This window comes from Glandiceps talaboti, chromosome 16 (genome assembly GCF_964340395.1).
Source record: "Glandiceps talaboti chromosome 16, keGlaTala1.1, whole genome shotgun sequence".
Taxonomy (NCBI): Eukaryota; Metazoa; Hemichordata; class Enteropneusta; family Spengelidae; genus Glandiceps; species Glandiceps talaboti.
Window position 1 is genome coordinate 737501 of NC_135564.1, and position 230000 is coordinate 967500.

The window sequence follows — 230000 nt, forward strand, 5'->3', positions numbered from 1 at the left end:
CAGTAAAATAATTAGTGGCTAAAATGGCTTCTTGTATATTAATACAGTGTACCAGGCTCAGAATTTGTAAACTTTAGTCTTTGGAAAGTTGTTGAAGACTATAAAATTGCAAGATTTTCTTGTGGTGAAAATATTTTAATAAAGTTTACAGTACATTTTTAACATTTTGTGGCTTTCATCTTTTGACTCTTAGCACATTTAAAGTTCGACTTAGTTTGACTTGGAACAAAGATAACACATTTAATGCCATCTTTGCATAACTTAGTACAGTTGGAACTAGTAAAATGATGATGTTTTTAGTCATCAAGTTCCCATTGTGCTGATGTGGGTTATATATAACAACACAGATGGCTCTGAATATCTATAAAAATCTTTACAAATGTTGTCTTAGCGGGAACTCATACTGTACAACTGTGTTTGTCTGCTTTTTTGTAGTATACCTGGTATTTTGTCATTTGGTTTGCATAACCTTGTTCTTAATTCTCTATGAATACCGAGTTGTGTCTTTAGTTTCATTTTGTATGTGTGATGTTGTATCAAATGTCTTGGTTCATAAAATATGCTGATTTCTAGATTGTATTTCCTGTATATGTACAAGTGCTATTTTTTTTCAGTTGAAGATAATGATATTCCTCTGCTTCTCTGTATCTTTTCTCCTTCAGATGATGGTAGGGACACATACACTGTGGTACTGAAATAGACATGAAGAGAACTAGTGATATCATGAAATCAATAGTCATAGTGTAGTACACCTGTTCAGAGAATTGCTTGACCAATCCAAAACTGGATGAACCATGATTTGCATATATTGGCATTGTAGTTTTTAAAAGCACTATTATGATTGGTTGAAGAATACATGTATGTTGTGTATTTGTTTTGAGAAAGTCTAGGATATGGTAGTGTGAGTTTGCTAACTGTGTTTGTAAGTATCTTTATCACCATAGCTGAATGGTTGTGCCTTATGATGTCAATATTAGGATTTATAATGTATTTCACCTGACCTGTAGAAGTTCAGTGGACCTTTCTTACCAATAGTGACCACTAGTAACGACATACATTGATGTGTATGGGTGTATATGAATTTACATTTCTAGAAGAAAAAAAAACGTATCATTTCTACAGCTCCAAAAATATGGAATTTACAGTTTGGCATTTTGTGTTTCTAGCAGTGTACAAAATCTTTCATTTTGTATAAAGAGGATAGATGTATTATATTGAGAAAAAGGAGAGAAAATTTGTTGGGACATAGAAGCTATTTGACATATAGGGCACTATTACTAGGAGATGTGCTATTATATGATTTGCTGTGTACAAGACTGTTTGACAATATTAAACCCTGTTTCAAATGATTTAACTGACTTATTCAGTTTCAAATCAGTTCTAAATTCATGTCTGGACGAGGCTATTGTAAAGACTAATTCAGTTATGATGTAGAAGGCAGTCTTAATTAGAGATAATTTCCATTCATTTTAGAGGATGGTTTTTATCAGGATTACTAGTTTGACTGTGTTGATGGTGCTGCCTATCATAGAGAAGACATATGGCATTGTTGAAGGGGATTTTTATGTGAGTGCTCATAAATGTTGCAGAGGATGTTGTTTATCCAACAATTTGATGTTATTGTTGCTGTTTTTTTTTATGTATGTGGGTTTTGACACTGTCACAGTCACTGTTTATTCAAGTGCTCTTTTACAAGGTGTAGGATGCTATTTATTTGAGAACAATTTTATTTAGGGTACTGTTTACCTGAGTGTGCTTTCACATTGTTGAGGTTGCTGTTTGCCTGAATGCACCTTGACATTGTTGGGCACTATTTCCCTGAGTGCACTTTGACATTGCTGAGGGCACTCTTTACCTCAGTGTGGTTTGACATTGTTTAGGACACTCTTTACCTCAGTGTGCATGTATGTAAGAAATTGGACCGACCCCACTTCCGGTCCTACTTTGCCTGTTTGGCACAAAGTTGGAGTCCCACTTTACGGTCCCATTTTGCCACTTTAGGTACCCTTACATACCTCCAGTGTGCTTTGACAATGCTGAGGACAATGTTTACCTGAGTGCACTTTGACATTGCTGAGGACAATGTTTACCTGAATGCACTTTGACATTGATTATGTTGTTGTTTATGCAAGTTTTCTTTGATATTGTTTTGGGTACTGTTTATCTGAGAGCATTTTGGACATTGTAGTGGGTGCCATTTGTCACAGAGCTGTTTTGGTATTTTTGAGGGCATTGTATATACACGAGAGAGCAATTTTGACATTGTAAGAGTAATTTTTACGTGAGAGCTATTTGGTATTCTAGAAGAGCTGGTGATTTGAAAGAGCTATTTAGACATTGTATTATTTGAGAGAGCTATTTAGACATTGTATTATTTGAAAGCTTTTTTTGACATCGAACAGAGAGCTGTTGTGGGTGAGTTATTTTATATTGCATAGGTTGATATGTACTAGAGAGATGTATGACAATGAACTGCTTTTCATTGGAGGAAGTGCGTAGTAAGAGTTTGGGCTGTTTGCTTATCAGAGTGTTATTTTATATTAATCAATGAAATACAAATCCAATTCAACAGAAATATGTATTAATTGATTAACACTTGATTGGCACTTGATAATGTTTCATTTTAAAGAAACTAGTAATTCAGCTGTGGTGATGAAAGATTAATCCTGTTTTGTCCAACTAGTATTTACTTGTGTACCAACAAATACCCCTTAGGAGAAAGAGAATACAGTATGGTGAGTGACTGTCTTTCAGTAGTTCATGGATGCGTTATTAAATTCATCTTATAATGAACAGTTTTATCAGAACATAGACAAACAAAATATCAAATCAAGAGAACAAGTGAATGAGACAAGCAGATGAAAATGTTTGCGAATTAAGTCATTAGACATCTTCTCCTGCCCGCTTAATATACTATTTGTATTGTGAAATGCTGCCATTTTTAAAACCTTGCATCTGTTGTTAAATTATTAAAAATTGTCTTCAGGAACCAGTTACAAACCTAGTTTTCTAGTAGTGAAAATATCAGAGTTTACAATATTCAAGATCTGTATTGATCTTATATTTGCAAAAATAAATTGATTTGATACCCAACTAATAATTAATGTGTTTTCTAAAAGTTCTTCTTTATGTAGTACTTCAGATTGTCAATAATATGTGTCCCCCCAAAATAATCATACTAAGTTGTTTTGGTCATGTTTGAGTTTTGTTGTAAAGTACTAGATACCCCTTTTTGACTGTTTAAGTAATCAATATATGTATACCATGGATTTTAGAATATAGATTGTACATCTTATTTTTAGCAAGAAATAGGTTAAAGATACCATCAAGGGAATATCATATACAGGGTTCTTTGTCAAGGGTTTCAAGCCTTCATACTCTTAAAGCAAAGAAATGATTCCCTTAGGGAATCTGAAGAAATGCCTAGTTTCTCACTTATATTAATTGATGTCTTTTCCCCCAATAACTGATACATATATATTACTTTCTTTAAAAGTTCACCAAAAATGTTATAAAGGCCCAGTTCAGATTAGGATTAACCAATATTTGAGTGAGAAACATAGTTGTCTGAGAGATATATAGAAAAAAATTAGTCCTAAATAAATGGATTATCCAACTAATTTTTTTGACTACAATGATAAGAAAGCTACTCCAAGTTTAACTATGGAAATCAGACATTGGGCTGTAAGGACATCTAAATATATACTGTGCACTATAAGACATTGGGCTGTAAGGACATCTAGATATATACTGTGCACTATAAGCCATTTTTTATGACTAATGTACAGCTCAGGAGTTACAAGAAACATGTGCATTAGTTTTCTAGGTAGGATTGAAAATACAACCTCAGTACACCTCTGGTTGCAATTGTGCATTAGTTTTGCCAACATTTGTCAACAAATAAATAAACGCAGAGATTTTATCTCCACTCACATGATGACTCATCCTTTTAGTTGTAGTTGTCATATAGCTGTTTTAACACAACTGTATGTGTATAGCCATAGTAGTTTTGTATGATTTATTCATAAGACAACCTTTATTTTAGCCGTTGTCTTCTGTCTTAAGAATTGCAGAAATTTTTTTAAATGTTTTATTTTAAATTGTGACAATTTTCACAGTTTGTGACACTACAACTTTGTTGTGATATTACTTTTACTATGTAAATTGGATAAATATAAACCTACAATGTATGTACTGGTCAACAATTGATTATCGACTTGTTATGTGGTGTTGCAGCTACCATGAAAATAAAACGTAACATACATCATGTTATTCAGTCCTTAGCAATTGTCTGAGAACAGAAGGCTGATGCATTAGGCTGTCCCGATATCATATCTTACAGACTACCATAGAAACAGCAATCCAGTGAAATCATAATTTAGATGAAGAGCTTTTTGTGTCTTATGTTACGTCTTCCACCAAACATATAACTTCACTTGTAAATCAAGGTTTCAAGGCTGCCTTACAAAACATGGAGAAATCAATGGCACCTGGAGATCAATCCCTATAAATTCACTAAAAATTGATTTGGAATATTGATTTCTTTGTTTGTTTCAGTCTAGTTGCTTCCCTTTTAGTTTATTTTAGTACAACTGACCTTTGAAAGCTACATTGCAGTGCAATGCAAACCAAAAACATGTCAATTCTGTACATTAATGGCACTGTCAGACAATAATGTCTGTACAGTTGTGTTGTAGTTATGAAACAAGTTATTAACAAGCAATAAACCAGTATTTTTATCCGATCTGATAAAGAATAATGAAACTGTGGATGTTATTTTACTAAAACATGAAGATAAGGACTTTGAAAAATAACATTTTAGCAGAAACTTTACAACCCATTCTGATTATTAGAACAGTGTCTCTCATCTCAAAATATGTAAATACGTGTGTACATAATTGTATAATCAAAGGCTTTAATACCAGCACAGAATTTATTTAAAGTTTGTTGTGTGCTGAACAACAGTTCCAAAACATAGCTGTAGTGATAACTCTTCCAAAGTGTCATGTGATATTGTCTAGATATTACAGTGCCAAATGATAATGTCCAGATACTACACTGTCATATCACACTGTCCAGATACTGTACTGTCCTGTGACACTGTCCAGATACTACTGTGCCATGTGACACAACAGTACCATGTGACACTGTCAGGATACTACAGTGCCATGTGATACTGTCCATATACTACAGTGCCATGTGATACTGTCCATATACTACAGTGCCATGTGATACTGTCCATATACTACAGTGCCATGTGATACTGTCCAGACACTACAGTGCCATGTGATACTGTCCATATACTAAAGTGGCATGTGACACTACAGTACCATGTGACACTGTCCAGATACTACAGTTCGGTGTGGCACTACAGTGTCACATGGCACTGTAGTATCTGTCCAGATAATACAATGTCATGTGATACTGCCAAGATGCAATGTAACACCTTCAAATCAAGTGTGAAATCCTATCACATATTGAGTATTCACCAATACACAACAAGCTGTATATAAGTTCTACAATGTAGTGTAGTGTACAAGACATAACTCATGATTCCTGTATCATTCCTCTAATCCCTGCTATGTAAAAGTGTTAAATTGTGTTCAGTTTGGAAAGTTACTGAGAAGGTATATATAGTCTAACTAATAATGTGATTGTCATTTTAGAAATTTAGAGCGGAGTACACTTCAGAGCACTTTCAGAAACTGATGAAGTTTTGACACTAATTTTGATAAATCATTAATAACCTTATGTATAATTGTCTTTCAACTGGAAATACCACACTGTAACAGTTCATATCCCTGCCCCATCCACTACAATCTAGCTTACAATGTTATAAGTGTTATAAGACATAGCATAAAGTTATAAAGTCACTGTGTAAGACTGATTTCTACAAAAAGGTCTTTGATTTTTACAGTGGAGTTCTATATAGTCTATAGTGTAAGCTAAGGACTTCCGTATGATACTGCATGCAATGATTGAGATACATACTGAATAAAAACAATGATAAGGGGTACTACATGTCAGTCAGAATAGGAATGGTAGTGTAGCAAGTCAGAGAAGACACTATTTTATAAGGAAGCAGATGGCCCTGTGTGTGTGTGTGTGTGTGTGTGTGTGTGTGTGTACATAAAATCTTACCTTGTTACATCAGCTGTCTCTATAGTGTGATAAACACATGACTAGAATTGTACATGAAGTATGCAGGTTTAAAAATATTGCTGTTCGACTTTAAAATAAACAAGACATGATTGGTTATCAGTGCCATAATTTATTCAACAACAAGTGTGGTATTATTGACCATATATGGTCCGCAATGCCTTATTTGGTCAATGGTATCATATTTAATGTATGAGACCATATTTGGTATATGATGCCATATTTAGTGAAATGTACCATATTGGTACATATGAAATACCCTATAAGATAAATAACACCATATGCATCAATTGCTGTGATATGAAATAACAATTTGCTTTTGAAGTTTCACTTTGTTATATTTATAACTTGTATTCTTATAAGTGTCTTCACGTTTGATGACATTTTTTATTGTGAACTACATTGAATAACTTTGAAAATAACAAAGCTGTAAGAGTCGTTGTGTGTGATGATAAAACAATACCTGTCCCATAGCTTGATCTGTTCTGTATGCAGAAACATAACTGACTTGTTACACAATACCCCCACTGCCATTAAACAGCCTTTACTGCTGTATAATAGTAACTAGAATATGCATCTACCCCTAGATCATCTTAGCCATAATATCTTTGTGCTTGCTTTGAGACTACAGTAGTGTAAGTTTTTCTACACTTGTGAACATGTTGGAGATTAAGTATTGAAAGCTGCATGCCACTGTATATTGTTGATAGTGTGTAGTGGTGTGTGAGTACTGTCAATTCACCATGGCTTGATATCTGATTTGATTCTCTTATGTAAATGACATGCATGGCAAACAAATGTGGTTGATGTAAATGCAACTGAGCATTTCCAAATATGGTTGGTGATATGTAAATTTACATGCAAATGAGTACAAGTGCAGTATATTATATGTAAATATACATATATGCAAATGAGTCAGTCAAAACAAGTTTGATTGTCAAGTCGGGTTAATTTTTTATGTGAGAAAATAAATGTTTGGAGTAGACAGATCAGCATGGAAGAATTGTAATCAGTTGGTTAGGATAAATATTCATTGGTTTCTGAACACTGGAAATCATGGATGAAGCAGAACAAGATTTTACAAACATAAAAAAATTGAAAGTTCATTTGTCACTTAATCATAATCATCATAGTATTTTAGTGTAGTACTAGTGTCAGTACTTTCTGTGTGTATTGCTTTCATATGGTCTACCTTTTAAGTATTCCTATTTCAGTGGATGAGATATACTGAGCTGTATATTTCCTGTAATAAAATGAATTATTTTATGAAAATTTCAGATGAATGATATTTTATTAGCACAACTGAATTGAGATGTAATAGCAGGTGTGTGTGTGTGTGTGTGTGTGTGTGTGTGTGTGTGTGTGTGTGTGTCTGTATTTGCAGGCGTGTGTTTTTGTGTATGTATGTGGCTCTCTATTTGCAGGTGTGCGTGTGTGTGTGTGTGTAAATGAAAGTACAACAAACATGTTGACTGCCCTATTATTTGTTGGGGAGTCTCCTTATAGGATGTCTAGTTGGGAAATTCTTCAAGAAAAGATGATCGCACATTGTGTGTGTGTGTGTGTGTGTGTGTGTGTGTGTGTGTTGGGTAAAATATGTTTAACTAAAAAGAAATCAATCTCAAGAGTGAAAGGGCAGAATTGTTTTATATATGTCAGAGAAGTTCCTGGGGATTTCTAAATGAAAAGGTTGATGAAAACAATAGAAAAACAAAAATATCTCATGAAAGGGTTAAATAGATCAGTGAAAAGTGTTATCTGAGCTGGTGCAAGTTGTGGGTCACAATGAAATCCACAAACTATTACTTTAAGGAATGTGTAATGTATGAATATGACTGAGGAGTAGCTTTGTGTAAGTCCTCCTGGCAACGAGCTCAACAAACCAAAATGACAAATGCTAGTATACTATTTTGATTTTATTTTAGGTGATGAGTAACCTCCTATCCATATAAAAACTCTGAAAAAAAGACCCATCCTCCCCGCCATGCGTGTGACCAACTTCTTACCTCTGCAGTGATAATACGTCAAATTGACATGTTGAGGGCGCTGTTGATCTCGTAATATATATCGACTACAAAAATGACGATGTGGCAATGGATAAGAAATTGTATAAACTTTACATGTTTATACAGAAATGTATGCAAATTTACAGCAGTTCACAATTTTTTTTCAGCGAAAAACATTGAAGGGTTACACAGTTCTTTTACCATAGGAAAATGTTAATCCTTTTTCCCCTAAAATATTTTCCTGTTCAACAAATAATATCTTGCAATGACAGTTATCTAAAATCAAAGTTGTTTAATTAATATTAACCAATTGTGTAGTTTATGCTAATAATGTTTATTGTTAAAAAACAAACAAACAAATGATGGTATTGTATATTGGTGAAAATGATATGTAGTTTATTTGTTGTATTTCATTTATTAGATGGGTACAATACACACAGTAAAAATATGCGCAAAGCTATATTTTAGTTTTTTAAGCCAATACATTTTTAATTTTGGTCCTTTCATATTGTACACGTAAGCTTGTTATTCGGTATCAGCCCGGGGTATTAGTTGCAACATGGCACAACGAAAGGCAGGATCGACAACTAGTGCATACCGCCCTCAATCAAAACTCTCGCAAAATACAGTGGGTGCGAGGATTACGAAACGAGATTAACCCCATACGTGACGTCAAATTTCAAACTTGGTCAACATGGCGGCTACACTGAGAGTGATTTGCCCGTACAATAACAGTTGAAATTTAGCATCGAATTTTGCACGATCGCCGAGTTTGATTGTCGAGGAGAACTTGTGAACACTACATACTGCTGCCGATGTGTTGCATAATGGTACGGATGACTAGTTCTCTCTAGCCGTGTGTAATTGATAAACCATGTGAGCGTAAGTTGTTGAACTTGACACTCGTAATAGTACAACACAGCTGATCGAGCGCGTCAATAATAATAACCACATCTGTACTTTGGTTATTGCTTGAAGGATATATCTAAATATCACGGTAGCGGACCACGTTCTGGAAAAGGTTAACATCTCACAGGCGGAAGAGTGATTTTTTGTCATCATCAACCCGGGAACGGATTTTTTAGTTGTGATTTCCGGCAATCATTCTCATCGAAGCCCGTGTGTACATGCGTGTGTAACCACAAAGAAAATTGTGCTATTTCATGTACCCTCAGAAATCTAACAGTGGTTTTGAATACCTGAGAAATAATTTTGCATTTTACATTAAGTTAGTTTAACTATCTAAATAGCATAATGTCTACTTTTCTGGATGATATCTGTCCTATGGTGCTGCAACAGGACATACACAAGCGACAAGCAGCAGGACAATCTATTTTGGAATACCTACAAAACCCCAAAAATCCACTCGAATGCGAAACGTGGGATAGATTTATTGATGGACTTGGACATTGGGTTAACAGCAGTAATTATAAGGTGAGTTTGGTGGTAAGATTTTGAGATTTCAGTCGGAGAGAGTGCACGGCCATGCATGTTTTGTCATGACCGAGTTGTTAATTAGAATAAGAATACCCTTGTGATCGTTACACATGTGGGAGAAGTCCTGTCCGTGTAATTGTGATTAGCGATTTAAGGACAAATGCCGCCAGCATGATGCATTGTCTTGTGTTGATGACTGAGATCACCAGACATACATCTGAATGCAGTGTTTTGTACAAGTATCAAACTTGGGGTCTGTCAGCCATGTCATCTTATTTTGACATGTCACAATGTGACCTACTAATCTCGGAATAGAAAGAACAATTTGAAAAAAAAGCAAGAAGAAAAACAAACAATGTCTTCTCTTCTGAGAGTACACTCATTAATTTGGCAAGTTTTAGAGCTATGTATAGCTAGAGAATGAAGTAGAGCATTTTATTGGCCACTCAAAAAAAAAGTAATCTATACATCTGCAAAAATAATTATGGTAGGATGAGTTGCATACTTTGTATGTTTACTGTTGAAGACTGGTATGTGATTCATACCACAGCGGTCATCATGTCTCCTTTGTTGCTGGGTCAGAATACAGCCAGGCTGACAAACACCCAATAACTCAGATTACATTGTTGCTTTGTTATCAGGTTGTAATCAACTTGATGGATAACTATTGAAGTTTATTTTGATTTGTCACAGAATATTGTCTTCCCTTTAGTAAATACTGTAGAACTAATTTGAAATTTCAAATTCTGAAATTTTAAATACAATTTTTTCCATAATGAAAGTATTCCCAAAGTGAATAGGTCAAATCAGTGTGTTGATAATATTATGATGTACTAGTATCTTGCAGTTTTTGTGATGGTAGCATAAATAATCACAAACTAACTAGTCCAACCATGGACTGACTATTGCAAACAAGAAATATGTCTGTTATCAAATCTAGAACCTTGAAAGTTGAAGGAGCGTTACATGTAGTTATGTTTATGTAGCAGTCTATAAATTAGAAACCTTTGGTGAAAAGCTGGATGTGTTTGCATACAACAATCCACCTGATCAAAATAACAAAAATCTAGACAAAAAATATGTAAGAACAGGTACTAATAGTAATATGAAATTATCACCAACAATGCAACAACACAAAATGAATTCATTGAGAGATTTAATATATATCTATTTTTAGAAGAAGTTGTTTCACTGAAATGGTATTTCTCATATCATTGGCAAAGTATGTCTTTTGGAAAGAATTTTAATGGACGACTTATCCAGTGTAAGCTTTGAGGGAGAGTAGAGCTGAACATTTGCCAACTACAGTGCAGTATTACTATTACTAACACTGTAACAGTTACTCCACTATCATGTATGTACATGTCTATGGTCTAGTGTACAGGTTTAATGTCTTCATTACACTCCGTTGGTTATGGCTTTAACCTTGGTTTGATGTCCATTCAAATTGTCAAGTAGCAACTTGGAAGTATGTACATAATGTCAATTTATACATGATCTAAAACACTACCACTCCAAATCCAATGTATATGTGACCAGATTTGTAGAAGGTTTGGTCAATATATTATGTAACAATTACAAAATAAAATAAAGTTCATATACACCTCTAGTAGAAAGAAAGAAAAAAGAAAGAAAACATATATACATGTATGCATTAAAAAATATATGCATTTATGATATTTAATTATATTTGCAGTCTATATAACCTGGAATCCATATGAATGTGGTTTTGAATTCATTATTCCCCAAAATTCAAAATTCCCATTCACCTGGCTACAGGCCATAGAAATCTGGGCACTGCATATTCTGTACTGTATGCAAAAGATTTCCTAACCCCCCACCCCCACCCCTTCCTATTTAACTTTTTATGGAATCTATGTATATGAAAAGTCATACATATGATGTATAGGTGTATAGTGATTTGTAATGTAGGAAGGAGTAGTGAATCTCATCCCATTGTCAAATGGCTTGTATTCTGGAAATTGTTGGTTGCCTCTTATTGTGTGTTTTAACAAAGATGTGACTTGTATATGTCAGTCCATTTCAAGTATGATAATACAAGTATTTGATATAACTAGATGATTAATTAGAAATATTATACAGTATTGGTTTTCATATCCATTTCCTCTCAAAATTACAAAGGGAACTAAATTCAGTTTGAGACTAGAAAGGGGAATTCATATTAATCTGTCTTTGTGTTTGTAAGTGGTAAGAGACAGGTGTCTGTGACATGCATAGTTAAATAGTATTCAGACGGAAACAGTTCACTTTCCTCTAGTCTCTTTGTTAGCTGCTGTCATATTTTCAGTTTGCAAGGCACGTTCGCCTTCTGGTTATTGTGATAAGTGATTACAGCGGCGTGGGTTCAGTCCCAGACAGAATTGTATGTGACAACAATTTGACATGACAATCTGTAAACAAAACTACTGTTCTTTCTTTTGATAAATATTCAGAGTTGAGTGAATAAGAGAAGAAAAGAAATCATTTCAGATCTAATTTTTGTTATTTCCAACAGTTGTAATGTAATATTTAGATTATGACATCACTCTCACAAAGTGAAACTAGTTCATCATTTGGTGATCTAGAAAGTTCAATGACCAACAAAATGTTTGAATAATACAACAGGGACAAATTGTTATGCAGTGTTATACCAACAATTGGCACTATAAAAGTTCTAATGGCTTTTCAATTCACAAGGTCTTGAATGTCATTGTTAGATATATACCCCATTGTTATGAGACCTATATTGTTCATCTTCTGTAGAACTTTTCGAAAATCATTGCACACATACAAATGAATAAATTCAACTTTGTACAGTTTTCACATACACTAGAAAAAAGTTCAGGTACACATGTACTTGTCTCTGCCATTATTGGGACTATATTGGGAAAATATACGAAAAATTATAAATTTCAAGTTTATTTTGTTTGTAATGGCATGTTTGTTTCTGTGTTCTGTAACATTGATAAATTCTGTATGCGAATTGAAAGAGAGTGCAAAAGTTTAACTATTCTATGGTCTAGAATGACGTAGAATTTAGAAATGAAAGTTTGACATGAAGCAGAACGAAACTGTACAATTACGTCATCTCACTTCCTGAATTCTAACATCAGCCATTATGAACTCTTTCTCTGTACATGACATTATATATTATAAGAATTGTCCTGGGGTAAGATTACAGTGTATGGAATCAATGATAATAATTTGTCCTCTCTAAATTACATACTATACAGACCATCTTGAGGCTTAGACGTACTAAAGTACATTGTGAAGACCTTCATGGCTACTGTACATACAAATCACAATGCATGTGATATTACAATAGTGCTGCCCATTCACCAAGAGAGGACAACATTTGTGCATGAGTGCATATCACTTTACTTACTAATAGTTGAATAGCTTGGTTTGGAAAATTGAAATAACTCTTGTGTAAATTGTCATTTTGTAGTTGTTTCATGGACTCACACGGTAAATACTAGTTACACGTGTGGTGAAAATAACTAAATATGGTTTGCAAGTGTTATACCCTTATGTATTCTTATTCCCCTGGTTATCATTATTTTTCAACAACTCTGAAGCATATTATACTATGGTGAAAGAATAACAATTTCAATTACTAATGTACACATGTACAAAACTGGCCAGGATGTACATATAATTTCTAAAAATATATTTTGGTCTTGACCATACAAATTGGGGTTAATTAGTGTACAGTGAGTAGATCAGAGACTTGGCTAACTGGATTAACAATGCTGTTTGGCCTAGAGTACTTAGCCTAGTATTTCACAAAACAGCATTGTAAAGCTTAGTCCATAGACCCACCCTCCACCACTTGGTGGAGGGTCTATGCTTAGTCAGATAGACAAAGTCTGGGCTATGTAGTGTGTAGAATTCAAGTCTGTGGGCTGTGTAGTGTGTAGAATTCAAGTGTGTGGCTGTGTAGTGTGTAGAATTCAAGTCTGGGCTGTGTAGAATTCAAGTCTGGGCTATGTACATGTAGTGTGTAGAATTCAAGTCTGTGGGCTGTGTACTGTGTAGAATTCAAGTCCGTGGTCTATGTGGTGTGTAGAATTCAAGTCTGGGCTGTGTAGTGTGTAAAGTCTGGGCTATGTAGTGTGTAGAATTCAAGTCTGTAGGCTGTGTAGTGTGTAGAATTCAAGTCTGTAGGCTGTGTAGTGTGTAGAATTCAAGTCTGTAGGCTTTGTAGTTTGTAGAATTCAAGTCTGTGCTGTGTAGAATTCAAGTCTGGGCTATGCAGTGTGTAGAATTCAAGTCTGGGCTATGCAGTGTGTAGAATTCAAGTCTGGGCTATGTAGTGTGTAGAATTCAAGTCTGTAGGCTGTGTAGTGTGTAGAATTCAAGTCTGTAGGCTGTGCAGTGTGTAGAATTAAAGTCTGTAGGCTGTGTAGTTTGTAGAATTCAAGTCTGTAGGCTGTGCAGTGTGTAGAATTCAAGTCTGTAGGCTGTGTAGTTTGTAGAATTCAAGTCTGGGCTACATGTATGTAGTATGTAAAGTCTGGGCTATGCAGTGTGTAAAGTCTGGGCTATGTAGTGTGCAGAATTCAAGTCTGTGAGTTGATGTAATAAAGTGTACATATAATTCATTTATTAGCACAGTTTATAGTATTTCATTGAAATGCTTGACTATGAATTTAGACATTTTGATTAATTACATTTTATTTTTGTTCAACATCTGGCTGGCTGTCTGTGATGCTAAAAATAGTTCACAGTAGGAACATTTCACAGTCATGGTTTGCAGTATTTCCTCCCCAAATAATGAACATTTATTTGTGATATTTCAGTGAACAATATAAAATGATTTAAACTGAAGGCTGAATTCACACTTTTTATGCCGTAGCATAGATTTTTTTCCTAATTTTGAGGGTAGGTGTCAATACAAGCTGAACTAGTAAAGGAAAGAATGGACTCTGTGACTGCATGCAGTTTCTAATAGATAGTATATATGTGAACAAAGGCAAGCAATTAGCATTTGTCATTGAGAATAGCACAGTGCCTGAAAGTGAGACAAGAAAATGACCCCCATATGTCTACAAAATACTATACTTTTCTGTCTGTTCATGAAATAGATTCATAGCGTTTGCTGATATGGAGACACAGGTTTCAAACAAAATCAAGAATTTGTTTTATTTTTGACACTAATTGCCATGTTCCCCAACACAAAACGGGAACTGGACTGTATCAATAAAACTGAACTCATACAGCACTCACTAGGCAATGGCCCTTTCACAGATCAGCAACTGTATACAGAGCTATCAATTTACAGACATCACAAATCTATGAATACATATTTTAGAAATATAAACATATGTTTCATGTAATTTGAATAAGTTATAGTCATAATGTGTCCTTTGAACTCGGTGTGACCTTTGAATATATTCAGTCTATCTCTACACAGCCTGTAAAAGTAATGGTGTGAAAGTGGTACCTTATCCACTGCTCAATCAATAATTTAGTACCATTGATTGCCCTCTCTCTGAAAAGTGAATGGCTCATTGTAAACAAAGCTTTGTACTAGGCCCTTTAAATTGTCAAACCCCAAGTGTACAGAGTTAAGAAAAGAATGGGTGAATATTTGATTGTTTGAGGTACATTATATTGGTTAGTTTTTTAAGTATCTTACTGGGTTTATTGTGATGGCCATATTTTTGCAGTCATCAAGCCCATAAATAGGTTGTCTAAAGTTCGTATTTTATAGTACACACACTCTCTAGTTCATGAGTTTCAATCAGTATTTTTGCAAAGGTTTCTAAACCCTGGCAACACAGAGTGGAAATCTGGTTAAATTTTTATAAAATGTACATTCCATACCTTCTACAGTAATTTTATTTGTGACATTGAATTGAGTGAAGTCATTTACTGTAACATCTAATGTGTATAATGTTATATAGATATGCAATATATATATATAAATGTCGCCAGATGATAGTCCTGGCCAGACAATACTGATTTCTACCAACACCATATATGGATAAATGTTATCTTAATAGACTGCAGTCTGTTGGGTTTTATACTCCTCGTGTCTGGCATTATACTGTTTCATCTTGATATGTTCTTGTCTGTCGTGTCATTTCAATCAACTAATGTCCATACATGATACGATTTACTCCTTGCAACTTTACAGGAAAGATATAGAATGGTATTTATATAGTAGTCTGTGATAGAGATATAGTGTTTTTGATCAGCTGACAGTTGCACACACACACACACACACACACACACACACACACACACACACACACACACACACACACACACACACACACACTCATGCACACACATACACACACATACATATATAACAAGTTGGGTAAGGTACAGTACTGATGTCTACTTCAGTCTCAGAGATCAGACGTATTAGTGTTGGTCATGAGGGTCTATTTCTTGATGTAGATCTAGTACAATAGCATTTGAAGTCTGTTAACTGTTTCCAAACCCTTAAACATAAATGAAGTTGTTTGAAGTGTACATGTAGTTTCATTTCATCAGGAATGTTTTCAGAAGTATAAGAGTGTTCTCATGGCCTCTTTTACCTTGCTCAGGGAGTTCATAGAAAAAACAAGAAGGCTTAGTATTGTAGTTACCATTCAATGATTTGTCAAGAACAACTTTGAAATAACAAGGCCTAGTAGTACCTCTCATACGTTGATCACAGAAATTACAAGAAAATGTTCATGCTATCTTTGTTAAAGAAAACACAGAAATTACAGGACATGGTGTTCTGTAACCTTATTATTCAGGGAGAACACAGAAATACAAGAGTTCCGTACCCCCATTATGTGTATGTGTCAATTGTTCAGATAAAACATTATGATAATGTATGAAAAGAAGTGTTGTCAGTATCCGATATTTTTACATTTGACAAGACAAGACAAGACAACATATAAATTGGATGGTGTTCTCAATCAGCTATAACTTATGGAAGAATAGTGTATTCTGTACATAACAACTTAAGAGATTGGAGTGTCTCACAGGAGAAGACTGATCAATGCAATATAAAGGAAAGCATTACATATAGTGAGAGCGAGGGGTTAAGGTGTCAATAGTTGATTGAGTTGATTTAAGACAAACTAAAAAAATTATGAAAACTACCAAATTCATTTAGTGTGATAATATGGGCCAATAATACAAGAAGACATAAAATAATGCAATACTACCATGTACATACATTGACTTATTTTGTCATGATAGATACTAACAAAGTAGTCAATAATCTTTCATTTCTAACTTTCACCATGCATCTGATCCTTACGTATATACATGTACTGACTAGAGTCAAATCAATCTAACTGGAAACTGGTAGATTTCTGAATAGTTAGTGATAAGTGAATGTGCAACAGAATTGCACATCATGATCATATAATTTTATGTAAAAAAAGAGACGGTTAAATAAATAATGTAATTCTAAATATGAAAAGTTGTCCAGGGACCAGACCTTTATAAACTAGTGGATTCCACTTCATGATTTTTGAAAACAATTATTATTAATCACCATAACAATGTGTATTGTTGTTATGCAAATGTCTTCCAGCTGTGTCATTTTTGTTTGGGGAGAATGCTGAATATATTGACTGCAGAAATATGAGACACTTTTGTTGTGGTCTGGTCCTAGAGTACAATTGTGCATCAAATTATATACATGTATATGGTAACAGTACACAGGAAATGGGTTCAATCTTGTCTGTTGTAATTATTATAAAAAAAACAATTGCTCCGTTTTCATTTCTTTTGTTTTTTCCAGTCCTTATTTTCTTTTAGAATATCAAATTTCTTCTAACCAAGGTATATAAAACCATAAATTGGTCTTTTTTGAAAATTAATATGACATAACAACTCGCAAAATGGTATGACCTCAAAAATACATTTTCCCTTACAGAAACTCACTCTATATGTGCACCTCTGGCTCAGTGACCCCATGATCTCATCATTGGTAGGATCAATGTAAAAATATTGGCACAATATCAAAAAATAGTTATTTAATTAATTTATCAATAACATTAACTATTGCCATAATTCTATGGTTTTGGGTAAATGAAAAGATGTGATAGTGATGAACTTCTGTCTTTACAAAATGTATGTTACCCCATAATTAAAATTCAACTGGCTGTAATAAAAGATTTGCTTGCAAGTGAACAAAACAATATTTGACACCTGGTATGTATAACAATCCAGGGAAAGCATAATACGTGTGTGTGATATTAAGTTCAACTGGAAATAATGACTCAACTAAACTGCCATATCACATATTGTCTTGTTGTTATCATACATAGTGTCTAGAAGTAATAGGCCAGTATGAAATATGTAGGGTTCTTAATCTAGAATGTGCTGTAGAAATAAACTCTGTAAATTTTTGCTATGACTTTGTTCAATAAAACTCTTACCTGTTCTTAATTAAAATAAATAAAAAAATCGGGGGTCACCATACTTATTTTTGAAATAGATGTCACAAAGATATCAAAATTAGTTATTTTAGAATCCAATATGGCCACCATCCAATATGGCTGTAGAATCCAATATGGCCGTTGAACACTGGTTATGTTTTGTGTGCAAATTGAATGCATGCTGGTCAATGCAGGCACTGATTTTAGGGTGTATACCATAACATACAAATTCCATATTATGCATACAGCTACATACATCAGTTTACCAATAGATGATTCATTGCAGCTCATACAACTGTATCAAATCTAACAAAAAGTTTTTAAAAAATGTGTCCAGTTATAGCTAGTGCAGCTTCAAAGACCAGAATACAATTTCATTTTGACAATAGTATTATTGATAGCTTTGTATGTGTGTTGCTCATAGCAAGGTGTGTTGGGATTCTATTGTTGTAAAATTGCAAAGTTTAACATCCATCAATAATTCTTAAAGTTCCATACGACACAGGTTACTAAGATATGCTGTGTGTTTGTGTATCTAGTCTACAAGCAATATACCATAGTGTATGCTGTGTGCTTTATTAGGGTTATAGTTTACAGATTTGGTATGTCTTAACATGCCAGATATACATGGTATTGCCAAGATTTACTGTTGAACTACACTTTGGATATCCTCAAAATTGAAATGAGTAAGTTTCAGATTGTGTGAATTTGGTTGGTGAGATACAGAAGTCGGAATTATAAACCTAACCATTGGCAACACATATCATTTGTTTGTGAACTTTATCAAATTGTCAAAGTGTACTCAAAACACCTACTCGTGCACAGAATTTTCTACAATATCATTTTGAGTGTTATTCGATGGTACCTTTATTTTATCATTCAAATATACCAAATATGTCAGCCGATATATGTCAAGTTAAATTGACCTTTATGGGTGTATTATGCTATGATTTATATATTGGAATACGCATACAAAGGTTATACCATCAAATATACACCAAAATTATGGTGCACATCCTTCAAGTTCCAAGGCAGATGTTTGTTTTTTTTTGTTTTTTTTTGTCTTTTTTTGGGTGAGGGGTGCGGGGGGAGGTACATGTAATCTAGTGCTATCCCATCTCTCTTTGCAGACTGTGGGGGAGGAGGGCATTTACAGACTTTCTTGACATCATCATTGATGTCCAATTTTTATTGTCTGATGGAAACTATTAAATACTACAACACAACACTACAATCACGCCAGTCTGATTAATTTCTTTATCAGCATCTAGGTCAGAGGTCAAGATGGGGTAGCTCTTTGTGTCAGGTCAAATACCTTACCTGTATGCTAACATGTATGGGTGTGCCTACAAGAGCTGTATAAATCTCAAATACCTGTCAAATTCAACAATGTGTACAAAAACAAATATAACACATACAGCAAATGGTGTCATTATAGAGTTAATAGGTGGAGATAGTAAATTTTTATCATAATACAACTTTTCTGATAATTGAGTCTATGTCTGTTGACAAAGGTATGGCTTAGTTCGTGTTGAGCATAACGATTATCCAGTCAGCGCAAAACATTCATTTTAATACAGTGATCATTGACGTCATGGAAGACATTCTAAAGAATCATTTATTATCAAATTTCTGACGGATGGTATTCTGAAATTCCAGTGTTGCTTTGGTTGGGCAACATTTCAAATAATTGACATATTGTGTGGATGGACTCAAGAAGTCAAAGTTCAAAGGTCAATGTCAATATTAAAGTGTCCCTATGACCTAGAGCTACTTAGAGAAATATTTCTTACTCTCAATAGGGTAATGATGTGAGTGTGATAGTTTCTGTGTTTGTAAAGAGATAGGCAATCGTTGGAATCACAGTCAAACAAAGATTGGTATGTTTACATCCAGTGATGGAAGATGACCTAGTGTTTTGAATTTGATATAGTTTAGAAAATTGAAGGGAGAATTTCAGATAACAGAGAAATTGTTGCATGATATTTAATAATATCTATGATGTATGAATGGAGTCATTCTCTACTTCAGCGAAAATTATGAAACAATGTGAAAAGTTGAAACCATGTCACACTCGTATCTATTTTCTATTTCAGGTGATGTTTCAGCAATAACATCAAACTAAACACAGATCATGTAGATCAAATGGAAATACGTCATCATATCTTAGTTTCATATTTCTAGTTTCCTTTTCTAAAGTGACCCCAAGGAGTATGTAAGCAACTTAACTAAATCCCTGTTTTTCAGCCTGATTTCCTGACTATTTTACTGTATTGTACAGTTATGAAATGACAGGTCCTACATCAAGTGTATTTGCAAGCAATATAGTAGTTTATAGCCTACAACTATATTTATTTGGAATTTCCCAGCACATTACATGTAGTTGTTTCACAGTAGATTGTAGTGGTTGACCACCAAGCTACATGTACATGATACATGTAGTACATAGTTGTAGACTTAAAGGATAACTGATACTACTACTATTAAGTGATCCTCAGTGCCATTTTGATTTTTCGGAAATTTGCTGTCCTTTCACTCAGTGAGGACAACTGAAATTCTAAAAATCAAAATGACATGCTGTTAGGATAGCTGAAATAGTAGCACAGCTGTCCATGAAGACTATAGGTGGGCTTATGTAGTATGTGTTAATCACAGAACTTATTGTAATCATACTGTGTATTTGTTCTGTATATCTCAAGTTGTTGTATGTTACCAAAGGTAAGTTTTAGGTGTTATAAACTAGACACACTGTACAATGTACATGCAGTAAAATGACTCCTCTCAAAACTATTTATGTCAAGTCCCATTTACAAACGTATATCTGCCTGGTGAACTAATTTTGCCAACTGGATAGTTTGATGATAGCAATAGCTCTGATGTTCAGCTCTAAATGTCATTCTCTGTGTGTTTATTTTATGATGTAATATTGTATATTAAAATCATTTTGAATAGCTACAGTGTGTTTTTGTTCAGGGAAGCAAGTGTAGTCGGTAAAATCTACCTGAGTTCCCAAGCATATTACACCATAGTTGGAAAGGTATGCAACATTTTACCGCCCCAATCCCCCATGCAGGTTTTACCACAACCGCCCACCCTCCCCCTCCACCCCTCATAATCAGGGCTCTCATACTTTGCAAAGCACTGAAGCTAGCAATGAATTGTCTTCATGTTACATGGCTAAGTATTAGTATTACCCAAACATCTAACTTGCAATAAGTAGTTTTGAAGTTATGACTTTCATGAATATATTATATAATAATATATCTAAATATGGTGATATGGTGATCTTTAGTGAACTGCAGACTTGTATACCGCTGTCAGTCTTTGTAGTCTGGCCTTTCACTAATGGTAAGGTCATTGACTCATAGTAATGGTATGCCAATTCTCTTTCTGCATAAAAATAACTGATTGTAAACCATGTCTGTTGAGTTACAAGTCATACAGAACCCCAGAGACATACACTCATGTAATAAAATCCAAAGTTCTTTGCTTTTACACACTTTATAGGTAAATAAAGGTCAACAAATCAAGTAAAGTTATGTGGTTCTCCATCTTGTCATCTTATCTATTCAGTATTGCCATAGGCATCCAAATGTAATAATCATATTAAATTTAAAAAAATTATCCTAAAATGTGAATAATTACAGAATACTTTCATGCGTTCATTTTTATAAGGACTCTAATTAATTTCTGTAGTTATAATGTCAAGAATATATAGTTCATGGTTCCAAGAATCACTAGGACAGAACAATATATACATGTAGTTCATGGTTCCAAGAATCACTAGGACAGTACAATATATACATGTAGTTCATGATTCCAAGAATCACTAGGACAGTACAATATATACATGTAGTTCATGGTTCCAAGAATCACTAGGACAATACAATATATACATGTAGTTCATGGTTCCAAGAATCACTAGGACAGTACAGTATATACATGTAGTTCATGGTTCCAAGAATCACTAGGACAATACAATATATACATGTAGTTCATGGTTCCAAGAATCACTAGGACAGTACAGTATATACATGTAGTTCATGGTTCCAAGAATCACTAGGACAATACAATACAGTACAATACAGCTCTATATTATTGTACTGTCCCAAGATAAGTATCAATAAAAGTGACTCTCTGAGGGACAGTCTTTTTTTAGTGAAATGCAATGTATCCTTGATTATACATAGTTGGGACATACAATGTAGAGAGGTACAGATATGTAAATAGATTAGCTTGGGACATAGAGAGGTACAGATATGTAAATAGATTGGCTTGGAACATAGAGAGGTATAGATATATAAATAGATTGGCTTGATTTTAATGTTCATAACAGTATTGCACTGTATTCTATATTTTGACAAATAATTGATCTTTAGAGTAGTTTAAACACAGCCCTGGTAATTAGTGTAAGTCTTAATTTACATAATAATTGGTATATTGATTAGGAAGGGTTCATTAATTATGCAGGGTGAAACAACATGAATGAACCTTTAATTGTCATTGGTTCCATAGTTTGTGAAAGTGACAACAGAAATCACTTGACTGCACTAAAACAACAGGTTTAAGGTCTTTGTTGTGTTTGTTTACAGTTTAGATAGACATAAATAAAAACACAACTCCTAGTTGAAAGCAGTATTGTGTATGGGTTTATAAGATATTTATTTACTGGCAGTTACTGTATCTACAATATTGATGAGTTTGTTGACCACATGAAGTGTGATCCTTACTAATTCCATATGATAATACATCAGTATGCTTTCTATTGTAATTTTTTTTTTGTTTTGGTAAAAATCCTAAAAAATTGGTTTTCTTTGTGAGTCACCATATACCCATAGTAGAGATAGTGCTAAGAGACACCAAATGTTGATGCGTCACAAGAAATTGCTGTGCATCAGTGGTGTGTGTCAAATTGGCGTAGAGGACACGCAGGTCACCACATACATGTAGACTCATAGTGTAAGGGGTAGACACCAAAGTTTGGCACTTCAGGTGATAATGCTGTACATCAGTAATATATCAAATTGGCTTAGAGGACATGCAGGTCACCACATACATGTAGACTCATAGTGTAAGGGGTAGACACCAAAGTATGGCACTTCAGGTGATAATGCTGTACATCAGTAATACATCAAATTGGCTTAGAGGACACGCAGATCACCACATAGACTCATAGTGTAAGGGGTAGACACCAAAGTTTGGCACTTCAGGTGATAATGCTGTACATCAGTAATACATCAAATTGGCCTAGAGGACACGCAGGTCAACACATAGTGTAACTGTAAGAGATAGGACCCTTAGGGGAACATCAAAGTTTGGCACTTCAGAAGATAATGCTGTAGACCAGTAGTATATCAGAATGCTTTAGAGCGCATACTGAATTGTAGGACACCTACATAGACCAATTACCAAAGTGGAAAATTTATACCTGCAGATGAGCAGAAAGTTCTAATTTGTAGCATGCAAAGTTAGGTTCTTTGACTAATACTACATTTCTGGTAAGAATGCCTTGACTGTTGAGTCAGGAAACTGATACACCTATAGTTACCAAATAGTGTAAATGATATAATTAGATAAGTATATGTGCCATCAAAGATCATGGCAGTATCGATACCTGTGAGATAAGTTGACAATATAACAGAATTATAACATCAAAGTTGCTGGTACTTCATGTTTCTGCATGCAAATCATCACCCTGCAGCAGTAGTGTTAGGTGCAAATCACTATGAATATGCAAATATATATGCAAATGATGAGTAGAATGTGTTTCATATGCAAATAACTATGAATATAGAAGATATATATGCAAATATTGATATTCATATGCAAATAGTCTGAGTGGAACCTTGTGTCAAATGCAAATAATTTCATGACTATAGAAATAGACATAGTGGTGATATTTTTCATATTTATGGAAATGTTTGAAATGGTGAAATGTGTATATCTGTCTGATGATATTCACATGAATACATGTAATTAATTTTATCTGTTTTCTTATCATGATTTAGTGAATGATTATGAAAGACAAGATTGATACAAAGCTATTAAAGATATGAATGAAGTGAATGAATGAATTTATGTGTCACAGGGAATGAGATTATCTTTATTAGTCACCTAAATTAACCTTCACGAAGTCACTTTGATGTATGACATTGCTAAGTTTGGCATCAAAAGTAGTCAGTGAATCATCCACTACACATGGTATATGTCATAATTAGAACTAGTCTAACCTTGTTTGTTATACACCATATGTGTTGTATAGCCTTGAATGTCATGTCCTACAGACCATAGCATTTCCTAAACACAGATGCAAAGGAGTGATAGTGTCCCAATTTAGGTAAAGTCTGTTAACTCAAAGTCAACATTGCACTTTCACTTTCTCTGTCATTACACTTACAGCTACAAAGTATAGAGTCACATATATACAAACTAAATACATTAAATTGCCTTTTTCACCAACCAAAAGAAAAATGTTTTGATATTTGCAGTCAGAACAATATGTAGATAATGCTAACAGCTCTACTCCACATTTTGAATGATCTAACATGGTAATTATTATATTCACCCCCCCCCCCCTGAATTAAACTGCTTTTCTTGTCCATCCCTATCTGACATGCCTTCAGAAAGAGAAGGACTTTACCATTGAGCTACAGCAGTGCAAAAGATGTGTCATTTATTGTAACTTAGGTAAACTATAGACCTTTTCTGTGTTTCTGAAAGCATAGACTGAGACTGTCTGTTTACACCATACAAGTTAGTTCTTGTACTTCACCAACCCCAGTAAACAAGATGTAATTATGTTATGTTTGGAAATAAGCTGTGTCAATTTGCTAGTAGAATTGGCGAAATGTGTACAACACAGTACAGCAGGTTGAGGTACATGCAGTATTATATTTGTGGATGTTGATTAGTATGTACAAGTTAACAAACTCTGACCATCTTGTATAAATACTGTCCTTTTGTACATGTATTTCCTAACGAGACTTTACATTGTACTAGTATTCTTCACTTTCTCAAATGATTGTAAACAAAATTCTTTACTTAATGATTGGTTCCTCTACAACAAATCAAGAAGTGATTTCAGTTTCGGTTATACAAGAGTCATTTGATACCTGCCAGACATGCACTATTCTAATGTGTACAGCGAGGCCATGGGAAAGTCTGTGGGTGAGTTGTACATGTCATGACAAAGTCTGACATCAAGTTATGACAGTCACAATGTCATAACTTGAAAGTAGAAATAATAAATATTTAAACATTTTTTATAATACACGTCTTTGATTACAACTGATCACATATCAAAACATTAGCATTTGATTGGATTACAACTGGTCCATGTCAAAACATTGCCATTTGATTGGATTACATCTGATCACGTCAAACAATGGCATTTGATTGGATTACAACTGGTCTCATGTCAAAACATTGGCATTTGATTGGATTACATCTGATCACATGTCAAACATTGGCAGCTGATTGGATTACATCTGATCACATGTCAAAACATTGGCTGGTGATTGGATTACATCTGATCACATGTCAAACATTGCCATTTAATTGGATTACAACTGATCACATGTCAAAACATTGGCTGGTGATTGGTGTTATGATATTACTTTAATTCATACTTCACATGCAGTGATATGTAAATGTTATATTATTGTAACTTGAAAATTTCCTAGAGCTGTCCTTACTAAGGAAATGTAGAGGAAATCTGCTAAGGTGATCTTAGTTTTGTCACATGTATTATCCGGTTGAAACTGAAAGTAGAATAATAATATTTGGGTACAATAAATCATATCACAAGCTTAGTTTATGAAATATTGAGCAAAAGAGAGGTGATATTGAACATTTGAAAACCATTGATATAAATTTTTTGTGCTTTTTGTGAGGTAGAATGTCCAGAAAGTAATCCCGTATTTCCTGTTTGAATGTGTACACCTTAGCTTGTGTGGTATATATGTAGTTAATACTTTGTATAAAAGTAGCACATGGTAGATACATATAGTTATTATAACAACTACTACTGTGCTAGTACCATAGTCCAAGCCTGGATCCAAGCTGTCAGCTGGAATGAAAACACTGCAGTCCAACCATGTGACTACTATGTATTAGTCCAGCCATGTGACTACTACCATATTAGGAACTTTAACCATATATGGTATAGTGTATAAATAAGAACAAAAAATTCAGTGTGTACATAAAAGATATCATTTTCATGCCACATAAAGCCATAGATGTAGAGTCATTACTCTGGCATATATACATATACAGACGTCATTGTATGATTGTAGCTTGAAGTAAAAATAGATAGTTGTATGAATTGTAATAACAGACTATTGTCGCTGGTAGGATTATGACTGTTATTATGTATTGAACTCCGATAGATATAATACAAAGGATACCGGAAACACATTGAAATTATATTATTCTGATTCCTTTATGCTGATTTTAATCAAATGTACATATAAATGTATGTTAGATGTATTCAGTATTTGATTTATGGCTGTCAGTGTTTTGTTGAAGGTGGGAACTTGGTTAAGTCTCTCCCCAGCAAGTTGAGGAATTTAAGGGCATTGTGTCGCAATAGATCCGTACCGAGGGTAATAATTGTAGAGCGCTTTGAGCACAGCGTGGGAAAACGTTATATAAGAACTAACACTATTACATTATCATTTATAAGTTGCCCAGGTGTTTTACAAGGAAGGGTGACCAGTCCCTCGTCAAAATTATAGGACAGAGTATTTTATCGTTAGTAAAAAGAATCTTAAAACCATTCTATGAATTAAAGGAGCATAATTTTAGACAAAATTTTGACTTTTCTGTGATGATTCTTCCCATTTACTAAAATCATTGAGTCAGCGCTGACCCATTTACTAAAATCACTAAGTCAGTGCTGTCCTATATTCATATTTAATCTTGAAAATAGCTTAGACCTTGTCATTACATAATTTACAATCCCAGTTGTATGATATGTCAACCATCATCATTTGATAAATCACCACATATTTCAGTTTGGAAACCACTGTAACAGAAAGAGGAAAAATACAGTAAAACTGACATAGTTACAATACATCGTATCATAATTGTAATGGAGGGAATTCTGGTAAAATGACTTGGGAATTCTGGTAGATTTTACCTGCTTACCATCCAGTGTGTGTACATGCGATGAACCCCCTCCTCCCCCTCCCAGAGATATTGTAATAGTACAAAATAATGCTATTCTTATGCATATTTTTATTTGAAATCAGTACATTTTCCCAACAATCCTAGCATTGACCTCTCCTGATGTAAATTCTTTACTGTTGTTGTCAGATAACAACTGTTATGAAAATCGTGAGGAGAGCCAAACATGAGATATCCATTGTACAAAACAACTCAATTAGCCATAACAAACACTCAAAGTGTATATGTATCCCAGTATAATAACCTGGAGAGACATTTGTACTTTTATTTATGCAGAGATATACTTTAACTAATGTCAAATATTCATTGGCAAGACTGTGCTTGTATACATGCAGGCATGTTTACCACAAGTCAAATAACACATTCATTGTATCTTTCAAAGCGTAACTAAACAGATGTCAAATTTAGTCAGTGCATCAGTGGACAAAACAATTTCAAACTATTTATGTGGATGTATCATTGTTTGTGCTGTAATGTGAGCAGTGTATCAAAGATCTAAGTATCTTGAGTAATGGGGTGTTGTTCTACATTTTTTTGTGTACAGCAAAATTTGGAACACAAACAATTCACCCATAGACAAAAGTACAACTGAGGTGATCTTGCCATGACATTTGACATTACAGCCAGTGCTGTATTTGTGTCTGGTATTTAAATCGTCACTGTGTTATGAAAACAATAGAAGAAATATAGATATGAAGATTTGACATTGAGGTTTTTTTTATTCGCAAAGTAGTATTGTTTCTTGGTAATCAACTTTGATGGCCTTAGAAAAAGTTTGACAAAAGGTTCTTGGCAGGAACTGCTACTTTAGGTCACGAGCCGCAAGCATTGCATTGAAAGTATTTAACCTGTCTACATAAATTGAACTGTAGTGATATTTCTTCTTTTCTCATTCGGATGTAAACCAGTCTCAACCCTGGACCAGGAGCAAAACAAGCTGCAGTTTAAATATCACTAACAATTATAATGTCATTTTGTATTAGCATAATAATGAAACTGTAAGTGCAGTACAGTAGGTCTGTGCTTGTAACCGTCAATGGAAGAAAAGGCTTGTCCTTTGTTAGTTCCTTTTCACTATTAGACCCTGGTAATAGGTTTCTGTCACCCTGTCACCCCAGACTACAGTTTCTCTCAATGCATCCTTTTAAAGTCACAACACCACTGAGCGGAACACCTTTTTTTCTCATGACCCCTCAGTGACTCCATATGACCCTTGACCTCTGGAGCACAAGTGTAGAATAATTTCTATTAATATTTTGATGTAGAGTTGTCCTTTCAATTTAATCCACACACTGTACTGGTTAACATTTCACAGAGAATTTATTTAGGTACATATACTAAAAGATACGCACATATACTCAAACAAGCGACATTTGTATTTTTTCTGACAAGGTTCACATCCTTTAATATTCTGTCAAGCTTTGTATACAAAAATAAAATTACAATGTATCACATTTTGATGTGTTAGGTCTTAGAATAGCAGTGTAGTTTTTTGGTACTTTGCATGACTCATTGCTAACACAACATGTTACAACCATAAACATTGTGATCCCATTCCTCATTGTTTTGTCAAAGTTAGATATTAAATATTACAAAGTAAACACTGGATGTAAAATATCCTATTTCCAGTCTAAGTCTAAATGGGAAATGATGAAACCTGATGGATCATATTACAGTACACTACATAGCACTCTAAGGTTTAAAGTACATCGTACACTGATAATTTTTCAATGAAATGAACCACAACATAATAAATCATGATGTTTACACCTCTAGCTATAGATTTACATACACATGCAGTAGTGTTAATAGTGTGCATATACATTGTACATACTACTACATATATAGACATGTATATACAGCTGTTAACAGTGAAGGTACCAGTTGCGAGATATCTCTAGTATCAGGCATTCATACAAATACACACATATACATGTAGGTTAGCAGACATGTAAAATGCATACCACTCACCATAGACAGTCTATGCACTCACTAACACCTCAATAAGAATTAAGAAACCAGCAACCCAGCAGTAACCCATTTTGCAATGGAGGGTGCAATGATACATCATGCAATGTAATGTGTGATATCCAACTGATATAATGTATGCAGTAAATCACTGAACAGTGCAAGATGCAATAACCAATGTTAGAATGGGATACTGTAGTAAGTAACGCTCTTTGCAATGGGGATATACATGTGTAGTAATTGATTTTGCAATTGGGATTCAGTAACTCACTATACATGTACTATGGGATGTAGTAATCCATAACTCACTACAATGGGGATGCAATAACGTACTTAGTAGTATGCACTACCGGTAACCCACTTTGCAATGCAGGATGCAGTAACCCACTTTGCAATGCAGGATGCAGTAACCCACTTGCAATGGAGGGTGCAGTAACCCACTTTGCAATGGAGGATGTAATAACCCCCATGTGCAATGCAGGATGCATATTGCAGTAACTCACTTTACAATGGATGATGCTGTATCCCAGTTTTCAAAGGGTGGTGTAGTACCCCATAACCAACTCTGCAATGGTAACGTAGTAACCAACCAACCATGCAATGGGCATGTAGTAACTGTAACTCTCTGTACACTAGGTATGCAGTATCCTAACTCACCATGTCGGATTCAGTAGCCTGCATGTACACATACTGTGCAATGGGGAGATGCAGTAGCCTGCAAGTACCGGTACACATACTGTGCAATGGGGAGATGCAGTAGCATGCACATACACATACTGTGCAATGGGGAGATGCAGTAGCCTGCATGTACCAGTACACATACTGTGCAATGGGGAGATGCAGTAGCCTGCATGTACCGGTACACATACTGTGCAATTGGGAGATACAGTAGCCTGCATGTACACACACTGCAATGGGGGTGGGGGTGCAGTAGCCTCCATGTACACATACTGTGCAATGGGGGTGGGGTGCAGTAGCCTCCATGTACACATACTGTGCAAAGGGAGGATGCAGGAACCCACATGTGCACACACTGTGCAATGGGGAATGCAGTTGCCTGCATGTACACAAACTGTGCAATGCATGGGGGATGCAGTAATCCACATATACACATGCATACTGTGCAATGGAGGGATGCAGTAACCCACATGCACGCATACTGTGCAATGGGATGATGCAGTAACCCACATGCACGCATACTGTGCAAAGGGGAGATGCAGTTATCCACATGTACACACACTGTCCAATATGGAATGCAGTAGCCTGCATGTACACATACTATGCAAAGGGGTATGCAGTATGGGGTCAGTGAATATAATAAGTTAACCACAACAAACCTGTCATTAAATCTGAAAACCAGGATGAATTGACTAATGGACTATAAATGAATATTCATCGCCTTACATTGAAACTTCATGAAATACCATCCCATGTATTAATAATTTTATTTGTCAGAGTAAACACCGCTGTGTTCAAATTTTGTGGTAGATTATCTATACTGAATACTACAATGTACAATGTATAGATGTGTGGAAGGAGAATTGAATTAGTTATGACCAATGTACTTGAGTTTTGTACTGCTTTAATTAACCATACATACATATACATACATACTGTAGACAGGTAAACTAGCCAAACAATGGCATGCATGAATTTAACTTATGCAACAGCATGTTCACTGCCAAGAAATTAGTAGGTATTGAGGTGATTACAGGGATGTTGTTGCTGTCAACACACTCTGATAAAATGGCATAAACTTGAGTACGTTTATCCTTGTTGAAAAGTTGATCAGAAGATTTTCCTCTCCGTGGTACACCTTTGCATGTTGTAAGGTATGGTTGTATTGGTAACATCTAGATTTTGTCATGTAGGTGGTATTTTTATACCAGAATTGAAGAATTTAAGCCAGTGTTTGGGGAGATTTCAGTACAAAACATTTTCTAATGTATCACTAATTTGCAAAGATGTGTAACCAGGTATTCATTGTGTAGTTGTTGTAACTGCTGCTTAAGTATTTGTGTGTGTACCACTACAATATGCGTATGTCCTTTAGTAGTGTTCTAGACTTGAAGTCAACACTTAGGGATCACCCCTTAAAGAGTCATAGGACTTTACATGTATGTGTACATGGTTATTCCTATGCCTACAATATGTCTATTCTTTTCCCTTGTAACCAAAACAAGTCTGTAGAAAAATATCGACAAGAAATTTTCCTTTATATATCATTTGTGTTTATTTTGTCAGTACTGTTGCTGTGCAGTGGTATAGCTATGGTGGTGTATACAGTACATTTCCCCCCAAAAAAGCCATGTAGAACCAGACCCTCCACCCACCCACTGGGTGGAGGGTCTATGGTAGAACTAAGAAAGTAAAAACAGTGCAGGTCATTGGAGATAAACTTACTCATTCACCATTATGAGTTTGAAATAGTAAGAAAGCAGATGTGTTTTGGACTGCAGACATGTGTCACCCTTGTTGTAGTAAACTCAAGGAATGATTTAGACTTCAAGTATTATTGTAACATCAATTCAAAGATCTGCTGTATGCATGGATAGTCCAGGCTACAAATTTTTTACCAAATGTCAAAAGGTCTCTGTGTTCATTTAATGTGAAGATGAAAAATGGAAAAATTGTAATTTGTGTATTATTTTTGATGATTTATTGAGATTTTCATTTCACGTATCTATTTTCTTGTTTTCAGGTTTCTCTACTAGGACTTGAAATTCTTGGTGCTTTGGCAGATCGTATGAAAGAAGGCTTCAAAATACATATCTCAACAGGTAAGAATTTGAACTTCTGATATTTAGTCTCGTTTATTCGCTCGATCTGTGACTGCTATACTAGTTGACTATCACCAGATATTGAATGAGTGTAGTAGTCACAAATACAGTAAGTAGACAGGCTGGTGATAATTTATGTAGGAAACTTGTAATCCAGAGTGATTTTGCTCAGACACAAAGGACTATGGGATTATCTGCAGTTAATACCTAAACTGGAGGTATCCATAAAATATACCTCCTACAATGGTCAGAATAACTGAACACAATTGTTTACATTATGATTGATTCATATTTATCATCACATTTCCCATGGTGCAACATTCAGGATATTCTACGTCTGAGAATATCTAGTTTTTGAAGCAACTATGTGTATGTAGCTTTCAAATGAGATGTCATAATTGTTCCAAAGTTGTTTTCTGAAGTGACTATCTACACCTCTTCTGTATGAAATACGAGTATATAGCTTACGATTTAGTATGTTACAGATATAAGACAGATTCTGTAAAAGCGGAAAGCAAATCCTTCAAAACAAACGTACTGAGGTGATCAATGAAGTGATGGAAAGGGGAGAAAGTTTGTGATTTATTTAGTGCCTCTGTCCTGATCTTCTTCTTCTAGTATAAGGATCAACTTAATAAATGAAGGCTCAGACCCTGGAAATGTGACGTATGCCTGGCGTGTGCAATTAAATAAACAAATAAATACAAATACATAAACACAGCTAAACTTTATTGGCACTGGTGGAATTTTTAAATGCATCAGGAGTTGTTTTGTGTACATAATCTTCAGGGAGCTGATTTCAGACTCTGCACGTGTGTGGATAGAAAGAATACAAGTGATATAATCGTATTTCGAAGCTGATATGTGATAGGCCAGTGTGTTCTCAGAACGTGAGGGATGTACACGTTGTTTTCATTGAAATGGTACATGTATATCAATGTCGACAAGGTGATTATTAATCTTATGGAACATCATAAGACTGGTGATACGATGTCTTTCATCTAGCGTTTTCCACTCTATACCTATGTTGATTACATTGTAGCAGTCAGTATTTCGTAGATCACCTCCATTATGTTGATTACATTGTAGCAGTTAGTATTTCGTAGATCACCTCCATTATGTTATAAACATGTCTTCATTCTTCAATTTATCGATTTGTTTACTTATTTCCTGTAAAAAGAAATAAAAACCTTTCTGTGTAGGACAGTGAAGAACTATGTTCTTTCCTTTGTTCAGAAATTTCACCGCAGGATGTACGACTTCACTTTTGTTCTGTTGGCATTGTCGCAGAGAAAATCCGTAAATTATGTTTGAATGAACCATACAAGAAAATACCTTTCCAAAACACAGGGTGACAGTTACTTGTAAATTGGTCTATTGTTATCATTTAGAGAAAGAGAATGGAGATTGGAACAATTGATTTGTATGTCATTGATGGTCAGACTGCATGGTATACTTGTACTTATAAAAAGACAGTGTGTTTTGTACACGTATTGTTCTCTCTTTTGTTTTTATCCACCTTTTAAACATTACATGTCAGTAGTAGAACAGTACCCTCAGTCCCTGGTAATCAGCTGAGTGTGTGTTGGACAAGAATATACATCACATTCGAGTTGCAAATTAAAAGTCTGTGTTCCTGTACATTTGTCCAAACTTCTGTATACATATTTTTGGTTTCTGTATATTTCACAATGATTTTTAGGGTATTAAGGTGAAATAAGGGAAATAAGAACTAGGGTAGATTTTATGGATATCTCTTTCAATAAGACTGTAGATTTGACCTTTGATCTGGCTGATCTTACTGCCATGATAGTGTTCTCACCATGCATGCATGGTGTGAGAACCCTTGCAGTTTCTACTGTGTAATGCATATGTTATTGCAGTGATTCTAGGAGAACTTCAATAAAACAGTTACACCTTAGGAAGATAGACTTTACGGTTTACCTATTTACCACCCAAAACCAATAATCTGATATACCAAAAACAGGTGACAAATGCAATTTATGTAGAGACACTGTGAGATATAGTTGATGGCAATCTATTGATTAATTGTACTCCTTTATTATCCATACATAAAGTTATGACATTTACTGCAGTTGAATCCTTGTAGGCTGAATACAGTTTATTGATCTGGGAGTGTACACACACTGTCTATGCTTTGTTCCCACTAATGCACTTGGACTTCACCTAAAGTGCCCTGTAGAGGGAGCTGTTTATAGATGACCAAAGTGATGTTGTTGACCAGTACAATGTTATATGTTGTATACATGTACATATGGAAGTGTTCTTCCTAAACAAAGTTACAAGTGTTCTGAGCTCAAACTGCTCTAAATAATCAAATAATGAATATTGAATACCATAACTCATGAAGCATCCAAGCTGGCTACTCAGACTCTAACCATTCAACCATCATAACTCTACAACCAGCACTACAAACGAACTACTGTAACCAATCAACCACCATGACTCTACAACCAGCACTGTACAGATAACAAACGAACTACTCTCACCAATCAACCATCATGACTCCCAACATACAACTGATATATTAATTATTTGTTTGTTATTATCTTTCTTCATAGTACTATCAGCAGTAATTGACAGACTAGGTGATGGTAAAGATCAAGTCAGAGATCAGGCACAAGCTTTCCTACAAAAATTGATGATTGCTGCAGCATCACCACAGGTGAGATGTTTCAGTTTTTTCAAGGTTTTACAGAATTCTATTAGACATGCAACTTTCCCACAAATGTAACTATACATGTACTATGGTGTAACTTTGCTGGTACTCTAATTGGTGCTATGTCTGTATACCTAGTTGTTTTTAGAGTTACCATCTGCAGAGTTGCTCACTGTACTACATATGATGTACCAGCTGTGAAGTTATGCAGTGGTACGTCAACGGTGAAGTACACTATTGTACCACAACTGGTGGGCTACCAGTACCACTGAAAGTACACTATACCACTGACAGTAGACTGAAGTGTGTACAATAAAGTAACACTGAAAGTTGACACTATGTACCAGTGGCAAGTCATACAGTGGGACATTAGTGATGCCCTACACGAGTGTACCTTTAGTGGAGAAGGCAATGTACTACTAATGTACCTGTAACACTGTTACATCATGGTGGGAATGTGTGTGTATAGGACAAGATATAAGCCATGTTCTCACTAGTGCAACGAGGTTGTCGAAATGCAACGTTGTTTGATCGGTAAACACCGACGGATTAACTCTTAATCCGTACTGGCGTCCACACGCAGTCATTTAGGTCGTTGTTTTGGGAGAATCGGCGGCGTAACGCAGCCTCTACGGATCAATATATGTATATGTTACAACTCATGGTAAACAAGAATGGCGGATGTGCAGCATGTTGCTTCACCTTCATATGCGATCAAGAGGTGTCCAACGCTTTAGTCGTCAACTTCTGGATCATGTTCATGAACAAGAGTTGCTTCCTTTGGTCACTAATGGGTATACAAGGAATTTTGAACGATACCGTAGGTGATCGACCATGCGTTTCATGGTCATGCTGTTTGGCTTTCTGAACAATGCTTTAACGCCAGTGAATAGAGCGTATATGATAATGATAGGAGTCGCACGTTGTTCTGCCATCCCATCTGTATCAGTCGTTGGCCTTGTGAACACTGATCAGAAGTAAAGGTCAGAGGTGGTTATATAGACGAATGTCGTCGCGAGAGGGCGTTTACGCCGTCGTGAAAGCGTTTGGAGGAATTTGCGTCGGCGCACCATTGCAGGTCCAGCTGTTTACGCCGGCGTTAATCTCCGCCGTTGTAGCAACGTTGTCAACTGTTCTGACACGTTTTTTCCGACGGTGTTGACATAAATTGATATAAACAACGTTGTCGACACCATCGAAAAGGCTCTAGTGAGAACGACCCTATAGTTTGGTTCTTAGTCATAGGAAATCTGCTGCTCGCCTTCCAATTTTAGTAATGACTTAATTCTTTTTACCCTTTCGACAAAAGTTGATGATGGCTGCATCAACGCCACAGGTAAGCTGATTAAAATGTTTGCACAATTGTGTGTGGCATCACATGGATTTCATGCCTTGTCACAGGAAATCTAGCGTTTCTACTTCACAGACATAGTATATAACTTGGCAAAGACAAACACTTTAAAACTGTGGTCATTCACTGGAAGTGGTTCCTACATCTCCAAAACAACTCCTGGAAGTAGAGAAGCTGTTAGTATGGAACACAGTTACATGTATTATCAAGTTTTCTCTGATTGATTAATTTTGATTGTCTTATTCATTTTCAGGCATTATTTGAACGTTTGATGCGAGCATTTTCTCATAAGAACTTCAGAGTTCGTGAAGAAGTACTTTTATGTCTCATGCAAACAATTAACACGTAAGTATTTCCATTATTATTAAGTCCGTCAGAAAAAAATAACTCTTTTGACGCAAGAATAGACGCAAAAGTATGATGATGTAAAAAGACAATAGAAGACAGCCAACACTGATGGTACCATGGATCATGGCTTCCCAGGGGACAAACATATTTGCATATAAATCAAGCTCTGAAAGTATATAGTACATTGTAATCATAGCCAGGGGTAATCTGCAAATGTTTCGTACCTGAATATGCACTATGACTATGTTTTGATTTATACTGTACAGTGCACCCAACTTTATTGTCCAAATAAGCTAATGCTTTGCTTGCTCGGTGGGAATGCTAGGCTAGCCCTGTACTTCACCAGTGCCATCAGCATGTGTTAGCAACTTGAAGGGCTTATGCCTACACTAGCCCATATTAACAGGCGACATCATTGCCAACACCAGGCTGGTACTAACATCTTACCAGTGTCATCAGCATGTGTTAGCAACTTGAAGGGCTTATGCCTACACTAGCCCATAGTAACAGGCGACCTCATTGCCAACACCAGGCTGGTACTAACATCTTACTAGTGTCATCAGTATGTGATAACTTGAAGGGGTAATTCCTGCACCAGCCCTACATGTATGTTAACATCTGGCTAGCTCAGTGGTAAATCAAGACTGGCACTAACACTTCACCAGCGTGTGTTAGCAACTGGAAGGGCCAACACCTGCACCAGTTCTCTGTTAACACCAGACAAACTCAGTGGTAACACCAAGCTGATACTAATACTCCCCCAGCATGTGTTAGCAACTGGAAGGGCCAACGCCTGCACCAGTTCTATGCAAACACCAGACAAACTCAGTGCTAACACCAAGCTGATACTAATACCCCACCAGCATGTGTTAGTAACTGAAAGGGCCACGCCTGCACCAGTTCTCTGTTAACACCAGACAAACTCAGTGGTAACACCAAGCTGATACTAATACCCCACCAGCATGTGTTAGTAACTGAAAGGGTTGCCAGTAATGCCTGCACCAGCCCTGTGTTAACATTATTATTAAATGTCAAAATACATAATTGAATAGAATATTACAGCCAGTTTTGTGTGGGTTACTGTTTGTGTACATGCATATATGTATTAGAGTCTGCGTGGTTGGATTAGTGCTGGCAAGTCTTTTTGTTTTCAACATTTGACATTTTCTAAGCCATATTTTTCATACGTGTTTTATAAATAACTTATAAATATCCCGTCTAACATTACATTTTATTCATCACTGTCTATATTGAATTTCATATTACAAATGATTACATTAAACATTAATTGTTATATCATGTGATCCAACATCTCAGATTTCAGCATTATAAAAACGGAGTCAAATTGACTTGATTTTTTTCCAGGTATGGTGCCTCTTCGTTGTCATTAGCTAAAGTTGTACCATCCATATGCAAATTATTAGGAGACCCCAATAGCCAGGTAAGTCAACTTCAAGATCAGTTTTTTTTTGTAAATCATCAAAATTTAATGTTAGGATATATGTTGATGTTTTATTGTACAGCACCTTTGATAAGCTTACAAACCCAAGTAACAGAGAGAAGACATCTGGTGAAATTTGTATGGATTTGAATTTCCATGCCTTGTAAAGAAATTCTGGTATGGAGTTATAGTGTCAAAGGGGAATATGGTAAAAATAAGGTACATTTTTAAATCATTTAGCATAATTACGGTGCAAAACCCTGGCAACAGAAGGGAAATTTTGGTATGAACTTGCATAATTTTGGTGTGGAATACTCACACTTCACAGTTGAATGCATAGGGAACTTGGGTAGATTTTTTGAACTTAATGCCCTTATCAAAAGCACTGATTTAGCTTACCCTGAAGACATTCCAAAAATCCAGTGTCAGTATAATGTTATTATAACCGAGAATTAATGTTAACTTTTAGTGCAGCCTTGCCACTGGCACTTGTTTCTAAACAAGAGTTGACAATTTAGACTAAAAGATTATTCATTTTGTATATTTGTATCGTATGTTTCTTTCAAAGTGTAGCTTATTTTTGTTATCTGGTGAAATAAATTTCTTTCATTCATTCATTCACTGTGTGTACTGTCTACACTGTGTTGTAGGTGAATAAAGTATCACCCACAATAACTAATCTTATGGTCTATGGACAACTTTGATATTAAAACTGAAATGTTGCGAACAACATTGAAGACTTTGCTATAATTCAACAGTTTGACAATTAAACAATGCAACATCAAATTATTAAGTTGTGCCAGACCACTTCAAAAATGCCCTTCAAAACTGACTGAACTTTCCTGCAATCTGCCTGTGTTGAATTTACTCTGTACAAACATTTTGTACACCCACATCATTTCAAATACTGTCATGAACAGTGTTACAGCTAGCAAGATTTTTGTTCTACAATTTCCTCAAAATTGTGTGGAAAAACAATTGTATATTATATAATGAATCTCAAATAAAGCTGCTATCCAAATTTATTTTGAAAATTAATCGAGCAAAATATGCAAGTCGATGCAAATTTTACCAAATCTTTTTTGTGTGGCGATGTGGCTACCAGGGTCATAAAAAGTTAGCAAAAACAGAATAGATTGAACTCTATACACAAATAAAACAGACGAGAAGTAGTTATATTTTGCATTATATTTAAATACTCAGTAATTTATGAGTTCAGACAAAGTGATATTGGCTATTCAAATTTTGAATCAACCATACCTTCAGGGTGAAATACTACACAAAGTTTTTATGTGACTGACTGATTATAAGGTAGCTTCTGTTTATAGCCTTCAAGTAATTTTATAATTTGTAACATCATAGGTTGATTGGTGTGACTCATACTATTACTTTTATAGTGTCAATTTATGTATATCCTTAGTTTTATTATTCACATTAGGTACAGAGTCCATTTTATAAGTGTTCTTTATTTTTATATTGTAAGCATACACTGTATTATTTGTACCAAAATACATCTACTTTATCAAAGGTCAAAAAATTATTTGTTTCTCTTGTCAACTAAAGTCAGTGAATGAATGAATACATACATACATGTATATACATTCATAAATAACTACATGTACGTACATACATACATACATACATACATACATACATACATACATACATACATACGCACGCACGCACACACGCACACACACACACACACACATACATACATACATACATACATACATGCATGCATGTACGCGCACACACACTCATACATACATACATGCATGCATGCATGCATTCATGCATGCAGACAGACAGACAGACAGACAGACAGACAGACAGACAGACTGACACATACTCATACATGCAGATATATTATTACACCATAATATACTACAACTTTACAGATTTGAATCATCCCCATGACAACGAACCATTTCTTATTTGTATTCCCAGTATCTTCAATACTTGTATTATGTCTATTGTATTCAGCCATAGTATTTCTTCCCATTATAAGTTTTTCGCCTTTTGAAAATGTTTTTATTCTGCAAGACATCTAATTTGCCATATATGAATTGTTTGTAGGTTCGAGACACAGCTATTAACACTTTGGTTGAGATTTATCGACATGTTGGAGAGAAAGTAAGAATTGATTTGGGAAAGAAAGGGATTCCATCATCAAGGTAAGTTAGATGAAATTGTGTACAGTGTGTGTAGAGTGGAACATATTCCATCATTATGTACAGTGTGTGTGGAGGGGAATATATACTAGCATTTGAACAGTGTGTGTAGAGTGGAACATACGCCTGCATTATGTATAGTGTGTGTGGAGGGGAATATATACCAGCATTTAATATGTACAGTGTATGTGTGGAATGGTATATACACCAGCATTATGTGGAGTTCAATGTGTTGAAACAGCATGGAGTAGGATCTATTTGGGTGTCTGTGTCTGTGTCTGTGTCTGTGTCTGTGTCTGTGTCTGTGTCTGTGTCTGTGTCTGTCTGTGTCTGTCTGTGTCTATATGTGTGTCTGTGTCAGTCTGTGTGTCTTTGTCTAGTTCTGTGTCTATGTCTGTTTGAATGTGTATGTTATATTTGACTTCAGAGAAGTGCATGTAGATCACATATACAGCATTGAAAACGAACAGGAAGTTTAGTTATATTTGTTGGAAGTAAAATGTTTTACAAATCTAAGATAAACCTATTGTTTGATTATTACTTGGTCTCTGTATAAAGTTATGTACATGTAGCATGCATGGGTTTTCCCAGATGTTGTATACTTAACATGTAAACCAAATAACAGAGATGTTTGTAATTGTACAAAGTGCTATTAAAATGATCAGGACATGAATTTATCCAGCCATGTGACAGTTACTGTAAACATGAAAATTTTGCTTTCGACTTATTTTTCTTTATTTCACTGGAAAACAAAAGTGCAAAAAATAAATAGTGACTAAAATGCCTTCTCATACATGAAAACAGTGTACCAGTTTGGTAATTAGTGAAAAATTAGTCTTTGAGAACTAGCTGAAAACTGTAAAATTGACAAATTTACCAGTAGTGAAAATATCTAGGTTCATAGTATATTTCCAGTTTCAGTCAATAGGGTACTGGAAACTGTCATATTTGCCATTTAACAATGAGAAATCAGGAAAGGTACATTTGCTGTGAATAAGCAGTATATATGTAAATTTGATCATCATGTACTGTCCTTGAAAAAACAGACTATATCATATGTACATGTAGAAGTTATGTAAATAGATATTATGTTTACAAAATGCATCTCATAACAGAATTTGATGAGTTTTGTCACAGATCTTTATTTTACAGCAGAGGATATTACATGTATTGAATGATGTGGTGATAACTTATTACTACCAGCATAACCCTCTGTTGTCACCAGAAATAATGTAACTTACAATATAATTGTTAATTAGTCTGTTTAATGTTGAAAATGGCGTCACTAAATCCATGTACATGTATACATGTTGTTCTAGCTTTCTTAAATAACTTATGATGATCAAGTAAGCTTCATCAAATAGAAGAATATGGAAGCTTTCATATAGTATGAACTTATGCACACACACACACACACACACATTCACACACACACACACACACACACACACACACACACATACACATCTACATGTAACATGTAAAGCACTAGTAAACTACTTGCAAGTACAAATACCTCAGACTGAATACTGAGATGTCTTGAAGAGCGCCCTCACTCGACCACAACAGTTCACACTTTAGTATTGTTGATAATACATTGAGATCAGGGCTTTGTTGTGACACAGTACTTGTTTATTACTCTGTCCATCACAGATTGTCTGTCATCTATAACAAGTTTGATGAAGTCAAGAAGTCTGGCAGAATGATAGCCCAAGACACAGGTAAGACATATAAAACTTTCTACTTTACTAGAAATGTTATCAATCGTGCAATGACTGTGGAATAACCTGGTACTGAATTCTGTCAGTATTTCATTGTACCGGTATTATTGATAAGAAGACACCAATTGTTAAAACCGGGTCTGACTTTTCTATTATTGTTGCTTCTGTGATTCCTTTTTGAAAAGCCTCAAAGACTTCATGTCAAGATGACCAACATAAGGAGACAGCCACTCCTAATGTATCTGAATACATGTAAAGCTTGTCCAGACAACCACAATATAAACAAATACATGTCAGTGAAATGGACATTATAACATTAAGAAATTGTCCAAAGTGAAATTTGACATCACTAGCATATACCAGGTAGCTTGTCAGTAAATAACATCAGGACAGTGGATTCTTTAGGCACTGTTAGTAGAGAACCCTGGTGAGAGGAGGGAAGGAGTTTATTTGATGGAATGGACAGCTGTTCTATAGATTTAATGATAATATTTAAGGAGGTCCCTGGTAAAAAGATAAAAAGTATGAGCGTTCTCATAGATTTCACCCTTTTAAATTGTTTTCAACAAAAATTCTGTGTGATATTAGTTGAAATAGTTTAATAATGGAGGTATGTGAATTTATGTAAGACTAAGTGTGGTATTAAGAGATTTGTTTGTTTTGTTAGTCTTCTAAGTAAAGAAATGAGCAACAGAATGAGTACTCTTAGATAAGTCGGTCTTCTAGCTCTGTTTACAAATTGTCTAAGTGTCCAGGTCTAAATTTAACACTTTTTGATGTTAAGTGTTCTTGGATGTTAAATGATAGAGAGACACAACCAAGTACTAGCCTGTCAGGCGTAATGTCAGAATCAACGGGCGTAATGTCAGAATCAATGTCTCTAATACCTGGACTCAAGGCCACCAAGTGTTTCAGGTAAACAATAAAATTGTTATACATAGGTGGTTTCGTGTTGCTGTTGTTTGTCCCAGGGACTACTCTAATGGAGTGTATTGTTTGTAGCCAATAACAATTGATGAGTATAGTATTTTATATCAGTGGGCAGCTATTGTCATTTTAATTAGCTGTGAAATCAGATCCAACAGACTGCAACCACTCAGGAAAACTTTGATACTGTCAAAATGGCTGTAACACACCTGTCAAAATAAATACAATGTTACAAATCTGTTTCATTTTTTAAAAATGAGAGACTCCCATATATGTTTATACAAATATATTAAGTTATTTCTTATCAAGTATTTGCCAAAAGTTTTGTCTGGAAACAGAGAGATAGATGTGTACTCACATTTAACATCTTTCTGTATGTCTACATGTATAAATAAGGTCTGGGGACCCTGGTAACAGAGTAGGCAAATCTGGTTAGATTGCAAAGCTTTCCATATCGTATACAATAATTTTGGTGGTGAACCCTTGTAAAATTACTGGGGAACTCATAGTTTTACCTGCTTACCACTCGTAACAAAAACACTGATCTAAACATACTTACAAAAGTAATGTGGGAACTAACTTGGGGGGGGGGGGACATTGGTGAACTAAAGAAGATTGTACTTTGCAACAACAAACCCCTCCCCCCAAAAAAACACAAACAAACTAAAATAAATAAAAGAAATAATATTAATTTAAACAAATATCATCTTGTTGACTTGAGTCTTTGGCTTGGTCTGTACTTCTAGTTTCATTTCATTTGAACTATTTAGCAATCCAGTTATTTGGGGCAACCTGTTGGTTCCTGGACTAACGAAAAGATAAGGATTCTTTGAAATCAGTCAGATAAGATAAGATAACCGTCATTCCCTTATTGCCCCCATTATATACGTAACTGAACTCTGCATATCATCAGTAAATGTCGTGTCTTTTCTTTAGCTATAAGATAAATAAATATGATAAATAAATAAATAATTATGTATCACATTAATACCATAAGACTGGTATGTGCCAATTGAATTATTGATTGACTTGGTGATAAGATACTAATACTGTCTAATGTTACTAAACCAGGAATAATGACAGGTGTGAATCTGTATGTATCCCAGCATGTGTTTAGGTCAGCTTGAGTTTTATTAATAATTAATACCAATGCACTTTGTTCACATCTATATTATATCATTCATAGACCATTGTTGTCACAAATGATTTGTTGAGTTGAAATCAAATCATACTGAAATCCCAATGTTTATAATGTCATGAGAGAGTGAGCTGCCTTTATACTAACAGGAAACTGGATGCTAACAGTAATCTTTTGAAAAACTACAGGGAAGTTAAATGCTGACGTTTAAATCCCATGGTCTTTGATTAGTTATATCTTATCAGTGAAGCTATCTATACAGATTCAACATAACTAGTATTTTGTTCTAGACTAATATTTTCTATAGTTCTACCAAACAATTATTTTTCACACCCAATTGTTCTTCCTAATCCAACATGGACTTGTAAAGACAAAAGATCAAAACAAATACTATTCATATATGTTAAATAATACAGACTATAATGTAATGAGTTCCAATGGTTATTTTTTGTTTCATTTTGCATTACATGTATCCTTGTATTATTACATAAAATATACTACAACATGTAGAATAATGTTCAACCACTAATATTTGGGTGAGCATTGTTGTATTAGTTCAGTTGTGCAGTTCAGTTGATTAAGGGATGAATGTCCGCGGATAATGAAGTCTCTTAGATCTTGTTTGTCGTGTGAAAGTGCAGATCATGGTTATGCTTAAAGTCATTTGTGTACTTTGACCTGATGACATGGTTTGGCAAAGTGGGTGCCTCAAACCATACAGAGAAATAAAATAAACTGTAAATTCCAGAATTCGACCTTAAATTGTAAATTCCAGAATTCAACCTCAGTATTGGTTACCATGGAATATAGATGATGACTCATAGATAGATAGCCAGGAAGATTTCTATACTTACTGACAATAATGATGACTACAATCTAGTAGAGTTCTAGGCTATCTACTCAATGTATTGCTGAGTAGGAAAGTATGGATTCCAGGGATGTGTGTGTGTGTGTGTGTGTGTGTGTGTGTGTGTGTGTGTGTGTGTTGTGTGTGTGTGTGTGTGTGTGTGTGTGTGTGTGTATGTAATGTATAGATATGTGGGTATGTATGTGTGTATGTATCTATATGTGTCTTGGTGTATTCATTCTGAAAATGGTATGACAAAGTGTTCTTGTACAAAGCACCATGTGAATGGCCTAGAAATCAACATTCAATATTTACTATGACTTTCGTAAGGTAGATTTATTTGTTGATAATGTTATGTCCATGATGAGAAACCAGAACTTTGTAGAATGGATTTGTACACTTCATAGAAATAATAATAGTATTGATAGAAATATATGGTGAGGTAATAATTGTACAGTCATCAATCAAACTCCAAGTCTAACCAATAATGTTACAATTCATGATGTTACTTTAAAGGGCAGTGAATAACAGCTATTTTATTATCAGAACTAAAACTGCAACTACAATGTAATTGTCACTGTAACCATACTATCATTAATACAATGTCGCCATGGCAACTCAGTAGTTTCCTTTCTTGTATTAGCGGTTCTTGTCTTTACATGGTTAAGCTGTGCTTGGAAACAGCCTGCCATTGTTTTGACCTTATGTGACCTGTTGGGTCAAGGGTCAAGGAATTTATTAGATAAATTAGTATCACATTACAGACTTCTAGTGTCAAAAGTATGTAAGCATGTGTTTTATCAAGCTGAGAGACCACCAACAACTGTAGACCAAAATAGATTATTTGACTTTAATAATATTTTATTTTATTGTGATAAATTTAAACCAACATAAGTTACTGTTACCATTACATGATGTATTAAACCATGCTACAACCTGTACAAGTTGTAGTCATACATAAATTGAAATTTGGATGAAACACTTTCATGTTGTGTATCTTGTAGGAAAATGCTCTGTCATGACTCTTATCACATATTTGAATGATAAAGAATATCAGACGTTGTTTACTAATGAATTTATCGTGTGGCTTGCCATAAGAAATGATATTTTGGTAGTTTTCCTCAACAAAAAAATTATAAATTAGTGACTTTTACTAATCACAATTTATCATATCCAAAATAAGAACGATTATGCAAAATGTTTAATGTTGTTGATTTTGATTTTGATTCCATTTCAATATTCTACATGTATGCATGAAATTGTATTTTGTAAAAATAAATTTATATTGATTCCAAAAATGGAATACAACAGGCATAGCATTTTGGGGCACTTTTGTTACCATGGTTACTGATTGACCAATAAGCAGCATTGCTATTGTTACCATGGTGACTGATTGACCACTAAAATGGCATCCATAACAGATTTGATGATTACTATAATTTTGCTGTTACTTACACCTGTATGATGAATTCACTGTGAACTTACATGGAAGGTCAAAAATCCAAATATAAAATGGTTATTAATAGCTTTGTCATCTGTTCATGGGAACACAGTCCAGGTATGTTGTTGTGCAAGGTGTGTTATCCAGTTGTTTCTAGTGACCCCTACCAGTAGTTAAGTACTGTAACACCAGATGTGAATACTTTTAATGAGTACAATAACACATAAGGTGTGACAGTATACAAAGTGAAGGAAGGCAGAGAGGTGTTAGATATTTGTCCCTGTTAAGTATTGGTAGGTTATATGAGATGAAATCCCAGAATACTTGCCATGAAACCAATGAGCCATTACATGTTGAAATGCATGGCTGGTGGTTGTGGACAATTGACTTTATAACTTAGCTACAGTGGTGTTTTTGTTGACCCTATCTGTGTGTTGCTACCCAGAACAGAGGTTAGGGTTACTGGGATTGAAAAATGTGAAGAATTTCACAATAGTTTGAGACTCCATGAAGTGACAGTAACGTTTTGAGAGAATCCATGAAGTGACCGTCACATATTGTAAATTGTGGGACTTGTGCTTTTACTAAGGTTTGGGATACAGCGGGGCACAGTTTGTGAAAATGATGTTGATTAATTTCTATGCCTTGAACCGTAATTTTAGTAGGGAACCTTGGGAACAGAGGAGTGAAATCTGATAAAACTTGTATAGATTTCATAACTTGTACCATAATTTTGGTTGAGAACCTTGGTAACAGAAAAGGGGAATGTTGTAAAACTTGCATAGATTTCATAACTTGTACCATAATTTTGGTGGGGAATCCTGGTAACAGAAGAGGGGAATGTGGTAAAGCTTGCGTAGATTTCATAACTTGTACCATCATTTTGGTGGGGAACCCTGGTAACAGAAGAGGGGAATGTGGTAAAACTTGCATAGATTTCATGACTTGTACCATAATTTTGGTTGAGAACCTTGGTAACAGAAAAGGGGAATGTTGTAAAACTTGCATAGATTTCATAACTTGTACCATAATTTTGGTGGGGAACCCTGGTAACAGAAGAGGGGAATGTGGTAAAACTTGCATAGATTTCATAACTTGTACCATAATTTTGGTGGGGAACCCTGGTAACAGAAGAGGGGAATGTGGTAAAACTTGCATAGATTTCATAACTTGTACCATAATTTTGGTGGGGAACCCTGGTAACAGAAGAGGGGAATGTGGTAAAATTTGCATAGATTTCATTACTTGTACAGTACCATAATTTGGATAGAGAACCCCAGTAAAATTACATTTGGATAATCACATTCAATGTGCCCTCTCAGCCAAGTTGATGTGTTGATGATGTATAGCATTTTCTTGTCACCAAATTTTGATATTCCTCTGTCCCTTTCCTATGTGATGACTAACAAGCAATCTCAGTTTTGTATCATTTTGACCCATAACAATGAAAAATATCTTTTATAGGCACATTCATTGAATATATTTCGTATGGTCTCTTACCACAAGGGGCAAGTATGGCCCAATTTATGCAGAATGCATTTATGGACTTTTAAAAAAACTACTTTGGAAATGATCCACATGGTATCAGACACATGGAGGTATAAATATAAGTCATGAGTCCTGTAGGTTATTATGTGAAGTAGGCAAAAATATTGTTGTGTATGTCAAATGTTAGTGGTGTAAGGTTCCATGTACAGTGTTTAGAAGTATATCGAGTCAAAGGACAAGGTGTGAAATTGTTATGTTGTATGATTTGTGTTAACTTGCTAGCAATGAACTGTGTAGTGGTGTTAGTCAGTACTTGATAGCAATGAACTGTGTAGTGGTGTTAGTCAGTACTTGATAGCAATGAACTGTGTAGTGGTGTTAGTCAGTACTTGATAGCAATGAACTGTGTAGTGGTGTTAGTCAGTACTTGATAGCAATGAACTGTGTAGTGGTATTAGTCAGTACTTGATAGCAATGAACTGTGTAGTGGTATTAGTCAGTACTTGATAGCAATGAACTGTGTAGTGGTGTTAGTCAGTACTTGATAGCAATGAACTGTGTAGTGGTATTAGTCAGTACTTGATAGCAATGAACTGTGTAGTGGTGTTAGTCAGTACTTGATAGCAATGAACTGTGTAGTGGTATTAGTCAGTACTTGATAGCAATGAACTGTGTAGTGGTATTAGTCAGTACTTGATAGCAATGAACTGTGTAGTGGTATTAGTCAGTACTTGATAGCAATGAACTGTGTAGTGGTGTTAGTCAGAACTTTGTACAGATTTTATAGCGTGATTTCAATGCTTTGGACATGTCCTAATAATCTTTATATGCATAATGTAGAATGAACATCATAAACTCTTTAAAACATGTACTGTTACTTTTTTCAGGAAAACTCTAATCCAATATGGCCACCGAATACTGTGTTACCCCAAATTTTCTTTTTACGTTTTATCATTTTTAAAGGACCAGTAGAAACTCCCATATGGAAAAGTGTGGAGAACTTTTTTTAGAAGCTTGATTTTTAGGAAAATTCGTGTCTAAGGCATAATTTAGGTAAATTGGTGTCTAAGGCATAATTTAGGAAAATTGAGATGTGTAATTCATCGTGCCAATATGTGTGTTATGTTTGATATACACAAACACACTGTAGAAGTGTGACAAGGTAATATTAAGATATCATACCCAATAGTTTTCTTTGGTCAGCCAAGGAAAATTTGAGTGGGGTTCTTTAGCACCTCAGAACCAATAAATTAATGTAGATGTATGTTGTCATAACAACCAGGGTATAAATCCTACATTATCTGTTTGAACCCCTTCATCATGGCTGGTGTAAGATGTAAAGTGTGTTGTGAAGGATTGCATAAAGTTTTTGTTTTTAACAGAGTCATATACTTATTATAAAACCATTGCTAGGCCGATAGATTTTCAGAAAAGAAAAAACTTTCTACAAACTTTAACCTTTCGTCAGCTTCTATCATCTTGTGGTACAGTAATAATAGCACACAGGTCCTGTGGAGGAACAATTGCCTGTCAGCGTAAACAAATAAATGAGTCACTGTTTGGTGTTCATGTCACAGCAAGCTTGAGGGTTGACATAGGGCAAGAAAAGTACAAACAGAAGTTTGCCCTTAAAGTATTCTCATGGAATGTATCAGGGCAAATTCACTACAATTAAATTCCATAGTTTATTATACAGAAGCAGAAATTCTTTGTAGCAGTATTGTGACTTATTTACAATAGAACTAGACTAGAATACAAAGTTTGACGGATGATATAGTCAGATTACTTGTTGATGATTATCACTGTCTGGCCTTCTGACCACTAGCTAAACAGACCATAGGTTACTCATTGCAGTGCGGTTTATTAGCAGTGATGCTCTTTGATAGGCCTTTTCATAGCTCCACGTGTAAGACCAGTAGTTGATTTCTTTAGCAAAGGTCATGACCTCATGTCATATAGAAGCGTTTAACATCCATCATGAGGAGGATGAGACTCTGGAATGTCTACAAAATTGTAAACATCAGAAATGTTGTCTTACTTTCACACTTCAGAAAGAATGGTACCGTGTTTCTTAAAGTTACAGTGCAATTTATAATGTTGCAGTTTGAGATGGTTTATCTATCAATAGACATTGATATTTATATAGCAAATGTACATACATGTAATGTCTCAGTTTTCATCTCATCAATGATATCAGTTTCATTTCGAGATTGACACAGTCTTGTTTTGGTTCAACAACCGACAAGTATTTTGACATCCTAATTTTAAATCTTCCACATTCCTGTCCTTGAACTTAAAGTTAAAGTTTATGTATTTTCAAATCTGTCTTATACACCAATTGTTACAAGTCAAAACACAATGGGTCTAACCATCAACAGGGTTACATACCGTCTTGGTTGACAGATTTGGAGTATTTGATACTGTTAGTCAAAGAAATTTTCTCTATTTTCATTCTCAGTATCTCCTTCAGTCTTAGCAATCCTTCAATTATAAAATCAAACACTTAAAAAATGTGGAAAGCTGCAAGCCCACTAAAATGTCTAAGGACATTTTTCTATAAAACTAGACAGTAATTTTTCTTGCAAGTCAAAATGGTAAAAAAAACAAAAAAACTTCTGATTCACTTCATAGTGTGAGTAAGGAATTGGAGAGCATCAATTTTTCAGAGATTACCACAAGAAACTGCAGTTCATTTTTTTATTTATTTACTGTAGGTAACTGGTGCATCAAATATTGGCATATATGATACACTGCTTCACAAACACATGAAAATAATATGGATTGGGATATTTGGTTTTGTAATCATTCTCAGTTGTTGTTTTTTTGAAATTCATAAGTTACAACATAGATGTATGCATGTAATCAGACAGCTGCCCATGCTAGTTAGTTACATTCCTGAAATAATCTGAGCCTTTAAAATCACTCCAAATTGATCAGTTTTATGTGATTGTACTTTCAATATTGATTTCCATCAAGTTTAATTTGAAGAAATCTTGTGCTTGTGTTTAAACTTTTTTGTTCAGTAAAAAATAACTTTTCCCGGTGGACCCACTTGGTTGATGTTTGCTCACCTGGTGTTCACCTGTACTGTGTCTATCACTAGTTTGTTGTATAACGAGAGAAAACCCTTGGACAGATTTGTAAAATGCAAATATCACTTCAGCAGCAAGCTTGTGTTTGGATTGCATAGATAGGAAATGCTTGTATTTACTTTCAAACAAGTACATGTATGTACCACATCATCACATGTTAGTAGTATAGCGACAGTAAGCCATGTTGCAACAGAGCATAGCTATATCTAAAACTAAAATCCAATACTATATTTTCAGTAGATTTAATTTTCAATCAAGTGGAAAATTGGCTGTTTTGTCTGGACCCTATTTTCATCGATTTTGAAATGTTTTCATGGTAAATATAAATAAATAAGTGTTTCCATTGGAATTGTTTATATCAAAAAGCAATATATCTCTGAAAAAGTGAACATAAGTTCCAAAAGAAAATTTACAAATGTACGGTAGTATTTCATTATTTTAAAATACATCTTAGAAATAAACTTGCTTTTTCTACTGTTAAAGAAATCTCCAACCCAATATTACTGGTAGTTAAATCCAAGAACAAATCAAGAGTCAGTGTACAAATTGTTGAAATAGAGATTGAAATGTTATCCAAATTATGCCATTTACATGTAAGGACTTTGATTTCAGTTACATTTGTCTTCAGATGCATTCTACAGGAGAAATTTCATTTCTTGCTATAATAATAGAGAGACTGACAGACTAAATGTCAAAGTACTATAACATCAATTTGTCAATTTTTAGATTGATACATGTGTGTGGTTACATCATTGACCATATTCAGCACAAAGTATGTTTATAATTTCAACAATTTTAACTATCTTTTATTGTACAGCCAATTCATTAAAATCTATGTGTGAATTTCAGACCTAATAAATGTAAGATAAGTAGATAGGGTTATATGATGGAGAGATGTGAATCATCATGAAGTATATGGGTTGCTGGTTTATTTTGTATGTAACCTTTCAGGTGGTTTGATAGGCGACATCAGCTGACCAAATAGTGACATTGTAATATAATAGGAATTTCATTTTGAAATCAATATGATGTGGACCAGTGTAATATGATAGATATGCAATGATGAAGTTTTTAGCACAAGTGAACAAATTATCTGTCTGTGTACGTGTGTGTGTATTTCATCTGTCTTTCCATCTGCCTGCATGTTTGTCTGTCTATCTGTTCTGTATATTCTCTCTCTCTCTCTCTCTCTCTCTCTCTCTCTCTCTCTCTCTCTCTCTCTCTCTCTCTCTCTCTCTCTCTCTCTCTCTCTCTCTCTCTCTCTCTCTCTCTCTCTCTCTCTCTCTCTCTCTCTCTCTCTCTCTCTCTCTCTCTCTCTCTCTCACTGTCTCTCTCTCTGTGTGTAGGCAGCCATTTTGAGGTACTTTGCTATCTTTTTAGGAGCTGTTCATCATGACCCAAATAAATCCATCTCTATATTCAAACTGTTGATGTGAAGTTTTCCAGTACAAAGTGTCAGATACACACTGGAGTCTTTCTTTACCTGGTTTTGTTTTCATGAAATTTTATATACTGACTTAAAAGTTCAGACAGACAGATTTTTTGCCATGTTTTAATAGCATATCACTTTACTTTTGTACCCCATTGTGCCTTGTCAAAATAATTTAGTTTTCTTTGCATCGATTTTCCAGGCATTGTTCTCCTATAGTGGACAGGTTAGATCCCTTGAGGGTTTCTGCTAAGTTGCTCCACACACAAGACCCAGTATTTCACAATTTAGGTCGTGACCTCACAATTTAGGTCATGACCCCAGACAACCTCACTCCAGTGGAGGTGTTGTTTTTGCAGGAGCTTTATGTATATCAGGTATCAACTGTAAATATTAGTACCCACTTAGAAACTTGTCAACACATATTGAGGTAAAAAAAAAAGATATCTTTGAAGTTTGATGTTGTAAAATAGGAACGTTTCGGGGGAAAGGTTTTTTTCTAAGATCAGACCCAAATGTTGAAACCTGTCTCAAGATAAGGTAAACTTTCAAAACTGTAAATGACAATCAAAATTTGAAATGTTCTGCCCTGTTTTTGTAAAGAATGTAAAAAATTCACGCAAATATTTACAATCTGTTTAATTTTTCATCAATATCATGTACAGATGTAGCATGTAAAATGAAAATGTTAGTGTGTATAGTAATGTCCAGCCAACAAGTTTTAAGTGTTATAATGCACTATGTCAGACTAGCTCTGTAATTGAGTCTTGTAGAGTTGTTGTGTAAGGTCCGTTTGGTCAATTCTTATTTCTACTGCAACATACAAAAATTGTCATTTTAAGAAAAATATGTGCTGAACAATACATGTATTATATAGTCAGTTTTAGATGAATTATGTCATTCAGATATTATTGTCCGTTGAGAGGGATATAAGAATACACTAATTACAACTATTTTTAGTAGTTTGGTCAATATATTAGAAGTCAGCCCACCAACAAGTTAGATGTTTATCGTTAAGTAGTGACCCTTTTTTAAGTGAGTTTATTGTTGAACAGTTCACCTTTTGTGTAGAGTTCTTTTCATCTTTGAGATAAACACAGTGAATGCCATCCAGTGTAAAGTGCTGTCAGCGTTATTACTTTGCTGTGTAGGTTGACTCTATTCAGCTCAGTGTACTGGTATTTTCAAAGTCATTCATTGATCCAAATAACGTTATTATCTCCTCAAATTCAATAAAAATTCCACTTATACAATAAGTTTGATAATGACATTTTCAGACCCTCAAGACATCTACCCTCACAGTATGACATTTTCAGACCCTTACGACATCTACCCTCACAATATGACATTTTCAGACCCTCAAGACATCTACCCTCACAGTATGACATTTTCAGACCCTTACGACATCTACCCTCACAGTATATTCTTACTTATACTTGTGTATTATAAAAAGAACACATGCTAGATAATTTTGACTTTTTTATCTCTCTGAAATACAGCTATAAATAGATGTCACCTCCTACACAAAGTGCAATTCTGTTAATCATTGCATAGAATGAATTTGGCTGGGTTTTCTTTCTCTGTACAAGTTGACAGTGTTTAGCAGTAAAGTATTTATTTATTCAACCTCTATTCTTAGATTGAATAAATGTTTGTAAATATTTACACTATAGAAGTGTTCTATGAAAACATGAATATACTTAGATGCCAACTGTGGTTAAAACGGATATTCCTAATTTAGAACGAACCACTTACAAACGTGACAAATTCCTGGGTATGTATTGTTTGCAGTGTAATATATAATCAAGGGCCAAGGACACTGAATAAATGTGTCAATTAATATGATCAGGAGCCAGTGACTCTGAATAAACGTTATCGATTGATAAAAGCAGTCATGTGACTTGTTACATTTATAATGCTTGTCAGGGCACTGTGTTGTCTACAGCATTGCAGGCTATTTCTAGTGACTGCTAGATTTACCACTGTGGGGATTTAAATATTTAGATGAGATGAGAATGCGTCAGAGGTAAACGACGGCTGAGCTTCACTATTCTCAGGTATACACAATAGACAACAAGGTGACTTGACATTCAGTGGGGATTAGACTGTGGATATCTGTCATTTCACTGACTTTTATACAAGGACATCTACATTATTGTCATATCACAAATTGATGTCATTCGACTCTCTCAACATGACAGTGTATACTATCGCGTTAGTGTGATCAACAAGATATTGATATGAGTCGTATTCCAGTCTTACGTTATGGTAAGTATCCACATATAATAATCCACAGTTGTGAATATTATAGTTATGCTGTGCCCCAGACTATTGATTTTTACACCCTAGAAAATCTAATATTTTTCTTTCATGCCGTCCCAGTTTTATTGACATTCTGATGGTTGTGTTTATATGTATAGAGGTACACCACAGGTAACACATGTTGTACGTTTTTTTGTAATTACAAAATGAAATTGTCTTAAAATTTGCATCTAAACTGTTTTAGTATGTCTATATCCTCAAGCTGTATATGAACTACGCAGTAACACTAACACTGTCCCACAGCCATCTTCCTTTTTACAATTGTTATCAGTACACGGAAGATATTGCACTCCATTCAACACTCCATAGTTTGTTACAAATTCAATGGCAATGCATGGACGACCACACCTAATATCGAGAAGTCTATTTTGAAAAAAATACTAGAATGAAAATTTCTATTCAAGAGAAAAGGATGAAAAAATTTTTTATATGTTATGGCATTGTTAGAATGTTTGACAGGTGTTTGCCGACAGCTTGGTGCCTTTGTTTGTGTTTATATTGTTGTTTGTAGTCACATAAGCCATACCATTATTTTAGAGGTACGTCATTCCGCTTATAACTAAACCATTATTTTGTATGAATGTAATTCTGATTGTAACTAAACTGACTTATATCAATAATGATGCAACCATAATTTTATAATGATGTAATTTTATATTTTAGTTCAATTTTATAATGTGATTAACTATTTGTTTTAATTTTCATAAATTTCAGATCAGATTATTGCTAATAATGCAGTTACAAAATGTATCAATTTTGAAATCATTTTTCTCTGATATATATATTCTGATTCAAATTCAAATGTGAAGAGATGACATCAAAAATGAAAACATTTATTTTCAATATATTAGGATATCTGATTGTTAGAGGTGTGCCATGTTGGTGTGAAGTCCTTATCATTTAATTTATCTAATTACTGTCTTCCTAGCTACAAATAAATCATTGCATCAACATGAAATTCTTGATTAATTAAACATAGATATCAGTTTATAATTAATGATCTAATTCCTAAATCAAGGAAATCAATTTGATATTTCCTTGTAAATGTGAAGGGGTCCTTTCATGATATTTAATCTGAACGTTGTTATTCCTTGCTTGTGTGATGAGAAATGTTACACACAGCGGATTGCAGCATTGTGTTAATCGAAGTACATTTTCCTGTTATCACTTTAAAAAATGAAAAGAATGAAAATAAACTAATCAGCCGTGATTTTAGCATACTATGTTTGGCAAAATAACAGAACCTAAAAACTGTTTTCCATTTTGTTTACAATTTATCAAGATTAACATTCTACCATGTCCGACATTTTTGTACGACAGCAAAACACTTAGATTGGTGATATCAATCACAGTTAAAAGGCATATTAAATTTTGGTACCAATTTATGACTCACGAAGTGGACATTCCTTGAAGGTGTTGACAAAGACACACGTTCCTGTTATAACTGATACAAATTATCCATAAAGTCCCAATGAAAGTGTTAAAGGATTGTGCAAAAATTTGAATTCTATCCTTCAGTTTGGACGACAAGAAAAATAAATCAAGCGAAAGATTCCGATATAAAGTTACCAGATATTTCTATTTTTTTCCAATTTTGAAATGTGTTCTTATCATGGTTATAATAGATTTAGTTACAATTATATTGGCATGGAATAAGAAATTGAAGTAAGTTATGCCATTATTATCTCAGCTTGAGATGTATCGCTGGATTGATATTGAGAAAAAACTAGCTTGTATGGTGAGTGTCATTTTATTTAGAATGACAAACATTGAGTCATAGCCTCCGTATACTGAATACCAAGACTATAACATCATATGCATAGCAAATAATACAATACTAGTGTCTTAAATACAAAGTTCAGATTGTCTAGGTTTTTCTTGTTGCCCAAAATTTTACACACAAAATTTGCCAAGACTGTCACAACAGTTGTATTTGAAATATTTAAGTCTAACCAGGTTTCTTTCATGTCCAAATATTTTATTCAAAAAAATGCCAAGATGATCACATCATACATAGTTTAATATATATAGGACAACAATACCATTCTGAGAGAGACAAAGTCCAGATTGTCTAAGAATTTCTTGTTTCTCAAAATTGTATGCGAAAATTTACCGATATTCTAACATCATATGCATAGCAAATAACACAACACTAGCATTCTAAATATTAGACAAGACAAAGTCCAGATTCTGTACGTTTTTCTCATTTCCCCCATAATTTACCAAGACTATAACATTGTATGCATAGCAACTAAGACAACAGTAGTTTTATAAATTTAAAGAGACAAAGTCCAGATTGTCTAAGTTTTTCTTGTTTCCCAAAAATTGTATGTGAAAATTTGCAAAGACTATAACATCATATGCATAGCAAATAACACAACACTAGCATTCGAAATACAAAGTCCAGATTGTGTAGGTCTTTCTCATTTCCCGGTAATTTACCAAGACTAACATCATATGCATAGCAAATAATACAACACTAGTTTTCTAAATACAAAATCCAGATTGTCTAGGTTTTTCTTGTTTCCCAAAATTTTATCTGAAAATTGACCAAAACCACTATATCATCATACATAAGTATAGCAAATAACACAACACTAGTATTCTAAATATTACAGAAGACAAAGTCCAGATTGTCTAGGTTTTTCTTGTCTCCCCAAAACTGTATGTTATAATTTACCAAAACCACTATCACATCATATGCATAGCAAATAACACAACACTAGTATTCTAAATTGCACAAAACAAAGTAAAGATTGTGTAGGCTTTTCTCGGTTCCCAAAATTGTATGTTGCAATTTACCAAGACGATCACGTACACAGCAAATAAGACAACATTTAGCTTCTAAATATTTTATTAACAAAGTCTCAAAAAGTCAAAGTTTTGTTTCATTTCCAAAATTTTAGCCCAGAATGCTCAGGTTTTGTCAATTCCAAAATTTTTCTTTGAAAATTTCAATGTATTTACAATATAATTTTTTGTAAAGCATGCCTAGCAATATATACGTACGAATTGAACTTTACATGTGTAATTAGAAAATAATGTATGAATGATTCAAGTTTATCAGTTTTAAGGTAAAAATATTGACATTTCAATAGATAGTATGTATTATCATGTCCAGGTCGGCAGGTGAGAATTTTACCATCAGCTTGAAATAGCTTAGTATAGGATAGATAAATATGGTTAATTTAGGTGTATGAAAAATCAAAATTTTGAAAATATTCAAGTTTTTTCACAGTCTCCTATGTAACTATATTTGTAGAGTAAGGTAATATCATTGAAGGGAATTTTCATACATAAAATAGAAATGGACTAAAAAAAATTATGGTAAAAGAAAAATGTGTTATTTTATAACAAAATTTTGATGTTAAAAAATGAAAAAGGTGGAAGAGAAAATGTGGGTTGGATGAAATGTGATATTGTTAACAGTAAAAGCTCATATTTCATAATTTAATGTTTGCTAAAAATGTATGTCAATGTAAAGCTTGAAATTTTCTGACAGAAGCTTTCACAATACTGTATTTGCATATATTTTGATTGTAGTTCACACTGCAATGCTTTCTTGTCTAGATTATTTCACATACTCTATTCACATATATTTTGATTATAGTTCACACCGCAGTACTTTCATATCTAGATTATTTCACATACTCTATTCACATATATTTTGATTATAGTTTATACATTTTCTTGTATAGATATATTTCAAGAGATGAACACCTGTCAGAACTGATAATAAAGATTTGTTGATATACCTTGAAGCGCTACAATATATATTTTGTTTTCACTCATCAGACCATTTAACTTGCAATCTTGTCATACGTCACTGCTCATCATTATCGTAAAGTGTTTGTGCTCATTATCGTAAAGTTTTTTTTTTCACTGTCAAACTTGACATATATTTGAGTCATGATTAATCATTCATGAAATAAGAATTAATTTGATGCTGTTTTCAACCTTGATGCATAATAAAACAGGCCTGTGTCCTATGGTGACTTCACAATGTTAACTTCTCGCATGAAGGAATGGCCGATGTAATGTTTACCAAGTTTTTTCAAAAAATGCAGATTTGAGGAAGAAAAGAAAACTTGCCGAAAAATTATTGGTGTACCAGTAACTGACTAGTTTTGTTATGCTTTCACTTGTATGGCTCAGACAACTATTATAAAATCAAGATTTTGAAGAAAGAAAGAGACCTTCAGAAAAATAGAAAAAGAGCAATAATAGAAGGCATGTAGATGTACATGGAAAAACTTAAGGCAACAAATTGTTATGAAATTGTTATATTTTGACTTTTCACATATTTTTAATATGTTGAAAAATTGGTCGACAGACAAAAGTTTATACAGCATGACTGAAAAATTCAAGAACTGCTAAAAAAAGTTAACTACTTGTCAAGTTGTAAATTGTATTTTTTGCTGTATTTGTTAAATTGATACTTAGACTTCCACTACAGCTGAAAAATTTAAATTTTCACTCAAAATGTTAATCCTGTGTCAAACTCAAAAGTTGTAAAAATTGTTGTGTTCTTTATTAGACCCATTCAGTATTTAAAAGTTAACACTTAGCCTTGTCTGCAAAACAAACTAATATTAGTAATAAAGTCATATAAAATTGTAAAAATTCCAAGAACTGGAGAAAAAAGCAGCCATGTGTCAAACTATACCACAATGTTGTTGAGTTGTTACCATGTTCATACTTTATGTGTTTAAACTAATGATGAAGTGAGTACCATGGGAACATCTGGCCTACATCCCTAGTCTGTGTCGAATCTATGCACTTTTAATACATAGTCTGTGTCGAATCTATGCACTTTTAATACATAGTCTGTCAAATCTATGCACTTTACATAGTCTGTGTCAATCTATGCACAGTCTTTACATAGTCTGTGTCAATCTATGCACAGTCTTTACATAGTCTGTGTCAATCTATGCACAGTCTTTACATAGTCTGTGTCTGTGTCAAATCTATGCACTTTACATAGTCTGTGTCAAATCTATGCACTTTACATAGTCTCTGTGTCAAATCTATGCACTTTACATAGTCTGTGTCAAATCTATGCACTTTACGTAGTCTGTGTCAAATCTATGCACTTTACGTAGTCTGTGTCAAATCTATGCAGTTTATATAGTCTGTGTCAAATCTATGCACTTTATATAGTGTGTGTCAAATCTATGCACTTTATATAGTGTGTCAAATCTATGCACTTTACATAGTGTGTCAGATCTATGCAGTCTGTGTTAAATCTATGCACTTCATAAAGTCTGTGTCAAATCTATGCACTTTACATAGTCCGTCAGATCTATGCAGTCTGTGTCAAATCTATGCACTTCATGAAGTCTGTGTCAAATCTATGCACTTTACATAGTCTGTCAGATCTATGCAGTCTGTGTCAAATCTATGCACTTCACTGAAATGTAATTTAGACCTCAGAGATCTATACCTTTAGTACAACCTTCACAAATCCACAGGGTTAGGTTAATTTAAAGTACTGCCTCAGTACACACCTGAACCATACTTTATGATTATCTAGAGTCGATGGAGTGATTTTGTAACAATGCAGCCATGTATCCAAGTAAATTTGACGTTAGTAGATTAGGATGGAAGGTTTCTGATAGAATTCAACATGATTTACATGCTGATATTTTGGTTTCCTTTTTATCGCTTATTGCTAATTATTCCTTCAATTGTTTTATACACTGTTATGACATAAACCCATAACTTGACTTGTGATATCAAAATTTCCACACATAAAAGAAAATGTACTGTGAAAATGGTGAATGTGTGATGAACTAGAGTCAAATAAAAGAAGACTAAGAGACTACCTCTCAGAAAAATATAGAAAATATGAAATTATGATTTTTCCATGTCTTGTAAAAATGAGACTTTGTAAAGGCCTAGTGATTAAGTAATATCAGGTATTTTATTGTCAAAATGTGTGATGTGATGTGAAAGTCAAGGACAGGGATGAATCACTGGCTGTAAGTTGTTACCTTGATTACAATAAATCATAGTCTGACATTTATTCTCTTTCACTGTTTGTTCTACATTGATGACATTTCCTACAGTTTTCATTGATTCAATATTGGAAAATGTGTCTCAAAATTGAAAGTTAAAATTATATAGTTGTAGTTCCACCTTCACAGATATTCAAAATGTGGTATGTAGATGTTACAAATGTGCCCCTCAGAATTTCATTAACCTTCAAAGTTTTAACTTTCTCTATACCACAAATATTCAAAAAACATAAAATACTCAACAATTTTTGGCAAATTTCTCAAATATGTGCCTGAAAATTACAATCTGAAATAACCAATCTTCAAAATTTTGTTTCCCTAATAAATTGAAGTCACACTTCTTTTCTGGAAAAAAAAAGTGCAGAAAATTGATGATTTTAGGTATAATGGTGTTGAAATAAAATGATGGAATTATTACAATTGAAAAATGTGATCTAGAAGTTGTCATTATATTTGATAATTAAAACTTTTTATGAATTTTTTGCCAACTGTATGGCGCAAAGTATGGTTGTGACTATCGGTATGGTCCAATATTCTGCAGATTGTACAGGCTATAGAAATAACGTCCATATGTGTATGTGTTTGATGAATAGAGTTAGCTTGGAATATGTATTGTGTCATTTTTATATAATCATTTCCTGAGGTGGTGTTTACTCAAAGATTTCCTGAACAAAAGACTTGAAAGTGGGACAGTTTTTGGTTATTGAATCTAAAGGAAATACTGTAAACCTGGAAATGGTCGCATAAGATTTATTTTCGCTAATTTCGCTACAAAACAAAAACGCGAAAATAAGTAGTAGCGAAAATATATATTTCTGCATAATGCAATGTACCAGTATGGTTATTAGTGAAAATTAATTTTTGTGAACTCCATGAAGACTGTAAAATCGCAAAATTTTCTAGTCGTGAAAATATGCAGGTTTACAGTATGCTATTGGTACTACACCAATGGTGTACTTATAGTATTTATGTCTGAAAACAGTTTCATTCCAAAATATATTTCAAGTGAATTTTATATAAAAGGGTTATCTGAAAATGAGATTTATTTTATAGAATCAGTGTGTGTTTGGGTATTATGGTAGGACACACAATGTAGTGGTCAAATGTTTAATGGGGTAGAATTTCTCAGAGGTCACTCCAGACCATCGCTGTACAGTGTTTTGAATTTATAAGGGAAAAATATGTGTGCTACGTATTTTGTTTGTCATGAAGTATGCCGTGTGTGTGTGTGTGTGTGTGTGTATGTATGTATGTATGTATGTGTGTGCGTGCGTGCATGCATGCATGTATGTATGTATGTGTATATGTATGTATGTATGTATGTATGTATGGATGGATGGGTGGGTGGGTTTGTGTGTGTGGATGGATGGATGTATGTCTGTCTGTCTGTCTGTGTGTATGTATGTATGTATGTATGTATGTATGTATGTATGTATGTATGTATGTATGTATGTATGTATGTATGTATGTATGTATGTATGTATGTATGTATGTATGTATGTATGTATGTATGTATGTATGTATGTATGTATGTATGAACAATAAGTTGCTTAGTGTAGTGCTCTTTGAACAAAATAAAAGAATGGCAAGCCCTTTTGCGATTTCTGATAACCCTATCTCTCCCCCCCCCCCCCATGAATTAATGAAATTCACAAACCCCTTCATATTATGCAAATATGGTATCAAAGTAATCACTTTACCCAAGATCCCTTTGAACAATAGTCACCAGTTCCTCTAAGTCCTCCTGTGGAAAAGTTATAGTGACAATAATGGTACATGTATATGTGTATGTGTTACAATCAAACACCTGTATGATGGCCTCTGTTATTGATGGCATCTATTTGAAATGCTATCTTTACTGTACATCACAATTGTCTCCAGTCCAGGGTAGTGTCATGTGAAACGATATTGAACTTTTCATTAAACCTATCAGATTGGACAAGGCTGTTGCATATATATGTGTCATTCGTATTCAAATTAGATTGAGAGTTTTAGACAGACTACTTATAACACATTCCAATTATTTTCTCCATATTTGGTTTATTATTCAGCTGTTATGGTTATTCACACCTTTGTCAAAATTAATTTATTATTTTCAAAATTAATCAGATTACCTGAAATTGGTGAATTGCTCATCTGAATTTGTTCATATAGACTGAAAGAATTGAATGTGGCTTCCCTGATATCACACAGAATGGAGATTAGGTCAAAGGTCAGATGACGAACAGACAAAATGGTGATAACATGACTGAAAACAGATTAAATGTTCATTAGAATTCAAGAGATGATGTCATTCTCTAGACTGGTGATATGTGCGTTTATTGTGTTCTGTCAGCCATCCTGTGTTTATTGAATTCTCGTCACCATCTAACCTATGTGATCTGTGTTTTACACACAGCTGATATACATCACTCTTGTCTGGAGAGGATGTTGTCATAGTTACGTGACACACAGAATTTGATTATGACAGTAGTCGCATTATATATAAGCTGCAGTAATGTCATTTCTGAGGTTACATATTGAAAAATAATGATTTGGAAATGTAGGTTGTCCATAACTCAACTGTAGCCTTGCCATTTGTGGTAATTTCTTTGCTAAGGCTTCCTATATTGAAAAATAGTTATTTTTAAACGTGATTGTTTTCATCACTAAAATATGACTTTTCCTCTTTAAATCAACATTGACATTTCAGGTTCTCCAGAATTTAACTTCACTGGTTGTACAGTGACTTGTAATAATGTAATTTTGTAACTTATTTAAAAAATTGCTATTTTTAAATATTTGTCATTTAAAATGTGACCTTCTCTCATCAAACCACTGTAGATTTTGAGATAACTCAATTCCAACAATAACCTAACCTTATAGTAATTTCATTTTTAAAGGTTACCTATTTAACCAATCTGATTAAATCTGAGATGGGGTGAAATTGACTTGATGTCTTTATTTACCTCTATTTCCATTGCTTTATGTTGTTTGTTTTATTCTGGGTGATTACCACTTCCCACAATGACATAGAGCGATGGAAATAGAGGAAAATTAAGATATCTAGCCGTTTTCAGCACATCAGATTTTAATCCGATTGCTACAGTATCAATTCATATTCTGCTATTTATTAATGTTCTTTCACTGACACATTATCCATTTGTCCTGAATTATCAGTTCTTCATAAACCAAATTTCAACACTAGTCATCCACAGTTTTTATCCAATTATTTAATTTTCAAATCACTGACTGAAATATAGATTTGACAAATGTCTTCTCATTAAATTATAACCACTTCATCTTAAGTAACCTAAATTTGAGGTCAGACTTGTCATTTTGTAAACGCAGCAGCGGATGAAGGATATTGTACAGAAAATAGGATATGAACAGAATGATGAATTATTCAAGGTCAAATAAAAAAAAAACGGAGCTGACTAACTCTTAGTGATTGATTTTCATGGTGTCATTTCCCTCCTCTAGTAAATTTCCTGTCAAATACAGATTAGAGCGATTTATGTTGAAGTGTTACTGCATCTGATTTGAATCTAGTTATGGTGATTTTTAAACTGACTGATAAAAATTTGTCAGATTTGAAATGTGAACATTGAAATAGATGTGAAGGTTTGGTTGTACATACATATGTACGTACGTACGTACGTACGTACGTACGTATGTATGTGTGAAGATTTCTGTTGTGTCAGCAAAAAGAATCTAATTGGATAAAGAAATTATGTTTAAAAAAATGTATTGTTACAAAAATTTCTATAGAGGTAGAAGATTAGATAGTGGTGGAGACAAACAATTCTCAGTACATGATATAAAATTTTGTTGCCATATGTATACTTTACTATATAGCTAGAAATACATACATTTACACCTTACTATATTAGCTAGAAATACGTACATGTACACTTTACTATATAGCTAGAAATAGATACATGCACACTTTAGCTAGAAATATGTACAAACTACATGTACACCTTACTATATAGCTAGAAATACATACATGTACACTTTACTGTATATCTTTGAAGTTGTAATTTAATTTGACTGGTCTAACACAACAATATTGCATTTGGGATTAAATTAATAAAAAGGACTTTGGTAAGATTTAGTTGGTTCACAAAACAGCTGGCATTTGATCTTTACCAATAAAATGTCAAGGTACAAAATTTTGATTATTTTGTCAAATTTTATAGTGTTTGTTAAATATTCAGTCCATTGGTATTCTGCAGTTTTTTACATCAAAGACTATTTCTTTAAAAAGCTGAAATGTACATGTAGTTGTAAGTCGCGTGATATAGCCTTGTTGAGAATTTGTGACTCGAAATTCACAGCTCATTTTGAAACTAATTATGATGAATCATGGGCTATGAATAAAGTAGCATCTCAGATTACGATCCCAGGGCAGTTGTGTAATGAAATCATAAAATGTTTGGGGGTGTGATGAAATTTACAATGGCTAGATTTAATTGGAAATACTCAAATTGTATCAAGACTCAATATGAATGTCTATACCCTAAAGGCGAAACTACAAATAAATGCAAAGAGTGTATGCTATATAAATGTATATGTGGCTTCTATTCTAAAGAGTATTGAATATTGAAAAGGTATGATGGTTTTTAAATTAAAATCTATAAACTCAGAAATTTGAATCAAAACCATATCTTAACTATCTGTATTCCTTATGTTTCACAATATTTGAAATATAGGAAACTAATGTATTATAGAATTACTGCTGTGTTCACAAAAAAAGTAACTTTTTGAAAGCCATATTGTTGGTTATATTTCCACTTGCACAATGGAACGGGATTCTAACTTTGTTAAGATCTATAGCCATCAAAAAGTGTTGACGATTATTAGATATTACTGTCATATCAGCCTGTCAGCTTGGTCTTTGCTCTAACATCTGGTGTTTTTTGTTTTAACGTTTATTTGAACCGTATGGCAGTGTGGTGAAGAAATTTTATATGATGATATTTCAGAAATCTGTTGAATTCTGTACATGTACAGTATGGTTATTGATGAAGACGTGTATATCTATACATTCTTAGTATAAAAGTTTAGAAGAACACTTTCAAGATTTAGTATGAATTCTCTCTGTCAGTTTCTTCCAATTTGGTCAATTGTCCTACATCATTATCTAGCTGTTACATGTAAAAGTTTAGTTTTATAACAGATGTTGTCAACCCTTACAAGGCCTCAGTGTCTCTCCTAGAAATGTTGTTTAGTATTTGGAAAACGTTGAATGTCTTAGCAAGCAATTTGAGATCCCAATATCGTATGCAGTAATGAACATGCATGACAGTTTATCAATTGAGTTACACAACAAGATTGGACTTGTCAATTAGTTAGCCAGACATGGATAAGTTGATCTTAGGCAGTGTAATAAGTTACAATATACCTAAATCTGCTGTTGGCAAAATATACACTTTTTGTAATAATGTAATTTGCTGTTTAATTTTATATCAAATGGGGTACCGTATTATTGATCATTTAACTAAATGAAGAGAACTATACATCAACATGTCCATTTATACTCTGATAACAAAAAGGGCTGTCTTTGAAATCATTTTGCTGTCAGAGAATAATGTCAGTAAATACACGCACAGAGAGCACTTTGATGGAAATTATCACTTTCTAAGTAAAATTTTCATAATAATTTGACATTAATTCATTAAAATGTATTATTTGTATGACTCCTATCTAAAATCAAGTTGTAATTTGCCGAAAAATTACAGAAAGTAAAATTATTGTGACACGATTTTGGAGGAATAGCAAATTTGACAACCATAAGCAAAAGTTATAAATAAAAAGAATTATTTCTATGATTCTAGTCAAAACATAATTTGAACTTTTACAAAGTAACAGAAAAACAACAATTTTGATTAAACTTTTAGTGGGAAAATTATTTGCTATCTTGTGAGATAATATTTTTTATGTGACATTTGCCGACTTTTGACATCACATCATTATCAGGGATAAGTAAGTGTATGATTCTAAATCTAAATAAAGTTTAGACATCTTGAAAAATAACAGAAAGCAAGAATTTTGTTTATGTAGGTAAATTTGAGAATGCTGTGTTCAAAGTATATCATGTGTTGTGCCTCAAGAAAGATTACCAGTTAGTTCCAGATGTACGTACATACACTGTGGATTACTTCACATACATACATCAGTAGCACTATTAGCCTAGAATCCAGGCAAATGATGATTTTGAATTTTGATTTCCCCATCGCAGTGATAGAGAAATTAAAGTCAAAACTCTAATTCACCTGGATTCCAAGCTACTAATGCAATTGGTGGATGAATTTGAGAGATTTAATTTTGGAGTGAATCATGATTATGAAGTTAACACCAGATTTAACCTTGGCAATCAATCAATTCATAGAATTAAATCAAATATGTTGGTGTATGATCTACAAGTTCCTAAGTTCAACACTTTTCCTGGTTGCTAGTTTTCTGTGATATCGTGAGTCAATGAGCTGTAAAATTAGCTTTAGTTCAATACTGCCAATATCCTGACAACAAAATTACAAATTTATGCTGGAATCAATGCTGTCATGTTCTACAGTATAGCACAGTTGTCGGTCAAATTACGCTGGAACCCATGCTGTCCTGTTCTACAGTATAGCATGGCTATTTGTAGCCTGGAATCCATACTGTCCTGTTCTACAGTATAGCATTGCTATTTGTAGCCTGGAATCCATACTGTCCTGTTCTACAGTATAGCATGGCTGTTTGTAGCCTGGAATCCATACTGTCCTGTTCTACAGTATAGTATGGCTATTTGTAGCCTGGAATCCATACTGTCCTGTTCTACAGTATAGCATGGCTGTTTGTAGCCTGGAATCCATGCTGTCCTGTTCTACAGTATAGCATGGCTGTTTGTAGCCTGGAATCCATACTGTCCTGTTGTACAGTATAGCATGGCTGTTTGTAGCCTGGAATCCATACTGTCCTGTTCTACAGTATAGCATTGCTATTTGTAGCCTGGAATCCATACTGTCCTGTTCTACAGTATAGCATGGCTGTTTGTAGCCTGGAATCCATACTGTCCTGTTCTACAGTATAGTATGGCTATTTGTAGCCTGGAATCCATACTGTCCTGTTCTACAGTATAGCATGGCTGTTTGTAGCCTGGAATCCATGCTGTCCTGTTCTACAGTATAGCATGGCTGTTTGTAGCCTGGAATCCATACTGTCCTGTTGTACAGTATAGCATGGCTGTTTGTAGCCTGGAATCCATACTGTCCTGTTGTACAGTATAGCATGGCTGTTTGTAGCCTGGAATCCATGCTGTCCTGTTCTACAGTATAGCATGGCTGTTTGTAGCCTGGAATCCATGCTGTCCTGTTCTACAGTATAGCATGGCTATTTGTAGCCTGGAATCCATACTGTCCTGTTCTACAGTATAGTATGGCTATTTGTAGCCTGGAATCCATACTGTCCTGTTCTACAGTATAGCATGGCTATTTGTAGCCTGGAATCCATACTGTCCTGTTCTACAGTATAGTATGGCTATTTGTAGCCTGGAATCCATGCTGTCCTGTTCTACAGTATAGCATGGCTATTTGTAGCCTGGAATCCATACTGTCCTGTTCTACAGTATAGCATGGCTATTTGTAGCCTGGAATCCATACTGTCCTGTTCTACAGTATAGCATGGCTATTTGTAGCCTGGAATCCATACTGTCCTGTTTTACAGTATAGCATGGCTATTTGTAGCCTGGAATCCATACTGTCCTGTTCTACAGTATAGTATGGCTATTTGTAGCCTGGAATCCATACTGTCCTGTTCTACAGTATAGTATGGCTATTTGTAGCCTGGAATCCATACTGTCCTGTTGTACAGTATAGCATGGCTATTTGTAGCCTGGAATCCATACTGTCCTGTTCTACAGTATAGCATGGCTATTTGTAGCCTGGAATCCATACTGTCCTGTTCTATAGTATAGCATGGCTATTTGTAGTCTGGAATCCATACTGTCCTGTTCTACAGTATAGCATGGCTATTTGTAGCCTGGAATCCTTACTGTCCTGTTCTACAGTATAGTATGGCTATTTGTAGCCTGGAATCCATACTGTCCTGTTCTACAGTATAGCATGGCTATTTGTAGCCTGGAATCCATACTGTCCTGTTCTACAGTATAGCATGGCTATTTGTAGCCTGGAATCCAAACTGTCCTGTTCTACAGTATAGCATGGCTATTTGTTGCCTGGAATCCATACTGTCCTGTTCTACAGTATAGCATGGCTATTTGTTGCCTGGAATCCATGCTGTCCTGTTCTACAGTATAGCATGGCTATTTGTAGCCTGGAATCCATGCTGTCCTGTTCTATAGTATAGCATGGCTATTTGTAGTCTGGAATCCATACTGTCCTGTTCTACAGTATAGCATGGCTATTTGTAGCCTGGAATCCTTACTGTCCTGTTCTACAGTATAGTATGGCTATTTGTAGCCTGGAATCCATACTGTCCTGTTCTACAGTATAGCATGGCTATTTGTAGCCTGGAATCCATACTGTCCTGTTCTACAGTATAGCATGGCTATTTGTAGCCTGGAATCCAAACTGTCCTGTTCTACAGTATAGCATGGCTATTTGTTGCCTGGAATCCATACTGTCCTGTTCTACAGTATAGCATGGCTATTTGTTGCCTGGAATCCATGCTGTCCTGTTCTACAGTATAGCATGGCTATTTGTAGCCTGGAATCCATGCTGTCCTGTTCTACAGTATAGTATGGCTATTTGTAGCCTGTAATCCATGCTGTCCTGTTCTACAGTATAGCATGGCTATTTGTAGCCTGGAATCCTTACTGTCCTGTTCTACAATAAAATTGCATACACTGTAATGTAGAAGATAGATCCTGATTGAGGTCAAAGTTCATAGTTGTGCTATCTCTATCTCATATATGGAGTCATTTCATGTACACTATAAACCATAATAAGTGTGATTCAGGTACAGCTGGATGACTGCCTCCCTAGAGACTGACAATATAACCTTGATATATGTATTCACTTGACTTGGCAGTACAATATCAAAAATATGAAAAGGTTGATTAAAATAATAAGTAGAATATATGGTATTAAGAATAATAACACATATACACATAGTGTAACTGTTATAGAATATTGTACAACTGAAGGAGAATTGTTGTGTTTTATGAATTGATATGATAAAGTTATGTATACAGTATAGGAATAATGATGTATGTTGTAGTCTTCATTTCAATGTTGTATAGTGGTATTTCTGGTTTTGTTTTGAAATTGTAATCATTCGAAATCAACAAATAAATCATTTAAATAAAAAACGGGATACTTGGTTTTATTGAAAGTTCTAGTAGAAAAAGAGTGGAAATTGATGAAATGTAGTCAGAAGTAGGAAGGTGATGTTGACAAATTATATAATCCCCCCCCCCCATTTTTTTTAAGCAGTAGTCTGAGACAAAATCTGCGGAATTTTATAGTAAGACTGAATAAATGAAAGAGTACATGTACAGAGATAAGATGACTAAGTGTAAACAAGGTCTTCTGCTATAATAGAAGATGTCCTATAATCAAAATAGAACATGGCTGCCTCTCTGTGTAGATGTATGTAGCCGTGTAATCCAAATATAGGATATTGTGTTAATTTTATTCTCTTTTCTCGTCTTCTTTTTAGGTGCCAAACCACCACCAGGACAAGATGAAGTTGATTCTGCCAGGGTAAGAATAGTACTGATAATTTCTTTCACATCTTAAACTTTATAACATGACAGCTGAACAGAGTGATTTTGTTAAGGGTAGTAAGTAGGTAAAAAGTATCCAGGTATTAACTGTCATTCCCAACGAAACTGATGGTAAAAAGTATAGAAATCTATGCAAATTTTACCAGATTTCCCCTTCTCTGGTACCAGATTTCCCCTCCTCTGGTACCAGGTTCCCCACCAAAATGATGGTAAAAAGTATAGAAATCGATACAAATTTTACCAGATTTCCCTGTTAGCACGTTCTCAAACAGTAGCAAAAACTCCAATTGGTTGATAAACCATCAAAACAGACAGTGATATTGGTTAAAATAAGGAGAGTTGCAGAAAATGAGTATATGTGTTTTATTTTCATTTACTTTCTCTGTGTCACCTTCCATCACTACAACACAGACTGTATGAATGAAAACAACACACAAACAAAATAACCCTTTCATTCAACATTGGAATACTGTACCTTATACCCACAGTACATGAAAATACATCAACGTGTACAGATACATTGGGATGGGAATACTGTACCTTATACCCACAGTACATGAAAGTATAACATGTACAGATACATTGGGATGGGAATATGTTCACTCACAAAAAATGAAGCACTACAGAACCACTACCAGGATGTTTTCTTCAATGTTTATTGCTGATATCTAGACAGGTTCTATAGCATCAAAACTTGCTCAGTAATGGGGAAAATATTTTCAGAGAATTTAGCTTTTAAAGCGGCACAGTAAATGAGACCCACTTTTTGGCTGAAGTCAGTATAGTATTCTGTGGCATGATAATACTGACACTAAAACTTTATTTAGGAATAATTTGGTACCAAAACCGTGTGATAAAAGGAGGTTGAGTACAGTAGAACTGACACTAAAAATTTGGTACCAAGACAGCGTGATAATAGGGGGTTGAATACTAAGAGGTTTGGTAGCCAAGTCTGGCATTCTTCAAAGTTTGTTGATACCTCAAAATGATAGCATAATATCACTTTTATTTCATATATGAATTCCTTCTGATAGCTGTAACAGTTGTTAGACATCATTCAATAACATCTAATCGTTGGAATAGTCTAAGGGTATTGTAATATGGAACAAAGGGTAACTCCCAAGAACTACAAAGTTACAGAATGTCCCTTTAATGAAAATGAAACTATGTAGTTATGTGATCAGTAGATGGTAAATATTAAGTCTTGACAGTAAGTGCTTAAGATTAGGCTTCTCTTGTATTTGCCATACAAATGTCAAGAGATAGATACATGGAAACATTCCTTTCCAAAGTTTTGGTGATTTGCATTAACATTCAAAGTAATGACTGTACTTACCCTCTGCCCCTTGTCAAGGCACGTAGTCTGTAAACATATGATTTGTTTACATTAGAGTATAGTCAGGTCAAAGGTCAGGATATTTATCACTGAGACTGCAGTTAGTGGAGGATTGATATCAGCTACTAGAAGTAGAGCAAAGATAGACTTGTCTGACTGCATGTTGTAATGTTGTTGAATGTGGACTCTAGAGGGCAGTCTTCACATTGGTGCTCTTGCCGAATTTTCAAACTGTCTGATAATGGGTAATATGGAATTCTGAACTAAAACGGGGATACGTAAGGTACAGAATTATTTGTTCTGGCAGTTGTCCTGAAATTTTTGGCATGTATTCAATTTGTACTTGTACAATATGTGAAATTATTTTCAAGAAATGAAATGTTAATTTCAAATTTGAAATCGAAATTACAAATAATCGATCAAAAAACAGTATACAGACAAATTCTTGTGACCGATGACTTAGGAAACTGGTCTAAGACCCAAAGTCCAAAAGACATTATTTGTGTCCTACTCCCCATCTTCCCAAATCGATATCAGCTGTGTACTAACATTTGATTTGTAGTCCTGAAAGTATGAATGCAATGATACATGTATGTAGGATGAAGTGAAAATTATAAATCAAAACAACCTACTTGTAAGTTGAAATTTGACAAGAATTCCATGTGATTCCGTAGTAAGGATGAAAATTATGGGGAAGTTGAATGAGAATGACAAGGTCTTGTCACACTAATGTCTGTGTCTTGGTAACTATGGTAACATGGAATGGAAAAGATACTGTTTGACAGCATGAAAACCTGTGTGATATGCATGTTTGTTTTAAATTGATACTACGTCCACACAACTATTAACCAAACATCATTTCACTGCACCTTTATTTTCATTCCATTCCACCCTCATTGCTATCATACACCAGAGGATCAAAGCCAAAGTTAAAGCTGTTGGATGTTTCCTCCAGGTGAGAGGTCAAAAGGTCAAAGTGCAGGTCATGTCATGTCGTGTCATGTCATCGTTCACATTCACTAACACTACTACAGCATGGTACCCCTGCATGTACAACCTTCCCCATGCATGGGCATCATCCAACTGCACAAAAGTTTTGGAAAATGATAAATTCATGAAATAGTGTAAAAGTGTAGGGGTAAAAATGGCATGTTTTAGGTTCATACTCTAATGAATTACATTATAATCAAATAAAATTTACGGTATAAATATTCTTATTTTTAAGGAAAATTGACACTATGTAATCTGTAAAAAAATAAAATCAGAACATCTTTATCAATAATTTTAAATTGCCAAAGAATTTAGTTCATTCCTAGTTTTATAACTTAAAGATTTACTCTGTAATATTCTTCAGGCAAAAAATGTAAATATTTCATTTAATTTCATAAGACTTATAAATTTTACAATTTTTCAAAATTTCTCAAAAACTTGACAAAATCAACAGTGCTATTTATAGGGTCTCATAAAATTATGTAATCTTTTCCAAATGCACCATGGGTAATATATATTTGATAAACGGCACTATGTAAATTTTAGTCTTTAAGAGTAGTTCATACTTTCTATCTGATAAGTTTAGATGACTTTATCAAAATTTGGTTCGTACTCCGTCCAATATTTTTACCGCTATCATAACAATTATAGTGAACCCTTACCTTTTACTTTTACTTTTACTTTTAATTTATCTTTTGTGTCTGCTATTTTTAACCCGTTTGTCCCTCCCTTCCAACTTATATCAACTTTACACAGTGGAGCTCTGTTAGATGGAAACCTAAAGTTAAAGCAGTTAACGCATTTACAGAGGTGAGACAAGTATTCAGGGTTAGGGCATAGTACTTCATTTGCTATGCTCTTGGTGAAGGTGAAATAAGTATTCAGGTTTAGGGCATAGCATTTTACATTATGCTATGTTCTTGGTGACAGGGAAAACTTGCTCCTCAACCACTAACCATCCACTAGACATACATACATACAAAAATTTTGCTATCACTACTTTTTCTTTCGATGTTTTATAAATTTTGTGTGTATTTCTTATAACATGTTACTCACTGTCTTCAAACTTGTGTTTAATATTTCTGTAATTTATAATATTTCTGTAATCAATATGGTCTGGAGAATATCAGAATCTTCGTCATTATGCACATCTTGACCAAATTTGAAAGAAAGTAAGCGCAAGTGTGTGACAAAAAAAATGTAAATACAAATATGGAACTAATAAAAATGGCAACTTTTTTTTTTTAATAATGAAATTTGTTTTGTTTGATTTGTTATTATTTCCCACCTAATTTTATAATTCTGCTAATTTTTGGGGTATTTCTGTTTGATTTTCACACTTTGTTTTGGTGTAGGCAGCAAGTTTTAATTTCCATTGCTGTATAAAGACCCTTGTGGTGTCTTTACAACAACTTTGGAATATCCCCCATGAAGTGATAAGAGTCAAAACATGATTCTGGCTCCCAAAAATACATTATTGGTGATTCTTCCATGTTATTGATGTCAAGGAAGTGCCACTCAGTAATGATGGTATCTTGAGATTATTATCAAAGCAAACATACTGACGTCTCCTCCAAATCATAATATTGATACATTTTGTAAAAGTCATTTATTTTGACATTGCTGTCAGATATCCAGTGCATCCCGAGTTGCTAAATCAAGAACTAATACTGGTACAGTTAAAAGAAGTTCATCATCAGTATCTGGAAGCAGACCACAAAGTGGAGCCTGTAAGTCAGCATTTATTTTCACCAAACAAGATCTTTTCCGATACACACTGGTTGGAAACTCCATTTTACATATCCTTCACTCTCATACACACATGCATACATAAATGTACAATTATGATATACATATGATACATATACTTAGATAAATTCCCCCCCCCCCCACACACACACACACACATACATACACACACACATACACACACACATACATACATAATACATACACACACACATACATACATAATACATACATACATACATACATACATACATACATACATACATACATACATACATACATACATACATACATGCATACATACATACATACATACACACATACATACATAATACATACACACACATACATACATAATACATACATACACACATACATACATACATACACACACATACATACATAATACATACACACACATATACATACATAATACATACATACATACATACATACATACATACATACATACATACATACATACATACATACATACATACATACATACATACAAACATACATACATACATACACACACACACACACACACACACACACACACACACACACACACATACATACATACATACATACATACATACATACATGTGCATACCATGGCACACACTGGATATCATACAGTAGTTTGAAAGTAATAATTTTGGGGGATGAATTTTTTGTATCTACAGCTGGTGTAGATGAGGACGCTTTCGCGAGGATGTTTGAAGATGTTCCTGACACTCCTGTAAGTATAGCTCAGATACAGTTTCATATCATCTCCTGTAAGTATAGCTCAGATACAGTATCATATCATCTCCTGTAAGTATAGCTCAGATAGAGTATCATATCATCTCCTGTAAGTATAGCTCAGATACAGTATCATATCATCTCCTGTAAGTATAGCTCAGATACAGTATCATATCATCTCCTGTAAGTATAGCTCAGATACAGTATGATATCATCTCCTGTAAGTATAGCTCAGATACAGTATGATATCATCTCCTGTAAGTATAGCTCAGATACAGTATGATACCATCTCCTGTAAGTATAGTATCATCTAACCATTCAACCATTATGGTTCCACAACCAAAAATGTTCAAATTGTGACCCAGCCATACAACCACTTTCAAATTTCCCTTACTGACTTCACCATGCCCTGTATGTTGTTCTGAACTCTGTTTTTTCCATCCATTTTAAATGTCCACCATATCGTCTAACTCTGTATTTTCCGTCCATTTTAGATCTACAATGCTAAAGGTTTAGAAGATGATTTCATGAAGGTTAAAGAGACGCTAGAAGTTGATAAAAATCCTTGGGAAGCAAGAGTAACTGCTGTAAGTAATATCAAGAGAAGTAAGGAAATGTCAATCCAAGGAGAAATATTGTGAAATGTAGGAAACAAAATCCCTTCCAGAATCAGTAGAACTCTATAATTTTCCTTAAAATTGATTACAAAGAAATGCATTTCAAGTCTTTCTCTGTATCCATGGCCGATAGTGTGCATGTTTTCATCTAACTATTTACAAATTTAATTTCTTTCGCCTCTGGCTTCCAAAGCCCTTTGAAGTGTGCCCTCTATAGACAACATTGTCAAAAAAACTTTCACCTCCGAGTTTTGTTTTGGCTGGAATACTCTGCTCCATTCAAATGAAAACTAAATCTTTGTTGTCTTTATGATATTAACATTTCTGCAAATGTTTGATATGACTGTCTGTATTTTTTCTAAACAAAGAAATTGTTACAATTTTGAAAATTTTATGATTTTGTTTGTTTACAGCTGAAGAAAGTTCGCAGTCTTGTCATTGCTGGTGCTAAAACTTATGATGGTTTCCTTCATCAAATCAAACAACTGGAAGTGTCTTTTGTTGTTTCTGTCAATGATCTTAGGTCACAGGTCGTACGTGAAGCATGCATAACGTTATCGTAAGTACCATACGTCTGAAATGGATTTTCCAGTATACTGTTTTGGAATTTCTAAATGAATTTCAGAAAAGTGTATATATCACATCAGAATATAATAGTAGTGTTGAGGATGTTATCTTGAGTTCATAACAATAAAAATGAGACAAAAATTCAGAAAATTCTCATGTTATGAAGGGAAAAATGTGTGTGCGGCCATTTTGAATTACTGAAAAAAAGCGTCCATTATGAAAGCTAACAAATGATTTTGATATAATCTTTGTAGAGAAGAATACAGATAAGGGACAATCAGAGTTAAGAATTATAGGAAAGAATTGCCTTCTTTAGGTGATTGGTGTAGAAAGAGAATTACTAACTTGATGGGGTACAGTGGTGTCAAAAACAATCACTATCTAGAGGAGACTGATAGAGAAAGAGGATCACCATATTGAGGGAATTTTGTCTAGAAAAGAATATATCATCTTAAAGGGGCCAAAACATGGAGAATAATTACCATCTTGAGGGGTTTGATGTAGGAAGGGAATCATCATATTGAAGGGATTAGTGAGTGAAAGAATCACCATCATGAGGGGCCAAAACCAAATATTCACCATCTTGAGGGGTATAGTTATGGAAATAAAATCATTCATTTGATGGTATTACTATAAAAAGAAATCATTATATTTTACATGTTAAGTCTTGTCACTAAAATAGTGTCTTTTTTTACTTTATTACAGGTATTTATCAACTGTAATGGGTCGCCAATTTGATCATACTGCTGAATATGTTCTTCCAAATTTGTTTACTTTAATTCCAAATAGTGCTAAAATAATGTCTTCTTCAGGAATAGTTTGTCTTCTAATTATTATCAGGGTAAGTCTTCTATACTATTTACAGATTCAACTTTACAATAGAAATATACAGATTCAGAAGTAATAGGGAACTTGCAAATCCACCATATTGAATGTTGCATCGTGGGAAATGTGATAATAAATACTAATCAATTAGTATTGTAAACAGTGTTGATACATTGTTTGTAACCACAAATAATCAATTCATAGTTACCCTGACCATTGTGGGAGGTTTATTTGATCAGTAGCTCCAGATCAGGTGTTACAATAACCACAGATAATCCCATAGTCCTTTGCATCTGAGCATGCTCAGTCTGGATTGCAAGTTCCCTATCGATTCACATTTTATGATCAAGGAAACCAAAATAAGTTGGTTCTGTCTCTCTAAAAAAATAAGATTATTACCTTTCAAGCCTTCTTTGATATACCTGGCCTCAGACGCTTATTATTACATGTTTATCTGTATAACTTATAAGTTATGTTGGTTTTCAGATTGTGAAATTGCATCTCTTTGGTTTGTTCTTTTTCTGTATACAAGTGATCTTCTTTATACTTAATTGTATTCTACTGATGTCTGTTAATATGGATAAAGTTGCAATAAAGTTATTATTATTATTACAATTATCATCCGTGAAATCAAGTTATAAACTAAACCAAAATGTTAGCAAAACTTGTTGCATTCCTTGCCTGTAACATTCTTTATAAGTATAAGTATTGTAACATTTTTAGCATACATATTCATAATAACTGTGACTCATTGTCTATGTATCATTACATTTTCAGCACACACATTCGCCACGTCTGCTTCCTGGTATTTGTAGTTACATGAATTCCAAGTCTGTGGCTATTAGAAAGTAAGTTGAAGAGAAATTAATTTCTAAGAGCACACTTTATTGTCAACCAAACATTGTACATCTAAAGATGGTGGTCTTTCAGTATACCTTATTGTCAAACAAGTGTTGCACACCCTGAAATGGTGGTCTTTCAGGTCATGAAATATAGTCAAATACTAAGCTTGAGTTTTCAAATCAAAAGGTTTTGGCTGTAGGTGACTATACAACCAAATAAAAAAAAAGTGTAGTCATTTAGAGCCATTTTTCTGCCTACATGCAATTTCCCTAATGCAGATTCTCTGTGTAGGATCAAAACGTCGGAAGTTTTTCATTAATAAAACCCATTTTGTAACCCAGTCCTTGCGACATTGTCTGACTCAGTGTTAACTTCAAGTTCTGGTTCCATGATTCACTGACACCCTATGCACTATAGTTGGACTGATTCTAGTTTTATCTACAAACTCAACAGATTTGTCATTCATCTTTAATTTATCTCACTTAAAAATATGTTTCAGTAGAGGTATTCAAGAACAGGCATGTGATTGGTTGCATTTTACCTTTAAGTAATCTGATTGGCTACATATGATTATTGGAGTAAATTGTGATTGGCTTAATAAAATCTTCAGGAACATGTATTCTGATTGGCTGATTGTAATGATCACATAATCTGATTGGCAGACTGTAATCTTAATACAATTGTTCTGATTTTGTATTTTTTCTCCGCAGACAAACTTGTCAATTTATATGGATAATTCTAATAAATTGGGAAACACATTACCTGGAGAAGCATATTGGGGCATTAGAAGAAGCTGTCAGGAAAGGCATAGAGGATGCTGACTCAGAGGCTAGGTCATATGCCAGAAAGTAAGTCTATAGTGTTAACAAACATCAAGTTAAAATCAAATCAGACCACTGTTCTTTGTCAATTATAGTCCTGTTTTGGTGTAGTGTAATGACAACCCATCCCCCCACCCCCAACTCAATGGTACAAGTATTTTCCAGTTGAATGAATGTAAATTTGGGGGACCAATATGATAACACTTGCACAAGTATATTGTATGAGGACAACACTGAATGTTTTTTACTCATTTTACAAACACCACAAAACCAATGATGTAAACACATATTGTCAGGATATAGAACAGTGAAAAATAAATCCTATCGTTACTCTGTGAGTAGAAATTTTCATTAAATTTTGATACCATGTTTATTTGTACAACTTGACTTGCTAGTAGTTCAACTAAAATTTTATCCTTTGAAGATATGCCATGAATATCCAGATTATTTTCAACATGTACAGGTATTTTAATGAAATGCGTAACAATTATCAATGTTTCTTTCAGGGCATTCTGGGCGTTTGCTGACCATTTTAAACAGCAAGCAGAGAGGTTACTAAATTCATTTGATACTTCAAAACAGAAAATGTTAAATGGTGAACTTACTCAGTCGTCTAGCCTAGGAGCACTTAATATTCCTACAACAAGGTCAAGGGCATCTAGTAGCAGTTCACAAGAAAGTGTTGGGTAGGTATTTTAAAACTCTCTCTCTGAGTAATACCTGTCATATTACTATCCTTGTGTTTTACAAGGTACACCACAAATATTGACTTGAGGTGTGAACATCTTTCAAATGTTTGCCTAATGCATTTGTCACAAACAATCCATTGTACAGGCCATGATATGAAATCAGTAGCAGATAAAACTCATGTAGAGGTATTATTTCACAAAATGAGCTAAATGATAACTTTAAGACTCTCTTATTTCTATTTCAGGCCAAAAACAGGTGGAGCAAGGCGATCACTCGTTCCATCAAACAAATCCGATACTCAGACTGGTAAGGTTCAGATATAGAAGTGTTCTTTGTATATCCATAGACCCTCCACCATCATTGATACAAATGTCCAAATTCTGATAAATTTAGAATCCCATTTGATCTAGAATTCCATAACTTATAGAATTCCAGGAAGTGCAGAAATCCATCAACTCTTGAATCCCAGTGATCATAGAATTCCATCAAAGCTAAAATCCCAGTAATCGTAGAATTCCATCAATCTAGAAACACCGTAATCATAGAATTCCATCAAATCTAGAATCCCAGTAATCGTAGAATTCCATCAAATCTAGAATCCCAGTAATCGTAGAATTCCATCAAATCTAGAATCATCACAAGTATAGAATTCCATCAAATCTAGAATCATCTAAAATTCCATTAAATGTAGAATTTCATAAGCTATAGTTCTATCAAATTTAGAATCCATTAATTATAGAATTCCATCAAATCTAGAATTCACTAAATTTAAATATATTCCTGTCTCCCTATCCTGCCAACCTGTCATCACCAAATAAGCATTTTAAATTTCAGCACAAGCAATGATTATTTTGATTTTGTATTCTCTGTTAATATCTGTCTCTGTCACAATTAATCGCTTTCAATATTCTGTGTCTATTTCCTTTTGCCACCCCTTCTTTGTGTAATTTTGGAATAATCCTATTGTTTACTACTGTTAAAAAGCCTCTTTTTCCCCAAAGAAGGGGTGGATCAATGTACTGTTTGTTATAAGATTAAGCAATGCTTGCTAAAATGTGATAATGACTTGTGCTATGCACATCAAAAAACAGAAAATATGCAATACCATGTTTATTTTTTGTAAGTTGTTTTGAATGAAAAAGAAAAGCAATGTTGTGTCTTGTGATTATACTTTGCTTAATCTTTGTATTATATTTAGCAAAAGACATTATTTTCACTGCTATCTTCAAGTCCATAAAAGATAAGATAAAACTTCTTGTAAAAGCTAACTGGAGTCCAAAATGATTCAAAGAATTGAGCCTTTTGTGTACTCCTTTATTCAGGATCCAAAAATGAAATAGTTGAATATTTTATACAGAAAATGATGTAACTCAAAGAAACAGAAAATTATTGAGAATATTCACTGACATTTTGTCAATATATTTTATGTATAGAGTCAAAAAAAAACATTACATCATAAATGTTATCAAATTGCTGAAGTTGATATATAGGTGTTTATAGCAGTCAAAATGTTGTCTAAACTCCATACTATGCCTTGGGGATATAAAGGTGTAATCCTGTTGTTATCTGACTGCCTGCTTTTCTTCCCTGTGTGTGCGTAATGTCGGAATACAGATAGTGGCTATCGGTTAGGTCCTCGTTCAAATAGCGATATCAATACGTCAGCTGCAGCCCGTGCCAAGTCCCGATACGGCCCATCCAGTTCCACAATAAACACAGCACAAAGGCTAAGAAAATCCACTTCAAGGGAGAATATAGGTAACTAACCAAAGTCCTGGCTGTCGTGCCTTTCAATGCTTTGTCTATTGTTTTTGCATGTCTCTTGTTCACTTCACTCTATTTTATCTTTTGCAGCATGTAGCCTTTGCCAATAAATATCATCCCTATGTTTTCCTTTATTCAGGAGAGAGATATATTACTTAAAGTGGCCATATGTATGAGGACTGGGTATTTATTTTGGATTTTTAATTTATCAAATAATTTTATCCTGGTTTCCTCCTTGAAAAATAAATGTGAAACAACATTGACAAAGTCTGTGTTTGTAACTCAATAAATTGTAAAAGATTAATATTAATAAAGTAAAATCTTTGTTATTGTTCATACAGTAGCAAACTTTTTACACATTGTTTAGCTTTTTGCAATGTATAGAGTATCAAACACAGACTTTGTCAATGTTGTTTGCATTGATTTTTCAAGTAGGAAGCCAGGATAAAATTGTTTTATGAATTAAAAATCCAAAATAAATACCCCAATCCTCATCCATATGGTCACTTTACGGGACCATGTTACTGTCAACAAATATAGATATATTAGTATAATTTAAGGAATCTTTATTACTGTGTACAAATCAATGACTGTTGACATGGTTCCTTGTATCGTATATGTTTCTGGATGAATAAAGTCAAATATGGAGGGGTGATATGGTTATCACTTTGCAAGCCAAGTTTATCAAATTGTGACAAAATTCATGTAATATATAATTCTAATACAACAAAACTGATGATGTAGGCACTTGTTGATGTAATATATAATTCTAGTACAACAAAACTGATGATGTAGGCACTTGTTGATATAATATATAATTCTAGTACTACAAAACTGATGATGTAGGCACTTGTTGATGTAATATATAATTCTAGTACTACAAAACTGATGATGTAGGCGTAGGCACTTATTGATGTAATATATAATTCTAGTACTACAAAACTGATGATGTAGGCACTTGTTGATGTAATATATAATTTTAGTACTACAAAACTGATGATGTAGGCACTTGTTGATATAATATCATAATTCTAGTACAACAAAACTGATGATGTAGGCACTTGTTGATATAATATATAATTCTAGTACTACAAAACTGATGATGTAGGCACTTATTGATGTAATATATAATTCTAGTACTACAAAACTGATGATGTAGGCACTTGTTGATGTAATATATAATTCTAGTACTACAAAACTGATGATGTAGGCACTTGTCGATGTAATATATAATTCTAGTACTACAAAACTGATGATGTAGGCACTTGTTGATGTAATATAATAATTCTAGTACTGCAAAACTGATGATGTTGGCACTTGTTGATATAATATCATAATTCTAGTACTACAAAACTGATGATGTAGGCACTTGTCGATGTAATATATAATTCTAGTATTACAAAACTGATGATGTAGGCGTAGGCACTTATTGATGTAATATATAATTCTAGTACTACAAAACTGATGATGTAGGCACTTGTTGATGTATCATAATTCTAGTACTACAAAACTGATGATGTAGGCACTTATTGATGTAATATATAATTCTAGTACTACAAAACTGATGATGTAGGCACTTGTTGATGTATCATAATTCTAGTACTACAAAACTGATGATGTAGGCACTTGTTGATGTGATATATAATTCTAGTACTACAAAATTGATGATGTAGGCACTTGTTAATGTATCATAATTCTAGTACTACAAAACTGATGATGTAGGCACTTGTTGATGTAATATTTAATTCCGGTACTTGTTGCAAAACTGATGATGTAGGCACTTTTTGTTGTCTAAATTCAGTGTTACAGAATGGATGATGTACTCTCTACTTGTTGTAAAAACAGAATATCCAATATGTATTTTGTATTTGAAAACTAAAAAACTTGGCTTGCATATCACACAATATACAGTCTGCCCTAACTGATACAGACACTATTTTTGTATAGTTTTTGCAATTACACATAATTCTTTGGCAAACATGGTACTGTAGATTGACCCTAGTAACTCAATTTTTCTCTTTAACTTATTTTCACTCCTACATGTTGTCAAGGTTTTCAATCTAACTTTAATCTTTAACTCTCTAAAACATAATTCTAGCTAAGATAAATATTGTAGGTAATTTTATGTCTTATGTCATGTTTGTGTCATTTCTGACTTCTATGTTACAAGATCAGATCAAGGAATTTGTATGTCAACTTTAAAAAGTTTAACCTTCAGCTTTTGGTTGTGTTTTGACCATTGTTTTGATATGTTCTTCCCCTCTATGGTACACCAAACATACCTTTATCACTTGTGAGTGAGATTGTCACAAGATAGTCCAACTTTTACAGAATGTAGTGATATATTTGTCATTTCTTACGAAATGTATTTGGCAATCTCTGTCACACATGCTCATTTGATGCACCAAAAACACCATAGTGCTGCTTGTACAGTGACCAATATACTGCTCACACCTTTGATTTGGCTTGGATCTGTTTCATTTTGCCTTAAGTCTGTTTCATGCCACCCCAAATTTAGGCATGCTGCATGAGCAAAGACTCAATATGTTCTCAAACTGCTATTCTGTTTCATGGTTCCCCTAACATTTATTATACCCCAGTCTGTTTCATGATACTTCAAAATTTCACCATATGTCTTCTCCAATCACAGACCCTACACGAAAGTATGTATGGTCTATGGTCTGATGTACAAATCCCCAAAGTGATGTCAAACTACTATTTTTCTGTTTCATGGTTCCCCAAAGTTTCATGGTACCCCATTCTGTTTCATAGCTCCCAAATCCCTCTCAACATGGTGAACTTGGAAAATAACAACTATAGCTTACTGTTTAGACTCCTTAGCCTCACATTTGTATGTTTTCATCCTAACCCTGTTATTCATTGTATTACTTGTGTGTTTTCTGAAAAAATTTAGTATACTAGTTGTCTGGTATGACGGCATGTGCATTATTACAAAGCATAGTTTAGCATGTTACGTTGTTGTGTATGTGTTCTTTGAATGTAACCGTAGCCTGCCTATTTTTAACTCTAACTTTTTTTTCAAATCTGTAACTATAAAACTTTCTACTTGCTTACCGTTTGTCAATCTTCGTCTTGCCGTTTTCTGTCTCTTCATCACCTTCCTTCTTGGCGGCATTTACCACATAGGAAAGAAAAAAGAACCTGAAAGAGGTGTGATTTTGTCTTTTACTTTGTCTTTCTACTTCATTTGTCATTGCTGTACATATATTTATTTAATACCAGTAGTAAATTAGTGGTTGAATATTACCATTTTAGAAAAAATTGAAATGTTTACGTAGGTTTTGATAGATTTTATGTTGTTGGCATATTCAGGTCAACACTTTACAGTGATTGTGAAGTTCAGAAATAATTCTAGAGATCCTAGTAACAGAATTTCAAAAACTAATGACAAACAAAAAAGAGCATTCATCCTAGTAGCAATTATGTGTGACGATACTGGCTGATGACATTCATCTATCAAACCTATGTAAACACATTTATTCAAAATCAAGGTAAAATGTAGTTTAGATATTGTACTTGTGTTGTTACCATGGTAATGCATGAATCATAGAATGTCTCTTTGTTTAGTCAGACTTTCTGTCACCTTTGACCCTACATGTAGTGTGATAAGGTAGTAAGATTTGTCAACTGTAATGTATAATACTACCAAACTAGAGTGACTATAGATTTGTCAACTGTAATGTATAATACTACCAAACCAGAGTGACTATAGATTTGTCAACTGTAATGTATAATACTACCAAACCAGAGTGACTATAGATTTGTCAACTGTCATGTATAATACTACCAAACCAGAGTGACTAAGGAGTTTAATAGGCAACACATGTTTTTACATCTCACAAGGTATTTTGTTACAAATTATATAAACAAAATACAGAGACTGATAGCATGCAAACATATAAAATGATATATTTTATCTCACTGTGGACACAAATCAACATCACTGTTGGATATAACAAGAAAGATTCAAACACAAAACTGTTTATTTGTGTTCACAGTGAGATGCAGTGTAACTTTTCATGTGTGTGTGTGATATCAGCATTGTGCAGCCTAATTGAAACTTTATAGTCACTCTGGTTTGGTAGTATATTGTGCAGCTTAATTGAAACTCTATAGTCATTCTGATTTGGTAGTACATTGTGCAGCCTAATTGAAACTCTATAGTCATTCTGATTTGGTAGTACATTGTATAATGAGAAGGATATGACTACTACTACTATATTTAGATATGTATTGATAATCTTAGAAGACTCATGTACCATGATGAGATTTCATAAACACACAAAGGGAACATACACAGTTCAAACAAGTACATACATACATACATACATACATACATACATACATACATACATACATACTTATATACATACATACATACATATATACATACATACATACATACATACATACATACATACATACATACATATGTATATAAAATTGTATGTGTCTCTGTCGGCATAACCATTCAACTTTTTAAGTGTACATTTTCAGTCAAGTCAATTATTATGAACTTCAAAGTATGAAAGGAATTTATCTATGTTATGAGGACAGTACTCTCTGCCTCCCATGACATAGTAGCATACTTAGAGTTGGAAATGGAAACAAATTCTTTTGAAAATTGTTCAGTTAAAACCGACAGTATACTAGAATAGAATAAGTTGGATTATCTAAAAAATGTTTATTTATGCTTACACTCATGTTTGTTCTTCTGTATTGGTAATTTGAGATTTATCACCTCCAGTGCATGTATATAAGTTTATTGCTAGTTTTCACGGTAAAGACTGTTTGTTGGCGGTTTGTTTTCTCAGGTGTTTCTGTCACATCACCAAGTAAGTTAGTACACAGGGCAACAGAGGAAGGATCACGATTACCGACACCTCGTAAAGGACGATTAGGAGTCTCACAATCACAACGTAAGTTTCGTAACGATTCAAATTTTATGCGTAAATGACATGACTGTAACACCTCATCAAGGAAGATTAAGGTTCTCACATATAAGTATTGTACATAGAATATGCAAATTTAGTGTAGAAAAGATGTGACTACCAGCAAATCAGGTAAAAAAAACCATTGAGTAAAGAAGAAAGTAAAGCACATATATTACTTGTCCAGTTGTGATCATACACATTTATACACAATCAAGAAGTGAACTGACTTTTGTTTGAAGAATATTATGGTAAACAGTGGACCAATTGATTATACAATATACACACATTTGTAATCAAGCTAGGGAGTTTGGGTTAGGGTTAGACTCCCTAGCTTTAGACTAATTTGTATCATCTACAATGCCTGGACTTTTGAATACTACTGCCATATTGTAATGAATTTATATTGGTTAATGTTTATTGATAATTTTTTGTCGCACAGCTGGCAGCCGATCCAACAGTAGGTCTGGTTCCCCTACCAGGTATCTGTTGGGCACTTATAGCCGTGTGGAAAGTGACAGGAGGACGCCGAGAAAAAGCCGAATTCCTAGAAGTCAGGGCTGCAGTCGAGAAACCAGTCCAAATAGATTAGGATTCAGTGAGTATTAAGATAACTTTATCATATCACATGAGATGACAATTTTGTATACTGTATCGCATAGAATGACAGCTATTTAAACAGTATTACATGGAATAACAACTTTTTGTACCATATCACATGGGATGACAACTTTTTATACCGTATCACATGGACTGTCAACTTTTCATACCATATCACATGGAATGACAACTTTTTATACCATATCACATGGGATGACAACTTTTTATACCATATCACATGGAATTACTACTTTTTATACCGTATCACATGGACTCAACTTTTCATACCATATCACATGGACTGTCAACTTATTATACCATATCACATGGAATTACTACTTTTTATACCATATCACATGGACTGTCAACTTGTTTGTTATACCATATCACATGTGATGACAATTTACTTATATTGTGACTCATGGAATATCAAGTTTATAAACTATATTACATGCATTGCACCACAATTATCTATAAATTATCGCGCATGGTGGCTTGTAGACCTGAACAAAACTGGATTAGCACCAGCATACCCTCTCAAAGGTAATTTTTTTGTCTTCATCCTACAGATAGGGATCGTCATATCAGTGGGACTAGTAACGGTGCTCAAAGGGTACAAACAACTGGTAGAACACCGCCAGTATTAAACCAACCACAGCTAATAACAGGCAAGGATGCTGAGATAGCTTTGGCAGCAGCACTCACACAGAGACCATCCAGGAAACGATGGGAAAGTTATGGATCGGCATACTCCGATGATGAGAGTGATGCATCTAGTGTGTGTTCCATTGGATCGTACGGATCAGGACACGGAAAGTCTATTGAGGTAGGGAATATGAAATTATGGAAAGTCTGTTAAGGGTATGAAATTACCTTTACTTGTTTATCCTATTGATACTGATAGTGTTTTGGCATTTTAGTAGGAGTAGAATTCAATTATTTTTTTAAAACAGCAGCTCTTTTCTTTATATAAATTATGGTACAAAGTATGGAAATCTATGCACGTTTTACCACATTCCCATACCCCTCTGTTACCAGGGTTACCAACCAAAATTATGGTACAAGGTAAAGAAATCTATGCAAGTTTAACCAGTGGCTTCACAGTTTTCTTACAGTGGGTTTCCAAAACATAGCAAAGACTAGGCTTGTTAATCATTTCAGATATAATTTAATTTATCCAAACGTTGCAATGAGAGGTTTGTGGTTAATATATATTTATTGTATGCTTGCTTTGTAGGATGTTGCTGACATACTTAATAAAATGGGTAGTGCTGCCTGGTCTGAGAGGAAAGAAGGTTTACTAGGCTTACAAAATGTACTCAGAAGCTCAACAAGAATGCTTAGGTAATACATGGTCTAGTATTTACACTTTGTATGTGTGTGTGTGTTTGTGTCTCTGTATGTATGTATGTATGTATGTGTATGTGTGTGTGTGTGTGTGTGTGTGTGTCTGTATGTATGTATGTATGTATGTATGTATGTATGTATGTATGTATGTATGTATGTATGTATGTATGTATGCAAATTTTCTTATTCATGGAAATTTATGGAAATATTGAACATTTGTATAAGAAAGCTACAGTAGATGTCAAAGGATGTGTGTAATCAGATCAAATATAATCTGATCAAAGTGTTATGATTTTATCTTTAACAGTCGTCAAGAACTCAAGAGATGCACAGAAATATTTACAAGAATGTTTGCAGATCCCCATGGCAAGGTATGTCTTAATACAATCATATTCATATCTTTGAATCAGAACATACAGTTTCACCTGCGTCAGAGTACAGTTTTCCATATGAACAGCGACTCTCTGATTGTTTGTGGATCAGAATACACCTTTCCAAATGAACAGCGGCCTCTGATGGTGTGTGGATCAGAATACACCTTTCTAAATGAACAGCACCCACTAGTGGCAGATCAGAATATTCTGGTCCCAATAAACAGCTCCATAATGGGAGGACAATGTTACACAAGAACTCAATTCATTGTTCTTACACATAGTATACGTTATACTAATTGTACTGTTATTTGATGTTCTAGTGGTTTGGGTGATCTAATAGTACAATATGGATCAAAACTAAAACACTAAAACTCAATTTAAAGACAGTGCCTCTTTACATACCCATAGAATACCCACAATGCCCTTACGTACCCATAGATTACCCACAGTGACCTTTACATACCCATAGAATACCCACAATGCCCTTACATACCCATAGATTACCCACAATGCCCTTTACATACCCATAGATTACCCACAATGCCCTTTACATACCCATAGATTACCCACAATGCCCTTTATATACCCCTGTTTTGTGTTTAATATCTGTTGTGGTTTCTATTCCAGGTTTTCAGTTTGTTTTTAGAAACTTTATGTGACTTTGTTGCAATTCATAAAATGGATTTAATTGACTGGATGTACATACTGTTGACAAGACTTTTACTCAAAATGGGAATGGATCTCTTAGGATCAGTGCTTGCTAAAGTAGAAAAGGCATTAGATGTTGTCAGGTAAGTCTGTCTAAGACGTTTACTTCTTGTTGTCACAGTTATTTATTTGGTTCTGAAATAATAACAAGCATTTGTTTGGTTTAATGAAAATAATATATTATGACAATGAAAACAATAAAATCTAAGATGTTAGAGAGAAATGTAAGTTCCTGTTTCAGTTTACTCAGTAATACCTAAAGTATCACACCAAGTTATTGCTGTGTGTATATGCAGGCAGGCAACACTAAGAATGGTGAACTGTTGATTTGTTTGGACACTTGTGATTTGAATATTTTCAATATGTTTTGAATATATTTTGACAGCATATATTTTGATATATTTTCAATATTTTAATACATTTTTAATATATTTTTGATATTTGATTTTTTTTGAGATTGTTCCGGTCAGTTTTTTTCTTTTGGAGTTGTTTATGATGTTGATGACATATTTGACAATGCAGTATGACAAAGTAAAAAGATTCACAGTTTGAAATTTTGAATTTTTGAAATTTTTTACAGGGAGTGCTTTCCATTTGACAGCCAGTTCAACATTTTGACCAGGTTTATTGTGGACCAAACACAGACACCCAATGTCAAGGTCAGTTCCCAAATAAATCATTTCAAAACATAATCAGACTCAAATACTGGTAGAGTGATATTATTACAGTCAGTCCATTCATACTGGAAGATCAAGATATATCCAAGAAAGTGTACAGAATGTCAAAATAACTTTGAATAATTTGAAGTCATGATGTTTGAATGATTTGATAAGCTAGCTTATAATCTATGCATTATTCGATTAGATTAGTTTATTTGAGTAAAACAACAAGATCGACAGAACAGATATACAAATAAAAACTGGTACAAATTGTTGAATTACTTGGATAACCCACAAAGTCAAAGACTTGTTTCCAGTGGGGTCTGTACAAGAAAGTGGCGGGAAAAGCAAAGGTGTTTAACTACATGAAATAGGAAAGAATAACAGAAATAGTGAAAACATGGTATTAGTTTGAGCCTTTCCACTGCAATTTGTTTTTGAGTCACTTCTTGGGTAAAATTTGAACTACTGGTTTGCCCAAGTTAATCCAGCTGTATAGATGGAGACCTGCTACCACAAACTAACATTGCTCTGTTGTTATTTTTTCTCTAACAGACAAAAGTAGCCTTACTCAAATACATGCAGTTCCTGATAGAACTGATGGACCCATCAGATTTTGTCAACTCCAGTGAGACCAGACTGGCTGTCAGTAGAATTATTAGCTGGACTAGGGAAGCCAAGTCATTAGACATCAGAAAGGTCAGTAAGCTAGAGGGTCTGCACAGCAGTGAGTTGTCACTGGTCCAAGAAGATATTATATGCAGAAGTCATGGAATGTACTTTCCTCAGCTGGGATAGCAAACCACTACTGGAAATAAGTGTTATATTCCTTGAAAGTCTGGCAAGGCAAAAATAGGTTAAATGGGCAGTCATAAATTTGTTGAAAATTGCTGTGTACAGATTTAAAACAAAGAAATGTGTACCTACCATGAATGTTTAATTATTTGCATACATCAACAAAATGTTAGAAAGAAGTTGATTTGACCCCCAATTATTATTTTTTTTAACAGGCCTCCCAAATGGTTTTGATAGGTATGTTTGAATTGAATACTCCAGAGTTCAGCATGATGCTGTCAGTATTGCCAAAGGCATTCCAGGTAAGTGTTTAAAGTAACCAACACATTGCCATCCCGACCCCTCACACCCCATGGATTTCACCCGACCCCTCACACCCCATGGATTTCACCAACCCCTCACACCCCATGGATTTCACCCGACCCCTCACACCCCATGGATTTCACCCGACCCCTCACACCCCATGGATTTCACCCGACCCCTCACACCCCATGGATTTCACCCGACCTCTCATACCCCATGGATTTCACCCAACCCCTCACACCCCATGGATTTCACAGACCCCTCACACTCCATGGATTTCACCCTGCCCCTCACACCCAAAGACTCTATCTGGATCCCTCAAACCACACAGACCTCATCTGACCCCCACCCCATGCACCTCATCCAACCCTCTCACATCCCATGGCCGTCACCCAACCCCTCACTACCCATGGACCTCTGGACCTCAAAGACCCCTCACTACCCAAGGACCCATGAACCTCAAAGACCCCTTACACCCAATGGACCTCACCAGACTCCTCCTACCCGTTGGCTTCGACCAACCCCTCACACCCAAAGACTCAATCCTGACCCCCCCCCCCCCCTTAAAGACAGACCTTCATAATTCTGTCATTGTGTTTTAATTTGTGAAATCTTTGACCATCCTATTAAAGAGACAGTAACTTCACTTTGTACAAGGTACTATGGAATAATTTCACTTTTATGAGAAATTCATGTTTGCTAGGTTTGGTATTATCTCTTCAATAACATATACACAGATTAAGTGGTGAATTCTTCCATTGACATTTCATTACCATGAAAATTTCAAAGCCATGCCATCACATTTACATTGAGATTATGAAAGCCCTTTATTCATGAAAGCTTTTGGCAAAATAAACTATAGAGGGCGCAAGACCACAGGTGAACTGATCTTTGCATGTATCATGTGATCTCAAGGGTGCATTTGTGTGCTCTGTTCTCCACACAAGGATGAACTGAATTAAAATCTTTGGACATTGCTTCAAAAGAAGACAATATTCATTCTTGGATTCCAAAACCAAGCACCTTCCTGACTTGGAGAAGCAGTTAAAGCTGTTATATGTTACAAAAAATAACAGAAGAAAACAGCAGTTTATCTTGTGTCAAGAACTTTGTGCCCAAACACACCAGTTTGTTGCTGACTGCAGAGGGCGCTAGACCTCAGAAATGAACTAACCTTGAGGGAAGGCGCTGTACTCAAGAAAATAGCAGCCGCCAAGCTCTTCCAGTATAAAGGCAGAATAGTGCAAACTAATACTGTTGTCTGTTTTGAGATGTCTTCACATAAACATGACTGGCTATCTCTCTGAACTTTGAAAAGATGGCAGCTTTTGACAGACAGCTCATCTCATGAAGCAGTATGCATGATTCTAAATGACAACTGATGTGTGTACAGTGTAGGAAGAAGTGGCGGCCATTTTGTCTTCTGCAGAGAAAATTAACAATTATTATGCATAGCAGAACTAAAAATCCACAAACCACCATGCTTTTTGTAGCATACGCAATAGAAATACTCCATTTCCCTGCTATCTCTAAGCATATCTAGCAAGCACATTTGCTGGGTCATAGGTCATAGGGGTTAGGGGGAGGATGGGGTCTTTATTTTTTGGCCAAAATTGTGGCTTGAAGCTAATATATATATATACACTACTCAAGCAAAGTATCAAATTAATCTTGTACAAACCAGTATCTCTCTCTCTCTGTATATATATAGCAATACAAGTGTTATCGTAATAATATATAGAACTCTACTGTTTCCATTTCTAATAAAACTAGATAATTCATAAGTAAATATTTCTAATTTGATACCTCCCATATGAAATGAAGTAAACCATAGGTTGATAATATGTTTGGGAAGATAAGAGAGAAAACAAATATGATGTATGGTATAATGTCAATCAAATATTTGCAGGATTCCACCGAGTTTGAGCAACACAAACAATAGTGAGCACTAAAGAAAATTAAGATTTTTAGAAATCAGCCCATTTGGTAGGAAACACTAAAGACCCATGCTGCAATGTAAACCATAGCTATGTAGCATGTTGGCTATCAAACCCAAATTGCATGTTAGCTTATTGTTCCAATGCTTTCGTCACCAGGACGGTGCAACTAAGCTGCTTCACAACCATCTAAGGAACACAAGTAATGAAAATGAGGTGAGAATTTCTGTCAACAAAATGTGTAACTGTCCTCTGGGTTTCTTTATTGTTTTGTTTACATAACTCTATTTATTTCTTATTTACTTTGTTTGTTTTTGTTTACTCTTTTCATTGTGAGTGTTGTGTCATCTGCATTGTTGAAGAGTAAGGTGGTTTTGTTTTATTTTTTTGTTTTCTTGCTTTCGAGTTTTGTGTTGCCCACATGTTTTGAAAAGAAAGTTGCTTTGAACTCATTTGTTTTGGTTACGTTTTCTTGTTTGTTTTGATTATTGTGTTCTTTTGTTTTTGTTTATTGTGTTCTTATGGACTGGGTTCCATCTGTCCGTCCATCCATCCGTCCGTCCGTCCGCAGCTGTTTCTTGGAGATGCCTGGACCGATTTTTTTCAAACTTGGTACAGGGGCAACATACTATGGCATACATATGCACGTCAATTTGTTTTATGATACGATCCAATATGGTCGCCGAGCAGCCATTTTGTTTGCGAATTTTCCCTGTCCAAAGCCATAACTCAGACATGCGTGAACAGATCTCATTCAAAGTTGGTAATTGGACAGTGTTCTATGACATACATGTGCATATTCATTGTTGTTGTGATACGATCCAATATGGCTGCCTGGCAGCCATTTTGTTTGCGAATTTTCCCTATCCAAAGCCATAACTCAGACATGCTTGAACAGATCTCATTCAAAGTTGGTATTAGGACAGTGTTCTATGACATACATGTGCATATTCATTGTTGTTGTGATACGATCCAATATGGCTGCCTGGCAGCCATTTTGTTTGCGAATTTTCCCTGTCCAAAGCCATAACTCAGACATGCTTGAACAAATCTCATTCAAAGTTGGTATTAGGACAGTGTTCTATGACATACATGTGCATATCCATTTTTGTCGTGATACAATCCGATATGGCTGCCTGGCAGCTATTTTGTTTGCGAATTTTCCCTGTCCAAAGCCATAACTCAGACATGCTTAAACAGATCTCATTCAAAGTTGGTATTAGCACAGTGTTCTATGACATACATGTGCATATCCATTTTCGTCGTGATACAATCCGATGTGGCTGCCTGGCAGCCATTTTGTTGGCGCAGTTTTCATGTCCAAAGCCATAACTCAGACATGCTTGAACAGAGAGTAGTGATATCAAAAACAACCATATGAGGCCAAACAACATTAACCAGGTTTGAAAATGACAACATAAACTGCCAGTTCCTTAAACCCAATCATAGTGGGGATGTCATTTTCAACGACTTGCTTTGTTTGTGTTCTTGTTTATTGTGTTCATCCTGTACCTGTATTTCATGTCATCTTCATTTGATCAAAGAGAATGATAAAATCTTTTTAAAACTTTGACTAAAGTGGGAAAGGGTTAATATTTTCTCCCATTTTGTCAGATATTTCTATGTTCTCTGGAAATCAAGAAATTTTCAAGTGATTTTTTTTCAGTGGCGTGCATGCAGCCAAAGTCTTTTTTATCACTGGTTATATATTTACATAATGTGGTTATATCAGTCATTATCTTAGCAATGACAACTCATATATTGTCCCGCTACAATCATTTCACTTACATTTTTTGTTTGTTTGTTTGTTTTGTTCGTTTTACCTTATATATTGTGTGAATCATTGCTAAAACAGAGAAATAGCCGTAATGCACCGTTATTTTTTGAATTGCTGCCTGCTAATATAAATTAATAGATTTGCCACATATTAATTTGCCGTTTTTGGCTTTGTTGCTTTTTTTATTTTTCTTTCTATGAAGAATGTGCCGCCCAGGCCTCGCAATACACCAAGCCGATCTTACCAGTCCAGGCCGTATATGTCCCCACGAGGGGAAGCACTCTCACCACGAGCAACATATCCAGACATGGACGCTGACATGCAAAATATGAACTCTGAGGAGATATACAACTCACTTCGTAAAACAACTGCCGAGATACAAAACTTCAGTCTACGCAGCAGTCGTGATGATCTAGATGATTTTACGAAAGATACGGAGAGAATTGAAAGTGATGAGGTATCAGCTGATAGTGGTATCACCAATTCTATTCCAGATGTTAGAGTAGACAGTCCTGAAGTTTTAGCTGATCAAAACACAAAGCCAACTTATAGCCGAACACATCATGATACGAGTTTTACCCCATCACGTCACGATACGAGTTTTAGCCCATCACGTCACGATACGAGTTTTAGCCCATCACGACACGAGACCAGCAAGTCCAATAAGTCCCAGTATTATAATCCTTCAAACTATTCTGACAACGTTAGTAGTATTTTTGTTCCACTATTTTGCTTTTATTTAGTTTCATTTCTCAATTTCTTTCTGTTCTGCTAGATCGGCATGATTTAGCAACTTTTGCTAACTATGATTCTATCCAACCAAAAATACCAAACTAACTAATTTGACTTTCTTTCTGTTTCTTTTCTGTTTATCATTTCACTTTTCTTAATAAATGCTGTCATCAATAACTCGTGTCATTTCTTCATCATCTTAATCCCATCCATTATATTTCAATCCCTTGTTTAATTAATTTCCATTTCCATAATGCCATCTATGTATCCATTGATTCATCCTGTTTGGGTTCCCTGTAATAAGGTACTTACCAGTATAGATAAGGTACTTACCAGGATAGATAAGTTTAGGGTACCGGGTACAGTTCAATAAGGAAAACTTGTACTATTTCCAAGGTGAAGTGTATGGATCTCTGGTATAAATATTACACTGGGAATCATCATTCCATGGAATACATAATCATTTAAAATTATCTCATGTTGTAAAAATCAATTGAATTAACTTCATTATTACGGGTATATGTTGCTAGTATAGTAATTCTTTATATGTCGGTTTAGTGTTGTGTTAAAGTCACAGTAGCTGTACCAGTCGCCAATTGTACCAGATGAAACTTCAGCAATATATTTTCAGTGTTGTAAAAAAAATGTTATCTAAGCTGTCATCTACATCTTTAGTTTGAGTAATACTGGAGTGAAAAGTATGTTCCAGCTATAAACTGATCAAATACTAGGTTAAAGAAACTTTGGAACCAGCCATGTGTATGACTGTGAATTTTAGGCATGGAGCTGAAATTATTTAATTCTCAAAATGTTGTAAGTACATGTACTGCTGGATAACAGAAGATCTCATGAATACAACAACTAAAATTTCCATGGAAAACAAAAGTGCTGAAAAAATTGGTGTTATACTGCTACTGTGTCTTTAAAGTGTTGTGTTTTCAGTCAACTTTGTGATGATGTAATCTTGGAGGAATATCTGATACATAGCAGTGTTTCTATAAAGGCAGTAAGTAGATAAAATCTACTTCAGTTCCATGGGTATTTTACCAGTGTTCCCAACCCAAATTATGGTAAAGATATTGGAATCTATACAAATTTATCATCGTAAACCACAGCCTCTTTAACAGCATCGTCCAAGACACACCACCCAGAGGTTCCTTCAGCAGAAACATGTCCTGTGGCTTGTAAGAATGATACAAATTGTTTTGTAAGATTTCCCCCTCCATAGGATGGTTTCTAAACCTCCATAGGATGGTTTCTCAACCTCCATAGGATGGTTTCTCAACCTCCATAGGATGGTTTCTAAACCTCCATAGGATGGCTTCTCAACCTCCATAGGATGGTTTCTCAACCTCCATAGGATGGCTTCTGGCCATCCTGCCATAGGATGGCTTCTCAACCTCCATAGGATGGCTTCTGGCCATCCTGCCATAGGATGGCTTCTGGCCATCCTGCCATAGGATGGCTTCTCAACCTCCACAGGATGGCTTCTCAACCTCCACAGGATGGCTTCTCAACCTTTATAGCCAAAAAGAATACACAGCAAATGTTAACAGATAATCCTCCATAACATTTAAAACAAACAATTTACATAATTTTGGCACCAGAAGAAAGCTTGTTGGAGTCCTTTGTAAAAATCATTTGTTTACCTGACTTCTAAACCAACTGTGTCTGTGTTTCACATTTTCATGTTTGGGGTAGCCACAAGTTGATGTCGTTTATCACATATTTCCAAATGTGTCCTATGATCTCAATTTTGTAAGAAGTGTCATAAAGTGACAAGGATTTTGATTTCTAAGAATTCTTATTGAGTTTGTATGTGAGGTTTATCTAACATTGCTATACAAAGGGCAACCACAAATACAGTCCCACCGAAACATTTAGCCTCACTCTATTTTTGAACACCAAAATGTCATCACATAAAGTTGTTTTATTGGATGGTGACACTGTCCTGAATGAAAGTTTATTAAAATTACTACGTCATAACAATGTGATTGTCATTGTGAGAAGATTGACAAAAAGTTCACATTTTTGCAATATTTTGATGTGCAGTTAATCCTGCTGTGTCAAAATGTTGATCTTGACCTTTCACCTAAGCTTGACCTTTCACCTAGGCTTGACCTTTCACTTTTGCTGCAAAAAGTTGCTTGTACTATTTTACAAAGGACCTCACACACGCAAGCTTTCATCTAGCTTTGTTGTTGTTGTTGTTGTTGTTGTTGTTGTCTGTTTACACTGCTTGTAAACAAAAGGGTTAACAGCAAAGTGTGTATCAATACTGTGTTGCTATGCATGGTGATGCAAATTACACTGTCATCTAACATACTTTTCTGTCCGTACTTGATGTATACTTGTGGAATACTTTATTTGTCATTTTGTTTCCATACATGTCTCCTAGCAATGTTGAAATCCAAAAAAAAACTCTCATTTTATCTACCTATACCTATGACTCTGGTAATTACCGAAATAGAGGCATCAGTTTACTCAGCTAGACAGAGACTAAAACTATTGTACTTCAATGTAGTAAATTTACAGAAGCCTGTGATAACAGTTCCACTGCTGTGCACTCTGTGATCAAGAGAATGTAAACATTGGCAGTCCCAAAACAGTACACTGCAAGTTTATGGAACTAGCTTTTAGAGAGCCACCCCTACTGAGACCAACACTTATTCAATACCTTATCATTTTTATATCAAAATTATGTGACAGTAGTTTCAGTTTGTGTCTATCTTTGTGGACCTCAGTTACCATAGTGATATGTAGTTGATGAGAACTGGGACCTCAGTTACCATAGTGATACAGTTGATGAGAACTGGGACCTCAGTTACCATAGTGATATGTAGTTGATGAGAACAAAGACAGACAATAACAATCTTCAGAGAATTTGAGACAGAAACAGAAATTGAATAAAAAATAAAGTATTCTTGTATAGAAATGTTTGTTGTTTTTACAGCATGCACACTCAATGATAACTGAGAATATTTTGTTGTTATTTTTTACAGCAGGTGTCTTTGCTTCATTCTCAAGCTGTAAATAATAGTTTTAATAGGTCAGCCCTGGCTGAAGCTACATTTGATGACAACATAGATGAACCATTCGACAGAGGTGAGTCTTGTATGCAAAGCATGTATTTATTACCCACAGTGCACCATTTGACAGACATGATATCTAAACTACCATACACTGGCGATGTACTATTTCAGATGGTTTCCAAGGTTGAGTTCAGTTGGAAAATATGAAAATAAGTATCATCACAAGTAGTATTACATTTTCTTCTGGAAATGTAAAGAGTACATTTCTTTTTTCTCTCTTTTTATCGAATATTCATTTAAAGCATGTATGTAGTGTTAGGGTTTCTCATTCTACCCTTACAAACTTTACTATAGGATTTTGAAACTCAATCCTGGGTCAGTCCTATTGGAATCCTATAGGTACACTTTTGTACGGATACAACCAAAAAATGAGAGAAATGAGTGCCGTATTTGAACAAACGGAACATAGTCTACAAGATGATTTATAAGTTGATCGTAATAAACAGACCTATGAGACAAGAATTTTGATAGCAACTTTCTGATGATGTACATTTCATTACAAAATGCTTTGTAGTATACAACAGTACATGTTTGTCTCCAAATGTAACATTTTTACCATCTTTATTCAATTTGTGTCATTTTTCTCTGTTTACAGATCAACAAGACATACTAGCTGATATCATTAGAGAATTATCAAATCATAATGAAAGGTAAATGCTGGATTTTTGTAACACATGTTACATTTTTTGATATGACAAAATGTAGAGAGATTTTGATAAACTGAATTTATCCTGACTTGATAGACCTATAGAAAGAGGTCTCCTAACACAATCCTAAACTTAGTGTATATACATGGCGTAGAAATGGCTGCAAGATTATAGACTCTGTGTTGTGTATGTTTATGAAGTTCACTACATGTACATATGTTGGTGTACTTGTCAAAGAAAGGGAGAGGTTGGGTGAATGAGAATTAATGTGTGTCTGTCTGTATCTCAGTCTATCTGCTTGTCTGTATTTCTTTATGTGTGTGTATGTGTGTGTGTGTAGATGATTGCATACATTAAGTTTATGTCTCAGTGTGTCTGCATGTGAGTGTGTATCCCAGTATAATCTGCTTATCTGTATTTATTTATTTATTTATTTATGTGTGTGTGTGGGTGTGTGTGTGTGTGTGTGTGTGTGTGTGTGTGTGTGTGTGTGTGTGTGTGTGTGTTTCTATGAGTCTGGATGGTTGTGTACATATATATGTATATCAGTGTCTGCAGGTGAGTGAACAAATTCAGACTAGCCACTTGACCTTTTCGGAGAGCATTGTCAGGCCAGCAAAAATATGCTATCTACATGTAGAATCTAGTACCTACCTAATTAATACTTTATTCAAATCTTCAGGAATGAAGAGCGAGTGTCAGCATTACAGCAACTAATGAAGATTGCCCGTGAAGACATCACAGCCCCATGGGATATCCACTTTAAAGCAGTACTATTAGTTCTCACAGAGACTTTAAACGACATGGACGCTATCATCAGGGCACTAGCTCTAAGAACGTTACGAGAACTCATCAAAAATCAGCCTGATAGGTTTGTTGAGTATGCTGAGCTGACAATACTAAAGGTCTTGGAAGCACACAAGGACACACAGAAAGATGTAAGAATTCTGTCTGCTTCTTCTGTCACCATTTTAAATCAGAAGATGAAGTCAGTATATAACATTATTAATATGTTCAGTTCAAAAGTCAAGCGGAAGTTGTACAAAATGCAGGTCTTAAAATTTCGAACGAAATCATGAAAATTGGCAAAGAGTACAATGTTTACCGTAAAGGTAGAGATATGCCTTTATTCATGAGTGTTTATAATGTTAACAAAAGTTGAACTCAGATTTAGTTTTCTATCTCAGCATCCTTCAAAAGAGGAATGTTTGTCTGCAGTTTAAGATTTTTACATCATCTTCATAACTATACACAGCGCCCTCTTGAGTCAGAATAGCACCAAATGTTGATTGCTACAAGAAAGGCACAGATGTTCTCAGATATGAGTTGTCTCATTCTTTTTTTTATTTGGTGTAGCAAGTATGTACTGACTCTTTCTCTTCATTCTTTCCTTCCATATTTGTAGGTTTTAAGAGCTGCAGAAGAGACGACAGCGACATTAGCTAATTCCATCCCACCAGAAACCTGTGTTAGAGTACTCTGTCCACTCATACAGACTGCAGATTTCCCAGTCAATTTAGGTGCTATTAAAATGTTAACAAAGGTAAGAATTTGATTCCTTTCTTTGTTTCATACCCATTCACCCTTTTATATGATAAATTATGTTATCGGATCGTGTATGAGTTATATCTTAAGATCAGATTTGAGTTCATTCAATTGAGTGATGGTTAAGTATACTTCAGTAAGTACAATACTGTGAGTACCTTTGAATATGCAAAACTATGCCCAATATGTATAAAACTCAGCTTGAGCCCCTTTAACTTTCTGATAGTTGACCTGCCATTGCCTGTGAAGTATATCACTTACCAAACCTGTCACAATGTGATGTATAATTTAATATCTTTTGACCCCCTAGGTTGTTGAATTATTTCCAAAAGCTGAGATGCATGACATGTTACCTGAAATAATACCAGGACTACTTAAGGTAAGACAAATTATTCAATGTAATCTAAACTTCAAAATTAATATCATAGCAAAAGTCTTCTATTGTATCAACATTAATAAAACTGACAAAACAGCTCAATTTATTTGCAAAATCAACCCAGATTTGGGATTTGTTTCCTGTAGTGTATTGTTCTGAGTAGAAATTTCTTATAAACAAAATCAACTCAGCATGGAACTGTTCATAATAATGAGAATACAATTATGGTGAAAACAGTTCTAGATTCTTTATCTCATCTGTAGATTTGTTGAATGTATCAATCAGAAAAATAGTAACAGAATTGGAGAATATAGTGTTCATGGTGTCAAGAATCAATATGACAGTGCAATAAAATATAGTTACTCTAGAAAGGTAAATTGGAAATGAATGCGATCTACTACAGACTTTGATCATGAAATTATTTCATTATTGAACGTTAATGTCTCTCCCTGTATATATATATGTCATGAATTAATGGTAGTTGGTATTCTTAGGCCCTGTTCATGATTGGGGGGGGGGGGGGGGGGGGGGGTTCTCCTCTGTCTGATGTAGATTGCTTCCTTACTATACTGTGCTGTCCTAACATAGATTTGTTTGTTGGTTTGTTTGTTTGTGTCCAGGGTTATGACCATCCTGACAGCAGTGTTCGTAAAGGTAGTGTATTCTGTTTAGTAGCCATACATGGAGTCATTGGTGATGATTTGAAGGAGCATCTTGGAGATCTTTCTGGCAGTAAAGTGAGTAAAAAACTAACCCCTCACCCCTAATATTTGCTTTGTAGTTTTTCATCCTTAAGAGTGGTTTACCTGTTGGTAGATACAGTGAAAATTAATTGAGTTGCTACATGAGAATGGTTTGTCTAGTAGTTTAGGAGATAGTCAAAGTTAATAAGGACTGTATATCCAAACATATCAATCGTGACTGGAATCTATAATGAACAATTAATCCATATATGACTCATTGTGGAAATGATCACAAAATATAATTAACACACACACACACACACACACACGCACACGCACGCACGCACACACACACACACGCAACACACACACGCACACACACACACACACAACACACACACACTCACTCAACATACACGCGCACACACGCGCACACACACAACATACACGTGTGCACACACACACAGTTTTGATTGTTCATTTTTGGAATCAAACACTGGTCATGTTGCGATATTAGGTTTGTATAATTAAAACATGTTTATCTCTAAAATGACTGTTATGGTCATTCACTTTGCAGCAGCTTGATCAGTTTTCACTGTAGGTCACCTGATCACCAAGATATGTTCAGTAGTTGTTTACACTGATTTGCCATTTATTCATAGTTATCTCACCACCACCACCACCACCACCACAAATCTTTGGTCATAAAAGTATATAGTTTGTGTCAGTAGATTTACATAAATGGAACTTTTGTGAAAACCTTGATAACATGGGAATTTGTGGAATAAATATTTGTAAAAAGTAAGACGTTTACAAATCTGCAGGTGTTTTGTGATAAAGACAATTTATATGTCATTTTCTTTGTAATTTCAGATGAAACTTTTGAATTTGTATATCAAGCGATCGCAGGCTGAGAAACAGACATCCGATAGTAAACAAGATAATGGTGTCTGAAAATGTGACTGTGTACTTACCCCAAGCTAGAATTGGCCTCCTGATTGTCAGACTTTGAAACCCGTAGGGTGCTATAAAAAGTCTTGTTTTGGTTGGTTCAGATTCTTATCTGCAGTGGACCTCGTATCATACATTTGGCTGTCTCATATAATTGAGACAAAGACACTTGTTGTAAGGACGTTGAATTTGTTGAGCGATATAACCTAATCTGCTACATATATTTGTATATGCAAATCTGAATTCAATGTTACCCAAATCATGGATGGTGTTGTAGTAAAATCAAATATGTTATCTTTGTCACAGTATATTTTCAACCAATCAAATATGTTACAAATTGTATTTCAAGATGTAACAGTGTCATTTGGCCATCAGAATTGTACGTTGTAGTCTGAAAAGTCATGATGTGAATACATCTTGCAAGTAAACAGTGCCCTCTATTTTGGTCTGACTTGTTAGCATTTTATTGGTTATTACTGATCATGTGACTATCACATGATGGTCCACTACAGGTAAGATGTTTATAGAGAGCTTTCATATCTATCAACCCTATCAAAAGCAATGGTGCTCCTTTCATCAAGCCCTATCTATGTTAGTGGCTAAATATCAGCAAGTTGATTTACATATCAGTCTAAATATAGAAATGATGTCATGGAAGTGCAACAATGTAGCCATGCAGTAAATCAGTCTCTTTTAAACTGCCACTTATCAACTGAAACTGTAGTTTGCAGTATATCTCAAGAAACATCATTTGTCAGTTCAAAGTATTCTTACAAAATGTTGAGTGACTAGCAGAACCATGTTTTTTTGTCTTGCAAGTCCCCAAACAGTATTTTATGTGGGAAATGTATATATACTGACGTAGTCTAAGGAAAAGTACTGGATTTGTATACTTGTACTAGTTCTAATATTTTGCATTTTTAGCACCGATACATCACTCGGACAGACACCTTCTAACTTGTCAATGCACAGTATTTGGTCCTTTTTCCCATGTGTTTTATTATTATATATACAACCTGTACAAATATTTTCAGTATTTTCGTTCTTTTAGTTTCATTTTGTTCCAGTGATTTAGGTATACATTTACAGTATAAAAATATGTATTTTGCCCATGGTTTGCCAATCATTTCATGCACACTGTCTGCTTACAAATCTGTCTTTTTGTTGAAGGAGTTGTTAGCCCTTTGAGTAAGATTGTATTCATAGTGTTAAGTGGTCTTTGAATATGATTTTGTTCATGGAGCTAAGGGTGTTTATGTTCCCTTGTTTGCCATAGAGTGTGCTATCCTTGAAATTTACATACATGTCAGGTGATTGTATGTGATATGACAGGCTTGAACAGCTGACAAATTACTAGCTGCAGTTCATATCTGCGGAGTATGCACTTTACAAAAGAAACAGGAAACATACTAATTAGCCCCTCTATGGCAGAAACATGAAACATCCTATCAAGCTCCCTCTGTGATAAAATAAGACATGTTTGAAAGTGACAGTCAAGGGAAGAAATCCATCAAAAAAATTACAAAATCATTTTATTTCTACCATCAGATAATTGTAATTTTTAGAGTTGCTTATTACTTTTAATCAACAGCATATTTTCTGTCACGTAACCATGTTATATTTTCTTTTTGAAGGTATGCTTTGTAAAAAGCCAGCATTGAGTTGAACCCCTTCCCAAATGTATTCAAAAGTCTATTTATGCCCTCTATAGTACGGTTTATTTTGTGATTCTAAGTAATCACATCTTGTTGCATATAGTAAGAAAGATTACAAATTTGTAGTTTACGGAAGTTATCGACTGCCATAAAATTTTTACATCAATGACATTTTTTTAGTGGACACACTTTTCCAATGTCTTCTGTATAATATGATGTAATATGCAAGGGAAGGTAAACTTGGGTAGGGATGGAAAGTGTTGGCATTGTAAATGAAAATCCATGTAATTTTTTTTTTTGGCTTGTATGTATGGTACTTTTTATGATGCTTGTAGTTTTATGCTAAAAACAGTTTCTGTGCAGAAATTTGACATGCAGGTTTCTTTATTTTTAATTCCATTTATTGTAAGGATGTCATTTTGTCAGGCTTATTAAAACAAGGATGTATTTACAATTTGTGGGCTATTTTGTCACTAGTATATACATAGTACTTTGATAGTCTGTGTTTGTGTGCATGTACTTATGACTTTTCATGATTGGGTAAATGTGTACATCAGTGCATGCATATGTGTGTGTGTTTGTATGTATGTATGTATGTGTGTGTGTGTATGTATGTATGTATGTACGTACGTACGTATGTACGTGTATGTATGTATGTGTGTGTATGTATGTATGTATGGATGGATGTGTGTATGTATGTATGTGTGTGTGTGTGTATGTATGTATGTGTGTATATGTGTGTGTGTGTGTGTGTGTAGGAGTATGTATGTATGTATGTATGTATGTATGCAGGCCTATGTATGTGTGGATGGGTGAGTAAATATGTATATGCATATGTGTGTGTATATATATGTATGTATTTATTATGTGTGCAGATGTGTGTGTGTGAATACATGCAGGCTTGTCTGTCTATTTACAAATCAGTAATACATCAAATACAGAAATTATGAATTAGTCATTAACCTTGCTACCCTGTATCATGGATAATACATAAATTACTGCATAGATATGTCATAAATTATACAAATTTGAATTGAGATTTAACATCACCCTACATCGTATAGTGATATGTTGATGTAAACATCTTTCCCTGAACTCCTAGCAGCTCTTGTATCATAAAATATATCTAACTGTGTAATGCTTTGAAACAAAGTACACTTGATCTCGGTCCCATAGAACAGTTTCTATTGCGTGGAAATGGAGCTTTCAGCGTACTTAGATAGACCATAGACACTTATCCACTGTCTGGATAGACCCAAACTAAAACTGTCCATGTTGGATGTGGTAGATGACGCAAGTGGGATCGATATAATCACCTGTCAATCAAGAACATTGTGATAAAGATATGTGGATTATTTTGATTGGGTGTTTTATTTCGCAACATGTGTTTTTGTAAAGTTTATGTTAATTACCAGGTGCTACCAGGTGTAGCAGTGTAATACTAGTGAGTGTGGGTTATGTTACTGACTACTACTGCCACGTATGCTATTACAATCGGAATGTCTGTGAAGACGTCCATGTGGTGCAGGAGTTTTAGTATGTCTTATACAGTTTTTGTCGGAAGAACGGTTATTTCACGGAGAATCTGCCGTCGAATCGGGACCCAGTAGTGGTCTGTAAGGAGCCGTGGTTGTCCTGAAATTGCCGACGTACGGAGCCGAGTTATGTGACAGTCTCAGTGAGTATCGTAGTATATATTATTCTAGTTGTCTGAACTGTGTGTTTACTGCTATAGAAATTCATCCTGTGGATCTCCCGTGTATCATCATCGTGATTCCACGGACGCCCACTTCCACATCATGTATACTTCCCCTTTGTGAAGTAAAGGTAACGTCACGTGTCTAGTATTCGAACTTCAGAATACAGTTCATTTATACATGAATATAACATGTACGTGTACAGCACGGTTTGATAGAAAAATGGAGGAGCCATAGATCGAAAATTTAAATCCAGAATCTTATGTGTTGCTACACTTGTGCTATTTCAGCGTGTATGGTGAAATCTTTGGTTTCATCAAATATAAACTGAAGTTCATCTCTTACATTTCCCACGAGGGTACAATTAATATCGTCGGTGATCTAAATCATATCATTAGTTTATTCAGATTGTGTAATATTAGACACAGTCTCCTTGTTATTGGATATATGTTTTCATCAAAAACCGTCAACATCCTAGAGTGCGAGAAATGTGAAGGCTAATGATGACGTAGTGAAGACAAATTGTCAATATCCAGAAAAGAACGTGCCGTATTAAGCAGATACGATGACCTGTAAACATCACATATGTTAGTATCACAGTCATGGATTATCGAATTAAAGATAACATAGATTATTTAAAAAAAAAAACAGAAGGAAATACATTTATTCATTAGAAATAACATGTTACAATAACGTCATCTTGACGTCATTTTAATTTAATAATTAAAACCAAAGTGATTGTGACCAAAATTCTAGAAAACGTGAACTAAAATTGATTGCATGGTGCGGGCAATTAGATGATTGTTGTTCTTAGATTTTGAATTTCTCTGCTCGTTTGAAATTATCAGCCCATGTATTTACTATTGTTTCATCTTCATAATGTAATTTAGTGTATATTTGGGCTGAATTCGATTATATATTTTTTTTAAGATGCCTCTTTTAATTTCAATTTTATTCTCATAATATGGGACTTCTTATAAAATAAATATTTCTGATGAAATATTTAGTTTTTAAAATATACAGCATTTATTAATTCAACAGTTGGTTTCTTATAAACAGTCGTGAAAAACAAAAGGTAGGCGTAAAGGGGTTACAGAAGGGACAATGGGTTACTATGGGTCATCTGAGATTAATAGCCTTTTGGTACAGGTCGTCACGTGATGATGTGTCGTCAGATTGGACACGAAGTCAAATAATGATTACCAAAAATGGCGCCACAGGGATGATTTATATTGACCGTACGTGTACTCTTTACATCAAACATTAAACTATTTTACAAGAAAATTCAAGGACGGAATACAAGTATAGTCTCTATAGTGTTGTTGGTATTTTATTGTCGATTAGAATCTCATTTTGACGTCATTGCCGGTCCAAGAGTAATATAATGCTTCTCATAATACATTCTTAGGACGTATTTGAAACTCTTTACTGTATCATAATTTGGTCTAAATAGCTATTCTAGGATAAAGTCAATTTTTTTTCTGAAATCATCCTCGTCTGTACTAGACTAAAATTAATGTAAACACACAGTTTATCAAAATAACTATAATCGCTTCGTTCCGAGTCACATTTTGACGATATCAAATGGTACTACTATATTTTAGACGATATTTAGCCAATATTCGAAACATATAATCGCTTCGTTCCGAGTCACATTTTGACGATATCAAATGGTACTACTATATTTTAGACGATATTTAGCCAATATTCGAAACATAAATACATAAATTGCTATTAACATACTGTTGAAATTCAGATGGTTGTAAAACTTATGTTATCCTAACGTTATCAGTTGATGTATATTAATATAATTCTATAATATTTCAGACCAAATCACAAAGTGTGGCTCTTTCACATTATATCTATCAGCAAAAGTACATCAATTCCACCCTAGATATTCTCTCTAACATCCCTTCTTCAGATAATATTCACTGGGATGTCTAAGGTTTAGATATTTGTGGTATTGTTATTCAGTCTTTTTAGTAGCTTAGTCCTTCTCTTTGACAGCTTGCCATTTCTTGCCGAGTTGTTGATGAACAGTTGGAAATGTCCAGTCTTCACTTTTGATGTAATCTTCTTTCACTTTGGTCATATCACTAAGAAAGTTATTGTACTGTATTCTTAGTTGTTCCGTCGACTGGTCAGGATCCATTGCTGTCGTTCGCCCCCACACGTCAACTTTCTGTTCTAGTTCCTTCAACTTGCTGCCTGCTTTGCTGTGGTTTTCTTTTAGACTTTTTGGTGAGTGTTCAGAACTGTTCAGAACCACGAGAGACGATAAAATAACCGAGCTCACAGCTGATAAGAGAGCTAACGTGATATTTGTGTTGTTAGTTGAGTTCATATAGTCATTGAGAACACTTCCAGCATTTAACGTACATACGGCTGCCATGGCAATGGATAGGTAGGTAAGCCATCGATCACGGCCACTGTATCGATCAGCACTGAGAAAATGTGAAATACTGTGAAAATGGAGAGAATAAGCCAGTCTTTCCGCCATACCGTGGAAATTTTCTCGTATCACCTGTGTTGATCCGTTTGGTACAGTTCTACCAGTTTCCGCCATGTTTGATGAAAATATCGTTATCGATCGGTCGTTGCAAAAAATGTATTCCGCGTCAGTTCGAGTCCCGTGTGATGCTACAGTAGGTTCTGACGACGGGGCTTATATAAGGAGACTCTTATCTATGCAGAAATCGCCAGAAATCTCGAATATTCTCGACAATGCAGGATATGCGTTGATAGTATTTCGTTGTGCGTACGCAAACCCGTGACCTTTGGCCCTAATCTCACCAATATTAACCTTTGAACAAATGACGTCTATAGTAAGTATTGAATCATTGGTGATGTTAGCAAACATTTATATTGTTTGACTAAGACATTTTTTTTATTTATTTGATAAAAATTCAACGTTGTTTTACAGGGCCGTGTGTCTATGTGTCACCTTCACTGTAGTCATCATGAATAGTCAATATTTGGGAATATTTAGATAATGTATCAACGGTATTTAAAGTTTGCGCTTATAACATTTTGAGTCTTTGGAAGAATATTCAGTTGTATAAAAACAATCCAAGAGTCAAACTGTCTTATACTAGTAAATATGTTGTCTGCCATTGTTGTAGAACAACCGATGTCCTGTATTCACGCTGTGTGTGATAATTTGACAGGGTTCCATCTGTTAATCATAACTGGAATCAAACTGTTTTACATGAATGGTTTATTGATCAGTGTAAATATTGTGACCGTCGGTGACTTTTTATACAAGCCAAGCCTCAAGATTCTCCAAATTTTATAAAGTACTTTCACCAGTAAAATGGTTGTCCATTATCATTTGTACTGTACACAAATTTACACAGTCCTATAGTTAGCCTCAATGGAATATGGGAGGGAACAGTTCAGATCGTTGTTAAAAAAATTCAAGTCTGATTTTGGATAATGTTACCGAAGTTGCAAGACTCCAATGCAAGGGTATAGGATTACAAAATCAGTGTTTCTGTAGCACTTTAGTTTATTTTATAAATCCACTACATCGTGCTACTACAGTCGACATTTTAAAATTTAAGAAATACAAACTCAAATATAGACAATGTATATTTAAAAGACGTCATTGTATGTATGGCGTATACTAATGACAAGTGGCCAATCGACAAGACAGTTACTACAAGGGCTTGGTTTGTACCTGTTATATCTCACTTCGTCCTCCTTAACTTCATATAATTATGATTTTACCTCAGGCACTACGTGCCCTTGAAAAATCTACAATTTTATGGCTTATATATAATTAGTCGATCGCCATACTGATATGGATACTTTATGGGATCAAAAAATCACAATAATTTTATGTTGAACCGTCTTAGATAATAATAATTGAGGATAGGGAAGGATTATAATCTGAAGCCACCTTATAGACAGAAGTACTGTAATGTGTTAATATATCTTGTACAAGTTGTGATACAAGCCATATAGTTCCTCTAAATGTTTTATATATCATCAGAAATGGACATAGTGCAATACACGTGGTTTATGTTGTACCTATACACTGCTATAGTGGTTAGACTGTAGAAATGTCATTCAGGCAGAAATGATACAGCCAGGTCAAAGGTGACTGCAAACTGGACACAAGGGCATTCGTCACCGGACATGACTTCACGATATTACAACATACCAATCGAGTATTCGCAAAGACAAATTAATGGTATATTTAATATTATTAAAATATTTTATTAATTCCTATGAGCTATTATACATTTAGAATTCGATAATAATAGCTTTGACTGTCAATTTATTATTACAAGATATCGATTTTTTTCAAAACGTCACAGTCATATAAATAATGTATGACACATGAGTTTGTTCAGAGTAAAAACGTTCAAATTAGACGACTTTTAGACAACTTTCAAAGTATAAAAATCTACAGTTATACCAGAAATGCCCGTTAATTACTGAAATTTCGCTTTTAACAAATTCTTTACAAATAAATTGTAAATTTATGACACCATAGTGTAATATTTATGCGGTTATGCGCAGAACCTTCTTTCGGCTATACTCGGAAACTGCTTTCGGATTTACTCGGAAACTTCTATACAATCCACAAGAATCACATTCCTTTACAGTTATCATTAAAAGTAATTAAATAACAAATAAATAACATCAAAGTTATTCGCTCTTTTTAGTAGCTTGGTCCTTCTCTTTGACAGCTTGCCATTTCTTGCCGAGTTGTTGATGAACAGTTGGAAATGTCCAGTCTTCACTTTTGATGTAATCTTCTTTCACTTTGGTCATATCACTAAGAAAGTCATTGTACTTCATTCTTAGTTGTTCCGTCGACTGGTCAGGATCCATCGCTGTCGTTCGCCCCCACACGTCAACTTTCTGTTCTAGTTCCTTCAACTTGCTGCCTGCTTTGCTGTGTTGTTCTTTTAGACTCTTTGGTGAATGTTCGGAGCTGTTCAGAACCACGAGAGACGATAAAATAACCGAGCTCACAGCTGATAAGAGAGCTAACGTGATATTTGTGTTGTTAGTTGAGTTCATATAGTCATTGAGAACACTTCCAGCATTTAACGTACATACGGCTGCCATGGCAATGGATAGGTAGGTAAGCCATCGATCACGGCCACTGTATCGATCAGCACTGAGGAAATGTGAAATACTGTGAAAATGGAGAGAATAAGCCAGTCTTTCCGCCATATCATGGAAGTTTTCTTTTATCATCTGTGCTGTGCCATTTGGTAAAGTATTACGTTCTTCAGCCATATTGAGAACCACGGTAGACGTACTGGGCTGTTGACCAGAGAGCAGAAAAGCTACAAGACGACAGTCGAGCCACAATTGCAAATATTACTTCTCCCACAGTTTCGTCTTTGCCTTTATGACATTTGTCCGCCCACAACAAATTACAAGACGTGGTGGAGTTCAGGGCCTTGCCCAGGTCAAGAATTTCCAGACCAAGAATGGGTTTGTCCATGCTATAAGAGCCTACTTTACACTCATGGTAATCCCCGGAAGTGTAATCATTTTCATTTTCCATTCGTCAGGGTTGTGAAGCAAAAAAATAATAATGTGCTTGATTTGGAAAGGTATTTTACGTGTATAAAGAAATGAAGAACATGGTTATTACCGCCGATGTCATTGAAATGTGGTATAACTACGTGTATAAGCAATGTAAAAATATTAATTACAATTTTTTTTGCGAAAATTTTTCATTTCTTTGTTTTGAAACTTGTATTTGAAATATTTTGAAATCGTTCAGCATTGGTAAGCTTATAGGTATGTGGACTTTGTCGATGGGAGCGGGAAGACCCTGTAATGTTCGAGATAACGTAAACCTTGACCCAGGCTTAAAGGCCGGTATTGATGAGTTGATTGGCAAATTGGTAACTGGTCACGTTAATCGTGACTGCATTCTCGCAAGTCAGGCCACATATTTCTGTTGAAGCAATCTCTTGGCGGTGTGTCTTTGACGGTACCGTAAAAGAGACTGTGGTTTACGACGATGTCGTGACTGTTATCAGAGTATCTTGGGTATGGCCAAAGTTGTCCGCGAGATTCGGATGGTATAACTACAGACAAGGAGACAAAGTTTCCTGCTCTGCGTAATAAGTAACACACTGCGTCGTACAAATATTTTGTGTTATACAGACTTTTGTAATCATAGCATAGTACAAGTAGTGTGAGGAGTTCGTGTATATTTTGTACAGTATAGTAGACCAGAGTCCCGCTACGATACTATGATATATAGGCGGGCTGTTAGTTCGTCTAGTATGTATTGATTTCGAATTCTTATATGGGTTGCTTTATCGATGCCACCTTGTTATTCGTATTTCGGATTTTGTGATCAGTCGTTTACATGAATCATTATAGGTAAACTATCGTGACGTAAAAAATATTGGTATTTTGACAGAATCGTTATCCGTTTAAAACATAACACGAATTACAAACAACCTATAACATACTATCGATCTGGTCATATTCTTTAAATCTTATAAAGATATATATTAGTTTTATTTGAAGCTGAGTGCACTTTAAATTTAAAGCGGTATAACATTAGAAAAAAATATTTCCATTTAAAATGTGTCGTTCAGAGTAATCTTAGGCTAGATGATACGAGAAATTCAAACAGCACATCTTGTGACTGGTGAGGAAGACAATGTATAGTGTAACGTGGTGACGTCATAGGACACTTAATAGTACAGTAGTTGGAGGATCTACATTGTCAGCAAAATTTGAGTATGTCGTAATATAATCTACGGTATTTCACAATGCTATTCTTTATAGAAGGAGACACCGTGGAGGTAGAAACGCACCTAGCACCTCAATGGAGACATTGCATGAAGTATTTTATTTTTACGTCATACCGGATATCACGTGACAGATAAACCACGTTTCTTCCTACGATTTGCTGTGACACTGGACTAGAGTCCAATTAGATAAAAACCGTGTGTATGAAATTAATGTACAATCTTTTGCCATCGCAGAAAATCACCGTCGGTGAGATAAAATGCATATCACGTCAAAATGTACGATTCTGGGTACAATATAGCTGTATCATATTTATCATGATTGCTTGGTTTCAAATAGTCTATATAGTATTCTACTTTATTTGTATCTTTTCTCAATCAAAAATCACAGGGACTGGATATTTTATCGGCGATCTTACGAATCAAAGTTTAATAATCTCCATAAATATTACGAGTGTCATGATTGTTATGTATACGTAATAAGGAGCTGAAATAACCATTCATATGACGAAAATGGTTAATACGTTTTTATTTGGCAGACCAGAAGAGTTTTGAGAAGAGTTTGTCCACTGATAGCTGTGGTGTATGTCTGTATTGAACTAGATACACGTCAGATGATCTCATATCTCAAATTAGAAATTTGGTCAAGACGGTACACAAATCTAACATAATATAGCTTTTTGAATTTTGTGGTCCATGCAAGTCAATTCACATTTACTTTTAGTAAAGTAAATGAATAACTTTAAGATGTACACCGCCATTGTATTTCAGTTGTGACCATACATTGATTGATTCACAAGTGGTCAGACGAATTTCGCAACCACTGAGCTGGAATGTTGGAGAATTTATCATGTTTTATATCGGTTGTCTCTTTACTTGGTGTAAGGCCGATGATATATGCCCCACCACAAACATCTTTCGTTTTATCACTGGGGAAGGTTGGTCTAGGTATGTGCAAGGCGAGGTCTTATATGTGTTGGGCACATTTTCGTTTGTAAAATATGCGAGTCTGGTGTCACAACATATCCAATGAATACATGTAGTACGGTTGATAATCTACTTCAACATTACTGTTGGTGAGTTATGTGAAGTAAAGTCATACGACCTTCCCTATCTCAATGAATACATAATAAATCACATAGATTTACCGTGTCGATACTGTACGACAGACAGATAACAGTACTGGATACATCAAATGAAGAAGTCGAGTTGTTTTCAAAGACGGAGAATTGTTTAGCCCAAAAACATAGTTGTCCCGATTTCACAACCCTAGTACATAGTTTCTATCTGTCGGCCTATGTATAAAACTACTAGATAAAAGACGTGCAAACGTCCAAAACAATCTGATATACTACATATAAAAATGGGATAACGCGTAAAATACTAAAACAAATTACTAGTAATATCGACTCTATTTTTGGAAAGTATGTAATTAGAAACACCTAAATGTGTTTTACATGTATATTCACCTGTTTGGTAATATGTCAAATAAATTGGGTTTTATCACAGATAACGGAAGAATGTCTTCAGTGAGTTTGCTCATTTGGAAGGGAACCAGATCAAAGTATACTTGCGTAGTGAAATTTACAATGACAAGAGAGGGTGAAAGTATTCAACGCTTTCAATTTCGACTTGCCAACTTTGGTCGTCAATGGAATTCTCTCGACGTACGCGTGTTCACATTCGTAACCATGCGATCCGCCACCCCAACCGCTAACCGTGACGGTCGGGTTTTTGGCCCTACATCAAATTTTGTCTTGAACAATTGTCGTATGCCTAATGTTAAGAAGCATAACATCGATTGTCAGAACGCATGATATTTCTCAATTATTTGATGATGTATGCAGTGTGACAAATACACCAGGCTGCATGTGTGGGTGGGTGGGTGGAAGAACGGCACTCCCGATCCCAAGTCCTGTAGATTTGCATATGTCGATTAGGAACGGGGACGACAATGACAGGTGTGGCCGTAGAATGATGACCTCCAAATAGTAACGTTATCAATCTGACAATCATCTGCAGTCATAATTCACTTCACTTCATGTAGGTATGGTGCTTTGAAATACAAATTAAACAAAACGTAACCCATTTATGTATGTATGTATGTATGTATGTATGTATGTATGTATGTATGTATGTATGTATGTATGTATGTATGTATGTATGTATGTATGTATGTATGTATGTATGTATGTATGTATGTATGTATCTGTGTTTGTTTGTGTCTGTCTGTCTGTCTGTCTGTCTGTCTGTCTGTCTGTGTCTGTCTGTCTGTGTGTGTCTGTCTGTCTGTGTCTGTCTGTCTCTCGCCCTGTCTCTGTCGCTGTGTCTATCTGTCTGTCTATTTCTGTCTCTCGCTGTCTGTCTGTCTGTCTGTTTGTCTGTCTGTCTGTCTGTCTGTCTGTCTGTCTGTCTCTTTCTCTGTCTCTGTCTGTCTGTCTGTCTGTCTGTCTGTCTGTCTGTATGTCTGTCTGTCTGTCTCACTTTCTCTCACTCTCTCTCTCTCTCTCTCTCTCTCTCTCTCTCTCTCTCTCTCTCTCTCTCTCTCTCTCTCTCTCTCTCTCTCTCTCTCTCTCTCTTTCTCATAGCGACTAGCGACAAGTATGTGCATTAATCTTAGTAAATGTATTCAAGTGCGTTGCCAAAGCAGTATAATGTTTGAAGGAAAAAAATTAAAGTATACCTCGGCCTATTGTAACAATCAGTCACTGGCCGTTAATACCGTCCGTGATATAACTGTAAACTTATATGAGAGCATTTCACTGTTTGGTTAAAAGAATACCAAAAGTTACAAGTCAGAAAATGATACCGAAATATTACTGTAGTAAGAGTTAAAAGTTCAGAAAGAGAAAAAAGTGTCATTCTTTGCTGCTTTTGAGTGTGTGATTAAAATGGTGTTATAAAACATTGACTGTTATATATCGGTGGGTAGAACATGAAGCTTTTCACAAGATTAGTTTTGATTGGTTAAGATGCGTTATTGGTGGTGATTATGACAATAAGGAAATATTATACATGCTTTCCGATCAATTGGACCATTCCAATGTTTTACATAATCCTTTATCAAATGTGTTTACTATATTCTAAATCATGGTGTACTCTCAATCTAATTACCATGTTTTCATTCATGCTTTGTGACGTGAAAATATTCAAAGACATCATTCAGTGAAAAATAAACGATGTAATTATTGGGTAGTTTAGCATTTAAGTCACGACTTCCATCTTATAAATCTTACTGATTCTTATGTCCGTTTGTATACTCGTAATGCTAACTTTTGATCCGACGTGTAGATTTACGTAGAGCTACTTTACACTACTGGATTTCAATCTTTGAATAGTGGTGATCAATAAAATCTATATAACTTTTTGACAAGGAAAGAGATTAATTGTTTAAATGATTTTTCACTTTAAAGATAGTTTTTAAAGATTTCTATGTTGTTGTTTTAAAAAATGCATTGCTGTAATAATACATATGATCATGCACTAATCTTGAAAACACTGTGTAGATCTATGCAATATGACTAATTGTAAAACTAATCCAAAATTCGTTACTGTGTCCATATCAACAGAAAAATTACTGAAGAGACAGTCCTTTTACTGTTATGCGTCAACAGAGTATTACTTTCTTACAGTTCTCTTGTAAGCTTACTGTTCTTTCTTGATTTGGTCCTTCTCTTTGACAGCTTTCCATTTCTTGCCGAGTTGTTGATGAACAGTTGGAAATGTCCAGTCTTCACTTTTGATGTAATCTTCTTTCACTTTGGTCATATCACTAAGAAAGTCATTGTACTTCATTCTTAGTTGTTCCGTCGACTGGTCAGGATCCATCGCTGTCGTTCGCCCCCACACGTCAACTTTCTGTTCTAGTTCCTTCAACTTGCTGCCTGCTTTGCTGTGTTGTTCTTTTAGACTTTTTGGTGAGTGTTCGGAGCTGTTCAGAACCACGAGAGACGATAAAATAACCGAGCTCACAGCTGATAAGAGAGCTAACGTGATATTTGTGTTGTTAGTTGAGTTCATGTAGTCATTGAGAACACTTCCAGCATTTAACGTACATACGGCTGCCATGGCAATGGATAGGTAGGTAAGCCATCGATCACGGATACTGTATCGGTCAGCGCTGAGAAAATGTGAAATACTGTGAAAATGGAGAGAATAAGCTAATCTTTCCGCCATATCGTGGAAATTTTCTCTTATCAAGTGTGCCGAGTCTGCCATAGTTACTTCTTGTGGTGTGTTTCCGTCCATCTCGATACTAAAATATGAAGATATTGAGATTTTAACTGAATGTTTAACACAGACAGGGTGTTTCAGTCACGTCACCGTTAACGTCAGCTTCAGATTGTGTCTGTACGCAGTTCTTTTTTGACATTTATATACGTTTCTCCTTCACGTGACATCCACACATCCGACAGCTTAACAAAAGAAATGAAGAAGTAAACAGTGAGAAATTTTCAGGACAAGTTTCACTCCCAATTGTACTTTGTACATAGATACCTAAACTATCGTTTTGGTCCATATTGACAGTACACTATATTTTAAAGCAGCTGCTGGAACAGGTTTTTAAAAAACTATTTTGTTAGGTGTAATAATTTACTTGTAATATCGTACACCGTGAACAGTATTGCATTACCTGTGGGTAACCTTATTTTGTGTAGCTGTATTCGCAAATTTAAATCAAATAAATTTTTCGAATCCGTTTCAAACATCAGCGCCCTCAACGGCGATCACGATTTCAATATGTTTCTGTACTACTTATGGATAATAAGCCCATTGATTACCATATACGGTATAGTTATTGGTAATTTTCAGTGATTATATCGTGCTTGTCTGATCGAAAAATGATACTCAAGTTAAAACTAGTGCGTATACAGTTTTAGCACTGTGTCATATTCAAACCGAACTTTTGTTTCATTTTTTTATTGGCTATATCTTGGTTATTTGATGAAAAAATGTCCCAGTTGCCGCTATCAAGAATTCATAGATAAACCATCAATTTCAGCCATTGAATACAAAATGCAAATTGCTGATAAGTATGTTGATAGGTGACGCATGAAGACAGACAGACAGACAGACAGACAGACAGACAGACAGACAGACAGACAGGCAGGCAGACAGACAGACAGACAGACAGACAGACAGACAGACAGACAGACAGACAGACAGACAGGCAGACAGACAGACAGACAGACAGACAGACTGTACTACAAAATAAAACTCAGCGTCTAATTATAGACCAAAACAATTCACTCTTACCAACTATCGGTTAACAATTGTTTTAGATATTTATGTTTCAGAAATTGTTTTGATTTTAAACTTTAATAAATACGTTCTCTCGACAAGGAGGCCATTTTGGAAAATATTAATTTCTCGGCTCTATAAAATCTCTAAGATTGTTTGTTTTTCCTTATGTTTGCTTGACTCGTTCAATAATCAAACTTCATGTGAAGCCATATCCAGTCTCAGCAAATTAACATTTACAACGTGTCGATAATTATGAGAATTCTAACATCCATACCACATTTCAATTCATCCAGTTTGTGGTGTATCAGAATCATGTAGTTATCTCCACTACGTCATCATCGAAACACTAAAGACAAGTTTCGGTTACCATGTCCTGTTTCTCGGCGGAAAGTATCTTTATCACGAGATAGCATTTAGTTTTTGTAAGATAAGATAGTTGTTTCCTCATTTCGTATTACTAATATCGTAGTTTATTCAGTTATTCAGTACATTAGGCCACCGGCCTCCTTGTACATTATGGAAATAAATATTAAATAAATATACAGAAGATTTCGTATTATGATGTACGTAGTGGGCGATTTCAATGACCTAAAAAGTTTCAATAATTGAACAGTGACGTCATTGCTCCAAAACCAGCAAAGAAACTCGTAATATGTGCATTTTGACAGTAATAGATACTTTTAGTTGTGTTTTAAACGAAATCCGAAATAATCCTGTCAATACTTTACATAGGCTACACATTGAAATTACGTATTCCGAATCCCAACTTTGGAAATATTTAAACTAGACACTATAAGTAGTACGTAAAACTTAGTACGGTTTATTATATGCTTTGTACTGAATATAACATAATTTGCTTGTTTTTTTATATATTTTTTTAAAACCGGGGAAACCCCGAATTTTGTTTCTCCGTCTCTAACTCGAATCCACGTGAACCGTGCATTTGGTTTGACTAAATGTGAACTGGTTATTAGTGGTGACTAGATAATATGTTTCAGTATAAGCAGAATTAAGCAGAATACTAGTATCAAATGAAATAGGCTGCGTTCAGATTTACGGGGGGGGGGGGGGGCTGGGAAGAAATTGGCGGTCCATAAAAAAAACGGAGTTGAAAGGCCTCAATCATTTTTAAGCTAAAAGGGAAGGGGGTGGGGTGGGGTGGCTTTTATTTGTGTAAATTTTTAGCTGGTGATTTCTGTCAGATAAAAAGATACAAAATATACACACTGATTTATCGATTTAGCGGGTGATTTCTGTCGCAAAAATATACACAAAATATATACACATTCATTTATCATTTTAGCTGTCTGAAAAAATTACACAAAATATATACACATTAATTTATCTTTAGCTGATTCCTGTCTGAAAAGTATAAACATCAGTCACATCTTTTAAACGATGATTAATGTCAGAAAAATTTACAAAATATGATGGAGACACAGAGGCAGTAAAATATTTACTCTTTGAACAAAATTTAATGAGTCGCCTCCTAGGCTAGAGATAAAACGGAACTATCTTTACGACTAAAAATTCGGTGTATCGAATACACAATTGTTAATAAATTTTGGTATGAATTATTTACAGTGATTTTGATGTCACCTGTTGCACAAAAAAACCATGAAATTTCTGGATAAACCTCAAACTTCTCCTTTTCTGAATTATGGCACAATGATTTCATATACATTTTCATTTTTGTGTATGCAAGTCCTGTCTGATCGGAATTTAATGTCAGTTAAACGTGCGCCCTCTCGGTTTGCTTTGGCCATTTTACGGTAAGCAGACAGTTTCAAACGAGCGTGTTTCACACTGTAGCAGGTGCATCAACTGAAGCGTTAGTTTTTTATTTTGAGCTTTGATTTTGTAAACGTTTTTTTTTTATTCTTCCGAGTCTTCATGCAAAGTAGTCCAATCCCCGAAACATTGAAAAAGATTTAAAAAATTAAAGCTCAAAATCCAATTATTAAAGCTATGCCTATTTTATTAAAGCTATGCCTATTTTATCAGTAGTTTTGGGCAAAATGAAATTATGGTGATTTTCATATACTGTAGTTAGTTTTGAAATTCTGGATAAATTTTTAAAACTAAAACAATTCTTTTGTATTTGTTAACGTTGCTAAGTTAAGTTGTAAATTTTCTTCACAACCAAGTCGTTTGAAATTAGTATTATCAGTCCATGGACATCTTGATATTTCTCATATTGATACACAAGTACATCAACAGTAAACATATATATGCATGATAAAAGCTTACACAATATTGTTTTACATGCAGAATTCATACATGACTAAAATACTTTCTATAATAATAAGGAGTGTATCTTGAAGAGCTGAGTTAATATGTTTTTTGGGGATATATCTTTTTCCTTTTTATTGATAGTACAGGTACTTACAGTATTCTACTTACTGGTCTATACTCCCTACTATGCAATTGACTGTTCTAACAATACCAGAACATAAATTGTAACGTCATAGAAGACATGTATTGACATTAACATTATACTAGAATACAGTAGTTTAATCAATCAAAGTGTTTTGTTAATATTTTCACTTGAGTAAAAAGCTTATAAACTCAGTTTGTGCCACTTTAACACACGTTTTACTCATCTTAGCTGTTTATGGATTGAAACATAACTCAACTAAGACTGGATGAAAAGGTACATAACTCAACTAAGACTGGATGAAAAGGTACATAACTCAACTAAGACTCGATGAAAAGGTACATAACTCAACTAAGACTGGATGAAAAGTCTGGTCACGAACACTTCCTGATAATTTACTAACTGTAGTAAAGCTTTCTCATATAAATGTCTATCACATAAATGTCCTACTTTCTAATATATTGAAACATCTATGAGTGTATAACTAAATAAACAGTAAACAGATATGAATATATATTTTAATGGCAAGTATCAAGTTCAAATAAATAATACAAAATAAAAGTAAAACATATATGAAATACTAAACAAACACTAGTATTTAAAAATGTGTTTGAAACTATCTTCAGCCTTCAGCATCATAGTAAGCAAAATCAAATATGTTCCTTTAACAATTTTCTGACAGTACTGATTTCAGCTTTCTTGATTAATCTATAACCATCAGTTGAACTTAGAGTGAAATTGTCATACAGGTATAACAACAAACAAGTCCTGATCACATGGTCAAGTCCAGGATCCAATGCAAAAGTACCCAACTGAACAACTTCAGTTTCTGTTTCTGTTGACTTGGTCAAACTAATTCAGGTTGTGGTTACACAATTGGGCAGAATCAGTAAGGATGAAGAATGTTGATTTGTTTCCACACTTCTTTGAATATTCCAATAGATGTTATTTGTTAAATTGTTCCAGTCATTTACAATGTGTGGATAAAATGACTACTTGTTTGTATTTGTTTTGACATAGACCCTTGTGTAGGGTCTATGGTCTATTCTTGTCTGTGGGTTTAGACAGTCTATTCTTGACTGTGGGGTTAGACATAGACCCTTGTGTAGGGTCTATGGTCTATTCTTGTCTGTGGGTTTAGACATAGACCCTTGTGATGGGTCTGTGGTTTTGGCGGGTGTAGTGCAGAGAGTCAATGTCAGTGATTGTCTGGTTTATCTGGTTACATGTTTCAAGTGTTCAGCCAGGAAGGCAACTTTCCATTACATACTTTATCTACCATGGTGAGTTGGTAACACTTTCATCTGTTTTCTAAGGGTTCCCATGTTTATCTATGGTGCTGATATTAAAGTTCAAAATACAACTCTTACTGGTGGTTATCTGTATTTTCATGGTTTGTATTTTTTGCACATCGGTAGGTAGATGGTCTAGAAATATAGTGATTATTTATGACGACAAAACTCCAAAAACGTTAGCATATCTGCATATAATTAAAGTACATATCAACAATTACTTGTAAAATACTGTCTTTGACCCCTACTTTCCTTGTTTGTTGTACTACAGAGTGGCTCAGGAAATACTACTGTGTCTTTTTGTTATCTTCGGTTTGCTTGTCTTTCTCTTTCATAGCTTTCCACTTCTGGCCGAGCTGTTGGTGTACGTGTGGAAAGGTCCAATCCTCACTCGTTATATTCTCTTCCTTAATTTTCATCATATCACTTACAAACTCATTGTACTGTGTTATCAACTCATCGGTGGTCTTGCTTGGGTCGATCGCTGTGGTTCGTCCCCAAATATCAACTCTTTGTTCCAGCTCTTTATGTCTGCTTCCAGCTTTTACATGATTGTCTTTCTTGGTTTTGGGTGCGTGGTCGGTACGGTTGAGGCCAGTAATGAAAGCCAGAACCACGGCACAAAATGATGACAACAAAGCCAGGGTAACATTAAATGGGGTTTCTTTCAAATAGTCGTTCATAACACTACCAGCATTTGCTGTACTTACTGCAGCAAGGATAATGGCTATGTAGGTTAACCAGCGGTCTATTTTCTCGTACCAATCAGCACTAAGATAGTGAGCAACGCCGTGGAAATGTAGGGAAAAGGCCAGTCTCTCTGCCATATCAGTGAAATTCGCTCTAATAGCCTCCGTTGCTGGTTGAGGGAGTTCTGGTGCATGTGCGGTCGACATGTTGGTGTTGCACAAGACCAGTGCTAATATTATCTGCAGACAGTACTGTAGTGTGAAATGCAAGTGTGAACACTATGTAAATACCTCTAGAACTTGTGAGTCATCCGGTTTCGTCACTGACTACACAAACTGGAAGCACTACGTGTACGTCGCTGAGAACGCCACGTGTAAATACCTCCAGGAGGGTAAGTCATCCAGTTGCAATCGTATCGTGTGGTTTCGTCACTGGCCACACAAACTGGAAGTTATTTACGTCGCTGAGATCCAGTGGTAAAGACAGAAGTTGAAGTGTCTAATGACCTTACAATGTCTAAGACAAAGTTCACCGGTAGATGGCGCTCACACAATTTGGCCTTTGTGGTTATATTTTTTAATTTACATATGAATTAAGTTGTTGGCAACCCTGTATATTGTAAACAATAAAGTTAAGGGTTGCAAAACGAGCCTTACACGTTAACACAGCGAAGCTAAACATTTCATGGTACAGTATTAGTTTACTGTAGCTGAAACTTGTTCCAGATAATTGCCATCGAGACAGTAGCAGCGTCTGATGACAGAGCTTGAAAAAATATTTACTTGACATCGAGCTCGTACCGTAATTTTCACACAATGTCTTCTCGCGGGGGACAACTAGCTGGCGGAGCGTCCATATACGATGAAGACGGTGAGTATATTTAGTTGATAGTTTATATTTGAGTCCAAAGGTAAACGGTAAAGTTTGACTTCTTAATATCGTCATCTTTCAACGATAGGGATTTTTACAGGTTAAAGAGGCGTAATTTTCCAATTTTTTGAAAAAAAAGTCTAGCTATAATTTATTGAGTCATACATTGTCATAGTAACCACATTTCGCAGTCTCTGCACATTTTGTCTAGTTGATTAGATACTCCTGTGTATACATTTTTACTCAAATGATGGATTATAAAGAAATGTGAAAAAAATTATGTGTTTATTATATAAATGTGACTGGTAATATAAATTCCTGATGTGTGACATACAGGGCTAGTGACCTAAAAGTACCAGACCCTAATACTCCATAGTCACATTAACACAAAAGGTTAACAAGACCAATCAATATTCCGTCAAACCCACCTATTGAACGGTATTTAAACACAGGACAAACACATTCTCAAATATGTATGAGTACCTACCAACATACCAGTTGAGCCATTTTGTAGAATTGATCAGATCTCAGGGTTCAAACTACTCCACTGCTTTACTGTCTTCACTTTTCTAATTGTTCAAAAAATGTGAATTAATCATTTTTTAAAGATATTTGTTAGTCCATTTACATTTGTATAACTATTTAACACCAATTCAAGAAAATGTGGTTAATTAATTTGCATATCTATCATAGAAGGACTGTGGTATCTCAATATCTTTGGCAAATACATTTGAACACATAACATATACTTGTATCAACTCATCAATTGTAGAAGAAAGTACCTATATATGGTCATACAGCTGTACACATGCATGTATTACAGGCCCATTATTCAGTGCCAGGTTCTTGCATTAGTGATATGATTTTATCAGTGTTGCCATGGAGATATTCTTTTTTTCTTTGTGTAGATAGGATATAATTCTCTTGTTCAGGACCAACATTTTGTAAAGCTCTGCATGGCAACTGTTTTTCTCAGCCAAACTTTAACCCTAATCAGACATGGGTATTTTAACACTGTAATCATGTACTGAATAGATATGGGTATTTTAACACTGTAATCATGTACTGAATAGATATGGGTATTTTAACACTGTAATCATGTACTGAATAGATATGGGTATTTTAAAACTGTAATCATGTACTGAATAGATATGTTTACAATTTATGTTTACTCTTTTCACAAATTTAATTAACTTTGTTTTCTTTAAGTGGTGTTAAATATTTGACAGGATTTACAATATTTGACCGTCTCTTCACATCTATGGTTTGACTAGCTCTACATTTACTCTAACCCTTTCCACTATTTGTCTTCCTCTTGTTGATGAAATCAGTCACTACATGGGTGGGGTGGGATGGGGCAGGGTTGGGTGGGTTGGGGCAGGGTGGTGGGTGGGGGTGGAGGAGGGAGGATATTCTCCCTGCAATTGCTAAGAACACTCTTAAAGTATAGAATAAAACCAGAAACTCCACATCATTTTTATTATGAATTTCAAAATAACTCTAAAATCTTTTCTCTTTTTATCATAGAAAGCTGATATTTGTTTATTTGATAAATTTATGAGTTATGGTTCACTTTGAAAAAATGATTAAACATCAGGAGTGAAAAACAATAGTTGTCTGACAAAGTTATAGAAAAAGTTGGTCCAGAACAAAATAATAATCCTCTGTAATCCTCATGGCTCCACTGATAAGATAACACTAATGTAAGAATGTGGGATTGAAACCCTGGCCTTTAATTGTTTTAGTCTTTGGTTAGAGTAAATGTATATCATTTGAGAGGGGAGTACATTACAAAGCTTTTCCACGCACATTGTACTAAAAAGAATATTTCAACTTCTTAACAGTATGATTTTTTTATACGGTGGCTTATATGGAATATTTTGTACATTTACATGGTTTGAGTACAGAATCAAATTTCAGTTTCTGTTTGAACCTTTTCAGGTCTTTTCTGTGACCGGAAGTTGATCTACATGGCAACATTGATCGGCAACCGTTATCCTGAACTTGGCTATGAACTTGGACTGGGTCCAGAAATGATGATGCAAGTTAAGATGGCTACACCGGACAATCTTCAACATCAAGTGTATAATATGTTTGTAGCGTGGAGAGCAGCACAGGGTCCAGCAGCCAATATGTACACACTTAACAACGCACTGAAAAGACTTGGATGGATATCAGTATTTACACAGATTCAGAACACTCCAGATAATTTCTATCCTATCCCATAATATGTTGCTGTTTTGGGTAGCCAAGAACAGTATTAAAGGAGAACAGTACAGAGGTGTATAATTTCCTGAAATATTTCAGTTTCATGTAAAAGTCAACTTACACCAATCTTCTTCCTATAAGCACACTCAGAACTGTACATCATCATTTTGACAGTATGTACAGTTTGAAGAATCAATGCATGATACATTATCATTTGTTTAGAGCAAATAAATTATGTCATAGAACACATGAATCATGGGAGACAGGAAACTACAAATTATACCACTGAGGGCACTGTTTGAAATCATGACAAAAGTCATTTAGAGCATAATCAATGATGTGAGAATATAGTCAGTAGCTACCAATACTACATTCATCGTACTCCTTCATATTGACTAAAAAATATGTTGTTCTGGATCTGTCTCTTAAAAGGAAACTGAGCCTATCAGTGAAATGTCTTGACAGCAGACCATAAAGGATTATTTTATTTGACAAAGCAATAGAAGACAAATCTTTCTACATGCTTTATACGAGTGCATTATTATCTGCCAAGCTTTTCATCAGCTTTAGTGTTCATTGTGGAGTTATTTGTAATCGGTCTGGCTAACAGGTTTGTTGTCAATTTTGTGTTGAAGTTTTTGTAATTAAATTTATTAATTTATTTATAAGTTGTTCTTAGATTAAAACATCTCTCCTTTCAGCAACTGGTATTTTTTAAGCCAGTGCTATAACTCTTATAAGGTGATATTTTCAGTGCTTAGTTTCAAGGCATGAATATTTGTTGTTACCTATAGATTTAAAAGAAAACTTTTAATTTGTTATAATATTCCAGGTTAGTAGTGTTCATGTGGTAAAACACTTGAAATATTGAAATGGAATAAATTGATGATAAAAATCACATAATGTACATAAAGTCGTCTCTGTGTTGTTTCAAACACCAACATGTCAGGTTACCTAAGGCCCCCCAAAAATAATTATTTGGTTCCAGTTACCCAACCCCACCTAGATTTTCACTGCCTACCCTAAACTTTTTTTAACATTTTGAAGAAAAAATAATAAAATCACAAACAATTGGGAAGTCTCACAAGAAATAGTGGATGCAGAAAGTGACATCAACTTCAAAAGACAATATAAAACTGTTCTTCCAATCTGTAATGGCTGTACATCTGATAGGAAGAAATAAATAACACAGAGACCATTTGGAAAACAATGGAAAATATGAACTAGACACTCACACATGAAAAAAATATAATAAGATAAAAATAAAAAATCTACCTATTCTAAAATTGAGCGTAATCGGAACCACACAATGTTTTTTATTAGGTCTAATGTGAGAAAATCTGTTGCCTGCCAACAAATCTATAGAAAAGGTTACATACACAAAGAATGCAATGGATTCATTACAGATAATATAGCAAACTGTTAGAACCTGGTATCGAATCATGGGCCATTAATTTCAAAGTTACATTGCATAACTGGGAATGTGTTTTCTTGCATAGAATTTGTAGAGGAACTTTACTCTTAAGTTGTCTATAAGATAAAACATTCATGCCACACTGTTACTGTGTTAGTTATCACTCACTGTGGTTTAGAAGCCTGATAGGGCTGAACAACAGTCTATACACTATGTGAATAGATTGTCTAACATGATATTTATCATTCCTGTATATCATCAAACATACATATACATATACATATGGACAGAACATGACAGAGACATTTATTTCAGTTGTGAATATCTCCTGTATTATTAAAAAATAATAATATGAATATTAATGTAATTTACAGTACAGGAATGATGGTAACAATATTTTGTTTATCAAAATCCCAAAATATCAACAATTTTCCTTTGTTTATCAAAATCCCAAAATATCAACAATTTTCCTTTGTTTATCAAAATCCCAAAATATCAACAATTTTCCTTTGTTTATCAAAATCCCAAAATATCAATAAATTTTCCTCCTTGTTAAACTAGATTATCACTTTATCCCATTCATTGTTTATTTCAATATAAAGATTCAACGTCATGGCAACTTCAGTTTATACCATTGTTATGTGGTGTTCAATATATTAGCTAAAATGTTTTAAATTGCTGTTTTTTAAAGAATTGTTCATATATTATGCTTGAGAAGGTATAATTTATAATATTATTCCCCAATATTTGTCTCCATTCACCTTGAAAATACTCGGTGACCTAAGGATTTTGTCACAACATTTCTTGACAAGGCCCCTTAGGCCACTCACAATTTCTTCAGAATGAAGAAAACTAAAGAGTAATAAATATTTAAATTTGTGGTCTGAAAAACAATTAATTTTGACTACTTCTAAAATAACATAGGAGGAATGTAAAATTTAATTTAAAGAGTAATAGATATTTAAATATGTGGTCTGTAAAACAATAATTAATTTTGACTACTTCTAAAATAACATAGGAATGTAAAATTTAATCTTTCCAAGTTCCAGTCTCTTTTTGTTTCTGTTTGGAAGCCGCTGTCTGTGCATATCTTTTCTCGCTTCCTGTAATTCTTCCCATTCGACCTGAATCATAATCCCGGATTGCCTACAAAGAGAAGTAATTGCAGAGATAATGAACATCATTTTGAAAAGTATATTTATGTAGTCTTTGAAGACTGATGATTAGTAATTATCATTTATGATTCTCCCACGATTACAAAATATATTAAAATTGGACTACTCCAGTAATAATAGAACAACACGTGAAAATCTCCAGTCAGCAGGACTAAAAGAAATCTGTTCATGAAAACACTGGAATATTTGTCTGTTATATGAATACTCATAAGCCATCAATGAATTGTAAACCCACCTGTTTGATCTGTTCCTGTGTGTTCATCACAAAAGGTCCATACCTTGCTACAGGTTCATTGAGTGGTACACCAGCTAATAATAGTATGTGGCACACTGTAAAACAAGTAATAATTATAAACACTCATTTTATAAACTTATACAGCCTTAGAATTTGTTAGTGGTACATCTGTACATTTATTTATACATATAAGTCTCTCAGTATTTTGTTCTGCTATTGTTGGTTTACTCTAAAAGCACCGTGTGTATGATGATCTGAAGTTGTTTGATATCAGTTATGTAGACCACAAAATACTGATTATGTCAGTTATGCAGACCACAAATTACTGATGACGTCAGTTATATGCAGACCACAAATTACTGATGACGTCAGTTATGCAAACCACAAATTACCAATCTGATTAAAATCCGATGTGGTGAAAGCGGCTAGATGTCCTTATTTACCTCTATTCATCGTGTTGTGACGTTTGTTTTGTTCGAAGTGATCGCCGCCTTCGTTCACCACATCGGATTTTAATCAGATTGACAAATTACTAATGACATCAGTTATGCAGACCTTAAATTACTGCTGATGTCAGTTATGCAGACCACAAATTACTGATGACGTCAGTTATGCAGACCACAAATTACTGATGATGTCAGTTATGCACACCACAAATTACTGATGACATCAGTTATGCAGACCACAAATTACTGATGAGTTATCTTATTATCCTGTAATCACGATCTCGGTTTGCTAAAATAGACACAAACTAAAATTATTGTTGCAACATGTTGATACAACATTGATAAGCTATTGAATGGATGACATGAGACAGAGACAGTATTTTATTGATAAACTTGCAGTGTACTGTTTTGGGACTTTCAATGTTTGCATTATCTTGATCACAGGGTGATTAGAATCACACAACAGCGTCACCACTATCTCCCACTTGTGTAATCTACCACATTGAACAACAATAGTTTTATTTTGAGTCTTATCTTAGTAAACAGAAGTCTTGATTACTAGAGTCATTATTGCAAACATGGTTTTTACAGACTACAACATGCTAGGCTTTAATTGTTATTCATCCAAAGTGTATCTGGAGCTCTCATAAATGCACGACAGTCAATGTTTTACAATATTATTAATTGTTGTATGCTGTGAAAAAGAGTAGCATACCTTGGTTGTCATCTGCTTGCATTGTAAACACAGACCCAGCTGTGAGTTCACCAACTTGACCCATTTTGGCCGGTTTCTTGTCATGACCAAGAAAGCCTGCTCCTCTCCAAATATATGCAAATCCATTATAGGACTCTGGTACTTCCTGGGTAAAACTGGCACCAGGCTGGAGATGAATATCCAGAAACATTATTGGAGTTCTTGTCTCAATGTAGGCCTGGGTACCTGAATGGAATACCAATGAGATAATAGTGCTTTAATGGTTTGGAAATGAAGTTTAAAAATATGGTAGCCCAGTACTAAGATGAGATTTCTTTGTTTGTCAATTCAAGAAGTGAAGGGTACTAGTATGTGTACAATTATTCTCAAAACTGCCAACAATATCAATTATCAACTCCTGAAAAAACATGGATTAATTTTAAGTCATCACCTATACATGTTCCCTTGATCTGTCTGCTGTTTTTTGAAAGGTTAGTAAAATACAGTTACTTTGGAACAGTAAGTTAAAAACAAAGGCGATGCTTTGATCTGTCTACTATGGCCTTCTTGGAACCATGAACAAAATATTCTCCATTGTTTTTTTTAAAGTTTCTTTACCAAGAATTTACAATCTTGACCTGTATGAGTTATCATACCTAGTGACTTTCCAGCAATAACTTTTACTTCAACTTTTCCATCTGGTGTTTGTACAACTGGGATCTTCTCAGGTGGTGTGTCCTGATAGCGAGGTGCAATATATTTGTCCTGAATATTTAAAAAAAAAGATTTCACTGCAGACAAAGTTCCTCAACCAAAAGCCTTATCAACGATAACTTGTATAACAGCAGAGATGTACTGAGGTGGACATAGAAACCCTTTCTGGCCCTCTCCTGTTAAAGGCTATATACTCTGAAGTATTGGTTATGTGTGGTTCAAGTCAAGTCAGACTTCATTGTATTTCTGTCCCTGGACATAGAAACCCTTTCTGGCCCTGGACATAGAAACCCTTTCTGTCCCTGGACATAGAAAACCTTTCTAGCCCTCACTTGTAACTCACTTGTTGGTCATGTGTGGTTCAAGTCCAGTCAGATTTCATTGTATATCTTACCTCAGTACACTTGTATTGATTACTGTATTAACTTAGATATGATTTGGGGTGATAAAATACCACCATAGTCATTTCAACTTGTTTGTATTGTAATGCTAAATAAGGGGAAAAACAAAATAAACTAATCTATGTCAATTGAGGGCGCTGTGTATAGAGGATTCTTACCACTGCAGGTAAATTGACCCATAGTTGAAATGCTTCAGAGTTTCCACCATTCTTTACTATTTCATCCGGTGGCATCTCACTGTGTACAACACCACTGCCTGCTGTCATCCATTGCACCCATCCATCTCGTAAAACTCCTGTGAGACACATTAAATCAAGATACACAGTCAGCAGAACGATAACCAGTATGATACATTTATCCTTGCAATACCAATCATCCTTTTATATCAACTTATATTAAAGTGGCCCTATGGACGAGAATTGGGTATTTATTTTGGATTTTTAATTTATAAAACCATTTTATCATGGCTTCCTATTTGAAAAATTAACATGAAACAACATATGCCAAGTCCTTGTTTGAAACTCAATAAATTGCAAAAGATTAATAATTGTACAATAACAAATATTTTATATATATTTTAGCTTTTTGCAAGGTATTGCGTTACAAACACAGACTTAATCAATGTTGTTTCACATTGATTTTTCAAGTAGGAAGCCACGATAAAATTGTTTCATATCAAAATTAAAAATCTAAAATAAATACTAAAGCCACTTTAACATATAATAATAATCTTGTATCTTTCTTTGAAGTGAGTGATTTTCATCTTTCATCTTACCTTCATTACCAGCTGAGTCTTTATGATGTACACCGCCCTCTATGATGTAGGACACTGTTTCAAAACCACGATGTGGGTGATCGGGAGCACCAAGTGCTTCTCCTGGTTTGTGATATGTTGGACCTGTTGACATGATAAATATATAATTATTACATCACTTGTCTATCAACTGTTACAACTATTATATACTTGCATCTGTGTGTGTGTGTGTGTGTGTGTGTGTGTACGTGTGTGTATGTGTGTGTGTGTGTGTGTGTGTGTGTGTGTGTGTGTGTGTGTGTGTGTGTGTGTGTGTGTGTGTGTGTGTGTGTGTGTACATACTCTAGTGGTATTGCACCACTTGCCATGCACGGCTACAGCCTACAGGGTTGCCAATAGGGTTGTTTGTTTTTGTAAACAAAACTAACTGAGCCCGAGTCCCCTGTGGTCTGAATCAACTTGAGCTGGTCTCAAATGGCACTCAACTATAGACAGTGATTGGTCGAATACATAATTAGAAATGGTTAAATCATACAATCAGGTCACATGATGAATCCATAATTGTTGTTGTGTGATCGAGTGACCTATTAAAATGCATGCAACAAATATATCTAAATGAGGGTAACCCACCAACCAACACTGTTATGATACATCAGATTCTATTCAAATTTACAAAATATTTTGCACACGTTGTATGTTAGGTGGGACATGATATGTCATTTTGCTTCGATGTGTGAAGATGCTACTTCATGGCTTACCTTACAAAGTTGTGTGTTGAGTACAATGTACTATACAAATACATTACCTATATGATCCAACATTAAGAAAGGATCCACCATTGATAATCTTCCACCAATTGGTCTCCGTATCAAAAATCCTCCTCCTTCTCTCTGTTCACGTGCTGTTATGATTTCTTTCACTAATCGTTCCATGGTTTCTATGGCAACACTATACCACTGTTTTGGTTGACAAATTTGACTAAAGTTCTTATCTTGTACACTATTTGATGAGATGATGCAACTCCAATAAATTAATATGAATACTGAAAACAAATCAAAATGTTGACTCATTGATTCATGTGTACATATTTCCTTTAACATTAAGAAAGAAACTTAGCTAGAGATACACCACAATAACCTGTCACTGAGTACCTTAATAAAAACATCATGTTGATGTCAAAGTCAATATTAGACAATAACTTGATAAAAAGTGTGTAATCTACAGGAGAGACTTTCAGGGAGAAGGTATGCAGATCACAGTATTTAATTCACTATTTAAAATACAATCTCTTCTAATACAATCATAAATAAATAAATAATATTATCAACATTAATTCATTCATTCCACATTTCAAAATTTTTGAATTTTTTTTTTTCTGTGAAATACAATTTGTTTTTATGTATAAGCATTTTATGAATGATATAATAAAATTGTACACAAATATTTGTTAATTTTGGTTATCAAGTTTTCAGCTTATAGGTACAATAAATTCCTACCAATGCTAGCACTAAATGGTCTATAATTATGTATATGCTGAGAATATGTATTCTACTGTGAAAGTAAACTGGGAAGTAGATGCTAGTCCTGCTTGCAGATGGTGCACGGGTCTAGCTTACTGACATATCCGACCCTCAAGGAAGGGATGACTTACTCTGTATGCAAGCAGGACTGAGTAGATGCTAGCTTGGCAGTGTGATATCTCTTGAACTCAGTGGCTTAGGCTGATATTGGAGGTATATGAGTACAAGAGTATAACAAACTGAGTGTACTGAACTTGGCAGATAGATAAATACTCTGTGCATAGCTTGTTACAGCAGTATACTATACCCAGATGTTATTAAAGTGTTACAATCATTCATTCAATCTTTTATACCCCACATTGGCATCCAGACTACAGTATACTATACCCAGAATGTTAAAATGTGTATAGCTGGTTACAAAAGTATACTATATCCAGAGTGTTAAAATGTGTATAGCTGGTTACTACAGTATACTATACCCAGAATGTTAAAATGTGTATAGCTTGTTACAAAATTATACTATATCCAGATGTTACATAGGAAAGACTTACCAGTAATCTTTGTATACAAACTCATACCAGCTATACAGGAAGTACACACACTGTTTTCCCTTACTCATGTCATGCCCTGTTTTACATAAACAACAATACTCCAGGGGGTGCCACACTCATGATCCAAATCATTCTGGGAAACAGCTGGTAGAGTCCTGTATTACTGTATGTGTGGCTGCGCTGTCATTAGGACTCAACCAAGTATTCAAATTAACAATTGGTACAACATGTCAGACAATATGTTTATGAATAATAGCTTGATAATATGAAATAACCTCATGACACTTGAGTGCAAGTGTGGCATACTTGTGGTATTTGCACAAGTGCATGCTTGAACGTGAAGTGACTCTCTGCGGCCATAACTTTCAAATGTATAAGCACAGGGAGCTTGTTTTTTGTTTGTTTGTTTGTTTGTTTGTTTGTTTGTTTGTTTGTTTGTTTATGTGTGTGTGAGTGTGTGTTTGTTTACTTACTTGTTTATTTGTTTGTGTTTTGTTTGTTTGTTTACTTGTTTGTTTGTATTTGTAAACAAAACTAACTGAGCCTGAGCTCCCTGTGGTATAAGTGAAAGTACAGCAGAAAACACTGCAAGCACAAGTGAAAATACCCTCTGTACATCATGCAGCATGGGGTTATTTTATTATTACATGTTGAAAGGAACAACAAATATCCATGAAAGGGATACTTTGCGATAACATGCTCTCATTTACAAAGAATGCCTTCATTTGCATATCATTTGCATGCAGGTATACAATAATGTTTTCATTTACAGTGAAAATACTACTATAGTATGTACATTCACCAGTGGAAGTAATCACTGGTATATATTCAATATAAAGTTTGATTTCCTTGAAATGGGGAATAGAGTACGGAGATCTTGAAATAATTTCAAGATATATATTTCATCAAATTTCTAAACTTCCTCAATGTATTGGCAAAATTCTTGAACCCAAACACAATGATAACACAATGTACATCAGGTGAACCCTTAATACATGTCATGACCTTCCTACATGCCATGGCTTTGACCTTCCTACATGCCATGGCTTTGACCTTCCTACATGCCATGGCTTTGACCTTCCTACATGCCATGGCTTTGACCTTCCTACATGCCATGGCTTTGACCTTCCTACATGCCATGGCTTTGACCTTCATTACATGCCATGACTTTGACCTTCATTACATGCCATGACCTAAATACCTGTCATGACTTTGACCTTCATACATTCCATGACCTTCATACATGCCATGAAATTCATACACGCCATGACCTTCACACATTCCATGACCTTCACGCATTCCATGACATTCATACATTCCATGACCTTCACGCATTCCATGACATTCATACATGCCATGACCTTCACGCATTCCATGACATTCATACATGCCATGACCTTCACGCATTCCATGACATTCATACATGCCATGACCTTCACGCATTCCATGACATTCATACATGCCATGACCTTCACGCATTCCATGACATTCATACATGCCATGACCTTCACGCATTCCATGACATTCATACATGCCATGACCTTCATGCATTCCATGACCTTCATACATGCCATGACCTTCACGCATTCCATGACATTCATACATGCCATGACCTTCACGCATTCCATGACATTCATACATGCCATGACCTTCACGCATTCCATGACATTCATACATGCCATGACTTTGACCTTCATACATGCTATAACCTTCATACTTCCTTTGATCTGCTGAGAAGACAAACCAATTTTCAAGAAAAAATCAGACATGTATTTTAATCTCATATTTTAATTTATTATTACAAAATATGACATGTAGATATTAAAATGTGCAATAAATAAATATAGACAAAATTCATTTCTGAATCATCCTAAGAGAATAAACCCAGCATGGTCTTCATTACAATTCAGTTATTTCTGAAGATATTTATGTTTTATGTAAATGTTGCCATGACAGTACAGATTAAATTTAAAAGTGTATTTATTGAGAAATAGAAATGTACCTTATACAGACTAAAATGCATGACGGATTCTTTGCATTAGCAGTTCAAGTGCAACTTTCCCGACTTGGTGAGCCAGCAAGTCGAGTGTCATAAAAATTGTTTGCATCTCTAAAGCTATTTGCAATGTCACTGATAATGGGTCAGTAAAACCATAGACCCTCCAAGTCTATGGTAAAACTGATAACAACTGATATGACATTAGGGGCTTCACACTTAGATATTGAGCTTAGCTTTGCCTGATGTGTTATGTAATAGTGCTTTATCACATTTGTAAATATTGCCAACAAACATAATTCAGTGATAAGAAAGATAAGAAACCCCACTTCCTTAGCTAATGGCTTGATTCTGTAATGTCTATATTGGACAAATCTAGCAACCAGCCTAAATTAGACTCTAAGAATAATCTAAAGTATTTATAACACAGCTTGGTTCCTCTATACCAATCTTAAAAGGCCCACTTTGAAAAAAAAAAGGATTAAACATTACGAGTGAAAAACTGTTGTCTGACAAAGTTATACAAAAAGTTGGTCCAGAAAAAAATAATAACAATATCAAGCATACATAAAAGCCAACTTTGGTCATTTTTTGTAAATATCATAACAATTTAATTATTCCAAGTTCCAGTCTCTTTTTGTTTCTGTTTGGAAGCCTCTGTCTGTGCATATCTCTTCTCTCTTCCTGTAATTCTTCCCATCCGACCTGACTGATAATCTAGGATTGCCTGTAAATAGAAATGACAGCAGTGAAATGACAGCAGTGAAATGACAGCAGTGAAATGACAGCAGTGACATGACAGCAGTGAAATGACAGCAGTGAAATGACAGCAGTGAAATGATAGCAGTGAAATGACAGCAGTGAAATGATGAGTCATTTATATAATATTTATTATACTGGGTATTAATTAAATTTCTCAGGCAATGTACTATTATTTCTTTTATAAATCAAATAAAATTTGGTATCTTTTCAATTTATTTTACAACCAACCAACCAACCAACCAATCAATCTAACACTTATTTATTTATCAGATGACCATTTATGAGCTAGTCCCATTTATAAGCTCCTTTCATTCAGTGTTAATGCAGGAGGAAACTGGAGTAACCTGCATTGTACAGTAGAGTCAAACTGAACGACACTCTTCTTACTTACAGCATGGTAAATTTAATCAAACCAAGCCGACACCTTGCGGGTTCGAACCCAGGCTGTACAGGTAAGAGGCATATGAGCTAATAGATGCAAACATGCAGGTGCCAATGTTTTCATGTCTGCATGGTGGCAAGTTAAAGTTCATTACATTTAGACAAAGTGTAGCAAGAATCTGTATTACGTAATTTAATCTTGATGTCATAAAGTGTAGCATGTGTGGTTTCTGTGTGGTTGTAGCATATAGAGCCAGTGAACACTAACATGAAATGGGTTGTAAGAAATGACTAATTGACAGGTATTACACCTGCATTGATATATCACACAGGACCGTGTAAAACTGGTTGTACAGATCTAATAGTAATTTAACATGAAAACACAGATATATGTACCGTAATACTCGTAATTCATCAATTAATTGTACACCTACCTGTTCGATCTGTTCCTGTGTGTTCATCACAAATGGTCCATACCTTGCTACAGGTTCATTTAGTGGTACACCACCTAACAATAGTATGTGGCACACTGTAAAGTAATCAAACAAGTCCACTCAGTGGTTTGTTGTTTTGACAGCTCACTAGCCCACAGACTTGGCTAGCTGGCATGCAGACATACAAGCTTGAGTTTTCTGGCAAAGAGGACAGACAGGCTGGATAGCCAAGTCTCTCAGCTAACAGCTCTAGTGTATGAAAGTTTCAGAACATACAAATAATTTGCTTGACAAAATCTAAATACTTGAATATCATTTTGCATAAATTTCCACAACGATGGCGTTCCATCCACTGTTTCCTTTCTCACGATTTTAATACTAAAGCTTGTCAGAGAGATGTCCCCCTTCTGTTGGCATTGCTAGTTGAAGACTAGGTGGCATGTGTTCCCCTTCAAAACTGGAACTTTTGTCAATTCTAACTTGAGTTTGGTGAATTGCATTTTGACAAGATTTGTATGACGAGTCTACTGAAATTGTAAGCTCTGGTGTTAAAAGTTGTGTTTGTATAGAATGTGTTGATATTCCAAAAAGTTTCCTCATTTAATTAAGTAGAATCTTCACACAGCTCTAACTATATTCAGAAGTACATATAACCTTTAACCTCTGTCATGTTTGACCCATGACCCTTCACATACCTTGGTTGTCATCTGCTTGCATTGTAAACACAGATCCAGCTGTGAGTTCACCAATTTGACCCATTTTGGCCGGTTTCTTGTCATGACCAAGAAAGCCTGCTCCTCTCCATATATATGCAAATCCATTATAGGACTCTGGTACTTCCTGGGTAAAACTGGCACCAGGCTGGAGGCGAATATCTAGATACATTATTGGAGTTCTTGTCTCAATGTAGGCCTGGGTACCTGTATAGAATACCAATGGGATAATAGAAGTTTATCACTCGAAAAAAATGGAATACAATTTTAGTAAAGTACATTCTTAGCACTTGTCATATTTGAATGAAAGAATGGTAGATACGTAATTCTTAAGTCACACTTTAGGGAGTTTCTTCAACTTCAAGTCTTTTATAAATACTTAGAGTAAATGTAACATAGTGTGTATTTGTTACATATCTGTATCTCTGTATCGTTCTTTCAAGTTTTCTTTCAAGTTTTCTGTTTTTCAAAGAGAGTGGGCAGACACATTTATAGCTCAGACATAGTGATCTGAGCTTATAGTGAGTCTCTAATCCATGGTGTCTCTACTAACATTTCAGAAAGAGTTTGTGTGTCTCTACACCAAGTATGAATTTTATCGATGACTTAGAAGGCTTCACCTGTACAAAACAAAGTGATATATTTGATAACTTTTATTGGTGACTTAAAAGGGCTCACCTGTACAAAACAAAGTGATATATTTGATAACTTTTATTGGTGACTTAAAAGGGCTCACCTGTACAAAACAAAGTGATTTACTAAGTGACTTTTATTGATGACTTAGAGGGGATCTCCTGAGTGACTTTTATTGAAGACTTTGAGGAGCTCTCCTGAGTGACTTTTATTGAAGACTTTGAGCTCTCCTAGTGACTTTTATTGATGACTTAGAGGGCCTCTCCTGAGTGACTTTTATTGATGACTTTGAGCTCTCCTGAGTGACTTTTATTGATGACTTTGAGGAGCTCATCTGAGTGACTTTTATTGATGACATAGAGGGGCTCTCCCGAGTGACTTTTATTGAAGACTTTGAGGAGCTCTCCTAGTGACTTTTATTGATGACTTAGAGGGGCTCTCCCGAGTGACTTTTATTGATGACTTAGAGGGGCTCTCCTCAGTGACTTTTATTGAAGACTTTGAGGAGCTCTCCTAGTGACTTTTATTGATGACTTAGAGGGCCTCTCCTGAGTGACTTTTATTGATGACTTTGAGCTCTCCTGAGTGACTTTTATTGATGACTTTGAGGGGCTCATCTGAGTGACTTTTATTGATGACATAGAGGGGCTCTCCTAGTGACTTTTATTGAAGACTTTGAGCTCTCCTAGTGACTTTTATTGATGACTTAGAGGGCCTCTCTTGAGTGACTTTTATTGAGACTTTGCGAGGTTCTTGTTTATTTCCAACATTGTCAATGAGCTACCAGGTTGATGAATCACAGAGACTTGAATACTTCATTTGAGACAGAAGCAAATAATTTTGTGAAAGTAAACCTACTTGAGGTCGATTTTGATTTACTTTTGTATTTGTGGTTTGTGGTCTTTGACTACAATAATGAGAATACTAGTATCACAATAAGCAAATCATACCTAATGACTTTCCAGCAATAACTTTTACTTCAACTTTTCCATCTGGTGTTTGTACAACTGGGATCTTCTCAGGGGGTGTGTCCTGATAGCGAGGTGCAATAAATTTGTCCTGAATAAAAATATGTTTTAATATTAATGACAAAATGATAAATATTACTTATTGTGAAAAAGACTCAAAGATAGGCAACCTAACAAACTTTATGACAAACCAGACATGTTATGTGACAATGTTCTACTACCAGCATATACCGTAGATGATCTAGCCTGGACTCCATGTGAATGAGGGTTTTAAATTCATAGATGTGGAAATATAAATCAAAGCCTGGATTCTAGGCTATAGCTGATCAAATTCAACATCCTTACACTTCTATGATATTATATACAGGTCTTCAATGTAGATCTGGTCGACAGAGGGCACTCTACATAGATGACTGATACTTACTACTGCAGGTAAATTGACCCATAGTTGAAAGCCTTCTGAAAGGCCTCCATTTTTGATGATATCATCAGATGGCATTTCACTGTGTACAACACCACTGCCTGCTGTCATCCATTGCACCCATCCAGCTCGTAAAACTCCTATAAGAGAGAAATAAATGTCAACTGACAGTGACACTCAACAGGACATCTTAGTTTCATGGAAATCAACAGTGACCTTATTCAGAAGAAAACAGGGATACTTCCTTGACTAATTTGCCAGTGTAACTGATAACACTACAAATTACACCATTATATACAGAATCTGGTTCTATGTTTTATTACAACACACACGTAAACCTAGTGTCAACCAGACTGTGTGAAATTAACGTAAAATGACTGTTGGTCATATTAAAGGGTGGACAGGGTAGCAACAGCTGTTGGTCATTATGACAAATTGTTGGGCTTTACTTAACACAGTTTATGATAATGCAGTTTGCCAATCATAGAATGGAACTTAGAGATGCCATATAATAATAATAGCAGACATTTACAAAGCCTATCCATATGATCATAGCACTGTACAATTACTACCCCTGGCACAGACCTATATTGGCACAAATGTTGTATGCAGTAACTTCCTCAACTCCCGGGGGAATATACAATCCATTGCAGCCTCTGTAAAGTGTAAGCACACATGATTAAAGCCTTCACATTACAACCTCTATCCTACCAGGTCCCCAATTATACAGTTGGGTTGACTGAGGCACTATCGAGGTTCAAATCTTGCCGAAGGACTTTAGCCACTCAGAAACAAACAGCAGCAGCTAGGCTCATACCTGCAACCATAGAAAATATTGTCTATGCTGCAACCTGTTGATTCTAAGCTGGCCACTCTAACCATTCCACCATCATGGGTCTCTATGCTTACCTTCATTACCAACAGAGTCTTTATGATGAGCACCACCATTTATCAGGTATGTTACAGTCTCAAAACCACGATGTGGGTGATCTGGAGCACCAAGTGCTTCTCCTGGTTTGTGAACAGTTGGACCTGTTGACATGATAAATATTATTATATTACAACCACTCTGAGTTTTCACTCAACTCTTACTGTTAAAGGGCAGCCCTTAAGTTCATTCTATGTTTTTTATGTTACAACTCTTCGTGTTAAAGGGCAACCCTTAAGTTCATTCTATGTTTTCTATGTTACAACTCTTAGTGTTAAAGGGCAACCCTTAAGTTCATTCTATGTTTTTTATGTTACAACTCTTAGTGTTAAAGGGCAACCCTTAAGTTCATTCTATGTTTTCTATGTTACAACTCTTCGTGTTAAAGGGCAGCCTAATAAGTTCATTCTATGTTTTCTATGTTACAACTCTTAGTGTTAAAGGGCAGTCCTTAAAGTTCATTCTATGTTTTCTATGTTTCTCATACAGTACAGTACAGTACAGTACAGTATATTTTATTTGACATGAAATAATGTAAAAAATACATTATCTAGAGTCAAAAACAACATACAGAAACAACAAAAACAAAAATAATTGATAATTATTAATATTATGCAAAGATGTATACCCCACCCACCCATCCCCACCCCCAACCCCACAACCATCAACATCACCCTGCCTTCTTCTAAGACATTCCATCATATGACATATTCATAAATCAATGATAACAATCAGTTACAGTTTTTAATACTATACAGAATTTAATATCAAATATGTAAATATGTAAATATGTAAATATATGAGCTGAGAGGCATGATGTAGACTTATTGGAATGCACTAACCAAAATGATCCAACATTAAGAAAGGATCCACCATTGACAATCTTCCACCAATTGGTCTCCGTATCAAAAATCCTCCTCCTTCTCTCTGTTCACGTGCTGTTATGATTTCTTTCACTGATCGTTCCATGGTTTCTATGGCAACACTATACCACTGTTTTGGTTGACAAAATTGACTGAAGTTCTTATCTTGTACACTCCTTGATGTTATGATGTAACTCCCGTATATTAAGATGAATACTGAAATCAAACAAAACTAATTTACGCTGAATGACATTGATCTTATTTTTATACAAAATATACAAGAAAGCAAAAAATATCTTTGATATTACTATCAAATCCGTAAATCAAACAAAACTAATCTACATTGCATTTAATCATTTTAATAATCCAAGTGTCTACATTTCTTAATTTACTCCAAAATATACAAGAAAGCAGAAAATGTATATGATGCTATAAACTGTAACCATGGTAACTGTTGAACATTATTAGTTTGTTTCATTGTTGGTTTAAAGCTACACTGGCTGCAACTAACATTTTCTTTAAAAATATTTTTTTTTAGATATAATGACTTATAATATTGTACACCCTGAACAGTATCAAATCACCTTGTGGTATAACAATTTGTGTAGCTCTACATAGTATGGTCACAGATAAATCCGATTAAACTGATTTTGGGTCTGCGTCCATCCAGTGACACCCCCCCCCCCCCCTCTCCCATGCAATAATAATTTCAACTTGTTACTGTACTACATACTGTAATATGCTTACAATCAACAACTAATTGACATACATAGTAAAATGTCTAATCATTGGTATTTTAATAATTTCCTGCGAACATATTGTGGATTGTGTTACCAAAAAAAACCCACTCCAGCTACAATTAGTGTAGGTTTAAAAGATTTCTAGTAATCTACAGGACTGGTGTATAATGACAAAATCTGAGTCAAAGTCTATTGTCTCTTGCAAAGATTAATCAAAATAAACAAAACGTGTTATCAACACCGACTTTTATCATGTACTCTATGATTACAATATGTTCAAAATAAACTGCTTATATTAACATCATGATTAAAAAAATATACTGATTAATTTTGTAAAGTTTTCTCAAAAATGTAAAAGAAAATACAGTTTGCGTAAAACTAATTTGAAGATAAATTTCCTACGTCACATAACTTGCAGTGGATAATTGAATATGTGATGTATATACCGATAGCTTGTTACAGCAGTATACTATATCCAGATGTTATTAAAGTGTTACAATCATTCATTCAATCTTTTATACCCTACATTAGCATCCAGACTACGGTATACTATACCCAGAATGTTAAAATGTGTATAGCTTGTTACAAAAGTATACTATATCCAGATGTTACATAGGAAAGACTTACCAGTAATCTTTGTATACAAACTCATACCAGCTATACAGGAAGTACACACACTGTTTTCCCTTACTCATGTCATGCCCTGTTTTACATAAACAACAATATTGCAGGGGGTGCCACACCCAAGATCCAAAAATTCACAGTGGGCAAGAGCTGGTATATGGCATGCATGGTCCATACAATTGAACATATTATTACAGGCTCAACCCTGTATTCAAGACTACATTGTTACATCTTCTTTCTAGTGGGACATAAATGTGCATTCTTCTAAACTTTTGGTAAAAATATAAAATATTTAACTCAAATATGAAAGCAGTCAAAACACAGTATAGATCACATGACCCCTTCAGTGTGTGCTGTGACCTTTACACATCCTTTGATTTGAAAAAATAAAAACATTTTGAAGACAAATATTGCACAATCTTTTAACCTTCAATCAGTATTTTCACTATTTGTAAAATGTCAATACAGCATCTTAATGAAATGAATAAAATATGAAATAAATAAGAAATTAATTGATAAAAATATAAACAAACTTTGTACCTCTGAAGTTAAAGTTGCTTTGAAGATTTCTGTAGATGAAAGATTCTGTAAATTTTGTTAAAATTTAGTAGATGAATTTCATATTTTTGATTCTTTTTTCTCATTATACAAATGAAAGAGAGGCACTTTTTCTCCTTTTTCATCAAAATAATCTAAATTCACATTCTTTAAATGACAAGTAAATTCTTTTCATATTTTGACCTCAGACGATAAACTTCCTCTCGGAAAATGTAAACAGTCCTTCAGCAGTTGGTTAAAGGATTGTATTCCCTCTATTTCTGTATATTATTTTTGTATGCTTTACCATGATTGCTATATTGCATGTTGTTATGTAATAAAAATATGATCTGAAGTGTATTAACAATTCTGAGGAATGATACATTTATGAATGACCAAATTAAACACTAAAGATTATTATTTTCATCTTTTCTTTAAAAACGATATAACAAGTGATGACTGCATAGATTGCTTGACCTTTGACTTTTCAATTTTTCATTTCTGTTTACATGTAAATAAAGATAATGCTCTTTGTAATAGTGGTACGACTTTCCAAGAGCAGCGATATGTCTGAGTACTAGAAGTTTAACAACACTTTAGGGAAGGAATTCCTTGGTTTCAATGTTATAGTTCATTCTATAGTTATACAGCTTTTCCTTAGAAAGACGATTCACAAATTTGAGTGTGAACAAGACCGACTACTCTATACTGTTTGCTGTGCGACAAGTTATTTCGAAATAAGATATTGACAAGGTGCTGACTCACCTGCCTAAATTCATAATCAGCTGACCCACTTTTGTTCGTTTTCCCATACTTGTCGTCTGATGGCGCTATAATGGTGGAAGATACCACTACATCATGGTGACTAGAGAGGATTGTCGCGTTTCTTTTGGATTTTTTCAAGAACAATTTTGATAAATTCATTTCTATTTCATTTTTATAATGTATACAATATTGTGATTATAATGTCAATATTGAAATGAAAAACACAAATAAAAAAATAAATCTCGAATCACTATATGGTAACCCCCGGTAGAAAAATATATATTGCCAGTGACGTTAAGATTTTTCGACAACATTTATCACGTGACTATTAATTGACAAAGGACCGAACGAGATATATTCGTACGCAGGCTTATATTTGGCAGAAGTTTAACTAAAATCCAATTTAACAAGAATCATGTCAGCGGGACACCCAGATGAAAAGAAAGGTAAGCTAAACACCTGTGTCTTGTATGCGAGGTTTGTCGTAAATGGCGAGAAAAACACCGTTGTTCTTTCCATTTATACGTCGTTGTTGAAACTTGATGTTGAAAACAAACATTTATTGGTTGGGTATGTGATGTAACAAAGCTATCGGAGTTTGAGAGACCATTAGGGATCTACCCAGTTTGTATTTGTGGTTCACCAGTCACTATTACTACTCCAAATAAACTGCAAAGTTTCTGTAAAGATAGACACAGATATATAGGGTGGCGATCGTCTCGTTAGTAACAAGCCTTGAACGCTGGTAACCGATTGCATGTTTTGTTTAGGGCCGTGAACTCTTCTCGTGAGACGAAAACGCCAGGCCTTGAATGCTAGAGTCTCTAAATAGCGCCAAGGAATAAGACATATCATTGTAGAATAAACGTTAGCTTTTCAGTTTCAGTAGTACTTTCTGCCAATATGGCAATAATACACGTAGAAAGATAAGATATTTATTACACTAATAATATATAAGACCCTCAGCAGAGAGTGACTATATTATTAGTACAGCTGGGGAAGGGTGAAGTGAAACTGATTTCATTACATTACAAATTGAAGTGTTGCATTAATTAATTATTATGCAAACGGATGCACTAATTTAATTTATTCAGGAAGTGCATTAGAGTAAAAAAATACAATGATAAGTGCTCAATGAAAATAACATTAAAATTAAATTTGAAAAAAAAGCCACATTTATACTGTTATTGCTTATTATACAGTGTCTAAATACATTTTAACAACTGACAACCCTGAGAAAATACACCTTGATGGTTGATTTACATACTTTTCAGAAGATATGATTATCAATCTAGTGTAGGAAATTTTTTCCAAGTTTCTTGACATTAAATTCTGTTAATATAGCCCTGTCATAAGTATGTTAAACATATGTTGAGAACTATCATTTGACATATGAACATTCTAAGGAAAAGAAGGTGTCTGTTGACATGGAATCAGGGTTAGGGATTTTCAAACAAAAATAGCATTGTAGTGTAAGGGCAGTAAGCAGGTAAAATCTACCTGAGTCCCACAGTCATTTTACTGCAGTTGCCAAACAAAAATGGCAGTTACAGTGCCTTAGAAATTATGGCAGCGATGCTATAGTTCCTCCCATTCTGTTACTGGGGTTGCCAATTATCAACACAAACAATGGTAGTGGGGAAGGGGGGGTCTCTTTTTATACTGCCTGCCACTACAAATGTTATTTTGCACATCTGAACATGGATACAGCCACAATAGTCCAACTTGTGGACAACATAAAATGAGACTTGATTGAGACTGCTATCTCTCTCTGTGTGGTCAGAATTGGCTCCCAACTTACTTTGTCTACAAGCAGGACAATTGCCATACAAATATATTACAAGAAGTGAGACCAGGAACAAGTAGTACATGTATGCCTATTCATACACCCTTTGTTTTTGCAGGTGAAGGCCAATACCATGGACCCCCACCAACTTATCAACCTACCCATGGACAGGCATACCCCATGCAGCAGACATACCCAACTCAGACAGGTCAATACCCACAATATGCCATGCCGCCCCAACAAGGCTATGTTGCAGCACCTGCTGGCTATCCACAGGGACCTCCACCTCCGTACACAGCACAAGGAGGCCATCCTGCAGTAAGTGTTAGCAATGTTTTTAATGATACCTGTTACATTAGAATATTCAAAGAAGTGTTGACACAAATCAGCAATCTTTACTCTTACTAGTGCTGAGTGTCACATGACATGAACAATCACAACTTAATGTTACACAGAGTGTTACCAATGAAGCAAAAATAGAAGTATGAAATTGTACCATTGTGTGTTCACAAGTTCAAAATGATTCTCCTGAGAAATGAAGTTCAAATTCATGTTCACTAATGTTTGGTATGGAAACCAACGTCAATATGGGGAATTTAATTTCCTATGCTGTGAAAGCAGGAAAGTATGGATGCCTTGCATACTAAAGGATATATTAATTATCATAGGACAGGAACAGCCTGCATGTCATCAAACTATCACCGAAGGATATTTCATATCCTATTCTGCAGAAAGGGAAAGCATAGATTCCTGGCATTTCACCCAGTGTTTCATTTCCAGTGCTGTGGAAATTCCAAATAGAATAGTTGCATATAGCATTGTATTCCACATGTCTCTATTTATTATATTTTCACTGGGTGATGTAAGTTACAACAGTGGTTTTAATTGCAATCCTATTGTGTGTCTCTATTTAGTATCCACCACAAATGCAAGCACAGTATGCCCCACAGCCAACTCAGGCTTATGCAGCACCAGGTGCCTTTGATGCAGGGGCAAGGTTTGGAGTTGGATCCACAGTCAATATTCCAGTAAGTGTCTAAACTTTTACAATAATCACAGGTATATGTATGATTATCACTAAATCAGGTATATATGGTATTCACAATTGTCTCAATCATTGACTATTTTCCTTCACTTTGGGGTACAATATGTGGCAAACCTGTACCTAGACAATAACATCTGCACAGTAAACTTGTCTGATGGATTACAACTTGACCAGGAAATATGGGCACATTGTCTAGAATGTTTTTCCATTGTCAGTTGTAATATTTCCCAAATTTCTTGCCAGGACCAAGATTAACCCAACCCCCTATCCAAACCACCCCACCCACCATTACATCAACATATATATATTGACCTTGCGTAACCATTTTGATCTGTCTTGGGACAAAGTTCAGATTTCATGTTATGTAACCATTCTCAATAAAGACTATTTATACATCATGTTGAAACTATTCTTTCTTTGCATTTAATTGCTTTGTCACTGTTCTGTCGGCCTACTTTAAATTCTCTGCAAAACCTGTCCATTTGTCAAGTATAGATGAAGAAATCTCCCTTCAAAGTCATAAATGATCATTTTTTTCACCACAGTTTTATTGCTTCTCTAGTAATAAACCAATTGCTAGAATTCCAGGTAGTGTTTGTCCTTCACTAGATGTCCACTCAGTTGCCTTGCTGTCTTAACATTTTCATGGCAACAAGAAATGAAATGAATAGCAATGTGCTCATGAAAAGAATCAGTCATTTTTCCATTGAAAAGTAACAAAAATTGGCTTTTAATAATTAAAAGTTTTTGTCGATATCCTGTGAGATAATGTGGGCCAAAGTTAACCTCTCAATGCCCTTCACCATTGTCACAAGTACAGAGTGTAGTTAGTGAATGCTATGCCAAAGTGTAGTTAGTGAGGTGAACGCTATGTGAGTGTGTAGTTAGTGAATGTTATGGAAGTGTATGTAGATAGTGAAGGCTATGAGAGTGTAGTTAGTGAACACTGAGTGTGTAGTTTGTGAATGCTATGTGAGTGTGTATTTAGTGAACGCTATGTGAGTGTATGAGAGTATGTAGTTAGTGAATGCTATTAGAGTGTGAGGTAGTGAACACTATGCGAGTGTGTAGTTAGTGAACGCTATGTGAGTATGTAGTTAGTGAACACTGAGATTGTGTAGTTAGTGAACACTATGCGAGTGTGTAGTTAGTGAACACCAAGCGAGTGTATGAGAGTATGTAGTTAGTGAATGCTATGTGAGTATGTAGTTAGTGAACATTATGTGAGTGTTTGAGAGTGTGTAGTTAGTGAATACTATGAGAGTGTGTAGTTTGTGAACGCTATGTGAGTGTGTAGTTAGTGAATGTTATCTGAGTGTGTAGTTAGTGAACGCTATGTGAGTGTGTAGTTAGTGAACGCTATGTGAGTGTGTAGTTAGTGAACGCTATGTGAGTATGTAGTTAGTGAACATTATGTGAGTGTTTGAGAGTGTGTAGTTAGTGAATACTATGAGAGTGTGTAGTTTGTGAACGCTACGTGAGTGTGTAGTTAGTGAATGTTATCTGAGTGTGTAGTTAGTGAACGCTATGTGAGTGTGTAGTTAGTGAACGCTATGTGAGTGTGTAGTTAGTGAACGCTATGTGAGTGTGTAGTTAGTGAACACTATGTGAGTGTGTAGTTAGTGAAGGCTATGTGAGTGTGTAGTTAGTGAACTCTATGTGAGTGTGTAGTTAGTGAACGCTATGTGAGTGTGTAGTTAATTAGTGAACGCTATGTGAGTGTGTAGTTAGTGAAGGCTATGTGAGTGTGTAGTTAGTGAAGGCTATGTGAGTGTGTAGTTAGTGAATGCTATGTGAGTGTGTAGTTAGTGAATGCTATGTGAGTGTAGTTAGTGAACGCTATGTGAGTGTTTGAGAGTGTGCAGTTAGTGAACGCTATGTGAGTGTGTAGTTAGTGAACGCTATGTGAATGTGTAGTTAGTGAACGCTATGCGAGTGTGTAGTTCGTGATCATTATTTGAGTATGTAGTTATTGACAGTAGTACTATATTTTATGTAGACATAATAACAAACCCATATGTTGTCTGCAAATTCTATGTAAAAAGTAAAGCATACAGCCATTTATAGCCAGCCAGCTAACAAACCCCACAGGACGCTGATAGAAGATCAGTGGTTCAATATACGTATGTACATGCATTCGTATAGGGATGTGTGTTTTAGAGAATAGGACATCCATCGGTAGAAAAAGTTTTTCGCTAACTCCTCCCACAAACGGTGGAATCGATCAATGAAATTTTCCCTGTTGTTCCTCCAACCCATTCTTCCCAGAACACACACTATAGGAATACGTATTTTCGATTTTTAGTAGTAGAAATCGACTGATTCTTACCATCAGGATTGTCAATGTTACTTACCGCCATGTTGAATACGCAACGGACGCTGGGAAAATCAGGAATTTGTGTTCGTCGCAATATAGACTTGGCTTGTAACTAAACGACTTGTACCAGGTACTATGTAGAATTTTCCCGCAACTTGTATTTTTGTACTTGTCACTATATCGATCGTGCTCTAGACTAATATTTGTTACCTACCCCTGATAATGAAATTCATTTTACAACATAATTATACAGAGTTCTCCCCAACCTTGAAATTAGTGCTGGTCAGCCATTGCTGTTCATGATTATTTGATATTCATTATGTTTGATCCTTATCAAATGTAGACTGTAAGATACGTCATGTCGCCCTGCCCTCACCAGCTTCCTCCTTCTTGACCAATGTGTGAGGGCGCCCTGTCATGGCTTACCTTACAATATGTATCAAATGTAGACTAAGATACGTCATGTCGCCCTGCCCCACCAGCTTCCTCCTTCTTGACCAATGTGTGAGGGCGCCCTGTCATGGCTTACCTTACAATATGTATCAAATGTAGTAAGTACAGGTAGCATACAAGCAAGTCAGTTTTAACAGTAAGAATGGAATAGAGCTGTCCAGCACAATACATGTACTAGAAAGTTTTTAACCCTTTCATGACTAGAGACGAGTTTTAAATAATATGGGGACCCAATTTATATGAATATTTTCATAATTACAATAATATTACTTTATTAGGAAGTAACATTTCTTTATTTCCAGTCTAAAATGAAGTTGATATATGCCAAAAACTTACATAAAACAAGAATTTTGTCCAAACAATTTTGGCGGGAATGTTTTCAGTATTGAAGGAGTTAAGGTAGATATTATATAGGAAGTCACTTAGGTCACATGATGGTTCCTATCTACTGCAATGACTTTTGATACATTAGGAAGACAAATCAATATCACTCACATATACCCAATATCAGATAAGATAAGACAAGTGAAAACTGAGATACGATATATTTATCATTTCACATTTCTCTGTGTTATCAACATCAGTCGTTTGTTTAATATGTAAGCTATAACAAAAGTCATTACAGAAAACGCATAAAACATCTTGTGGCCTAAATAACTGTCTATGCCTATGTTTCTTTCATAATAACTGTATGATAATGAGTAATGGTCAGCACTAACTGCAATGGGGAGGACCCTGGTTATATCCAGAGCTAAACATAGATATCCCATTAAGACAACAATCAAGATTAAGAATGTATAAAAAAAAGTTGATGTGTTAAAAAAAAGTTGATGTGTATGACAGGATAATACATGCACAGAACGCCATCCCTAAATATCATTTTAAAGCATTCTTTTATTGCTCTAACTGTCTAGTATTGCATTCTCTCCTTTCATAGCCTCCTCCCCCAGGTGTAGCACCTAATGCCGCACAAATGGCCTCCATGCAAGGCCAAAATGTTGTGGTTGGACAGAGGAAGGGAGATTGGTTTAGTGGTGGTTCAGATGGTGGTTACGTCTGGTGGTAGTTGGTGTCTGTACAGAATTAGCATATGAGCACAATCAAGTTGTATACTGACGAACTAGACTGACTGGTTTTCAACGTTATAGTTAATCTGAACAGAATCCCAAACATTGCCAGACTAATGATAACAAAAATGGATCTGAAAGAGTCACCAGTGAGAAATTGGAGACAGCAGGACTGAACATATTTACTCCATGTACTATCAACATATATATATATATAGCTGGAAGAATCAAATCATTCTGTTCGTAGCTTTCAACTTTAACATAGTTGAGTTTCAATTCATTTGCTGTATTGTCACAAAACATCAGTGGTTTTTGCTGTATTTTCGCACAATGTTGTCAGCTTTATTTACAAACAAGTTGTGAATGAATACATCATATTCCGGTTATCAAAAAGACCAAATAGTGTATAATTTGGCCACTAGAGGGCACTATTCAACAGCAGACATTTTTCTGTAAGTGTGGGTCAGATCCATTCAGTTCTAGTGTACTTTGAAAATCACCCTTTCCCAACTTTTCATGGCAATCATCAATAATGCTCCTGGTTCATTCCAATTGTTCTGCTTTTTTCTGCTTTCACTTGTATAAGTTGTACATTTTGTTGATGTTCTTCCACAGTGACTGTTTCTTACACTGCCATGCATTTGACATACAGAATGAAATCTTTAGTCCTCATTTTCTCTACTCTGGAACATACTTACATCTTCCAACAATGGTTGAAAAGAAGGTGACCGGAATATGACGTATTGTCATCAACAATTTTGACATTGTAGAAATCTAAGCTCTGTTAGATAAATGATAAAAGTGATTCTCTTTTTTTGAAGAATCTGTCTTTGAAATAATTAAAATCAGTATTCAAATGAAAAAAAATTCTAGATGAAAATATTACAGATTATTTTCTACAAGACTGTAAATCATAATGTTGATAAAAAATGTATTTGTGCATTTTCTCAAGAAGTGTGGCTATCTTTATGCTTTGTTAGCTGATTTACATATTTTTGATAAAAAGCATACCCTCTAAAAATAGACTGTAGAAACATCAATGGATGAATGGACCTTTTCATAAAATGTGCCCTTGTGGAAAACATACTGTCAAGGCATAGATAGATGGATGAATGGACCTTTTGCATAAACACTGGACTCTCTTTTGGAGAATAGACTGTCAAGGTGTAGATGAATGAAATGTAACTTTTCATTGTAAATAGGCTGTCAAAGCAGAGAAGGGTGAATGGACCTTTTCATAAAATGTGCCCTCGTGGAAAACATACCGTCAAAGCATAGATGAGTGAAATGTAACCTTTGTCAGATGTAAGGAACTATAGATATATAATTGAGATGTAATCACATAGAATCGTTTTATAAATAGTTGCCATAATATAATACTGTACTTATCAGACCCTTGGTATGTACTTGGACAAGAGACTCTGTCGTTATGACGATGAGTCAGTTTTGACAGAAAGAGACGTAAATTGTTAGTATTGCAGTATTATAGTGAAATGTAGCTAACGTTCAGATATTTAACACAACATGTAGAAAGATGATTTCACAAATAATTGGGCCACAGAACAAGTATAAATAAATTTTGTATAAACTTAAATATGATACTTGGTATCTTGACATCTGTTCATCATGTAGTTTGTGTGTGTGTGTATTGTGTGTGTGAGTCTGTGTGTGTATTGTGTGTGTGTCTGTGTCTGTGTGTCTAGTCTGTGTGTGTGTGCGTGCGTGCGCGTGTGTGAGTTTGTAATGTTTAAACATACAATAATGCAAAAACAACAGTGTTTTATTTGTGTGCAAAGAATTGGATAGTAGCCATAAGATTTCTGAGATTTCTGAAATTTGTTGATAATTTTATGGAATTGATCACTTATCAGTAAGAAGATGGAAAGATTGTCATCTGTTTATATTCTGTACACACCAAGAATCTTGTAAGATCTACCTATGGGGGGTTAGTTGTCATCTAAAAAGTCGGTGACGGTCCACATCAGCCAATTCTACCCTTCACCACATTTCACATTTATTCATTTCAAATACTCCCATCTTCTCAGTGTCATTTTACTATTAGAAAAATTGCTTTACATATAATGAAGATAAATGTCAAAAAGCAGTCATTGAAGTTACGTATCCTGGCAACAAGGTATCCTGGCAACAACAAATATTTTTATCTAGATATACTGTAAAGCTGATACAAGATTGTCACAAAGCTATTCTTTCAATAGCAGCATTGTATGAGGCAAATTATTGGATTACATGTGTCAACGATTTTGATTGGTCATCACAAAATCACTCATTCAATGGCTGCATTGTACAAGGCAGATCATTGGATTAAAAATATTTCTTGTCAATGATTTTGATTGGTCCATCCAAAATCATTTATTCAGTTTCAATGGTTGCATTGTAGGAGACATCATTGGATTAAAATGTTTCAGTTTGATTAATCATCACAAAATCACACGGTCAGTGGTTGCATTGTACAAGACAGATCAATGGATTAAATGTATTGCATGTCACAATGAGTTTGATTGGTTATTTTCACACATGGATTTTGATTGGTGTATTTGATACCACATGTAGGTTGATTGGTTAGCTTCATATCCCATAATACATTCTTGTATCTGCTGTATTCCTACCTATTTATGGCAAGTTTGAAAGAGTGCAACAGTTATCAATCAATCAATGGTATTTAGAATCTGTACTATGCCAAGTATGAACACTTGAGGCCAAGGTTTCAATCCCAGGTTCTCACATTAATGTTATCATATCTTTGGAACCATAATGATTACTTTGGATCATTCTTTTGTTTTGGACCAACTTTTTCTACAGCTCTGCTGGACAACTGTTTTTCACACCTAAATTTTAATTGCAAGTCAAGCTCAGCCTTCAAAGATGATGTTACTGTAATACATATTGGTATTATCTTTACAGCCACCACCTCCAGGAGTAGCACCAAATACTGCCCAGATGGCACAATCACAGGGCCAGAATGTAGCAGTTGGACAAAGACAGGGTAATTGGTTATCTGGTGGTTCAGATGGAGGCTATGTCTGGTGGTAGAGACTCAATGGCGTTAATCATGCCTTTCTTCAACTATCTCCCTAAGCCTCACTATAGCCAAAGGAACCTTTAACACATAAAATGATGGGCTGAAAAAAACAACAACTTACTTTACTCTTATGCTGTGTTATCGAACAAAAATAAATTTGATCATGGTACTTTACTGTGGTACTTTATTTTTTTGACAAGGTGTCTCGCGTGCATCTTAGCAGAAATATTGTCTAGAATTGGTCAGTTATCAAAAATAGATGAAATTATTTTGAAAATAAGTTGATATTCAAGTGCCATTTGATGTCATTGTACAACTGTGATGTAGTTTTTGTAAATTGTATGCCAATGAGTTTACTGCTAAAAACATTGGTTGCTCATATTTTTTGGTTACAATTTTTTTTGAATAAATTGTTACAAATCCCTATGTATGATTCTGTTGGCTTGACTTACAGTAGACATCAAACTGGTAAAAGGAATTTCAGAAATGACATGGTTGATAAGAACTTCCTATGAAAACATGCCTACAATGTAGTCTGTATGGTACGCCATGACGGGGCGCCCTCACACATCAGTCAACCCCCAGGCAGGTGAGGGCTGAGTGATGTGATGTATCTTACAGTCTAGTAACCTACAGTGTTATGAGTCTAAAAGTATGTGTGGTATCCTACTATATATCAAGACACTATCCATAGTGAGATCACATCTACTTGAATTCTTGTTTCTGTATTCCACTCATAATAGGAATGTTTTTAATACAAGGTTCCTATCAACTCTTATTTTCGTAACTGTTATTCAAATCATCCCCCTTTGCAGCTAGATCAAATTTATCTAATTACTAGTTACATCCCAAATAATTCTTAATATATATCATGTTTTACAGTTTAGGCCATTTTTTAGCATGTGACAATCCATATAGTATGTACAGTATGTTTACATCTCAATCAAACTTGAGAGTAGACAGTGAACTTGACTTGGTGAAGCCAACAGAATGTATACATCAACTCAAAGTCAGATTTCCACATACAAATACAGTATAGTTGTAAGGAAGATGATGGTCACCAACGTCCGAGTACTTGTTTCCAAAGAAAAAGTTACTTAGTGTAATATTCATCATCACTTGTCTAAATACCAACAGCCACTGACAAATCTTCTATCGTATAAACTGATGTGATACTGTAGTCTAACAAATAACAGTAAAATGGCATCACTTGATTCAGATGGTATGAGAATACAGAATCACAGCAGTTAATACAATAAGAGGTTTGTCTGTGACTACGAGTCATTAAACAAGTGATAGTGAAGGGTAAAATATAAGTCAACTTTTATTTGGAAACAAAAGTGAAAAAGAATACTTATAAGCTGCAGACCATGTGATGTCCCTTTAAGTGACTTGCCAACACCTTCTCTTTATTTCTTAAAAAATACTGCATTATTCAGATTTTCACCCCAAAATGCCAAAATTTGTGAGTACAGACTTGATACAAAGAAATATACAAAGAAGAGCATGTTCTAAAATGTACCTCAACTGACATACTGTTTGGGTATACTGTACTTGTCCATATATAAATGTCTTTGGAGATTACATTAACCATAGACCCTCCACGTGGAGGGTCTATACATAAACCTAGTAGTAAACAAACCTAGGGTGATGGCTTTATACATGAACAACTTACAGTGTTTCATAAATACAATCAAATGTTCAACTAAAATATTTTATTGCAAAATATAGAAATGTATCACATGTACATAACACAGCATTCAAACATTGAAAGGTAAATTGTGAAGAAGAAACTAAAAACAGTACCAACAAACACATACTGCACACATATATATTGATACCTGGTTATACAGCAAATTGTCCTGAATTATGTGAATTGTCTATTATTTGACTATTTTCACCTGCTATGTAAAATTTACATATTATTTGAGTCTTCACCTGTTATGTAAAATTTACATATTATTTGAGTCTTCACCTGTTGTGTGAAATTTACAGTTTTTATTATGTCTCATGTACATTGTGAGTTAATGAAGTAGTAACATGTATTCAAGGATAGTTGATACAGTAATTCTGACATTATTTTAGCTGTGAATATATACCACAGGCTTTGAGGCTACGTCATGACTTAAATCCATCCAACTATGTGATCAAAATTATGATGAAAATAAATCAAGATGCAAAAAGAGAATGGGTTGAAGAGAGATAATCCGAGTTTGATATGAATCTAGTTTCAAAACATGTCAACTGTGACTGGAATCTAAAATGACAACAATTTAAAACCATATGTGATCTCTCAGTAGAAATGAGCACAAAATATAACTGGATACCAGACATAGACTCAACATACACTACATGAATATTTTGATAGCCAGTTTTTATCAACCATGTCTTTCTGTAATTACTGTTTTGGCCAATCCCCGTATGTAGCTGTAGTAGCTTGGTTGATTTATCTTCATTATAGATATTATGTAGCCATTTAGTCTGTAGCAATTGAACAAATGCAATCTATGTGTAAACAATGTCAACAAAGGAGATATGTAAATGTATGCAAATTAATCACAAGTGACACTTGATATGAAGGATACTGACGAGGTTGGTGACCTTTATGCAAATCAAGGGAGTCTTAATTTGTACAATGGTTTAAAGGTCATTGGGGGAAATTATAGATTGATTTTATACCTGCTACGTAAAAGCATAAAATTGTGAACACTAGTAAGAAAACACCCATAAGGGTCAACCTTATGTGATGGGTAGCTATTATTGCCAAGTTTGGTTATGTAAGTATAATAGATTCCAAATCTAAAATGATAGGTTGGTAAACACCCATAAGGGTCACATTTGTGAGATGGATTGGATAATTACATACAAAGTAATGTCCAAGTATAGACTGTAAGATATGTTGTATCATTCTGCCTTCACCGTCCTGCTCCATCGACAAAAGGGTTGGCTGATGTGTGAGGGTGCCCTGTCATGGCGTAACATACAGACTGTCTATAAGAAACTACCAACCATCTCAATTGTACCATGTAGTGGAATTATGTAGTGTATATTTTGAAGTCATACATACAATATGTAATCTGGTTAATTCACAACTATTCTGCTATCTTCGGTGATCTTTTTATTTTTATTTGAATATATATGATGATAATAAATTTGTACAAAAGAAATAAACAAAAGTCATCAAAGTGAAAAAAAAAGTATTTTGTGTTTTATTAAATTCACACATATGGGAATTATTGTAAGGAATATTAGTGCGCCACCTGTGGTCTATTCTGTTACCAAAGACTACCCTTGTTTATCTACTTGACATGTCTGCCTTGCTGGTGGCTAGGTCGAATCCCTGGGGTCAAAATATAGCTCCACAAAACACCAACATTGTGTATGGTTTCAGAAGAATGTCACCAAAAATGTGAAAAGTAGGAATTTGAAGACACATGATATATTGTAGTCGTACGAATTCGTATAGAAATTAATGTTATGTAGGTGACGTCACATTACATGTAGTTATGACGTCACCTGTTGTCTTTGTCATATAGTTCTGAATCATGAAGAAATAAAGTTTTACAGGAGATATACTTCTTGTAGTATGCTTTAACATAATGAATAATTGCATTCAAAGCAGTCAAAAGTTATATAGGACGTTCAAAGGGGGGAGGGGTGATGTCAGAAAGGGGGTGGGGTTGAAGTAATATCAGTCATATCTTCCATATACACTCACTAAAGTGATTGATATTTTTATTGCTGTATTGATAATCTTGAAATATTGATTAGTATTGATCATGTTAGTATCACAGGTCATTCAATGGAAACCACTGGGACTGTGCTTGTATCTGTTGTCACAACTGTTGCTATAGCGACACTACGATCACCCCAAAGAATGGTAGCTTCAATTCACAATCCATACAAACAACAAGGTACCGGAAATGGCACATACCCAGCATGTTGCATTGTTTGAAATAGGTTTCCTTCAAGAGCTAGAAAGAAAAACAAGACAATAGCTTTGTACTCCTTCTTTCTTAAATCTATTGTTTTGACAAGGACAAAACAGACACTGTCCATTTGAGAATGGTGGCAAGCTTTTGATAGGATGTTAAAAAGTCGATGACAATGACTGCCTTGTACTTTTTCTAACCGCTCCTTGACCTCTCTCTCTCATATTATCCTCTAATTGCAAGTTTAAGGTTATAAATCTGAACTCTGGAGTTTATGACCAAACAAAGGGCTTCTTGTTAAAGTTCATTGACCCTAAAATGTTATATTAAAGTACTATACATTTAACCAATAACATTTCAAAACATTAGTTTTTACTTTGATCAAGAAAACTTCAACCTATTTTCAGTTAAAGTCATAAAAAAGTGAGTCACCGTACAAATTTTTTAAATAGAGGGCAAAATTATGTAAAATTCAGCCATTTTTGAATCCAATATGGCTGCCTAAAACTGTGACGAGATATCATAGATAATCATGTGCACAAAACAATTGTGATTATTTTAGATTGTTGTGTAGATCTTTTATCCCAGGGTCTATGATCATTACAGGCCAAAACTTGAAAGCAATGAAATATTTCTTGTTAAAAGTTGAACAAAATATAGTCTTGGCATTGTTAGGAGTTCCTAGCTTTATTGTGTAGAATACCTCAGCCCAGTGTACAGAAGGCCTTTTAGCTTATAAGCCAGATTTGCTAATTCTATCAGAGGGCTTTCACAATGCAGGGTTAGTGAAAATGACTTTTCTGGGCCCCCCAGCATAAAGAATTGCAGGAAAGATGAAATAAGCCTCGCCATCATTCCCTTAATGCCCCAGTATCTGTTATGGAAACTCTGGGTCCCCTAAACATAAAGAAATGTAGGAAACTCTGGGTCCCCTAAACATAAAGAAATGTAGGAAACTCTGGGTCCCCTATGCATAATGAATTGTAGGAAACTCTGGGTCCCCTACACATAAAGAATTGTAGCTAAAGTTATCATTGCATGTATTTTTGTCTATATAGACTAGCATTAAATTTTACATGTTGATGAAAATTTCTTGAACTGTTGGTCACCAAAATATTGTGTTGGAATGGTATTTTCAGATCATATCTGAATTACTTGTATAAGATCTAACAGTTGGTAGACATCATTTAAAATGTGTTAAAGTCATTGGAATAATGTAAGAAATTAAACATTGAAATAATGTAAGAAATTAAACATTGGAATAATGTAGAAATTAAACATTGGAATAATGTAAGAAATTAAACATTGGAATAATGTAAGAAATTAAACATTGGACTAATGTAAGAACTTAAACATTGGAACAACGTAAGAAATTATACATTGGAATAATGTAAGAAATTAAACATTGAAATAATGTAGAAATTAAACATTGGAATAATGTAAGAAATTAAACATTGGAATAATGTAAGAAATTAAACATTGAAATAATGTAAGAAATTAAACATTGGAATAATGTAGAAATTAAACATTGGAATAATGTAAGAAATTAAACATTGGAATAATGTAAGAAATTAAACATTGGACTAATGTAAGAACTTAAACATTGGAACAACGTAAGAAATTATACATTGGAATAATGTAAGAAATTAAACATTGAAATAATGTAGAAATTAAACATTGGAATAATGTAAGAAATTAAACATTGGAATAATGTAAGAAATTAAACATTGGAATAATGTAGAAATTAAACATTGGAATAATGTAAGAAATTAAACATTGAAATAATGTAAGAACTTGAACATTGGAATAATGTAAGAAATTAAACATTGGACTAATGTAAGAACTTGAACATTGGAATAATATAGAAATTAAACATTGGAATAATGTAAGAAATTAAACATTGGAATAATGTAAGAATTTAAACTTTGGAATAATGTAACAAATTAAAACATCGGAATAATGTAGAAATTAAACATTGGAATAATGTAGAAATTAAACATTGGAATAATGTAGAAATTAAACAATGGAATAATGTAAGAAATTAACATTGGAATAATGTAAGAACTTAAACTTTGGAATAATGTAACAAATTAAACATTGGAATAATGTAGAAATTAAACATTGGAATAATATAGAAATTAATCATTGAAATAATGTAGAAATTAAACATTGGAATAATGTAAGAACTTAAACATTGGAATAATGTAGAAATTAACATTTGAATAATGTAACAAATTAAACATTGGAATAATGTAGAAATTAACATTTGAATAATGTAGAAATTAAACATTGGAATAATGTAGAAATTAACATTTGAATAATGTAGAAATTAAACATTGGAATAACATAAGAATACAAAACAAATGTAACCACAAACATTTTTAATACACATTTTGCAGCTTTGTCATCACAACTTCTTTATTTAGCTTTCACTTTACCAAATGATTTAACATTTCAACATAAACTGCATGAAAATTTTACGACTCTTGAAAGATGATAAATAAATGAAAACCAAGTCAAATTTTTTATTATAAAATATATATTTTCTCTTTTATAAATGATATGAGGGACACCATGATGTGTTCACACACTTGGACAATAAAAACTCTTTATAATGTCAGTTGCAGTGTAGCGTATAGGTTTGAAAATCTTTGGAGAGTTATCAGGTGATCGCAGTCTTCAATATTTGCCTGTAATGATACCAGGAATGCTTAAAGTGGCACAAACTGAGTTTATAAACTCTTTACTCAATACTTACACAAACTCTAGTATAATGTTTATGTAAATACTGTGAGTGAAGGTATAAATTGTAACAATACTATATAGGAACTAGATTGTGAGTGGAGGTATAAATTGTAACAATACTATATAGGAACTAGATTGTGAGTGGAGGTATAAATTGTAACAATACTGTATAGGAACTAGACTGTGAGTGGAGGTATAAATTGTAACAATACTATATAGGAACTAGATTGTGAGTGGAGGTGTAAATGGTCATGATACCGTTTAGGAACTAGACTATGTGAGTGGAGGTGTAAATGGTCATGATACTGTATAGGAACTAGACTGTGAGTGGAGGTGTAAATCGTAACGATACTGTATAGGAACTAGACTAGTGAGTGGAGGTGTAAATGGTAACGATACTGTATAGGAACTAGACTGTGAGTGGAGGTGTAAATGGTAACGATACTGTATAGGAACTAGACTGTGAGTGGAGGTGTAAATGGTAACGATACTGTATAGGAACTAGACTGTGAGTGGAGGTGTAAATGGTAACGATACTGTATAGGAACTAGACTGTGAGTGGAGGTGTAAATGGTAACGATACTGTATAGGAACTAGACTGTGAGTGGAGGTGTAAATGGTAACAATACTGTATAGGAACTAGACTATATCAATACATGTCTTCTATAACATTACACTTTGTGGTCTAACATTGTTAGAACAGGTGATTACATACTATAGGGATTTCCAATGCTTTGTTATTGAACCATTTATATTCTAAAACCGGGTTTCAGTTCAATGCAAGTGATAGCTGAGTATGCTTCAGTAAGTACAATACTGTGAATATCTTTTAAATATGCAGCAAAAAATATGCTCCAAAATGTCTAAACTCAGCTTGTGTCCCTTGAAAACTTTTAACATTTTGATAATAAACGCTTTGTAACTATTAAAATATTTACTTTGCACTACATCATTTTCTACTTTGCCACAATACTTGCAATTAATTTCAGGGTTATCTCTAAACAGCGCCCTCATACAATGTTATGTCAAATACTATTGTTTTATCAATATGGTACTACTACTGAGGGCACTGTTCTCTTCAATAAGCACAATATAGTGTTTGGATTGCAATACATTGGACATTTCTTCAAACTTGAGGTTTAGTGATGCAGATAACATTTTAACATTTTTCCATTTGTGTTTTTAAGACTTAGCAAAAAATTGTGCACAATATTGCTATATTTGTAAGTATTCATCTGGTAAAACAAATTGCACTTTTATGTAGTTCAACATGTACAGAATTCTTGATGGCAAGTGAGAAATTGGTGATAAGAAATCAATTGTAAACAAGTATATGTTTAGTCTTACACTCTGTAGTTTTATTATTACAGCAGTATGAAAAGCTAAGACTGATACGATAATATAAAATGACTAAACATGACTACATACCATAAATAGTTGACAGTAATAACAACAATAATAATAATAACAATAACGTTCTTATCTAACTCTTTCAAAACACATTGTTCTCAAAGTGCTTTACAATAATTACCCAGGCTTGTGTAGACCCGTGATGGCACGATGGCTCCTTAACTCTCTGGAAAGTATACAATGCCATTGCTGTCACCCCCTGAGGCACATAGGATTATAGTCAGCAATCAAACCAGGTCCCCAGTTCTACAGCTGGGTTAGCTGAGGCACGCTTGTGGTTCAAATCTTGCCCAAGGACTTTAGCCATTCAAACAGCTGTGGTAAACCTCAAACTAACAAGATCTAAATTGCAAGCCAGCTCCTCTAACCACTTGGCCATACATCAGTACAGTACATCATCACATACTTCATTGCTTTATGAACAGACTTCAAAGTCTGACTTTAGCAAGGCCATAACTCATATGAATTATTATAGTATGTCATTTCCTAGTAATGAATACAATCATTCTTATCTGAACAATAACACATAATATATGATGCTATTTTTATCAAGTCATAAATTATTGATATTTCCTATCATAAAGAGTGTCATAAATAAATGTCATATATACAATGAAACATACAAATAGGTGTCAGATACCAGTATGTGTACATTTCATATACACACAATCATTCAAGTTTACGTTACTCTAGTTAACTAGTTTGCAATGTTTAATAACTTCACTTTAGTCTCAGATGTATATGATTTGTAAAAATAAGTCAAAAGTTATATATTCACCAGTTTACAAATTGAAAACTTTTTCATCATGGCATTCTATGTACAAAATTCTGTAATATTATGTGAGTTATTACGGTAGCATTATTTCTATAAATCATAGCAGCCATAAATCATGAACAGTGATTGGTTACTTTAAATTCTCCTTGACTTATGATTGGTCAATTTTAATTCACAGCTAACAATGATTGGTCAATTTTAATTCACAGTTAACAATGATTGGTCAATTTCAATTTTCACTGCCTGATGATTGATTTCTTGATTGATTATTGATTGATTGATTGATGATTGATTGATTGATTGATTGATTGATTGATTGATTTAAATTGTCAGTCACGGGTGATTAGTCAGTTTTCAGTTTTCAATAACTGGTCGTCTTATGTTCTCATCACTCTGAATTGAAAAGACACAAATTTGAATTTGTGACAACTAATAAATATAAATAAGAATTCAAAGTAGCCAAAGTATCGTGTTTTATTGTCAGTGAACTCAAAGTGAATTCTATAAACTCTATCTGTAAGGTATAATTATAAACAGTTTCTGTGGGCTTACAGGATTAATAACCACTATTTCATACTATCCAACACTGATAAGACTTCAGCAGCAACTCAGACAAGGAGTTGGTTATAACCCGCTACACAAACTTTAATATTAGCTCCAGTAGAGGACTGCTAATCTGTACATGTCAAACAATGTGTCAACATTTTGACAACTAAAGGGTATAAGTATTAGTAATAATACAATGTAATAACAATCTTCTTGGGAAGTGGAAGATGCAAAGTTCATGGGAGTTGAAAAACCTCAAAGTTCATGGGAGTTGAAAAACTGCAAAGTTCTTGGGAAGTGGAAGACTGCAAAGTTCATGGGAGTTGAAAAACTTGACCAGAGAAGGCAAGATTTCTGTGGAAAACCAACTCTGTGATCATATTGGCCGCTTCTGTATTTGAAGATCCACTTTCCTGCAACAAATATGAAAAATAAGAGACACACAAAGTAAGATGGTATGATATTATCTCCAACACTTTACGATATTATAATATCTCCATCACTTTACAATATTATTTCCAAGACTTTACAACAGAGATATTTTCTTCACTGTCTCTCATCATCAAATGATTTAAACTGTTTTAACAAAAAGAGTTAGTTGTCTTTTCCAAAGACTGTGGACATATCACCTGAACAATAAACTGTCCCATATGCTTAAATACAGATAGTACAAACAGAAGTGAGATGTTTGGGGTAGTGAGGTGTTTGGGGTAGTGAGGTGTTTGGGGTAGTGAGGTGTTTAGGGTAGTGAGGTGTTTGGGGTAGTGAGGTGTTTGGGGAAGTGAGGTGTTTGGGGAAGTGAGGTGTTTGGGGTAGTGAGATGTTTGGGGTAGTGAGGTGTTTGGGGTAGTGAGGTGTTTGGGGTAGTGAGGTGTTTGGGGAAGTGAGGTGTTTGGGGAAGTGAGGTGTTTGGGGTAGTGAGATGTTTGGGGTAGTGAGGTGTTTGGGGTAGTGAGGTGTTTGGGGTAGTGTTACTGGTAATTTACATCTACAATGTCTATTATTTAAACAATTGTGACTATATTGCTGATTGTCTGATGGAAAAAAATAACTCTAGTTACAGCTAGTGCAGCTTTAATGGTTGATTCTGATATCATCACCTTCTGTCATAGTCAGTCATTGGTCACATAGGAGATGACCAAGTCACCTTCTGTCCTAATCAGTCATTGGTCACATAGGAGACAACCAAGTCACCTTTTGTCATAGTCAGTCATTGGTCACATAGGAGACAACCAAGTCACCTTCTGTCCTAATCAGTCATTGGTCACATAGGAGACAACCAAGTCACCTTTTGTCATAGTCAGTCATTGGTCACATAGGAGACAACCAAGTCACCTTTTGTCATAGTCAGTCATTGGTCACATAGGAGATGACCAAGTCACCTTTTGTCCTAATCAGCCATTGGTCACATTGGAAACGACCAAGTCACCTTTTGTCCTAATCAGTCATTGGTCACATAGGAGACAACCAAGTCATCTTTTGTCCTAATCAGTCATTGGTCACATAGGAGACGACCAAGTCACCTTTTGTCCTAATCAGCCATTGGTCACATTGGAAACGACCAAGTCACCTTTTGTCCTAATCAGTCATTGGTCACATAGGAGACAACCAAGTCATCTTTTGTCATAGTCAGTCATTGGTCACATAGGAGACAACCAAGTCACCTTTTGTCATAGTCAGTCATTGGTCACATAGTAGACAACCAAGTCACCTTTTGTCATAGTCAGTCATTGGTCACATAGTAGACAACCAAGTCACCTTTTGTCCTAATCAGTCATTGGTCACATAGGAGATGACCAAGTCACCTTTTGTCATAGTCAGTCATAGTCAGTCATTGGTCACATAGGAAACAACCAAGTCACCTTCTGTCATAGTCAGTCATTGGTCACATAGGATGCGATCAAATAAAAAATGTTACAGTTATAATTAAAGTGTACAACATACCTCTTTGTTGATAATAACTATGTTGACACACAGTCCACCTGATCTGCCTTGCTCACTCAGTTTCTTACACAGCTCTCTACTTTTAAGATAAACTTTGCAGTCAGGGTTGCTATGGGATACCACAATCACAACTGATCCACCATATTGGATTTGAGTTTGCATTTTTGCAAAGATCTGTTGTACAGTATTACTCACTTCTTCAAGTGAAGAATTCTGTAAAATTGGGAAGAATTGATAGTTTAAATGCATGGATTTTGTTGAGGTTAGTTCTTACTGAGTTACTGTCAACTGTATATTCACAACTTTCTAACATTTTTGTAACAGCACCCTCTATAGGTATAGTATTACCATTAAAACCAGTAAAATGCTATACCGCTGGCCTGAATCACAACAATTACTCTCTGGAAGTTGACCTGTAACTCCCCCCTCCATTATAGCAAGTTCTTTGTAACATCCTTTATTGGTAGAATATTACGGTGTAAGAACAGCTAAGGACATCACCCCACTGCCCTCAACAATTTACCCCTCTACGTTCTAGCTCTGGCGGTAGAGCTGTACTCCATTCTAGCAAGTTCTTTGTAACAATAGCCTCTAAAGGTTAGAGTATTACCATGTAAAATAAAAACAAAAACTTCATCACACTGCCTTCAATCCAAACAATTACCATTGTTAATGCAGACCTAAGTTCCAGACCACCATGCCACTTGAAAACACAACATGCATATCATTACAGTATAGTTAAAGGCCCTAAGTTGGCTTAGGTTTTAAAGACCCATGATTCCATCCCAGGTTCTCACATAAGAGCTTTCTAATCAGTGGAATCATGAGGATTACATAGAATTATTCTTTTTTGTTCCAAGTGGGTCAACTTTTTCTATAGCTCTATCAGATAACCTGCACCTAAATTTTAATCCTAATCAGAACTCTGGGCCTTAAAAGTAGTTTGGTCTGAACACAAGTATAAGCTTGTCTAATGCATACGTTGTTTTTGTGAGATAGTGGATTCAAACTTTGGGCTTAAAAATGTCAAAATTAGCATTCATACTTACTGTACAAACAACTACTGAATTAACAGTCTCTATGACATCATCAACCTTGCTGTATACTGACAACATCTATTGTGAAATAAAATAAAAACAGTCTCTTAATGTAAGAAAAAAACTATAAAAACAATTTCATTTCATAGACAGTGATTCAACAAAATATTACATAAACAGTGCAATGCAACCTGATGTTAATTCTAGGCATTATTTTCATGCACACAACCCCCCCCCCCCACACACACACACCCATGCACACAAACCCATACACACATGCACATGCACACAAACAGACACAGACATAGACTAGACACAAACACACATACACACCCACACACACACACAAACCCATAAACACACACAAACCCACACACAAACATGCACACAAACCCATACACACATGTACATGCACACAGACACAGACATAGACTAGACACACACACACACACACACTTTACCATACCATACCATGCCCATAGTATACAGACAATACAATATTATTTAATACACATATTATAAACATTAACTGCTGAAGAAAGCTGAGTGATTTAGATGAATAGCCTTGATATATATTAATTATACTCTCACTTCAGAATTAATACTAAATATTATTCCAAAGTAAGGAAACAAGATATTTGGTTGTAGAACTAATATTAAGTTTACCTATGGATACCAACCTGAAGCCCTTTACATCTTAATTGTTGTTCTATCTGTTGAGTCATTAATGTGGAATCTGAAGTGACTATAGCAACTGAGTTCAATTCTATAAACAACAAAATATCACGTATTAGTAGCCTGTATAAGTAAGATTTAAAAAGAAGGATATAGGGATTCATGTAGCTGCCAATGGTGGAGTGACATCACATTCATGTAGCTGCCAATGGTGGAGTGACATCACATTCATGTAGCTGTCAATCAGGGAGTGACATCACATTCATGTAGCTGTCAATCATGGAGTGACATCACATTCATGTAGCTGTCAATCATGGAGTGACATCACATTCATATAGCTGTCAATCATGGAGTGACATCACATTCATGTAGCTGCCAATGGTGGAGTGACATCACATTCATGTAGCTGTCAATCATGGAGTGACATCACATTCATGTAGCTGTCAATCATGGAGTGACATCACATTCATATAGCTGCCAATCATGGAGTGACATCACATTCATATAGCTGTCAATCATGGAGTGACATCACATTCATGTAGCTGCCAATCATGGAGTGACATCACATTCATGTAGCTGTCAATCATGGAGTGACATCACATTCATGTAGCTGTCAATCATGGAGTGACATCACATTCATGTAGCTGTCAATCAGGGAGTGACATCACATTCATGTAGCTGTCAATCATGGAGTGACATCACATTCATGTAGCTGTCAATCATGGAGTGACATCACATTCATATAGCTGTCAATCATGGAGTGACATCACATTCATATAGCTGTTAATTGTGGAGTGACATCACATTCATATAGCTGTCAATCATGGAGTGACATCACATTCATATAGCTGTTAATTGTGGAGTGACATCACATTCATGTAGCTGTCAATCATGGAGTGACATCACATTCATGTAGCTGTCAATCATGGAGTGACATCACATTCATGTAGCTGTCAATCATGGAGTGACATCACATTCATGTAGTTGTGTTTATACATTCCATGCATAATATGGATAGGGAAATAGGTCCTGGTAGCAGAGGAGGGCAAAGTGTTAAAACTTAGATAGATTTCTACACCTTGTACCATAATTTTGGTGGCTAACCCTGGGAACAGGAGGGGAAATCAGGTAACACTTGTATATATGTCCACACCTTGTTCCATAATTATGGTAGGGCACTCTGGTAACAGAGGAGGAAAATCTGGTAAAATGTGCATATATGTCCACACCTTGTACATGTATCATAAATTAGTGTGTACCATGGTGACAGAGTTGGGAAATCTGGTAAAATCTTTGTATATATCTATATCTTTATTGTTATCATAATTTTGGTGTACACCCCTTATCAAAATTCCTAGGTAAAATTAACCTACCTCCTGCCATAGAAATGAAATATGCTAGTGAACATATTGAATCTGTTACCTAGCAATAATTCTGTACAGAGATCTTATGATCTATTTAATCTATACTTGTACTAGTGTAACCTGATCTTACCTTTAGCTAGTCCTTCTGCCGTGTACAAATCTCTCCTGTAAGTCACCTGTAGTATGGACAATAGAAAAGAAGATTAGCGTTATAATCCTCAGAGTATGGCAACCTGTGTAATAGTAAGAGGGATAGAAGCAAGACTCTTTAACACTCGTTACATCAAAGATGTAATTCAAAGATGACTGATTTAGTAAGTTGACTACCATTACGTTCAAACCACAAATAGACTTCAGATGACAGTGCTTTAACAACCACAAGTTGACTCAAGGGATTCAAGCTATGGATAGCCTCTACGCTACAGAGCTCCTACAAATTATAGTTCAGGAGAGTATGGTCTTCCATGGGGTAAATCCTTACAATTTCTCTAACATAATTCAACTGCTTGAATAATGAATAACTGTGTAATATATTGTTGAAGTTTATCAGTGAAGTTCAGACATAACTTTGGAGATGGAATAATGAATAACTTTGTAACATAGTAGTAGTAGTAGTAGTAGTAGAATCATTTATTATAGTGACATGAGGTAAACAGACTACCGCAAAAAACAAAACAATTTACATTACACAACCTCCCAGCCAAATAGGCTTATATGTCACCTAAAGTGAAATAAAACATAATTAGAACAGATTGAGGAGCTTTTTTACAATAATGAAAATATCATTTACAAGGCAAAAATAAGAGTTATGAATTAATGTACAAGTTGTCCCTTCTCCTACTTCTCCTACTACTACTACTCTACTACTATGAACCCCAATGTTGAGTCTGAACTTCATTGATAAACTTGTCATGGATTGGTTCCTTGTTTCCACTTTCATCTCCAGTACAGACTAAGTACCCTTTGTCTTCTACATATGTGACATACGCCCTCACATGATCAATTCATCATATCTTTTATAGTCATGTAAACAATACAGACGTATTAGTTTCATGTCAGTGAATGCATACAATGGCAAGTAATGTCTATGCCCCTCCTATGTCTAATAATACTAATTACTAAATGTGAATGCTTTGAATTATATAATGGCTTGTTACATCACACCTCACTATTCACAACAACACTTCACAAGGGCAGTAAGTTATATGATAATATGATTACTTTTCACTTTCCCACACTACTCAAGTACTTTACAATGATTCCTCCATGCATAATAATAACAACAACAGTACTACATATTTATTGCCATTATGCATTTTAAAAGTACATTTGGAAAAGTTGCGATGTTGCTTAAAAACAAACAATTTACAGTACACAAAACAAAACAAAACATTAAAACTAGTGACATAAGACAAATGTAAAACTGTTCAAACTTTTCAATAGTTAAAAGATTATAACGACATCGACCAAACTACATGTGGGAAGAGACTGTTGCTAAAGCATGTAATCCCAAACATAGCTCTACAGCAACACACCTGGGGACAACACAACAACCCTTTGCTTCCTCAACTCCCTAGGGAGAAGGAGGATACAATCCACTACAGCTTCTCTATCCTACCAGGTCTCCAATTATAAAGCTAGGTTGACTTAGACACATCACTGTTCAAAATCTTACCCAAGGACTTTAGCAGTTCAGTTCAGAAATAAAAGGGCAGAATCAAGGCTCAAATTCTGAGCTCATCTCGTTAATCATTTGATTATCAATAGCCCCATCTACATGTAGGTCATCCTACCTGAGGCAGTCCCAAGTCCTACCTGAGGTAGGATAGGTTTGTGTCTACACATAGGAAGGTTACAACGGAGATGTCGCGCCTTTCTTCCTGACAGTACATAGGACGAAGTCAGGAGGGTTTCAGGAAACCTCTCAAAGGTGTCCTAAGTCAGGACGGTTTCAGGTCAGGTGTAGGACGTGTTTGCGTCTACACGGGCTTCAAACTATCCTGAATCCTACCTCAGGTAGGATTTTTAGTGCCGTGTAGACGGGGCTAGTCTTTAAAAGTCTACCATGTGACCCTATATATAGCTTGTAATTACATCAAATTACAGTAACCAAGTCATTAAAGGGTTAATAATTACACAGAATAGGGTCATGGGGGATTAAGATTAAAATTTGGGTGAAAAAACCCCAAACATGTGGCAGAGATAGAGAAGAAGTTGGTCCTGAACAACAGAATAATCCTATCTAATCCTGAAGGTTTCACTGATAAGATAACACTAATATGATAACCTGGGACTGAATTATGGGCCTTTAAGTTAATTTTATTCAATGTTAACCAGTCATTCAATTCACTTGAGTACATGCCTTGGGTCCCATACTATGAAAACTTAGCCAATAACTAAAGACCCTCACACTGAACTGTTTTTGAGCAGGTCAAAGGTCATAGAAATCAGTAGTCTGTAATTTAAGATACAGAGATTTGTACCAAGCTATCAGCCAGCACTCACCTGATATAGGACTGAACAACGCGATGTAACAAATCAGTCAAATTCAAACTGGTTGTCAGAAGTCAAGTTAAATAAGAGTTTACACAGTGATTGCAATGTGATACATCCTGTTTGTCAACATTAGAATAACACATTATACGGACTTATGTATCAGATGACCACTGAAAATGATAAACTGAGCAGGCAGCCAGAAAAACTTGTTTGTTCATAAGTTTGTATATAAACATCATAAAGTCATTCAGAGACACTAACTCAGGTCAGAACTACTTTTTACTTCCATAATCTTACTTAAGCAAATCTAAAATATCCTAAATTGTTTACACAATTCACTGAAAACAATAAACTGAGTAGACACGGAGGAAAATGTATTTATTCATAAGTTTGTTTATAAACGTCCCAAAGTCATTCACAAAACTAATAAAGGTCAGAGCTGTTTAATGTTTTCAGTTATATTCACAAATCAACACAATACAACAAATATCAAAGATTTCCATATTTGCTGAAAAAATATCAAACTGAAAATGATAAAATGGGCAGCCAGAAAAACTTGTTTGTTACTAAGTTTGTTTATAAACATCACAAAGTCATTCACAAAACTAATACAGGTCAGTGCTGTGTTATGTTTTCACTTCTTTACACCTAACAAAATACAAAGCTCCAAAACATTTTAAAGGCCAAGGTTAAAATTCCATGTTCTCACATGACTGTAATCTTATCAGTGGAGTCATTAAGATAATTTTGTTTTTTACCAACTTTTTCTAAAATTTTGTCAGACAACAGTTTTTCACACCTAATGTTTAAAATTCCATGTTCTCACATTACTGTAATTTTATCAGTGGAGTCATTAAGATAATTTTGTTTTTTACCAACTTTTTCTAAAATTTTGTCAGACAACAGTTTTTCACACCTAATGTTTAAAATTCCATGTTCTCACATTACTGTAATTTTATCAGTGGAGTCATTAAGATAATTTTGTTTTTTACCAACTTTTTCTAAAATTTTGTCAGACAACAGTTTTTCACACCTAATGTTTAAAATTCCATGTTCTCACATTACTGTAATTTTATCAGTGGAGTCATTAAGATAATTTTGTTTTTTACCAACTTTTTCTAAAATTTTGTCAGACAACAGTTTTTCACACCTAATGTTTAAAATCCCATGTTCTCACATTACTGTAATTTTATCAGTGGAGTCATTAAGATAATTTTGTTTTTTACCAACTTTTTCTAAAATTTTGTCAGACAACAGTTTTTCACACCTAATGTTTAATCTTTTTTTTCAAAGTGGGCCTTTAAATTCCTCTGAAAAATGATAAAACTAAAAAGTAGTACAGCAATGAGGACACATTCCATACTTTTTCTACTTATTTTACAAAAGTGATTAACCAAAGTTTTGATATCTTACATGACTGTGGTGCTATTAGTTGCTACTTAAAGGTCACCTTTCCAATTAAACCCTTAGTGACAATCACCAGACATAACCCCTACCAATCTTTTCCATATCTGTTTTCCTTTGCCCTTCTAGTATATCCAGGCTGGCACCTTAGCCTGAGCGGAACACAACTTCCTTCTTTAATACTCCCTGTTAGAACTTATAAACATGTTTGTTGTCTGAATATTATCTTGGCAGTGGTTATACATAAATGTTTTCTTGTTAGAGGCCATAGTACTTTTTCCAATTCTTGATGGAAACATTCAAAACAAATCACATTGGCCTCACAAACTTAAACTTTAAACCAAATCACATTCACGTTTCATTTTGATTTGAATATTTCCCAACTAGAAACATACATACATACATACATACATACATACATACATACATACATACATACATACATACATACATACATACATACATACATACATACATACATACATACATACATACATACATACATACATACATACAGACAGACAGACAGACAGACAGACAGACAGACAGACAGACACTACACCACGCCTATAGCACTTCTGAACTTTAGTTCAATTGTGCTAAAATGTTTATATTCACAGTAGTACATGTGAACTAAAACCAAGAGTTCATCTTGTAAAATCATAGTAAAACTTTAACAATAATTTAGACACTACCTTCCAAATATCTCCAGTAGCTGAGACTAATTTTGCCCTAGTTGATGTATATTTTAATGCCAGCTGCAGGCACTCTGTACCATGGTCTAGGTCTTCCTCACTTATCTGGGGAAATGAAAAATGATGTCTGAGAGTAAGAATACATGTAATATGATACTGTGTCAGAATGTATGACACCACAAGGCAATATGATTAGGTATGACTACAGTATACAAAGATGGTACCTTGTCAGAATGTATGACATCACAAGGCAATACAACTAGATCTGACTACAGTATACAAAGATGGTACCTTGTCAGAATGTATGACACCACAAGGCAATACAACTAGATCTGACTACAGTATACAAAGATGGTACCTTGTCAGAATGTATGACATCACAAGGCAATACAACTAGATCTCACTATAGTACACACGAATGGTACCATGTCAGAATACTGCTTTGTTTATCATACCTCAAGAGGACATTGAACTAAATCATCTTTATATAATCATGCCACTTATCCCCTTTATACTTAAATGACCCCATTTGACCTGGCACCCCACCCCACCCCATCAACCCTGGTTCCAAATCAGTCTGCATGTACAATATTTAACTATTTTACAACATGATTTCCGACATGAATATGTAAGTACTTTCTTGGAAAGTACTTTCTTGGAAATTAGACATGTACTTTTATTGGCATATAAATAATTAATGACCTCATAATTCTCCATTTATTGAAATCAGTTAATTCATCGAAATTGAACAAAATCTTTTTATGAGAACATTAAAGTGAACAGCCTAATAAATTAAGACCCATAAAAGATGAATGAGAAAAACAACCCGGAATAATGAATACCAACAATTTTAAAATACTGTGAAACAGTAAAATTATCATTTCAAGTTATTTAAACTTTTTCGCTGGTGTTTTTTTTCGACAGTAAAACCCCTGTGAAAATACTTTTACTCAGTTACTATGTACATTGTGCATACCTTCCTAAATCAATGACAATTGAACCAGCAAATTTCTCTTTCCCCTAAAATTTAGCATTCCACTGTATGTGCTATTATTAAGAACACTTGAATGCAAGATTGCAAGGATATGATTTAACATGATGTACTACCAAACCAGAGTGACTATAGAGTTTTTAATGAGGAGATACAATGTTTTTTTGGTACCAATTACACAAACAAAATACAGGCACCGATAACATGCAACAAGTGTTACATTTTATCTCATTGTGAACACAAATAAACAGTTTGTGTTTGAAATTGAATCTTTCTTGTTTTGTCCAACAGTGATGTTGATTTGTGTCCACAGTGAGAAACAATGTGCAAGCTGTATCATTTTATAATATGATTGTGTGCTGTCAGTGTCTGTAATTTGTAAAAAAAGCATTGAGTGAGACATAAAAAAATATCATGCTGCCTAATTGAAACTTTATAGTCACTTTGGTTTGGTAGTAATATCATGTCGCCTAATTGAAACTCTATAGTCACTCTGGTTTGGTAGTAACATCGCACCGCCTAATTGAAACTCTATGGTCACTCCGGTTTTGTAGTAACATCGCATTGCCTAATTGAAACTCTATAGTCACTCTGGTTTGGTAGCAACATCGTGCCACCTAATTGAAACTGTCGAGTCACTCTGGTTTGGTAGTAACATCATGCCGCCTAATTGAAACTGTAGTCACTCTGGTTTGGTAGTAACATCATGCCGCCTAATTGAAACTCTATAGTCACTCTGGTTTGGTAGTAACATCATGCTGCCTAATTGAAACTGTATAGTCACTCTGGTTTGGTAGTACATTGTACTACCTATTTGAAACTCTATAGTCACTCTGGTTTGGTAGTAACATCGTACTGTCTAATTGAAACTCTATAGTCACTCTGGTTTGGTAGTAACACCATGTCGCCTAATTGAAACTCTATAGTCACTCTGGTTTGGTAGTAACACCATGCTGCCTAATTGAAACTCTATAGTCTCTCTGGTTTGGTAGTAACACCGTGCTGCCTAATTGAAACTCTATAGTCACTCTGGTTTTATAGTAATGTGATTGCCATGGTATCAAGTAAACAGGGAAAGACGGAAGAAAGCCTTTAATGTTGATATTAATCTTTGCACAGTTCATGTACATGTACATGTAGATGATTCATAGTAATCTAAAACTAGATGTGATTTATGAAACTAATAAAAGATATGATACTCTAGTAAATCTATTTTACTACACTGAAACTGCCTTCCCAGTGTAACACAAACAAGTCTTTAAAATTGAATTTAAAGAGGTTGTTAGCATTTTATAACTGCTACTGTATCTTCATCAATAGCTAAGTTATAAACAAGGTTTGTGATAGCAACATGGTTGTATCTTGGACATGCAGTCATTACCCAACATCAACATTATCAGGTTTACTAAGAATGGGTGACTGCACAGTTTTTAGGTTTTGCTCTTTTCTATCTCTGTCCCATCAATCCTACACAACTTGAACATTATCAGATTTGCATGTAAACATGAAGCTGTAATTGTTACCATCAAAATTATTAGGGTTCCTGAGAATTGGCAGCTGTATAATTTTAATAATACATTGTAATAACAATAATAAAGAAAATATAAAGAGTGCCTAATCTCTGCAAGCAGAGTTTGAGGTGTAGAAGTAAATGGAAAGTAAATTGCCGTATGGTATGAGGAAAAATGGATTGACAGACACTGGATACTAGCCATATGGTACGAGGAAAAGTGGATTCACAGACACTGGATACTAGGCAATTGAAGAAGGCAAAGACTGATGTTTAAAGAGATAGGTCTTGAGAGAACGGTGGAAGGATGTAAGAGACTTGGAGTGGCGAAGATCGAAAGAAAGATTGTTCCATGATGTAGGGCCAATGTGAGAGAAAGATCTCTGGCCAAAACTCTTTGGCACACAGAATAAGAGAATCAGAGGAAGAGCAAAGGTGTTGCTGTGTTTTATCTCTGCCCTGTACTTGTTACACAACATTATCAGGTTTCCTGAGAACACACAGATGCACAGTTTTGAGGTGTTGCTGTGTTTTATCTCTGCCCTGTACTTGTTATACAACTTCAACATTATCAGGTTTCCTGAGAACAGGCAGATGCAAAATTTTCTGGTGTTAATGTGTTGTATCTAACCCTGTTATTGTTACACAATTTCAACATTATCACAATATCAGTAAAGGGGTGGCTGCACTATCTTGGGATGTTGTCATAAACTCTTAGAAGGAGTGGCTTCATTTATATGCTTTAGTTCCATCTGAGACCTCCATCACATGCAAACTGTTATCAAAACTATGATAACCTGCATAGATAACCTTGGCTGCTATATTTCAACAATTATAGTGAAATTACCAGGCATGTTACAAATTGTATGTATCACTTATGATGAAACGGTTTGTTTTCAATTCATGGTGAGTGATATCTTGAAAGGTTCATCTTTGTAGAAGGAGGTCAAGGACAGCGTGTTGTATGTTCATTCATCTTATTTTTACAGCAATGTTTTTTATCTGAGTTGAAGCTGTTTATCAATTCTGCTTGTGGCTGTGTAAATTAAATATTTACTAAATAACCTATTTCTAGACTTGAGATTGTTTTTTGCTTAGAATGTTAAAACATCATGACCGCTAAGTAGTTGGGGAGGTTGGTTGGAAAGAGAAATAGTTTCCTATATGTGTGCTGTATTTTTTGCTGAGATTTTAGAACATTATAGTAGCGGTTTAGAGAGGGAGGTGACTGTTTGAAATTTTTTTTGACAGTTTCCTAAACATAAATCATTTCTGTAATGCCATGGTAGCAGAGTAGTGGAGGATGGAGACTGTTTGACATAGCAAAGTATCTTTCTGATATTTAGAATATATATAGAATAATTGGATGTTATTCCATACTATTTGTCTTCATTCAGCCAAGAAAAATAAGAGTGACCTAAGGGGTTTTGTCACGAGTCACTAGAGGAGTAGTGACAAGGGCCCCTTAGGTTATGAGAATTTGAATGAAGTTGGGGAATAATATATTTAAATTTCCTCATGTATAATTTATGAAAAATCAGGAAAAGTACAGGTGACTTGGTATGTTTTGACTGATATTTGGAGTGTAGAATCAGTGACAAAGGATGAGCAGGGTATATAATCCATATTTTCTGTTTGAAGACAATAACTTGGCTTGTGTATCGTATAATACAACATACAATACCAACATAAATTTTCTATTTAACCTAAGAGTTCATATCAAGTCTAAATTGTAATCATGAAAACCTCATGAGATTACAAACATTTCTGTTGAGATAAAGAGGAGTAATATATAAATTATTCTTTTTCCCTGGATTATTTAAAAATTGTAATTTCTGTGTTTGTACATTTTAGATATGATGCACACAGTGCCCTCAATCTTGATCTCTGGATGTCTATGTAAGTTTATCATGATATGCCATCAATCTGGTGGATGGTAGGCAATCTCTATTTTGTTTGACATCATAACTGCATGCCTTTAGCATGTGGCTGACAATATATTTTGATCTTACCTCAGTATACGCCTTGTGTATGACATCATAACTGAATGCCTGTGTGTGTCTGGCAGTATATTTTGATCTTACCACACTATACGCCTTGTGTATGACATCATAACTGCATGCCTGTAGCATGTGGCTGGCAGTATATTTTGATCTTACCTCAGTATACGCCTCGTGTATGACATCATAACGAAATGCCTGTGGTGTGTGGCTGGCAGTGTATTTTGATCTCACAAGGGAATGATCCAAAAAGCCATCTTCAGTTGGTGCAATTACAGTTGATACCAATGGCTGAATTGCTCCTGCTGCCTTAGGATGGGAAAAGTGGGAACAAAAATGAATTTTAAGGAAATTGACCTAATGTTCAAGTTTTATGGAATCAAATAGTGTTACAAAATAGTAAACACAAGGTAACAGGAATACAAGCACAACTGATAAGTACACCTGGCTTTATTGCAAAATCATTAACTACGATAATAAACTTATGAATATGTTGTTTTTGCACTACCTCTGCAAAATACATCTGACATTGTCCATCACGACAGTTGATAGACCGACAATTTACACTACATGTGATTTTAACAGTTGTTGCTCCATTTGCATAATTGTGCTTCATTTGCATATTCACCCAGACATATGAATACCGTGAGTTTACTACTATCAAACATGTAGAAAGCTGTCACCATGTTTTGATATAAATTACACACGTGGTTGACTACTATCACTGATATCACATGATAAGATGGATGTGTTAATTCAAGTCTCTGCCAAATGTAGATCGAGTGTTATGAAGACATAACCTGGCCATCCTATGATTTCATGAGAACAACAGAAGTTAGTTCACACATAACAATGTTTGGCATGCATCACTTGTATTAGTGTGAGTTACAGTTAGCATCCACTGTAATAGTGGGATATAATAAAGGTTTCCATGGTGATTACTTACTCCATGGTTGTGTGCTGCCTTGGAAACTTGTGATAAAATGTCTTCATCAGCAAATGGTCTGACAGCATCATGTATAATAATAACATCAGGTTTATCAAGATCATTAACAACTTTTAAACATTTCTTGATAGATCTGTGTCTGGTTTCGGCTCCCTCTATTACAAGGACTTTGGTCAAATTGTACTTTTTAACTTGATTTTGTAGAAATTCCAACCTTTCTTGTGAAACAGCTACAACTACAGTGCCAATCCAAGGTATACTAAAGAGAGAATAAATAAAATATCTATTTAGATACTAAAAGTATTAGTACATCCCAACATTCAAATAAACCATTTTATTCTTTTTCTATGAACTGCTTTAGTTGGCTTATAGCTATACAATGTAAATACCATTAGTACATACTTATCATATATATATATATAGATATATATACACACACACACACACACACACACATGCATGCATGTACATACATACACACTACATACATATACATACATACATACATACATACATACATACATACATACATACATACATACATACATACATACATACATACATACAAACATACATACACGCATACATACACACACACATACACACATACATACACACATACATACATACATACATACATACATACATACATACATACATACATACATACATAGACAGACAGAGACATACATACATACATACATACATACATACATACATACATACATACATACATACATACATACATACATACAAATGATAGTTGCTTGTTTAATATTTATTGTCTTTCTTTTTTGTATTTGTATGTTTTTGTATTTTTATGGGACATCTTGATGGCCTGAAATAAAGAAATAATACTGATAATAATAAAATACAAGCACACAGAGTGACACAGAGACACAGAGCGACAGAGACACTGAGACACAGAGTGACACAGAGACACAGAGACATGTAAACAGACACAGACCGGTTATACTATTATTTTACTATATTATTTAAGCTATTACATCAGGTAATAATTTACCAAGGAGGTATGTATTAGGTAGTCTTGTACAAGACCTTAGACTGAGCTCCTGAAGGTTGCCAAACAAAGCCGAAGGACAATTACATATTCTAAACACCGCACCCTCAGGAAGAACCTGTGGTGCTCGGCGACCTTTGGTAAGGTTAAATCTGGCAATGTACGCAGCATGAGGGTGGAGCAATTAGCTATCTGTCAGGATGTTGCACACCCTTATTGTTTTTATTTCTCATATTGTAAACAAACTACCAATCTGGAATAATTATACATCATTCCTTGATATTTTTCTTTATTCACCTAAGAAAAATAAGCTTGACCTATGTTTGACCTATCTGTTTCTTTGAAATAATTACATATTATTCCCCAATATTTAAGGAAAATATGAGTGACCTAAGGGGCCTTTGTCACTACGAGTTGCTAGTGACAACCTTTAGGTCACAAGTATTTTCTGGCTCAATGAAGAAAATTATTGGAGAATAATATAACTGTACCAACGCCAGTAATATCAAAGAAAAATCGGGGAAAGTAATGGCAATCTTGAACATTTTGACTCATATTTCGAACACAAGAGAACCAGTGGTGTAGACAAGCATTGTCGTGACATAGACGTGTGTTGTCATGACGTAGAATGACCATCTAGCATATTGTTTGTTCAACTTAGTTCATGCATGGTAAAATAAAAGGAATTTTAGGATCCACTATCTTGTTTTCAAAGAAATCACTAAATCTTTCATTTTCCCATAGTGTTAACACAGTTTCAGCTGCCATATTGGATTCTAAAATGATTTAAGTTTGATAACAGTTTGATCTCAATTTTAAAAATTTGTACATTGACACCAATTTCTTTCTTAATTTCCTGGTTTTGACTGAGAACGGGTTTGAGTATTCTTGAAGAAAGTAAAAGAAAAAGTTAAAGATCTTTCTGATTGTGTGAGACATGTATGACAGAGAGTGATGCTAGAAAGCCAACAAGTTTGGACTTATGACACCTGTCACTCATTGTTATCTTAATTAATACTACATGTCAGACATCTTTCATCAAGTCCCAACCCCCAATAAATCAAAATCCATACATAGCTAGGGTCTACAATCAGAAGTCAAATATTGTTGTTTTGCACTTTGGCATCTTACATCACTATTAATCTCCCAACTACCCAAGGGTTCTCCCTAGCCCCAAAATGGGTACTGGTCAGTAATACTCATGAACATTAATATTCACTGTGTTAAAATATTGAAATCTGTCATCAAGTGCATAATCTGCAAAAACAATGTAACAGATTAGATGTATATTGGTGAGGCTATATCCACCCCACCCACCCCTCCCCCACCCCCATGCCAGTTAGATGCATATTGGTGAGGCTACCCAAAGTGCCAGTTGTTACCGACCTTTACAAAATAGCAGCATGGGGAGAACCCCTGCATGTACATGTATAAGCTACTTTGTCATGAAATCTGTTATCAATTATCTCTAATCTGATTAAAATCTAATTTGTCTTTTGTCAGCTAATTGGTCTTAATCTTATTACATTTTAGTTTTCTCCATTTGTCATTTTGCATTACGTGTTTATGCTTTGGTCTTCAGGACTGTCCTATCAATTTTAATCAAATTGTATCATATGAAATACTAGTATGAAACATTTGCACTAGTTCTATGTTAAGTTCAAGTTAATTAAGTCTTTTGAAGTCCTGACATCAGGGCCTCCAATTATTTACACACACATCATAGTACCAGTATACATTTTCAGAGCTTTAGGGACTGGACACAAATTAGAAGGGTGTATTTTGGGGAAGGGTCACCATTTTTCATGTAAGTGTTGGATGGAGGGTCATAAGTTTTTTGTACAAATATAATTTTGATCATATACTCTAATGGCAGGGGAGGGTCAATAATTTTTGTGCAATGTCTTGACGAATGGTTAATCTTTTTCATGCACTGAACGTCTGAAAAACACCCCTCCCCCCCTGTAATTTATGTCTAGTCCCTTATGCCTACAACTGATTTGCAAATAAGAACAACAATGATTGACAACATACAACAAAAGTACCAGAAATACAGTTATATCTACTGAATTATGGCCAACCCAAATTAATCTGATTACTTCAGAACTCCTGTAATGCGTATTAGCGGATTTTGATGTAGAAAATGAGAGTCACGCCTACACGTATATGGTATAATGACATGAGAGAATCCATCACTTGATCAATAGATACTTCAAAATCTTTGTATCATTCTACTTATTGCCATTTTACTATGCTAGCCAGGGTAGTAGGTCAATGTCCGCACTCAAATTAAATCCGATTTCCAACTACGTTTTTTTTTTCTTCTTTTTTTTATTTGAATACTCCATTCTTGCAGAAGATGAGACTGCTGGGCGCTCTATTGTGAGCTGTATTTCTCTTTGTTCTAGTACCATGAACAGACTTTGAAAAGTGCACTGCTCAAAAGATACATTCATGCTGCAAGAATAAGCTTGACACCAAGTATATATATAGTTAAACTGTTAGCTTAGTTTTGAATTCAACTAATTAAATTCCCACCTGTCATTATTTAGTCAAATATTTCCCTAACTGTACAACAACATTACTAGGTCAGTATATTGTCTTACACTTTTTAGTGTTCACCTTCCAACAGGACCAATTCCTTGCAGAAATAATCTAGTGTATGTATAGACTTTTCAAATTAACAGTAATTTGATATCTCCCTGAGAGGTAGAATTGTTTCCAATGCGCTGACAACGAACAGGTGCATGTCATATTAAAATATGCAGTGAATGTAATATTAGTTAGTATGCATGCCTGCTATGGGTTACATAACGCTTTGCTGAAACCCCTGCGGTATGGGCTATTAGCCTGCTAAACGGTGAATAAATGACCTTGAATGGCATCGGGCCTCTCTTTTGTTCGATAGAAATCACCACATTCCACCACAGAAAGAAGAGCAAGAACGGTCTATTGTTCATCATTTCGTCTCGTTATACTGATTCTTGCTGCCATGTTGGACACATCGACTGACCCACAAGGCGGCGAGAGGTAAGGTTTTCACTGTCTATGAACAAGTGTGCATGCAAATACAGTTGATTGCTTCTGAACGCTTTGCTTGGGAAACTGTGTACTTGTGATGCGTGTTGTCATAACAACGATGTGGGTTTTTGTTTACATTTTTAAAGAAAAACGACAATGTCAATGAAATGCACTAACAGTGACAGCGTAACATTTACGTGATTTTGTCTGGTCACCTTTCAAAACGCTGCAGTGTGTAGGTTATCAAGGGGCGGCCAAGGACTTCACAGTACTGTTTCGGAGTTTGAAGACCCATTCGTTCACCTGTTCCAGCGGCTGGTAACACAGCATACGTCGTGAACTCCATTTCCATACGACCTATATTGAAAGTTTCATAACTCAAATGAAGACCATTTGGTCGGCAAAACTTTTTGTGAGTGCCGCCATATTGGAAAATGATGCACCATGGGATATTGACTCCCTAGGTGTGTAATTGCGTAACATGGCGTGTCCTCTAAGTTTATGTTTATGAAATGTTCTTATAACAGGTGTGTGGACAGCGCCCCTTTTTGTGTCTAAAAAGTTTTCACATGTTATACTTAAATGTGCAAGCATCCAGAACAATGGAGTTTTCGTAAGATGAGGGGTAAATATTTAAAATAGTCGAGATGGTGCTCACCAGGTGTCGGTTTTTACACCAAACAAAAACGAAAAGAATTTGTGAGCTCATTGATGTGTTTACTATTAGCTGGAAAGCCGAAGAGTGTACCAAACACTTGTCACTTTGGTGCTAAAAAATAAGATTGACTGGTCGCTGACAGAAGAGTGACAGTCGAAAGTATTTGCTGGCGAGATTTTCCGTAATCTTTGACAACATAGAAAGTGAACCCAGTGATAAACACTCAACAGGAAAGAACTAACACTTAGGGTAGCAAGTATAAGCTGGGCCAAATCCAGAGATAATTCTGTAGCCTATCATAACAACTTTCTATAAAGCTGTAACAACTTTGAAAGCACTGTTAGGATTTGCTGCATTTAAGCCGAAAATAAGTCAAATACACCGTGTCTATTCACTGACAGAAGCAATCTGGTCAACCTTGTAACAGTTCAAATCACCTATACGTACGTCATTTCCCAGCTTTGCGAGTTGTCTGACGTCATACAGTTGTTACGTTGATTAGCCTAGAACGATGAAGCGTATGATCAACACACATATAATCAAATAGCAAACGAAACATTAATTCTCAAATAGCAATTCTATATAACTGACGTTTCAAGCACTCCCACGGCTTCCGCCACTCGCGTGTTTCTCTTTTCTCTGTAAACATAACTCGATCTCGATATGACAAATTGCATTGACTTTGAATAGATCGCGTGAAGGGTTCCAAGGCCTTTGAGCCTACCCATTATCGAATTTTAAACATTTCAAACGTGACATGGTTTTTCCCCCAACGCGATTGACGTAATAGTAAACGTTGAGTTGTATCTTCGAACCATAACGATCGCGGGCGTAAGTTTCAATCGATGTGTAGCCTCAAGGGATGGACAATGATTAGGAAATGACACGAAAACCAACAAATGAGATGAGAGACGGGTCAATATCTTTTGCACCCCTCCTCTAACTGTTAAAATGCCAAAACCACTACAAAAAGTCCTGGAAAATTGGTTTTATTATAAATCACATTAAATATGCTAAGCATAATGAGTTCACTGACTATATATATACATATACATTATCCATATCGATAATGCCCACTGGTTGTCCGGACTTCGTCGATATAACTGCAAGCGATTTACCAGGGTAAAGAGAGACATGCAGCATAGTTGAAATCCATAAGACAGGAACAAAGTTGATGCTTTATTACAATGTTGCTCCTCTTACTCTCCATCCCATCGATCCAATGATAGTATTTTATAGATGGATAGAAAAGCACTGTTCAAAGGTATGTTGCAATCTCCGTGTAGTTTGTATTCAAGTGTAGTTGTGTTTTAGAAGTCAATACTGACAGTTCTGTATTTGTATAGGTTCATAATATATTATTGCATATTTTTCCCACAAGAAGGGTAACAAAGTTTTATATTATTCTAACTGGACCCTAATCTGTAAAGCAGGTTGTTCAGTATTCAATGTAATGATGTCGAAAGTTGAACTGGTAAGGATTATGTGCATGCAATCAGGCTAGGATAGGTTGGAGTTGTAATTTTCGCACACATAGAATAGTAAGCTTAAATCGCAACTGTCAGTTGCTGACAACTAAAAGGACGAATCTATGTATTCTCTGTATGCGTGCGTGAAATCGTGAGAAAGAGAGGTGGGGAAAGGATTCTATCCATACCTGTAGTCACGAGCGTCAACTTGACTGTATGTCAAATAAAAGAATAGGCCATAGGGCTTGAATACACTAAATGACATGGGATGTATTTTGACAGGCGAAGGGACCATTATCTGCTCCGTTTTGTAACCACATCGGATGTACAACCAACACTAGCCGCAAGTATCCGATGTGTGGCTTCGCGACGCCTTACAATGTTCGTCGTAGATCGCTTTAATTTCATGCATTTGTAACTTTCCAACCTTGAAGAAAGCAGGTAAATAAAAACAGGGTTTAATTTTGTACCGCGTATGACGATTAGGCATAAAAGACGAATTGTGCAATTTGTCAACTCCAGTGCAAAGGAAAATTGGGCATTTGGCGACGCTTATTGGAACGCGGTGAGGCGAGCGTAAAGCTGTTGTCAATTGGCGACGTTCCCCTATTCACGTTGGAATGAACGCTATTCTTACAGTTTGACCAAGACATAATTGTATAGAGATTGAAAGCTGGTGAAGTAATTTCCGGCGAGAGTTCACCACACTTCTTCAGCAGTGTCGCTTTGTCACAATACGTTACATTGTAACAGCACGACTCGATCGAAGAAAGACTTGTTAAAGACACTCAGCGCTAATATACACCCGTATAATAGCCTGGACTGAAACGATTCACTCAGCTTGTATCTCCCAGCTTTCAAGAAGAAGGTAAGGCGATGTGCGACCAAATCGCACCAGATCATACAAAGAATGGTAGAATTGTTGTGATTGCGACTCAAGGTATGTTTGCATTTTTCAAGGCTAAACAACTCCACACCCGATTGCTGAACACCCTAATACTGTACAAGTTTGAATGGTTGCTTCCGCTTCTCTGTGTATGGACATAACTACAGGGAACAGTATTGCTGTGATAAACAAACCCGTGTACCTAGTAATTACTGTCCATGTGAAATTCTTTCTTTAACAATTCTCAATGTTTTACTAATTTCCAACCCTTTCTGAGCTGACAGTTAAGCAGTGTGTTAGCTCGGAACTGGTTCCTGCAACCTATTCCCGTGTGTCCCATGAGTGACCGGGCTACATTGTGTCGCGGTTTGTCGACCGGTGTCGCTGGTGAATTCTGTTTCGATATTGGGTAAAAACATCGCGACAGTGGCAAACAGGCTAAAAGTGTAAAAGGTTGCGTTAGAATTAGGAATGCATTTCAAATTGAATAGAGAGAAGGAAAATTAAGAGTTCATGCGTACAAACAGGATACAGGAGAGAAAAGAAGTGGTTACCCTGATTTGCATTAATGGTATATCATGAATACGTAATTAGTTTGTTATTTAACTCACTACCACCTCGAGGCCTGGACCTGAGGGTTGTCTTCCAACACACACCTGTTGCACTTGTCACTGCACGTACTTTTTTAGTGATGATGCGCGGGTGTCTACGTTTACGTTAATTGAATCCTTTTAACGTTTTTAAGACCACCGGGTCTCCGTCGATCTGTTTGCTTAGATTTACATATATTTGTATTTAGAGTTGATGTACATTGTCTTCAAGATAGCTCATGGTGTTGTGCTTATTTTTGGCACTTTGGTGATTATCTTATCTGACATTACGCTCCTTCATCATCTATTTTTACCTTCTATATTTGTTCTTCAATGTTTTGCTCTTTATACAACGCATAGGTACTCTCATGATGTCTCTCTATCTCAGTGTCATCATGTCACTCCTTATCTATGTCTTCTCGCACCCCCTCTTGCTAAGCGAGTCTCTCTCACTCTCACTCTCTATCACTTGTTTGCATGTATTGCGCTGCAAAACAGCTTAGGGCGCAGATTGCATTCGGGACCACACAGTCGTGAAATAGCCTATGATGTAACATACCACGACGGCCTTTTATGCTACCACTGTATCAGTCGCATTAAAAAATACAACATTTTGTGCTTTTATCATTTGTGAAAATCTCTATTGAACACCCCTTTTAAATTGTAACTATTTTAGATGTTTTTAGTTGCCTTGTATCCCGTCCATGGAACTCGTAGAAACAAATTCGGGCCTAATCTGTAATCATTGAAAACAAGTTTTGCAATTGTTTTTTTTTTGTAGAAAAAAAAGAATACAACGAAAGGTCTCGGGAAAACCCTGTTTCCATTTGTATTCCTTATTCAAAGGATTCCTTCTTCCTTTTTCACTTGCAATTAGATGTAGAGACCGGTCATTATATTAGAGCATGCTTTTCTAAGCCCAGTCAAGTCAACAGTTGGATAGACGCCTTTTGTGTATTCTGAACACAAGGTTTTTGTCCTTGCGAAAAGAAACTTTGTCAAAGTGTCACTTTTTGGAGTGTGTCTGTAAGCAATGTCAACATCAACACTGTCCACGTCTTATTTCCACAGTGGGAAATCTTTCAATGAAATCGCCTATGGTTATTGAGCGAGAACCAGTTCGTTGCCCGGTAATGTTTATCTGGGAGGAGGGATACGTCAGCCAATGATTGACGAGCTTTCAAGTTCGGGTGATTGACTGCGTTTAAATTATCCAATGATTGACAGGCTTTCAGCAGCCAGTAATGAACGTTCTTTAGTCTGCGAGCTGTCAATCTTCGTCAGTTGTCAGATACAGTATTTAAACGCTAACAGTCCTTCATATCTGAGTTTATCAGCAAACACTTTGGTAGCAATTAAAGAACAATTGAGATGATTAGCATTAATTAATTAATTAATTACTGGCCGTTTAAACAGTAGCAAGTTAATTAACGGTGAACAGTCATCGAAGAGGTGGTCCTTTTCGAGAGAAAAAATCTCGTCTCCAGACACAGTGTAGTGTTCATGATTTTCGGAGTAAGAACGATTAGTCAATATTGTATAGGGTTGCTTGTGGTGGGGGCATTGCGGGGCCTTGGGGCAGACTAGTATAGAAATCAAACCCCGTACTCTCTTGCAAGATTAGCCAATCACAATGGCAAACTGTACCATATATGTCACATCGTCTTGTAACAAGTTAGACCGGGCCCACGACTATGTCCATCAAAATGCTCTCAAATACCGCGTTGACTATAACCTGCCTCGAGTCACGAATTTTTGGGTTAATTACCGTAATAGGTCCAACCGGAGGACAGATGTTACTTTTGTATGCGACCTGCCAATCATTGCGTCGGTTACAGTATCAATGTAGCAATGTTTAAAACAATACCCATCATGCATCATAGAAGGCGGACTGGTATGCCGCTGGATGGTTGAGTGATCATGTACTCGTCAGTTATTTGGACTTTGTTAGCAAACATCGCAATAATTAGTGTCTTTATAAACCCCGGCTTAGCATTCTGACATCTGACTGCTCATGTCATGGTGAGATAAAACACATGTCTTGATATTTCAGTCAATAACGTGTACACATCACATCTAGTAGTGCATGAATGACTCCTTTATAGATCCTACGAGGTCTCAGACAGCGTCTTTAACTCGTAGACGATGAAGTGGCACATGCTCTAACCTCAAGTCTTGATCAGTTATTGCTCTGATTTTCAATTTAATGGCGATAATCAAGTTTTACAAACAAACATGAAAGGATTGAAAGACAATTTTCTAGTGAATATTTCGTGTGTTGACATTCATTTATGTCTGGTGTTTCGGGTTGATCAGTACCAATACCCTGTGATACCAGATATAAAGCGCTTGTTGCTATGGGGACATAGCCGTAGAGAAAATGCCCCCCCCCCCTTCCACAACAATTTCGTTATATCAATACCTTGATGTGCTTTTGTTGATTGATAAAAGTCAAATCAGAGACGACCGTTCGGAAAAGTGTTCTTTTCAGGTAAAATGTTGTATTAGCTCGTCCAAGGCCAGAGATGACTACTTAGCCTAGCCAATTGATATCATATCCCGAACACTATGTATGTATGTATGTATGTATGTATGTATGTATGTATGTATGTATGTATGTGTGTCTGTCTGTCTGTCTGTCTGTCTGTCTGTCTGTCTGTCTGTCTGTCTGTCTGTCTGTATGTCTGTATGTATGTATGTATGTATGCAAGGCTGATGTTCGATGTTGATGAAGTCTATTTGACTGAGTTCTCTAGAAGAAAAAAACATGCATGTAAGCCATAAATTTGTATATCAAGCCATAAATTTGTATATCAAGCCATAACTTTAGATATCAAGCCATAAATTTGTATATCAAGCCATAAATGTGTATATCAAGCCATAAATTTGTATATCAAGCCATAAATTTGTATATCAAGCCATAAATTTGTATATCAAGCCATAAATGTGTATATCAAGCCATAACTTTGTATATCAAGCCATAACTTTGTATATCAAGCCATAAATTTGTATATCAAGCCACAAATGTGTATATCAAGCCATAAATTTGTATATCAAGCCATAAATGTGTAGATCAAGCCATAAATTTGTATATCAAGCTACAAATGTGTATATCAAGCCATAAATTTGTATATCAAGCCATAAATGTGTAGATCAAGCCATAAATTTGTATATCAACCCACAAATGTGTATATCAAGCCATAAATTTGTATATCAAGCCATAAATGTGTATATCAAGCCATAAATTTGTATATCAAGCCATAACTTTGTATATCAAGCCATAAATTTGTATATCAAGCCATAAATTTGTATATCAAGCCATAAATTTGTATATCAAGCCATAAATGTGTAGATCAAGCCATAAATTTGTATATCAAGCCATAAATTTGTATATCAAGCCATAAATTTGTATATCAAGCCATAAATGTGTAGATCAAGCCATAAATTTGTATATCAAGCCATAAATTTGTATATCAAGCCATAAATGTGTAGATCAAGCCATAAATTTGTATATCAACCCACAAATGTGTATATCAAGCCATAAATTTGTATATCAAGCCATAAATGTGTATATCAAGCCATAAATTTGTATATCAAGCTACAAATGTGTATATCAAGCCATAAATTTGTATATCAAGCCATAAATGTGTAGATCAAGCCATAAATTTGTATATCATGCCATAAATTTGTATATCAAGCCATAAATTTGTATATCAAGCCATAAATGTGTATATCAAGCCATAAATGTGTATATCAAGCCATAAATTTGTATATCAAGCCATAAATTTGTATATCAAGCCATAAATTTGTATATCAACCCACAAATGTGTATATCAAGCCATAAATTTGTATATCAAGCCATAAATGTGTATATCAAGCCATAAATTTGTATATCAAGCCATAACTTTGTATATCAAGCCATAAATTTGTATATCAAGCCATAAATGTGTATATCAAGCCATAAATTTGTATATCAAGCCATAAATGTGTAGATCAAGCCATAAATTTGTATATCAAGCTACAAATGTGTATATCAAGCCATAAATTTGTATATCAAGCCATAAATGTGTAGATCAAGCCATAAATTTGTATATCAACCCACAAATGTGTATATCAAGCCATAAATTTGTATATCAAGCCATAAATGTGTATATCAAGCCATAAATTTGTATATCAAGCTACAAATGTGTATATCAAGCCATAAATTTGTATATCAAGCCATAAATGTGTAGATCAAGCCATAAATGTGTATATCATGCCATAAATTTGTATATCAAGCCATAAATTTGTATATCAAGCCATAAATGTGTATATCAAGCCATAAATGTGTATATCAAGCCATAAATTTGTATATCAAGCCATAAATGTGTATATCAAGCCATAAATGTGTATATCAAGCCATAAATTTGTATATCAAGCCATAAATTTGTATATCAAGCCATAAATGTGTATATCAAGCCATAAATTTGTATATCAAGCCATAAATTTGTATATCAACCCATGAATTTGTATATCAAGCCATAACTTTGTATATCAAGCCATAACTTTGTATATCAAGCCATAAATGTGTATATCAAGCCATAAATTTGTCGATTTGCATATTGTGACACTCATTTACATCAAGTTTTGTACATCAAAACATTAATTCTTCGAATTTGCCTATCGAGACATTCCTTCATTAAATTTGCATATTTGTGTGATTCATTCATTCATTTATAACAGTTTGTCACATCAAAGCATTCAGTTATGTCATGTACATAAATCAGTTCGATAAATTTGGGTAAAGGCTTTGAAGGCTATAGAGAATCTCATGTCTAAACACGCAACTTATATTGACTGACAATCTTCATGTAAACTTCAAACCATATCAGTCCCAGAGACATTTTGTCCGTTCACAAAGGGTTTGTAATATTTCTTTCTAACTGTAATTAAAAGTGAACATAATGTCGTCACCTGGTTTGGTTATCATTATTGTAATATTTCATTGATCAGTTGGTAGAGTTGAACTGCTAACGTTTTGGTTGGCTGTGAAGTTGAGACAAACACAAGTTCAGAGTAATCCATACATAATCCCGTGTATCCATATTTCCTTAACCGTGTGTACGTGCAATTACCCCCCCCCCACCACCATACACACACACACACGCGCGCGCATGCATGCACACGCATACACACACACACACACACACACACACACACACACACACACACACACACACTCACTCGCATCGCCCTACCTTCGTGGCAATATGATCAAATTTTCCCCAATGGGACTTCTATACAACCACCCACTTAGCTCAAACCAAGACAATATGTTTATTCTGAACTATTTTATATCAATGCTCTTTTGTAAAAAATGTGTCAAAAACTTTGCTGTGCGAAAATTTACATAAAGCTTGGCACTGCGTATTATCTAGGTAGTAGAATATTTGACAAAATAGCACAGGTGTGCGGGTAATTTTTTGTTGTTTAGGTTAGTGATGGTTTGTTTACTTGTTTACCTGTGATATTTTTTGCGGTATAAAGTTGCTTGGCTTTGACGGTGTTAATTGTTGCTTGGTTGGTTGGCTATGTCGTTGCTTGGTTAAATATAGACTTGTCGTGACTATACACTTCACAAGGTCATCCTGCTGTCACATATGAAGTTCAACTACTAAGTACAAATTGAAGCCAGCTAACCTGAAACACTATGTCGTCCTTCCAGTCTTACAAATATTGTACCGTTTTATCGTCTGCGCAGACAAAAATGTAAAAATAGTAACTGTTGTTACATTTTGATATTTGAATATGTGATCACCCAAAGGTAACTGACGCAAAGAAAATGTAACAATTTTATGAATATTTTTGTCACGTCAGGCATTGAAACGTTGCAGTAGTTGTAAGATTGCTGTTGAACCAGACGATAAAATGTAGCAATGTTAGTAAGATGTTTTATAAACTTAGACGCCGTTCTCTTTCTGATTAACTGGATTTTATTGTATTTGTAAAGATATTTCGTAAATTTACATTTTAATTTGTGCAATGTACCAATATCATGAAATCGACTCCACCTGAACACATAATGTGCAAGGGTATTTGTTCAGACATTCTCAGATTTTTATTACACGTTTAATTAGTATATGTCCAATTTCTTGTAATTTGAAGAGTTGGATATAAACTAACTTGACATTTACAGAGGTAACTCCTAATGTTACATGTATTCCTAATAGGACGATAAGGTTAAAGATCATGGATTTATAGTAAATGGTGGCACACGCTAAGTGTATGATCCCTCTACTTGTGTGGAAACACTTTAATCTATAAAACTTTAATTAAACTGAGTTTGATCAATAATGTTAATGTCTATGGATGTCTTCGATGACATTACAGTCGTCTGCTGGCGATGTTGGTAAAGTGTAGCACGTCATAGTGCTTTCCTTGACATTTTAGTATACGTATTATAAATTACGTCATCAAATCATTTGTGTATTATACCATGCACAAGTCAGATTCAACAAAAAATATGGAATATATACTCTGGTCGTTCTACGTCACGACAACGCGTGTCTACGTCACTGGTTCTGCTGTGTTTGAAATATGAGTTACAACGTTCAAAATTGCCATTACTTTCCCCGATTTTCTTTGATATTACTGGCACTGATATATTTATGTTATTCTCCAATACTTTTCTTCATTCAGCTGGCAAATACTCATGACCTAAAGGTTGTCACTACGAGTCGGTAGACGAGTAGTGACAAAGGCCCCCTAGGTGACTCATATTTTACTTGACTGAACGAAGAAAAATATTGGGGAATAACATCTAATTATGGCTGCCTAAACAAAGGTGCTTTTTACCATGCAACAAAAATTAACAAGTATACACTATGCTTATTCCATTTTAAAGCAAAAGGCTATACTCTGAAAATTATAAGGAAAACTAGAATATGCCGTACATACATAAAAACTGACGAGACGTTAGAGTTCTCATACTTGGTTTGACCTTCCCAAGGGTCAAAGTTGATTGATTCCAATTCTTACCCTCTAATACGTTTTCATCCTTACCATTCTTCCGCCCTCTTTGTCTCACATACTTAGTGGTAGATATTTACAAGCCGGTTTGTAACTATGGTGATGTACGGTATCTAGTATTATCCTAAAACTGGACAGCGATAGAAAATTTACAAATTTTACGTTTAAACTATGTATTTAGCGTTTACGAATTGTTGCACTGTGCTTCTCTGCCAAATAAGCCGTATGCCTGTGGGCAATCTGATTGTAAACCTTTCCAAAGACAGTACGTTTTTATTTAGTGTAGAATTCGTACTCGGTGAAAACGTGTTCATTCAAGGTCCAGCAGATAGCCAGGTTGGCATAGAAATGACAGATATGTTGATTCAGTGTTATCATGGATTACGCATACAACTTTCACCACTTTTCATTCCTAGCATTATTTCCATGCTCAGCAAATTCCTCGTTTTCGTCTGCATGCGGTTATCAGATTGCTTTGAAGCCCGACGACCCCCACATGTGTATTCCCACTCTTCACAGAGAGGAATCATTGGACCCAAGGATTTTCAATTATCATCATGTCACTCACTGTCTTACTTCACAGTTTTATCAACTTCGTATTTGAAGCATCCGATGCTACTAAAGTACCTACGCTTTGCGCCCCTTGAAAATTACAAGAGACACCAATACGGTTCTCACCTGTCAATCATCGTCAAACCGGTGTCAAATGCACGGCGAACTCTGTGGTACTTGAAATTCTCCACTACGAATATTTCACACGTCTGACCATCCACTCTTAGAAAAAGTATACATGATCACGGCGTAGTAATAGCTAGCGCTTCACAGCCGAGAGTCTATTGCACTCATCGACAACGAACATGACATGCAATGAAAAAGAGAAAGAAACTCTATCCACAGAACCTTATAAAATCGGAGACCGTATCCTAGCATAGTTCCGTGGACCTCTAAATGTCACAAGTTGGCATCTGACACGCTTGCATACCGTTCAGAGTTCGTTCCCCTTCCCTGTTAGATTAATCCTACCAGTTATTTTGAAAATACCAACACTTTATTTCATTTCGTATATATCATCTCAGATATTGGTGAATATATTTATTTAAAAAGTAATATTTCCTATCAACCTAGAGATATTTGAACGGTGTAAGTGCAAGCTTTAACTGCAGCAAAGGGTAACCGAAAAGATTTGGCGCGAAATGGAGATTTTGACAGACATATTCTCCCGCTCAAAACTTTTGAAACCTCGTTTTACAAATGTGCTTACTCAATATTTTCGAATCTATTCGTTGAAAATGACAAGCTAACGTCAACAAAGCAAGGTTTCATATGTAGCGTGGTCCCTTAATGAGAGTTTTTACTTCATTAAAGGGATGTAGACTGTAATTTGATAAATTTCAGGTGACATTTTTTATTTGACATTGAACATTACCTTTTGTCCATCATGTTATTACAAGGTGAATTAATTGTGTTGGCCAATATTTTATATGTCTTACCTGAATGCAACGTCAGTACTTTCTCAATAACTCCATATGATTAATTATGTTGCTATGAGTGCGTTAACAATTGGCTTTTCAATAAACGAGCTTAAATATCGACAAAAAATTCATCAGGTTTCGGAGTAAATGTCTCTTTAATCAAAACGTTAGACAGTAATTCATGTCTGGTCTTTGTCACACAATGTCCAAACTTGTAAGATAAAACTTGAAGCAATACGATACTGGCAATATATTAAGTCGATCGGCTAAGTTACCGGTGCACTGTCCTTCTTTCAAGTTGTAAATACCAACGATAAGATTTTCGATGTATTTACTCTCGCGAAACGTGCGGCACCGATTTTATCAGTAAAAATTAATCTACCATGGAAAAACCCAATTCCTTATACTTCGAGGGGGGATACGTCGACGGGGGGGGGGGGGGGTATACTTACAATAGTATAACAACTATTCCATACAATATCTGCAGATAAAAGGAATGGGGCATACATGTATTAGTTTTTATCCATAGCTACGTGTGTACATAGGTGTGGCCACTTAATTGTCCCCACAGCTGCAGGTGTGCACGATAGATCAACTTGAACTTTGTTAGGTTTTTCATTTAATTGAAATAAACACCTGCGAAGGAATTTTACGACTACAAGAATGCATTAATATGCAATGTAGCGATTGTTTAAATTGTCTTCGCTGTTGGCATTTCGGTTAGAAATGCCGTTGCGATATGTGAACTCTATCGCGAGATTCCTCGAGACCTTAGACGAAAGGTCGTTGTTCGAGAGGTTAGTTTACGTCGAGTTGACACATCTGTTTTCTATTTACCTGCCCAGAATTAAATACTGATGAAAAGAGAAAAGGTCATAAATATTTGGAAATAAAGGTATTTCAAATCGTAAATTAGTAGTTTTTGAAACATGTTCTCCATGTCTGAATGAATTCTCTGTAATCACGTTTATCAGGCGAAGCGGTGTTGGCCAAGGCCCAACGATCTTGACACGTGTTCGATGAGAGCAACACAGGTGCGTCGAAATGACAAGCATCAACTTAACAAGACCGTAAAACCTGTCAGTTACTTGAAACATTAGCGTAAAACAAACAATTTAGACCGAAGCTGGTCGTTGTCCCTCTCTATGCTTTTATTCAACTAGCTATATTAAAAGTGTGATAAGCGATGCATTCGAAAATACCATAACAAAAAAACTTGCTAAGATGAAACGTAATATCCCGTCGCTACCTGTGTTAAACAATACATTTTTTAATGTTATCGCTTGTGGTATCCGTGGGGGTCTTAGCATGCATGGCTACCAACTAGCACACCTGTGTGATACGAATACATTCCTTCTATAAATAAAAAACATAACGAATACCACCCCGAGGATTTAAAATTAGCTAAAGTTATGTCCGAACCTTTGGAGAATTCCCCAACGCGCATTTCTTTGTGATGTACTTAAACTTTTCCGCTATCGGGAAACGAGTCTTTTGTGTGACTTTAAAGTTGTAACGCATTGCCTACAGAGTTAGTTATTCGATTTCAATCGAACGATCTGAGGGATGCAGACGTGTGATGTATAGAATCCGACACGGTGCTGCTTTGGTCAATGACGTGGTTATAAAAACTAACTTTGGGCGAGGCACAAAGGGAACAAAACGTCTAGTCCAACAAGTATAAGAATCCACTTGAAAATTACACCCAAAATATCCTCAAGAGAGCTATCGAGTGATGGTAAGGCAAGGCAAGGAATCAGAAAATGAAACACCTTTTTACGAATTAAATTAAGGGTCTTGGGCTTTCTCAGGGGCTTATCTTATTGAGGAGACGTGGAAAATACACGAATCACCAGTCGATCAAATTCTTTTACGATTCTGTGTGATTAAACTGGACAGCATATTGAATCGGTGAAAGTAAGCGTGCTAGAATTACCCCACCCCACGTTTGACCTTTGAACTTCGTCAAAGTTACCGTAAAATTGTCTTCCAAGCACTACTTCAATTTCAATATAGAGTGTTCGGGGATTTTAAACCATGACCAGGGTCCCTGGATAAATCTATTCAAACCTTTCATCTGTATTCCGCTGATTGGTATTGTTTAGAGTTGTGTATGATTTGTTCTAACTCGAACCGTGAACGAAGTAAGTAATAATAAGTGAGCACTGGTTTTAAACTTTCAAACCAAGACTAAGAAAATACTATACAGTGTAGGCTTTTAGAAAATGAGGACCATTTATAGAGTTTTTGAAAACACTACTTTACATACGACCTTAGAGAGAATTGCCAATCTGTCCGATAATACCCAGAAAAATTTGCCGCGAGGGGTGTTGAACGGGCAGTGAATACGAGCTTATAGGGTATAGTTGGGGCGTTCTGTAGGAGCTACCCCCGGGGTTGGATTAGAAGGTACCCAATGCCCGTCATCCTATGTCTTACAATCTGATTAGTGATAGCTATAGAATGCTTGCCAGCATACACGTGTACACAGACCAACGTTGCGACTTAATGATGGATACACAGGTGTCCTCTATTGTTTCGTAATTAAAATATCTCTGAATGATTTAATTAGTGGGTTTCCACCTTAGCCTAAACCGGCGGACGTATGCAAATATAGCTTATTTATATGCAAATACAGACACAAGCATGACGAGCAGTAACATAGAATTCGAAATCGACGGAAACCAATCTATAGGCAATATGTAAAATCTTCAATAATATGCAAATTTTCGCTTCATGTAATGGGCATCATGGGTTAACACTGATATCAACTCTACTTTTTTTACACCGTATGTTTGTATTGCATGCCATGTGTTCTGAGAACGACAAGTACTATGTAATTGCATTAGAAATATTGAATTGAAATGTGTCATTTATTGGCTGAAAAAATGGTTTATTTTTCTTTCTACTTTCACCAACAATCAAGGAGGACGTGTGGTTCTCAACATCGATCAGAATTATTAAAGGAATTTAAAGCTAGTGACCCCATGTTGTTATCTAACTAGGTTGACGTGGTCTGTGACGGGGAGGGAGGGGGAGTATATCGCCTGCACAGAATAATGGAGTACTTTGTGGCTAAAACACTTTTTGAGTGATGAGTCAATGATTATCTACTAACTTTGACTACAGGGGACCCAGGTTTAGTTGGCGTTGTTTACCAGAAAAAAAGAAAAGAATCGACAACAAATATATACCAACACCCCACACACACACACACACACACACACACACACACACACACACACACACACACACACACACACATACATACACGCACGCACGCACATACAGACAGACAGACAGACAGACAGACAGACAGACAGACAGACAGACAGACAGACAGACAGACAGACAGACAATCACATGCATGCATGCATGCATGCATGCACGAACACGCACCTATCCACCCATCCTTGTAACGAATGGACTATTAGTACATTAGGGGATTTATGTGTTGAAATTTAGTTTAAAAACATTTACTGTGTATGATTTTTTTATTGTCAATAGTCCGTTTTTGATGTCGTTTTGGTCGTGGTTCATCATCACTTATATCTGAATTTGCATATTAATGTCTCATTAGTGGGGAAAGGGGGGAATGATCATCACTCTAAGTCCTTATTAACTTATGATGAAAATCAATTGTTAAATAGAAAGATGACAAACGACGAATACAATAAAAATGTAATGTGATGTAATGTAATGTAATGTAATGTAATGTAATGTTATATAATGAGTTACTATGTGATGCAATATTGAAAGAGCTCGTTAACATTTTTAGTTTTGCCAATAAACCTTCCATTTATCATTTCTCAGGCAGGAAATGATCGTGTACTATTTACTACAAATGTTGAAATGCCTATCCAATACTATACATTGTATAGGCGTATTCCCCCCGTACTGTAGCCTATCCAATACTATACATTGTATAGGCGTATTCCCCCCGTACTGTAATTAAACTTGAAAGAACCTCGTTTTCGTCTATAAGTTTCTGTTTCATTTCAAGTACTGTGAGTTTACATGTTGTCCGAGTTTGGTTTGAAGAAAGTATAAATCTTTAGTATTTATGTGCATGTATAACATGAATTGTGTAGTTTACGTAAATGTTAAAGTAATTCAAAAAGTCACCACGTATAATTCGACAGCTCTGTCATTCAAGATAACTCTCACCTGTGTCAATGGGATAGTTCTAGTCAATGTCTGTCTGTCTGTCTGTCTGTCTGTCTGTCTGTATGTATGTATGTATGTATGTATGTATGTATGTATGTATGTATGTAAGTATGTATGTATGTATGTATGTATGTATGTATGTATGTATGTGTGTGTATGTATGTATGTATGTATGTATGTATGTATGTATGTATGTATGTGTGTGTGTATGTATGTATGTATGTATGTATGTATGTATGTATGTATGTATGTGTGTGTGTGTATGTGTGTGTGTGTGTGTATGTATGTATGTATGTATGTATGTATGTATGTATGTATGTATGTATGTATGTATGTATGTATGTATGTATGTATGTATGTATGTGTGTATGTGTGTGTGTATGTATGTATGTATGTATGTATGTATGTATGTATGTGTGTGTATGTGTGTATGTATGTATGTATGTATGTATGTATGTATGTATGTATGTATGTGTGTGTGTGTGTGTGTATGTATGTGTGTGTGTGTGTATGTATGTATGTATGTATGTATGTATGTATGTATGTATGTATGTATGTGTGTGTGTATGTATGTGTGTGTGTGTATGTATGTATGTATGTATGTATGTATGTATGTATGTATGTATGTATGTGTGTATGTATGTATGTATGTATGTATGTATGTATGTATGTATGTATGTATGTATGTATGTATGTATGTATGTATGTATGTATGTATGTATGTATGTAAATATGGATCTATATGTATTCCATATCAACGAATTTTTTTACTGAAGTATTACTGTCAGATCGTCATAGCTAACAATGTCAGACATATCCTGGCGTGAATAACTTTCTATCATATATTCTGTATATAGAAGTGATGTCTGTTGTAGCTACATCAAAATAGATTACTGTCAATACTTGATATGTGTATACTTTTCGCTGCATTTACCGTCATATTGTATATGCACCAGGCCTCTTTGTTGTAAAGCTGGTATCATGTTCATTTCTTTGTTGTGGTGGGCGGAGTTGTTCTATTTTTGTTGTTTTTGTTTTCTAAGAGCTAATGAGAAAAATAATGAGAAAAATAGGATCGATATCATTTGGTCACTAAACATTGTAACCATGGTTAATGCAGTAATAGTACTTGTAGAGTTGTAGGAAATGTTCACAACTATAGAGCAATAAGTATTCAGCTGTGTTAGCTAACAAGGAAAAAGATAAATAATTCCAGATAACTTTTATCACTACCGTGGAGTTGTGAAGTAGAGTATTGATGGTCGAATAGTTAGAGTGGTCGACTTGGAACCTATACAAGTCGCCGCTAGCCGTTTTGTTTCGGAATGGCTAAAGTTGGGCAAGATTTGAACCACTGTTGTACCCCAGTCAATCCAGCTGTATGACTGGGGACCTGATAGGATAGAGGTTGCAATGTGAATGCTTTAATCATATATGCTGCAATGGCTTTTCTTCTCCCAAGGGAGTTGAGGAAGCTGTATAGCTTTGTGTCGATATAGGTGTGTGCCATGGGTAGTAAGTGTACCCTGCTTTGGTCATGACATCCATTGTGGAATTGTGTGCTATTATTTATTAATTGTTTGAAGTAAGGTTTGTATCAGGTCATATGAGTGGTGTAACCGTACCGTACCATACACTATATGTATCGTTTGTCGGTACACCATATACATATACATTACAATTTTAGCACAGAGAGGTTACTCGGTTCTATTTCCGGTTGTTTCCTAAGGTGATGATCTGATACCATGACAACGTGATTCATGTGACTGTTTTATATCATCATATGTCAGTTTGCACAAATCGTTACGTACTTACCCCAAGATCGGTGTCCATGACAACCAACAACGTCAAAACGTAAACATAGCAACCATTCTACTACATGTATAGTATATTTCGAACTAAAAGATAACAAAAGGATTCTACAACAAAGCCCTTGGTTCTTTTAATTGATTTAAATGAAAACTTGTGGATAAAGGAGTTTGGAAGAGGGCATTGCACTCTAAAGCGATTTTAAACAACAGAGGGATTAGGGATACCGTCCACACACCGTTCACATGGGCAAAGAAAGACTCCTAGCTCTAACCTCAGGTAGAACCCAAAACTGGGCTCTGTCCGCACGCATAGCATGTCTAACACCCGTAATGAAATCGTCCAGACTTCGTACAACTAGAGTTCCTGAATCTTTTCATTGCGTATGTGAGTCTCGAGTTTTTACCGTCCGCGGTGTAGTTGCGAAATGATCAACTCATAAGTTACTACCTGAGGATAGATAAATGATTTTTTTCGTGTAAACGAGGGTAAATACATATACTGCAGGGGTGAGAACTGAACGTAGTTATGCGAGAAAGCACCAACATGGGATAGCCAAGCACCAACATGGAATAGCACTAACATGGGATAGCACCAACATGGGATAGCCAAGCACCAACATGGGATAGCACAGCACCAACATGGGATAGCACCAACATGGGATAGCACTAACATGGGATAGCACCAACATGGGATAACACTAACATGGGATAGCACAGCACCAACATGGGATAGCAGTAACGTGGGATAGCACCAACATGGGATAGCACCAGCATGGGATAGCAGTAACATGGGATAGCACCAACATGGGATAACACTAACATGGGATAGCACCAGCATGGGATAGCACCAACATGGGATAACACTAACATGGGATAGCACAGCACCAACATGGGATAGCAGTAACGTGGGATAGCACCAACATGGGATAGCACCAGCATGGGATAGCACCAACATGGGATAACACTAACATGGGATAGCACCAGCATGGGATAGCACCAACATGGGATAGCACCAACATGGGATAACACTAACATGGGATAGCACCAGCATGGGATAGCAGTAACATGGGATAGCACCAACATGGGATAACACTAACATGGGATAGCACCAGCATGGGATAGCACCAACATGGGATAACACTAACATGGGATAGCACAGCACCAACATGGGATAACACCAACATGGGATAGCAGTAACGTGGGATAGCACCAACATGGGATAGCACCAACATGGGATAACACTAACATGGGATAGCACAGCACCAACATGGGATAGCAGTAACATGGGATAGCACTAACATTAGGGATAGCAGTAACATATAGAATCAAGAGAACTAAATTCTATGCAGGATGAATTGTTTACATAACATCTGACAAAACTTAAGGAATGGGTTTTCTTATAATGAAAAGGAATTTAAGACCTTGGACCCACGCGTACAGTATTCGTATTTTATACTTATAATTTCAACTTGAATTAAATGAAGAGACTGGCTGTGGTATTCATATTATACTTTCCTCATACTCGCTGTGAGTGTTATCCCTTCCCCTTCCTCCTCAACCTTCTCCTCTGCATCATCATCCCATCTTCATGTCTATTGTTACTGCAATTATTGTCTTATACTATTGTGCAAGCGTCTCCATCACTACTATACTGTACATTATCTTTAAGTACCATATACTGACTAAATTACCCTGATTACAAAGCTTGGTTGTCTCTTTGTAATCAAGTAACTTTGACAGTAAGTCGTTGTCAAAAATACAATTTCGCGTTTGCTGAAAAGGTAAAGTTCCTCATGACAGAGCCTTTTACAATTGATTTTATTCCGTTAAGTGACTTGTTTGTTTTGTTAGTTGCTTTTCCATTTGTCTTCTTTTTCAAGCAGGTTAGTTGTCAGAATTCATGTCATGTATGGGTGGAGTTGACATGCCAACACACTTACACCAATGGACATTTTGAGATATTAAGTATAACAGCGCACTCACTATCTTATCGGAGGAGCAACTTGTAATGGCCCACAAAGTAGCGATAGACAGGTAGTCTCCAACGTCACGCTACAGCAATTCAAACACGCACATCGCTCAGACACGGGTGATTTGCACGTGTGCACCCAGGTGAAAGGGTTGCACATTTACCTAACGTAAACCGAATGGTTTGTTAGTCCGAAACGACAATTGCTAAAATCAATGTGGGAAAATATCATTGGCCCCTTGATATTGCATGTGGACAAAATGACCTTGTTAACAGACCTGATCTCATTGCATGTACCATAGGGTAATTATTACTGCAGGGGTCATCACTGACTATGTTATCACATCTTCCGTTTTGTTGTGTCCCCGATCCGGATAGACGACACATCAAATTAGCGGTCCTATTGGACTTTATTTGCATTGCCAATGACCTATTGGTACTTGAAACTGTCGGAAATGACCATATCATTAGGAACATGTAATGTGTCGTTACTCATAATCATATATTGTAATGAAGGAAACAAGTTGCCCTGCTTGGATACAGAATCATGATAGACTTTATTTAGCTTTATGTGTTCCCTTGAAGCCTAAAAAGAATAGTACTTTTCTGTCCCCCTCCATCCCAACCTCTTTGCTTTCTAGGTTTCAAAACGACGGTTTAATTCATAGCCCTTACCCATCCTCCGATAACACGTTGTTTGGTCCACAGGTGCAATGAGTGTAACATTTACCTGTTTAGGATCACACCCGCCCCTCCTCCAATAATACGAAGTTTAATTCGCCGGTTTACTTGAGTGTAACACTGGTCTACCCAGGATCATATGAAGGTTTAGTTCACCACCCCACCCGTCCTCCAATAACGTGATGTTTGGTCCACATGTGTACTTGAGTGTAATATCAACCTGCCTAAGACCATATGAAGGTTACCGTTTAGTTTACAACCCCACCCATCCTCCAATAACCTGGTTTTGGTTCGCCTGTGTACTTGAATATAACACTGGCCGACCCAGGATCATATGATCATATGATCGAAGCATAACCTTTGTAGTGCAGGGTTATCAATGTTACCAATAAGGTGTATTTATAAGTTGATTCTTATCTTTCATTCAATAATCAATAACACTGTCTGTCAGTTTTCGATAGCAATTATAGACACTTTTGGCGGGAACTTCTTCAGTCTGCTATCTCTTCATCAACTTGTCCGTGGCAGAATAGGAATTGTCCCTCGTGAGCTGCACGTAATCATTGGCTGACCTATTGCGGTAGCTTAGCAACCATAACCAGCCTGCTTTTAGTTGAACTATTACATCCTGAGTGGGTCTGCAAAGGGCGGGAGTTAAAAGAAACAAAAAGTTATTGCCAAAATAAAAGTCGTCAAAACACCTATCAATGTAAATGACCTGAAACTACTTTGAGTGTGTCAAGAACACGTAATTCACGTAACTATGCCGTATATATAAAGCATGGTGTGTCTTTTAGAGGTATACAAGCAAGTGAAATATTCATTTTTATAACTAGAAAGTTTACATGTGGCGTCAAAGACCAGTAGAAGGAATGAGATGCCTCAAATACATTGAGATGGGAATATTGTTTTATTGTTTTATATTTTGGTAACGACGCACTTAAACCTGTACACACAGTTCGAATGTATTATAAGCCACCACCTCCCAAATATAACATAAAACTTAAAGTGCAACAAGTTGAGTTTGTAAACTTTTCACTCGAACCTCGATTTAACTGTTCTAGTACTGTGTTAGTGTCGATGTGTGTCTTCTATGACATTACAGTTGTCTTCTGGCATAGTTAGAACAACTGATTGCATAGTTGGGGTTTGCTCGACATTTTATACGTATGATAAATTACGTCATCGGATTGTTTATAAGTTATATCTTAATACCAGGTTTGAGTTTAGTCAATTGCAAGTGATGGCTAAGTATACATCGGTAAGTAGGATAATGTGAATACCTTTTAGATATGCGGCAAAAATTACGCCTCCAAAAAACAAAAAACAAACAAACAAACAAACAATCAACGACAACATAGACGACGATACTCAGCTCACGCCAGCTTGTCAATGTTTCGACGGTTTCTCATTACTGTTACCCTTTGACGCCATCGTGGTTCTACCGTCAAATATACAGCAAGTTTTACTTTTTATTATATTTGGTGCAGTTTAAATGAATTTCTTAGCACAATACCTTGGTTGTCCTGTATTCCATTGTCCTGTGAACGTGTAAAAATAACCAGATAATGAAAGATAGGAGTTAGGGACAGCTGTAAAGTCATAGTGAGTTGTATAGGCAGACACTAGTAAAAAGGTAACTAAACAGCAACGTTACAATAGATGCCAGTTAAATCAGAAATAGAACATCATCTGAGGCGACAGAAATCTAACCAACATTGCTATACTTTCTTTGCATGAATTACCTTATGGTGATTCTAAGTCTTTATATTTAACAACTGTGCTGAAATATTGTCAAGCCAATGTAGCAATATTGTCAAGCCAATGTAGCAATATTGTCAAGTCAATGTAGCAATATTGTCAAGCCAATGCAGCAATATTGTCAAGCCAATGTAGCCAATGTAGCAATATTGTCAAGCCAATGTAGCAATATTGTCAAGCCAATGTAGCAATATTGTCAAGCCAATGTAGCAATATTGTCAAGTCAATGTAGCAATATTGTCAAGCCAATGTAGCAATATTGTCAAGTCAATGTAGCAATATTGTCAAGCCAATGTAGTCAATGTAGCAATATTGTCAAGCCAATGTAGCAATATTGTCAAGCCAATGTAGCAATATTGTCAAGCCAATGTAGCAATATTGTCAAGCCAATGTAGCAATATTGTCAAGCCAATGTAGCAATATTGTCAAGCCAATGTAGCAATATTGTCAAGCCAATGTAGCAATATTGCCAAGCCAATGTAGCAATATTGTCAAGCCAATGTAGCAATATTGCCAAGCTAATGTAGCAATATTGTCAAGCCAATGTAGCAATATTGTCAAGCCAATGTAGCAATATTGTCAAGCTAATGTAGCAATTTTAGTAACATTTCTGTAGCTACGATGAAATGTTGCAATATTGACAATATTTGTATTGAGCTAGACGCAGTACCGTTTCAGGTTATCTGGACTTCTATTGTACTATAAGTTGCAAACATTCATGCACTTAAGCTTACAAAATGGGTTGATACTAAATGAAATAATAAAAAAATGGCAAAACGTGTTGATGCAAACCAATGATTGTTTTTGAATGGCCCAAAAGCTTCTGTTATCAGCTGTGTCCTTCATTTGACCCCTCGGCCTACGTTTTATTTTGCCAAATAATCTTAGTTTCTACAACACTCCAAAAGCAGACCGTGTGTCACACAGGAAATTACGTCTATAGAAATCTCTGGTGATCCACAAATAGTCGCTGATTCTGTTCCTCTTATTAGAGGTTTTGCAAGCCACGCACTGTGGAGTTTTTTTTTTCTCGAGGCACAGAAGGGCCAAAACGTGGTATATACATTTGCATTGTGGTTCGAAGTACGTCTAAAGGTAAAGCGTATATTTTTTTAACTGAGGTGTTATTGTTGCTTAAATCGGTTCAATGTTGATGAATTTGACAATCAACGTTGGTCCAAACAGAAGCTTACATCACCAGGAGCAAACTTTGTAATATGCACCTCCTTATGTTTAGTGTTTCCCACACCAACAGGACCTTTATTTTGTCAGGGTCATTTTTTGTTGAGAGATGACCTTGACTTGTGACTTGAGGCAGTGGTTGTAAATTCGATGGAGGAGTGTGATATTGTTTGTCAGGGCTTTGACCAGTGTTATTTTGTTATTGATTAAGGACTGAATGAACCTCGGTTACGACTGTTAATTGAGTGATGAGACAGTTTAATTGGAACTCTGTCGTGAGTATGGTTATTGCTGTCCATGCATATGTAATTATTGAGGTGACGAACACTTCAGTAGCTCAATCCTTGACCACGTGACCACCCTTAGTGAACACCCAACTTAACCGAGAGCCTTGCCTCGCCTCGGTGTTACGGTGAAGCTCTCTACACCAGATAGTAACACCATGCTAAGTATATGGGCTATACCATACTTCTAGTTACTTTCACATGAGAGAGACTGCCTAGACAGAAAGATAGAAAGATGCCTTGAACGTAATAATATTTGAACAGGCGCGTTTGTTCAGTATTTGTTGAACCAGTAAGATATTTTCCAAATTTAAGCAATGATTCATGGTACAAGAAAGGTAGTATTAGATAAAGTATATGAAATAATAGGAGAAACAAAACAGACAACAAATGTGAAACAGGATCATAGGACGATGACTTGAACTGTTCTAGTCATTCGGTATAGTGGTAGAATGGAGCACAGTGTTGATATAAGAAGCAACTTTACTTCAACATCTAGTTATATAGATGGCATACAAACCATGTGTGGTAATTCACGTGCTAAAGACTGACAGACATTGATTATTTCAAGCCCCCACAAGAGACCAGTTTTAGCAGGTGCAAATGAAACCAATCACCTCTCACTTTGCACAATACCCCCTTGTTTAATTTCATACAACTACAATTTCAACAGCTTACTTTTAAAGATTTTAAATGAATCGCTAACATAACAGTGATATAACAAATGCAACGTGACATTTCCCCATGTATGTATGTATGTATGTATGTATGTATGTATGTATGTATGTATGTATGTATGTATGTATGTATGTATGTATGTATGTATGTATGTGTGTGTGTGTGTGTATGTATGTATGTATGTATGTATGTATGTATGTATGTATGTAGAAACCAAAATATTGTTAAAACTTCAAACAGATATAGATAGATAGATAGACAGACAGACAGACACACACACACGCATATATGTGTGTGTGCGCGTGCGCGTGCATGTGTCTGTCTGTCTGTCTCTGTGTGTGTGTGTGTGTGTGTGTGTGTGTGTGTGTGTGTGTGTGTGTGTGTGTGTGTGTGTGTGTGTGTGTGATGTTCTGTGTCATTTGCCTTTAGTTCTTCATGTCTTACTGTGGTTACATCAACGACTAGCTAAGCTTGGTTTGTTTAGTATTTGATATTGTATCTTGTATCTTTTTCGTCGGTCATCAGTTCACCAGTCAGGAAAGTTCGCTACTTTACGCTATCTCGTAATAGCCTGTATTTATGCGAGGTGTAATGTTCGTCTATCTACAGATCTGATACGGTGTGATAAATGTGATCAGCAGGTCAGGGGTTGATGCATTGTCTTCTATTAATATTTTGAACGAGTTTTAAAGCATACAGGATAGACTCTAGCTATCACATTTATGGCCTAGTTTTTACTTCCTAAGGAGAGTCGGAAATATCCTTCGTTCTAATATTACTCGTTGTGTCAAGCGATATGTTTGTGTTTTGGGCTCTTTTCTTTCCTGTTGTCGATGTGTACCAAATACATCTCTGAAAATGCATTTGACAGAAAACAAGCCGTCTGTTTAAATTTGCCAAGCATTAAATTGTCAAGTGATGTTGTAGCGCTATGGGTCATCAATGTGAAGGGTTACAAGGCCATCTTGTACAGGTGTTCCTTTGTTTCCGAAATTAATTAAAACGCCATACATCTGACATGCTAGTGAAGTGTCTGAAGTTTGTAACGACTTCGAAAAGAAAAACTGGAGAAAGTTCATTGATATGCGAAACCGACAAGTAAACAAATGGTGGCAAACAAGAGAGAGAGACATTGTTAGTGGCTCACACGCCTATGGTTAAACAGTGACGGCAGAAACAAAACACGGGTTCATGTTCGTAGGACAGCACAGTAGGGTTTCTTTGTATGCCCATTGCATGCATACCGGTACGTTTTGTTAGGAATGTCAACTCGGATAGGTGCAGGTGCGACACTGAGACACGTGTAAAAAAGAACCCTACTACGAGAGAACACACTCATTGACTAGTTTGATTATTTTCATATTCAATTTAACGCTACCTGTGGTCTATCAGATGTTATATCTGCCGGTAAGTCACTTTGAAAAGAGCGTCAAACTAGGACGAAACTTTCCTTTACATCTGTGTTTTACTTGAGTTTCAGCGCCAGATTACACTTTTGGAGGGGAAGCGTTTACGATAGCTTTTCTACAGATTGGCAGTTGTAATAGACCAAGAACTATTAATGACCTCTCACCGCCTCTGTGTCATTTTCAGCGTCGTTTACAAGTTATCACTGAGGCGGCCATAGCAACGGAGCTTTTCAAGTTGGAGTGAAAGTGAAGAAATTAAACGGAGACGGTTGGTGTAAGCCGGATGAGACAGGCTGGCTGGCTGACTACAAGATAGGTACCGGAGACAGACGGGCAGTCATCGAGGCTGTGCAGACAGAGCACTGTGTAATCACTCTAGCCATATCCCGGCTTGGACAACACAGCAATACCACCAATTTCAATGGTAAGTGTTAACTTTACTTTTTTAGAGTTGGAGTACAACATTTGTGCCAACAAAAGGTATAGTAGTAATAGTAGTCTCCAAGTTCAAAGCAATCAGTTGGATGACTGCCAGTGCAGTGGCTCTGGAAAGGATTTGGGCGAGTAGACAAAACAAAATTACTTTAAATTCAATCGGAGCAGCCACAGATGGCAAAGGTAATTATTGACAAAACTCGGCTGTGTTTGGAATATAATAGTGATAAGCCCACCAACTTATTTCCAGTCATCCTTTTGGCAAGGGAGGCGAACAGACACACACAATCACTTCTAGCTTACAGGTGCAAATGGTGCAGTTGCAGGGCGTCGCTCTTTTTCCACTAAATTGCATTAGTTTTAAGAGCTAGAAATTGGTCAAGGTATCCGAGCTGGCGTCTGGTTTGATGGATCGTGTAGGTAATTTAACTGGCTATAAAAGGTTAGTGCTTCTACCTGCACCTGATCAATTTTGTAGAGATTGTGCACATCGCGTCGTGACACCAGCTTACACCCTATCACAGATAGCCTAGCATTAGCCTGGACCCGCTTCATCACTGATATAATCGTCAACAAACTCAAACGAGGCAATTCAATTTAACATAGTTTAATTAATATTTGATAGATGTACCGAATCGAGTCATCACATGTATATATATATATTTTGCAACGAGGGTCGATTTGTCCTTGATATACGTTCAAGTTGGTGCTTGCGGTTCAGTCGAGGTGCACAATTGCGGTATTATGTTCGTTCAGGAGCGGCGTAACTTTTAGAAATCGGTATTGGTACTTTAACTTTTTTTGCAAACATGTGGTTTGGTATGCAGATATTGAAAACAAAAAGTAGGACAGTGACAGCTAAAATGTTAGATCTTGGGTGTGTAGTGTCACTAGTTAATGTGTCTTGAGGAATGCTTCAGGACAAAGTTCGAATGATTTGTGAAGGAATGTCCCGGTCTTCCCTGCTGTACAGCTGCTTTTCTTTCACCTTGATACTGGCATGCCTGATGCACTGCGTCATTTGTTTGTTTTGATAATGCATAGTATTATGTGAAACATCCCTCATCTCGGCCACTGCTTACCCTTTACTACTGTAGGAGGAACAACAACCACAGCGACACAACAATCTTTCCCGGTCTGTTCAGTTCTTTAGCGATCGTACAATTTTGATCTTACTTTAATCCACGTGTATTTTTTGTTCGTACAGTTAAAATATCGAAGCTACCCATAAACCAAGACTATCTGGTATTCCGATGAGGATATAAGACTAGTCCAGCGTTACTTGCTGCTGTGGAGCCTCAAGTCTTTCCGTTCGGACAGAACTTAGAAGTTGCTTGAACCCAGTTGGCCGACTCACACAAGGTGAGTGCACTCATATTTTAATACTCGTGTACATTGTGCATACTCCCAAGTACGGATGGCTTTACGTTTGAACTGAAAACACAGTTCATGAAACTTTCTGCTGCAGAAATTTTTATCACACCATTAGGGTATTAAGTTTTGTAACCAAAAGGATTAACTGTCAGATATGAATACCGATAAAATCTATTTAACATACCCGAGGTTTATGACAAGAACTCAACTTCTTTTGTACCTAACCACATTTCGTCAAACCCTTTTAAAAATTGTTTTTATTGACAAAACACTCGGATAATGTTAAAACTTGACTTTGTGATCTTAAGAGTAGTGCATAAGGCACGTTTGTTGGTTTTGCTACTTTGTTGTTTACTTGCTTGTTTGTTTGTTTTGTTTTGTTTGTCGCCAACAAGATATGCGAATACCCAGGTATGCAAATTAATCAACAGACGATTCGCAGAAGTGACGATGGATGAGAATACAATAGGATTTTGATTATCCTGTACTTTCTATACACTATAACGAGGCAGAAATGGGGGCACGCCTGTATGCATACTGATCAAATTTCATATTGTTTACCATATTTCGAGATCCACTGGCCTCAAATGCATTATGACTGGTTTCTCATTGTGGCTATCAAGTCGAGAGACTCAGTGCTACTCGATACCCATGGGTGCTTTGTTCCAGTTTCTAGCACTCAAAATTTTTTCCTACAGTGTTGTTTTTCCGCACTTCATTGGACATTCCATTATACACTTCTAGTTCTCATTTATTTTGGTTAACAATCATTGGAAACGTGGGGAACCCTCAACTAAGTCGTGCACACTAAACACAAATTATTTATGGCCCTCCAATAGTCTGTATTATTTTAGCATGATTTGTGTAGGATCACTAACTAAGGTGGGAATGAACTTTTAAGGGTACACACTCCATATTCGTCCTTTTCTGGGTTCCGTATGCTTTTCAATATGATATATATCTAGAAACATCAATGTAATTGAAGTCAATGGTGTTTGCAGCGAAAATAGTTTTGATTTGAAATTGTCGACTCTTGTACAGTGAGTGACACTCATCGAGTCATTAGGACTTGCAGTGGCGTCGTTGAAGTCTGTCCAAAGGTACACAGTCAAACGGGACTGGGTCGTCACTTTAAACGGAGCCGGAGACGGCTGGTCGTTGCAGAATGAGATTTCCTGGCGTCTTTGTCCAACACGCCCGTTAAATACTTAATCGGTAGAGATTACTCCCAGAAGTAATTGTTCTGTCGTATAATTGGTATTTTACCATTAACACCTTCCTCTTGTTTCGTTTGAAGTAGTCAAGATGGGACATGATGTTCTTGTCGTTAGTATTCTTGCGTTTTGTTCATCATTCCATCCACAAAGTACATATTGGTCTGAAGGATTGCCACCGCTAAAAATTTAACCACAACCTTTAAATCCTGGTAGATTAAAAGTTTCGATTTGTGGTCATTATGTCATAACAAGATACTTACATCTCAAGACAATGGTCGATTAACCATACCTAATTACGTCGGACATGTACAATTTTAAAATTGAGTTTCTCTCAAAGAGTCTCCGTCGAAAACAAGCAATCGTTGCAATATGGGCGACAATTTGTCTCTACCGTACTTTGTTCCGCGTCTGTAGCGTGGCCTTGAAGCATGTGTGTTTTGGGACTAGGTGACAAGTGGCCAACTTAAAACTTAATATCTCAACGAACAAGCAGTTAAGAAAAGCGGTACCTTAATACTATGTTGCACGGATATTAGTTTCCAATAAAACATAGTCGATACGTTATCTATCATATGTATAGTTCACGCAACAAGGAATTACATGCTCAGAAACCCTGCTCAGAAACTTGAAAGATTTCTGGAATGCCAGTAGTGAACGCCCCATCACAAGCAACCTTGACAGCCAAAACAGTAAAAACATTTTCTCCTTTTGAGATTCTAATTTCAAGCACAATTGAAATAAAAAAGTGAGACTTTAGTACATAAACATATTTATCCGCTTCATTAAAAGTAATATTATTACAATCATATCATTTAATTTTGAAAACAAAAGCTTTCGTTATGGAGTTTTGAAAAATATTTTGAAGGAAATCATCGCCCTATTCGCACGTAATCCTGATAAAAACGATAATCTCGACTTCCCGAGCGTTACAACGTATGACGTCACTTCCTGGTGATGATATTTCAGAAATCTGAGGGTATTGGACTAAGTCGTAAATCTGTAACCTAAAAATAAGTTATAACTTCACATATGTGATGGCATAGAGGTCGCTTCCGCCCTTATTTCTAACCCGATTTCAAATTGACGGTTATGTTACACAATATTCACGTGGTCGTGACACCAACAATGTATTTTGGTAGTGTAGAGATGACTGAGTGTCACCGCCAGAAAAGTACACTTTCTTCTCATAACAGTCACGCTAAGTAAGTCAAAAAATAGTAAAGACGAGTGATTGGCGCTATAAGGTCGTTGAGGAGTTTAGCTTTGAGGGCGTTCTGAATCACTGATATTATATAGAGCTCAAATTGATTCTAGTCACTGTGGTGAATTTCGACGCGGGAAATAATAATAATTGTTGCTGACTCATTTGATTAAATCAATGTAAGCAGCGTATAAGCTTCTTAACTGAATCTTAATTGTGGTTGAAATTTGTAAGTCACACACAGAGACAGACAGGCAGAGAGACAGAGAGAGACTGTATACCTTAGTCACAGGGCTAAATAGGGATTTGTACTTCCATGGATCCATTATATTGACGTGGTTAACGTTGATGGCTCAGTACAGCAGCCTCGTCGCTCTGCTCTTCACATGTACATAAAACGTTGTGCCACAAGTTTGCAGTGACGTTTGAATCTGAAAAGGGAAAAAGAGGAACATTTCTTCGGGTCAGTAAGTGCATTGAGAAAAGGTACGTTGTAGTAGATTTTCCCCTGACGACGATCTGTCACAGAGCGTTGGTTTTCAGTCATACTTTAAAATATACGCTCGGCCGGGTCCGGTCCGGAAAATCTTGGTTCCCACGACTGATATTCTCTGGCATGGTTCAAGTTTCTCATTGTACACGACCTTTTTTGTGTTCCGAACAGAATAGAAGTCAATCGGATACCATTTATTTCCCCTTTCAGATAATTGTTACCATGGTAACTAGAAGAAAAAGCGTGGTGTTGTAACAGTGTTCTCAGTAACGGGATTGGGAGAATCCTATAGGTGTATTCACTAACAGATACTAAAATGCACGGCTATTGTTCTTTTTTATGTTCACTGATATTATGGGTGGCATTGATAAATGGGTTCTGTAAAGGCCTTGTGGAGCACAAATTTGTTCCATAAATAGCGTACTCGCCGTATCTGTCACATTCTAAATAGAATAGCCTCTATGGTAATATTTTACCTGTGACAGGCTTTATTCATTGTGAGAACATGTTTGAAATGTGAAAGCGGTGACATTTTTACGTTACAGTTTTAAATATATGCGTATATGTGGGCAAATCTCAACAAGTGACTGAGTAACACGAATCATTGCAAATCCAGTTCTACTTCGGACAGCTACCCAGTCTGAATGTTTGATTGCCTGTTTGGTCCATATGGACCCATTGCAACTATAAAGCTAACGTATGCTCAACAAAATATCAGTCATCTACTAGAAGTCGCCGGATGGCTTTGGTAATTTTATTTATAAGCAACGAGACCTTCCTTAGATGTCGGACTTGAATTCGTGTTTTTTTAAGAAAGACTTTTTTCTGATTTCAATCTTCCTTTTGTTCACTCAAATAGGAAGCTGTTGAATGGCGCTTATTTCGATGTTAAACAGTGAATCAACTCTAATAGGGTTTACAACAAAGTGCCCTTTTCAGGTATAGTTTGACAAACTGGTGGGTCAAAAGGTCAACAGCAATTCGGGATGACGGCATCGAAGCATTCAACAGAAATTACTTGTAGAGTATGACCATAATTTAAAGATCGTGACGTCACAACCGTCCTATCCTCACCCTTTCTCACGTGATCCAATGAAGGGTTGTAGGGGACCGACGTCGTAGAACCATAATACCTCTTTACGGCAGCTGTAGAACATACTTCCTCGGTTTGATATTTGAAAGTAACATCGTGGTAAAACACTAGACCTGGCAAACAAAAATACAATATGCTGTCCCAGAGATGTATTAACGCGGGAAAAATGCTCGTAATTTGCGCGAATGGTTGAGATCTAGTTCACCAGGTTTTTTTATAATTTATTTGAATTTGCTATCAACGACAAAATTGTATTCACGTAGCCCCCGTGACAATATATTTACATTTTAATACAACGTTGGAATTTTCATTTGTGAGAATGTGGGACGTCATCAACTGATTCGTCACCATAGAAAACGTTAAAGACAGTTACTCAAAATATCTTTGATAATCGTGCCATGTTCAAAATTTTGTGTCACAGCTTCTGAATGATACGTATGTTCCATACCAACAGAAAACTTACGCATAATTTGGTACGATTACAACAAAGTCACAAGAACTATATTCCTTTATTGGTTCCTTGTCTAGATATATATACAGTGATAAACCTATGATATTTGGTAGTATTCAAATTAGCATATTCACGTCACCAGGTGTTGTTGTTCAACATATTTTGTACATGGACCAATTAATGACCACTGCACGTGAATTTTTATCACTTATTTAACTTGTAAACAAGCATTGAATTTTTATCAACCAGAAATGGAATTTGCTTTTAACCTTGCGTAGATTATGTATACTAATATTGTTTCCGCCATTTTGAATGATGAGAAAATATGCCAATGATCCAAAAATCACAATCACTGCTGGTATCCCGTTTGGAGAGAAAATACAAAATGTAAGATAGTGTTTGTGATTATCGTTGCTCATGTGTAACTACATGGTGTATGACGTTACCGTGATTCATACTCGTGATTGGATGAACATAGGTATCTAGTTATGATATGGTCACAAGTATGACAGAAATCCAGGAACACCATGACGTCACCCACAAGTTCAAATCTTCACAGTGTATGTCATCTCTGGAATAAAAGCCATTCCTGGTATTTTCTAAATCGACATACAAACACCTACAGGAGGAAAGAATCGCTGGCAATAATAACTATAACTTTGTGATGTAAGAATCTGAAAGTTCCAATGAATAACATATACATTATAAAGACAGTCATTAGTCTTTACTTATTTAAAATTGAGTGTGGAGTAATTTAAAATTGAGTGTGGAGTAAGATTCCTTCAAATTCATTGCATTTGAGCCAAACTTATTTCATCGCATAATGTGTATGGATGTCGAGAAGACACAAGTATACAGTAGACTAATTTCGATCGCCAAATTTATGAAAACTGTCGTTTTTTAGGTTCATACATTTAGTGTATGATGTAAGCACACGGGTCACACCGGATATGCACACGACTATCGTGGGTGGAGGATGGGGGGCAATAAAGCTAAACAGGAGGATTAACCGGTATTTTATGGCTGTTTTACAGTAGACACTAATTATTTGATTGATGGGCAATGGTTTCAAAACGGCAGGTTTATGAAATCTACGACCAGTTCCTTTGAGAGTTTGTATGTCGATGAAAAAAATCACGTAAAAGTTTCCTTGGCACTTTTTACCTGAACCCAGGAGTTAAAGATGTTTAGAGAGTGATGAAAGCATGTGTGTCTCAAAACAAAAATCTACTTGTGAATACGTTGACCTTTCTGTAGATGTCTGAATGTGTGAATTTCTTTCTACTGTACTATAACTGGGTTTGATTAGCTGAGTTCATTATTACTAACAAAGAGGAAATCTCGTAGCTGTGGTAGCAAAATTCATCCCTAAGGATTTGACTACTGAAAGAAAATCCGGCTTCTAATTTAGTTATCCCAATGGTCAGTCTAAGTTGCTCTGCCTATTTAGGACGATGAAGGATTAAGTTAATCTCAGAGGTTTAGCCAATTAATACGCAAGGTGATTTAATCCCGGGAGTTTTACATTCCACCCATTCACTCTTCAGGGGGGAATGTATGCCATGGACTCATCATCACTCAGTGGGGGACTTCCGTGGGTGTGAATTGCCTCCGTTGGTCAGTCGTCAATCAACACCGTGAAAAATTAAACATGTTTTTACGAGTGAGAATGTGAAATACTAGTCTATTGCATGTTCGTTCATCATTTCCGGCTCGGTGGATATGATCAATGCGGAAATGTTGCCGGCCTATCCTTACAGAGTCTGTATATAGTACACCTACCATGTACTAGCATGACTAACAATATCATTACCCCCCCCCCCTTCCCCTCTTTTATCACTACTTTCATAGTTAACTATATATAGAACTCATCCTTGTCACTCTCACAAGCCAGTGCATATATTTTCTGCTGACGCATCGAAAATTATACTATAGCCTCCTGGCTGTGCGTTGTGGACTGTGCCGTAAAGAGACAAGTGGTCACAGGTTTTACGACGATAATCCATGGTTGATGAGCAGCATATACATGTGATGACGTCATACCTGAATACGATTGGATATTGAGAAATTCATAAAATATGAAATAACTAATCTTGAATGTTTGTGACTATCAACTGTTTTGTTTTCAAGTTCAAGTGTATCGGGAAGTTTTTTAAAGGTGTTTTATATTTGTCATATCTTGAAATAACCTAGAGATATGCCAAACGTTCATATAAATTGTTATTACCAAATCCATGTATGTTATCCTTCTGTTTATCAATAACCTATACATAACCGAATTGCCAAATCTGAGGTTAAATTATAATTTTATTATTTTAATTTGTTTATGATTTGAAAAAAAAATCAGCCACGTTTCAATCATTGATTCATACAGATCAAAAGAGACTGGTATGACAACCTCCAAATTAGCATAGTTTATATTTTTAGTTCATGTGCATTAATTTTTGATTACCAACACATGAATGTCAAAAAACCATACAAGTTCATTTATCACTGATTTACAGTGTATTTGACGAGCTTAGTCAAGCTTTCGGAAAATCAAAGACGAACCAAGCAAGACACTCTGGGTCAATACTTCCCATAATGCGGCGTCAGACCTCAGTCAGACCGAAAGCCGAATTGATGCAAGATCTTCGTTGATTGGATTATAAATTAAGTAATTTTCCAATAACCAATCATATTGAATGAAACGCTCGTGAACAGGTGGTTTCAACTAAGCTGCATCTCTTTTAAGCATTATCTATTAACGTTTTGCAAGAGCATGGCTCTACTCCAGCTGGCACAGAGACAAATCATTTGACCAATAGACACTGGATGGGTCGGTCGCGATGGCCAAGTGTGGACTTCCGGTTTAAGAAATCGATCAAGAGCATTGCCTGAAGCCAAACGCCTTCGGAATAGGAATTGAGAATCCACTGCGCCGGCCTACTAAACAGTGTTTACATGTCACATTAAGAATATTATATGCACGTTCGAAATTAAATTGAAAAAAATGAATTACGTGGATGAAGACATTAATTATTCAAGCTGAATATAACAGTTGAACCGTGAAAAAACATGGTATCATCACATTATGCGGGTGTGAGACAAAACCACGTGACATGATGACTCCTCTTATGGCGGGACCAATAAAACACGCGTGTGATTATATAAAATGGTCGTAACAGGTGGTTGTGGACGATCCAGGGTTTTCTCTTCCACGCCTTTTGGGGACCACTTGTACATTGGGAGATTAAATGAATTCAAAATTGGCCGTCATCCAACGAGCCAATCACAAATGCCAAGACATGCTTTGTTTTCTTTCTTTAAAAAAAAGGTGTGAAGTGTGTGCCACTTGAATGACACTGAGTGACACGTGACATAGCGATTACTCGATTATGATTGCCATACTACTTGGGATGGAGCTGGGCGTGTTACTTGTATCTACTACATGGCCTAATGATGATGGGGGTTTCTTATCTCACCCAACGTTAATCAAATACACAAACTATAAAATAACGTGTGCAATCGCTGTCAGTAAGTTTACATATTCCTTTAGTGCCAATCATTGGTCGTAGTTTCTTTAACTCAATATTATGACAATTCTGTAAATATACAGTGGCCGCTGCAGTGCTAGCGGTTGTTTTCAGTTTATATCCAAAACTGTACCTATGCAAATCCCAACGTTGCACTGTAAGCCTTGTAGTGTCGAGAAAGAAAAACGCCGCGGATAAAAGTGTCAAACTTTTTAATATTGTCTTTAATTAACACAAATTAATTATTTCACGAGAAGAATTTACAAAGTTTGTAACGTTCTAAATGAGGCTATGGTGTTTTCGATATGTAATTGAGGTAAATGCCTGACTGCACTCGCGTTAACATGATGGTAGAAGCTACAATAATACCGGTGGATCTAGTTTCTCATTTATTTCGTCGTTAGATGACATCATAACCAGGGGCTTATTTCAACTTATGAATGGGCTTACACAGCTGTAGAACTTCTACCGATATCCAAAGAATGAATGATGACCGATAAATGTCCCTGGAGGGAAGGTCAAAGGTCAATTTGGTTTGAAATAGTCACCTGGTTAGACGCAATGTATACCGATGCACATGAGCGTTATTGTTTACTTTTATACAGGTAGGATATTGAGAACCTAAATTTGGGCCATTGTGTTCAGTAAATGCGTTTAAAAGTGTCAGGATCGCGCGGCATTGGTGATATTGACAGCATTTAGACTTGGACTTGAAAAGGGTATTGTAAAATAGAAGTAGGTAATAGTTGTAATTGCAGGTGACCTTGAGAATGGTAGAAACGCAGAGGGCATTGGTAACCGTGTATATTTTACCACGTTTGATGGATGAAACTTTGCACGCCTCATTAAAACTGTTACAGTACAAATTAACTCCAACAACGATTGGTACTACGATGCCCCGATGACGTCAGGCTGAACACGAATGCTGCGGCCGGTTGGGGTTCATGTTCGCAATGTAGCTTTCACGTGGAACAAGTAACAGCATGTGACCCCCTTTCTTCTTTTACATAGCATGCACACCTATCTGTATGCAAAACACATCTGTGTCCGGCAAGCTTGAACACCACAGTGCTTCTCTAGGTCACACTATCTGTAAAACAACAAAGGAGAGAGGACCATTATTTGGACATAATTTCGCTCTTGAGTGCCGGCCTTGGAACACACTGTACAGAGAGAGAGACGGGGCGATCTATCTGCCGAAATAGTAACAGTTTTATACGTGGAACTCAGCCGAGCTGATTAGGTAAACTTGCCATTTCTATAGTCGTGTCTCTTTAAACTGTGAAGTAACAGTCTTAACTTGAAGTTTCCAGGCGGAAACGTACTCAACTTTCGTCAACACAGAGTTCCCGAGTGTGACGATATGCGACGTGGACTTTTATATCGTAGCCCATTGGTTTATCTGACGGTCGTTCTTTCTACCGAACGACTCCGTCAACCTACATACACGACGCCGTAGTGTGGACCAGTTTGGTGGTGGTTTTGCGAAGGCTTTACAGTGGTCATATCATCCTTTTAATGGTTGAGCCTTCCAATTCGTTCAGGTTCATTCATGTTCGAACATGTCTTGTGATAGTTTCTAGGGCCTTTTTACTGTACCACACGTAGCGTCCAAACTCGCCGCTCACTTTTCTTCGACGAGATCCCCTTCTAACACGATTTCGTGACTTTTTCGACGTTCAAGTGCTGAAAGTGCATGTGCGTTTGGCATGACCACAGTATGATCAATGAATGTAGTGCCCGTTACATTGTAGCCTGTTGAACAACCGTGCATGAAAAGGTTTGTAAAGCAATTACTTGGTCTGCATCACGTCGTCAGGTTGGTAACATTGTTGTATTTTGTAGCAATCTTTCTGCGTGCGCTGTTCGTCCTCATTTGGTGGAGTTATTTTGCTGTTAAACTCCAAGCCCATGACCTTGGCTGCACCGGTGATAATATAGGCTTATTTCTGTTTGTATGCTTTTGTTACAGTGTGGTGTGAGACCAAAGGTGGCCATCGCTTGATAACTAGGGCCAGTTGTGTCTTTTTTTTGACAGCTCTATTTTTAGAGTATATTCCATTGATTAGCGGTGTGAATAGGTTTTTTTATTCATCACCATAAACTATGGAATTCCTCACACTATCAAACTGTAATGGATGCTCACACCTTTCTTACAGTGACGTCTTTTAATTTTGACCAGTGTTTTACCGAGGTGTCAAATCGTGTGTTAATAATTTAGCTGGTATATGGCTTCATGTGGGTTTAAATTCTAAATCTGCTGTGATTTTCATGAGTGGGTCGAGATCCAACGAAGGGCTAGGAATGGGAAGTACTACAATACGTAATGAATCGAACTTATCGATGGGCGGGCCAACATATAATACACGGCAGAGCTGTAAGGTGAATAAAAACAAACTATCTTTTGTAGCCCAGGAAGCTATTGTTTTGTTCTATATTACGTTGTAAAATCAAACTTTGTAAAGATGCAGTAGAGCAGTGCGAATTTATGAGACGTTGAAAGTAGCGGTGTGAAAGTTCACAGAGCATCCGAATCGGTCAGGCATTTACTGTGTAATAGGCGTGTGAAAATATATTTATTTTTGAATTTTATTTCAAAATTTAAAATAAAAAATTGGCCTAAAACTTTTGATGTGAACATAATTAGCGTAATTAGATGATGTTTGGCAATGATCCAAAAGTTTGGAAAAGCATCAGTTTATGAAAGGGTGGTTAACCACAAGTATTTTGGGGGCGTGCTTTCCAAACAACGAAATCAAACGACATAACAGCGCTGAATTTAGCTTGTCTCATGCCAAGGCCCCAACTTGCCCTCCCCCTTTCACCCTTCGAAAAAGAAGTTTGACTGACATTTGCATGCGATTAGGAGCAGATCGCCTTCCGTTTCGTTGTATTTCGGGTCATGGCAGCATGTCACCTGTCAATAAGAATGATGGGTCGTTAGCCTGCCTCTTCTACCAATAGTGGTATTGTTTGTGAGCTGTCTGTCAACGAAGTTTATTACTTAGCAATACGATAACGCCATTACTTACATCTGATTGGTTTGCCAGTGGACAGGTAAATACGTCATAGTAAACGCTAGCCAAGTGGAATGATTGACAGTTAGTGAGCCGCCTACTTGAATTCAACCCGTGTTTTCATTGTCACGCAGAGTGCTAGTCATTTCCCGCGCTTTCTATACGTTGCTCTACTCGCACAGTAGCAAAAACACGCCGTTATAATTCCTTCTTTCGTTGCCTTACAGGAGCAATGCCTCCATCAGAGGGTACGCTGATCCTGGCACTTGTTATTTGTACGGAAATTCTTTGTAACTGTGCAGTTTTAGATATACACGACGAAAGAGACTTATTCCCACCGAGGGAGTTGACACTGGACCAGTCCTCCTCTAACTCGACCGCTAGGGCGTCCGGTGGAAACGTAGAAACGATTCTTGAGAGGTACAATCCAGGTAAGTTTGATTATTGTTTCCTTGCTCATTTAATGTTGTTTGTTTTAGTTTTGGTGAATATCTGTAGTGCCGAGGAGAACTGGGTAATTTACGAGTCGTGATCAGAAAGGTAGAAAGCTGTTCACACCCTATAACCAGTATGTAAACAATGAAGACACAATTCACCGTGCAGGCAATGGCTTTTCTTTCTTTTGAAATCTATGCAGGTCTGGTGTCGAACTTACACCGGCTTTTTCTACTGCAAAGTTTTGACCAGTCGCCCACGAAAATACTGATTTCTATTTTTTGGAGAACTCGGTGCGTGGTTGTAAGTTTTTTGTTGTGACGTTAAATCATAGTATTCGACTTGTCAATGAGTGTATATATCCGCCCACGCCATGCTACCCGCACGGTTGAAAATTTACCTGGGACAGACTAGGCTGCCTGTTACATGAAAATTATTCATGAAGCGCAAAGCCATTGCATGCTTTCCTTTCAAATACAACTACGACTATACAGTTTGCAGCATTCAAACAAAGATGCTATTGGATAAGACGTACATTCAACTTTGGTTGGTAGTATTATTCCTGTACACAAAACGTCTATAACTTGTTGAATTGTTTTTTTTCCAGATGATTTGCAAATCGACTGCAATGAATTAAGATCGAAACGTTATATTTCGGACGGTTTCTGTACGTCCAGCAAGCCCATCACTGAAGTTGTGTGTGCGGGAGAATGTTTACCGGTGAGGTTGCTTCCGTGGTATGCAGATTATGTAAAAGTTTGGGGGAGAGGCAAAACACAAGAATGGAGGTGTGTGAACGACGTCGAGCGACTCAAGAGAGTTCATTTACGATGCGAAGATGGCAAAACTCGGACATATAGAATAAAAACAGTGAGGTCGTGCAAATGCAAAAAGTATAGCAAGGGACACAACTCTAGTAAACTTGACCGCAAGAAGCGTCGACGACGACAGAGGAAGAGGGACGTCAGTAATGATTGATTGAAACAGTCCAAAAATTTGTGTGAATATCAACTTTAAAATACGCCCGGCTCATACTCTTGACAGCCGTGTGGACCTAAACACTGTGGACACGTCAAATATGGATATACCCCAGCCACTGTGTATTCGTAAAAATATAACCGACGAGAGGAAACGCACGTCGTCTGCTCGAAAACGGTAACCAAGATTGGGTATTGGACACTGTAAATGTGACAGAGTACTTCCGATAGATGTATGTGCGTAAAAGACACTAAGAATTCTGTTAAATATTACAAGATACGGAATGGCGTTACAGTATCTCTGACATTGACATTGAGAAGACAATGGCTTCATTAAAATATAGTTAAACTATGTGATGAATTTATTGAATTGCAACCTTTGAACATTGATTCCATGGTGGATGCCAGTTTCCTATATAAAGTGACTTCAAAAGTAACTGTTGACTAGTTGAAAAAGAAGCGGTATAACATGTGCACTGGCTGCAAATATGACACCTGAAACCAATCATATTAAGTTAAGGTAAACCAGGATGTCTTTGCACTTTTCGTGTATGCCAGTATAAAGTTTTATTATAAAAGTGAATTTTTATACAATTTTGTACTCTCTCATTTCTATAGCAACCTATACAGGTTATTACTGTATGAAATGGTCCAAACCAATGTGGGCAATTTATTTTTGTGCATTTTAATTTCTAGATATTATCTAAAAACCTTACATAACCCAAAGCAGAGCTTTCAGTCAAAAGAATAGGGAGCATGAAGAAAATTGCCATGACATTTTAGAGCGAGAACTATGGATTGGTTGTTTGAATGGGAATGTCTTTCTATAAAGCTAACCATGTAGAGTAGCAACATTATTGCTTTTCACACGAGAAACCACTGATATTTCAAGTGGATATTACAGCTGTGACAGTAACATTCACATTTAGAAATGATGTGTAGAAATCGTCCGTGTCACATCGACTTTGAACGCCCACTCTTAAACTTTGAGAGGTGAAAGACCAATCCAATTTGCCATAACAAAATTTTAAACTAAAATAATGGGAAAAAATCCATGGGAACCTATCAACGACGGTCCTTTTTGCATCGATAGTGACTAATACTGTGTTTAACTAGAAACTAATGGTTTCGCCAATGGAAGTTTTGAATCCCCCTTAAACTTTAAGAGACAGGTGGTACAGATTGGAAGTAGAATTATACTATATTCTAAAATAAGTAGTAATTTAAGATGTTTGAAATCTAACAGTGCAAGTCTTACTATACATATACTTAGGTACAAATGTAGCCAATATTATAACCATTCTGCATACAGTCAAAAGAATATGTGGAGTAATCTCAAATCCTAATATATGTTATATATGTTACAAATATTGTGGTAAAGCCCAACTCCAACTAATGGTTGAAAAGAGGTCAGCTCACTCACCAAACACAGGCTTGTTTTTTCTGTATATATGTTGTATATACATGTCAAAAATTTTAGCTAGGAAAGGAACATATTTGTGTACCTTTCATGGCGGTATTTATCATTTACAATCACTTACTGCTCTACGTAGAGTTCTCCCTTTCCCCGAAACCTTCCGCTTTTGTCTAATGCTGTGGTCGATTATTCAGCTATTTAGAGTTTTCTCATCTCTGCAACTGCTTAGTATTAAAATATTTAAATGACGTCACATCAGCTGTAATATGCTTTTAGTAATGATAGAAAAATAAATTCGTTTGTTTTATTCGTGAGATTAATTTTTTTAATTTCGCAATGTAAATGCATAATTTTTAGCGCCGAGATTTTGCCGCATAATTGTTTGACATGACTCAGTCCAAGAAGACTTTAATAGGTAGATGCTTGACTTGCGGAATATAGCGCTCTATCAAAAAATTAAAACGATCACAAAATTGCAAAAGTGAGGGGCCTGGGCTTTTTCCTTCTGTGTAGTCATAGCAATGGTATCAACATGACACTTTTTTCTCTCTTGGCTTTTTTATTGGAGGATTTCGAATTAATCTGACAACTGGCGACTAGTTGTCCAAGAGTTAACCTTCTATAGGCAACAGCTTCTTGTCTATTGTTTCCCGCCCTTTACCATCCACGCAAAAGTGAATTTTCAGTATTTCCTTAATTAATTGTGATGTCATGATTCTATTCGTTCTGTCAAAATATTATTTATTACAGAATTAGAAAGAAAAAAAAAATTCGAAGTGGCCAGACATCAGAGTTCGATATTATGTAAACATCCTCCAAAGTTTACTTTCATTCACAGCATTATTTCTTTGCCACTATAGCACTTTGGAAAATAAAGAATCGGCATTTCAACAAGGTCTATTGTTTTGTTTTGTGATTGCTTCCCCCCCCCCCACCCACCTAAAATATGTTGGTGAAGCAGTAACTGTCCTGTCTTGAGAGACATCTAGTAATTCTCTCCTTTTCTCACCTTTCTGCCCTGTATGAGCGGCTGCTTCCAATAATCATGACCCCATTCATACAGGGGTTAACAAAGTAACGGCTCGGGTTGCAACGCCCTGACAATTCTCGTTTTAAAAAAAAACTGGGAGCAAATTTTAGTGATCAGCACTTATCTGTAGAAAGCACAGCCACGAATTACAATTCGTTCACACCCCAATTGAGGTCCGATTTTTAAACTGCTCATTGTTATGACCAAGCATCGCTGCGTAATGAATGCAGATGCAAGATCCCCGAGCACTTCTGTACATTTTCTAGTTCTCGCTAGCTCTAGCTCTGTTGGAGATTTAGGTCAAAGTGTGGCGAAATAGACTGACACAAATATGTAAATGAAGTGGTATGGACAACAGTAAAGTGTTTTGTCTTGCATTGCTTATTTTGTGGCGATATCCGACAGGTAAGTCTGTCAAATAACCTTGGACCACGATCAAAGCAAAGTTTGATGAAAAGAAAGCAGGTAATATGTATGCTTAGACACTGCCGGTGATCACGACTGCTGATCTGTGACATGGACTCGACCGTTACGAGACAGAATATTTGATTAGCCGTAGCAACGGACTCGGTTGTAGCGTCACGCTCTCAGCATCCAACAAGGGGATGGTGGGTGGACGGCACAGACCAGCGACTAATTAGCAGAGATTACAGTCCCTTCACATAGCAATCACCGTAATTGGTAATCTCCTTATTCAACTAATTAACATGATTACACAGATAAGAGGAAATAAGTTTATTTAATATGATTATCGGTTATTTCAATAATCCTTATTCGATTAGCATTTAACTGTTTACAAGCGACAACATAATCAAATGTGAATGCGTGGGTCCTTTTAATTCTTTTCAAGGTGATATATTATGCATAAGCTGTGTAAGAAGATAAGTACTAGGCAGGGCACTTGGCTGGGACAACAAAGTGTGTCGGTTAACCGAAAACTCGAAACTTGAGAACTTTTGGCGGTTTACGAGAAATACGAATTTGTGTGCGAGAATTAAAATATTGCGATTAATTTGTATGCACACGTGTGTAAACCCTACCGATGCTCTGAATTACTCGCGTAAGTGGGACACGGTCACAATAACTGGCATATGCAAATTACTGTTTTTACACAAAAGACATTAACCTTAAAATGTCGGGATTCACCAATTAATTCAAGTATGCTCGCTTTTCGGTAATTATTCAATACCGAGCAGTACTATATAATATGGTGTGTGTTGTTTTTGTTTGACTTGTTTATTTTAAACGGAGTGTTTTTAATTTGCTCCCATACCTCACGATAAGCGGTCGACACGACGAGACAACAACAAAAAACAGACCGACTTACCTTGACTATACGATTTGGCGGGATTGACTCTACCATTTCTCTCCGTTTTACATTGGTATTTCTTTAAACGACAATGTAATTGCAACAGTAATTATTCCATGCTGTTGAAACAGCTACCATTGCGGTTTTCTTTTGATCCTGTTTATTGTGTTTGACTCTTTGGTAGACGTGTCTGGCGAAAACCACACGAGATTCGGTCATCGGCCATATTGTTGTACCAACGCACAACTAGTGGCTATATTGCAAAAGAGTCCAACTTCTTCATAGAACAATGCGGAAGTGGTTGACCGTATCACACTTACAAAATCTCCCAAAATAACGATTACGTCCGGAATCCAGGTCGTCGAGGTTGACATTTTACCATTAACATTTGTAGCACAGTTTTCTTGCAAACGAGTGGGTAAACATAACGGTAAATCCAATATGGCAGATCACATCCTTGCTGGATTATCCTTACAGGATATATGGAACTAACTCGTACTTGGTAAGCCTACCAACTCCGTTGAAATTTTTATTTTCATACTCGCTAAAACTTGCGAGCCGTTATTATTTCTGGATACTCCAGACGTGCCCTAACTTGCACAATATATTAGTTGGAGGTCACATGATAGTGCGGGGGAAGGCATTGAGAGCTAATGGCCCTCCTCCTACCACACGTCTGACATAAAAATAAAATCCTCAGAAAAAATAAGAGAAAAATACAAACTCCGGTTAAACCGTACAAATAGCTCATATCGGAACTTCAACTTGGAACTTGGGTCAAACTAGTATAGGAAACCCATGAAATCGATAAACATGCCACAGAGAACGTCCCAAAAGAGAAAGTTTTTTTTTCTATATTTGTAAGACAATAAACTATATCCACATATAGAACTATTGCATGTGGCGCCGCGGCTGAGCTTCTCTCTCACATTTCACCTGGCGTAGGAGGAATGCGATAGTTGATTGAGAGCAACCCCGCGGCGTGAACAAAAATAACGAGTTGATTTACCATTGCTCGAGTCCTTGTCATCTAACAATAATAACACTGTTTTATAAATTTATCTAAATATGAAAGCCTTTTTTTTCAGAATTGTGGAAAAAAATTCCTCACATAGCTGTGTTGTTACGTCATGTAGTTGGTTGATGTTTTTTCTTATGTAAATGAGGCAAGGTGGACCAGTTTACATTGACATGCGGTACTAGTGCGTATAGAACGTCGGTTGTGTCACCTACCAGTTCAAGCTAGAATAATGCACAGCCAACGAACTGTTGTGACGCAAAACATGTTTGTGAGCAAAGGCTTTCAGTTTACACAGAGTATTTTCCAAAGACCTCGCGTCTCACTTGAATGGTCGTAAAAACACAACAATAAATCTAAACAAGGAGGGATTCTTCAAACTTATCTGCGCTACATTGTGACGTCACATATTCAATCCCTGACGTATCAACTCGTACACGTAAACAACGTGTTATTGAGAGAGAAGCCCTCAGAAAATAAACCTAAAAATAAACCATCAAAATATCAATAACCGCTACTGAAGCAATATGCGTATTGATGAAAACATTTCGAAATGGAAAAAGTAAAGCAAACAAATCCGATGGCAGATTTTTCTCTCGCTAGATACACGTAATATCTATATTTATATTTATCACAAATATTCATCTAGTCCAATGTATCCAAATGGAATGTTGGCTGTAGTGGGGTAGTTTTCTGTGATTTAAGTGCGTCTGAGGTGATTGCACTACGTCTTGCTGACAGTCCGCTGATAAAATCGGCAGATGGTCGGAATCAAAGCGCGTCTCGAGGGGATGTCACTAATTAGTAATTAAATGTAAAGCTGCCGTGTTACGCGATGCCCCGACTACCGGTATTACCTATTCGCTAAGTTACGTCATCAACTTCCCCTGCAAGCTAATTTCGCGCATCAACGGTTCCCAGTGTTTCTTTGTGAAGTAATTTTCTTAATGGAATGAAATATTCCATAATAATTAAGGAAATTGCGTCCTTGTGAATACTTCCTTTGTATTACTTCGACATCTTTACGGATTTAGTAAACGATTTCGTCTTTTACCTTGGAGGAACGAGAAGGAACAATATTTCATAGCGTGTTTATTATGTAAATAGATCTAGTTACTAGGCCGATGGCTTTGGAATAATTTATCCGGCTACAAGAATTGAAACTGCCTGAAAAATGGCATGCTATCCCCTTAATTAAAGACGACCCGGTCGTGCTGCGCGTCTAGGCGTTAAAGTGAAAAGTTCGTGTACAGCTGTCTATTACAGCAAAATCTGAGAATTAGGATTCCATTGTCCCACTTCGATCACGCGATTGTAAAACCTGGGTAATTTATACAAGTTTTCTGAATGAAACAAAACTCCGCTACTTTCTTAGGATTTCTTTGCTGTCATTGTTCCAACGGTTGCCGATGGCGTTTTTGGACAGTTTGAAGACACAATGAATGCGAAACTTTGGAGAGAGCTTCTGTGCTGACTGACTAGCTGTCTTGACAACAATACAGCTGTCATCGTATCATTACGTCACACATGCATACCCAATTAGAACTTTCCAATCACAGTTGCAATCAGTGGATAAGCTAGTCGGTTCTCAATACGGTCATTGTTTACGGTCCTTTTTATCCACTCTTTTCTAACATTTGCCTGTATTAGTGTAACCGAACAGAAACAGTTCGGATTACTACCCGACAGATGGTTCCATTTCAACCGTCTACCAAGGGACAACAACTTTTATCGACCTATTACCATGACAACCATCAAAGATGGGCCCCCTGGCATTTGCTCTATTAGAATCAACAGAGCCGCGCTCGGAGCGATGGGACATACTCGAAACAGCATCCGAAGTCGATACGAGGGGGAGAAATAACAAAACAAAAACTGCAATCAAGGAACAAAGAGATTACAATGATTATAGCATGTTTCAAACAGATTACAATGCAGTCAAAGATTGTCGGATACAAGCACGTCTGTTGTTGTCTAAGTCTTAAATTATCATACCAAATTTCACTCGTGTCTTTCGATTAATCATTTTATTTGGATCATAGGTGACTTTGCCTGTGGCTATGTTATAATTTAGTCGGTAATTAGAATAGCTAGTATTGAGTGTTTGCGTGTGTGTTGGGGGGGGGGGGGGTTATTTCAACTACCATGTACTTCTACACAAAATTTACTCCTACGTATATGCACAAAAATGTAAACACAAACATATGCACACCGGCACCCTTGCATTGACATAGTCAGTCATAACAATACGATAATACAGCTTTAGATTTTAAAAAAACGGCAAACTTCAAAAGTCAGTTTTGTTGGGTTTTTTTTCACAAATCCCGAGAGAATCATTCTATTCCATCGTCAAACTCACAAAATACTCTGTTCACTAGATATCTTATAACGTCATCTTTCTGCTGTACATTGACATAGATTGCCTGCTTTTCACTAATGTACGCGATGGAAAAAAGAAAGATTGATTGCTATGCATAGAGTGTATTAACTATAAACCGCCAAATGATTGAAAATAAAGAGTACTTTTCTGAAGTACACTAAACTGTAATGATTCTATACGTATTTACCGTTGAATGATGAAACCTACTTTGCTAAAGCAGTTATTCTGTTATAAGGCAAATGAATAGATTCCAGGAATCAAAAAATGAACCCCGGATGGCTAAATTAATTGGTTTTCAAAGAGAACCTGGATGAACGCTCTTATGTGATCCCTCGCAACGACTGCTGTACTTGTCGTGCGGCGAACGGGTTACACATTTTCCGCCAAATTTTTAATTTTTTTATATCTGCAATATTTGTATCCTCCCTTGCTGATTTTCGTGTTTATATTCGTCACTTTTT

At 35.5% G+C, this 230000-nt stretch overlaps 9 protein-coding genes and 1 long non-coding RNA gene across 31 annotated transcripts in view; 5 read left to right on the forward strand and 5 right to left on the reverse strand.

The window, feature by feature from the left end:
* Window positions 1-6112, forward strand: part of LOC144447296 (transcription factor CP2-like) — a 21344-nt gene extending 15232 nt beyond the window's left edge. For both annotated transcript variants that reach the window (XM_078137219.1, XM_078137220.1), the window contains exon 15: window positions 663-6112. In XM_078137219.1, the coding sequence (XP_077993345.1) occupies window positions 663-700 (38 nt within the window). In that variant the 3' untranslated portion in view covers window positions 701-6112. The remainder of the gene's footprint in view (window positions 1-662) is intronic.
* Window positions 6113-8854: 2742 nt separating this feature from the next.
* LOC144447817 (CLIP-associating protein 1-like) lies at window positions 8855-104593 on the forward strand. Of its 13 annotated transcripts, none has more exons than XM_078137905.1 (39): window positions 8855-9599; window positions 31857-31935; window positions 34518-34621; window positions 36220-36311; window positions 37680-37755; window positions 39835-39932; window positions 41583-41650; window positions 69997-70040; window positions 72313-72354; window positions 73146-73199; window positions 74020-74119; window positions 74828-74883; window positions 75380-75472; window positions 75916-76061; window positions 76775-76910; window positions 77672-77742; window positions 78448-78585; window positions 79065-79244; window positions 79493-79554; window positions 80863-81006; window positions 84160-84183; window positions 85848-85952; window positions 86407-86562; window positions 87134-87390; window positions 87802-87908; window positions 88219-88282; window positions 88913-89076; window positions 89574-89652; window positions 90208-90351; window positions 90663-90749; window positions 92847-92903; window positions 94667-95167; window positions 98199-98301; window positions 98884-98938; window positions 99618-99873; window positions 100341-100478; window positions 100791-100859; window positions 101477-101593; window positions 102413-104593. In XM_078137905.1, the coding sequence occupies exons 1-39, from the start codon at window positions 9420-9422 to the stop codon at window positions 102491-102493; spliced, it is 4527 nt and encodes a 1508-aa protein (XP_077994031.1). In that variant the 5' UTR covers window positions 8855-9419; the 3' UTR covers window positions 102494-104593. The 13 variants fall into 13 exon arrangements, with proteins under 13 accessions (XP_077994031.1, XP_077994039.1, XP_077994035.1 ...); XM_078137913.1 differs by having other exon boundaries at window positions 94667-94921; XM_078137909.1 differs by lacking the exon at window positions 92847-92903.
* A 10604-nt stretch (window positions 104594-115197) lies between these two features.
* LOC144447446 (uncharacterized) lies at window positions 115198-122686 on the reverse strand. Its single transcript, XM_078137478.1, has 2 exons — window positions 122476-122686; window positions 115198-116837 (listed from the first exon to the last, which is right to left on the reverse strand). The coding sequence occupies exon 2, from the start codon at window positions 116828-116830 to the stop codon at window positions 116228-116230; it is 603 nt and encodes a 200-aa protein (XP_077993604.1). The 5' UTR covers window positions 116831-116837; window positions 122476-122686; the 3' UTR covers window positions 115198-116227.
* Window positions 122687-122834: 148 nt separating this feature from the next.
* On the forward strand, window positions 122835-125859 carry LOC144447805 (uncharacterized). Its single transcript, XM_078137892.1, has 2 exons — window positions 122835-123055; window positions 124997-125859. Exons 1-2 carry the CDS (start codon window positions 123001-123003, stop codon window positions 125281-125283), a joined length of 342 nt encoding a protein of 113 aa, XP_077994018.1. The 5' UTR covers window positions 122835-123000; the 3' UTR covers window positions 125284-125859.
* Window positions 125860-126980: 1121 nt separating this feature from the next.
* LOC144447349 (uncharacterized) lies at window positions 126981-133239 on the reverse strand. Its single transcript, XM_078137319.1, has 8 exons — window positions 133168-133239; window positions 131902-132138; window positions 131118-131240; window positions 130501-130637; window positions 129884-129992; window positions 129249-129473; window positions 128088-128182; window positions 126981-127823 (listed from the first exon to the last, which is right to left on the reverse strand). Exons 1-8 carry the CDS (start codon window positions 133190-133192, stop codon window positions 127707-127709), a joined length of 1068 nt encoding a protein of 355 aa, XP_077993445.1. The 5' UTR covers window positions 133193-133239; the 3' UTR covers window positions 126981-127706.
* A 1747-nt stretch (window positions 133240-134986) lies between these two features.
* LOC144447348 (uncharacterized) lies at window positions 134987-142864 on the reverse strand. 2 transcript variants are annotated; one of them, XM_078137317.1, is made up of 8 exons: window positions 142634-142864; window positions 141246-141482; window positions 140385-140507; window positions 139479-139615; window positions 139037-139145; window positions 137436-137660; window positions 136741-136835; window positions 134987-135890 (listed from the first exon to the last, which is right to left on the reverse strand). In XM_078137317.1, exons 1-8 carry the CDS (start codon window positions 142656-142658, stop codon window positions 135774-135776), a joined length of 1068 nt encoding a protein of 355 aa, XP_077993443.1. In that variant the 5' UTR covers window positions 142659-142864; the 3' UTR covers window positions 134987-135773. The 2 variants fall into 2 exon arrangements, with proteins under 2 accessions (XP_077993443.1, XP_077993444.1); XM_078137318.1 differs by having other exon boundaries at window positions 141246-141498.
* A 1388-nt stretch (window positions 142865-144252) lies between these two features.
* Window positions 144253-157037, forward strand: LOC144447479 (uncharacterized). 2 transcript variants are annotated; one of them, XM_078137515.1, is made up of 4 exons: window positions 144253-144378; window positions 145837-146036; window positions 146633-146746; window positions 153523-157037. In XM_078137515.1, the coding sequence occupies exons 1-4, from the start codon at window positions 144348-144350 to the stop codon at window positions 153649-153651; spliced, it is 474 nt and encodes a 157-aa protein (XP_077993641.1). In that variant the 5' UTR covers window positions 144253-144347; the 3' UTR covers window positions 153652-157037. The 2 variants fall into 2 exon arrangements, with proteins under 2 accessions (XP_077993641.1, XP_077993642.1); XM_078137516.1 differs by lacking the exon at window positions 153523-157037 and adding an exon at window positions 150471-152192.
* A 5577-nt stretch (window positions 157038-162614) lies between these two features.
* On the reverse strand, window positions 162615-182569 carry LOC144447693 (D-ribitol-5-phosphate cytidylyltransferase-like). Its single transcript, XM_078137772.1, has 9 exons — window positions 182368-182569; window positions 178111-178369; window positions 177324-177473; window positions 172664-172768; window positions 168199-168244; window positions 166710-166795; window positions 166042-166107; window positions 164993-165205; window positions 162615-163461 (listed from the first exon to the last, which is right to left on the reverse strand). Exons 1-9 carry the CDS (start codon window positions 182502-182504, stop codon window positions 163363-163365), a joined length of 1161 nt encoding a protein of 386 aa, XP_077993898.1. The 5' UTR covers window positions 182505-182569; the 3' UTR covers window positions 162615-163362.
* A 2436-nt stretch (window positions 182570-185005) lies between these two features.
* Window positions 185006-224681, forward strand: LOC144447553 (sclerostin domain-containing protein 1-like). Of its 7 annotated transcripts, none has more exons than XM_078137606.1 (5): window positions 185006-185147; window positions 208362-208601; window positions 209820-209974; window positions 221201-221404; window positions 222016-224681. In XM_078137606.1, the coding sequence occupies exons 4-5, from the start codon at window positions 221206-221208 to the stop codon at window positions 222384-222386; spliced, it is 570 nt and encodes a 189-aa protein (XP_077993732.1). In that variant the 5' UTR covers window positions 185006-185147; window positions 208362-208601; window positions 209820-209974; window positions 221201-221205; the 3' UTR covers window positions 222387-224681. The 7 variants fall into 7 exon arrangements, with proteins under 7 accessions (XP_077993732.1, XP_077993733.1, XP_077993735.1 ...); XM_078137607.1 differs by lacking the exon at window positions 185006-185147 and adding an exon at window positions 205707-205719; XM_078137609.1 differs by lacking the exons at window positions 185006-185147; window positions 208362-208601 and adding an exon at window positions 209037-209054.
* LOC144447554 (uncharacterized) lies at window positions 202586-227167 on the reverse strand. The gene is made up of 4 exons (XR_013482035.1): window positions 227151-227167; window positions 212686-212835; window positions 204380-204404; window positions 202586-203501 (listed from the first exon to the last, which is right to left on the reverse strand). It is a non-coding gene; the product is annotated as an uncharacterized LOC144447554 (long non-coding RNA).
* Between the last annotated feature and the right edge of the window lie 2833 nt (window positions 227168-230000).

Coding starts and splice junctions, on each gene's coding strand:
- LOC144447817 (XM_078137905.1), top strand. CDS start 9,420: ATGTCTACTTTTCTGGATGATATCTGTCCTATGGTGCTGCAACAGGAC. Junction 36,312..37,679: donor CTCATGCAAACAATTAACAC/GTAAGTATTTCC, acceptor ATTTTTTTCCAG/GTATGGTGCCTCTTCGTTGT. Junction 74,884..75,379: donor AAGATGTTCCTGACACTCCT/GTAAGTATAGCT, acceptor CGTCCATTTTAG/ATCTACAATGCTAAAGGTTT.
- LOC144447446 (XM_078137478.1), bottom strand. CDS start 116,830: ATGGACGGAAACACACCACAAGAAGTAACTATGGCAGACTCGGCACAC.
- LOC144447805 (XM_078137892.1), top strand. CDS start 123,001: ATGTCTTCTCGCGGGGGACAACTAGCTGGCGGAGCGTCCATATACGAT. Junction 123,056..124,996: donor GTCCATATACGATGAAGACG/GTGAGTATATTT, acceptor GAACCTTTTCAG/GTCTTTTCTGTGACCGGAAG.
- LOC144447349 (XM_078137319.1), bottom strand. CDS start 133,192: ATGAGTTTGTATACAAAGATTACTG. Junction 131,241..131,901: donor CTTAATGTTGGATCATATAG/GTAATGTATTTG, acceptor TCATGTCAACAG/GTCCAACATATCACAAACCA. Junction 129,474..129,883: donor TATTGCTGGAAAGTCACTAG/GTATGATAACTC, acceptor TATTCCATTCAG/GTACCCAGGCCTACATTGAG.
- LOC144447348 (XM_078137317.1), bottom strand. CDS start 142,658: ATGAGTTTGTATACAAAGATTACTG. Junction 140,508..141,245: donor CTTAATGTTGGATCATTTTG/GTTAGTGCATTC, acceptor TCATGTCAACAG/GTCCAACTGTTCACAAACCA. Junction 139,146..139,478: donor GGGTCAATTTACCTGCAGTA/GTAAGTATCAGT, acceptor ATTTTTATTCAG/GACAAATTTATTGCACCTCG.
- LOC144447479 (XM_078137515.1), top strand. CDS start 144,348: ATGTCAGCGGGACACCCAGATGAAAAGAAAG. Junction 146,037..146,632: donor CACAAGGAGGCCATCCTGCA/GTAAGTGTTAGC, acceptor GTCTCTATTTAG/TATCCACCACAAATGCAAGC. Junction 146,747..153,522: donor GATCCACAGTCAATATTCCA/GTAAGTGTCTAA, acceptor TTATCTTTACAG/CCACCACCTCCAGGAGTAGC.
- LOC144447693 (XM_078137772.1), bottom strand. CDS start 182,504: ATGGAAATGGAGTTCACGACGTATGCTGTGTTACCAGCCGCTGGAACA. Junction 177,474..178,110: donor AGGCAGCACACAACCATGGA/GTAAGTAATCAC, acceptor TCCCATCCTAAG/GCAGCAGGAGCAATTCAGCC. Junction 166,796..168,198: donor GGCAGAAGGACTAGCTAAAG/GTAAGATCAGGT, acceptor TGTTGTTTATAG/AATTGAACTCAGTTGCTATA.
- LOC144447553 (XM_078137606.1), top strand. CDS start 221,206: ATGCCTCCATCAGAGGGTACGCTGATCCTGGCACTTGTTATTTGTACG. Junction 221,405..222,015: donor TCTTGAGAGGTACAATCCAG/GTAAGTTTGATT, acceptor TTTTTTTTCCAG/ATGATTTGCAAATCGACTGC.